The following is a 288,358-nucleotide window of genomic DNA, read 5'->3' as shown; positions in this document are numbered from 1 at the left end:
ACTTTTATACTCTTTAATGAAAGGTGATACAAGGCGGAAGTCCGCGCCGTTTTTCAGCAGTTGCGTCACATGACCAACGCCAGCGAATCAGGAAGGTGGATGTCACAGTGACGTTGTCCAATGACGACGCCAGCTAGAGCTCAGCACAGCGTATCCGCGTATTCTGAATGTTTACACAGCACCGGACCAGACACGATTTGGATTGAATACGTGGACCCTGGCGGATTCCCGTTTCCCGGCGTTTTAATGTAAACGGACAGTGCATCCGCGAAGAAAACGAGACAGATACGGTCTAATGTCAACTTGGCCACAGACAACCATTCACACTCACATTCACACCTACGGTCAATTTAGAGTCACCAGTTAACCTAACCTGCATGTCTTTGGACTGTGGGGGAAACCGGAGCACCCGGAGGAAACCCACGCGGACACAGGGAGAACATGCAAACTCCACACAGAAAGGCCCTCGCCGGCCCCGGGGCTCGAACCCGGACCTTCTTGCTGTGAGGCGACAGCGCTAACCACTACACCACCGTGCTGCCCCAAGCCAACATGTGATGTGCTTTTTATTATATAGACACATTCAGAAAAAAAGTCCCGAATTTATCAAAACAATTCATTCTTATCAGTTTCCTCATGAATGACACGTAGAGATTTATGTCACAGTTTTGGTTCTCCATGTCCCGAATGTAGCTAATTATGAAAAATACGAGTGGTGTATTTCCCAGTAAAATACTCGTGTCCATATAATACAGTATATAATCCTATAAGACGAATGCATGTAGGATATCGAACAATATTGTAATGAATATCAGTACAGCATTCCAGCTTGTTTGTAATTTCTGTCAAGTCTGTATGGTTAAATGATTTACCCAAGGTCTGAGTATCTGCTTGTTACTTAAAAGGGTCACACTGTTTAGTTTTGCCTCACCTACAAATATGCATGATTCTCAGAGTATCCTTCGTCACAAACAGCATGACTCATTTAGCCAAACATCATATCCCCAGTCCTCCATTTTGGTTTTCAGGAACACGCTAGAACTCTTTTTTTAGATTACATAATCCTGAGTCCTTATTTTCCACTGTTCCACATAAACATACATATATATAACCTGTCTCGGAGCTGAGAGCCAGCATGAAGCCATGAAAAGGAATACTCATATTAATACTCATAGTGATGTCTCTTCACTTCAGTCCTTGTATTTTAGCATCCACTGACGTATAATTAAAACAGCTAGAAATCTACTAAACTACTACAGTACAATACTATGTGTTTTATATGAAGTCACAGAAGGCCAGTACTGAGCCAAGCAGATGCTTGAACGTTTGAACCAATGCTTGTTCCCTGTCTAAACAAGCAAAACTTCTCTTATTGTGCGTAAACAGCTTCTAAATATGACCGGGGTCAGTGAGAGAGTGTTTGGTGTACAGATGCTTATGTTCAACTCTCCAAAAAGAAGGCAACTTGGCCAAAAACACACACGCGGCCAACCAGCCTTGACACACTACAGGCGGTTAATGGAGGCCAGATGTTGGAGTAACACACATTCTTTTCACAGCATTAAGAGAAAATACACATACTACCATACTGCTGAGTAGGATATGACAAAATAGAAAAGTTTCCATAAATTCCTCGCTCATACTACCGTAGAAAATAGCTAGACTAGCCTATACACTATAAAAATATTGCTCTACCAACAGTTTTCAACACATTTTCTTGCATATTACATTAAGCAGGCCAGTAGGCTAAGTCAAAATACTACACCGCTTGATTTTCCATCTCTTTGTACTCCATACTAGCGTACTAAGTAGTATGTAAAATATTACTACACCGCTTTATTTTCCATCTCTTTGTACTCCATACTACCATACTAAGTAGTATGCAAAATAATACTACACTGCTTTATTGTACATCTCTTTGCACTTCATACTGTCGTACTAAGTAGTATTCAAAATAATACTACACCGCTTTATTTTTTTCCATCTATTTGTACTACTCCATACTAGTGTACTAAGTAGTATGTTAAATATCACTATACCGCTTTATTTTCCATCTCTTTGTACTCCATGCTACCATACTAAGCAGTATGCAAAATAATACTACACTGCTTTATTTTCCATCTATTTGTACTCCATACTAGTGTACTAAGTAGTATGTAAAATATTACTACGCCGCTTTATTTTCCATCTCTTTGTACTCCATACTAAGCAGTATGCAAAATAATACTACACTGCTTTATTTTCCATCTATTTGTGCTCCATACTAGCGTACTAAGTAGTATGCAAAATATTACTACGGCATTTTATTGTCCATCTCTTTGTACTCCATACTGCCATACTAAGTAGTATTCAAAATAATACTACACTGCTTTATTTTCCATCTATATGTAATCCATACTAGCATACTAAGTAGTATGTAAAAATAATATGACACTGCTATATTTTCCATCTATTTGTACTCCATACTAGCGTACTAAATAGTATGTAAATTAGTACTGCACTGCTTTATTTACCATCTATTTGTACTCCATACTAGTGTACTAAGTAGCATGTAAAATACTACTATTCTGCTTTATTTACCATCTAGTTGTACTCCATACTAGTATGCTAAGTAGTATGGAAATTAATACTACACTGCTTTATTTTCATCTATTTGTAGTCCATACTGCCATACTAAGTAGTATGTAAAATAGTACACACTCTCTTTCCATTTCTATGTACTCTATTCTACCATACTAAATAGTATGCAAATTAATACTACACTGCTTTATTTCCCATCTACTTGTACTCCATACTAGTGTACTAAGTAGCATGTAAAATACTACTATTCTGCTTTATTTACCATCTAGTTGTACTCCATACTAGTATACTAAGTAGTATGGAAATTCATACTACACGGCTTTATTTTCCATCTCTTTGTAGTCCATACTGCCATACTAAGTAGTATGTAAAATAGTACACACTCTCTTTCCATTTCTATGTACTCTATTCTACCATACTAAATAGTATGTAAAATAAGACTACGCCGCTTTATTTACTATCTCTTTGTACTCCATACTGTCATACTACATAATGTGTAAATACAGAAAATATATATATATCTGTAAATTTAAAACCCTTTAATAAAACTGTTGTGAAACTTACCCTTCATTGTGGAATGAAGCAGAAGCACCTTTGCCTTGTTCACATCAGCTGCATAACAGAATTAATGATGGTTCAAGAAATGAAAAAAAAAAAAATTGTGAAAGTTATCGAAAGTTCCAAAAGTTTTTGTCTCGCAAGTTCTCCACTGTTTGCTGGTCCACCTGAGATGTGAGACACGAGTGCAGCAGTAATCCACACAGGCTGTTCCACTGAAGCAACACGCAGAATTTTACAAATATAGTTTAAACAACAGCAGCAGCAACAAGCCCTAAAAAACCTCTTTCTCCATGCAAATGTATCCGCAGCGAATAGAGTCGAGGTGAGCTGAGGTAAGAGAAGGATGCAGAAAGGGCAGCAGGGGGGAGATGTGCAGGAGCGCAGGCTGTGTGTTGCCCACTTGGTTTTTACATTACGACAGAACCTCCAGCGAGGCGCCGAATAGTGAAGAGAAACCAGGTGAAAGCCGAGAGGCGCACTAAAGCTCAGTGTGTAAAACTGCACATCTGGAGCACAGCTTCCTCTCAGAAACCCAGGGGAGGGGACACGCGCGCGCGCGCGCACACACACAGGACATGCACGTGCATAGAAATTTACTCACTCACACACTTTAACTCATCCACTCAGAGTAAACTCTCTCTCTCTCTCCAGATGTGGACAGTAACGAAGTACATTCACTTGAGTACCGTTCAAAAGTTTGGGGTCACCCAGACAATTTTGTGTTTTCCATGAAAAGTCACACTTTTATTTCCCACCATAAGTTGTAAAATGAATCGAAAATCTAGTCGAGACATTTTTCTGGCCATTTTGAGCATTTAATCGACCCCACAAATGTGATGCTCCAGAAACTCAATCTGCTCAAAGGAAGGTCAGTTTTATAGCTTCTCTAAAGAGCTCAACTGTTTTCAGCTGTGCTAACATGATTGTACAAGGGTTTTCTAATCCTCCATTAGCCTTCTGAGGCAATGAGCAAACACATTGTACCATTAGAACACTGGAGTGAGAGTTGCTGGAAATGGGCCTCTATACACCTATGGAGATATTGCACCAAAAACCACACATTTGCAGCTAGAATAGTCATTTAGCACATTAGCAATGTATAGAGTGCATTTCTGATTAGTTTAAAGTGATCTTCAGTGAAAAGAACAGTGCTTTTCTTTCAAAAATAAGGACATTTCAAAGTGACCCCAAACTTTTGAACGGTAGTGTACACTTTTTGAGTATCTGTACTTTACTTGAGTACTTTTTTTGGCAACTTATGACTTTAACTTCACTACATTTGAAAGACAAATATCGTACTTTTCACTCCACTACATTTCTATCAAGGTCCTCATTACTATGAAAGTGGATGTTTTTTTTCTTTTCTTTTCTAAAATGGGATTGTTTTTTTTTTCCACAGGTGACACTGATACAGCCTATCAGTAATCACTAGGATCCATAGACTGTATAAAATCAAATTCAATGATTTCTCAGCAGCATTATTTGAACATGATCAGTTGATGGCAGAATGGAAGGAGGCGGTTTGTGGCAGTTCGTAGGAGGGGGAGGAGCACAGAAAGACGGCAGGCCAGAATAAAGTTCCATAATGCTCTTTTATTTGTTCTTTTCAGACACAAATCTCTCCAGTCACACCACACACACCAGTTGACTGGTTCCAGAGAGAGCTGCCTTCCTCTGCTCTCTCTCTCTTTATATAGGGCGCGGTCACTGGGAAGACACACAAACACAGGTTAATTGACATCAGGTGTAGTGATTTTGCCACTTACCTTCCCTGACTCCGCCCTCCTGTCACAGACTGATGCTTGGGCACGCCCCCGCTGCCACATACCCCCACCGCCCGACTCAGGCCGGGAGGCCGTCCGGCCTGCAGCCGACTCCCCCCCCCTTGACGGGAGAGAAAGTCCACCACAACCATCTGCGCCCCCGGCCTGTGGATCACCTTGAAATTAAAGGGTTGGAGTGCCAGATACCAACGGGTGATCCGCGCGTTGGCATCCTTCATGCGGTGGAGCCACGGGAGGGGCGCGTGGTCCGAACAGAGGGTGAAAGGGTGTCCCAGGAGGTAGTAGCGGAGGGTGAGGACCGCCCACTTGATCGCGAGGCGTTCCTTCTCTATCGTGCTGTAGCGCCCCTCGCGTACCGACAGCTTTCTGCTGATGTACAGCACGGGACGATCCTCCCCCTCCACCTCCTGGGACAACACGGCCCCCAGCCCTCTGTCCGACGCATCCGTCTGTAACATAAAAGGGAGAGAAAAGTCAGTGGAGTGTAATAGTGGCCCCCCGCACAGTGCAGCCTTTACCTCAGAGAAAGCCCGCTGGCATTGCTCCGTCCACTGGACCGGATCTGGTGCCCCCTTTTTAGTGAGATCAGTCAGCGGGCTGGTGACGTCCGAATAGTTAGGTATAAACCTACGATAGTAGCCAGCCAGCCCCAGGAACTGTCTCACCCCCTTTTTGGTCTTGGGCGTCGGGCAGGCCGCAATTGCTGCTGTCTTGTTAATTTGGGGACGCACCTGCCCGTTGCCCAAGTGGAAGCCCAGATACCGTACTTCCACCCGCCCAATCGCACACTTCTTTGGGTTGGCTGTGAGACCCGCTCGCCTCAGCGACTTAAGGATGGCCCTCAGGTGTTGTAAGTGCCGCTGCCAGTCATTACTATAAATAATGATATCGTCGAGGTATGCGGCCGCATAGGTGGCATGGGGGCGGAGGACCCTGTCCATCAGCCGCTGAAACGTAGCGGGCGCCCCAAACAGCCCAAAAGGAAGTGTGACAAACTGGTGTAAGCCGAATGGTGTGGAAAAGGCCGTTTTTTCTCGGGATAATGGAGTCAAGGGGATCTGCCAATAACCCTTTGTCAAATCCAGTGTCGAGTAAAAGCGAGCCGTGCCTAGCTGATCGAGCAACTCATCAATACGAGGCATTGGGTACGCGTCGAATTTAGACACCGCGTTGACTTTTCGGTAGTCCACACAGAACCGGACCGACCCGTCGGCCTTGGGAACCAAGACCACTGGGCTGCTCCAGTCACTGTGGGACTCCTCGACAATGCCCATCTCGAGCATGGCCTCGAGTTCTTCCCGAACCACTTTTTTCTTGTGTTCGGGCAGCCTGTAAGGGCGGCTACGCACTACCACCCCCGGGGGCGTCTCAATGTGGTGCTCTATGAGGTCGGTGCGGCCGAGCAGGGGCGAGAACATGTCCGAAAACTCGGTCTGCAACTGGGCGACCTCCGCGAGTTGGGTCGGGGAGAGGTGGTCTCCACAGGGGACCGGAGAGGTATGCGATGCCAATGTGCCCTTTTGAACCTCCAGCCCCAGCTCCGCCTTCTCCGGAACCACCGACACCAACGCTACGGGGACCTCCTCGTTCCAGAGTTTGAGTAGATTGAGGTGGTAAATCTGTAGCGCCCCACCCCTGTCCGTTCGCCTCACCTCATAGTCAACGTCCCCGACTCGCCGTGTGACCTCAAAGGGTCCTTGCCACCTGGCTATCAATTTGGAGCTCGATGTGGGCAACAGTACGAGTACTTTATCTCCTGGTGCGAACTCCCTAAGGCGCATACCCCTGTCGTACAGGCGGGTTTGCTGTTCTTGGGCCTGCCGCAAATTCTCCTGGGTTAGGTGTGTGAGCGTGTGGAGTTTTGCGCGCAGGTCAATAACGTATTGAATTTCATTTTTACTGGGTGAAGGTCCCTCCTCCCAATTTTCTCGCAGCACGTCTAAAATGCTGCGCGGCTTACGCCCGTATAACAATTCAAACGGGGAGAACCCCGTGGAGGCTTGGGGGACCTCTCGCACTGCAAATAACAAGGGTTCGAGCCATTTATCCCAGTTACGTGCGTCCTCACTTATGAATTTTTTAATTATATTCTTGAGGGTGCGATTGAACCGTTCAACTTAACCGTCCGTTTGTGGGTGATACACGCTGGTGCGGATCGGCTTAATACCTAATAGCCTATACAGTTCGCTCAGTGTTCGTGACATAAACGAGGTGCCTTGGTCAGTCAGAATCTCTTTCGGGATTCCAACTCGGGAGATGATGCAGAAGAGTGCCTCCGCAATACTGCGTGCTGAGATATTGCGAAGAGGCACCGCTTCCGGGTATCGTGTTGCATAGTCCACCAGAACTAATATAAAGCGGTACCCTCGTGTTGACCGATCTAATGGCCCGACGAGATCCATCCCAATCCTTTCGAACGGGGTCTCGATTAATGGTAGGGGGCGCAAAGGCGCTTTTGGAATGGCCGCTGGATTTACTAACTGGCATTGGCGGCACGCCGTACACCACCTACGGACATCGCCGCGAATCCCCGGCCAATAGAATCGGGCCATTATTCGGGCTAGTGTCTTATCCTGCCCTAAGTGTCCAGCCATGGGATTAAAGTGAGCTGCCTGGAATACCAATTCCTGGCGGCTTTTTGGAATCAAAAGCTGGGTGATTTGCTCTTTCGTCTGAGTGTCCTGTGTCACTCGGTATAATCTATCTTTCATAATAGAAAAATAGGGGAAGGACGGGGTGACGTTCGGCGGGAGCGTTTGACCATCGATTACTCTCACTTGGTCAAACGCATGCCGCAGAGTCTCGTCTCGCGACTGCTCTAACGGGAAATCCGCAAGGGATTCCCCGAGAGAGGGAGGAGGAGCCTGTGGCTCCTCACTCTGACGCGAAGATGACGTGGACAGCTCTGCAACAGCTGCCCCCGCCAAAGCGACACCGGGACCTCCCCCTGCTGACCTATGGCAGGACCCACTCTTCACTAGATGACTCATCAACTCCTTGAATCCCGGCCAATCAGTCCCCAAAATTATCGAGTGGGTGAGGCGAGGATTAACCGCCGCCTTTACTATAAATTTTTCCCCTCGGAACAAAATGTGGACTGACACCAACGGGTATCTGTGAACATCCCTGTGCACACACAACACCTTCACCCCCTGTGCTCCCCCCAATGCCTCGTCTTGCACCAGGCTTTGGTGGATTGAGGTCTGATTACAACCGGAATCCACCAATGCCTGATATGTATCCCCTTGGATACTCACCGGTATGCGATACGCTCCGACCCGATCGAGGGCAGCTCCTGGTGCGTCAGGGATCCGAACCACCGCTCCCACTTCCATTGCCGAACACTGCTGTTGGAGGTGGCCCGGCTCCCCGCAGCGCCAGAAAACCGGCCCGGGCTTCCTCTCTGCACTGGCGCCCCGGGGCTCACTCACCTGAGGGGGGGGAAGAGACAGACACAGAAGGGAAAAACGGGAGGACACTGCGGGTGCGACGGGCCGGCTGGGGTGGGGCCAGCCCCCGCCTCCGCGGTGGGGGAACGGGGTGAGGACGAGACACAGGAGGAGAGAGGGGGAGAGAGAGAGAGGAGAGGAGAGAAGAGGATGTTCGCTGTCCTGCCGTCGGAACAGCCGCCAAATGGTCCTCTGCCAACTCGATGGCCTGATCCAGCAACGCCGGGCGGTGGCACTGGACCCACTCCGCGGTTCCCTCTGGCAGGCGGCCGATGAACTGCTCCAGCACCACCTGATCGAGAATTCCCTCAGCGTCGCAGTTGTTGGCCCTCAACCACCGCCAGCAGGCGTCCCGGAGCTGCTGGCCAAACGCGAACGGCCGGCCGACTTCCTCCAGCCGCAGAGCGTGGAAGCGCTGTCATTGTTGTTCAGGGGTGCGCCCCACCCGCTGGAGGACGGCCCGGCGAAGGTCCGCGTAGGCCAGCCGGCGGTCAGCGGGGAGCTGTAGCGCGGCCAGCTGCGCCTCTCCTGTTAGCAGGGGGAGAAGGCGCGCCGCGCGCTGCTCCATCGGCCACCCCGAGGTCTCCGCAACTTGCTCGAAGAGCGTGATGAATGCCTTGGGGTCGTCCTGCAGGCCCATCTTGGTTAGGATGAGGGGGGACGGGCCCGCGGTGGGAGCGCTGGTGGACCCCGCCGACGCGAGGAGGTGCCGGAACGCCTGACGATCTTCCTGCTGCGCCAGCACCAGGGCCTTGAACCGGCGCTCTTGCTCCTTCCGGAGGGTGATTAGCGCCTGGTGCTGGCTCTGCTGGGCCGTGGCGAGGGCGTGGACCAGGTCCGCGAAGGTGGAGGGCTCCATGGGGCTGTTCTTTTCCTGTGCTCCGTCCCGGTTTTCGGCACCACTGTGGCAGTTCGTAGGAGGGGGAGGAGCACAGAAAGACGGCAGGCCAAAATAAAGTTCCATAATGCTCTTTTATTTGTTCTTTTCAGACACAAATCTCTCCAGTCACACCACACACACCAGTTGACTGGTTCCAGAGAGAGCTGCCTTCCTCTGCTCTCTCTCTCTTTATATAGGGCGCGGTCACTGGGAAGACACACAAACACAGGTTAATTGACATCAGGTGTAGTGATTTTGCCACTTACCTTCCCTGACTCCGCCCTCCTGTCACAGACTGATGCTTGGCCACGCCCCCGCTGCCACACGGTTCTTCTGGGGAATGCACACACACACACACACTTATGGCTTTATCTAGAACCCATGTTTCAGTTTTGGAAAGGATTAAAGATTCATTTCGTTTTAAATGTTTGCTTTGTTTGCCGAAAACTAACCACATCACGGCCTACAAAAACTCGCCGTCCAACCTGCGGGAGCATATTGAGGGATGTAAACATTTTATTCCAAGAGAAAGCTTGCAGTGAAGTTGTCTGTGCTTTGAGAGCGAGCGATAACGTTGCAATAGCGATGCAGTCTGGTTAGTCAAATGACATTCTATGGATTTGCCCGCCGAGTTGCCGTTGCCTTGTCCATGGCTAACATTAACACATAGCGAGTTAACTTGGACACTGTTAGTTAGCATGTAAAAACGGAGTTACGCTAACATGAATAACGTTAACTTATCTGAAGTCCTTTCAGAAATATGTTTTAGCATAATCTTGCCAAATAAACAGAATGTAGAAATCTTTCTTTTCTAGTAGCGTTATCGACCCAGTATGATTTTGAGTTTGCAAAGAGTTTGCTAGCATGTCAGGTAGAGTTTCACTGACTAGCTAGCTTAACGTTAAACCACCATGATGGCACAGCATGCGTTCATTTTGTAAATCCAGTCAGTTGCTTCAGAGGCATTAGGTTTTGTAAGCATTGTGGCAATAATACAGCAAAGCATTGACAGAAAATGTACTTTTAATACTTAAGTATTTTTTAAAAGCAAGTACTTCAGTGCTTTAACTTAAGTAAAAATTTGACTGGATAACTTTCACTTGTATCGGAGTAACATTTGACCAGCGGGATCTATGGGGCACTGTTTACTTCTGTCTCTCTCTCTCTTTCCAGATGTGGACAGTAACGAAGTACATTTACTTGAGTACTGTACTTAAGTACACTTTTTGAGTATCTGTACTTTACTTGAGTATTTTTTTTGGCAACTTATGACTTTAACTCCACTACATTAGAAAGACAAATATCGTACTTTTCACGCCACTACATTTCTATCAAGGTCCTCATTACTATGAAAATGGATGGTTTTTTTTCTTTTCTTTTCTAAAATGTGATTGTTTTTTTTTCCACAGGTGACACTGATACAGTCTATCAGTAATCACTAGGATCATTTCACATCCATAGGCTGGATAAAATCAAGATCAGTGATTTCTCAGCAGCATTATTTGAACATGATCAGCTGATGGCAGAATGGAAGGAGGCGGTTCTTCTGGGGAATGCACACACACACACACACACACACACACTCATGGCTTTACCTAGAACCCATGTTTCAGTTTTGGAAAGGATTAAAGATTCATTTCGTTTTAAATGTTTGCTTTGTTTGCCGAAAACTAACCACATCACGGCCTACAAAAACTCGCCGTCCAACCTGCGGAAGCATATTGAGGGATATAAACGTTTTATTCCAAGAGAAAGCTTGCAGTGAAGTTGTCTGTGCTTTGAGAGCGAGCGATAACGTTGCAATAGCTGTACAGTCTGGTTAGTCAAATGACTTTCTATGGATTTGCCCGCCAAGTTGCCGTCGCCTTGTCCGCGGCTAACGTTAACACATAGCGAGTTAACTTGGACACTGTTAGCATGTAAAAACGGAGTTACGCTAACATGAATAATGTTAACTTTTCTGAAGTCCTTTCAGAAATATGTTTTAGCATAATCTTGCCAAATAAACAGAATGTAGAAATCTTTCTTTTCTAGTAGCGTTAACGACCCAATATGATTTTGAGTTTGAAAAGAGTTTGCTAGCATGTCAGGTGGAGTTTCACTGACTAGCTAGCTTAACGTTAAACCACCATGATGGCACAGCATGCGTTCATTTTGTAAATCCAGTCAGTTGCTTCAGAGGCATTAGGTTTTTTAAGCATTGTGGCAATAATACAACAATGCGTTGACAGAAAATGTACTTTTAATACTTCAGTATTTTCAAAAGCAAGTACTTCAGTGCTTTAACTTCAGTAAAAATTTGACTGGACAACTTTCACTTGTATCGGAGTAACATTTCACCAGCGGGATCTGTACTTTAACTTAAGTAATGAAGTTGGGTACTTTGTCCACCTCTGTCTCTCTCTCTCTCTCTCTCTCTCTCTCTCTAAATGTTGCATTTAATGTCATTATGTCTATTTAATAGCCTACATGTGGCATTACTGAACTGTAACACTCACTATTCATTTCACACCCATACCCTGACACAAATTTGTTTTGTTTTGTTTTATTTTATTAAAATGGAAGCCATGTCCTAAAGGTTACAGAAGCAGCTTTGGGACTGAAGGGTCACCGGTTTGAGTCCCTGGACCAGCAGGAATGGCTGAAGTCCCCTTGAGCAAGGCACCTAACCCCCAGCTGCTCCCTAGGCTGCTGTGGGTATGTTGTACGTCACTCTGGATAAATGCCAGTGAAGTTTTGTTACTAGTCTACTTCAACTGAACAAGTTTTGCCCATTTTTCCTGATCACTATAGATGCCTTGCAACCAAGTGTTCAAAACATGCTACGTCATGAGCGTCTGCCATGATGGTGGATATACAGAGCAACTAGGATGGCAGCCGCTGAAAGCGTGTCTGTAAACAATGCTGAATTTTCTCAGTATTACCACAATTTGAACGGTTGAGCGAAGATTCTATACAAAGAGAAGATAGATGTGTGGTTTTGACCCATATTATTTAAAAAAGTCGGATTATTCTGAAGGACAGCACGGTGGTGTAGTGGTTAGCACTGTCGCCTCACAGCAAGAAGGTTCGAGCCCCGTGGCCGGCGAGGGCCTTTCTGTGCGGAGTTTGTATGTTCTCCCCGTGTCCGCGTGGGTTTCCTCCGGGTGCTCCGGTTTCCCCCACAGTCCAAAGGCATGCAGGTTAGGTTAACTGGTGACTCTAAATTGAGCGTAGGTGTGAATGTGAGTGTGAATGGTTGTCTGTGTCTATGTGTCAGCCCTGCGATAACCTGGCAACTTGTCCAGGGCCAGACCCCGCCTTTCGCCCGTAGTCAGCTGGGATAGGCTCCAGCTTGCCTGCGACCCTGTAGAACAGGATAAGCGGCTACAGATACAGTAATGGATGGATGGATTGATTTTTCTGAGGATAAGATGCTTCTACTGACCACTGAGTACCCAGATATCGCGTTCTATATGGTTTGGCAAACTTCATGGTTCGACAAATCTCAAATGAAGGCTTGTAAATCCACGGAGGCCTTTAACTTCATTGTCTCTGGATGAGTAAATACCTTATTAATTAAACCAGTCAACAGTGACAAAGCAGTTGTACTTGCAAGGGTAAGTTAGGGCTTCTTTTGCATTTAGTTTGCTTCTATGTGTAAACAACAGACAAACTGTGAAATTTTAACAAGTCTCTAGCTTTATGGCTCACACATCACATTTCAATTTATTTCAGGTACAATTTTGCTGGCGCTCCTAGAAGCGAAATGGTAATACACGTGTTAAAATTATAACAACGACCGAGTGAACCACGACAAGAGAATGCTCATTTTATAGCAAAATTCTAGCAACACAAAATAATATTCTTACAGGATATTATTGGGAAACCTTTTGAATCTCACCTGAGATAAAATGATTACTGCAAACACGAGCTGTTTTGGTTTTAGCCTCTGTTAGATCAGCCCTGCCGATGTTGTTCAGCCATGCTCATCTCCTCTCCGTACTAAACCTCAGAGATTCCTCACCCTCTTTCCGAATCATGGGCGGAATTCTAAAAAATCGGAACATGCCACGGTCATGAGTACTGTTGTGACCACAACCATATACAGTGCAAATATATGGCATAGCTAAAAGAATGCTTAAAGCAGTGGAAAAACAAAGAGAGTTGCACACACCTGACTATGTTTTGTATGGAATTTCACTTGACCCCACATTTGTATACCAACATAGCTGACATCTGGGTTTCTATTTTGCTTTGATGTCACTTGCAAGTTAAGGATAGGGATTGCACATGGAGTGGGATATCCAACACTTATTCATTATTCCCAGTGTTGAAAGATACAGGAGACCTGGAAAACGACAACAACAAAACAAATCTGAAAGTTATGCTGAATTTATTTTTTTTTTTTTAGAATAATGGTATAAAATAACTATATTTGGTTTTCTAAAGAAGAAAAAATTGGGGTTAAACAAAGAATTGTCTAGTTGTCCCAAAATGTTCCACTGCAAAAGACCAGTTTAGATTGTCAAAGATCCAGCAACCTAAAGTCTCTTTAAGGCTCTTTCAGGATCACAATATCACGTTATTATCATATGTTTGTAATTTGAAATATGAAATATTTGGAAGGTCAAGATAAGACATGCAGTACATTATATTTTGAATATGAGGAAAATAATGTACATCTAGACCTACAGTAAGTTCCGTCCACATAGAGTAATATGACACACTACATTAAATATAAGTGGTTCAACATCAATGTCTTCAAAGTTGTTAAAAAATATATATGTCCACCAGTTGAGTATCAGCATGGCTGGAGGAAGTACTGAGATGCTGGAACTTACTGTGTTTAAACCGTAAGTTGTGTCAGTTACTGCGGAACCATAAATCTATGAGGTGAAGTATGATTTGCATTTTAATGAGGCAGATTTATTGGCTGGTAGTGTGTATGGTAAAGAGCACCAATTTATTATAACATTTGTCAAGACTTCCAACAGAAAGCAAGCAACACAAGGAAGGTGTAAAGCTGTTTATTTCTTTATTCCGATAGAGGGTAAATACGCCTAACTTTAAACAGGCTATATCATAAAGAATAAAACCATCAATCACAATTCCAGTTTGAAGTCTGTTCCCAACACTACAGCTTCTCAGAATGAATAAATTATGAGTTGACTCAGACCAACTTGCCACAAGATTATCCCTTCTGGTGTATTCCATTCAAATCTGAATGAGTTGCTATTTTCTTCTCTATAATTCTCATCTGACTGGCATGAAGTTTATGACTTTATCCAGAATGTGTGTCTGAACACATCAAATTAACAAAAGCTGATTTCATGGACTTTTCTGTTCTTTTGCTTTGTTTTGCTTTCAAAATTTTCTGTTGTTCTGGTCAGTTTTTTTAAGAACTTTATTCATCACACGCTTATGAAATTCCTTTCTGCATTTAACCCATCTGAAACACATGCACACACACACGTGAGCAATGAGCACACACACATACCCAGAGCAGTGGGCAGCCATGCTAACAGAGTCCGGGGAGCAGTTGGGAGTCAGGTACCTCGCTCAAGGGCACCTCAGCCCAAGGCCGTCCCATATTAACCTAACCTCATGTCTTTGGACTGTGGGGGAAACTGGAGCACCTGGAAGAAACCCACGCAGACACGGGGAGAACATGCAAAAACGCCCCCGCTGGCCGCTGGGCTCAAACGCAGAACCTTCTTGCTGTGAGGCGACCGTGCTAACCACTTACGCCACCATGCCACATGGCCTGCCAATTTGACTGGCGTACAGGCCAGACTAAAGAAAATGCAGAATAAAAGTTCTCTCTCTGTCTCTATTTCACACATACATACATCCAAAAACCCAAATACACACAAAGTTCTAACCTGGGTTACCAGAATTGTTATTTTTTTATATCAAATCTGGCTAGATTTATACAACCCCAAATCACAAAGTTAGGACGGTATGGAAAATGCAAATCAAAAAAGAAAGCAGTGATTTCTAAATTTAATTTGACTTGTATTTCATTGCAGACAGTCTGAACCCAAGATATTTCCTGTTTCGGCTGGTCAACTTCATTTCCTTTGTTAATGCAAATCTATTCCTATGGTTCAGGCCTGCAACACGTTCAAAAAAAAAAAACTGGGATGGGGCAATTTAGGGCTAGTAATGAGGTAAAACAATTAAATAATGAAGTGATTTGAAACGGGTGATGTCAACAGGTGATTATAATCATGATTCAATACAAAATCAGTATCCAGGAAAGGCATAGTGTTTGAGGAGCAAAGATGGGCCAAGGATCTCCAGTTTGTCAACAAAGATGTGAGAAAGTTATTGAAATATTTAAAAACAATGTTCTTCAAAGAAAGATATGAAGGGACTTGGATATTTCACCCTCTGTGCTGCATAATATCATTAAACAATTCAACAAATCTGGAGGAATTTTGGTGCATAAAGGGCAAGGGCACAAGCCTAAGCTGAACACCCGTGATCTCTGATCCCTCAGATGATGTTATAATGTTATGTCTACCAAAGTACTGACAAGAATTAGTCCTGGGTATGACTTTAAACTGCAACCGATGGTGAGTCTCAGGTCCGAGAGGACTTGAGTATTGGGGAAAGTGGAGTTGTCCCTTAATCACCATTGCTCCAAGGTCCACTCTGACCCAGAGTGGTAGCACCTGCCTGGGTTCCAGCTACCGGTATGGATTAAATAGTACATCATCAGTAAGGTGCTGGCAGCAGGGCGCTTTTCGGTGCAATATGGCAAATGAACCCAACAGGGTCAATGGCACACCACCAGTTGGCATGCGGAAGAGTCACTCAAATGGCCAATGGATGGCATCACTCGGAAAGTCAGTTGTCACTGTGGGGCAACTTCCATACCTGTTGGATCTGTGGCACTTTTGTGCACCACTTGGCATCAGGTCTGGAGGTCCAGAGAGACAACATGATGGGAGTACAGCATTGTTTACTGTGCAAGGCATTTCATTAGGAGAGGAGCTCTGGTGTGGGCCTCGCGGCCCATCTCTGTTTCTGCGCATCCTAATGAAGCAGTCATCATTGCTAGCGATGGACAGCCAACGACAAGCATTAGCTATCAGATTATTTCAACTTCCCCTTTACCCCAACTATGGACCCTTTTCACGTGACGTCACGACAAACGCGGCCGCCATTTTGGACATGTACTACCAGTAGTTTACCACAGCCAGCATTGAGGAACGGCAGCAAAGAAAGTGTTTATTTTCAGCAAGACTTCCATCATGCCACTATATTGTTGTGCACCTGGATGTAGTAACCATCAACAAACAAGGCAAGGGCTATCATTTTATCGGATCCCGACGGAGAAGATGGATAGCGGCCATTAACAGATTGGCAGCCCTCGGCATACCAGCGCTTGTGCAGTGACCACTTTGTTGGAGGTAAGACGAATAAAATTAGCCAGAAAAGGCATTACATTGCTGTTAACATTCTGTGGCGGCGAGTGTGTAACCAAATAGGCTAAAATAACCCATTGTAACCTCTTTGTTCTTCTGTAGTAGCTATTAGCTAACGACATTAGCTAGCGTTGTGTTCCTTTGCTGTTGGTAGACTGTAGGACAGATCAGAGGCAGTGTCCTACAAACAGCGCTTAATTTGAGGGGGAGCAAGCCGGAGCGCGCTCCGGAACCTCGGGCGTTGGCTCCGGCAGCTATTTACACTGGATCCGGTGATCCGACACCTCTTTTGACTATGTAACAAAAAAAAAACCCAAATAATTAAATAAAAAAAATGCAAGTTTATTTAGTGTTAATGTCTGATTTTGATATCTGTCTTGTTGGTGATTTCTCTCATGAAACGACATCCACAAAATATCTGCAGATGAACTTAATTTGCAGTGTTATTACAAAACATGCCCAGAAGCGCAGCGCCCCGCCCCCTTTTTTACCGCACCGGAGCCGCTCATCCTCTGCGCTCCGGGACCTCCCACTTTACAAATTAAGCACTGCCTACAAATAAGGGTTCAAAACAAGAACATGTTTTTGTCTCTTAAATCCAGGCCGTTCCCTGTAATCTGTAACAACTGTTGGAGAAAGTAATGGCAAATAGCGAGTGCACAAACCATAGAAGGTAAACTGTACACAGCGCCAGGGCAGTGTGATGGTATGTCTACTTTTAGATTGTGTTAGCTTATCAATGAACACACTCGTCACTCGACGAGTTTCACGTCTTTACGACGGATACTTAAATGTGTGTTAGGTATTATTGTTGCAGTCTAAGCAGTCATTGTAGCAGCTAGATGAGCGAGAACCGAAAGGGTCTGTGCCATAAACCGTTATTTCTGTACGGCGTTGCTAATGTGTCGTTACTGTTGTTATTTCTCCCTCTGCTCGCCCTGTAAATGCCCTACGTCGCTGGATAGCGAAGGTGTTTTCTGCATCTCGCTCCTTTTTCTTGTATGTTCTCCGTTTGTCGCCTTCCTCGCATTCAAACCAATTCGAGCTGAAGTCCGCTACATGTCCAAAATGGTGGTCGCGTTTACGAAGGTCACGTGACTGAAAAGGGTCTATAGACCCCTTTCACTGACGTCACCCGAAACCGGAAGTAAACAGACCCTGCGCCATTTTGGAAGACCAACAAACTCGTGATTAGGGGGAAATAACAGCAGTGGTATGTGAACCCACGAGTAGACCCCGAAGCCGCCACCAGGTGCCGCTAAAACCGCCATTTAGAATTTGAGCCGCCGCCAGCCAATAATTTTGTAAGCCAATTTGAGCCGCTATCTAATAAAATTTGGCTGAGCCACTAAGAATTGTGTACATCAAATAATGGGTTTATCCACATCATGAGCTACAAGAAAAGTGACACAAACATGATCAACTGTACACACTAGTAGTAACACAATAGAGACGTATAGGCATACACTGTAGAGATTTAGAACTGATATCACAGCACAGAGAGCCACCACAAGCTTGCCGTTGTGACTACCTGTCTGGGTTCCCGCCCCTCACACCGTTACCACGATACACTGGGGAACCCGGGAACCCACCCAGAGCATCAATCGACTCCGATATCGACGAGATGGCTGCATTCTTTGCCGCTGCTGAGGGAAAGTGTAAAGGTATTTTTTGTTTGTTTGTTTGTTTGTTTGTTTCACATACTTCGAGATTGATAAAAAAAAAGTACTCCACCATTCTACTTTCATCATAGTAAGATAGCTGCCAGTCCTTCACTGGTCATTGCTAGTGAGAGTAGATAGCTAGATGCCTTCCTCGAACAATCCAGATGAGCTTATTATTAGCATTGAACTACAATCTTGCTAGATTTATATTTACAATGAAGTAAGAGACCAGGGGACCTGTGGTAATTTGCTATTTATTCCCCCCATTTGTTTGATCCGTTCGCCCGGATATATGCCACACAGTGACGTCCAGTATCAGCCATTTGTAGCCATAAACATTTTGGTGGCTGCAGCAGCCATTAAGGTTTTGGCTGAGTCAGCTAGCCAGCCAATAATTTCATCAGCCAGCCATTATCCTGAAAACAAACGGCTTTGGGGTCTACCCACGAGAATAAAGTGGAGTGGCAAACGACTTAAACAAACAAATCTGAGCTGTTTTATTTATGATTTATTGGCCCAACAGTAGACTTGAAAGAAACCTATGTGAGACTTGGCAAAAAACTGTGGACATAATGGACATAATGGATAAGTCTGTGCATGATCTGCGGACACTTTGAGATAAGCAAATGCAAGAAATTCAGATTTAAAACATGCTAAATTGGCCCCAAGTTGATAACTATATGAGGAGCAAGCCTCCCAGACTTCTACAATTTAATAATAATAATAATTTAGGATGGTTTGGGGCTTGCTCGCTGCTGCCAGGTTGGTTGTTGAGTAGCCTGACTGTTTTTTTTTTTTTTCTTGCGTGTGGTATCATTGTTGACGCGAGGTTGTTTTTTGAACATGCCAATGCGGACACGATTTCCCCTGATGAGTTATGACTTCAGACGCGATGCGTGTGTGGAGGTGTGGAGTCCGCGTGATATGTGCGTAAGATAGGCTTCTCATGTGTTTGGAGAGCCGCGCTCTGAGACAAGCGCAAGCCCCCCCCCCCCCCAAGGGAAAAAAAGGGACCCCCCGAAAATATCGGCATAGTTCGAACACTGAGTGTAGGCACTGGGTGTAAACAACAAATAGTTTACAATGTCTGGGTAGCAAACAGATGGCAGAATTGGTGTCCGGTCCTCCTTATGTTTCCATTCTCCCTTGCCACGAGTCTTATCATATGGGTCGAACCCAGCAATCACAGCCAGTTTCTCCACATACCGTGCCCTTTCTGCAGCTGGTAATGTACTCACATAACCAGAATTATCATCCATCGTGTCACTTTACTCTCGCTCGTACTTTGTTTTATATTGTGAGTGCATGTACTTGGTCTTCCAATATGGCGCCTAACAAAATCTCGCGGCGTGGTGACGTCATGTGAAAGGGGTCTATAGAAATCAAAGTGAGTTCTTATTCACACAGCCTATTTATGCTTGAGCAACTATGAGCAAATCATGTTCAGCTAGGCACCATAAATCATTAATAATCTAGTCACCACATATGGCAGTTAAATGTGGGTACAGTAAAGTTAATTTAAAACCAGATGCACTGCTGCTGCACTGCTCTTGCACAGTTTAAATACAATGCTGTATGGATAAGTGTAGCTTTTTTCAACTAGCTATAAGAGGGGAAGTAGAGGTGTACACAAACCACTTGGCTCCTTCCTTTGAAATTGTTTGGGATCTTTCATGAGCTTGTGTTCCACTGCACCTCTTACTCACTCTGTAGTCACTAGCTGACAGTAATCTTTGCACTTCTAGAATGTTACCGCCATGGGACTTGAAAACATCATAGAGTCATTATAACACCAACTTCTCAGTGTCGATGTTAGGTTCAGAATAATCAACCAGCCACAGAAATCTAGCCAAAAGTGTTTTGCCAGTTAAAAAAAAAGTAAATAAATAAAATGAAAAAAATAATAAAAACTAGACAGGGACACTCTAACGAGTGCAAACCCCGCCTTTTCCCTATTAAAATACATTGGGTGAAAATTTCGAAGTTCTGCCATGACCTTGACCTTTGACCTTTGACCTCCAAAATTTAATGGTTTCCTTCCTGGGTGATTGGCAACACATGTACAAAATTTGGTCCAAATCGATCCATTGGTTCTTGAGATATCTTGCAGACACACAGACAGACAGACAGACAGACAGACAGACAGATACACACACACACAGACTGACGCAGGTGAAAATAATAACCCCTCCGACTACTGTCGGCGGGGTTAATAACCTAATGACAAATATAGAAGCATTTTGTGGGGCCATCAGTTCCTGTCCTGCACTTGATATGGCTTTTCATCTCACATCACAGCTGCTGGTTATGCAAACTGAGAGAGTAGGTTCACTCGGCTGACCATTAGTCTGTTATGAGTGACTGTATTGCGCTTACATGAGCCTTTGTTCTCAACTGATCACCACTTTCCCCCGTAACCAATCACTGATCATCATCATTCCCATTGACCAATCACTGATCACCATTGTTTCCCAATGAACAATCACTATCACCATTGTTTCCCAATGATCAATCATTGATCACCATTCTTTCCCAACAATCAATCACTGCTCTCTGTTGTTCCAAATGATCAATCACTGAACACTATTGCTCCAAATGAGCAATGACTCACCATCGTTTCACAACAACCAATCACTGCTCACCATTGTTTCCCAATGAACAATCACTGATCACCTTCCTTGTTCATATAAAATTTTTTCATATGCAAGTGATTTCATATTCATGACCATTCAATGAGTATACAAATTAAGTTATGCTATGTGTTATTAACTATGACATTAGCGTCTGTGATTTGGTGACTTCAGTGGCATTTTGAGTACGCCACTTTCCCAAGAAAAGCTGGCAATACTGTTCAGAAACTGACATCTATGAAAGGATAGATGAAGACCAACACAACTGTGCATGGAAATAGATTAGCTATAGTTTCTAACTGTGCACCTGGTGGTTATGGGAAACAGGTGGCTTAGTGCTGAGAGAAGCTGTGAACATCCAGCATTTTTGTGCTGTTTTTGATTACTGATCAAAGAGAACTAATTTCCAGGGTCAGAGCCAGTCATGTGAAGAGGGCACTTTTAAAAACTTGTGCTTTCACAAATGATGACTACAAGAGGAATGCATAAATATTCAGACCAGACATTTGGTCACTTCAACTTTCTAAGTTGTTTACACTTATTTGTTAAAATGATGATGCTTATAAAATTCTATAACCAACACTTTCTAGGTACCAAACCTTTAAACAATTACAATTTTAAAATAGATCTAATAATAACACTAATAAATGCTTTATAATATTATTTTATCTTCACCTTATCTTCAAAAAACATCATCAGATTTTCACACAAGGTCTAAAAGTAGTTAAAGAGAACCCAATTCAACAAATGAGACGAAAATATTATACTTGGTCATTTATTTATTGTGATAAATTTAACAATAATTTCTTTTTATCCATATTTATCTGCGTTTTCTACCCTAAGAGACTATAGCTGAGACTACGCAACATATGGCTATGATTGTATTTTCTTTCATGAACTATATAATATTTCTATATTATTTACCGGTCAGAGGTAAAATCTCAGGTTTTCCAGAATTACTTGATTTGACTGGCTTGTGTCATCGGTGATCAGTATAGTATCGGTACATGATTCTGTATATGTTGTAAACAAGGATGAGGAAAGAAGGCTTGAGTTGTGTTGACTCCTGGATTAGCAGGCATTAAATTCTTTAATTGGATAACCTCTGGCTCATCACAGTATAAATAGAAGAGTTCAGGTAAAGATAAACATCATGTTCACCCTGCTTCAAACACAGTTTCACATCAAGGTAAGACACTTTTCTGGTGAGTATTAGTGATTATATTACTGTAACCACTATTTACTAGTTGTTGTTGTTTTCTAAGCTCACTGTCTAATTCCATAGATAATTTGCCTGTATGATATGTTCTGTACTTGTATCGATCCTGGGTCTGATCTGAATTACTTCAAATAGCTTCTAATTTTGTGATATTGTTATTACAATACATGCTATTTGCTGAATATTTATGAGTATATTTTACCATGAAAGCTTTGGATCCATATTGATCTCTGATGAATATAAATATTAATGCATTAGATTAGATAGGGAGGATTTGATGCTGAGTATTGGAGTATGAGTGATTAAACTATTTTACAGGGTGTTTCAAATAATTTGATATTATTTGAGGTGAGAATATCCCAGAAACTACATCCATCCATCCATCCATCCATTATCTGTAGCCGCTTTATCCTTCTACAGGGTCGCAGGCAAGCTGGAGCCTATCCCAGCTGACTACGGGCGAAAGGCGGGGTACACCCTGGACAAGTCGCCAGGTCATCACAGGGCTGACACATAGACACAGACAACCATTCACACTCACATTCACACCTACGGTCAACTTAGAGCCAGAAACTACATAGTCTAGGCAAATGAAACTGAACAGGCTTCATGTTGAGCAATATAAGATTTATTCTTCAAAATCTGAATGATAAATTCAAAGGTATGTGGATTCCATGAATGATTTCACAAATTTTCAATATTTGCGAACCCACTCGACCGTCTCTTCTGATGCTGGTGGTCATCCAGATCCTTAAGCCCTGCTGCACAGACAGCATTCCTCTTTGAACTTTTTGTGCTATGTCTATCTGCATTGCAGTTGGTGCCTTTTTAGAGAATTCTCTCATAATGCACGCTGTACAGTCTTGTTCGACTGTGTTCGAGCGTACTCTAACACACACAACGCCTTTTCTTTTCCAGTGAATGGCATTTCTATACCTAAAAAGATAAAAACAAAAAGCATTAAACATGAAATTTTGACCTGTTTCCACACATGCTGTTAAAATTTGAGGTCAATTGAACAAGAATTGGCAAAGTTATTTGACTGTGAAATGATATCAATTTTTTAAAAAACATCCTGTATAATAAAATACAACAGTGAGAAAGTAGTAGTTATATGAAGTTGACATTTTGAGCATGTTTGACGTATGTCTCCTACTAATTTTGTGTACAGCTTAGAGACTAATTCACTAATTAATTGCTTAAGCACTGATACTATAGTTAGAATAGAATATCCTCTGATGAACTAATGCACATTCTCTTGTGTAAGCCAATTATGAAATGGAGGTTCTGGAGTATTAATGAGACTTTGCCAGCATATCGACTTATCTGACACCAGTAATGATTCATTTACAATATTAGTGTGTGATTGTAGTTAGGCAAATATCAAGACTTTTCATAAACTAGTTTAGACAACACACAGCTATACTGTACAGTAGCACCTGTTGAATAGTTGATTATGATTGGTCAGAAGGTGTTGATTCATTTTCTTGAACAGCTTGACTCGGACAATAGTTCCAACTGCAACTAATTCTTCTCACTTGTGCTAGAGGAGAGATTTTGTCTTTACGCTTTGACAAGAAGTGCTGCTCTTCTAAAGTAAGCCAGGTAGTCCTTCATAAACACAGATTTAAATGTTACACATGACATGCCTCTCAGATGGAGTTTTGTGAACAGATTTAGATTTAAGTGGAGGTCATGATCACAAGACCTCATCAGCATTCTATCCATCCATCCATTATCTGTAGCCGCTTTATCCTGTTCTACAGGGTCGCAGGCAAGCTGGAGCCTTTCCCAGCTGACTATGGGCGAGAGGTGGGGTACACCCTGGACAAGTCGCCAGGTCATCGCAGGGCTGACACAGAGAGACAAACAACCACTCACACTCACATTCACACCTACGGTCAATTTAGAGTCACCAATTAGCCTAACCTGCATGTCTTTGGACTGTGGGGGAAACCAGAGCACCCAGAGGAAACCCACGCAGACACGGGGAGAACATGCAAACTCCACACAGAAAGGCCCTCGCCGGCCACTGGTCTCAAACCCAGAACCTTCTTGCTGTGAGGCGACAGTGCTAACCACTACACCACTGTGCCACCACAAACTATATTTGTACATATGAAATTAATGACAATATTTGAATGAGTGGATTATAATAATATACAGTGGTGCCTGAAAGTTTGTGAACCCTTTAGAATTTTCTATATTTCTGCATAAATATGACCTAAAACATCATCAGACTTTCACACAAGTCCTAAAAGTAGATAAAGAGAACCCAGTTAAACAAATGAGACAAAAATATTACACTTGGTCATTTATTTATTGAGGAAAATGATACAGTATTACATATCTGTGAATGGCAAAAGTATGTGAACCTTTGCTTTCAGTGTCTGGTGTGACCCCCTTGTGTAGCAATAAGTGCAACTAAACATTTCCAGTAACTGTTGATCAGTCCTCCACACTGGCTTGGAGGAATTTTAGACCATTCCTCCGTACAGAACAGCTTCAACTCTGGGTTGTTGGTGGGTTTCCTCACATGAACTGCTCGCTTCAGGTCCTTCCACAACATTTCGATTGGATTAAGGTCAGGACTTTGACTTGGCCATTCCAAAACATTAGCTTTATTCTTCTTTAACCATTCTTTGGTAGAATGACTTGTGTGCTTAGGGTCATTGTCCTGCTGCATGACCCACCTTCTCTTGAGATTCAGTTCATGGACAGATGTCCTGACATTTTCCTTTAGAATTCACTGGTATAATTCAGAATTTATTGTCCCATCAATGATGGCAAGCCGTCCTGGCCCAGATGCAGCAAAACAGGTCCAAACCATGATACTACCACCACCATGTTTCACAGATGGGATAAGGTTCTTATGCTGCAATGCAGTGTTTTCCTTTCTCCAAACATAACGCTTCTCATTTAAACCAGAAAGTTCTATTTTGGTCTCATCCGTCCACAAAACATTTTTCCAATAGCCTTCTGGCTTGTCCACGTGATCTTTAGCAAACTGCAGACAAGCAGCAATGTTCTTTTTGGAGAGCAGTGGCTTTCTCCTTGCAACCCTGCCATGCACACCATTGTTGTTCAGTGTTCTCCTGATGGTGGACTCATGAACATTAACATTAGCCAATGTGAGAGAGGCCTTCAGTTGCTTAGAAGTTACCCTGGGGTCCTTTGTGACCTCGCTGACTATTACACGCCTTGCTCTTGGAGTGATCTTTGTTGGTCGACCACTCCTGGGGAGGGTAACAATGGTCTTGAATTTCCTCCATTTGTACACAATCTGGCTGACTGTGGATTGGTGGAGTCCAAATTCTTTAGAGATGGGTTTGTAACGTTTTCCAGCCTGATAAGCATCAACAACGCTTTTTCTGAGGTCCTCAGAAATCTCTTTTGTTCGTGCCATGATACACTTCCACAAACGTGTTGTGAAGATCAGACTTTGATAGATCCCTGTTCTTTAAATAAAACAGTGTGCCCACTCACACCTGATTGTCATCCCATTGATTGAAAACACCTGATTCTAATTTCACCTTCAAATTAACTGCTAATCCTAGAGGTTCACATACTTTTGCCACTCACAGATATGTAATATTGGCTTGTTTTCCTCAATAAATAAATGACCAAGACCATTTTTGTCTCATTTGTTTAACTTGGTTCTCTGTATCTACTTTTAGGACTTGTGTGAAAATCCAATGATGTTTTAGGTCATATTTATGCAGAAATATAGAAAATTCTAAAGGGTTCACAAACTTTCAAGCACCACTGTAATAATTCATATACCACTACTATTAACAAGAAGAAGAAGGAGAAGAAGAAAAAGTGGGTCCACCAACAACTTTTCACTAAACCACTTTAGTTAAACTACCATTACTTGTAAAATATTTCACCTCCATGCTGGAGCTGTTTTGAAAGGTTCCAAGAAAAAGTCCTTCCTGTGGGCAGCTGACAAAATGCTGAATCTTCACCAAGAATTATTGGAAATACATGTGTCTGGAATCATGTGTTGGTGTCAAGTACCAAAAAATAAATAAATAATAAATAAAATACGATTAAAAATAAATCAAAATCAAACTTTTTGGCCATGAACACCATTAGGAGAGGAAAACAGTGACTGGAAGCAAGGTAAAACTCACATATCAACAGTAAAATATAGTGATGGATTATTGATGCTTTGAGGCTGTTTTGCAGCTGTTCCTGGAGCGCTTGTGAAGATTGATGTTATTATGATTTCCGCTGAGTACCAAGATATTTCAGCCCCAAACCCTGTTGCCTCTGGCAGGATTCCTCTACAAGTGTTTCCAACCTTGTTAGACGTTGCAGGAATGTGCAGACTGCTGTTATTCTCAAGACTGGAGGTTTCACCAGATATTAATTGTCGGGGTAATTTTGAAGCCAGTGTTTTGCAGGAAAATAATGACCGACATGTGGAAAATTTTTAGATTTAAAAAAAAAAAAAGAAAGATGTGTTTAATATGACCACTTTTGTGATGTTTAAGATCAAGTTATCATTAATGGCTTGGCCTTTCATTTTTGGTATGTATTCATTTCAGCTCATTTTCAGTAATGCTGGAGTAATCTGAATCAATCACTGACGATTTGTAGTGGAGGTTGTAGTATGAAGATTACAGTGCTGTTTACTAAATGCCTGCACTCCTTCTCCAGTTCTTCTGCCTGAGTTCCAGCTCCCCTTAGTGGTCACTATAGAGTTGTTATTCTGCATGGCTTCCAATTTTTTTTCAAGCTTGTCAGAGACCCATGGCATTTTTCTACTTTATTTTTTAAATTTCTGATTGCGCTATGGATTTTTAGTTTATGGCACCCATATACTGTATATGTGCACCTGAGTAGTAGCTGTAAATGTAGGTAAGAATAAATAAATAGAAAGCGCAGGACAGGACATTTCTCGAGAAGCCAGGATGTTTCTGATCAAAAGTTCTCTTCAGCTGGGCAAGCAAAGTGCTTCTGAGGCTGTAATCGTATGATAATTTACTGTTCAATATTTCTCCTTTTGAGAATACTACAAAACAATTATAAGGTTAAGATAAAGCTCATTTCTAGACATGTTTACTTGCCATTTTGTTCTTTTGGCAGATGGTAAATTGGGACATCTTGAAAATTTGTACATGATTTAAGCTAATATTATGCAGTAGTTAGCACTGTCCCCTCACAGCAAGAAGGTTCTGGGTTCAAACCTCACAGCTGACTGGGGCCTTTCTGTGTGGAGTTTGCATGTTCTCCCAGTACCTGTGTGGGTTTCATCCAAGTGCTCTGGTTTTCTCCCACAGTCCAAAGATAGGTCAACTGGCTACTCTAAACTGCGCATAGGTGTGAGTATGAGTGTGAATGGTTGTTGGTCTCTGTGTTAACCCTGTGACAGATTGGGTACCTGTCCAGGGTGTACCCCACCTCTCACCTGAAGTCAGCTGGGATTGACTCCAGCTTCTCCCATAACCCTAATGGATAAGTGGTATAGATAATGGATGGATGGATGGATGGATGGATGGATGGATGGATGGATGGATATAAGTCAAGACTATAGCCAAAACATATATCCTTTTAATGACCAAGTTTTTTGCTACCTCAAGTTTTTTTTCCTGTTTGATACTGATCATACCCCCGTAGATGATGTCACATGAATTAAGTCATGCTATTTCCATCAAGCATGGGTTTAATAATGTAAGTTTTGACTTTTCCTAAATTTTATCATCTGCTAAATTAAACTGACCTAATGTTAATGTAAACCTCAATTTGTAGCTTGTGTATGGCTATGAAATTGAAGTTTGACACATTCTTTACTGCACAAATAAAACAGGCTAAAAACAGCAATGTCCTGAAACAGTTTTTGTTTTGTTTGTTTGTTTTTTGCTTTCACTATGGAAAAGATGACTAGTTAACTACTTTTTTTTTTTTAATTATTGGTTAACTAGTAAAAATTAATACCCATCCAACCCCTATTGTCAATAGAACATTTCAAGGTTGAAGTGGGAGTCTAGAAATAATGATTTTGTACTGTATTTATTTCACTGTAATCTCATGATGAGAATTATATAAATCTTGAACATATACACTATATTGCCAAAAATATTTGCTCACCCATCCAAATTATCGGAATCAGGTGTTCCAATCACTTCCATGGCCACAGGTGTATAAAATCAAGCACCTAGGCATGTAGACTGTTTTTACAGTTTGGAGCTGCCCCTTCCTCTTCCAACATGACTGTGCACCAGTGCACAAAGCAAGGGCCATAAAGACATGGATGACAGAGTCTGGTGTGGATGAACTTGACTGGCCTGCACAGAGTCCTGACCTCAACCCGATAGAACACCTTTGGGATGAATTAGAGCGGAGACTGAGAGCCAGGCCTTCTCGTCCAACATCAGTGTGTGACCTCACAAATGCGCTTCTGGAAGAATGGTCAAAAATTCCCATAAACACACTCCTAAACCTTGTGGACAGCCTTCCCAGAAGAGTCGAAGCTGTTCTAGCTGCAAAGGGTGGACCGACGTCATATTGAACCCTATGGATTAGGAATGGGATGTCATATGTGAGTCAAGGCAGGTGAGCAAATACTTTTGGCAATATAATGTACGTATATTCAAGATTATTTACTTGAATTTCATTGGATCTTTGATCTTTATCAGAAAAAGATATCCTCTGTTTTAGGGTTATGTGTATAAGGTAACTTTTGTGGTTCTCCCAGAGAAGCAAACCAAAGAACACTTGAGGGTGTGAAATGTATAATTTATTTTCCCAACATGTTATGGCAGTGGAATCAAACTGCTTATGAGTAAATGCTGATTTCTTAACTAGGCTGTACAAGTGTAGTGACTGCAAGGAGAAGATGAGGGTGCTGCTGTTTTCTCTGGCTTTACTGGCCTCTCTGAAGGTTTTCCACTCAGCTCCACGTCGTGCTCCACCAGCTGTATCAACGGAAACTCTCAAACGTAAGTCTGACATTTTAATCTCTCTGCATGAGGTTAACGCAGTGCTTTTAGTCACAATGATACATTTGATGTGTTGCAAAGTTTGTTTAGTAGCTGCTTTCAACTTGCTTATTCAACTGGCACACACGGTACCATACTGCTGATGGTTGCATGTCCTGATTGTTTCAGGACTCTCTCTGGAAGGGGAGAAGCTAGTGGATGGGGAGGTGCAGAGAGCTCTCTATGGCATCAAGGAGATGAAAGAAATTATGGCCAGCAATGAGGAGAAACACAAGCAACTGATCAGGTTGCTTCAAAACAGCGGAGAAAAGAAGAAGGTCATGATATACATGATATGTGCATTGTATGAATCTGACATGTTAAATTAGCTTTTAAGGTGTTGAATAAACACAGAAATTGGTGTTCACTTGTACCTACAGACCAGTGTTTCTCAAAGTGTAGTCTGCAAACCACTGGTGGTCTGCGAGTGACCCCTGGTGGTCTGCGAGCTGATGTAGTAAAATATCACATTTTATCAGTGTTTCTCAAATCGCCTATGTGACTCTAAAAGCGAAGTTATGAGTAGCACAGATGAGTTGTTTTCTATATTGAATTCTATATTCATGTTGTCTGACATGAAGCAAGCCAACAGTTTTGCGACACTGCCTATAGCTACGGCAGTTTAGGTTACGCTTTCATATCAACGTCACCTCTGAATGTGAAGGGAATGTGGAATGCGGAGAAACTACGAGTAACCAAGTTAGACTTAGTATCAAACTGTCAAAAAGATAACGGATCGGTGCCTGAAGACCGGGTCAGTCAAAAGAAAAGCACAAGAAACATCCGACACGAGCGAGGACAAAGTGCAAAGACATGATAATTCTTTGTTTGAGAAAATAAATCAGTGCAGCCAGATCAATGTGGCCCCCAATATGAGATTAAAACTGTCCAGTTTGGAGCCAGACATTGCTTCGCTGATGTATCAGAATAAGCAGCACCATCTCATCTCATTATCTCTAGGCGCTTTATCCTGTTCTACAGGGTCGCAGGCAAGCTGGAGCCTATCCCAGCTGACTACAGGTGAAAGGCGGGGTACACCCTGGACAAGTCGCCAGGTCATCACAGGGCTGACACATAGACACAGACAACCATTCACACTCACATTCACACCTACGCTCAATTTAGAGTCACCAGTTAACCTAACCTGCATGTCTTTGGACTATGGGGGAAACCGGAGCACCCGGAGGAAACCCACGCGGACACGGGGAGAACATGCAAACTCCACACAGAAAGGCCCTCGCCGGCCCCGGGGCTCGAACCCAGGACCTTCTTGCTGTGAGGCGACAGCACTAACCACTACTAAGCAGCACCATTCTTCCCATTAATAGAAGGACAACAGTGAGTGAGTTGGCAATAGTATTTATAAAACTGTTATTTCATTAGTGTGTAATTTGTAATATACTGCTGAAGGAGGCTCGTTGTTTTTTGTTTGGGATATTTAAGGAGTTAGGTGGTCCGCAATTTTTTATTTTTATTTTTTTTTAATGGATAAAGTGGTCCTTGGTCTGAAACATTTTGAGAAACACTGTTATAGACTATATACAAAAGGAATATCAGATGGGAAATATTTTCAGCTTTGATCAGTATAGTGATGGTATCTGTATGGAATTTAATATAAAGCATAATGATTTAATCATTTAATATAACGGCCCTCTAACTGTCAACAGGAGGTGGTAGAGCTGGCTCAGCATGTAGTAAAGAAGTTGGACGAGGCTGAGGACCAGTGTAAAGAGACTTTGAAGTCTTTGTGGGATGAGTGTTTGCCCTGCCTGCAAGATGCCTGCAAAAGCTTCTACAACAACACCTGCCGTCACGGCTTTGCTACATTCTCCAATAAGGTGAGATGAAGACCGGGCTGTATTCAGAGATGATAACATGGCTGACACAACATACTGATCACACCATTTATTTGTACCATCCATTATCTATACTACGTATCTGTCAGGGTCATGGGGAAGCTGGATCCAATCCCAGCTGACTTCAGGCAAGAAGTAGGGTACATCCTGGACAGGTCACCAAACTATCGCAGGGCTAATACAGAGACAACCATTCATATTCATATTCACACCTATGGGCAAGTTACAGTAGCCAATTGACCAAATCCACATAACTTTGGACTGGGGGAGGAAGCCACTGCACCACTGTGACACTCCTACTTGTATTGTAGGCATTGTTACATTCTCATTCTGAGTGTTCAGAAGGTGTTGATTAGTTTTCTATAATGGAAGCTCTGACAGAAGTACTGGCTGCAAGGCAAATCACAGGTTTATATTACAATCGTATGCAAAAGTTTGGGCACCTAAACCATCAATATTTTTATTGATTTCTGAAGTGAAAAGAAGTGAACACAATCTCTGCAGCAAGCTATTTTATAAAAATCTGCATATGGTAATGAACTTTATATTTGATGGACTTAAGAAAATAAAATCATAATTGTGGCATGTGCAAAGGTTTGGATAACTTACTGAGTACTTAGTAATTCACACGTTGGCTGAAATCACAGCTTGCAAACACTTTAGCCAGCCAGGAATCATACATTTTTGTCTTATTAACTGAGAGAGAGAGAGAGAGAGAGAGAGAGGAGGAGGAGTAGGAGGCTGGTGAGGGGGGGAAACTCTTTATAGTTACTATAATGTACAGGAACTAACTTGTTTTGCCAGAATTTCCACATTATTAAATGTAAGTGTAAACATAAAAATGCACAGTGTATCATTCCTTAATAAATAAACATCACAATCATTGATAAACTGCTAAGGTATAAAGGGAATAAAACACTTCAGGATGTGCTGTTCTAAGAAAATCAACTTCAGGGTGGTAACCAAAGTTGCTGCACCACAGCACCCTGGCACTGATTATTTTTCCTATACTAGTATGCCTTGTCTCATTTTATTCCTTATTTATACTCATTTATCTGGTGCACTTTTGTTGCTAGTCAACTTTTCTGGATTCACATTACATAGTTAAAGTGTATGTAATGCCCTTAAACCACACTTTTTTTCCTTGTACAAAGCAACAATCATTATGTTGATTGACCATGTGTTTTCGAACCATAGCTGATCCAAAAGATTCCATAAATTGATGGAAAATCAATAAAATCAGCCGATTTTCACAGAATCCGCTGAGACTGAACCGGAAGATCCCAAAGGGGTGCGTGACACCACATGTGTAACAATCCAGGTATCAGTTTCGTTCATGTGCGCAGCAGTGGTTAGACCAGTCTCAATATGGAATCACGTTTTGGAGAGAATTCTGATAGTGACTGGGATTCTTATATGTCAGATGAAGGGGCAGATGATTATCTTTTTTTTTAAACTTTAATTTTTTATTGGATTTTTTCAATCAAATACAATAATACACAAAAAACAAATAACAAAGGGAAAAAAAACCCTCCATTAACAGCTTATAGGTCCTCTCATTCAGTCACAATGCAACAATTCTGTCTTGTTCAGTTGTCATGACTATAATTTCTAGTGGTATCATCCTTACCCCTTCTGTAATAATTCCATTTCTCCAATTTCCTTTCAAACTGTTCCTCCCTCATTCTCAAGATATGTGTGAACCTCTCCATATCATAAATCTCCTCCACAATGCTCAGCCACTGATCTCTAGTTGGGGGGGTCTACCTTATACCAGACCCTTGTAATTGCCTTCCTGCTAGCCACCAATAATACTTACACCAGGTATTTATCTTCTCCTTGTACCCCCTCTTGTGGGATGGTCCCCAGATATAATACCAAACAAGTCTTAGGTATCTCATATCCCAGAATCTCCCTCAGCACACTCCAGACTCCCTCCCAGTATCCCTCCATCTTTTGACATTTCCAAAACACATGTGTATGGTCTGCCTCCACTTGACCACACAACCTCCAACATGATTTCTGATCTGGTGTGTATCTCCCCTTAATCTTTGGTGTTATGAAAAACCTTATAATGTTCTTCCACCCAAATTCTCGCCATACCCTGGAGCTAGTGGCTGAATGTTGAACCTTGCACACTTTATACCAGTCATCTTCTGTTATTTCTATTCCAAGCTCTTTTTCCCATTTTTCTTTAATATAGACAGTTGAATTACCCCCACTGGCACCTACAGTATAGCTTGGTATAGGGCTGAGATTACTCTACATTTTCTCCCTTCGTATGCATTTATCATTATTTTAATAATCATATTCTGTTCTTTGGGTTCTTCTAACTTTATTTCCTTTAAATAATAATCCCTCACCTGAAAATATCGAAAAAGTTCGTTTGCCTCCAAATAAAATTTCTCCCTTAAAGCCTGAAAACTCTGCATTTCCCCCCTCTCAACTAGTGTGCATATTGCTGTAATACCCCTATGTGCCCATCTCTCAAAGCGGGGCAGATGATTATCAAGGATATTCTGGAGTAAATGGTTATCTTTTCGAGCCCCCAAGATGAGAAACTGCCAGTTCACTCAGTTCACGACAGTCTTCCTCTGTAGCGCGAGAGATGGAGAGATAGATAGATAGAGAGAGATGTGCAGAATGCAGTGATTACCTTTCATGTTTTCCTGAACAAAACTAAAAACAAACTGAGTCTGGCAGTATTGCAATCTGAGAGCATTTAACACGTTTCAGTTAATAATTAATGATGATGATTGCACGCATGTATTTTTCTTCCTGTTAAAGTGCATCAGATATGATAAGATCGGATGTCGCAAGCGTGTAAATGTTGCTCATAATCCTGCGTCTGGTGCACTGTGTGTGAGAGAGAGATAATTGGGGAATCAATGAACTGTCCAAATGTCAGATCAAATGTCATTTATTAAATAAATGGGTTTCTTTTTGCTCCAGTAATTCCCATGTGGTCGTTCTGGTGGTGATGAACAATTGATGAATCGGATGTATTATTGTAGGTGACACAAAATCTGCCTGCTTTGTTTGCACAAACCTCACCCACTGTCGCTTTAGATTAGCATCATTTCTTGGAAATCCGTCAACCGAATGTCCTGTTGTATTTGGATTTGAACATCCAAACACAACGCAGCACTTTCCCATCATTATTTTTGTAAGATTCCTACAACAACATCCAATTTCAGCGAGTAAACAAGCACGGCGTCAGATGAACCAAAGTGACCCAAATAACCAGGGTTCCACGCATGACGTCATGAAGATTAGCCCTAAGGACAAGGGCAAGGCTGCCTTTTTCTGGGATCTGGACGCCGCGATTTATCAATAATTTTGTGTTTGATAATAAAATAACAAATAATTAATATTATTTTCCCCCTGAGTGGCACGGTGGTGTAGTGGTTAGCGCTGTCGCCTCACAGCAAGAAGGTCCTGGGTTTGAGCCCAGTGGCTAACAAGGGCCTTTTTGTGTGGAGTTTGCATGTTCTCCCCATGTCTGTGTGGGTTTCCTCCGGGTGCTCCGGTTTCCCCCACAGTCCAAAGACATGCAGGTTAGGTTAACTGGTGACTCTAAATTGACCGTAGGTGTGAATGTGAGTGTGAATGGTTGTCTGTATCTATGTATCAGCCCTGTGATGACCTGGCGACTTGTCCAGGGTGTACCCCGCCTTTCGCCCATAGTCAGCTGGGATAGGCTCCAGCTTGCCTGCGACCCTGTAGAACAGGATAAGCGGCTACAGATAATGGATGGATGGATTTTCCCCCTGCTTTATTCATTCATTTTGGTCATTACTAATGATACATATTCATTTTAAAGCATTACAATAAGGCATTACATACACTTTAATATTCCTTCTCTCCTCCACCAGTTACAGGCTTCCCATCCCATGTACTTTCCCAGCAGGGCATTATGTTTCAACTAGTCTGCCTTGGTTTATTAATTTATGTTTTAACCGTACTATATATTTAGTGTTTGACACATTTTTTTTTAATGTTTTTGTCTGTATCTGTTCTTTTTATTTGTCTGAGTAATTATTTTTCATTTAATTTCCCTTTTTATGAACTGTAGGAGTATGAAACAGCTGCTACACAAACATAAGTGATAATAAAGATTCTTCTTTTTTTTTTTAGCTGAAAGACTTCTTCCAGAGGTTAAACACAAACTTTGGCTTGCCTAGCACTCAGGAAGAACTCACTGTGAACAAGAGTGCAGAGATTCCCAACCTGAACTTGAAGAGGATAGAGGACTCATTTAATGACGTGGTCTCCAAAGTTGACATCCTGGTAAACCGCAGCATGGCACTAGTGTTCAGATTCCAGAGCAAGCTGGATGAAGCACTGCAGCAAGCCTTTGCTCCAGAGCCACAGGAAGATAAGGAGATCAAAGCACTGGACTCAGACTTACTGCAGGGTGTAGGAGTAGGACTCAAGGAAGTGTTGGAGTCCTTTGTTGACTTTACGAGCAGTGTGGTGAAGGAGTTTGAATCTGTCCTCATGCAGGCCTTTGATGACTTGCATGGGGCCATAGAGGAAGCAGAGACGGAACAAGGTAGATGTGTCTGAAGGTCTTTGTCACATCAATTGGTGAATAAATTCCAATGCCCAGAACAGGAAGTAGGCAAAGTACACTGTCAGGCAGCAGAGACGGTTGCAGGCAAAGTTGTTTATAAAAAACTAGCAGACAATCCAAAAATGTGAGACAAGTTCATGGTCAAAAAACAGGCAGGATATCTGCCAATCAGCAAACAAATCAAAATTGAAAAAAAAAACCCCAAAAACTCAGAAACCAGAACATGATCAAAAACCAGAATATCAAAAAGGGAATAAATCTTCTTAAGTCAAGCAAGGATACACTGAGCATTACTTCACAATTTATTGAGTTCCTGAGTTTGTATTTATCGCGTTGTGTGTGTGGGATGGGAACCAGGTGAGTGCAGTCAGATGTCAGGTGAGTAGGAACATGATAGTGATAGTGATGTAGTGTTGACGTCTTGAGCGGCCATGTTTATAGGCTGCAAGGTGTTCTGGGTATTGGAGTTAATTTTACATCATCTGTATCATCTACATTCTTTCGTAAAAGCTTGAAGGTGTTCTTGAACCCTCATCCAAAGTTCAGTCACGTTCATTAATAAATATTAGGCAGAAAAAATATGATGCACATACAAACCTTTAAAAACTTTTGCCACCTCGTAGATGATGGTCGACTGTAATACTGTACCTCCTGTGGCACAATGTTTCAGAGAAGCAGCTGCTCCCTGGATTCATTCAGAATAAGAAGTTGTGTACAGATCTGCACAACCAGTCAGCAGAATGCTGGCAGCTCCAGAGCAAGTGCCAAGCCTGCCAGGAGCCTCTATTATCTGGTAATGGTACCCTCAAATCAGTTAACATAAAATCAGAGAACACATACAACATGGCCTACAAACTTTATGTAAATGTTCATTAATATAAAGCATAAGTGAACTGCATTATGCATAATGTCATAGTCTGAGTAGTGGGATTTGTTTCATGTGGTTTGTCTTTATTACTGAAATGTGTGGTTACTCATACGCCAGAGTGTCCAAGTGTGAAGGAGTTACATATTGAGCTGAATGAAGTATCTGGGCTTCTAGAGGTTGCTAAGGAGCAGTACGAAGGGGTTCTAGGAATTGTGCAGCATCACACTGTGGACACCATCAGCTGGATCAATAACATGGCCAGCCAGTTTGGCTGGGTGGCAGAACTTGCTGATGGTGGTGTCACAAATGAGAACATCTTCAGCATCAGTGAGGTGAGAGGAAAATGATACTGGAAATGATGGAGTCATATGATAAAATATTAATGTTATGGCTTGATTGAAATTGTCAGGTGGAGAATGAGGAGGTAGTTAATGTTCCAGGAGAAGAAATTAATACTCCAGCAGCTGACACTAAGGTTGAGGTGAACATCCTGAATGCTCCTCCTCTTACACTCAATGTTCCAGGCAACCTGCAGCCACAAGACCCTGCTTTCATCCAGTACATAGCCAATGAGGCTTTGGGTTTCTACAAACAGAAGATCAGGTAAGACAGAGCTGCAGATGATGTGGAGTTCCACAATTACAATCCTGGAAGACCAACGTCCATCATAGTTTGGTGATTTCTCTGTCGAAATCCATCCATTATCTGTAGCCGCTTATCCTGTTCTACAGGGTCGCAGGCAAGCTGGAGCCTATCCCAGCTGACTATGGGCGAGAAGCAGGGTACACCCTGGACAAGTCACCAGGTCATCACAGGGCTGACACATAGACACAGACAACCATTCACACTCACATTCACACCTACGGTCAATTTAGAGTCACCAGTTAACCTAACCTGCATGTCTTTGGACTGTGGGGGAAACCGGAGCACCCGGAGGAAACCCACGCGGACACGGGGAGAACATGCAAACTCCACACAGAAAGGCCCTCGCCAGCTGCTAGGCTCGAACCTGGACCTTCTTGCTGTGAGGTGACAGCGCTAACCACTACACCACCGTACCGCCCCTGTTGAAATCGCCTCTCGTCAATTAATTACAACAAATTATTTGATGTGTTAAAGCAGGGAAATCTAATTGTGCTGGACTTCAGGCTTCCAGAACCAATGACTGACACAGTGCCTTGCAAAAGTATTCATACCCCTTGAATTTTTTCACATTTTTCCACCTTACAACCACGAACTTAAAAGTTTTTATTGAGATTTTATGTGATAGACCAACACAGAGTAGCACATAATTGTGAAGTGAAATGAAAATGATAAATGGTCTTCAAAATTTTAAACAAATAAAAATCTGAAAAATGTGGTGGGCATTAGTATTCAGCCCCCCTGCGTCAATACTTTGTAGAGCCACCTTTTGCTGCAATTACAGCTGCAAGTCTTTTGTGGTACGGTATGTCTCTACCAGCTTTGCACATCTAGACACTGAAATTTTTGCCCATTCTTCTTTGCAAAATAGCTCAAGCTCAGCCAGATTGGATGGAGAGCATCTGTGAACAGCAATTTTCAATTCTTGCCACAGATGCTCAATGGGATTTAGGTCTGGACTTTGACTGGGCCATTCTAACACATGAATATTCTTTGATCTAAACCATTCCATTGTAGCTCTGGCTGTATGTTTAGGGTCATTGTCTTGCTGGAAGGTGAATCTCCTTCCCAGTCTCAAGTCTTTTGCAGCCTCCAACAGGTTTTCTTCCAGGATTGCCCTGTATTTAGCTCCATCCATCTTCCCATCAACTCTGACCAGCTTCCCTGTCCCTGATGAAGAAAAGCATCCCCATAGCATGATGCTGCCACCACCATGTTTCACAGTGGGGATGGTGTGTGCAGGGTGATGAGCAGTGTTAGTTTTCCGCCACACATAGCGCTTTGCATTTAGGCCAAAAAGTTCAACTTTGGTCTCATCTGACCAAAGCACCTTCTTCCACATGTTTGCTGTGTCCCCTACATTTCTTATGCCTGTCTTTCAACAATGGCTTTCTTCTTGCCACTCTTCCAAAAAGGCCAGATTTGTGGAGTGTACGACTTATAGTTGTCCTGTGCACAGATTCTCCCACCTGAGCTGTGGATTTCTGCAGCTCCTCCAGAGTGATCATGGGCCTCTTGGCTGCTTCTCTGACCAGTGCTCTCCTTGCTCACTCTGTCAGTTTAGGTGGACGGCCATGCCTTGGTAGGTTTGCAGTTGTGCCATACTTTTTCCATTTTTGAATGATGGATTGAACAGTGCTTCTTGAGATGTTCAGAGCTTGGGATATTTTTTTATAATCTAACCCTGCTTTAAACTTCTCCAGAACTTTATCCCTGACCTGTCTGGTGAGTTCTTTGGTCTTCATGATGCTGTTTGTTCTTCAGTGTTCTCTAACAAACCACTGAGGCCTTCACAGAACAAGTGTATTTATGCTGAGAGTAAATTACACACAGTAGGACTCTATTAACTAATTACATGACTTCTGAAGGCAATTGATTGCACTGGATTGTATTTAGAGGTATCAGAGTACAGGGGGCTGAATACTAATCCACACCACATTTTTCAGATTTTTATTTGTTTAAAATTTTGAAGACCATTTATCATTTTCATTTCACTTCACAATTATGTGCTACTCTGTGTTGGTCTATCACATAAAATCTCAATAAAAAACTTTTAAGTTCGTGGTTGTAAGGTGGAAAAATGTGAAAAAGTTCAAGGGGTATGAATACTTTTGCAAGGCACTGTGTATTCTTTGGGCAAGGAAAGTAAAAAGCATGTATAACACTGTAATTTAATAACATTGCAACTTGGCCAAGTGGTTAGCATGTCTGCCTCTTGAGTTCTACTCGCGGTCGGGTCATACCAAAGACCATCATAAAAATGGCACCTACTACCGTCTGGCAAGACACGCTGAAATACAGATGCGAGTGGGGAAGTCAAACTCTCACGGTTACCAGAGGACTAGCCCCTCACTGTAACCCTACCTGTATAGACAAGAGGCTGAGGGCTATGGAAATGGAGATCAGCACTGCACCCATATGCCTCAAAGAGCTGGTTAGTACTGGGACAGGACACTGCCTGGGAAGACCAGATCCTGGTGTGAAAGGAACTTTGACTGTAATTTAATAACATTGTAAACTAGGGCTTATCCTTAATGTGTTTTAAGAAATAAAATTATTGAACAAAATATTAGCGTGGGGCGGCACGGTGGTGTAGTGGTTAGCGCTGTCGCCTCACAGCAAGAAGGTCCTGGGTTCGAGCCCCGGGGCCGGCGAGGGCCTTTCTGTGCGGAGTTTGCATGTTCTCCCCGTGTCCGCGTGGGTTTCCTCCGGGTGCTCCGGTTTCCCCCACAGTCCAAAGACATGCAGGTTAGGTTAACTGGTGACTCTAAATTGACCGTAGGTGTGAATGTGAGTGTGAATGGTTGTCTGTGTCTATGTGTCAGCCCTGTGATGACCTGGCGACTTGTCCAGGGTGTACCCCGCCTTTCGCCCGTAGTCAGCTGGGATAGGCTCCAGCTTGCCTGCGACCCTGTACAACAGGATAAAGCGGCTAGAGATAATGAGATGAGATGAAATATTAGCGTGATATGGGCCCTGTAGCTTGACCGTTTGAGGTGCCATTTGTTCGACACTCTTTTGCAGATTGAAATATACAAAAATGTATATAATACTGGCTTAAAACTTCGAGGTAGCTGTAGATAAATTGGATGTCGGATATCACTTTTGACTGTCACATTTCTGATTTCAGGCTGGAAGATGCTTGAGAGTGTCTGGAGGAATACTACAGTACATCTTTTACACTTGGATACACAAATGTAGCTGTAGAAGTGTACCATACCTGTTAACATGGCGTACATTTTAATATCTCCAGTATAGTAAACTGTTTCAACGTAATGGTTAAATATATCAGTTAGAGCAGGGTGTCAATCGTACAGCCCACCAGATCCATTCAGAATCCAGGTTCTAAATTAATACCAACTTGTGAACCATAAACAAAGGGGACATTTTACCAAAATAGAGCAATAAACCCAGGACCACAAACTCAGCCAATGAAAACAGGTGCAACAATTTAACATAAGATCCAATTAAATCAATTTTAGTTACAGGTTGGAACACTACAGAATGTGGAAACATGCTAGGAGTTGATTATTTATGCCAAACACTGTATGGTAAACCATAATTGGCAACCAATTTTTTTTTTTTTTAGTAAGGAACTGCAGTCTGTTCATGTGTTATATATGTGATATATACGCTTGTGCATTCAAAATGTTAATTTCAGATTAATGCCATAAACTAACACATTTAGTGTTGTTGATGATGTGTTATTGGTGTAATAAACTAATTTATTTTGGTCCAGTCCACTTGACATTGGACTAAGTATAATGTGGCGTGTTAGCGAAAATGAGTTAGATCCAGACACCCTTGATCTATAGTGTCTGATAACATCGTGATGTGTTTATTGTTATAATGCTCAAATCTTAAACACTATAAAGCTCTAGGGATAATTTCTTTTTTTTCCTTATTTTAATTTGAACTGTACATGCAATAGATCAGTGTGATGTAAATACACCTGACCTAGCTTCTCAAATAAATGATCCATTACCTGAAAATTTCTTAAATGATTATTTTGTCTATTCTCACTCACAGGAACAAATTATGGTGTCTCTATATTATTATTTTTTTTTCTTGACCAAAAGAAATACATCACTTCTCTCATTTGCTTTCTTTCCATTATTTTCATTCTCTCTCTCTCTCTCTCTCTCTCTCTCTCAGCCAATCCATTGACAGCAGCACAATGCATAAAATCATGCAGATACAAATCAAGAGCTTCAGTTAATGTTCACTTCAAACATTAGAACGGGAAAACATTGTGATCTCAAAGTGTGACTTTCTTTCACTGCGGCATGGGTGTTGGTTTGAGCCAGATGGACTGGTTCGAGTATTTCAGAAACTGCTGATCCCCTGGGGTTTTCACACACAACAGTCTCCAGAGTTTACACAGAATGGTGCGAAAAACAAACAAACAAAAAAGCCACTAAGTGAGTGACAAGTTCTGTGGGTGGACACATCTTGTTGATGAGAGGTCAGAAGAAAATGACCAGATTGGTTCAAGCTGCTAGGAAGGATATAATAATCACTCTTTTCAACTGTGGTGAGCAGAAAAGCATCTCAGCATGCAACAGCAGAAGACCACATTGGGTTCCACTCCTGCAGCCAAGAACAGGAATCTTAGAATCAAGAACAAGTTCCTATTAAAGTGGCCAGTGAGTGTGTGTGTGTATATATATATATATATATATATATATATATATATATATATATATATATATAATAGTTCAATCTTTAGCATCTGCAACAGTTGTGGGACATGCCAGACTTCATAATCTGCACTTTCTTCGAGAGCTTTTATTATAATACAACCTCACCATCCTTTCATGCCAAAATAAAGTTTGTGTTCAAATTCTACAGTCAGATTTTATTGGTAGACTTGCTATGCCGATACAGCAGATATGATATTGAAGCAAGATAAGCTGTCTATAATGCTGTGAAACACTGAGCTAGAATCTCAACTATATATTACATATGATATTTGGGATACTTGACAACCATTGAGCAGATTTTATAAGAATAGTTACCAGAAATACTTCATGGTATTTCATACCAGACTTACTCTTCTGTCATGTGAGAGTGGGGTTAGTTGTAACACTATGAATTGCTTAAATCAGCAACATGCTACAGTAATGGCAATGGGTGTAACAATATACTGTGACACATCACAAAGAAAAAAAAAACCTGTGACGCTGTGCATTGTGGAATTGTGAGATATCAGCATTCTATTTATTATAAAGCTAATGCAATTTCACTGTGTGAACACCAGTGGCCTCAGTCTGTACAACCCATACAGTTCAAATATACAGTACTATAGAGAGCTCGCTGGTCAAGTGATCACGTTCTTTCATGGAGAGCCTGCGACACTACCGGGAATCATCCGCACTTGTGCAGTAACTGATATCCTGATCGATCTGGATTGCAATGACAGACATGCATTATAGGTTATATAGTCACAGAACCATGTTATAACAGTTAGAAAGCTGTCTCCATAGGTTTCAAATGACATCGGCTTTACGCTCTGTGATTTACGGTGCCTGAAAAAGAGATGGTGGAACTCGGTCATTTTAGCCGATTTTGGAGCTCTAATTCCAGTTAAAATGATGCCTCAGGTGCTGCTGCTACAGAGCTCATTATGTTTCAATCAGTTACTTGAACCAGGTCAGAGACGTTTATTCAATCGAATTTTGGGGAGAATTTATCTCATCTCATCTCATTATCTCTAGCCGCTTTATCTTTCTACAGGGTCGCAGGCAAGCTGGAGCCTATCCCAGCTAACTACGGGCGAAAGGCGGGGTACACCCTGGACAAGTCGCCAGGTCATCACAGGGCTGACACATAGACACAGACAACCATTCACACTCACATTCACACCTACGGTCAATTTAGAGCCACCAGTTAACCTAACCTGCATGTCTTTGGACTGTGGGGGAAACCAGAGCACCCAGAGGAAACCCACGCGGGCACGGGGAGAACATGCAAACTCCACAAAGAAAGGCCCTCGCCGGCCCCGGGGCTCGAACCCAGGACCTTCTTGCTGTGAGGCGACAGCGCTAACCACTACATCACCGTGCCGGCCGGGGAGAATTTATAAATGTATTTATTGATTTTTAAGATATGGTTAACTTGTAATACCTTTTGTTTACAATACTAAACCTCTTTTACTTTATATATATATATATATATATATATATATATATATATATATATATATATATATATATTCAAATTTTGTTTTAAATACTCCAAAAATTGATTAAAATCAGAACTGAAGTGTATCCTTACACACCTAGTAATGACACATTCTGCACATGCTCAGTAGTATCCTCTGCCTGTCTGGAAAAGAACAGCAACTATATATTTATAATTTATTCTATCCACATTCACTGGACATGAGCAATTGCATGCTCTGATTGGCTACCCTATTACTAGGCTATCAGCTCATATACCGTGAGTAGAGAAAAACAAAATGGCAGAGCGTGTTGCTGAACCAACCGAGGACGAAATAAAAACTCTACTCGAAAGCAAAACACCAAAAAGTGCAAAAAAGCAATGAAATATGGAATAAAAGTATTTGATGGTAAGAATGTATCTTTTTGTTTATTTTTAAAGTATAGTCATTTCACCGGTTTGTTTACATTCTAAGTGGAAATGATTTTGTCAGACGTTTTGGATAAAGTTTTTATTTATTGAATTTGCAAAAAATAAAAATGCCCTGTTTCTCAAACTCCGGTGATTGTGGATAGAATAAAACAATTATTCCAGTCAATCTCGTTCTGCATGGCTTATAGCCAACTCAGTGCTACGCGCCTCGTCGGCTATCAGCTCATGTACAACACGATTTCGTGGAATAACTGTTAATTATTTCCAACTATCAGCAATAAAACAATATATCATCAAAAATCAGATCTTGTGGCATGAAAGCATTTTTCCTCATCTGGAGAGCATTTTGATTCATGTGCAAAATAAACTAAACTGGGCTAGTTGTGATCAGTTAGCAGGATTGAATATTTGACAGTGCTAAACTGGTTAGCTAGCACAGGGGTTCCCAAACTGTTCCATGCCAAGGCCCCCCAAACAGCATTAGCTTCTGGCCGGGGACCCCCTTTGCAAATCCACAGACAATGCTACAAAACATATAAAGAAATATCAAATTTTAGAATGTTTTCTCTTACTTTTATTCAATATTCAATAATTGTTACATTTGTTTAGCATAAGAATATTATTAACTAACATGTTTTCAACACAAATATTTTCACAGTGAACAATAAACTTTTCAACAAACTGTTGATAAGAACAGCACAAAAGAAATCAAACCACTCTCAATTGTGTGTGTGTGTGTGTGTGTGTGTGTGTGTGTGTGTCTGGGAGTGATAGACGGTTTACACTAGTGGGAGGGATGGGCTTGGTGGCTCCTACATAGTTTGTCAACCCTGGGCTTAATCTCCGTCAGTGCCATACGCATGTCATTGTCCACATGTAGACGTGCTCTATGTTTGGTTTTGAGTACCTTTAAAGTTGAAAAGCCAGACTCACACAAGTAGGTTGTTGCAAAAGGGAGAAGGCATTTCAGTGCCCTGTCAGCCAAGCTGGGATAGTCCTTTCTTACATGTAGCCAGTAGTTAGACAGGGGAAGAGCCTCAAATCCCCTGAGTTTGTCATCTCAATCAGCTCCTCCTGTGACTTTAAGTCCAGACTAGAACCAACACCGGGGGCAAAGAGGTTCCTAACCCAGTTTAAATGTGTGTTTTCGAGGTCAGGGAAATGGTCTTTGAAATATCCTTGGAGGTGCTCCAGGTGGGACTGGATCAATGGAGAGACGGAGCCCAAATCATCACATGGCAGCAGCTCCTGGTGAAGTAGTGGGAACATTTCTGTAACTCCCTCCTGGAGCTTGTTTGACCACAGCATGATCTTTTTGGAAAAAGCACGCACTTTGTCTTGCACCTGGAGTATGTACGTGTCACGTCCTTGCATGCTTTGATTCAGTACATTTAGATGCTGGAAAATGTCTGACATGTATGCAAGTTTGCGGATCCAGGTTGCATCGGTGAACCGATCTGCCAGCTGATGCTTTTCAGATGAGAGGAACTCTGCAACCTCCCTCCGCAGCTCATAGACACGGTTCAAAACTGCGCCCCGTGACAGCCAGCGCACGTTCGAGTGAAGCAGCAGCCCCTCAAAACGAGCGCCCATCTCATTACAAAGCAGGGTAAACAGTCTGTGTTTCATGGGATGGGCTTTAATAAAATTCACTACTTGTATAACCTCCTGTAGTACCTGATTCAACTCGTTATCCATCCTTTTTGTGACCAGTGGCTCGCAGAGCTGTTGGTTTGTTCCTTCGGTCTCTTCTTCAAAAACCTGTCCATTTTGCGCTAGCAATACGCTAGCTTGAGGAGCAAAGCAGCTTGATAAATGGCGCAAACCGCAACGGCACAGGCAATCGGAGAGATGAGCATGGCAAACAACGTTTCAATATGATGTATTATTATTAACAATTATATTTTATAATAATGATTAAAAAACTAATTACAATATATTTAATAATTATTTTTTAAAAAAATTTCGCAATTTTTTATCATCGTCCCTCCAACTTTCTGAGGCCCCCCTAGCGCCCCCTGGCGGCCCCCCACTTTGAAAACCACTGAGCTAGCACATCAGATTTTAAGCTGGTTGACAGTATGTGGTCAGTTGTTAAAAGATTTATCAATATAGGGATTTAAGGTATTTAAGAGAATACACAAGTGCCAAATTCATGTACCCACTTAAGAATTCATTTTAGCACAGAAAATGCTTCATCTAGTGCAAACACTGTATAGCTACATAGGAGTTCTTTACCTATCAATAAAATAATGTGCCAAAAATACTTATGACTTCCAATTATTTGAGAATGAATTGAAATGTGTCAACAGACCTCACTTATGATAACATTTTGATTCTTTGATTGTATATCCTCCGATATTAAAGGCACGGTAGGTGACATTGGAGAAATCAGCAAGAATAAGCTAGACTTTGAAAATATCCAACAGAAAAGTCCCACCTTTGCCTTACACATGAACACGCACTGCCTGATTACTGCTGAAGGATGAGTCCATTAGAGAGAGAGTGTGTATTTTTTTTTTCCCCAGGGTGGGTGGGAGGTATGCAAGTTGGTGAGAAAGTAGTGCATCATTGACACATCCATCTACCTTATGTCTCATTCCAGGGTTGTAAAGTCACTAAATCTTGAGTCCGAGTCCAGTCTCGAGTCCGCAGTGTTCAAATCCGAGTCAAGTACAAGTCATTAAAGATAATTTCGAGTCGAGTCCGAGAACAAGACTCCATCCACACCATTTGACAGTGGCTGTTGCTGCCTTTATGTGAAAGCGTCTCTGCTGCTGTGTTGGATGAACGTTACCGCTTGACTGCCCCATTTTAGCTAACAGGCTACAGATAAAAAGCTTGTTCATTGCTCATCAAGCCCTGCCCACTATCAACACGGCAAATAACATGAGAGAGGGTTAACACTAGCTAGTTCATCGCTCAGCAAGCAAACCCCGCTATCAACAGATCAATGAACACAGCGTGTCACTGACTCCTCTGGGTGGAGTCTTACCAAATGACGATGGAAGTTCGAGGTTGTCCCCGTCGTCTCCTCGATAGTTCTTCTACATATGGAACACATAGCAGTGTATTTTTTCTCACTGCACGAGAAGTCTGTATAAGCAAAGCGAACGATCCTAGCGGCTTCTCTCCAGGCATTTTAGCGCCATTAACGTTAGTTCGTTCCTGAACATGACGCATGAACAGGTGAATGTGCATTCTCTTGCACAAAATTAGTATAAAAATTAATATAGATATAAATATCTTATGCCAAATGATTGTCATGTTCAGGGGCGCCGCCAGAAATTTTGGGCCCCATGAAAGATTAGAATTTTGGGCCCCCCAACTTTGCCCACCCTCGTCACAATTGCACTATTGTCATTATTTGACTTTTGACAGCCCATGGACCTTGAGTTTGTGACTTTGTTATTACATTTTATGTATTAACCAACCAGGGACTAGATGAAAACTGGTCAGTGACTAATTCTGGTGCATTTACAATCACAAATGAAAATTCAAGATTTTGCCACATGCCTTCTTGTGCTAGGACAATTGGTAGTGAAATGTGTGATGTGACTCCTAATAAATCATAGAAAAAGTTTTCTACCCAGCATCAAAATACCTATGGAAATCCCATGGATTGTTATGTGTTAGGTAGAAAGCTGTGTGTACTGTTCTGCAAAAAGGGAATATGTTCAAAGCAAAGTGTGTCTAGACAGAAATTTGAGCGTAAGCAGAGTTAGACTATTGGTTGCCCCTCCATGGACCAGGAGTTTTTGACCTTGTTTTCTAATTTACACTTTTATATTGTTTGACCAGTAGATGGCAGTATAAGCCCATACATAAAAAAGGAAATAAAATGGTGAATGATGCAGCAGTTATTATTGAGTTGACTGTAAATAAACATAACCAACATTATTTAACACACTGCTTTGAACTCTTCTTCATTCAAGTTATTAGCACCAGCATAACGTAATATTTCATCTTGTTTATCCCACAAGTCAGTTCAGTTATTAAAATGGAAAAAATGTCACTGTACAAACTGTAAAAGTGTTCTCTTGATAGGCTAATCCAACCACGTTCATACTGTTCATTTACCATTCGCTAATATTTTGAACACACATGTGAGTGATAGCTACCTTTCTTTGGGAAAAACTGAGGGACCAGTAGCCTGGCTCTCCGGTCCCTCTCAGCTTTCAGCTGCCTTTCTTTACGTTTTTGACAGCCACTCTTCATATTTAGCGATCATAGACTGTACGCACTCCACTGCTGGCTGGCTGCTGCACCGCGACAGCAGCAAGTAGCGTTGCACTGATCAGCACACAGATTTAACGCATCGCGCTTCTACCAGAACTGGACCGTACCATTTCGCAAAAGGGGGAGGGTTAAATGACAATATGTTGAAGAACTCAAGAAATCGACAACCTTGTTCAATTAGCTCATTTTACCAGATGGAATATTGCATTGTTGTTATTTCAAAAGTCTTATTAAAATCATTAAAATCATATTATCAGCCCCTTAAAGGGCCCCATGGCAGTGCTGGGCCCCTAGAATTGTTCTAACCTTTCCCCCCCTGGCGGCGCCCATGGTCATGTTACAAAAAATAAAGAAAAAAATCCAAGTCCTCATCTCCAATTTACGAGTCCAAATGCAGTTAATGCACAAGTCCGAGTCATCAGTGCTCAATTCCAAGTTGAGTCCAAGACTTGAGTACTAAAAGCCTGTCTCATTCACATGCAAGGAAGCATCAAACATTATCGTAATGGATATGAACATTGAACTATTGTCAATACTTAGAGGCATCAAGCTAGCATGTTCGTATTGGGGAATTTTATTTAAAGTGGAGTTTGGCGCAGTGACTTATTGTTGGCTCACTAGCAACAGGTGGCTGCAGTAATGTTAGATATCAGGCAAAGCTAAAAACATCAACAAACCAGAAAACTACCTGCCCAACAGAAATTCAGCAACCATGGTGTCACTTTTCAGGCTTTTTAACTTCCTCAGTTGGCACCATCATTGAAAAGCCACACCAATTTGGTCTGACCTCTTGCTTTATCCAGTGTCTTTTGATTGTAGGCTTTTCTACTACAGTCTTTGATAAGTAAAGATTTAAAAGAATAAAATGTAATAAAAATGAATGGAAAGAGTACTACGTTTCGGTATATGTTTTGACACACTGACTTAGCTTATGAACACTCGCTTGATAATGGGGTCATTCAAGACACCGAAACTTCATGCTCTTTTCCACAGTCTGTCTTTTTCTTGCTTTGCTTAGCAGCGAAGGCTGCTGTAGGTATAATGTTAGGTGTAATTGAGAATTTTGGCTGCCCTTTCTCTGCCATTCTTCTGTGACTAGCTTGCTAGGATTAGCAACACGTCAGCAGTCTTGTGGAAGATGCCGGTCATGTGCAATAAGTGCACAGGCAGAGTGCATGCAGGTAGGTATGTCGGTCGGCCATCCAGTCAGTTCATTCAGACCAAAAGAAATGATTGGAAGGGGTTTTTGCAAACCTGCAACCGCCACAGATTATGGATTTTTTTTTTTTTGAGCATTTGATTTATTCATTGTTGTCAAGATGTCAAGAGAATTTCAAGAAATAAATATTTCTAAATTAAATTGCCTACCCTAGCTTTAATGCATTATTCATTTATTATGAACAAACACATGCTCCCATCATTTCAAAATTTGGCACTTTAGACTATTCAGATGTACTAAAAACCTGACAAATATTACCACTGACCCCGCTCACCCCTTTGGCTGTTCACCTCATATGGGATTTTTGTCAAAGGCTTCATTAGAGCAAACCAGCTAATAGGCAGGGATGAGAGTGGGTGGTCTTCAAAAAAGCAGAAAACAAGATGGCGCCTGAAGCCAACGGGGGGGCTTCAAGATGCCCCCCCGGAAAATTTTGAAAAATAAGGCCTTACAAACCACTTGTCCTGCAATCTGAGCTGTAGTAGATTAAAAAGAATATCTGTTGTCTTTTTTTTATATATTTACATGAAAATGTTTCAAATCAATAGGAGTATTGTTTGAATTCAAGATAAAATCACATTCTACATTCAAGGGTATGGTTATAATTCATGATCAACAAAAACGACACACTAAATTCACATTAAACTCAAGTTTTATTATCAAAATGTTCATATATTAAATAAAATTTTAGGGTGACTGACCTTTTCTCCCTGTGTCCTCATTAGTTGCATATGATTTCTTCAAAAAGTCTTTTGAAATATTTAAGTTTTCAAAACTTTCAGCATTAATTCAGATTTACTGACTATCATATACATGTTCAATGTACTAAATCAAACGAATGCTAAGTTTATGGGATAATGTCCATGTACACTTTATACAATTATTTATAGTTCACAGTCACTTCTCATTTTCATTTGATCATTTCAACGACTTCTTCAGCTTTTTGGCCAAAGACAAGAGCTTGTCAGTCCTCTCTCTGTTTTTTATACCAGCATTGATTTCACGTACCTTCGCTTCATCTCGCTTGTCAATTGTATTCGGCATTTTGAGTAAAAAAGCCGATATGAAAGAGAAACATATTTTTGAAGAGCAGCGACGATGAACATGTGCAAGTTTCGATAAAATAGAACAGATGCTGGTACTTTTGTAAGAACTGTTATGATTGGCTTTTGTTCTCTCTCACACTCTTGTAAGAACTGTTATGATTGGCTATCATGCTCTCGCCAGCGATGTTTTGGCCAATTACATTGTAGATAACACGTATTCTACCGCGAGACTTAGCGAGACTAAAGATGGCGAAAATGTAAACATGTAACATCATCGTAGGAATGAATTACGCTTGAGTATCACGAAGGAACATACCCCAACCCCCCTCAATAAATGAAAAAAAAAAATCTCAACAGATTTGGCATAATATAAAAAGGTTGATTTTTTACTCAGAAAAAGCGGAAATCCGCCGAAAAGCGGAAAACTCTCATCCCTGAATAGGTTATTGTGTAATAAATATTTTGTCAAATCACTTTAAATGAATGTTTCTTTGCTGAAACTTGTAACACAGGTGAGCTTTACAATTATGTATGAGCTGTCATGCACACAAAGCCAGAGACAAGTCGAAAGCATTACGTACAACTTTATTTTTCACTGTACAAATTATTCAGGTTAGTAATTTGTTGCCAACGTGACGGTACACACCACTCTCTGTACTCTGCTTCAACCCTGCAGCCAAAGCACATCAGCTCTCGTCTTCAAAAGTCTCCCTGAAGGAACAAAAGAAATTAATCAAACTGGTCCATAGCCCTTTGAAAACCACACGGATTTCTGGGAAAAGGGAGGGAGGAGGAATTCGTTCTTAAGATGAAACCCCCGGAGACCAAAACAAAGGGAAACTGACACAGGAGAACAAAGGGTAGACCCTATCTACTCACAGAAGGCTTTTCAGCTTTACTTTCACACAATGCTAGTGTTCGGTTCACACAAAGTGCGTTAAGAACCACCAGCAGACACGAAACAACTCTATACAGCACCTGTAGTACTCTGTAAAAACTGTTACTGAGGTAATGGACCGTTAGTCAACCAGTCTTATCTGCTTTAAACACCAACTAAATTCCCATTTATAGATTTGCGCAGCCATTCCATCAAACTGACCGTACGAAAGGAGAAAATTAAAACACCAACAAGTGTTGAATGACCTCCTTAAAATCACTTTTCTGTTCTTAAAACTGAAACCAAAATTGCCCCCCCCAAAATCTCATTTCAGCAATCGTGTTTTACAGCACTCGTGTCACCCAGTTGAAGTGTAACAGTGCCACATCATCCCCCATTACAGTTCAACCTGTGGAGGGCGACAGAGTTACAGGACGTGAGACGACAACCTCGGAAAGCTGTGGACATGACAAAGCAGACAGAGCGGTGGGACTTCATCTAGTCATAAATGCATCTCAGTGATACAAATGCAAAAGGTTCTGTTCCAATATGAAATGTAGGGAGTTTATTTCTCCATGAAATTAACTTTGCTTTTGTCATAACATGGTATGAACAAACTATTGCTGATTCCAACACTAACAATCGAATGAGTCGATCCTCTTTCAACACATAACTATCACGTTGAAGAGCTAATTTCATTTGAAATGGCATTTAAGGATCCCGTTACAACAAAATGTGATAAAATCAGCTGAACAAACGAGATTCTAGGCCACCACGAGCCCTTAGGAAAACTTCTCAGCATCGATTCTACAACTCTCTGAAACTGCATTATAAAAGATTGCGCATTGCTTTCCCAAACAACTTAGTGGAGCGGATAGCTGGTAAAATATTTCACTTGGTGAGCAAAGCACCAAATTTTGCATGAAACTTTGTCTGCATGTACCTGACCAAAAATCATCGTTGGCCACTCAAGTTTCCAGCATTTTCAAGATGGCTGCCATGATTTTCAAAATGGTGTCATTTTTACAGTTTTCGCCTACTAGTTTTATTATTATATGTACCATTTTTAATTTAAATTCTTTTCTTTTGCCAATAAGACCTAGCCCGATCGTTCATCCAGTGCAATTTAACTCCCGTGCGATCTGTACACCATTCGAGGGACTTTTAGCCCCATCCCTCTTGGCTCGGCTCTCCCGAGTTGGCACACTCCGTCAATTCGGATACGACATCACGACCTGTATATACGGGGCGGATCGTAATGTATTTGGGAGACTTTGTATCAATAATGAACAAAGCTTACACTGAACTCCATGCCGAGTTTAACGGCAGTAAATTGCACCATTGTGCCCTGGTAGTGTTTGCAATTTACTCTTCTGAGAATATAAAACAACAGTTTCTTATGGCCCTTTTCCACTACCCTTTTTCGGCTCACTTCAGCCCAACACGGCTTGCGTTTCGACTACCTTAGAGCAGCACGACTCAGCTCGCTTCAGCCCTACTCAGCACCCAAAACTCGCACCGTTTTGGAGTGGGGCTGAAGCAAGCCAAAGCGAGCCGAGTGGGGCTAGGGGCGTGAGCAGACACTCCCCTGTGCACTGATTGGTGAGGAGGAGTGTCCTCACATGCCCACACACGCCCCGCGAGCACGCTGGGATCTGTAAACACCGTAAACCCGGAAGAAGAATTACGAGAATTTCTGAAGCCTTATGCGCCTCGCCTCATCTATACGCTCTTGCCAGTATCTGTTGGCGTTGTCGGTGACAACAAGCCACAGCACCAAGACCAGCAACACTAACGACTCCATGTCCTCCATGTTTATTGTTTACTCTCCGGGTCGTGAGACTACCGCTTAAAAGGTCACTGATGTCACTGTTTGCGCCGCCTAACGACATCACGTGACGTCCACCCACTTTCGCTAACTCCACCCAATGTGTCCACCCACTTCCAGCCAGCACGGTTCAGCGCGGTTGTAGTCGAAATGCAACTCCAACAGCCCCACTCAGCTCGACTCAGCCCAACTCAGCCACGTTGGTAGTGGAAAAGCGGCATTAGTTGCCCTTTTGAATCAAACTTTTATCATGCTCCTGGACAGTTTTGATCCAGGTTGAATTATTTTGAAAGAATAGTCATTATAACTTCACTCACATAATAACCAAAGCCTTCTACATTAAAATTGTGAAAATCCGGCCAAAAAAATGACCACGATAAAGATACATGTCCATATTTCGGAAATTTGGTTGTTGAAAATGACGCCATTTTGAAAACAGTGGCGGCCATCTTTAAAATGGCGGAAATCGCGATGGCCAACGATTGTTTTGGAAACAGTATGGTTTGATCTACGTGTGCGCCAATTTTCATGCTTTGCTCACCAAGTGAAATATTCTGGTGAAAATTTCATGTTAGCCGCTACACTAACTGGTCTTTTGATGATCGTGTTTAGACAGAGCTCTCTCTCCACCACATCGCTCCAAAAGCTCTCTCAGGTGTTGAACGGAGTTGAGAATTTGAGCGTGTGAAGGCTGTAGCATCATTTTTATCCTCATTAAATTATTCAGTGAGCCTCGTCCCTTGCGGATGCTGAAAGAGACCACACCCATTAGGATAGAAATGTTTCATCATAGGAAAAAGGTGATCTTTGTATTGATTTGCAGCGACCCAAAATTTCTCATGCAGCATCATGAAGCTACAGTATTTCCGTTTGTTACCAAAAATGACGAACCATTTGAGCAGATCTAAAAAAGTGTTAGTATTGGGCTCAACTGTAGTGTTTTACTAGTAAGACCAAAACGATGTGCATTAGATAATCCACAGTAGAAGTACTTGCAAATTCAACCTCCTGGATGAATCATGCCGGTAAGACGCAGAATTTATAGACACCATTAAAACAATGAAATTTAGTAGAAATATCATGTGCGCAAATTATAAACAGGTTTTCCCAAAACTGGCACTTGGCTGAAATGACGAGGGGATCATTGTCTTAGTGTATGGTTAGTGCACTATAAAATATTTTTTGGCTGACACTAAGAGTTGTTCACAAATATAAATCAAATCATGATGGATCAAGTCATAACGGATTACTAAAAATTGTGTTTTTTTCCATTCATTTCATAAAAATCTTACCCACTTATTTTCCCACCACTATTTTAACTTACAAACTTTTTTTTTTGTCTCTCATGCTCGCCTGCTTTTGCTCTACTCATACATTCATAATGGCAAATATTCTCTCTCTCTCTCTCTCTCACAGCATCACCGACAGTCTTGGGTGATACCATCGTTTTCAACCACAGTTATTGGTCACTTTTTTAAAACAAACTATTGAAATTAATGAAAAAAAAAGAGGAAGTGAACTGAAAGTAAAATTCAATGGCAATAACAAAACATTGGTTCTTGATCTAAAAACAGTCAGAAAATGTAGTTGTGTGGAAACTAAAAGAGGGAAAAAAAACCCCAGACATTTTTGCAATCAGCACTACAGTCATTACTTTCTCTGCAGCTCCAAACTGACATGCTTGCTTCCCTACTGAACTTCACACTTATCCTGAACTCAACAGAGGGTTAACGAAATCCAAAAAGGTGTTACATGGTGCCTCCGACACCACTGCAAATGTAACGAAAGACAAAGAGAGACGTCGTCAGATGAATAGGAAGTGTGCATGGATGCTTTCAGGGAGGAAGCAGCAAGCTGGTTTGGGACGAGCAGACGACTCTACAGGTTGTCTCCAGGCTGGTACTGCGGCTCGGTGGCAGTGAAGTAGTCCTCCAAGAAGGACTGGATGTACTCGAAAGTGGGCCGCTCGTCAGGGTCTTTCTTCCAGCACAGACGCATCATCTCGTGTAGCGACTCGGGACAGCCTTGAGGACATGGCATCCTGTATCCCCTCTCGACCTGCTCCAGAACCTCCCTGTTCACCATGCCTACACAAAACATGTACAGAAATGATCAACATGTGCAGACGTGTGTGTCTAGCATACAGTTGGCTTCAGAATTATTGCCACCCTTGGAGAAGGGGGGGAAAAGGTTATTTAAAAAACAAACAAAAAACAAAAAAAACAGCTCTTGTGGTTAATGAGCTTAATCTCATCTTTAATTGAAGCACATAAAAAAAATATTTTAAAACAAGTGTTGCCAGGCAAAACATCCCATGTCCCAACAGCTAGCCGCTGTGTTCGGGGATCAGGTCGTCGAGGCCCCTGCCTTCGACCGCCACCCAATCCACACTGCACTGGTCCCCTATGGCTACCTCTGTGGGTGGTGAACCCACAGGAGGTCGGGCCCAAGTCACTGCTTCGGGCTGAGCCTAGCCGGGCCCCGTGGGCAAAGGCCCGGCCACCAGGCGCTCGCATACAAGCCCCAACCCTGGGCCTGGCTCCAGGGTGGGGCCCCAGCTGCGCCATACCGGGCGACGTCACGGTCCTTGATTTTTTTTTTAATTTCCATAAGGGGTTTTGGTGAACTGCTCTTGGTCTGGCCTGTCACCTAGGACCCGTCTGCCTTGGGAAACCCTAACAGGGGCGTAATGCCCCCGACAACATAGCTCCTATGTAAAACAAACCTTGCCAGGTAGCACTTATTTTAGTGTTATAACAACTGATTCAATCTCAGAAGTGTGTTCTCTGTTCTTTCAAGGTCACTAATACTAATGAGAACATTTTATTTCATAAGCGTAAAGACTCTAAATATCTACCAAAAAGCTTAATAAATAAATAAAATTACACCCCCTTACAAAACTTTTGACCTTTCAGAAGGACCAAACAAAAGCTGTGATAATCAAAAGGCAAATTTTCTTAAAATAAACACCACTTACTTGATATCGAATCAGTAGCCTTGGCGAACCATGAGGTGAATTTCGTTTAGCTTTTTATCTGCCGATTATCTTCTGATGCTACGAAGTTATAATGAGGTTTCTCTTATTTCATTTCTAGTTCTGACTGGTTTAAAAGTTTATCAAGAAATAGAACAGGTAATCGAACTTGATCAGGATAAGTGCTGATTGGTTAAAAACGCTGTGTCCTAAATCACGCACTTGTTCATTACGCCCTACTCACTATATAGGGAATTACTATATAGAGGACTATATAGTGAGCTCATTGATTAAATGATAAAACTTCTTTGCCGCAGCCCCCCCTTCTTTTCGTGCTGCATTGTGAGATACTTTGAGTGCACTATATAGGGTGTAATAATGCTCACTATACATTGACAGCACTACAAAATGGCAACCTGACTATATAGTCCACTATGTAGTGAGTAGGGAGTGATATGGGACACATTTGGGACACCATTTGCACCAAAAAAAAAGATTTTGACCTTTTTTGGTGACCTTGACTGGATGACCCCTCAAAATGTTGGAGGTTCTATTTGAGACCAATGCCCATCTATCCTGAAAGTTTCATGAAGGTTGGTCCAGCCATTTTCTCGTAATGTTGCTAACAAAAAAAAACACACAAAAAAAAACACAGAAAACAATACCTCGCCCCCTGGTGGACTCCGTCCCCGGCGAGGTCAGGAAACCAATTTCACTGCAATTGCTATCACCCCGAGAAAATCTTATGAAGAAAATGCAACTGAAGTATGTTCCTGTGTATATTTTATTCCCCTCTCCATCCGAGTGTTTAGGAGCCTTCAAATGGCTTTCCTGGTTCACCGGGGTATAAATGAGCTGAGAGTGGCCAAATTCCTCCAACCATTCACCAACACCATGAATCCCCCCCAAAAAAAGGGGTGTTGACCTTAATCTATCAGGCAGTAACATCAAAACCACTACCTGTCTGAAAAATGTCCACATGCGGTCTGGGCAACAATTAATGGATTTAAAACAGCCAGAGCTGTAATGAACCATGAACCCGCCTAGAAGACGATACAACTGTACTGCACCCTCACCAACAGTGAAAAGGATGGTTACAGACACAAATGTCTCCATGGATTATGGGTAATGATTTGCAAAAGATGGCACTGTTTTACAGGATGTGCTAGCATGACGTTGTCCCTATATGCATTGTTCCAAATGCTGTCATGCTCCAGTTCCGGTCTGGCATGCTCCTATGTACAAAGCAAAAGTCCATGAAGACATGGTTTGCCAGGGTTGGGTTAGAAGAACCCCACTGGGATTAACTGCAACATAGACTGTGATCCAGGCCTCCTCGCCCAACAATAGTCTCTGACCTCACTAATGCACTACTGGCTGAATAAGCATGGTGTAAAATCTAGTGGAAACCCTTCCCAGAGGAGTGGAGTCTGGTACAGCAGTAAAAGAGGACCGACTCCGTATTAATGCCCAAGGTTTTGGAATGGGATTTTCAACAAGTACATATGGTGTGATGGTCAGGTATCCACATACTTTTGGACATATAAAATGTATATGTATTGTTATAGTTTTAGAATGAATTTACTTAAAGAACAAGAAACCTTTATTTTTATTAAAAAAAAATTATATATATATATCACACGTACACTCAAGCACAGTGAAATTCCTCTCTGCATTGAACACACACAAGTAAGCAATAAGCACGTGCACACACATACCCAGAGCGCTGAGCAGCTATACTACAGCGCCTGGGAAGCAGTTGGGGGTTAAGTGTCTTGCTCATGTCTTTAGACTGTGGGGGAAACCGGAGCACCCGGAGGAAACCCATACAGACACAGGGAAGAACATGCAAACTCCACACAACCCCTTTTCCACCAAATCAGTTCCAGGGCTGGTTCAGGGCCAGTGCTGGTGCTGGTTCACAACTCGTTCAACTTGCGAGCCAGCTAAGAACCAGTTTGCTTTTCCATAGCTCGTGGTGCTAAAGAAAGCCACGTCATTACATCGCTGTATACGTCAGTTACGTCGTTGTATACGTCATTACGTCGCTGTATACATCAGTTACGTCGCTACGTTTGCATAAACCTTGGTGCGAATATCAAAGCAAAAACATGGAAGAAGCAGCAGCAGTGACAACAATAATAATAATAATAATAATAATAGTGGATGACTTCACGTTTGTACAGCTGCTGCTTCTCGTCGCTTAAAAATGGCGATCTTTCGCGGTCTTGTTATTGTTGTTGATCTTAACAACTCCGCCCCCCCCGCTGACATAAGCGGTTCTTTCCTCTGGCCCAGCAGAGAGTTGGTGCTAGGCTGGAACCGTTTTTTTCTGGCCCCAGAGCCAGTTCTTTGTCAGTGGAAACAGAAAACCCGGTCCAAACTAAGCACTGGCCCCGAACCAGCCCTGGAACTGATTTGGTGGAAAAGGGGCAACAGAAAGGCCACTGGGCTCAAACCCATAATCTTCTTGCTGTGAGGTGACCATGCTAACCGCTACACAAAGGCAACCCCTTTCCCCATCTTTACCAAGTGTGCCAATAATTCTGGAGCTTACTGCATATTTTGATAAATGGCCAATCATTACTCAATTGACTTAACATATTACCTGTACTAAAGTAGCCCATTAGCACCATCTACTTTAAATCGATAACTCCTACATAATTTACCTCAAGTGGATGCTTGACAAGCTGCTCTTTGCAGCACACACACTTCAGTGCGTTTCACATGTTCTGTCTAAGTGCCTGTTTAAAACCAACTAATGAGAGCTTTGCATCAGTACAAGTGATCATTATGGTTTGTTTCACTCTGGTTCCTGATAGACTCAAGCCTTCCTCTCTTGACTAAAGCAGCTGTCTGACATCTGACGCATACCGCTCTACATCACTGATGTGCAGTAGCTAATGCTGAGCTTAGCCTGTCATGGGCTGTCTAATGTGGAAGTCTAAATCCTTCAAATGTGCATTACTGAGTACATGAATACCTAAGGATTCGAGACATGAACCAGGAGTTCATTGATTATGTAGAAGCTCTAATGACATTGAACTGATGAGTGCAGAAGTAACGCACAGGCACAGAAAGAGGAGGGATTGTAGTCAGGCCTTGATCCTGCCTGCTTTTCTGCGAATTCTAAATTTGCACATATAAATACAAATGGAACGAAACTGAAAAATTCAGCGATTCTATTCTTGGCTAATCTGGAAATCCTGGCATTTCAAATAAGAGGAGAAAGTACAGGCTAATGGAAATTTGGTTAATAAGCTTTTCGAAAACTCTACAATGGTACATCTGTAGCAGGCTTCAGTCTGGTAGTATGGTTCAGATGTAGCCCATGACTCTTTTTGGCTAGGGCTCTTTTGATTGCATCATTCAGTAGTTGATAGCAATGCACCCAAAGAGTTGGGGGGGGGGGGGGGGGGGGGGGGGGACGACAATTAGGCCAGCGCCTGTCTGTTATCATAAAGCCCATCGTGTCATCACAGGACTCATGGGCATCACTAGGCATATAAGCAAAACATACTCAAATCCTTACTTTTATTGATGGATATATGAAAATTCTTCAGCACTAGCAGCTCTGTGAAAGGCCAGTCTGGTGAGAAAAGGTTGCTGGTTCAATGGAATTTAATGATTTATTACTCGTGCATAGAGTTTTGGATTATCGGAGTTTAATTTGTTTCATACCAGTTTACTAACCAACTAGTAAGGATGAGGTGAGGGCAGCCATGAAAAGAATGAAGACTGGGAAAGCAATTGGACCAGATGGTATCCTGATTGAGGCTTGGAGATGTTTGGGTGAGACGGCTGTGGAGTTCCTAACGAGATTGTTCAATAAGATCCTCGAGAATGAGAAAATGCCGAATGAATGGAGTGTGTGCTAGTCCCAATATACAAGAATAAGGGAGATGTACAGAGCTGCAGTAATTACAGAGGGATAAAATTGATGAGCCACACCATGAAGTTATGGGAAAGGGTATTGGAGGTGAAATTTAGAAGAGAGGTAGCAATCTGTGAACAGCAGTACGGGTTTATGCCAAGGAAGAGCACGTCAGATGCAATTTTTGCTTCAAGAATGATAATGGAGAAGTACAGGGAAGGCCAGAGAAAGCTACATTGTGTATTTGTAGGCCTGGAGAAGGCATACGATCGAGTGCTGAGAGAGGAGTTATGGTATTGTATGAGAAAGAGTGGAGTAAATGAGAAGTATATCAGTGGTGCAAGACATGTATGAGAACAGTGAAACAGCAGTGAGGTGTGCAGTTGGAACGACTGAATGGTTCAAGGTGAAGGTGGGACTCCATCAAGGATCTGCTTTGAGTCCTTTCTTGTTTGCCATAGTGATGGATAGCTTGACGGACGAAGTGAGGCAGGAGTCACCATGGAACATGATGTTTGCGGATGATATTGTGATATGTGGTGAAAGTAGAAAGGAGGTTGAGCTGGGTTTGGAGAGATGGAGGTATGCATTGGAACGAAGAGGAATGAAGGTGAGCAGGAGCAAAACAGAATACATGTGCATCAGTGAGAACAGGGATGAGAGTGTAGTGAAGATGCAAGGAGGAGATGTAAAGGAAGTTGGTGAATTCAAGTACCTGGGGACAACTGTGTAGGAAAATGGGAGCTGCGATAGTGAGGTGAGAAAGAGTGCAGGCAGGGTGGAGCAGTTGGAGAAGGAGTTCGGGAGTCATTTGTGATAGGAAAGTCCCAGCAAAAGTGAAAGGTAAGCTGTATAAGACAGTAGTGAGACAAGCTGTGATGTATGGATTGGAGACCGTACCCTTAACGAAGAGACAGGAGGCAAAGTTGGAGGTGGCGGAGTTGAGGATGTTAAGGTTTGCGATGGGAGGTTAAACAGGATAAGGAACGAGCACATCAGAGGGACAGCACATGTGGAGAGCTTGGTAATTAAGCTAAGAGAGATGAGACTGAGATGGTACGGGAACATCCTGAGAAGAGATGCAGAGCGTGTTGGAAGGAGAATGTTGAGGATGGAGCTGCCAGGCACACGAAAACGAGGAAGGCCAAAGAGGAGATACATGGATGTGGTGAGAGAGGACATGAAAGTGGCAGGTGTGGTAGAGAAGGATGTGGAGGACAGGGAGCAATGGAGATGAAACATCCGCTGTGGCGACCCCTAATCGGGAACGGCCAAAAGAAGAAGAATTTGTTTCATACCAGCAAGCTATTAAAGGGAGAAAGAGGGAAGGGAGACTGACAGCAGGCCAAAAGGAGCAGGACTGATGGAGAGTAGGGGTGCACACGTACAAAATGGAAACTTTCAAATGCGACTTTTGTCATTTAATGAATATTTTATGAGCAATTTAAAGGATCTTGCATATTTGTCCTGACAAGCGTTCCCTTGAAAACGTCAGGTTTTGTTACACTTTATAAACATCATGCTCTTTCTGACTGAATAGCCTCCTTAGGGCCAGTAACTTGCATAAGAAAGGAGATATTCTTGGTCACACAGCCTTTACTCTCCATCAGTTTACAACAATAGATCCATGCTCAACAGAAATTATAAGGTCTACTGTAGGGCCTTATGCTCTATACTTTAAAAGTAATGACAAAGAAACATTCTGAGGTTATTTTTTAATCCATAAAGGGGAAAAGAATGCCTTTATCCCCCCAAAATCATAAATGCCTAGTTATGTCATTCACAATATGCTCATACTGACTTTATAGTATACACTTGTAATAATGATTCATCATCGCACTATCTGGTGTCACCCAGAAGAGGAAGGGTTTACCATCATTTCTGGCTTGTTCGTTAGGGATCTTTTCAGTAATGCTGCTTTGTGACAACGTCTACTGTTAAAAGTGCTATTCAAATACAATTTTATTAGGGTGCAACAAAAAGCATTCTGCCTATTTCTCTGGAAATGATGAGCGAATCCCATGATACCACAGCCATCCATAGCCAGAAGTCCAAGAGGACAAAATTGCCCATGCCCTCTAGGAGTGACGGATGGCATACTCTCCGTCCCCTGTCAATCACAGCAACAGTATGCGATTGCGGATGCCTGGGAGCTCATGCATGTAGAAGAGAGTGGACAGGCTTTCCTCAGAGTCTGTTATGTCGCTCTGGGATGCTGTAAGCAGAGCAGTTTGGGTGGGGGGGTGGGGGGGGAAGGGTTGGATGGCTTCACATGTCTCGGAGGAAGCATGTGATAGCCACCTCCCTCCACAGCTTTTGAATTACTAAATTAAGGAGAAAAATAAATAAGAATTGGAAGAGAGACGCTTGGAGCAAAGAGGACAGGATGAGTAACCTAGTTACTGAAGTAGCTAGAAGGGTATGGTGAAAGCAGCAGGAGGGCTTCAGGCCTGGCCAGCACAGATGGCAATAAATAAAAACTGGTGCCCAGTCAGCCTCCATGCTTGTCTCAGCCAGATGGCAGCCTATCATCAGTCATCACACACCCAGCAGCATCCAGTAGGTGGCGTACAGGAGCAAATACTCAAGTGCAGCTCACCATACTACTCAACTCGCGTCCTTGATAAGGATCGACAGGCAGCCTTTGTTAAGCTGGCTGCCAGTGAAGGTGTTAATTAAAGCTGAGTCACATTACAATGGCAGGCTGCACTGTAGGCCTGGGTGAAAATTCTAACCAAGCAGCTTTGTGTTGGAGAACAAAAGGACCCCGCTCTAAATATGGTCTGGATTTTGTCGAGTGGAAAGCTGTGAGGTCGGTTTGTGCGCGTCTCACCTGGGTATGGCACTCTGCCCTTGGTGACGAGCTCAGTCAGCAGGATACCGAAAGACCAGACATCAGATTTGATGGTGAAGCGGCCATAGAGAGCTGCCTCAGGTGCTGTCCATTTAATGGGGAACTTGGCTCCTAATTGAACAGAGTTAGCGGTCAGAATGGGTTTCCAACTCGGTCTGAAAGCAGTAAGAGAACTCCAGTCATCTCTTCTCAAAGTTTCAAAAGATGCCTTAAAATAACCCACCCCCCCTCCCCAATTTTCTGAATTCTTCCATATTTGACAAACTATGGAACAACATGTACCATGTCATATTAGAAACATACACCCAGTGTTCGAAATCACTCACTCGTTCACTACTCCTTACTCACTATATAGGGAATTCCTATATAGCAAGTTCATTGGTAAAACGAAAAAAAAAAAAACCCACTTTCGGACGCTAGTCCGTCATTTATGTTATTACTGTTGCACAATTAAAACGTGCCAGATCTGGTGGGGTTTCAAAATAATAAGTACTGTACATGCATGCATTTCTGTGATAAATACTAGGGCTGTAACGATATGCGTATCGAAATCGAGATACGCAGAGCCACGATCCGTATCGCGATACAAGAAGGCAGAATCGCGGTACACCCTTTCAAACTTCTCCTCAGCCCAAAAACAGAGGCGCTTCCAAACTTCAATTTATGAATACTTTACTTTTTATTTAAATTACATTTTAAACTTACTTAAATTACTTTTATTTTTTTATATCTATTAGTAAGTCGTTTTTTCACCGACCTGCGACAATCTTCTGCGAGTCACGCAACGTCCACACTCGCCACTGGCAGAGCATTCATTTCTTTTAAGCGGTCGCCATTCTGGTTGCGACGCGGGGAGCGAATCTGTAAACAAGCAGCTCATTGGCTGGCTAGGTGTGCCACAAGCCAATCACAATCACTTGACCGGAAAGGCATGCAGTGTTGCCAGATTGGGCAGGTTTAGGTGCTTTTTGGCTGGTTTTGAACATATTTTGGGGTGGAAAACGTTAGCAATATCTGGCAACACTGAAGGCATGTCTGCTTGGGCGGAAGCCTTCTGCGGCAGTTACAGTTTGACACGCGAGCAATGTTTCACCATAAAAATTCCGTAATTTCCATCTGTTTTCCGCGATCACAGAAAATCATTGGCCCTATGAGAGTGAGACAGTGAGAGAGCCACCCCCCCCAAAAAAAAAATCTTAACGGATTTACACGATTTGGAAAAATGACTTTTTCAGAACCGAAAAAAACAGAGCTTCCGGCTCAACAGTATTATTTTGAGAAATAAAACAATCTTTGGATATACATTTGTTCATTTTTGCATACATATTACTCATTCTCTGCAGTGGTCTGAATTATTTGTTATTAAATAGTTAATGTAAGTAAGTAAATGTTAATAAGTCAAATTTACTACTTTAAAAAAACATTTAAAAAAAATCGTGGGCGTATCGAATCGTGGGTCAAAAATCGCGATACGAATCGAATCGTGAGTTGGGTGTATCGTTACAGCCCTAATAAATACATATTATACTGAGCATATTTCCCCACATTAATACATACAAAGTACCTGCTTCTTTTAAATCAAGGCCGAATACTTACTTTAGCGCTGCCTTTGGTTTAAATTAAATCAAACTTGAGGCTTTTGATTCGATTTTTCTCAGTGCGACCGCAGTGCATGATGGGATATACTGCTTGGTTAGTGACCATCTAACCAAGTACACTACTTTTCATGATGCATCATGGGATACTTTGAGTGCACTATACAGGGTGTAAGAATTCTCACTGGACATTTGGACAGCACTACAAAATTGTGACCTCACTATATAGTGAGTACGGAGTGATTTCGGACACAGGGACAGAGCAGCCCGACAAAAAAGGAGCGACATCAAAAGAGAACGTTTGCACACAAACGCAACCATCATGAGAAATGCTACAATTATAACATGCCCAAAAAAAAAAAAAAAACCCTAAAGAAATTAATAATATTCTCAAAGTATTATCAGTGGTTAAAGGAGAGTGTTGCTTCACCTGTCCAAAGGAAGCCATTTGGGTATAATGAGTGTTTACTGGGAGTCTGGAGTTCAGCAGTGAGCTGCTCTGTAATCAGACAGCACACCTAATCCTACCTTAGCAAGTCTGTCTGTCTGGATCACATCGATCACTTCTATATGTGGTTGCCTAATCCAAGGGTTCTCCAAGTTTTTTTGCACCACTTGGTACGGATTTATTTTCTGAAAATTTTCCAGAGGGCAGCACAAAAAAAAAAGTCCATTTTTTTTTTTTTACTCAATAAAATGACCAATGAGCCTTTCTACAAGCAAGATTTAACTACTAAACTGGCAGCTCAGTGTATGATATGAAAGGTTAAAAAAAAAAAAAATCTGTCCAGAGGGCAGAGGATTTCATTTAACACTTGAGCCACAGGAAGTCCCCAAGATAGCTGTTACTGAACAGGTTTAATCCAGTGTGGAGGAAGCGAGAGCGAGCCAGACAGCAAATCAAAGCTCTAATCAGTCCATCAGGTCTTCCAGCAGGGGGCATTTGGGGATGCAGTGATGCAAAGTGAGCTGATGCTGGGAGTACTTTCCTCCAGGTACAAACATCAATTTCGAGTTCTACTGAAAGATCCTGAAAGCCTGGTTTATGCTTACAAAACATTTAGACTGCCAGTTACACTACATCTCCCTCTCATAAAATAAACTACATAAATACTAATGTATCTTTAGCTGCCAGGATCTTCTCATACATCAAACCCACTGCCAATATTAAGCCCATAATCTTCATCTCCTGGCCTTACCCCTATATTTCACACCGCTTTTGCACATGTTGAGTGCACAAGTATTCAACCGCCTTGAACTTTTCTACATTTTGCAATGTTACAACCTGGGAATGAAATGGACTGAATTGAGATTGTGTCATGAATCTACACAAACACAGGCCGTAATAGTGAAGTTCAGTATCATCTCATCTCATTATCTCTAGCCGCTTTATCCTGTTCTACAGGGTCGCAGGCGAGCTGGAGCCTATACCAGCTGACTACGGGCGAAAGGCGGGGTACACCCTGGACAAGTCGCCAGGTCATCACAGGGCTGACACATAGACACAGACAACCATTCACACTCACATTCACACCTACGCTCAATTTAGAGTCACCAGTTAACCTAACCTGCATGTCTTTGGACTGTGGGGGAAACCGGAGCACCCGGAGGAAACCCACGCGGACACGGAGAGAACATGCAAACTCCACACAGAAAGGCCCTCACCGGCCACGGGGCTCGAACCCGGACCTTCTTGCTGTGAGGCGACAGCGCTAACCACTACACCACCGTGCTGCCCCGAAGTTCAGTATGAGTGATTCCACGCTTATGGGTACTGAAATGGGGACATGAACTTATTTTTAAAAATTCACCTAAAACCATTTCTTTTTTTACCATCAGGTCACAAAACATGTAATCTTTAATGAATGATATGTTAAAAGATAACTTTAATTTTCTGAGATGTAATAAAAACATATTTATATGCCAAAGTCAAGCCTATGAGTTCCAAAATGATGTCTGTTACATTACTTCTGTTACGATTGTCCATCTCGCGTCTGTTACAAATTAATTACAATCTAGCTATATACCATGTTAATCTTATTGAAAGAATGTGTATGTTTATTCTACTACACATGTTAATTATATTTGCTAAAACATCACCTTCCTATGTTTCAAAAAGTAATTCTACATTGTTAAAATTGAGAATATACATGTCCACAACACTTCTGTTACGTTCTGACTTTGGCATATAAATATGTTTTTATTACATCTCAGAAAATTAAAGTTATCTTTTAACATATCATTCATTAAAGATTACATGTTTTGTGACCTGATGGTAAAAAAAGAAATGGTTTTAGGTGAATTTTTAAAAATAAGTTCATGTCCCCATTTCAGTACCCATAAGCATGGAATCACTCATACTGAAATATAATATTATATATATGACCGAGATCATGTGACAATTTAATTGCACACCTTATATAACGAATTGTGCTACCTCTAATGACTCATTCTGGGATGCACACCAACACACTACCATACAATTAACTGCCAAACCTAATTCCTAACTCTTTCCACAACCACACACACCTTGTCTAGCAGTGTATTCGTTATCCTCAATCAGCCTGGCCAGGCCAAAATCGGCAATCTTGCAAACCAGGTTTTCTCCCACTAGGATGTTGGCTGCCCGCAGGTCTCTGTGGATGTAATTCATCCTCTCGATGAAGGCCATGCCATCGGCGATCTGCAGGAGATCACAGAATCAAGATTAGTTCAAGGAAATGGTGGCACCATTAAGGAAACCACAGTCGTCAAGAACATTAGTAGTTTAATGAAATAACCTCCATTAGGATGATTACCAAATTCAAAAGTAGTTCAGCTAATTAGGAAACAACGTTGAATAGCTCTGCTACTGGCCATGTCAGAAATAGGGTGAGCAATAAAAGAACACAGGAAATGTTAGTCAAATTCCCAGTGCATCACAGACAGGCACTCATTTAAGGAGCTGTCCAAATGATTCGTGTTTATCCAGCAAAACCTCCTCTCTGCGGAAGAGACAAGACAGAATGCTGGAAGGCTTAATTAAGACAGTGTGGTGGTGATGGCAGCTTGAAGAGAAGAGAGAAATTTCACAAAAAAAGATGGATGGGAATACTGGCTTAAGAGCAAAGAGCAAATATGTGTTGGCACATTAAAGCGAAGTGGTCTCTCAGGAGACGAGGTTAAGTGCTCCAAGCGTTAAGTGGAAATGAGCATGGGAGCTCCTGGGAATGGGCGAGACCTGCAGATGGCGAAACGCCACAGCGCATTAAACAGTTGTGACAGGCACACAGAGAAAAACTTCTGCCAGACATTTCTCAGAGCTAAACGAGACAGCTGACTGTTGACACGTGTAGCAGTAAACAGCTGGCTTGATATAAGATGACATGACAGGCCTGCAAAATGGGAAAGGCATCATACGAACGTACTAAAGGCACCTAAAACAGGGAATGAAGGAACAGTGGGAGTGGCGCGACACTCTTACCTGTGCTGCCATGTCCACTAGCTGGGGAAGCTTGAGATATTTGCCTTCGCCTTCCTTTAGGAAATCCAGCAAACTCCCTAGGAGAGACATACGCGACCATTACGTCACACTGATTTATTTAACAATTCTTGTTACTTAAATGCAATCAAGTCAAACTCGCAAATGCTCCAACTTTCATTTATATCTGTGAAACAAAGCCAGGTTTAAAACAGATGTCTGAATGCTCTCACATGGGTTTGGAATGCCGAACCCTATGCTAACCTTCACGCTAGCAAGAGACAAAGCGACCATTCATTTTCTATGGGCGTTACAGAGCTGCGATTTCTGCGTCATTAGCAAGCGGCGAAGTGACCGTGTGGCATTTGAAATTTTAAATTCTATGCTCAAATCTTTTCTCAAACCAATCGTAAGGCATGTGTGGTCTGTTCTGACCTTTCATTAAATGTGTGTAGAGACATCAGGAAGGAAAGTAAAAGCCTGTAAGAAAGTAGCAAAGATCATCTTTGCCATTGGTGCGTGTACATATTAATACAGTTAGCTTGTTTTTCCCAATCGATCAACGAAGCTAGTACTACTAAGCCTAGCATGCAACCTTGAAATCAAAAATACATTTACAACCCCGATTCCAAAAAAGTTGGGACAAAGTACAAATTGTAAATAAAAACGGATTGCAATGATGTGGAAGTTTCAAAATTCCATATTTATTCAGAATAGAACATAGATGACATATCAAATGTTTAAACTAAGAAAATGTACCATTTAAAGAGAAAAATTAGGCGATTTTAAATTTCATGACAACAACACATCTCAAAAAAGTTGGGACAAGGCCATGTTTACCACTGTGAGACATCCTCTTTTCTCTTTACAACAGTCTGTAAACGTCTGGGGACTGAGGAGACAAGTTGCTCAAGGTTAGGGATAGGAATGTTAACCCATTCTTGTCTAATGTAGGATTCTAGTTGCTCAACTGTCTTAGGTCTTTTTTGTCGTATCTTCCGTTTTATGATGCGCCAAATGTTTTCTATGGGTGAAAGATCTGGACTGCAGGCTGGCCAGTTCAGTACCTGGACCCTTCTTCTACACAGCCATGATGCTGTAATTGATGCAGTATATGGTTTGGCATTGTCATGTTGGAAAATGCAAGGTCTTCCCTGAAAGAGACGTCGTCTGGATGGGAGCATATGTTGCTCTAGAACCTGGATATACCTTTCAGCATTGATGGGGTCTTTCCAGATGTGTAAGCTGCCCATGCCACAAACACTAATGCAACCCCATACCATCAGAGATGCAGGCTTCTGAACTGAGCGCTGATAACAACTTGGGTCGTCCTTCTCCTCTTTAGTCCGAATGACACGGCGTCCCTGATTTCCATAAAGAACTTCAAATTTTGATTCGTCTGACCACAGAACAGTTTTCCACTTTGCCACAGTCCATTTTAAATGAGCCTTGGCCCAGAGAAGACGTCTGCGCTTCTGGATCATGTTTAGATACGGCTTCTTCTTTGAATATAGAGTTTTAGCTGGCAACGGCGGATGGCACGGTGAATTGTGTTCACAGATAATGTTCTCTGGAAATATTCCTGAGCCCATTTTGTGATTTCCAATACAGAAGCATGCCTGTATGTGATGCAGTGCCGTCTAAGGGCCCGAAGATCACGGGCACCCAGTATGGTTTTCCGGCCTTGACCCTTACGCACAGAGATTCTTCCAGATTCTCTGAACCTTTTGATGATATTATGCACTGTAGATGATGATATGTTCAAACTCTTTGCAATTTTACACTGTCGAACTCCTTTCTGATATTGCTCCACTATTTGTCGGCGCAGAATTAGGGGGATTGGTGATCCTCTTCCCATCTTTACTTCTGAGAGCCGCTGCCACTCCAAGATGCTCTTTTTATACCCAGTCATGTTAATGACCTATTGCCAATTGACCTAATGAGTTGCAGTTTGGTCCTCCAGCTGTTCCTTTTTTGTACCTTTAACTTTTCCAGCCTCTTATTGCCCCTGTCCCAACTTTTTTGAGATGTTTCGGTGTCATGAAATTTCAAATGAGCCAATATTTGGCATGAAATTTCAAAATGTCTCACTTTCGACATTTGATATGTTGTCTATGTTCTATTGTGAATACAATATCAGTTTTTGAGATTTGTAAATTATTGCATTCTGTTTTTATTTACAATTTGTACTTGTCCCAACTTTTTTGGAATCGGGGTTGTAAAACAAAACTGCTGTGTAGAAATCATAAGTGACTTATGATTACTACAAGTCATACATTTTGGTTACTACTGTTTCTAATCAGAACAGGATAATGGACATTACACGGTTGTGAGCGAGCACTCAACCCTCACAGCAAACACACAAACAACTCGCTCGTCCTGTGCTAGCATGAACATGGGGTTAAGGACACACTTTTAGAAATCCATTTCACTCTCCCACACACACAATGCAATATTTATCCTGCAGCGCACGGACTGCCTTCTAATGATCCCTGCCAAAGTCTAGACAGCTACACCTGCACATTAAAATTCTCACACTGTATTAACTCTTTACCCCTTAATGACGACCCCGTGTATATCCCATAATGACGACATATGACGCCGGCGTGTATGCACCATAATGACGCCATTTGACGACTCCGAATTTGCCTCTACATACGTATTTTACCCTTTACAGGTATCCCAGGTGAATATTTATGATAAAATGGATGAATTTTGAAAAGATAATTGAACGTTATATAAAGCATCTTTGTAAAAGTTGCAGTAATCATTTATTGTACACCATTTGACATGAATTCTTCATGTAAAATGTGAAGACTGGTTTTCACACAGGTATTTACTCACCTTTCAGACACTCCCTGCGAGTTGGTGAATGTTGAAACATAATTTTGAGTGATTTTTGTATTCTGTGTCATGCCCTCTTTTCAAAAATGTATGATGTGTCATGACTGTTTCAACATAATGAAGGAGAAAACTGGTATGAACAAAACCTTGTCTTTAGACTTTTTTTCTTGTACATATGTTCTCAGGGTGAACAGTATATACATATCAGAGGTGGAAAAAGTACTGAAAAATTGTAATTAAGTAAAAGTATCTTTACTTTGCTTAAATTCTACTCAAGTAAAAGTACCCATCTAAAAATCTACTCGAGTAAAAGTAAAAAAGTACTCAATTTAAAATGTACTTTGAGTAAAAGTTACTTAGTTACTTTCAATTATTTGATGTAAAAAAAGAAAGGACAAGTCATAAATCAAATTGTTTTTAATGAACTATTAGTCCACATAATAACCTTTCAGGCAGTATAATGTATGAAGCTTTGTTTGGACTACCCCAGGGGTTTTCAAAGTGTGGGAGAGTCAGTCCCCCCTCGGAGAGCAAATAAACAACCGCGCCCCCCCTTACAATTTTTGTTGTTGCTATACTTACTGTTCCATTCGTATTTAAAAAAAATGGTTGTTGTACACATTATTTTTTTTCTTTTTCACATTTTAAACATCTGTGCTTTTTAAAACATCTTGTTTTACACATTTTAAGCATCCCATAGCATCGTTAGCTAGCACCTCTTGGCAGACAACACACTGTGGCAGTGGAGCATCTTCAGATCCAGTCCATGAAAATCCAAACTTTAAATAATCGTGGTCAGACTTCCTTCTTTTTCCAGTCCCCCCAGGATTCCGCGGGCCTTTTTTGTGATTGTTGCGGGCTAAAATGTCTGATGTTGCGGGGGTTTCCAAAAAAATTGCGATGAAAGTTGCGGTGTTTAGGTTTTTGTTGCGATTACACTGCGGGAGGAAGTGAAAGTTGCGAGAAATTGTTGCGATTTTCTCTTTTTGTGATTAAAATTGAGTGACGTTAAATATTAAGTTATTACTGAAAAACTATTGATTAAAAAACAAAGACACTGAGAAATGGTCCTATAAACAACTTTACCAATATAAAAGATTACCAGGACTACAAAAATGCAGAAAAATAGGCTTTACTTATCCAAATGCACCTGCTGGTTCAAAAGTTAAAGTGCATAGAACCTCACAGCACAACATGTAGTTACCTTAAAATATAATATAAATGCCTCAGCTTTCATGTAAGAAAAAAAAAAAACTATTAATACTAGTACCGTGTGCAGGCAGTTTCTCCTGAAGACTAAATTAAACAATAATTATAAACTAATAAAATAAATGGCTCAGGCTTCATAGAAGGAAAAAAAAAACAATTTGAACAGAATCTCACAGTATGATGCTGAAGCTGCCTAAACAATGGAAAATAAAATACCATTTTGGCAAAAATGTTGGCATCCATTAATTTCTTGTATTAAGTAAAAAAAAATAAAAATAAAGTGCACACAGTCCTTCACTGTAAACATAACACACTTTCAGTAACAGAATTTAAGCCTACAGAAACACTGACTCGCACATCATGCAGTGTTGCCAGATACTGCTGACGTTTTCCAGTCCAAAATATGTTCAAAACCCGCCAAAATGCACTTGAAACCGCCAATCTGGCAACACTGCGCGCATGCTGCTTCTCTTGAACATAGACATCCGGAAGTAAGGCGGAAGGTAGTTTGTCGATGTCACCTCAAGACGACGCCAACGATTGGTCAAATTTGCGGGAAAGTTGCGGTGATTGGATATAATTGCAACACCGCCCTGAATTCGCGGGCATTGGTTGAATTTGCGCTGAAGTTGCAAATCGCAACATCCTGGAGGCTCTGTTTTTTTGCTTGGCCGTCTCCTCACTCCCTGTAGCTTTAGGTACTAAAAATCGATCCATTTGGTCTCTCACGTTGCGCCCCCCCCCGAAGAACTCTGGCGCCCCACACTTTGAAAAGCCCTGGACTACCCCATAAAACATTTTCAAGTACAAGTGGCATAACTTGTAAATTCTATCATCCATTTTTTTCTTTACTGACAAACGCCTGCTATTTTTATGCATATATTATTTATGTATATATACACACACAGTCTACCTGTAATGTGCAATTTTTCCAAGCCTCTCAATAAGGCAATATTTCTATACTTTTTCACAGTAGATAATGCAAATAGCCCTCTGTATTTAATCCTGCGTTTGTCTAATTTGTATTTCAGTTTTATTTGTTATCTGTTTGACATTTTCTTGCTACTGTAACACGTGAATTTCCCCGATGTGGGATGAATAAAGTGAATCTAATCTCATCTAATCTAATCTATTAAAGCCACTAAAGCAGACTTACTAAATGACACATATGAAACGTAAACCAACCAAACTCAAAGTGTCCTGGGCTCTCACGATTTAAAGACAGCTAAGCGATTCCTTAGTAACAATGTGCTCTTCCTTATATAGAAAATATAATTGACAAATTAAGTGCATAATGTTTACAACCTGTCGAGAGGTAATGTGCAAACTATTTTGAGACCACCCCATAAAACATTTTTAAGCAGAGTGCCAAATTCTGAATTGTATGGTCCAACTCAAGCACCACAATAAAAAAAGAAAAGAAAACCAAAATCGAACAAAGTATCCAAGAGAGTGAAAATGTTTTGATGGCCTATCAGTGACCTCCCAAAGCTCTAGTCTAGGCTACAGCTCACAACCCAGGAGCTAGTCTATACATGAATTAGGATTTTTTTCATAAGAGACCAATTCCAACTAAAACCATGCACTCGTATTATTTCTGACTGTCATTCTGATAAAACAAATTTGTAAACGTGAGGTGATTCATTTCATTTACACTACGTTCAGACTGCAACCTGAAACGACCCATATCCGATTTGTTGTGAAATCCGATTTTTTTGTTAGGCCGTTCACATTACCAATTATATGAGACTTGTATGCGATCTCCAATATGAACGGAAAACGACCCAAAAGTGTCCTGCATGCGCAAATTGACACGTAATAAGCACATCTACGTAATACGTAAACAAAAAAAAAAGCGCACTCTTCAAGTTTGTAAGTAAAGCATGGAGATGAGGCGAGACCTGGCGATGTGGTTTTTGTGGCGGCGGCGGAACTCACACAACAACCTGATTAATGTGGGCAGCAGACTAATGAGACCGAAGGTGTCAAATTACTGGAAATTTCCAGAACAATCTTATAATCTTGTAATACAAGATGGTTTAACATCCAGGTCCCGACCAAATCCACCATTAGCTTGATCAATTCTATAAAAGTCTATTTAATTTCTGAAAACTGTATAAATGTTGTTGTTTTCCACCAAAGAGGCGGGATTAGCCAACGCAGAATAGTGACGTTTGTCTCTTGTTGATGACGTGTAGGTCGCATGAATGCGACCTGTCCGGTCATGTGAAAATAACGGATATGCATCGGAATTAGGACCACATATCCAAGCGGCCTGGGTCGCATGTGAAAAAAAATAGGATCTGTGTCGTTCAGATTGTCAATAACAAATCGGATACAGGTCGCATATGGGCAAAAAAAATTGGATATGGGTCGTTTCAGGGTGCAGTCTGAACGTAGTCTTAGGCTACTTCACTTGAAACGTTAGTGATCAGTATGGATGCTAGGTGGCCAAAAGAATTGATAATGAAGGCACATTTTACTCAACAGTGGAAGGTTTTAACCAAACAATAAATATAACATTTGGGATACACAGGTAAATGCACATATCTACTTACCACCACATGCTTCCGCAGATTTGATGTGGAAGTTTTGTAGACTGATAGCTCTGTACGGCAGGGCAGGCACATTTTGCATTGCATTATTATGTTATTGCCTCGTTTGCGTTTGAATGCAAAGTACTGGCTGAGATACGGCCAAGGATTTCCCTCGCTGTCCAGCGCATCTGTTGCACAGGAATTCTCTTCTTGGCAATCCTCAGCCTCCTCCATGACCTCCTCTATCTCTTGCTCGGCTACCTCAGCACCAGCCATCATTCAACGATACATGTAGGCTAATATGGATATTCCGTGTGCGCGCCTACGCCAGTTTCCTTTCAGTTTAGGCCAATTTTTTTTTTTTTTTTTTCCCCTGCATTTAATTTTTTTTACTCAGTAACGGGCAGTTTTCGAATGTAGCGAAGTAAAATACTTGGTTCGAAATGCACTTGAGTAAAAGTAAAATTACCCATTTCAAAAACTACTTAAAAAATTACAAATTACACAAAAAAAATCTACTTAATTACAGTAACGTGAGTAAATGTAATTCGTTACTTTCCACCTCTGATACATATACAAGGGTGGCTGTAGCAACTGCTTTAAGGGGTAAAGAGTTAATACTAATTACAGAGCACATCCTGTGCGTATTACCTTTGCCCATGTACTCCGTCACAATGTAAATCGGTTCCTCAGACACGACGGCATACAGAGGTACTAGCTTGTCATGCCTGAGCTTCTTCATAATCTGTGCCTCCTGAAGGAAGGCCTCGGGGGACATGGTGCCAGGCTTCAGCGTCTTAATCGCCACCTTAGTCGTACCGTTCCAAGTGCCTAAGCCAGGGAATAGAGAGAGGGAGAACAAGAGATACAATTATATAAATTATAGGCAAAGCTACAGGGCATGCAAACATAACTACCATTCAAAAACATGTGCAGTCAAGCTGTTATAACTAGAACGGAGAGTAAACTCACTATAGAATTAAAACACCCCCCTGCTTACGAGCCTGTCATCATATACTGCCATATGTAAGGGAACAAGTTAAATGATCTCCCCTTTGAAACATCGGACCGGGATTATTTTCCTTCATGCAAATCTTCAGGTGGTATACTACAACTGTGTAAAGTTTCATCAAAATCAATCAAACCGTTTAGGAGGAGTTGCGCTTGCAAGACACATGGACAGACGGACAGACAGGGTGATTCCTATATAAAAGTTTGCGGGGGTGTATAGTTGGGCTGTTAAGGTGAGAAATTGCTCACTTTGTGATAGAAGCATGAAATTTGGCACACTAGTTCAAGTTGGTTTTATAATTCTAGATATGGGGGCATTTCAAATTCGGCTTCTAAGCCCTGGAATACGTATGTGCAAAAATAGACCCAACGTGAAAACGAGGCTAAATTAATTTTCTTTTGCTTTCAAGGTATTTTTACAAGATTGCTTACAGAAGGAAAAAAAAAAAAAGCCCACACTGATTGAACGTCTACCTCACAAAGAGAATTTCTTGCTCTCAAAGATATCACCTGATTAGTCACATGACATAGGGAAACCGTATTAAGAAAATAAAAAGGCTGCCAGAAGAGCATTTTTGCAGTTCAAAGTTTTAGCTGTTAATATGGATTCATATGATCACGTGATATCAAAATACTGGAAAAAAAATACCTCGCTGTACACTGAAGATTAGCCTTCATACATTTACAGCGACCCGAACACCCTTTCTTGCAACCGCAATGAATCAACTCATGTGTCCTTTGCCTGTAACAAAGTAGTCCATCTTGGCTTCCACCCATGATTGGACTTCTCCCATCCCCAGAGCTCGGAATAGCAGGTTGTTTTACCAGGGCCTGCCCCCATCTCATCTCATTATCTCTAGCCGCTTTATCCTGTTCTAAAGGGTCGCAGGCAAGCTGGAGCCTATCCCAGCTGACTACGGGCGAAAGGCGGGGTACACCCTGGACAAGTCGCCAGGTCATCACAGGGCTGACACATAGACACAGACAACCATTCACACTCACATTCACACCTACGGTCAATTTAGAGTCACCAGTTAACCTAACCTGCATGTCTTTGGACTGTGGGGGAAACCGGAGCACCCGGAGGAAACCCACGCGGACACGGGGAGAACATGCAAACTCCGCACAGAAAGGCCCTCGCCGGCCACGGGGCTCGAACCCGGACCTTCTTGCTGTGAGGCGACAGCACTAACCACTACACCACCGTGCCGCCTGCCTGCCCCCATATCTAGAATTATTATATACATCAACTTGAGCTAGTGTGGCAAATTTCATGCTTCCATCACAAAAACAATTCCATGTTTTTTTTGTTGCTTAACAGTCGGACTAGTATAAAAATTGAGTAAATGCCAATAAAAGAGCAGGGTCAATTAAATACCATTACGTTACCAGAAGAAAAGAGCTAGCATTATTAGTACAAGTACACTGCAGCTACTGATCGGAGGTTACTGCCATTTTTACATACTAAAAGAAGCATTATAGTGAAATGATACAGAGACTCAAAGGTGGGTGGGGGGAATGGGAACACTTGTTTAACTGTTTTCTACCACAGCATTACTGAAATCTGGGGAGAACGTGTTGATTAATTTTCTAAATCAGAAGCTCCGACAGCATTTCCAGCCTTAATTCAAATGACAGATTTACAGTAATGAGCTGATCCGGTATTATTTCTATAGCAACAATTCATTCACGGAGACCTGTTTGGTAAACGATGCACAATAATCTGAAGCTAATAACGCTTTAAAGCACAATCATTTTAATCTTGATGCACAAGAATCCAAAGCTTTCTGAAATGAGATGCTTATTTAACATTCATGGAAGGAAGCGCCAGAGCTTTGTAACAGTCAGTAAGTTTTCTTCAGAACAGAGGATTTTCCTTTTCCTTTTTTGAGTAACAAGACTGATTGCATTTTTTTGTCTCAAAAAAAAAAATTTTATTCCATATAATCAACTTGAAGAAAGAGAAAACGAGAGCCTGGTGAGAGGATGCCTGCTTATGGAGCACTTGCATGTGACGTCACAGCCGATCCAGATTGTGACAGACGCCATCTTGTCGGTCAAACGCCATATTCCGCCTTCTACTTCTACTTTTACTTCTACCTTTTCTTCTGGAAAACCCTACTATATACAATTCTACTACAACGGCTGCGGCTACAAGCTCTCCCTACCTGTGCACGTTTATGTTTTTTGTGTGTATTTTTGCATGTTGTTCGTCTGTACCGGACTTCAATATCCACTACAACTGTATGGACTTACTGGACATTGGTTTCCAGCAGAAAATGACGGTTTGTAGCGATTTCCATCGCATGCACAACATTCCGGACGAGATGGCGAGACCAGCGGGGTCTCCGTGGATTGTTATCGGAAGCAAAGCGAAGGAGGCGGCGCCGGGAGCGGAAGCAAAAGCAAGGCTGCAAGCAGAGCCGGCCTGTTGACTAAGCTCAGAAAACAGCCACTCAAATCTCCACTGCTAAGCCTCTACCTCTCCAACGCCAGATCCATGGTAAACAGCACGGACGATTTGGAATTACAGCTGGAATTACCTTATTCTATTCTATAATCGGCTGGTCAGTGCTATACTCAATACTTAAGTGACTTACCCATCCAATGAGGATTCTTGTTTACAAGATGCCACATCTGAGTCGCTGACAAATCCTGAATTTCTGTAGAGATAACTGTCCAGAGATTTATAAGCACGCAGTGCTTCACCACTGAACAGCGAGGGAAAGTTAATGAGGTAATTATACACGTCCGGGTATTCCGCTGGCAGTTCAAAATCCGGTCGTGAAAACTCCGTCCAGTAAGCCATAAGGGTCACTAATCTGTAGATCGTTTATTTTAGACATGTATCTAGTTATCTGTTCATTAGGGTGGCACGGTGGTGTAGTGGTTAGCGCTGTCGCCTCACAGCAAGAAGGTCCGGGTTCGAGCCCCGTGGCCGGCGAGGGCCTTTCTGTGTGGAGTTTGCATGTTCTCCCCGTGTCCGCGTGGGTTTCCTCCGGGTGCTCCGGTTTCCCCCACAGTCCAAAGACATGCAGGTTAGGTTAACTGGTGACTCTAAATTGAGCGTAGGTGTGAATGTGAGTGTGAATGGTTGTCTGTGTCTATGTGTCAGCCCTGCGATGACCTGGCGACTTGTCCAGGGTGTACCCCGCCTTTCGCCCGTAGTCAGCTGGGATAGGCTCCAGCTTGCCTGCGACCCTGTAGAACAGGATAAAGCGGCTAGAGATAATGAGATGAGATGAGATCTGTTCATTAGAAAAATGAGCCATGTAGTCCGTCGGTTGAAATTGATCTATTCTGTACACAAGTGCAGCAGTATTCAGCGGTGTTTTTGACCGACAAGATGGCGGTTGTGTACTTTCCGGTCACGTGACTGCAAGATCTCTATAGCTATTGTGTAATGCAAGTGAAACAGGAAATAACACATCTTGCGACGGTTCAACTTCATTAAATGGAATAAATAAATGGTTAAAAGCATGATGCGTTCAGTAATAAATTTAAAACTGACAAAATCACTGTGGTGTCTGAGGGATAAAACACTAGCACAAGCTGTTCTAGGGAAATAATCCACTTTGGGGCGGTACCAGTCGCATCACACCATCCAGTTATGCATTATTTATTTTCTTATAACAGCAGCTCGCTCTGTTGCATCTTATTCCTTTTATATGACTCACAAAGTGTGTGTATGTGGAAAAACACACACACACACACTTACTTTCAATTTAAACAGTTTTTAGTCAAGTCTCAGTTCCTGGAACATATAAACCCTGTAATCACAACCCTCCAATTATCTGCTAATATGTGGGGACCACAAAGAGGGGATGAAAAAAAAAATACATAGCCTCAAGGCTTGAGGAACTAGAATAGAACCCTTCCTCTATAACACGGTGACTTCTCCGAGGTCAAGATGGTCATTCTAAATCCCATTTTCCACATCCTATTGCAACGCCTGAATGAGCATATTTTATGACGTGCATGAAATTCCACTGAATGTCAAAAGCAGGTTTGAACCTGACCACCAGTTCTGCTGAAGTTAGAGTGCTACGCGCAAAGAAAATTCCTAGGATTGCATAATGCCAGGACATGTTGCAGGGTAAGCTTTGAGAGTGGTGATGAAAGAGGCAAGACGTGTTTACTAAATTACTCTCCTCCAGAAGCAGACACTGAGCCTCAAAGAGCTCATTACAAACAGTGCAAAGCTCGGGGCACGGAGTTTAAACGCACAGCGAGTCAGGGTGTAATGTTTATGTGGATTGATGGCTATTTGAAGTAGATCAGCGGCGTCCAAAGTCTGGCCCCAGTGCAAAATGCGGTCCTTGTACAGATGTTAATTGGCCCGTGGCTTCTCTCTTAGAACGTATGATAGATGGCACACCAGCCAACACACTACAATTTTTCCTTTTATCTGGCAGCAGACTGGGTTAACACGGTTGGCTAAAAATTGCTAGAGCCTCCAACCTCCCAATTACACCTGCAAATTTATTTATAAAATGAAGTTTACTTATGGCTACAGGAAAAAAAAAAAAAAAAGTGCAAAAGTTAACAGTGAGAAGGGGCAATTTCACAAAGCTGTAAACTGCTAAACACAGAAATCATTTTAAGAATTCTTAATAAACTCCTTATATACCGGTACACACACAGTACTAGGGGTGGGCAAAATTATCGATACGGCGATATATCGCGATACTTTGTCTTCCGATTCAATATCGATACTCAAAATTTGAATATCGATATTTTTTCAAATAATAAATCATGTTTCAGACAGGTTGTAAATCCAGTACGACTTCCGCATCTCCGCTCTGCAAGGTGTCGCTGTGCCGCTCCCTCACTGCAAGGCACTCTTCGTCTTCTCTTTTTTTTTCCCGGTGGTTGCAGTGAGGAAAAAAAAAACAAGCAAGCATGGCTGTTAACGTAAACCTAGAGACGCCGCCGAACTTTAAGGCAGATGTTTGGAGGCACTTTGGATTCCAAAGGAAAGGAGAAAAAAAAAAACAGTGAGCCGGACAAGAGTACGCACTCTGCAAAACCTGTTTCGCTCCAATTAGATATTCAGGTAACACAACAAACTTGCGAACTTACTTAGCACGACACCACCCCGACATATTAGCTCAGCCGGAGCCACCGAAACCCGACCCGAAGCAAACTACACTGGACAGCGCCAAAGTCCTCCCGTCTACTTCAGTGATGTGTGACTTACTGTAACTGTGAACTTAATTTTGTCATATAAGACCAAAGGCAAGAAGCTGCACTTTATCTTGCATTTTCGATTTTAGTGCGTGTGAGACACTGCATTTTATTTTGAGTATTTACTCAAAGTTCAGAAGAAACATGATTCACTGAGGTTTCAGTTCAGTTTCAGTGTGTGGACACTGACCCACACTGCACTTTGTTTCATAATCGTGCTCAGGGAGACTAAGATGCACACTGCACTTTTCAATGTGTTCCAGACAGTGTGTTGTTCCTGCAAATATGTTGTAACTTGCGCTTGTATAGTTACAATAAAATGGCATGGATAATTAGAATTACATTGTTTTGACTCCATTTGTCCCATGAATTATCACCATCATCTGATGTACATACAACTCGGATTTTAAGATGCATAATGCGTTTACATTTTTCAGTGAACTATGTAGAATATCGCAATATATCGCAGTATCGTATCGTGACTCAAGTATCGTGATGCGTATCGTATCGTGAGGTCCTTGGCAATACCCACCCCTACACAGTACTGGTCAAAAGTTTGGACAGCCCTACTCATTCATAGGTTTTTCTGGATTTTGACCGTTTTCTACACTCAGTGTGTTTACATGCACATAGAGAAAATCGAATTTCTGCCGCAGCTCGACTGAAATCGAAGTTCTAAATGCCATGGAAACACCTTAGCTCGGCTGAAATCGAACCAAACTGGATTTCTCGGAATCGAGCTACGCGACCTAGATTATGCGATTGTAGCCGAGCTACTTAGTGCATGTAAACCCTATCGAGCTACGTAGTCGAGCTACTTACTTCAGCACTGCCCCTTCCGGAAGTGACGAGTGACGAGACCACAAGCGGGAAACACAACAGCCTCGGTCGGCATGACAACGCTACTAAGTAGCGAGCAGCAGAAGAGGTCAGGAGGAACAAGGAGAACGAACTTCTCGTTCTTCTTGTGAACACAGAACTGATAACTTTGTTTATACTCTTGAATAGCTCTTCTTCATGACGACAACCGGAAGTGTACCAACACGATGGGCCGTGTAGCGCCACCTGTGGCTCGGGTGCACAATGTACCTCACACAATAGCTCAGTTTCCTTGTGTGCATGTAGGATTGGATTTCTCTGGCACCCCTGCTGGGACCCTTTGCTCGATTACCGACAGCAGCTCGATTTGGATGTGCATGTAAACGCACTGACTATAGAACAAAACTGAAGACATCAAAACTATGAAATAACACATGGAACATGAATGGAATCGAGTTTAAAACAAACAAACAAAAAAACCCTGTTTCATATTTTAGATTCTTCAAAGTATCCAGCGTTTACCTTGATAAATGTTTTGCACACTATTGGCATCATCTTAACCAGCTTCATGAGGTCGTCACTTGGAACGTTTTTCAGTTAACAGGTGCCTCGTCAAAAGTTAATTAGTGCAATTTCTTGCTTTCTTAATGCCTTCGAGATCGGTCAACAATAAATTAAAAATACCCCCCCCCAGTAAATAGCCCTATCCCACAACTGCAGTAATCCATATTGCGTCAAGAACCGCTCAACTAAGTAAAGAGAAACGACATCCGTCATTACTTTAAAGCCTAGGTCACAACCGGACATACGATTTTTTGGCCGTGCGATTTTTGGCGTTTCCCCAAATCGCTGCGTTTTTTTGTTCATGGAGAAAGACGCACGTTGGCCGTAAGTTTGTCTTGCAACCTGAAAAAAAACGTAAGCGCCCATAGAGTTTGTTTGACATGACAAAGAACCTCTGCGGCCGGTCTACGGCCAGTTTGCAGCTCAAAAATCAGCACGTCACACGCGCGCCCTCCGTGCGTTTCACGCATGCCCTCCGTGCGTTTCTTGCATTTTTTGCACGTAGACCGGCTGTAGGAGCACGTACGGCCGGTTGTGACCGAGGCTAAAGACGAAGTGTCTTAATTTTTTAAAAAATGAAGAAAAAAATGAATTAGTGTGTCCATAGTTTTGACTGGTACTGTACACACATACACAGACAGACAGACTTTGGTATGATGAGATCTAATCTGGGTCACTTTGAAAAACGTTTGGGCATGCCCGATCTAAACTGTTGTGTTAAAGCTAGACTGCCTTTCAGACTTTTCAAGTTTAGGTCAGAAAAAGAATTTTCCTGACACCCAATTACTTTTGTTTAGTGGACCGAAAGCTACGGAATTCGAATCGCAGACTTCCAATTTTATTCATTTTTCCCCCTAATAGAACAATTAATAAATTTAGGGCCATGTGGCCCTAAATTCTCTGCTATGTTTTCCTGCTTCATCATGACCTAATTCAAGATACTATGCTATGCATCACGTAGTGGGCTTTCCCTGTTCACGCAAGGCATTGTCAACCATTTCTTTTTATTTATCAGACCGAAAGCTACCGAATTCAAATCACAGACATCCAAGTTTATTAGTTTTTTTTTTTTAAAAAATAGAACAATTAATGAATTTAAGGCCACATGGTCTTAAATTCTCTGCTATTTTTTCCTGCTTCACCATGACCCAATACAAGATACTACGTCATGCATCATGTGGTGGGCTTTCCCCGTTCACGCAAGGCATTGTGGGATACAAATCTGAAACAGGAGAGAAAAACGGAGGACGCGAGTGTGCAAATGAAATGTGAAAGACTGACTACAGTAACGGAAAGCAAGACGACGTTATGTTGTGAAGAAAAGGAAACGCAGGACCAAACTAATAAATATTGGCGGTCAGCGAGCACCTCGGTGTGATCAGCTGTTCGTTTAGCGACAGAATGATGCAAGTGTCCGTGCACGGTCAAGGTAAACCTGCGCATGCGCACACGGACTTCCTCGGTTTGCTTGACTGCGTGAAGCGAGCGATTTCATGCACGTTATTTGCTAGGGAATCCTCTCAAATTAAATAACTTCCCAGCCACGGAACGGCCTGATATTTTGTGAGATATTACAGAAATAAACATCCATCACAATGACCACATTTCAGAGGGAACCAAATTTCACTGATTTCATGACATCGAAAGGCCGTCTAGCTTTAATGTACGAGTCTGATGGCCTCACATACGTTAAATGATAATGTTCTAAAGAAAAGAAGTGGTGGGACAGAACTTTATATAAAATACATATTTTAAATAGAATTTTATCCAATCCCTGTTCTAGTCAAACTAGTAATTTTATCATGTTGGGTGTAAGAAGAAGAAGAAAAAAAAAAATAGTCATTTAAATATTAATAAGACCTGACAATGGTTTCAAAGGCTTGAAAGAATGAACAGAACAAGCAGCCCTATGAATATTCATGAGATCGGCTACCGTGTGCCCTTCATTGGAGTTCTTAACACCATAAGATGTGCAAAACCTTTTGTTCTGAAACATGAATGGGGATGTAGAAGCAGGACTACTGATTGCACACTCAAAAGCAGAACTGTTTAAACCCTGATCACTGAAGGATGGCAAAGAACAGGGTGTGTGTTTAACTCTTACCCATCCAGACCTCTCCGAAGCAACCTTGGCCCAGTTTGAGTTCCAGGCGAAGTGATTCACGTGGGATCTCCCAGGCATCTTTAGCCAGGCCCTGAGTCTGGGGCTTCACAGTCGGACAGACAGTAGTGAGCCTGTAACAAAGTCCGTCTGCATGCTCTAAACACACACACACAAATATCAAACAGTGCGTCAGGTTAAAGTGAGCATGACTTGTGTATGTTCGTTCAAGTTCTGCGTTATGAAAAAGTAGAGAGTTACACAGTGTATAATTCTTGCAGTGAAACACTTAAGTGTATATTCTGTGTGCCCATAACGTGTTCTTTAAGCAGAGAGAGAAAAAGCTACACGTGGACTACCAAGAGTTTCTATTTAGCGCAGTCACAGCATCTGCAATGTCATGAAACCGCTGGGTTATTCTGTAGTTTTTTTTTTAACACTGTAATACAGAAATTGAGTGGTGTTTATCAGAAATTTTGGACCTGCAAACTTGGCATACAATTAAAAAAAAGGAACACACACTGTGGGATACAAAAGTGAGACCAAATTAAAAATCCAAGATTTTCTTTTTAAATTTAAACCTGGAAATTACCAAGGTTTTAGAATATTGTAAATTCTAACAACAAAACAAGGAAATGTGCAATATTCTGACTATTCAATATTATTATACATATGGGCCGCGGTTTCCATGGAATAAAAACGTATTCTATTCCCTTCTAGCAGGTTTATTGATGGCATGCAATATCATCGTCATATGGTTTATTCTCCGTGTATTACGCCACTCTCCTCAATGGAGAAGGAGCATGCAATATTGTTATAATACTGCACGTTGTCAAGACAACTCGACGTCACATTTCGGAGCTCATGCGAAGATCCAATGACAAAACTTCTGCTGCGTATGCGCACAAATCATTTCTTTGTCGGCTGGGAGAGAGAGAGAAGACGGAGTTAATTCCGTGCTCGGATTAAGCACTAAATAAATAAACAAACTAAAGATGCGCTGAACACCTGAAAGGCTACCAAAACTTCACTGGATATTCACACATATTTACAAGAGAAAAACATACGGACAGACATCAAAAAACTGGAAAAGAGAGCAATAGTGGAAACAAAGTTCTACTTGGAGATGAGGAAAAGTGACGGAGACTTTTACAAGAGGACTTCACTCGTGCACTTCACTCAGTGAAGCCCTTTTGTTTTGAAGAACTGCAGTGTAACAATTAACTATGACCAAAAGTAACTGAACTTGAACTGTCAACCTGGATATAGCTTGTATCTAAGTTAAGTTGTTCAAGCTTTTTGGACTTGTACCATTTTTATCGTTACAACTTTGACTTTGTACATTGGATTGACAGAACACGGAATTACATTCAATCAGAATCAGCATTCAATATTGGTAAGTCACCCCCGTTCTCAACTTTCTGTAAAATCTATAATTGTTCCATTGAATGTGTATTATAATACTACTACTACTACTACTACTACTAATAATAATAATAAAGGGGCAGCACGGTGGTGTAGTGGTTAGCGCTGTCGCCTCACAGCAAGAAGGTCCGGGTTCGAGCCCCGTGGCTGGCGACGGCCTTTCTGTGTGGAGTTTGCATGTTCTCCCCGTGTCCGCGTGGGTTTCCTCCGGGTGCTCCGGTTTCCCCCACAGTCCAAAGACATGCAGGTTAGGTTAACTGGTGACTCTAAATTGACCGTAGGTGTGAATGTGAGTGTGAATGGTTGTCTGTGTCTATGTGTCAGCCCTGTGATGACCTGGCGACTTGTCCAGGGTGTACCCCGCCTTTCGCCCGTAGTCAGCTGGGATAGGCTCCAGCTTGCCTGCGACCCTGTAGAACAGGATAAAGCGGCTAGAGATAATGAGATGAGATAATAATAAAAAATGGCTTTTTTCATAGTATATCAGATATATTCCATTCAGCTATTCGTCTTCGACTCGTTCAATATGCTAGCTGAATGGAATATATCTGATATACCACTCAAAGCCAGCCAATATTATTTAATTAGAAATATCGAATAAATTTAAGCAAATTTGCGACACTAACCATGTTAAGTACTTTGTACAAAAGCTTAGATGTTCCACGAGTCATTCCTTCCATTGAAGCACGTGTTCAGACGACACGCTGATGGATCCAACATGGATCATTAGGTTTTACACTAATTTGTGGCGTGTGTGTGAGAGAGAGAGATCGAGTGCACACGGTCATTAAAACAAAACTGGAACATACCAAATACTTTCTGATAATCCATGTACATATTTCTAAGATTCTACTTTTCACTCAAGTTACTGCTGATATTTGTAATAAAAAACCTTTTTATTAAAATTAACAAAGAATGCGAAAATGAAACATTTTAACTAGTGGTCTCAAACTTCTCGACTCCACTATTTAATCCGGACTCCAAACTGTTTCTCACGTTCCAATATTCTGTTTTGCTTGCTACAGCAACTTCTGATCACAGCTCAGCGGGACAGGTCCACGTGTCTTGCACTTAATACCCGTGACAATCTCTGTTCTTAATGGATGGAGCAGGCCGCATCAAACACTAAAAACCCTGACCAAGAATACTGAGGCGCTGGAACAACCCACCTAGTACATGCGCACACATCTTCAGAACAACAAAAACATCTTGCAGCAATCAACAAAATAGAGAAATTTCATTAGTTAAACAAATTCTGGGCTTACTGGCATCAGAATAATAGTTGGGGTCAAACAAGCAACATTTCATTCATCCATCCACCAATTTTCAATAACATTATCCTGGTCAGTGGAACCAGAGCATATCCCAGGCACAATAAGTGTGGAGCAGGAATACACCCTGGATAGGATGCCAGTCCATCACATGGCCCCATGGACACATGTCTATACTCATTCACACCTAGAGGCAATTTTAACAAGGGCAATGCACCAACTAGCATTTCTGGGCAATGGGCGGAAACCATAGAAACTATTCGAAACCCACATGAGCAAGAAACCATAACCAACAAGAGTCATCAGGAGATGATGTATCCCCCCGCCCCCCACATGAAACCCCACTCCAAATTTTCTGAAGTTGAATTGGTTGCCATGGAAATCATCTTTTGGCTGCTCCCGATTAGGGGTCGCCACAGTGGATGTTTCGTCTCCATTGCTCCCTGTCTTCTGCATCCTTCTCTACCACACCTGCCACTTTCATGTCCTCTCACCACATCCATGTATCTCCTCTTTGGCCTTCCTCGTTTTCGTGTGCCTGGGCAGCTCCATCCTCAACATTCTCCTTCCAACACGCTCTGCATCTCTTCTCAGGATGTTCCCAGACCATCTCAGTCTCATCTCTCTTAGCTTCATTCCCAAGCTCTCCACATGTGCTGTCCCTCTGATGTGCTCGTTCCTTATCCTGTCCAACCTCCCATCGCAAACCTTAACATCCTCAACTCCGCCACCTCCAACTTTGCCTCCTGTCTCTTCGTTAAGGGTCCGGTCTCCAACCCATACATCACAGCTGGCCTCACTACTGTCTTATACATCTTACCTTTCACTTTTGCTGGGACTTTCCTATCACAAATGACTCCCGAACTCCTTCTCCAACTGCTCCACCCTGCCTGCACTCTCTTTCTCACCTCACTATCGCAGCCCCCATTTTCCTACACAGTTGTCCCCAGGTACTTGAATTCACCAACTTTCTTTACGTCTCCTCCTTGCATCTTCACTACACTCTCATCCCTGTTCTCATTGATGCACATGTATTCTGTTTTGCTCCTGCTCACCTTCATTCCTCTTCGTTCCAATGCATACCTCCATCTCTCCAAACCCAGCTCAGCCTCCTTTCTACTTTCACCAAATATCACAATATCATCCGCAAACATCATGTACCATGGTGACTCCTGCCTCACTTCGTCCGTCAAGCTATCCATCACTATGGCAAACAAGAAAGGACTCAAAGCAGATGAAGTCCCACCTTCACCTTGAACCATTCAGTCGTTCCAACTGCACACCTCACTGCTGTTTCACTTCTCACATGGAAATACGGGAAAAAAAAATAAAAATCACAGAAATCCCAGAATGTCAAAAGGCACAACTCCTCTAGTCATTTAACTGTCAGGCTTCGTGAAAAAGAAAAAAAAATCCTAATAGTTTTTGAGTTATGCTCTGGAAATCAAAACGTTTACAGACAGACTGACAGCTATATCCCCCCGCATTATATGCCGGGGGGATAAAAAGTTGAAGCTACACATAAAATGAGAATTGTGTTATTTACAGAAATTTAAAGCACGAGATGAAATATCACCTTGCAGAAAAGTGGACTATGTCAAGTGTACATGTCTAAGGAAAGTGAGGAAGGTTTTAATGTTCATATTCTGTTCACTATTAATACCCTGTCCACACTAGGGATTTTGTACCGATACGAAACTACTTTCGTACCGAAACACCTGTCCACACTAGCAACTATACCGGTACTGTAGCGGTATAACTGTATCGGTACGAAACCCACAAATGTATGGGTTTCGTACCGGTACAGTATCGGTACTGTAGCGCGTCGCTGTAGTGTGGACAGATGAAGCGGCTCTGTATCGATACAAATATAATGTGCATGCGCAAAGTCTCACACCTCAATCGATGTCTTCGCTGAATAAAATAGTGAAGAACGGAGATTCGTTTGTTTCTTTCTCAACTGCCTCGCGCGTTTTATACGATTCCACTGAATAAATGACCACCAGAAATACAGACTGTACACTGACAACAAAAAGCGCACACACGTTGTTTCATCCGTACGGAAGCTGAGAGAGGCCCTTCATATAATCCTTTTTTTTTTTTATTCACCTTGTTATCCCGAGATAACGACATAATTAATTCAGGATCTCGAGAAAACAACACAACTAATTCGAGATCTCGAGAAAACAAAATTATTTCATGATTGCGAGTAAACAGCTGAGAAATGGTTCATTCAGGTGCGCCAAGAGACTTGCGATATGCTGACTTTGGGGCTATTTCTCATTCTGTATAGACGCAACTTTGGTCATTAGAATGTCTGGAATAATCGATCACCTAATAAGGCAATATTGTGATCAGGGGTTGACACAGGGAGAGATTGCATTAAGTCTTTTAATAAGGGATAATTTCAAAATTAGTCCGCGGCACCTCCGCAGAAGACTGGCCCGGCTTCGTCTCTACCGACGGAGATACAGTGATCCAGCTGAGATCACTGAATAATTGTTTTGTTTTCTCGAGATCACGGAATAACGGATGCCATATATTCTCCAGGGATGAGAATGAGAAATTGTATTTTCAGCTGAAAATTTAATCAGGGGTCTGGGGGCCACTGGCCCCCAGCCAGGTCCAGGGCGGAGCCTGGTCGGGGGTCCAGGGGGCCGAAGGCCCCCGGAAGCTAATGAGTTTTATACATTTTAGACCACTAGAAATGGTCTCAGATTGCTCAGTTGAATAATATTTTCAGTCCAAAGAAGCTTGAGTTTTGGACACTAATAAACAAAAATAGTCTCAATAATGCTCAGCTAAAAAGAATTAACTTCATGCTAGAATGAAAGGAATGATGAATATAAATTAAACACAAAGACAGAATATTTGACATAATCCTGTAAATGTTTCAGTTACTTTATTAAAGAATGCAGTTACCTCTTTTGCAGTGAACTTGTCTCAACAGAAACACAATTTCCCTGTTGAACAGTTCTCTCAGCTCCCAAAGTCACAATCACATATAACTAGCAACGCTACTCTAAGTTTTCAACATATTTACAAAAGTACTTGTTCTTTTTCTAGGAATGCTTCATTGCAGAGATGTTTTTTTCCTTTTAGCAGCTAATCTGAATAAGCGATTCGTTTTCTTTTGTGATAATTTTCACCATTTTGAAGCTCTTATTCGCTGTTACATCCTCAATCTCCGGCCTCGTGGAGCGCCATGTTGAATGAGTAAGAAAGAGAAATGCGAAGAACCAATCAGAACGAAGCTTACATGTGACATTTTGGCCTTTCCTATCTATGCTCGTTTACCATTGGTCAAATCGCGATATTTCTCTCTCAACGGCCAATCAAATACAGTGTACGTTCTGAACTGCCGATGCAAACAGAGCTTTGTTCCCGATGGTTGACCGGGTCAACACATACCTAACCCCCCCTAAATATTTTCTCCTCGGATTTAGACGATTCACAAAAATGACCCCTGGGTTGATAAAATCCGCGGAATTCCGCGGAAAATTCCCATCCCTGATTCTCGGAAGGAAGTTACTCGGTAACCACGGAAACATTTCGCGCACGCGCATTTCAACTACCGTGAAAGAAAACCGCAAACATTTCTCGCTAGTGTGGACAGATGCACTAAACTGTACCGGTATACTTTGTATCGATACAGTTATACCACTTTCGTACCGGTATAAGTGTGAACACAGCATAAGTGATGGCTATACTCTTCATGGGTCATACTGACTTTGGGCAACAGAGAGAGATTTTTTTTTTTTTTAAATCACCAATATATTTGTTTTTTGAGGAATAGTAATGATAACCTGCACAATATAAATATTGTATATACAAACTTGTACTTCATGTTGAACTGCTAAGGTGATTGTGTACCACGAGTTGGCCTAGTGGTTAGTGTATCCGCCTCTCGATTGGGAGGTCGCAAGATCTACTCGCGGTCAGGTCATACCAAAGACCATCATAAAAATGGTACCTACTGCCATCTGGCAAGGCACACTGCAATACAGATGCGAGTGGGGAGTCAAACTCTCGCGGTTATCAGAGGACTAGCCCCCACTGTAACCCATGTAAGTCATGGGCTCCTGTAACCCTAGCTGTGTGAGAGGCCGAGGGCTACAGAAATGGAGATCGGCGCCACCATATGGTGCGGGAAAGGACTTTAGATGGCGATTGTGTGGTGACGGCGTACCTGTGTAGTGTTTGACAAGTTTCTGCAGTGTCTCAAACTGGGCTCTTGTAGTGATGTAGTAGCCACCGTTATCAAGCTTGCGGATTTTGTAGTGCTTCACATTGTCACCTTTCATATCATCCCAGTCACGTATGGAGAGAGAGTAGGCTCCTATCAAAAAGAAAAAGAATTTCACACACATTCTTATCCACAAATTTTTACACACCACACACACACATCATGCTAATGCCAGTTAGAGAGTGGGGGTAGGAGTTAAGTTTTTACTTCTTCCTACTCCTTTTCGAACACGTTTAAGTTCATTTTAATTATTATTATTAGTAGTAAAATTAGTTGTTTTTTATACACAGTGCTGAGCGTAAATGAGTGCACCCCCTTTGAAAAGTAAAATTTTAAACAATCTCTCAATGAACACAATTTCCAAAATGTTGACAAGTTTAATATCACATCTGTTTAACTTATAACGGGAAAGTAAGGTTAATAATCTAACTTAGATTACACATTTTTCAGTTTTACTCAAATTAGGGTGGTGCAAAAATGAGTACACCCCACAACAAAAACTACTACATCTAGTACTTTGTATGGCCTCCATGATTTTTAATGACAGCACCAAGTCTTCTAGGCGTGGAATGAACAAGTTGGCGACATTTTGCAACATCAATCTTTTTTCCATTCTTCAACAATGACCTCTTTTAGTGACTGGATGCTGGATGGAGAGCGATGCTCAACTTGTCTCTTCAGAATTCCCCAAAGAAAATAATTTCTTTCCACCACAAAGGTGAAGGCTACAAGAAGATCAGCAAAGCTTTACTTATCAGTCAGAATACTGTCGCAAAAGTGGTACAAAAATTTAAAGCTGGAACTGCAACCATCTCACAGAGACGTCCAGGTCATCCACGGAAGTTAACACCTCGACAGGAGCATCTTCTGATAAGAAGGGCTGAAGAAAATCAGCATGCAAGTTCACTGCAGTTATCTAAAGAAATAGAAAGCCAAACTGGGGTGACTATTTCCCGTGGCACAATACGGCGTACACTGCAGAGGAATGGCATGCGTGGATGCCGTCCACGAAAGAAGCCTCTCCTAAAGCCCAGGCACAGAAAAGCCCGCCTAGAGTTTGCCAGGGCCCATGCTGACAAAGATGAAGACTACTGGGACTCTATACTCTGGAGTGATGAGACCAAGATAAATGTTTTTGGAACTGATGGCTTCAAAACTGTATGGCGTCGCAAAGGTGAGGAATCCAAAGAAAAATGCATGGTGCCTACAGTGAAACATGGTGGTGGCAGTGTCCTTATGTGGGGCTGCATGAGTGCTGCTGGTGTCGGGGAGCTGCATTTCATTGATGGCATCATGAATTCACAGACGTATTGCTCTATACTGAAAGAGAAGATGCTACCATCACTCCATGCCCTTGGTCGTCGTGCACTTTTCCAACATGACTAAACACACATCTAAGGCCACTGTTGGATTTCTGAAGAAGAACAGGGTGAAAGTGATTCAGTGGCCAAGTACGTCTCCTGATCTGAACCCAATCGAACACCTATGGGGAATTCTGAAGAGACAAGTTGAGCATCACTCTCCATCCAGCATCCAGTCACTAAAAGAGGTCATTGTTGAAGAATGGAAAAAGATTGATGTTGCAAAATGTCGCCAACTTGTTCGTTCCATGCCTAGAAGTCTTGGTGCTGTCATTAAAAATCATGGAGGCCATACAAAGTACTAGATGTAGTAGTTTTTGTTGTGGGGTGTACTCATTTTTGCACCATCCTAATTTGAGTAAAACTGAAAAAATGTGTAATCCAAGTTAGATTATTAACCTTACTTTCCCGTTATAAGTTAAACAGATGTTATATTAAACTTTGTCTTGTCAACATTTTGGAAATTGTTTGTGTTCATTGAGATATTGTTTAAAATGTTACTTTTCAAAGGGGGTGCACTCATTTACGCTCAGCACTGTATACACAGACATTTTTTTCTTTTCTTTTTTCTATGGTTAAGTTTGTTTGGTTTTGTTTGGATTCTACTGTTCACATGTTCGAAATAAAGATTTCAATTTCAAATTTCAATTTAATGCCACTCTGATGTTACATCTTTACAGTATCATGTGCCAAAGTTAAAAATGAGGACACAAAGGAGTCTCACCTTTCGTTGTCTCGCTCTCCCTGACCAAGAACGTCCCTCGCTGGTTTCCGGGAACCAGTAACAGTCGCTCAGCATCTTTGCGTCCCATTTTCCCAAAGTACCATCTGTTTAAAAAATATATATATTTTTTTAATTCAAGGAATGAAACCTACTACAACAGATGCAATGTTGAACTCTTCAGAACTTACAGAACAATTAAATATACAGTACCAGTCAAAAGTCTGGACACCTATTCATTCATAGACTTTTCTGTATTCTGACCATTTTCTACATTATAGAATACTGAAGACATCAAAACTATGAAACAAGATCAACTGTGCGCTACTGCTCACTTACATATCCCCCCCCCGCTCTTGCTTATATCAGAATGCAAGCAATCGAAGGAATAGGACACTTATTATGAATGTTGACATCAACAAGTAATTAACCCTGAAACAAGAGCAGTATTCTCCCCAGGGATTTCAAATAGCATCCTGGTAAACTGTCATTTTGAAACAGCATTTTACCTTCTTGAAACGCCTTCAAAATCCACCCTACATGTTTTGTAAATACACTGAGTCGATAAGCAGGAGGTTGATGTGCGACAGACCTGAAACCGTATACACGGTACAGAACCCCAAGCTGAAGCTCGGTACCAAATATCAAGCAGTTGTGATTTATAATTGCTGAGAAAAGTGTTACGAAAATTTTGCAAAGCCACCCTATGTTTCGTTAGTACATTCAGTCAGTAAACAGAAAGTCGATGTGTGACAGACCTGAAAACGGTATGCACGGTATGGACCCTTCCCACGTGACGTCACGACAAACGCGGCCGCCATTTTGGACATGAACTACCAGTAGTCTACCACAGCCAACAACGAGGAACGACGGCGAAGCATCCAAAGGAATATAGCCATCAAAGAAAGTTTTTACTTTCAGCAAGACTTCCATCATGTCATTATATTGTTGTGCACCTGGATGTAGTAACCATCAACACACAAGGCAAGATTTATCATTTTATCGGATCCCGACAGATGCTGACCGACGGAGAAGATGGATGGTCTCTAAAACATTGGCAAAATGATGTTTATTGACATAGCAATCGTGTGTGACGGGAAGCATTTGCATATCCGAAGTGTTGTGTTTACATCAAAGATAAAATAAACCGATATGACAACGACTGCTGCTGCCAGGTTGGGGGGACAAACTAGTAGAAAGGAAGTGTGCCAACAGTGCCAACACACTTCCTTTGTGGTCGATTCTGCTTTAAGGTAAGATGCATTTAATTATTCGTCTGCTGTGGGTTTGGAATCGGTAGCCTGACTGATTCGTTCATGTTTGTGGTGCCATTTGTTTGTTGACGCGTGTTGAAATGGAAGATTGGTTGTTGACATGATTTCCAGTGATGCTTTGGTGCTGCTGTGGATCAGATGTGTTGAGTAGCCTGACTGTTTTTTTTTTTTCTTGAGTGTGGTATCATTGTTGACGCGAGGTTGTTTTTTGAACATGCCAATGCCAACACGATTTCCCCTGATGAGTTATGACTTCAGACGCGATGCGTGTGTGGAGTCCGCATGATATGTGCGTAAGATAGGCTTCTCATGTGTTTGGAGATCTGCGCTCAGACAAGCGCAAGCACCCCCCCCCCAAGGGAAAAAAAGGGACCCCCCGAAAATATCGGCATAGTTCGAACACTGGGTTGGAGAAAGTAATGGCAAATAGTGAGTGCACAAACCATAGAAGGTAAACTGTACACAGCGCCAGGGCAGTGTGATGGTATGTCTACTTTTAGATTGTGTTATCTTATCAATGAACACACTCGTCACTCGACGAGTTTCACGTCTTTACGACGGATACTTAAATGTGTGTTAGGTATTATTGTTGCAGTCTAAGCAGTCATTGGAGCAGCTAGATGAGCGAGAACCGAAAGGGTCTGTGCCATAAACCGTTATTTCTTCATGTCCAAAATGGCGGTCGCATTTACGAAGGTCACGTGAGTGAAAAGGGTCTATAGAACCCAAAGCTGAAGTTTGCTACCAAGTGGCTATGATTTGTGGTTGCGGAGAGAGAAAAAAAAAAAAAAAAAAAAAAAGTGTGTTTCGGATGGACGGACAGAGGTAAACCAGTATGCCGCCCCTCCTTTGGAGCGGCAGTATAATAACAGTTCCATCAAATATTCTCTCTTAGAACGCATGATAGATGGCACACCAGCCAACACACTACAGTTTTTCCTTTTTGCTGGCAGCAGACTGGGTTAACACAGTTAGCTAAATTGCTAGAGCCTCCAACCTCCCAATTACACCTGCAAATTACATTTACAGAATGAAGTTTACTTACGGCTACAGAAAACAAAAGTGCAAAATTAACAGTGAGAAGGGGCAATTTCACAAAGCTGTAAACCGCTGAGCACAGAAATCATTTTAAGAATTCTTAATAAAGTCTTTATATACACAGTACTGGTCAAAAGTTTGGACACCCCTACTCATTCATAGGTTTTTCTGGATTTTGACCGTTTTCTACACTGTAGAACAAAACTGAAGACATCAAAACTATGAAATAACACATGGAACATGTGTGGAATTATGTAGGAAACAAAAGCGTATTTAAACTTATTTTTTTTTATTTTAGATTCTTCAAATATATTTTATTATTGCAAGTCTCCTCGGGCAACTTGCCTTTCTGTAGCTAAGGTTGGATGGGGGACGCCACTCCTATTCCAAAGGTGCAGGCTATCTGCTGGTACCTCATATAGTGAAGGCTACAACAGGGGGCAGAGCCTTTTCTTACAAAGCCTTACAAAGAACAGCCTTCCAAATAGTGTTCAGGACTCAAACACAGTCTCAGTGTTGAAGTCTAGGCTAAAAACATATCCGTTTAGTCAAGCCTTTTGTTAATTTTATTAGGTGAAGGAGGAGTAGATCTGGAGGGTCCTCAGGCATAGTGTGTTTTGGTAAACTGGGATGTACGGATACAGTCGGCCCCCCACTCACTTGCTCACTCGAGTTTGTTGACGGTGTAGTGGCTGCTGCTTTACGTCCCGGGGCTCCCTCATGCCTGTGCTACCTTCTGGCTCTCCCCTTTTAGTTATGCTGTCGTAGTTAGGTTTGCCGGAGTCCCTGCTTGCACTCGGTGCAAAATGTATACTGTTCCTACTTATTCAGAGGATACTGGGCATACTGAACAACCTGTTCACCCCTCCACTCTGTCTCTCTGAGTTACACGTTGATCCTGAGATCGAGATGCTGACCTCTTCTGCTCCTCGGACCTGCCTGATCCATCCTGATGCCCTATGTCTGGCTGGAGTCTCATCACATCACTCCTATGTACTGTAGGACGGCCCCATATGGACAGTTGAAAGTCACATTCGGAAGACGCTCTGGACACTTACAGTAATACATTTATGTCCGAGGACTGCAGTTGTCATGAACAGTTTTGCTCTCAAGTTTCCATCAATGAAGTTTATAACTTCAATAAAACAGACTTCGTGTTAAAACTGCAACGAATTTCCTGGTTTCACAGTTATACTTTGTGACTCTATAGACCCTTTTCAGTCACGTGACCTTCGTAAACGCGACCACCATTTTGGACATGTAGCGGACTTCGGCTCGAATTGGTTTGAATGCGAGGAAGGCGACAAACGGAGAACATACAAGAAAAAGGAGCGAGATGCAGAAAACACCTTCGCTATCCAGCGACGTAGGGCATTTACAGGGCGAGCAGAGGGAGAAACAACAGTAACGACACATTAGCAACGCTGTACAGAAATAACGGTTTATGGCACAGACCCTTTCGGTTCTCGCTCATCTAGCTGCTACAATGACTGCTTAGACTGCAACAATAATACCTAACACACATTTAAGTATCTGTCGTAAAGACGTGAAACTCGTCGAGTGACGAGTGTGTTCATTGATAAGCTAACACAATCTAAAAGTAGACATACCATCACACTGCCCTGGCGCTGTGTACAGTTTACCTTCTATGGTTTGTGCACTCACTAGTTGCCATTACTTTCTCCAACCGTTGTTACAGATTACAGGGAACGGCCTGGATTTAAGAGACAAATACATGCTCCTCTTGTTTTGAACACTTATTTGTAGGCAGTGCTTAATTTGTAAAGTGGAAGGTCCCGGAGCGCAGAGGATGAGCGGCTCCGGAGCGGAAAAAAAGAGGAGAGGAGAGGAGAGGAGAGGAGGGGGGCGCGGCGCTGCGCTTCTGGGCATGTTTTGTAATAACACTGCAAATTAAGTTCATCTGCAGATATTTTGTGGATGTCGTTTCATGAGAGAAATCACCAACAAGACAGATATCAAAATCAGACATTAACACTAAATAAACTTGCATTTTTTAATTTAATTATTATTATTATTATTTTTTTTTTGTTACATAGTCAAAAGAGGTGTCGGATCACCGGATCCAGTGTAAATAGCTGCCGGAGCCAACGCCCGAGGTTCCGGAGCGCGCTCCGGCTTGCTCCCCCTCAAATTAAGCGCTGTTTGTAGGACACTGCCTCTGATCTGTCCTACAGTCTACCAACAGCAAAGGAACACAACGCTAGCTAATGTCGTTAGCTAATAGCTACTACAGAAGAACAAAGAGGTTACAATGGGTTATTTTAGCCTATTTGGTTACACACTCGCCGCCACAGAATGTTAACAGCAATGTAATGCCTTTTCTGCCTAATTTTATTCGTCTTACCTCCAACAAAGTGGTCACTACACAAGCATTGGTATGCCGCTATCCATCTTCTCCGTCGGTCAGCATCTACCGGGATCCGATAAAATGATAACCCTTGCCTTGTTTGTTGATGGTTACTACATCCAGGTGCACAACAATATAGTGGCATGATGGAAGTCTTGCTGAAAATAAACACTTTCTTTGCTGCCGTTCCAAAATGTTGGCTGTGGTAAACTACTGGTAGTACATGTCCAAAATGGCGGCCGCGTTTGTCATGACGTCACGTGAAAAGGGTCCATAGGACACTGTTATAGAAGCGAGTTATTTATAATATCGCTATCCATCATCACCCAAATGAGGATGGGTTCCCTTTAGAGTCTGGTTCCTCTCGGGGTTTCTTCCTCATGTTGTCTGAGGGAGTTTTCCCTTGCCACAGGCTTGCTCACTGCGGATAGATTAGGGATAAAATTAGCTCGTGTTTAAAGTGATTAAAATTCTGTCAAGCTGCTTTGCGACAATGTCTATTGTTAAAAGAGCTATACAAATAAACTTGACTTGACTACCCATCTGCTGCACGGGCTTGTGCACCCCCAGTGGCTTGGTATTTTTACCTAACCTGCTTGACTTTGGACTGTGGGAGGAAACCAGAGCACCTGGAAGAAACCCATGTAGACACGGGGAGAACATGCAAACGCCACACAGAAAGGCCCCCGTTGGCCATGAGGTTCAAACCCGGAACCATCATGCTGTGAGGCGACAGTGCTAACCACTGCAGATTCTTTAAAGTAGCCAGCGTTTACCTTGAGGACGCTTTGCATACTACTGGCATTATCTTAACCAGCTTGATGAGGTAGTCACCTGGAACGCTTTTCAATTAACAGGTGCCTCCTCAAAAGTTAATTAGTGCAATTTCTTGCCTTCTTAAAGTGCACATCACGGGTAAATTCAGGAGCAAGATCAATGTAATTCTCCTATTTTATATTAAACTTTGGTCAAATATCCGTCATATTTTGCGCAAAGTTTTTTTTACCTTGTGCAATACCAGAAAAATTCAGTTGAAATCAAGCCATTTGAGGCGAATTGGTCCGCCTCTGAAAAAACTTGGGATTTCCCGGCAAACATTGATTTTCGTGACATCGCGTGCGGGACGCCTCCCTCTGAATCCTACGTCAGCGCTGGTTTGTTTATGAGAAAACGACCTGGTGGTTTTCTGCAAATTTCTTCAACGTTATCGCATAATTATTAAAATGGTTAACAGATGTATCGTAGGAGGGTGTAACAACACCAATCTTGATGGGATTAGTACTCATCGTTTCCCAAAAGACCGGACAATGAGAGAGAAATGGGAGCGCTTGGTCTACACAGGCTGTGCACTGAAACCGTGCAAAGCTCTCGCAGCCTGCTGGCGCTTCCGCAGGTGATGTCATGAATCTGGCTCCAGACTCCCTTGGGATTTTTCCAGACGCGTTTTGTTATTTTATTTTTTTCTGCTGTAGACAGATGGCCTTGTGCAAAATTTGTGTTTGAAATCAAACAGTAAATTTAAAAATAAATAAAAAAAAATTTTAAAAAGCCTGATTCTACATCTGTAGTAATCCATATTATGTCAAGAACCTCTCAACTAAGTAAAGACACACGACATCCATCATTACTTTAAGACGAAGTGTCTTAATTGCTAAAAATAAAGAAAAAAAACATCGAATTAGAATGTCTCTCCAAACTTCCGTCTGGTACTGTACATATGTGAGGTAAAGGTAAAAAGCTACAAACTGATAAAACTGCCTTTTAAAAAATATGAAAAATACAAGCAGGGTTCAATATTTATAATTAATATTCATAAAAACTCAGTCATTATCATCTATGTGAACTGAAAACACAATTGCCAAATAATTTTACATGCATCATCAACTCCATCTTGACCCTGCACATCTGTTCATTTTTTTTGTTATTTCCATCCCATAAAGAAATGGGTTCGTTCGTGTGATTAGATCTTAACATGAGTGTAATGGGCTTATTAGAGAATAAGTTGATACATATTTGTTTTCTATAGCTTTGGAAGTAGCAGCTCCGGTTTTACAAACAACTTGCAGAAATAAGAAAAACGGAAGCTGTCTACTTGACTGATTTATTACCACGTTCTCCCTCCACCCCGTGTCATGCTTTAAGGCACTTGGAAAGAGCTAAAGGGTTCCGACATGGCTTCTCTCCTCCTCCTTTCCCGTTCAATAGGAGCACAGAACAGTGAGAGTGTATTAATGCATCCACTGGAAAAGCTTAATGTCAGTGATACACACAGAGAGAGAGAGAGAGAGAGAGAGAGAGAGAGAGAGAGAGAGAGAATCCCCTTTTGTTATCTAGTCCTGGGTGTTTTTCTGAGCGCCTGGCCATTGTAGTGTGATGCCAAACACACGCTCTTAATTATAGTGAGAGTAAAAGTGGCAGCTCATGACATGAGAGCAGGAGAGGATTAGCTTACTCTTCAGCCTGGATGGAGTCTGCAGGAGCCACATAATTGCTGGGAATGTAGCCCTTCTTGCCTGTGTTGATGGAACGGGCCTCCCACCAGTCTCCCTCTCTGTAAAACCAGCACATAAACATTAATATACATACACACACAGCCCTGCAACACTGATACGCCCTGGCTGGTCAAGATATCAGCACTAAGAAATAAAATACCGTGAACCCTGGGTATTCAAGGCAATTCGATAAAACCCCATAAATCAACAGAGTGGACTCATCCATCATGCTGTTACTGACGGACAAACTGGATTTCTGACTGAACAGACGGCCCATTAAAGACCAGCATTAACTCAGATATCCTTCGATACCAGGCTGCAATGACAGATTAAAAAAAAAAAATTTAAATCCAAAATCCTGTCAAATTCAGTTCAGGCTGCTGGATTATCTTTGAGCCCAAGGCAGGAGGGGAGGAGAAAAAAAAAAAATTCAACCAATGCAGCCCTAGTCAGAGACAGGAGAGCTATGCACTCACGTGTTGTTGATGATCTGAAATCGATCGCCTTTTTTGAATGAGAGGTCATCGGATGTCCTGGCTTCGTAGTCATATAAGGCCACAAAAAACGTCACACCACCTTTATTTAAAAAAAAAAAAAAAAAAGTTGATTCACAAGCATCATAAGGGACTCTGCACAAAACCAAGATTTCATCAAACTACATGCAATTAAATTAAAAACACCCCGGCCGGACAAGTTAAAAACTATTTTACGTCTCGGACTTAAAGTAGTCTCAGTAGCTCCAATCTCTGATACAAAACAGTGTGGTTGAGGATTTACAGAAGCCCATAGGGGATACTCACCGAATTACTCAAAGAAAAGGCTATTAGTAACGGAATTCATTGCCTCCAATTACATAAACAGCTCATCCACCGAGCGGTGATGCTTACGTGTGGTGGAAATGGGCCTAGACTGACAGGTGAAACCCAGATGAAGAGATTACATCAGTGTGAATAAAAGAAAGAAAGCACAACTTTATTCATCATACACATGAAATTTCCTCTCTGTATTTAACCCATCTGAAGCAGTGAAAACACACACATATAGCCAGAGTAGTGGGCAGCCATGCTAACAGCGCCCGGGGAGCAGTTGGGAGTTAGGTGCCTCGCTCAAGGGCACCTCAGCCCAAGGCCGTCCCATATTAACCTAACCTGCATGTCTTTGGACTGTGGAAACTGGAGCACCCGGAGGAAACCCACGCGGACACGGGGAGAACATGCAAACTCCGCACAGAAAGGCCCTCGACAGCCGCTGGGTTCAAACCCAGAACCTTCTTGCTGTGAGGCGACAGTGCTAACCACTACACCACCGTGCCGCCCCCCCAAAAAAAAACACCCACTCAGAACACCAGATTACCAGTCACTGAATCAGTCCTCTGCTCTTGACTCTCTCAATTACATACGTCAACCTATACAGAATGTCCGTATTTTATACGGATTTGATTCAATAAACGTCGTATACGGGCGTATAAATAAAGTTATATGGATTCTTTAAAAAAAGTTCAATATTTATTTAGAGCTATAATCAATTCCCACGATGATAAAAGAGCGCATAACATTTACAAACGTACTGTACACCACAGTCAGCCAGTAAAGAGTCTTATGAAATCGCGCGTTATCTTGTGGTAGCGAGACTTCGTTCCACTTTTGATCATGCGCACACTGCATTGCGAGAATCCCTCCAATCGTGAAGTCATAGACATATAAACATAGACGCCGCCTTCTGCGTAGAATCACACGTCATCCTCGCCGCCATATTGGATGTGGCAAAGTGGAGATTCTTCACCCGTCTCTGGTATAGCGTCTAGACAGTAGCCGAGAATAAAGATGCCTCGTTCATGTGCTGCGTTTAACTGCACCGACAGGTTTACCGTCCAAACGAGATCACATGGGATTACCTTTCACAGGTGAGACCGGAAAAATACTTTTCATTGTATTTGGTCATTATAACGTAATTTTACGAACAGATTTTCCTGACTTTGTGGCTAATATGAAGTCTCGCGCATAATAGCCGCTCGGTGAAACCTGTCTCCAAACAACGAAGTATTTCCTTCGTAACTACGCTGATAACACTGTTTTTGTCGAACATTGGAGCCTTGTATTCATTCTGAAGGTTTGTTGTTATTAATATTGAATAAAAAGTAACTGGGATACATCATTGTTAATTATCATTCAAACTTTACATAAATTATTTTAATTTGCATCTTATACGGATTTTATAAGGGAAATACGGATTTTGGAGGTTGGTTATACAGGTTTGATTGACCAAAGGTTGACATGTATGCAATTATTGTATTCCTTATTTGACCAGAGAAACAGATACACAATCTGCGAGCACTTGTATCACTTTGGAACGCAACCAAATATGAATGCCCTTTTCAGAATAAACAGAAGCTCTCGTTTTTTTTTTATCTAATACAAGTGCAGATATGAATAAGAGGAGTGCATTTTTCTCCTTCCCCTCACATCATTCTGCGTAAACTCCAGAGACTGTTGTGAGAGAAATTCCCAGATGAACAGTTTCTAAAATACTCAAACCAGCCCTTCTGGTACAAACAACCATGCCACGGTCAAAAGTCACACAGATCACACTTTTTACCCATTCTGATGTTTGATGCGAATATTAACTGAAGCTCTTGACCTGCACCTGCATGAATTTATGTATTGTGCTGCCCACCACAATTAGCTGATTAGATAACAGCATGCATGAGGAAGTGTTCCTAATAAAGTGGACGCGCGGTTAAATGCATTTCGTCTCCTGCACAGCATTAATTTTGACAAGAATTTTAAGTCTTATTCACTGATTGAAAACTGCACTTACATTTTAGTCTTTGTTTTAGGCAAGATTTAGTCAGTGGAACTTAAATTCAATTTTAGTCAAGGTTTTAGTCAAAATTTCTCAGTTTCATGATAACTGTTGTAAAATGTGCCGGTAGCTTTAAGGTGGGCTGTTAACAGAAGGGTATTGTCAGAGGTTTATTTTTGTTTTAGGACACGATGTGTTGTTGCTATGTGAAGGTTCGTGGAAACCACGACTCTGTTACTGTTTCGCGAGTTAGTGAAGACGGCATTTTGTGCACTAGGATGGTAACAACCACTATTTTCATATAAAGATATTACTTTGTTCAGACCAACACCCTGTCCCCTGACTCCAATCTGTTAGAATCCATAAGCATTGTGAAAGCAGCCAACTGAGCAAGCTAGATTTCTCCGCTTCCCAAATACTGTGATGGATTTTCTCATCTCATCTCATTATCTCTAGCCGCTTTATCCTGTCCTACAGGGTCGCAGGCAAGCTGGATCCTATCCCAGCTGACTACGGGCGAAAGGCGGGGTACACCCTGGACAAGTCGCCAGGTCATCACAGGGCTGACACATAGACACAGGCAACCATTCACACTCACAATCACACCTACGCTCAATTTAGAGCCACCAGTTAACCTAACCTGCATGTCTTTGGACTGTGGGGGAAACCGGAGCACCCGGAGGAAACCCACGTGGACATGGGGAGAACATGCAAACTCCACACAGAAAGGCCCTCGCCGGCCACGCGGCTCGAACCCGGACCTTCTTGCTGTGAGGCGACAGCGCTAACCACTACACCACCGTGCTGCCCCTGCGATGGATTTTGCTGAAGGATTTTTCTTCTGGCTGTAAAAATTCCCTTGAGAAGTAAGCTAGGTCGTCTGCCCAAACAATGGTCAGCCATTATGTCCAGTCTTTATTCATCAGGATATAATGAACCGATTTCACCATCAATTTTTCTCCCCCCATTTATATCATTACAATTTAGCCATGAAATAAAAGGTAGTCAGTCAATGAATACTCATTATCAAAAATGTTTGTTTACAAAATTAACACCACTCCTGCACATGTACAGTTTGGAATGTAACCAACCATGAATGTACTTTTCAGAATGAACAGGTGGTTTTGACTAATACAAATGCAGATATGAATAGGTGGCATCCATCAGGACTGAGAAACCATAGGACCTGGGAGGTCTGTAGCTACTTTCATGATGTGGTCAGATATAAAGCTCTTGGGACAAACATAGTATTCATTCATCTTTAGTAACTGCCTGGTCAAAGTTAAGGCTACTAGTTTGTTTATATTTTGAGAAATAGAACCAACTGAATTTATCAGAAAACAATACAAGCACGTAAACAGGAGTGGGAATGGGGGGGGGGGGGGGGACCACAAGACAAACTTTTGCCCCTTTTCCACCAAAGCAGTTCCAGGGCTGGTTCGGGGTCAGTGCTTAGTTTGGAACCGGGTTTTCTGTTTCCACTGACAAAGAACTGGCTCTGGGGTCAGAAAAAACGGTTCCAGGCTAGCACCAACTCTCTGCTGGGCCAGAGGAAAGAGCCACTTACGTCATCGGGGGCGGAGTTGTTAAGACCAACAACAATAACAAGACCGCAAAAGATCGCCATTTTTAAGCGACGAGAAGCAGCAGCTGTACAAACGCGAAGTCATCCATTATTATTATTATTGTTGTTGTTGTTGCTGCTTCTTCCGTGTTGTTTTTGCTTCGATAGTCACGCCAAGGTTTATGCAAACGTAGCGACGTAACTGACGTATACAGCGATGTAATGACGTGGCTTCCCTTAGCACCGCGAGCTATGGAAAAGCAAACTGGTTCTCAGCTGGCTCGCAAGTTGAACGAGTTGTGAACCAGCACCAGCACTGGCCCCGAACCAGCCCTGGAACTGATTTGGTGGAAAAGGGGTATTTGTGGCTTCATCAAGTGCCACGAAGCAGCTGGGGGTCCTCCCCCAGAAAATTTTGCATTTCTAGGTGCCCTCTCATACATTCTAGTGCTCTCTTGGTCAAAATTTTACTGTTTGGAAGGCATCACAATTTGGCTGAAATAGCACTAAAATGCACCAGAGAGCTAGCCTGGGAAATCCCATGCTGCTTTGCACAATCGTTCCGATCTGAAAAGACAGCATGGAAACTATGGTCTAAAGGCTCGCCTGAGTTAGGGAGCCAATCAGAGAGTGGGGAGGGGTGGAAAGACGGTGACGCGTACTACTCGACAAACAGAAGCTTGTAGTTTATTTGGGACTGTTTACGGATCACATTTAACATGGCGGCGAGCGATACGAACCAAACTTTCGATCAAGCTTTGTCTTGCACAAACGGCAGTAATCGTTCGGTGCCATTGTTTTCCTATTTTTGTTTTGCCTTCTCTTTCTCCTTCCTTCTCTTCTTCGCCTCTTCGTCGCTCTAACTACGTCACCGGGTACAATTGCCATGATTGGCCATGGGCTACGTATACGCCAAATGACACATTCGCAACGTCCAATAAACGGCCGTTGACAATCGTAAACCACACCTCCCCTATGAAAAATTCAATAGGCGGATTCCAGACCATATTTCACTTGTGATATGGTCTGGTGTTAACCAGACTACCAGAGAGCACCATTAAACCTCACTATTGGACCTAAGAGAGTTTGGAAAGAAAACACAACATATTGGTATTTCTGAGCAATAATTAATAAATTAACCCAAGTCAAACTTCTTACTGACTTTAAAGTCCATTAAAACTCATTCTTACCTTCTTTCTTAATCTGTTAACCCTCTGGGGTCTGAGGGCATTTTCTGGCACTCCAATGATTTTGGCATGCTCTGATTTTGCCAATTTCAACAAATCTAAGCAGTATTTTCAGAGTCACATGACTTTTTTTTGTATTCAGCACAAGTTCAGCAACAATAATATCTATGTAGTATGCATGTCATCTCATCTCATTATCTCTAGCCACTTTATCCTTCTACAGGGTCGCAGGCAAGCTGGAGCCTATCCCAGCTGACTACGGGCGAAAGGCGGGGTACACCCTGGACAAGTCGCCAGGTCATCACAGGGCTGACACATAGACACAGACAACCATTCACACTCACATTCACACCTACGGTCAATTTAGAGTCACCAGTTAACCTAACCTGCATGTCTTTGGACTGTGGGGGAAACCGGAGCACCCGGAGGAAACCCACGCGGACACGGGGAGAACATGCAAACTCCGCACAGAAAGGCCCTCGCCGGCCCCGGGGCTCAAACCCAGGACCTTCTTGCTGTGAGGCGACAGCGCTAACCACTACACCACCGTGCCGCCCATGCATGTCATGATTGTACTTAAAAAAAAAAAAAAAAAAAAAAAAGATGGTGTAAAAATCAGTTTTAGAACTGGAGTTGGAATGTGTGAAAAAACACGACCTTGCCCATAGACCCCTTCGCAGTAAACGTCATTCACATGCAAGAGGAAATTGCGCGCGCAGCCTGGACTCAAAAAAGACTCAGCGATGCCTAGTTGTTGTGTTGTCGGGTGTCAGAATCATAGCAGTGATGGGGTTAAAATGTGCAGAATTCCAGCAGGATCTCACCCATTCCAAAAAAAAATCGCCGACGTCTATGGCTACAAGCCATCAAACGTGTAGACTGGGATGAAAGCACTATCAAAAATGCGTGGGTTTGCAGCACCCACTTCATCACAGGTAAGATCAGGCTATTTATTAAATCTTTCTTTTTTATTCTTTCTAGTCTTCGTTTATTGATGTAGCAAAATACTTTGGTAACGTTTGTCTGATTAGCTGGGTCATAGTTACACAATGTAATGAATATTGTTAGCATGTTAGCTTTGCATGCAATTTTGTTTGTAGGAGAGCTCTCGCTTGACTCAAACAGTCCAGATTTTGTGCCATCATTATTTGTGCATGCCGAAAATCACAATTTTAAAGCAAGGATGGAAAGGTGAAATTGTGTGCCCTCACTCTAAATTCCAGCTTACGTTGACTGCTCTAACCTAGCTCCCACCCCGTTCAGTTTCATTTCTGCTCTCTGCCTCTCGCTTTTTACGCAGCTCTGATTTCTCTTAGCTGCACTCTTTACACTATCACTCCTTTCATGCCATTACCTCCTGCAAATTGCTGTTTAGTGTTGGTATTTGCTGTTGTAGCTAAAGCCACATTGCCATCACATCACTGGCATAATTTGATTAATACAAAGTGAATATGAATGTCCCATTGTTAATCAAGTTGTACATGCCCGCACATAATCATATGCGTCTAAAGACTTGTAGGCACGAAGTTTTTCGTGGGTGTACACTGAAGTTTTGTCAATAAGGTACGAGTATATATCTGGCCATTGTATACCAGGGAACTTACTAACATCGTCCTTCCACTCTTTAATTAAATGCGGATCTGGTAGGCGATGTCCACTTGTTAGAATTAACTTATTTATGTAGCATTCTCGATCTTGTAACGACAATTGTTTTGCATAATCTGACAGCTCATAATGCCGGTCTATGGGCAGCGCCATTGTTTCTGAGTCCAGGCTGCGCGCGCATCCTGGCAACGGTCGGTTTGTTTACAAACATGCGAAGGGGTCTATTGTGATGAACCGTTTTGATCACTTGAGGTGATTCTCTTCAGTCTTAGGGACTGTATCAAGCACAAAAACTTCAAGAGAACTTTCTTTTCCTGTGAGGGAACTTCATTTGTGGTTAGGCAAACATACATACCATCACCCTAACAGCCACAATAAATACTCAAACTTAAATCTGCTCCATTGATTTGGACAAATAACTGACCATCAAAAAAATTTATATGTTCTATTGTTTTGGGATAAAGGGTTGGCAGTGGGAGGGGTATTCAACGAGAAGGGTAAAAATTTTCATTACATTCAATGAGAAGAGTGAAAACCCCTCCCACTGCCAACTCTTAATCCCATCAGGTCAAGTCACATTCCAACACTGTTCTAAAACTACTTTTTACAACAGCTTCATTTATCTGGTATTTTACTCAATTCAGTGTGTGTTTCGAAATGAACCACAACCAACTCCATTACACAATTGCTCTGTAATTTTGCTCCCACTCCAACTTTTACTCTCTAAACTCAAAATCAAGCAAAATTAATTTTTGAGGAAAAAAAAACAAAAAACTTTTAACTCTGGAAAAATTGCCCAGTCATTTTTCCTGTGTATGCACAGGAAACAGATATGCACATCAACCGATATGCTCATAATAAATAGAAGAAATATTTACACTTAGCCGAGTTGATCTTCGGCTGGATCAAGTCAAAAAAAAAAAAAAAAAAATCACGATTGCATTCCTGCGCACTGATTGGCCAAAGCTCTTTTTTCAGTTTTTTTTTTAAAAACACTTTAGATCCCCCCCCCCCCCCCCAAAAAAAAGGCAGAAATCCATCTGTAGACAGAAATTTCCCACCCCTGCATACAAACAAAATAGTTGGGAGCAATTATGAAGAGTGACACAGCCAGAATTCACAAACCAAACAAACCTTCCACTTTAGGATCAAATCCAAATACAGATGTACATAGATATTTGAAGCACTAACAGATATACATGGTTGCATTGTGTTATACCCCCCAGTATCAGCTCACAGGACAGTGCGTGTCATCATGGGTATCATCAGACCATTAAGCAGTGCGTTTTCCCTCATTAAAAATAAACAATAATAATAATAATAAATAAGGGCGGCACGGTGGTGTAGTGGTTAGCGCTGTCGCCTCATAGGAAGAAGGTCTGGGTTCGAGCCCCGTGGCCAGCGAGGGCCTTTCTGTGCGGAGTTTGCATGTTCTCCCCGTGTCCGCGTGGGTTTCCTCCGGGTGCTCCGGTTTCCCCCACAGTCCAAAGACATGCAGGTTAGGTTAACTGGTGACTCTAAATTGAGCGTAGGTGTGAATGGTTGTCTGTGTGTCAGCCCTGTGATGACCTGGTGACTTGTCCAGGGTGTACCCCGCCTCTCGCCCGTAGTCATCTGGGATAGGCTCCAGCTTGCCTGCGACCCTGTAGAACAGGATAAAGCGGCTAGAGATAATGAGATGAGATAATAAATAAATTTTTAAAAAAAATTGACCGAACATCAGGACCATTCCCTTGTGGAAATCTCAGTTGCATAAGGTTTGAAACATTTGGTCCATAGTGAAAAATTTTCAGCCGTTTCCAAGGCATAGTGAGACCCTCCCTCTTGAAGAACTTCAGACTTGAAAACTGTAAATGGCACAGCTAATGTCCGAATTCCCCTTGTCCCAGGGCACAAAATAGCCGAATTCACTCGCTAAATGAATGCAATGCATGAGAAGTTTATAGACGTCAGACAAAGATTTAGTTATCAGCAGTATCTTTCTGAGTGCAGACATGACACAACAAATATTCCACTGAAAAATGCTGAAGAGAGACCAGCAGTATCAATAGAGCTATTCACTGCATTGCCTGAGGAAATGAAGAGATTCTCAGAGAAAACTGAACAGAAACAATCCACATTAGCATCACTGTTTATTCCACACGGACAACTGTAACCAAGCGTGACACATCAGTACAGGATTTGCGTCAGCGGATTCATTTGCATACATTTTCGTCTCTGTATACATTTATTATGGTTACATCAGCATTTAAAGTCCCACTTTGGGGAAATTCTTCAGGAAAATGAGTAAGCAGTACTAATACCATGAGTACTAATCCACCTTAATGTTGATATAAAGGTCTTTTATCTCCTGCATGTGGACTGTGTACGCTTCACTAATCATGGCATCAGTGTTTTAAGGTATTTCCTCACTAGGCATGTTTTCCTACATTCTTATCCTGATTCATACCATATCAAACCATGAAGAATTTCAACTTTGGCATGAACGGCCAACAACGGCTTCGTTTCAGGATCACTACAATTTCCATGCATTTTTCTTCTTTCCCCTGACTTTTCATCCCGTTATTTCTTACCATGCGAAACATTTAAAATACTTATATCAACACATGCCGGAGTGTCCGATAATAAATACACCACCACCTTTCTTGGAATTGACACCTGTTTACACATGAGCTGTCCAAATAACTTCCTGGAAATTGAGCTAAGCCCGAGTGTATTACCACATTCGTATTCCCTGGATTTTGCCTTCTTATGTAACCCTTTCCAAATGAAATATTTGGGTTTTACACTGCTTTTTCAGGATAGATTGCACAGACTAGCTAAAACGATTGTTAAAATCTTCTGGTAATCTCCCATACAAGTGTCTCTTTTCCTTATATAACAGGAAGAATAGTGTGGCAAATGATAGAAAACATGGGCACAGACATTAAACTTAAATATGAAGCATATTCTTATGGTGATGATACACGAGGCAACTTTTTGGGCAATGTTGCCGAGCAATGTTGCTGGCAACGGGCAACTAGGTGAGACACAGGGCAACTTTTCAGGGCAACTAACAATGGGCAACAACAGTTAGCAACGGCAGTTTACAGTAGCTAAAAAAAAAAAAAATCGATGTCTTAATTTTTGACCATTTAATCAAGCTGTCTGTTGTTTTTTAGAGCTTTGGTGAGGTAAATTCCTCCATATAGAATATTAAAATAACAACTTACCGGCGTAAAAACAGATGAGGAGTCTCTCCATCTCTTCACTCCACTGACACTGAGCGGCCGCCATATTTGTTTGAAATTTCTGATCCGAACCTCACCGGAGGTCACATGACTCGATACTTGCGTTCTGATTGGCTTATCTCAAAAAGTTGCCAGAGATTATCAAAACCATTCAGAAAGAAACAATGTTGCCCAATCTCAATAGAAAAGAGTCAAAACGCAATTGCCCAGCAACATTGCTCACATTGCCCAAAAAGTTGCCCCGTGTATCATCACCATTAGAGCAGTTCCATTTTCAAATGCAAGTTTTCAAATGATTTATAAAAAAAAAAAAAACACCACTATAAACAGCAGTAAGCCAAAATAAATGAAACAAAGTCAATATTTGGTGCGAGACGATCAATTGCTTTATAAAAATAGTAGTCTCAGGTATAACAACTGCAGTTTGATAAGGAAATGAGCTGTAGATTTTACTGAGCATCTTGCAGAACCAGCCACAGTTCTTCTGGACACTTTATCACACTCGCTTCTTAAATTTGCACCAAAACCATGGTCTCTTATGTAATATGCTGCTCAGATACAAAAAAAAAAATGAAATTCTATAAAACATTTAATTTTGTGCTGGAAAACAAACGTTTGGACTCTAAAATGGTTTTGTACTGACTTGATAATGCACAAGTCATAAAGTAGAAACCTATAACAAAAGTTTGTATTTATATAAAAAAAAAAAGTGCCTAAGACTTGCACAATAAACCCCCCCACGCACACGTGCTTGAAAGTTTGTGAACCTTTTAGAATTTTCTATATTTCTGCATAAATATGACCTAAAACATCATCAGATTTTCACACAAGTCCTAAAAGTAGATAAAGAGAACCCAGTTAAACAAATGAGAATTTTTTTTATTTATATACACGGAAAATTATCCAATATTACATATCTGTGAGTGGCAAAAGTATGTGAACCTCTAGGATTAGCAGTTAATTTGAAGGTGAAATTAGAGTCAGGTGTTTTCAATCAGTGGGATGACAATCAGGTGTGAGTGGGCACCCTGTTTTATTTAAAGAACAGGGATCTATCAAAGTCTGATCTTCACAACACATGTTTGTGAAAGTGTATCATGGCACGAACAAAGGAGATTTCTGAGGACCTCAGAAAAAGCATTGCTGATGCTCATCAGGCTGGAAAAGGTTACACAACCATCTCGAAAGAGTTTGGACTCCACCAGTCCACAGTCAGACAGATTGTGTACAAATGGAGGAAATTCAAGACTAGTGTTACCCTCCCCAGGAGTGGTAGACCAACAAAGATCACTCCAAGAGCAAGGCATGGAATAGTCAGCAAGGTCACAAAGGACCCCAGGGTAACTTCTAAGCAACTGAAGGCCTCTCTCACATTGGCTAATGTTAATGTTCATGAGTCCACCATCAGGAGAACACTGAACAACAGTGGTGTGCATGGCAGGGTTGCAAGGAGAAAGTCACTGCTCTCCAAAAAGAACATTGCTGCTCGTCTGCAGTTTGCTAAAGATCACGTGGACAAGCCAGAAGGAAAAATGTTTTGTGGACAGATGAGACCAAAATAGAACGTTCTGGTTTAAATGAGAAGCGTTATGTTTGGAGAAAGGAAAACACTGCATTCCAGCATAAGAACCTTATCCCATCTGTGAAACATGGTGGTGGTAGTATCATGGTTTGGGCCCGTTTTGCTGCATCTGGGCCAGGACGGCTTACCATCATTGATGGAACAATGAACACAAGCACACAAGTCGTTCTACCAAAAAATGGTTAAAGAAGAATAAAGTTAATGTTTTGGAATGGCCAAGTCAAAGTCCTGACCTTAATCCAATCGAAATGTTGTGGAAGGACCTGAAGCGAGCAGTTCATGTGAGGAAACCCACCAGCATCCCAGAGTTGAAGCTGTTCTGTATGGAGGAATGGGCTAAAATTCCTCCAAGCCGGTGTGCAGGACTGATCAACAGTTACCGGAAACATTTAGTTGCAGTTATTGCTGCACAAGGGGGTCACACCAGATACTGAAAGCAAAGGTTCACATACTTTTGCCACTCACAGATATGTACTATTGGATCATTTTCCTCAATAAATAAATGACCAAGTATAATATTTTTGTCTCTTTTGTTTAACTGGGTTCTCTTTATCTACTTTTAGGACTTGTGTGAAAATCTGATGTTTTAGGTCATATTTATGCAGAAATATAGAAAATTCTAAAGGGTGCACAAACTTTCAAGCACCACTGCATGTATATACAAGTTATGATCCTGGGTCATAATGTGTGTTTGCTTACTTTTTGTTGTCGCTGTTTTCCCTCCCTGCCTGATGGGGGCGCTGTTCATATGTTCCTGTTTTCAGTTGTAGGTGGCGGCAGCTGATTGCACCGGCTTTAAAATGCTCTCTGGAGAAGAGAACTGTGCTTCACTTTCTCCTGGTTCCCAACAGGACCGTGTCTTCTGTTGCTCACTGATTAAAGTGCTTAAATTGTAAATATTATAAACTATTTTCCTAAGGCAGTCCAGGTAACTGTAGAGGTGAGAAGCCCTTTTTGTTGCATTCCATTTTCCCCCCGTTTAGGTCAGGGGGTTCGGTAAGATCCCTGTATTTTCTTTTGTTTTCCTTTGTTGTCTGGGTAAATTAGGTCATTAAAACAGATTTTGTTTGTTATTTTGGGCCATGCTCACCCTGATGCTAACTTCCTTTTGCTGAAATAAACAAGTTGTACTTTGGACTGTAATTGACGGTGGCACTGGCCGTCCTTGGGAGTAGGGAAAGGGGAAGTCAAGTTTTTTTTATGCTATGCTAAGTTTTCCCCTCGGCTGGGGTATAACAATTTTATATTATATCCATCTCTATCTTGATACACACACTTACTTTACACTGTAGCATTTAGTTACCTGACTTGTTTTGTGGTCGCCATATTTAGGACCAACCTTTTAGTTCACTGAAAACACGAAATGTAACTAGAGGGATAAAGGCGGCTAAAATTACTTAAATGATGAACAATAAAAAGTTGATAAAATTGTGATCCTTATCTACTTCCCCCAAACTACGGATTCCATTTAAACGGACTTGCACACAAACCCTCTCCTTATCCAAGAGCATGGTCTAAAAATTTAAGTGAACAGAAGCCTGCCAACTCCCACATCCAACATTGTATGTAGTTAAGTGGATTCGAGCAGTCCGTTATCAGAACTGAAAAATTTTCTTGATGAAGCACAGACACAATAAGATGCAGTCTGTCCTCTATTCAGCCTTCAAAATGGCAGCTAACATACACAGTGGTGCCACATGGCATGCAATTTACATATGATACAATCAAAACCTGAGAAGAAGCTTTATGCCGCTTTTGAAAGAGGACAAACAAAAAGTAGCACACGAATCCAGATGAAATGGACGGGTTGAATTGTTAACACTTTCTAACAATATCTCTCGTTCATTCATTCAAATAGGACAAAATCACGACAGTCAACCACCCACCTGTGACGCCACCAGGGAAGGGGTTGCTCACGGTCACTGAGGAAAAAGAAGCTGCTCCACCAAAGGGAGTGATGGTGGATGAGGAGCCACCAAATGGAGTGATGGTAGAGGCGTGGCTATTGTAGTTGCTGTTGGGACCCTTGAGGGCAGGTGACTGGCCTATCTGGGTGGGGTCTGGCCCATAGTGGCCCATGTGGGAGGGAACAGGGGTAGGGTTTGAAGCATCTGGTCGGTACTTCAGTGATGGTCCTTTGTCCTCTTTACTTTTGACACAGCCCATTATCAAGCCTGTAAAGAGATGGCAAGAGGTTAGGTTAGGTTAGCAGGTCATATCTAACTACCGACCCCTGATCCACCGGTTTCTCATTTAATACCCAACACCTAAAACAATACATTTATTAGCATGTTGGTTCCTTCACTGGCTGTTGTCAGAGAGACGAGCACAATGTCGTGTTCTGACATCCTGCCTGTCAATTAAACATTGGCTCTTGTTCATATCTGACATTATAGCATGTAATTCAAGTCCAACGATAAACCTCAATTTATTCGGAGAGATCCTGGCAACTGGATAAAATCTGATCATATATTATCTGTCTGAATTTATGGAGCACCTAGTAATGATTAACTTATCGTTTTCTACATAGTTTCAAAATACAAATGAACTGTGTTTCTTGGCCATCAACATAGCCAGCCAATAGACCAACATGTGACTTAAGCTCCGACTACAGTTTTAAGATAGATTGAGTGTTCACGTTTAGATCGCAATATAGGATGCGTAGAGGACGTACACAAAGGGAGGCACTCACACAAGAAAAAACTATTCAAGCTGGTCTCGGCCAATATGAGCTTGACCACCTTCAGTTAGATATGGAGCAGGTTCTTCATTCTGTAAAATTTCCTTGCAGGAATAATTCTCTCTGCTAAACATTCAGCAGGGTAGCACTGTCGCCTCAAAGCAAGAAGGTTCTGGGTTCGAACCTCGTGGCCAATTGAAGCCTTTCTATCTGGAGTTTGCAGGCACAGGGAGAACATGCATAGTTTTCCTCCCACAGTCCAAAGACATGCAGATTTGGTCAGCTGGCTACTCTAAGGCCCTGTCCACACGGCAACGGATTCAGGTGACTCCGATACAATTGCTTATCGTTTAGGCCTGGCGTCCACACGGCACCGGCGTTTTGGGTGCCCAAAACGCAATCTTTTTGAGAACGGGTTCCAGAGTGGAAAGATCTGGCAACGTTGACGTTGTGAAGTCGTCTGGATGAGTAGAACGGATTTGTTTACGATGACGTCACAACCACATGACTGTGAGTGCTTCACGCCGGGTAGAAGTGTAACGAACTCGATGCGAGTTGTCAACAAATCCTATAACTTGGTTCATGAAACGCGCTTACAAAATATTTTCACTGTGAATATTTATTGTGTAATGGTGCAAAGTGAGAGAGAGAGAGAGACTCTGCCCTTAGGGCAGAGTCAATCCCGCCAGCAAAAATAGGGAAAAAAAGGAGCGATCTCACCTCTTCAGATGTTGGTTTACAGTAAGTCCTACAATACATTCCTCAAAAAGGGCGTAGAAGAGCAAATTAATCCATCAACGTGTAGCATTCAATTTATTCCGGACCATTAAAGACGCCGCCTTCCGCGTAGAATCATACGTCATCCTCGCCGCCATATTGGATAGGTCAAAGCGGAGAATAAAGATTAGCTGCGTTTAACTGTACCAACAGGTTTGCCGTCCAAACAGGATCACATGGGATTACCTTTCACAGGTGAGACTGGAAAAATACTTTTCATTGTATTTGGTCATTATAATGTAATTTTACGAACAGATTTTCCTGACTTTGTGGCTAATATGAAGTCTCGCGCATAATAGTTTATGTGCATGCGTCCTTACTTCTTCTATTCTTCTGGTGTCTCCGAAGGGACCGTCTTACAGCGCCCCTAGAGGTGTGGCATGTGTATTGCATCGTTTTCAGCAAGCGTTGCGTTGCCATATGGACCTGATATTTTACTGATCGTTGCCCATTTGGACGCGATATATTTTTAAATAACATCTCGTTGCCGTTGTCGTGTGGATGTAGCCTAAATTGCCCATAAGTGTAAACGTGAGTGTGAATGGTTGTTCTCCATGTTAATCCTCCGATAGATTGGTGACCTGCCCAGGGCGTACTCCACGTCTTGCCCGAAGGCAGCTGGGATCGGCTCTAGCTTCTCCACAACCCTGATGGACAAGCGGTGTACATGATGGATGGACTGAAGGATAAACACTCAGTAAATTCAATCATGTAAAGTGCTCCTTAATTTGTGTATACCTGGTTAACTGTTTGTAGCACGAGGTGTTTGAATAGGTGAGATCACTAAATCACTACTATTAACCGGATCAACCGTGCGCTACTGCTCACTTATGTATCCCCCCCTGCTCTCGCTTATATCAGAATGCAAGCAATCAAAGGAATAGGACACTTATTATGAATGTTGACTTCAACAAATATTTAATCCTAAAATGAGTAAGTAAAGAGCAGTGTTCTCTCCAGGGATTTCAAATAGCATCCTGGTAAACTGTCATTTTGAAACAGCATTTTACCTTCTTGAGAGTCAAAATCCACACCATTTGTTTCGTAAATACATTCAGTCGGTAAACAGGAAGTCGATGTGCAATAGACCTGAAAACGGTATACATGGTATAGAACCCCAAGCTGAAGCTCGGTACCAAGTGGCTATGATTTGTGGTTACTGAGAAAAAGGGTGTTTCGGACAGATGGAAATACGGAGATACAGACAGAAAGTGGTAAACCAGTATACCCCCCCTTCTTCAGAGCAGGGGTATAATTATCCCCACATGACATCAGGGAGAACATATGGCTAAAAGAAGCTACATCTGGCAATACTTTGATGCAGAAAGTAGCGCTGTTGAGCAAGTACAGCTGTGCGATATGGCGATGCATATCGTAGGACGATTAAAGCATGTCTCCTGATAGATATTTTCTTATATTGTCTAAATCAGGGGTTCTCAACTTTTTCTACTTTAAAGCCCACCTATTCGTACTTGTAACGAGTCAGGGACCATTTAAAAAAAAAAAAAGATCCCCAATTATTTTGGCTCATCTATTCTATAAGAACCTAATAATCTACTGCAAAGTGTATTAATGGGATGCAGCATCACTCCCTGTTCCAGATGGGAGCCCAGGAATTAAATAAATGCAATAAAACAAACTGGTTTTAATTCTAAGTATTGTATTTAAAACTGTATGGATGTGCCAGAAGCCAAACCATGCATGCGGGTCATTCTCCGTCAAAAGGGATTAATGATCCAAAAGTGGAGTCTGGTCCATTAACACAAGAACTTAATGCCATGTTTGTGTTCAGCAAACAAGCAAGTTATTAAAACCAAGAAGTACAGTACACTCAAAAGAAGTGGATATAGAAACCACTCAATGGGGTTAGATCCTTACACGCTAACAAAGAAGGATTTTTCCTCAGAGTTGGAAAATTATCCAGCCATTGAGTTCCCCGACATCTCAAACAGATGTTGCTGCAGACATCGTTCTACATGGACACACAGATGAAAACCTGGAAGAGCATGGAGGCGTACAACTTTTTATATGTGGCTGGGTTAAAGATCTGGGGATCAGGACACTACAAGATAGACGGCAGTGGATGGATCTAAGTGCAGGAAGTGTGTTTATTAGCAGGCATGATTTTTACAAAAACAAATCATAAAGCAGAATATTTAAACAGCATTATATAAACATGGCTAGAAACAAACATGACGGTGATAATGATAATACCTCACAAAGCCTCTGTGAAAACAGCGTCCGTATCCACGCATGCTGACTGCGCTCAAATCAGTATCAGGCGTTTCCCATAATGACTGGGTCCCAAGCGCACGCACAACAATTTCCGTGAACACACGTAGCTGCTCGAGTTGTGCCAGACTCAAGCATGTAAAGGCATGACAGTCAAGCGTTCACCTGCTGAGTGACCACAACTTTTGGTATATAATCGCCATGCATCGCCACAAAAATGCCTCATTTTTCATCGATAACCCATTGCAAAGCATCACGAGCTGCAGCGTGACTGTAGCTTAATGAGGCTGACGTGATGTCGGATGCAGCCCAGCAATCGTACCTTACTATGAGTAAAAATTAGCATCAACTTGGGGGGGGGGGGATTTGCAGCCCACTGGTTGAGAAACACTGGTCTAAATCACCAATGATGCAAAAGCCACCTTTCAGCAGCTGATTCACATCATCACTAAGGTAAGCGCTAGGAGCTACTAGTGGTGGGAGATGTATTTGCAGCAGCTTCTGGGAAAATCAGGGTCAGGGAGTCCCGAGGGCTTTGCCCTTGATCCATCATGCTTGCAATGTCGCTTCCCGTCAGACCGACGCGAATTGTATGATGAAGAGTCAGTAGCGGGTAGAGCGCTTCCTTCATCCAGAGGACACAGAGTGGACTCACTGGGAGATGCAAATCACCATGTGTATAGCTGGAGAAGCGGTCAAATTGGGTAGAGTCAGTGGGCTGACCTTGACTTGAACTGACTAAGGCAGGCTGGCCACTTCAGGCTTGTGTCCTCTAAGGGAAGATGGTAGTCACTGTGCCCTTGGCCGTTCCTGGCAGCTGTCCGGATGTAGACTGTAGCCTCTACGCCCACTAGGTAGCTCGCCCAATACCTAGTTTTCCATATTCTGATGGTTGGCCTCCAGACCCTCTTGATATAGGTAGCACGCAATGGCTAATCCCAGTCAATCGGCAATATGGTACCTCCATGCTTCACTCATGTGCAGGTTGGCATGCTGCGGACCTCAGCACAGTTGTTGGGGTATGGACCCCGGTGGACTGATTTTCATCTGGCCCCTATCCCAAGACCAACTCTGGCATGGTTAAACCTACCGAGGACCTGAAGGCCCCCACCAGTACGAGCCCTTGGGGTCGTAAGAGGCACACAAGCTACTACACCATGACAAGGTATCAGTCCAAGCAGTAATACTAGGTGTGCGCTGTAACAAAAACAAGCACAGAGGAGCATGAGTGTGAAACTCCCTCCCCCCCACAACACTTAGGCCATCAGTTCAACTAAAAGATGAGGTACTTGTGTCATTTGGATTTCTGAAACTAAAGCTGTGTTCAGGCGGCACGGTGGTGTAGTGGTTAGCGCTGTCGCCTCACAGCAAGAAGGTCCTGGGTTCGAGCCCCGGGGCCGGCGAGGGCCTTTCTGTGTGGAGTTTGCATGTTCTCCCCGTGTCCGCGTGGGTTTCCTCTGGGTGCTCCGGTTTCCCCCACAGTCCAAAGACATGCAGGTTAGGTTAACTGGTGACTCTAAATTGACCGTAGGTGTGAATGTGAATGGTTGTCTGTGTCTATGTGTCAGCCCTGTGATGACCTGGCGACTTGTCCAGGGTGTACCCCGCCTTTCGCCCGTAGTCAGCTGGGATAGGCTCCAGCTTGCCTGCGACCCTGTAGAAGGATAAAGCGGCTAGAGATAATGAGATGAGATGAGAAGCTGTGTTCACACTTATACCGGTACGAAAGTGGTATAACTGTATCGATACAAAGTATACCGGTACAGTTTAGTGCATCTGTCCACACTAGCGAGAAATGTTTGCGGTTTTCTTTCACGGTAGTTGAAATGCGCGTGCGCGAAATGTTTCCGTGGTTACCGAGTAACTTCCTTCCAAGAATATGGCAGATGAAACAATGCGTGTGTGCTTTTTGTTGTCAATGTACAGTCTGTATTTCTGGTGGTCATTTATTCAGTCGAATTGTATAAAACGCGCGAGGCAGTTGAGAAAGAAACAAAGAAAACGAATCTCTGTTCTTCACTAACTGTTCCTGGCATCGCTCGTCTCCCCAAAGCTCCAACAAACACATAACTTCATCTTGGCTCCATGTACGTAGCTCCACGGTCGTTTTGAGCCATTTTGACATTTTATTTATAGCTGGAAAGCGCGGGCGTATTGTATTGTATGAATAACCGGAAGAAGTAGTAATGGTTCATTGCGCATGCGCATTATATTTGTATCGATAAAGAACCGCTTCATTTGTCCACACTACAGCGAAGCGCTACAGTACCGATACTGTACCAGTACGAAACCCATACATTTGTGGGTTTCGTACCGATACAGTTATACCGCTACAGTACCGGTATAGTTGCTAGTGTGGACAGGTGTTGCGGTACGAAAGTAGTATCGTATCGGTACAAAATCCCTAGTGTGGACAGGGTATAAGTTGAGAGCCATTCCACCGAATCGGTGCCATTTCCGTCCCTAGAAAATTATATGTATAAATGCACATAAAAATGTACTTTAAAATACACTCTTATTACGCAGAATGTCCTGCACATTGATCTGATTTCAAATTTAAGATATATAATTGTAAGGATTAATAAAAACTACCTAACACACTGAAAAACAGCATGTGTTACCTGTCCCTGCACTAACTTTATACTTAACTATGAAATATTATGATTAAAATCCTTCAGAAACAGTATTTCTTTTGCACTGTTGTGTGACTCCATATCCTATCCATGGTTTAAATATATTTTTCATAAGAAATCCACAATATCTTCGTTAAAATACACATTTTGGTTGTGTCCCTGGGTTTTCACTCAGTCCTGTTACCCAAACATATTACCCCATCTGACAAATTTGGAACATTCCATAAATCACATGCTCAACAGGAAGTTACATCAGTTGTGTCTTCTGAAGGCCATGGGAAGACCAAAAGTTAGTTCTCTCATTTACTTTTCTGTATATTTGATGATTTTTTAACTTTGACTGATAAGGTCAATGTCAACATACCGTCCTGTTACTTAAATTATTTCTTAGATGATGTTTATTTTAAAAATACAGATTTTTGGTAAATCACTAGAATGTGCCAAGTGTGGTCATGCTATTAGCGATGACGCCATGTGGCTTAAATCCATGTATTAGCTAATCCTAGGCTAAAAACTCAGTCCTGTTACTTTCAGAGTTTTGGTAACAGGACTGGAAAAAAAAAAAAAAATGCAGCCATCTTTGACTTCCAAACCTTGTAACATAGCCTGAGGTTGACCAATACACATTTTGAATAGTTAAATATGGGTGTTATTATAATCAGTGTTGAAAAGATATAACAAATCAAGTTTAATTTGGGAGTGGTACAACAAGCAGATGGCACCCATTCGGTGGAATGTCCCTTGAATAGCGTTTTAATATTGACTTGATTTTCTCTATTATTGTTCCCATTTTGACGAATGTTATGTTTCTCTTGTTCTCATTTGTGACTGGAAGGGACACTGAACAGACCTAACAAAAGGAGAAAAGAAAAAGGGCCTTTTAGTGGAGTTATATTTTTAAAAAAAGAAAAAAAAATCAAAAACCTGTCAGGAATGCCTGACATTACTTTGTATAGCTAATGTTTTCATCAATTTTAGAGTAAACGTAATAGATTGTGATAGTCAATATTCAAATTATCCGTATTGTGATCAGGTTCTGTCCATGTCGTCCAGCCCCATGTGCAAGACACAAGAGCTGACAGTCTTTTCACTCTCATGGGGAAGGAAGCTTGCAGGACAAAGAGAGGTCATGTGTTTCCATTAATGCTTTCAGCCGATGCCGGAGCGCACACACTGCTACAGCAGAGCTATATGCTGAAAGACAGAGCTGACATTCAGGAAAGCCTTTGCTGTTTGTTTAATATTTCTATTCAGGATTTCTATAGATTAGGGCTGTGAACCTCAAACGCCTCCAAAAAGACCACTGGTACCAAGACGACGAAAGTCTAAGAGCAGTGGGAAAATGGTACTTTATTAGACCCTATTGAAAATATTTTTGTTCTTCTAGTGGTTAAAACAAATAGGCTTTTCATTCTGCTTTCGGATATGCGAATATTAAAATTTAGGCACATGGTGCATCCCTACTGGAAATAGCTCTGAAATTGAACAGCACACTGCCAAAAGCTTTGATAAAAACAGTGTTTGAGATGCTTAAAAACAGCTTTGAGCATGTGACTTTGTAACACAAGCTAAGCTTTTAGAGACACATGGCTGACTGATGAAAGAGAAACTTTTTTTTTTTAATAAAAAGTCACTGTACTTGGACAATCCCACCATTTGTACAGTTCTCACAAAGAACAGAACATCTGAAACACGAGTTTAGCGATAACAGCAGGAGTTATAATCTCCCTGCTGTATAAAGATAAGAATCTCACTGCCTGTATGTTTAAAGGTTGCAATAAGGAAGTTCTCCAAATCAGTGTGGTGATGACACTCCCTCTCCATTTCTTCACGGGGACACACCAAGTCCGACTCATGCAGCTATGCATGACGTCCCAAACTACTTCCAAGAGTCACCCAAAATGAATTTCAGTAACCCCGAGTGTTCAGGCCAGGGTCGTAGACTGCGTTCAGGTCCGGGTTCTATGCAGGCCACTCGAGTTCTTCCGCTCCAACCTTGGCAAACCAAGTCTTCGTGGGGCGTGCTTTGTGCACAGGGGCGTTGTTTTGCTGGAACAGCTTTGTGGCTCTTAGTTCCAGTGAAGCAAAATTGTAACACACATTCTGAGGAAGAACCACATACCAGTGTGATGATCAGACGTCCACAAACCTTTGGTCATATAGTGTAACGGATAAAACTCAAAATATAGTTTCATTTCATGTTTGTTTGCTAGCCAATGTGGTAGTTTCTATTGAACACTTTGTGACAGTTTCTTAACTCGAGGTCTTTTGGGGAAAATATCTGATATGACTCAGGTCTTGACAGTACAGACAGAGCTTTTATATATGAGTGATTCCACGCTTATGGGTACTGAAATGGGGACATGAACTTATTTTTAAAAATTCACCTAAAACCATTTCTTTTTTTACCATCAGGTCACAAAACATGTAATCTTTAATGAATGATATGTTAAAAGATAACTTTAATTTTCTGAGATGTAATAAAAACATATTTATATGCCAAAGTCAGAATGTAACAGAAGTGTTGTGGACATATATATTCTCAATTTTAACAATGTAGAATTACTTTTTGAAACATAGGAAGGTGATGTTTTAGCAAATATAATTAATAAACATGTGTAGTAGAATAAACATACACATTCTTTCAATAAGATTAACATGGTATAGAGCTAGATCGTAATTAATTTGTAACAGACGCGAGATGGACAATCGTAACAGAAGTAATGTAACAGACATCATTTTGGAACTCATAGGCTTGACTTTGGCATATAAATATGTTTTTATTACATCTCAGAAAATTAAAGTTATCTTTTAACATATCATTCATTAAAGATTACATGTTTTGTGACCTGATGGTAAAAAAAGAAATGGTTTTAGGTGAATAAGTTCATGTCCCCATTTCAGTACCCATAAGCATGGAATCACTCTCATATATATATATATATATATATATATATATATATATATATATATAGGGCGGCACGGTGGTGTAGTGGTTAGCGCTGTTGCCTCACAGCAAGAAGGTCCGGGTTCGAGCCCCGTGGCCGGCGAGGGCCTTTCTGTGTGGAGTTTGCATGTTCTCCCCGTGTCCGCGTGGGTTTCCTCCGGGTGCTCCGGTTTCCCCCACAGTCCAAAGACATGCAGGTTAGGTTAACTGGTGACTCTAAATTGACCGTAGGTGTGAATGTGAGTGTGAATGGTTGTCTGTGTCTATGTGTCAGCCCTGTGATGACCTGGCGACTTGTCCAGGGTGTACCCCGCCTTTCGCCCGTAGTCAGCTGGGATAGGCTCCAGCTTGCCTGCGACCCTGTAGAAGGATAAAGCGGCTAGAGATAATGAGATAGAGAGATAATTATTTATTTATATATATATATATATATATATATATATATATATATATATCTCTGATACTTTCCCGTAAAGACCGAGCAGGTGAGGCTGATGAGTTTATTATATGGCTGTTTTGATTTCTAAGATTATAAAATTGACAGTCATTATAATGAGGCTGCTTTCAGGTCACGTCATATTTGTAACGTAGTTGAGTCACGCATGCAGAATAAACAGCTGGCAGTTTCAAAACTGAATTTCCGTTAGTTATTTCTGATTGCTCTTTATCGCTCACTTTTTGAATAACTTGACTTGTTTGTCTTTTTTGGCTGTTTTGGATTCCAATTTGATTTCCAATTCATCATCTTTTTTTGTCGTTTTGTTTTTTGCAACACTGAAAGCCAGCGCCTTGGAAAGAAAGTCCATAATCGCCCACGGGCATTATGGGAAAATACTGCCTGCCAAGGAACCAATCAGAGTGCACGATTTTACCAGAAGTGGTTTGTGCCATATAATAATAAAGAATTAAAAACGGAGAACGTATTCAGGGTTTATTTATATATTCTCTTTTAACATTATCCACGCTCCTTTGGCACGGTGTGTGTGTTGGGGGAGGGGGAAATTGGATCCATCCCAAACCTTCCCCCATCTGGTTAAATTTTATTATGAAGCAATATCTGTCGCACTCCAAACCTATAAGTAAGTAATGATTCTCCGTGTTGCCTCTACGATCTTTTGGTTTCTGTTTTCTGTACCTGAAGTGGAAAGTTCATGCTATTGCAAATGCACAGAAGGATGACTCGGGCCTTAGCTGCTTTGAAAATTTATAGCCAAAATCACAGACACTTTTCTGGAGCACCCTCCCCCCCCCCAAAAAAAAAAAAAAAAGAGGTGGCCCGTGAACATCAGTTAAGCAAGCACTGCAAGGGACACCAGACAGTAGTGTTATAGTACTCGAGATTGATCTCAAGAACACTTTTTGAAGGTCTCCGTCTCGTCTCGGAATCCACTGCACTTTTACTCGGTCTTGTCGCCGTCTCAGACATAGAAGGCTTGGGATTTTATTTCAAGACCGGTGAAGACCACAGCTGTTGGGATTTCCCAAAATTGCCTATGCACGGTCTGATTTATTTGTTAACATCGGTACTGTGATTGGATGTAAAATGTCCTGCTTTAACCTCCTAGGGCTTAGCGGTCACATGCGTGGACAGCACTTTATGGAAATTCGGAACAAGAATCCACATATGTGGACATACTTTTTCTCTAAAAGTACATCTTATCAAAAGATGATGCTTAGTTTTTATTCTAATCAGGTTCTAATAAGCCCAAATAGCAAAGAGAAATAAAAAATGCATGTAAAAAAAACAGCTTGGGCCTTAGGAGGTTAAATGCAACCAATAACGTGACTTACTGCTAATTTGAAACTTTTCTTCCTGTTAACAGCGGTCACCCCTCCCCACATACTGGTCATGACTTGGTCTTGACTACAACACTAGTGGACACATTTGAAAAAAATTGTTCCACGATGCTGCATTTGTTTTGTATGTTGTCTCTACTCCCCAAAATTCTCACACACAAGTGCATCTTTCAATATGCTGTGAGCTTTATTCACAATACACAAATATCCTGATTGAGAACCCTGCAGTTTCATAGCACTGCGTTTGTACGGTAGCTTTCCCTAGGTTTCACTGACACTGCTGTACATTTGGGCAACAGTTATAAATACTGATGAGGGATATATTATTAAACATCAAATCACGCAGTGGTCCCAGTAGCACGACGGTGTTGCTATGCAACACCAGGGACAATATGGCAGGCCCATGCTTAAATTTATGAATGAGATTAATATGAGCAAGGAGAGTACACAGAAAAAGCAAAAAAAAAAAAAGTGTGTGTTAAAGGTGAACAAATGTAGATTTACATCCTGAAATCCTTAAACAATGTATAAATTCAAACGTGTGTGTAGTGAAATTCATTTCGACAGCCATTAGTGTGCCTTCTACTCCATTGATAGAGTACGAAAAGAAATCCAGCCATGCGCTTGTAAACACACAGCAAGTATAACAGTGTCAAGTCAAGGCCAATTTATGCTGACAACCCAGTCCTCGCAGATAGCGTCGCAGACAGCGTCTGCGTAGCCCCCCACCTTCGCAGACGCTCTGCGCGCACCTCCCAAAAATTGTGACCACCGCAGAAGCCTCGCAGACAGCGCCGCAGACAAGAGGGCTCTGATTGGTCCACTCTACATCCACTGTACACGCACTTCCGCTTCCCTACTTTCCCGGTTTGGTTTGTTTTCACGACCGCCATTTTTAAAAACACGAGCGAAGATGGAGCAACACGAAGAGCGGTTGATCGAGGAAGTACAGACATCTATACGACTCCAGTTCTAGTCATTATAAAAAAAAAAGTTCTTGTCATTATAAGTAACCGGAGGATAAACACTCCACTAACCACACCCACCAACTACTCCTAGCGACTTCGTGCCCCCTTGCGTTGTGCCGGTGAATAACATCGCGCACGCCTTTACTCCCCGCTCAACGATAAATTACAACTGTCTGCGAAAAGCTATCTGCAAAAGCCTTGTCGCACGAGCATGCAGAGGCCTTCAGTCAGCTAGCTTTAAAATTATGGGGTGGGGGGAGCTCAGAAAGAGAAGACAAGGCCACGTTTTCAAAAAGACGTACAATTGGTTCAGTATTTCTTTCGACTATTCAGACAGTTTGATGATGAATGAAACGCCGAATACCTTTATTTATGTTAAACTTGCATTTTAGTGTCACAATAAAAATAAATCCGCACAAGGCTATGGAATCAATTTTGTGCCAAAATGTTCATACAATACTTTTGAAACATCAAACAAAAACGATAAATCAAAATACAAAAAAAGAAAAAAAGTCAATTTTTTTTTTAGACTGGCAAACAAATTATTCGTGTAATCGTGCAAAATTTCAGTCTATTATTCTTCAGAAACCTTTTATTTTTGTTCCGCGTCTTTCTCAGTTTTGCTTGATGTAATTTATTTTGGTTGCGATTCCAGCTTTCTCGTTTGCGGACTTTGCTTTCTCGAGTGGACTTCAGTGGCGACTATGATATTGAATTAATTCAACAAAGTGTAAATTCGATATCATAGTCGCCACTGAAGTCCACTCCATCCTTGTTTACCGTCAATGGATCGGTCACTCGTCAAACAGTCCGCCAGAATCCGAGTAGGGAATGGCTGAGCGTAGCTGTCAGTCAAACACAAGTTAGCCAATGGGAATGCGTTCCTGGACAGCCCGCCCACACATGAAGTTTGTGCCAAAACTGCAAGCAAAAAAAAGTCAGGGAGCGCAAACGAGAAAGCTGGAATCGCAACCAAAATAAATTACGTCAAACAAAACTGAGAAAGACGCGGAACAAAAATAAAAGGTTTCTGAAGAGTAATAGACTATTTTGCACGATTACACGAATCGTGTAATCGTGTAATCGTGCTTGCCAGTTTAAAAAAATTGACTTTTTTCTTTTTTTTGTATTTTGATTAGTGCTGTCAAAACGCGTCAAAATGTTATTAACGCGTTAACTTGACTCAATTTTAACGGCGATAATTTTCTTATTGCGAGATTAATGCTCTGTGACATGATGCCACGCCCCGCACAGCCAGAGTCCTCTGCCCTCCCCCGAAGAGCCATGGTGCTCGGCTTAGGTTTCGTTTTCCCATCGGTGGCTCCAGCCCCACTTTGCAGTGGCTGTGACAAGACGTGTTATGCTCTGCAATAAAAAAAAAAAAAACATTGGTACAACCAGTGTTCGAACTATACCGATATTTTCGGGGGGTCCCTTTTTTCCCTTGGGGGGGGTGCTTGCGCTTGTCTCAGAGCGCAGATCTCCATCGCTCGCTCACTTCGGATATGCAAATGCTTCCTGTTACACACGATTGCTATGTCAATAAACATCATTTTGCCAATATTTTAGAGACCCCCCCACAACATTTCCCAAATCATGTTTTCAAGGGATCTCATGTCTGTTTCAGGGGATCTCGGATCCCCCGAGTACCCCCGTAGTTCGAACGGTGAGCAAGCCCATTCACTTTTTTATGCTGATAAGAGAATTACAATGGTTTTTCATGTGACAAAAATGTGCGATTAAATTGCGATTAATCGCGAGTTAACTATGACAGTCGCGACATTAATCGCGATTAAATATTTTAATCGCTTGACAGCACTAATTTTGATTTGTCGTTTTTGCTTGATATTTCAAAAGTATTGTACGAACATTTTGGCACAAAACTGATTCCATACAAGACTAGGCTTTTCTTTCAAAGCTCAAAAAAATTCTTCCTATTTAAATGCAACGTCAGGTGGTGCATAACAATTGGTGACGGTTACAAATATAGCGTTACATGAAAATGTTATATTGTGGTAAGATTTTGGCCTTAATTGCCAAGCCCTGCTAATATTACACCTTTCACCTCCAAAACATGGACTAAATAACCAGGAGGGGTCAAAAACAAGCAGTTTTCATAGAGATTCGAAAAGAAAATGAACACAGGGGCTTTGTAGTGGATCCCTTCACATAAAACCTGTTGTTGTACGAGGTAAAAACAACATGGAACAGAGGATACATTTTCATTCCCACTCAGTCTCCCGTTACGGAAAATTTTTCCAAAAACGAGAGAGAGACAGACCCCAACCACATTCACAAAACAATATACAGGTAGTCGTCGACTTACGACTGCGTTTGGTTACGACTGACTGGTCGTAAACCGATCTGGTCGTAAGTCGGCCTATGTTAAATGAACGTAAGTATATTGTGATGTGTAAATGATACTGTAATCATCTTAAAGTCTTATTTTATCAACATTTTCTTATTTCATTACCTTGGCTCATTATTTGGTTTAAGTCAAACACTGCATACTACACTGCGTACAGTACAATTCGTTTAACATGTGCAAAACAAAAAATACGAAATACAGGTGTGAAAAATAGAAAACATTTTAGTTTGAAACATACCAAAATACAAATGTAAAACATAGCAGAATACAAAATTTAGTGACCGCTGGCATCACTGGTGCTTGGCTGTGGGTCGTCTACGTCATCATCAGCTGTTGCAGCGCTCGGGCTGGCGGGAGCATTTGCTCATTTCATAAACCAGGAGCTGGGGCGGAAACTGTATGACGGAGTGCGCGAGGGAGTGCGAGAGAGACTGCGCATGTGCCTGGAGCTGGGGCGGAAACTGTTGTACGCAGCGAGAGGTGCTGCCGGGAGCTGAGGCGGAAACTGTCGTACGCTCAGCTAGCTCAGCTGGGAAACACTTGCCAGTCATAACCAGATGGCCGTAAAGTCGATCGGTCGTAAGTCGCATAGGTCGTAAGTCGACGACTACCTGTACTTTAACAAAAGTGATTATTAGTTACTATTGTCGATGCTGTATTGTGTTTAGTTTATAAATGAAATCATCATGGGTAGTATGTACATGGGGGGGTGAACACGAGTTTTATATGTAATTCACTCCTATCGTGCCCATGGGGGCAGCCATGGCCTGAAGGTGAGAGATGCAGCCTTGGGCCCAAAGGGTCCTCAGTTCCAGGCATGACAACAGCAAATTCTTATTTCAGCTGAAAGTGAGCCAGGGGTCTGGGGGCCTTTGGTGCCAGTGCTGTTAGTCTCTCAATTGCTTTTCTTTTCTGTTGCTGTAGGTGGGCTGTTTGAGCTCTCTTTTCTCCATTTAGTACGGTGCTTCTCAGAGATGTGCTCGAAGAAGCATCTTTAGCATTGTTAAAGGAACAGTCCACCGTACTTCCATAATGAAATGTGCTCTTATCTGAATTGAGACGAGCTGCTCCGTACCTCTCCGAGCTTTGTGCGACCTCCCAGTCAGTCAGACGCGCTGTCACTCCTGTTAGCAATGTAGCTAGGCTCAGTATGGCCAACGGTATTTTTTGGGGCTGTAGTTAGATGCGACCAAACTCTTCCGCGTTTTTCCTGTTTACATAGGTTTATATGACCAGTGACATGAAACAAGTTCAGTTACACAAATTGAAATGTAGCAATTTTCTATGCTATGGAAAGTCCGCACTATAATACGGAGCTCAGATATTATAATACGCACTATAATACGGAGCTCAGATATCAATGCGCTGCCGAAGCGCGCAGAAGGTGTTAGTACGCCTGTCATTATAGTGCGCACTTTCCATAGCATAGAAAATCGCTACGTTTCAATTTGTGTAACTGAACTTGTTTCATATCACTGGTCATATAAACCTATGTAAACAGGAAAAACGCGGAAGAGTTTGGTCGCATCTAACTACAGCCCCAAAAAATACCGTTGGCCATGCTGAGCCTAGCTACATTGCTAACAGGAGTGACAGCGCGTCTGACTGCGTCTGACTGACCGGGAGGTCGCGCAAAGCTCGGACAGGTACAGAGCAGCTCGTCTCAATTCAGATAAGCGCATATTTCATTATGGAAGTACGGTGGACTGTTCCTTTAAAAACCTGTTGCCTTTCCTGCTTTGCAGTGGTCTATCGATCTGCCATTTGCAATAGCGATATCCATGTATTGAGATTGCGGATTGGTTCAAAGATCGAAAGATAGTTTGGGTGAGCCAATCACTGCACGTTTTGCAAAATTTATGGCTTTCGAGGTTTTCCGGTGACGGAAAGAAGCTATTTGCTCCGAACGTTCTTCGGCTCACTTCTACGCCAAGAAGTGTCAGCAAAAATCGAACCTCGATTCATAAGAACGACCCATTTGGCTAACAAAACCACAGAAACCCGTGGAAAATTGTCATCCCTGCAGTTCGATTCCCGGAACCGGCAGGAAAAACGTGAGAGGAATTGAGTGAATGAACTTTCCCCTCCTTCTGTACCATGGCTGAAGTGCCCTTGAGTGAGGCACCTAACCCCCAACTGCTCCCCAGGCGCTGTAGCATAGCTGCCAACTGCTTTGGGTATGCGTATGCGCGCTCATTGCTCACTTGTGTTCAGATGGGTTAGATGCAGAGGAGGAATTTTGCTGTGCTCGAGTGTACAATGGACAAATAAAGCCTTCTATCCGCGTTCGATTTTGAAACGTGTCCGTGTATACGGCACTCCTATTTGCCGCCGGTCGCTTTACATTGTGGCAGTGCTGTCGCAATATCACGACATCATTTAAGTCACCACCAGCAATGTCTACGACCAGTCACAACACCTGAGCCATAACAAAAGATTTCTATAAACCTTCAGGTTGCCACGGGGTAGATGAGAAGCTTGACTTTGCCATTTTACTCCCATTACCACAGGACACCATTACTGCATAATAATGGAAAATATATGGTTTTCACGAGGAGTGTGAATGGGCTAAAAGCTTGCTGATTAAACAAATGGCTAACGGGATGTGTACCAGAGTGTACCAACTCAATGAAGCATCCTATACGTCAGTGTTGTGTTCCTTACCTCAAATCTCCTGACCTGATGCCACTCTGTACACGTTTAATCCTCCTAGTCGAACCGGCTAATCTCTTACAGGACAATCTGTCCACGGATACAGTTTAAGTGATTCTCTAACAGTGAGAACCGCAGGATATCAGGAATCAGACAGGGTTACTTTTGATTACAATACTGCCTCTAAAAGCAAAAACTGGTGCTGCATGAGTCCTGATTAAATGTGCAGCGAGCGTCAGGAGTTTTACTCTATACTTTGACAGAACAACTTTGCTCGTATTAATATGAATTCAGTTCTTACATTCCAAAACAGGAATGATCAGAAATGATGGATGCTTTGGTTTACGTCAGCTGTACTGTGTCTTCACAAGAAGGGGAAGAAAAAAAAAAACAAATGAGAGAAAACTGAAAAGTTGGAAAAGAACCCTCACAGAAACATGCTTGGGCAGTGTTCATTTACAGACATCCCAGATGCGAGAGTTTAATCAGAGAGCAGACAGACATTTTATTACAGACAAACCCTGAGGAACACCATGATAGGATTAAAGTGATATTTTTAGAAAGTATTTGGCTCAGTGCACCATTCCATTTTTTTTTTTTAAATATTAAACACACCAGACTGCACTTTCAAAAAGCAGTGGGGACACATCCTCAGTACAAGTTACACCTACGGCTTCAATCGTGGGCTCTCAAAATTGCATCCAGAGACCACTTTATTTTTTTTTGTTGTTGTTGAACACCCCACATGCACCACACCGCCTTAATACGGTTTCATTAACTCATCTCCTATCATCTGTAGCCGCTTTATCCTGTTCTACAGGGTCGCAGGCAAGCTGGAGCCTATCCCAGCTGACTACGGGCGAGAGGCAGGGTACACCCTGGACAAGTCGCCAGGTCATCACAGGGCTGACACATAGACACAGACAACCATTCACACTCACATTCACACCTACGCTCAATTTAGAGTCACCAGTTAACCTAACCTGCATGTCTTTGGACTGTGGGGGAAACCGGAGCACCCGGAGGAAACCCACGCGGACACGGGGAGAACATGCAAACTCCGCACAGAAAGGCCCTCGCCGGCCACGGGGCTCGAACCCAGACCTTCTTGCTGTGAGGCGACAGCGCTAACCACTACACCACCGTGCTGCCCGGTTTCATTAACTGTCCCAAAATTATACCCATTATTCAAATTTATACAATAGCTTTCCAGACATGTATTGGAGCCTTTAGTCCTGAACTTTCCAAATTGACATTTATAGGTGGCTTTTTTCCAGTTACTAAAGGTTTGAATTAAACTGATTTAAATTCAATATTTTCATGGTTCTTGCAGCATTTTAAAAAGTCAAACATAATGCCTTTTAAGACCTTTTTAAAACTGCCAAAAATGTTGAAACTGTTCAGACACAACAGACATTAAAGTGCATATTCTGGACCAATTTCTTTTTTTTTTTTATATGAAAGTATGTCCCTTTACACACTCATCCAGAAGGGTAATTTTGCACAAGGTCATCTGTCTACAGCAGGAAAAAATAAAATAAAACGCGTCTGGAAAAATCCCAAGGGAGTCTGGAGCCAGATTCGTGACGCTGGCTGCGCGAGCTTTGCACGGTTTCAGTGCACAGCCTGTGTAGACCAAGCGCTCCCATTTCTCTCTCATTGTCCGGTCTTTTGGGAAACGATGAGTACTAATCCCATCAAGATTGGTGTTGCTACACCCTCCTACGATACATCTGTTAACCATTTTAATAATTACGCAATAACGTTGAAGAAATTTGCAGAAAACCACCAGGTCGTTTTCTCATAAACAAACCAGCGCTGACGTAGGATTCAGAGGGAGGCGTCCCGCACGCGATGTCACGAAAATCAATGTTTGCTGGGAAATCCAAATGCCAAGTTTTTTCAGAGGCGGACCAATTCACCTCAAATGGCTTGATTTCAACTGAATTTTTCTGGTCTTGCACAAGGTAAAAAAAATTGCAGAGAAGGCAGAAATGTTACAGATATTTGACCAAAGTTTAATATAAAACAGGAGAATTACATTGATCTCGTTCCTGAATTTACCCGTGATATGCACTTTAGCATAGCCCCACTACCACTGACGTTAACTGTAACTGCATAGCACTGGTGCCTTCGAGAGCTCATGTCAGATTCAATGGCTTTCACCCTTGTGTTCTCCAGGTGAAGGTCTTTCGGCATAGACTGCACCTTGCCTCAGTCTCCTGCTGGCTCCAACCAACTCTGAAATGTCCCCTCCTCCTCCGACTATTTCTCGTTAACGTCCCATCTTACTGCATTTAGCAACTGGCGAGGACTTACTGTCTATGGAAGACACATGACAGAACTTCAATGCTAGTGGATGCAAACGCAACGTAAAACTTCTATTAAAAAAGTAGAATCTCTCATTGGCATAGAATATCTCATCAAACAAATATACGCCATTAGACGTTCTATGGTAGACCACTGTACATGACAACCCCCCCCCATCAGTCTTAAATGCATCTGCAAATTTAATACCTTAAAACAAATTTACTGTGGGCGGCATGGTGGTGTAGTGGTTAGCGCTGTCGCCTCACAGCAAGAAGGTCCGGGTTCGAGCCCCGTGGCCGGCGAGGGCCTTTCTGTGCAGAGTTTGCAATGTTCTCCCATGTCTGCGTGGGTTTCCTCCGGGTGCTCCGGTTTCCCCCACAGTCCAGACATGCAGGTTAGGTTAACTGGTGACTCTAAATTGACCGTAGGTGTGAATGTGAATGGTTGTCTGTGTCTAATGCCGCTTTTCCACTACCAACGCGGCCGAGTTGGGCTGAGCCGTGCCGTGCTGAGTTGGGCTGAGTCGAGCTGAGTGGGGCTGTTGGAGTTGCATTTCGACTACAACTGCGCTGAACCGTGCTGGCTGGAAGTGGGTGGACACATTGGGTGGAGTTAGCGAAAGTGGGTGGACGTCATGTGATGTCGTTAAGCAGCACAAACAGTGACATCAGTGAGCTTTTAAGCGGTAGTCTCACGACCCGAATAGTAAACAATAAACATGGAGGACATGGAGTCGTTAGTGTTGCTGGTCTTGGTGCTGTGGCTTGTTGTCACCGACAACGCCAACCGATACTGGCAAGAGCGTATAGATGAGGCGAGGCGCATAAGGCTTCAGAAATTCTCGTAATTCGTAATTCTCCTTCTTCCGGGTTTACGGTGTTTGCAGATCCCAGCGTGCTCGCGGGGCGTGTGTGGGCATGTGAGGACACTCCTCCTCACCAATCAGTGCACAGGGGAGTGTCTGCTCACGCCCCCAGCCTCACTCAGCTCGGCTCGCTTCAGCCCCACTCCAAAACTGTGCGAGTTTTAGGTGCTAAGCAGGGCTGAAGCGAGCTGAGTCGTGCTGTTCTTTGGTAGTCGAAACGCGAGCCGTGTCGGGCTGAAGTGAGCTGAAAAAGGGTAGTGGAAAAGCGCCATATGTGTCAGCCCTGTGATGACCTGGCGACTTGTCCAGGGTGTACCCCGCCTTTCGCCCGTAGTCAGCTGGGATAGGCTCCAACTTGCCTGCGACCCTGTAGAACAGGATAAAGCGGCTACAGATAATGAGATGAGATGAAATTTACAGTGAATTTAAGACAATTTATGACCTTAAATTTCACCAATTTTATTCTAAAGACCTTTTGAGACTTTTTAAGGAGGTGTGGGAACCCTAAATTTTATTATTCAGGTGTTTAAACTCCGCCAGTACTCGGTTTCTGGTTGGTTTCAGGAGACGACAGAAACGTGCTTTCGGGATTGCATTTAAACTGAAGAAAGAGCATGAAAAACATTTTTTTTTCCTCAGAGATGTGATGAAATCTTTACCAAAAAGATAGGAGTATTCTCATAAAATGTACTACACTGTTCTGATAAGATGGAGAGTGGCTGCAAAGAAAACCACTTTTCCTTGCTTTTGAAAAAGGTCATGAGTAAGGTAACTGGCTGATCATACACAACGACTAAACACCAAGTTGTAACGAGTCAGATTATATGGCCATGTTCTGCCGTTTCCGCCAGGCTTCGTAGCCCATTTTTATTTAACAGAGCATCTCTGTAATCAAAAGGAACAAGGAGTAATAACTCTCCTTATTGCTCACTGCAGGAGGTATCATGATTGGTACATTCAGTCTGAACAGGGCTCTTGGGCTCAAATCTGTCTAGACAGAACATTCAAGATTTCACTGTATAAAACCGAGGTTAGAACAAGTACAATACACACAGGATGCAGACGCCTCGATCCACACGCCCTCCAACAGCACAGGATAAACGACTGCCAGAATATAATCCCTATAGAGCAGGGCTTTTCAAAGTGTGGGGCGCGCCCCCCCTGGGGGGCGCCAGAGTTCTTCAGGGGGAGCGCAACGTGAGAGACAAAATGGATCGATTTTTAGTACCTAAAGCTACAGGGAGTGAGGAGACGGCCAAGCAAAAAAACAGAGCCTCCAGGATGTTGCGATTTGCAACTTCAGCGCAAATTCAACCAATCCCTGCGAATTCAGGGCGGTGTTGCAATTATATCCAATCACCGCAACTTTCCCGCAAATTTGACCAATCGTTGGCGTCGTCTTGAGGTGACATCGACAAACTACCTTCCGCCTTACTTCCGGATGTCTATGTTCAAGATAAGCAGCATGCACGCAGTGTTGCCAGATTGGCGGTTTCAAGTGCATTTTGGCGGGTTTTGAATATATTTTGGGCTGGAAAACGTCAGCAGTATCTGGCAACATTGCATGATGTGCGAGTCAGTGTTTATGTCGGCTTAAATTCTGTTACTGAAAGTGTGTAATGTTTACAGTGAAGGACTGTGTGCACTTTATTTTTTTTTTTTTACTTAATACAAGAAATTAATGGATGCCAACATTTTTGCCAAAATGGTATTTTATTTTCCATTGTTTAGGCAGCTTCAGCATCATACTGTGAGATTCTGTTCAAATTGTTTTTTTTTTTTCTTCTATGAAGCCTGAGCCATTTATTTTATTAGTTTATAATTATTGTTTAATTTAGTCTTCAGGAGAGACTGCCTGCACACAGTACTAGTATTAATAGTTTTTTTTCTTACATGAAAGCTGAGGCATTTATATTATATTTTAAGGTAACTTCATGTTGTGCTGTGAGGTTCTCTGCACTTTAACTTTTGAACCAACAGGAGCATTTGGATAAGTAAAGCCTATTTTTCTGCATTTTTGTAGTCCTGGTAATCTTTTATATTGGTAAAGTTGTTTATAGGACCATTTCTCAGTGTCTGTTTTTTTAATCAATAGTTTTTCAGTAATAACTTAATATTTAACATATCACTCAATTTTAAATCACAAAAAGAGAAAATCGCAACAATTTCTCGCAACTTTCACTTCCTCCCGCAATGTAATCGCAACAAAAACCTGAACACCGCAACTTTCATCGCAATTTTTTTGGAAACCCCCGCAACATCAGACATTTTAGCCCACAACAATCACAAAAAAGGCCCGCGGAATCCTGGGGGGACTGGAAAAAGAAGGAAGTATGACCACGATTATTTAAAGTTTGGATTTTCATGGACTGGATCTGAAGATGCTCTCCGAGGGGTGGCTGACTCTCCCACACTTTGAAAACCCCTGCTATAGAGATTTCAGCACTTGCATTTGGGCAGATGTTTAAGGATTAAACATTAGAGCACTTTTTTTTTAAACTATTGTTTCTACAATTGGCGATTCATGTACTCTTTTTCTCCTGCCGAATTATCTTAAAATGTTTTAAAACTTCATGGCCTACACATCAGGCTTGTAGTACTTGAGTCCAGGACTCGAACTTGAGTCCGACTCGTGCCCTAATTTTAAGGACTCGTGATGACTTGAGTCCTAATGACTCTGACTCGTGCATTAATTGCATTCAGACTCGTAAATTGGAGACGAGGACTGGGATTTTTCTCTCTATTTTTTTTGTAACATGCCATAATTTGGCATATTTATATCTACATTAATTTTTGTACTAATTTCATGCGAGTGTGTCACACCTGCGTGCCTTGGTACGTGCATCAGATAGACTCTCAGGGCACGCTTTGTAAACGACTCGCCCCTGCACAGGATTAAAGCGCAATCAGTGCGCCGATATAAAAAGTTTGAAAAACACCCTTACTTTGCGAAGTATTGAGTTGCATTGCTGACATTACCGAGCCTTATTTCCTTGTTTGGTTTCCTGATCGCCGATTTCCTGTTTCTTGTCTTTGATTCTGCCGAGTCTATGATAGCCTGTTTGTGCCTTGCTCGACCTATTGCCCGTTTCACGATTTTGCCTGCCGTTCTGGATTGTTTACCTGCCTTCACTTATATTAATAAAAAACACACCTTCTGCGTTTACACCCGTATCTGAACCAAAGGATTTTACTAAAAGACGACAAGAAAGGTGGCTCTTGAACCTTCCGCTGGGATGTCAGGGAGCAAAGTTGAAGAACGCTTGAGTTCGCAGTGATCACATCGTGAAAGCTTTGTAAATTCCTCAGATTTATTTTGTTTGGATTTGCAAAATCACTTTTCTCACCATTTTCTGATGTTCTGAAGTTCAGGAGATGCTCAAGTCTTCAGATGAGTTTTTGTTTTCAGCTTGATTGTGGCCACCATATATAATACCCTGTCCACACTAGGGATTTTGTACCGATACGATACTACTTTCGTACCGAAACACCTGTCCACACTAGCAACTATACCGGTACTGTAGCGGTATAACTGTATCGGTACGAAACCCACAAATGTATGGGTTTCGTACCGGTACAGTATCGGTACTGTAGCGCTTCGCTGTAGTGCGGACAGATGAAGCGGCTCTGTATCGATACAAATATAACGCGCATGCGCAATGAACCATTCCTACGTCTTCCGGTTATTCATACAATACGCCCGTGCTTTCCAGCTGTAAATAAAACATCAAAATGGCTCAAAACGACCGTGGAGCTACATGGAGCAAAGAAAGGGGGAGAGAGGGAGGAAGAGGGAGAGAAAGGGAGGGGAAGAGAAGGAAAGAGGGAGAAAGGGAGATTCGTTTTCTTTGTTTCTTTCTCAACTGCCTCGCGCGTTTTATACGATTCGACTAAATAAATGACCACCAGAAATACAGACTGTACATTGACAACAAAAAGCGCGCACACGTTGTTTCATCCACCATATTCTCGGAAGGAAGTTACTCGGTAACCACGGAAACATTTCGCGCACGTGCATTTCAACTTCCGTGAAAGAAAACCGCAAACATTTCTCGCTAGTGTGGACAGATGCACTAAACTGTACCGGTATACTTTGTATCGATACAGTTATACCACTTTCGTACCGGTATAAGTGTGAACACAGCATAATATGCATAATACCCAGGTCTTTAAAGTGGTTTCTGTGGATCTTTGTGAATGATTTAGCAGGAAGAGAAGAGCAGGAAGGATTGAGAATTGAGTGGCTGTGGTTTGTTTACACCCGATACTAAGGTGGGGTTTACATTAGACCGTATCAGTGGATCATCAGATTAACGTTTTTAAAACGATTAATATGCACACAGCAACGCCAATACACGATTCACCTGCACACAGCAACACCAGTACACGATTCACCTGCACACAGCAACACCAATACACGGATACGCTCGGCTCCGCAGGCATCCTGCGCTCCAAATCACTCCGCCCTGAACAGCGAGTGCCCTCTGGAGGGTGCGCACTCCGGCCCTGCGCAGCTCACAGAGCGCGCGAGCAGTAATTCGGGACTGAGCCGCTGTGTGTGTGAGCTCAGTGCATATCGGGCATGCGCGTCACTTACCACTTGCAAGTGGAAGGATGGCAAGCCTAAAGACAATCATAACTACACAATGGGCAGTATTTGCATCAGTATTTGCAGTATTTTCATACTTTTATACTCTTTAATGAAAGGTGATACAAGGCGGAAGTCCGCGCCGTTTTTCAGCAGTCGCGTCACATGACCAACGCCAGCGAATCAGGAAGGTGGCTGTCACAGTGACGTTGTCCAATGACGACGCCAGCTAGAGCTCAGCACAGCGTATCCGCGTATCTCAATGTTTACACAGCACCGGACCAGACACGATCTGGATTGAATACGTGGACCCTGGCGGATTCCCGTTTCCTGGCGTTTCCAGGCATTTTAATGTAAATGGACAGTGCATCTGCGAAGAAAACGAGACAGATACGGTCTAATGTAAACTTGGCCTAAAACTTGTAGTATCCCAGCAATCATCGCAAAGACGCATAAAAAAAGCCCAGAAATTCCTCCTTACCTGGCCAAAAACGATACACTATTTATCTTGTAGTGTCCTGATCCCCAGATCGTTAACCCAGCCACATATAAAAAGTTGTACTCCTCCATGCTTTCATCTGTGTGTCCGTGTTGAACGATGTCTGCAGCACCAGAGAGTTTCAGATGTCGGAATCCAACGGCTAGATAATTTTCCAACTTGTAGGAAAAATCCTTCTTTGTTAGCGTGTAAGGATCTATCCCATTGAGTGGTTTCTATATCCACTTCTTTTAAGTGTACTTCTTGGTTTTAATAACTTGTTTGCTGAACACAAACATGGCAATAAGTTCTTGTGTTAATGGACCAGACTCCACTTTTGGATCATTAATCCCTTTTGACTGAGAATGACCCGCATGCATGGTTTGGCTTCTGGCACATCCATACAGTTTTAAATACAATACCTACAATTAAACACAGTTTATTTTTATTGCATTTATTTAATTCCTGGGCTCCCATCTTGCATCCCATTAATACACTTTGCAGTAGATTATTAGATTCTAATCAAATAGATGAGCCAAAATAATTGGGGATCTTTTTTAATGGGCCCCGACTTGGTGCAAGTATGAATAGGTGGGCCTTAAAAGTAGAAAAGGCTGAGAACCGCTGATATAAACTACACATGCAAGTGCTTTGTTTTGAACAGCAGCAGAGCCATTTATCGAATTCTTGTACAGTGAGACAGCCCTGATAACACATCGTTTCATTTTCACAACTTAAGCCCCTGCTCATTCCATGCGTGGAAGACTAGCCCTTTATCTGTATGGCTAGCACAGACAAGCAAAGCTAAGATGGTGCTCTGCTCCCAATTCGGACAACAACACTGGCTGTTAAAATGTGTACAGGACTACAACATGGGTGAAAAGAGATACGACAATTTACTTTTAAAGCTGCAGACGTCATGTTTTCCGTCAGACATTTAAACTGTCCTACATGACAGCCATCAGTAGAGATGGACTAGATCGTCTCCATCCTTGAACAAACCCTCAAATTTATCAGATAATTTGAGCTCCCAAATAGAGAGTTGAGTAAGCTACACGCAAAGCATCAGGAGTAGTTCGAATGCACGTCCGAAGTCGCCAAGTCTAAAGAGTTGCCACGTTTAATTGGCAAGAAATCAATTTGAATTAAAGTGATGTACTGGTCACATTATACTGCTTGAACATGTGCGACTACATTAAAGTGGTTGATTACAAGTAATTGAATTGAGAATAAAGTGTGATAAATACCAACTGCTGATTGAAAACAATCCAGAACTGTTGTGTTTAGCGCACTATTAAACTACCTTTCAGATTTTTCAAGTGTAGGTCATAAAAAGAATTTTCCCTGACACCCAATTATTTTTGTTTAGTGGACCGAAAGCTACTGAATTCAAGTCACAGACTTCTAAATTTTATTAGGTTTTTTTTTTAAACAGAACAATTAATAAATTTAGGGCCACGTGGCCCTAAATTCTCTGCCATTTTTTCCTGCTTCACCATGACCCAATCCAAGATACTACGTCATGCATCACATGGTGGGCTTTTCCCGTTCGCGCAAGGCATCGTGGGATCCAAATTTGAAACAGGAGAGGAAAACAGAGGACAGGAATGAAACCTGAAAGGCCATCTACGGTAACAAAGCGAGAAGAAAAACGCAGGACCAAACTAATAAATATCGGCGGTCAGCGAGCACCTTGGTGTGATCAGCTGTTCGATTAGCAACAGAATGATGCACAGTGGTCAGTGCATGGTTATGGTAAACCTGTGCATGCGCACATGGACTTCCTCTGTCTGCTTGACTGCGTGAAGCGAGTGATTTCATGCATATCGTCACATCACAGAATGGCCTGGTATTTTGTGAGATGTTACAGAAATAAACATCTCACAATGAGCAAATTTCACAGGAAACTAAATTTCACCGATTTTATGAAATCGAAAGGCCGTCTCGCTTTTTTTCATGTTTACCTGCTATACCTCAAGTGCCCTTGACTGTTTGTTTATTTGCACCAATTTACATATTTTATATATATATATATATATATAAAATGTGTGTTTAGTCTACGTCTAGTTCTTATCTAGAGTGTTTATACCGTTTATATTGTCTGAGTGTTTAATCTTTGTCTAGTTCTTATCTAGTGTTTATACTGTTTATATTGTTTGTTTGTTTTTTCAATTATTCTATTTTTATTTATTGCATTGCCTGTTTGCACCGTGGGTCAGAGAGGACTGAAATTTCATCTGTGCTGCATGTCGAGCATGTATAGCATATTTGACAAAGTTGACTTGACTTTAAGTCTAAGTTAGTGTTTATAAGCAGTAGGTGAGGTCTCTATCCAGCCACAAAGCGTGTGGAAAACCAGAATATCCAGAGCTCCTCTGAGAGACAGTAGCTAGACTGTGAACTTGGACACGTGGACTATTAACCCCTTCAATGCCCTTGGCCTTATGATGTACGCTACTCGTCATAAACACCTCCTTTTATGTACCTTACATGGCACATTACTTTTACTTCACAGCGGCACATTACTGCGAGTTGGCCTAGTGGTTAGCGTGTGCGCCTCTCGATTGGGAGATCGCGAATTCTATTCACGGTCGGGTCATACCAAAGACCATCATAAAAATGGTACCCAGTTAAGGTCAATTTATGCTGACAACCCAGTCCTCGCAGACGGTGTCGCAGATAGCGTCTGCGTACCCCCCCCACCTTTGCAGACGCTCTGCGTGCACCTCCCAAAAATTGTGACCGCTGCAGACAAGAGGGCTCTGTTGGTCCACTCTACCCACTGTACACGCACTTCCGCTTCCCTACTTTCACGGTTTGTTTTGTTTTCACGACCGGCATTTTTAAAAACACGAGCGAAGATGGAGCAGCACGAAGAGCGGTTGATTGAGGAAGTACGTACATCTATACGACTCCAGTTCTAGTCATTATAAAAAAAAAAAAGTTCTAGTCATTATAAGTAACCGGAGGATAAACACTCCACTAACCACACCCACCAACTACTCCTAGCGACTTCGCGCCCCCTTGCGTTGTGGCGGTGAATAACATCGCGCACGCCTATAACTCCCCGCTCAACGATAAATTACAACTGTCTGCGAAAAGCTATCTGCGAAAGCCTTGTCGCACGAGCATGCAGAGGCCTTTACTTGGAATGCATGGACCCTTGGTGTACATTGTGTTTTCAAGTACTAGTAATTCATGTTCATGGACAGGTTCTCATTGACGAGACCCGTTGTCTTGTTTGTTCGTTTTTATTACTACAGTTATTTTTACTCTAAAACAGTGTTTTTTTGTGATTTTTCGATACAAATATTAAAAATATAAAAAAGTCCTGAACAAGTTAGAGAAAGATTATCAAAATATCCCAATTTTTGTCCGATATGCCCGGCACATTACAATTAATTATGGGTGGCAGCCAAGGGGTTAATGTAGCATTTGATCAGATTCTTTACAAGTCATTGGCTAAGGAACATTTAAGTATCAACAGGAAATGAGAAAATGCTACCAGATTGCTCTAGGTCCTCCTCATTAGATTCTGTTACTGGTACGCTTGCTTGCTCTCTCCCTTACAACGGTGTTCCAGAACAAGGTCGGGCCAACTGTAATTGCAATTCCGGTGTAACTAGCTACGCAAGTACAGGAATCAAAGCCAGAATAAACAAACACTTTATATTTGCTTATTCTGGTTCTTCAGGTTGGTGTAATGAGTACATCACTCCACAAACACAAATGGTTTAAACAGACAGATTTCTGAATTACGACCAACGGTTCAAGTTCACAGCAAATAGAAAGTGCAAGTGTGAGATCGGAACGGATTACTGTGGAGTTTGTGTTTTGTTGGATTGAATGTTTTTCCTCTGGAAGGCAAAAGTCAAAACACCAACACGCATCCTTTACACTATAAAGAAAATGTAAACGATATGGACACAAGCCCAATCCAGACAGGATTAACGTTTACTAATTTCCTATTTCACAGGTGCTACACTGTGACGATTACCGTCCTGATGGGCCAGGTCTGTTTTTCCTCAGGCCTTCTGTGAGAACATTACAGGCCAAGTTACCAACTGTTTTTGGCCAAGCTCAGCAGTCGTCTGATCATTTTAGTCCCGTCCAAACTGCACGTGCACCTGGGACACCCTCCCCCAGATATTACACTTGCCGTGTGGAAAATTGATGCCTCTTGTATACTTGGTGATTATTCTTTAAAAAGTAGACGGCCTTTTGAGTTCAGAAAACCGGTGAAATTTAGCTCCCTCTGAAATTTGGTCATTGCGATAGATGTTTATTTCTGTAATATCTAAAAAAATTAAATTAAATTAAAAAAAAAAAAATCAGGCCATTCTGTGGCTGGGAAGTTATTTAATTTGAGGGAATTCCTGAGCAAATAATGTGCATAAAATTGCTCACTTCGTGCAGTCAAGCAGGCAGAGGAAGTCCGTGTGCGCATGCGCAGGTTTTAGGGATGGCGAAAACTAAAAAAAAAAAATCTTGACCGACCACCGAGCCTCATTAGCCAGTTAAACTATGAGTTTATTATAGGGCGCCGCCTTTTTCACGGCTCGTGCAGATCCGATTTTTTTTGGGGGGGGGGGTTGGAGTGTCTGAATAATTTCATCAGAGTAAATTCTGTATTAAAATTACACCATAAGCAAATGCTGTTACAGTCCATGAAAAAGCCGTGAAAAAGTCGGCATCTGCGCCTTTAGTTTGTGTGGAGAGATCTGATCTGCAATAACATGCATTGTTGGCTACAGACCGAAACATACTTTCAGAATGCACTGGCCAAGGCAGGACTAAACTCCATGTGCCTTCTAATAATAATTTAAAAAAAAAAACAGAATAGTAATTTGTAAGCTAAAAAGCATGTGTCTACACTTTTTTTTTCTTTCGCCGAGTGGCAGCTGTGTTCAACTGGGGCGGGACATGACTGAATGGGTGTTTCTGATTTGTCAGCTGTCTTTAACTGGGGCAGGAGGGCGGGACATGACTGAATGGGTGTTTCTGATTTGTCAGCTGTCGTCCTTACACCGCATGGCATGCCCAAGCGTTTACAACACAGAATTCCAGGTTCTCCGCTCCAAAATCGGCAGCTTCAAAACGATTGATTTTTTTTTTTCCACAGACAACCAAAAAAAAAAAAATTAACCGGTTGACGTTGATTCGGTCAACCACTGGTCAAACGGTCATCGGTTAACATCCCTAGCAGGTTTACCTTCTTCTTCTGGGTTTTACGGCAGCTGGCATCCAGTGTTGCATTACTGCCATCTACAGGTTTACCTTGTACATCATTCTGTCGCTAAACAAACAGCTGATCACACCGAGGTGCTCGCTGACCGCCGATTAGGGATGTTAACCGATGACCGTTTGACCGATGGTTGACTGAATCAACGTCAACCGGTTAATTTTTTTTTTGGTTGTCGGTTAAAAAAAAAAAAAAAAAAAAAAAAATCAATCGTTCTGAAGCTGCCGATTTTGGAGCGGAGAACCTGGAATTCTGTGTTGTAAACGCTTGGGGCATGCCATGCGGTGTAAGGACGACAGCTGACAAATCAGAAACACCCATTCAGTCATGTCCCGCCCTCCCGCCCCAGTTGAAGACAGCTGACAAATCAGAAACACCCATTCAGTCATGTCCCGCCCTCCTGCCCCAGTTGAAGACAGCTGCCACTTGGCGAAAGAAAAGTCTCAGTGTTGGATTAGATTTTACTACGATGTTAACCAGGTACGGAACATCAAGGAAATTCTTGACTATCAAAGAAACAAGAACACGGCGGATGAATGAAGTCGATGGTTGATTAGTCTGGTGAATATTAATGTCAACATAATAATAATAATAATACACAAGATCTGAACTAAAACTGGTTCCTCACTGATGTTACTTAGCATCAGACAGTTGCTATATTAGCTTAGCGGCTAATCAGCTCAGCTCCAGCTATCCCATTCCCAATGGCTGTGCACAATTAGCAGCCATGTAACCGTAATATCAGTAGCTGGAAAACAATTGCAGTATGAGGTCTCTGTGGTTCACTTCGAAGAAAAGTGCCTAGTCCGTAGCAGCATGCAGGATCAACACACAGCCTACTGCAGTTAACTGTAAACACCAGGGGCCGTATCGCTAAAACGTCCCATCTTCAATGAAAAGTTAATCTGGGACAAGTGTATGATAGGATTGTTTTCAATGCAAGCAGCGGTAGTGACTGAGCTAAAGCTTGCCGCTTAGAAAATGACAGCAATTTATTGAGAACATGTTCACGCTGATATTTTTAATGCCAAGTTGCAACTTAAAAGTGCGTGCCCCTTGCTGACACGGCCGCAGACACAGACCCGGGTGGAGAAGGACAAGGAGGAGGGGTCGAGGGGGGATTTCACGCTTCTCACGATGTCTCTAAGCTGGAGCCATTTGTCCTCCGCTCCAATACAAACCCCTCGACATCAGTGCCGCGTTCGACTAAATGTTTCGCGCTGTAGAAAAGGTAATGTGAGTGGAGGGCAGCGACTGGGACTGAATGTGCGGATGCTCGCGGTTAGATTTAGAATAGATTCTAATAATTCCAATTCTAGAATTTTAAACTCATAGGTTAACCGACTTTAACTGGCTAATGAGGCTCGGTGGTCGGTCAAGATTTTTAGTTTTCGCCATCCCTACCGCCGATATTTATTAGTTTGGTCCTGCGTTTCCTTTCCTTCGCAACATAACGTCGGTTTTTTTCCCCTCACTTTCCATTACTGTAGTCGGTCTTTCACATCACGGCCTCCATTTTCCTCTCCTGTTTCAAATTTGTATCTCACAATGCCTTGCGTGAACGGGGAAAGCCCACCACATGATGCATGACATAGTATCTTGAATTGGGTCATGGTGAAGCAGGAAAAAATAGCAGAGAATTTAAGGCCACGTGGCCCTAAATTCATTAACTTTTTTTTTTTTTAACTAATAAACTTGGAAGTCTGCGATTCGAATTCAGTATCTTTCTGTCCGATAAACAAAAACGTCAGGGAAAATTCTTTTTATGATCTAAACTTGAAAAATCTGAAAGTCAGTCTACCTTTAACTGTATTTTCAAACTGTTGCTGGAACCTTGGCTTGCCCCAAAGTGAATGAGACTTCTTTACTCCAGTGCCTCTCTGGAAGCTTGGACGCCATTATGTGATCATACAACCAACCATCCATCTGGGGTCATTGAAAATATAACCTGGCAGAAACAACTCCTGTGGTCACTGTATTGTCCAAATGTGAGTGTTTTATCATTGAGGAGAGGTGTTTAAGGTGGTGTTTACATTAGACCGTATCAGCGGATCATCAGATTAACGTTTTTAAAATGATTCGCGTGCACACAGCAACAGTGCACACAGCAACCAGTACACGGATACGCTAATCAAATGACTAATTAGACGGCACGTCACATGATCCCAGTGCATATCGGGCATGCGCAAATCACTCACCACTTGCAAGTGGAAGGATGGCAAGCGAACACCTTCTCCAGCAGATAAACACACCTGGCTGTGATGTTCATGTTCTCACTGAGTTTAAGCGCCTGAAGGAGGTTGAAATGTGTAAATAAACCTCAGTGCGGCTCAGCGCTTCCTCCTGCGCTCCAAATCACTCCGCCCTGAACAGCGAGTGCCCTCTGGAGGGTGCGCACTCCGGCCCTGCGCAGCTCACGGAGCGCGCGAGTGAAGCGCACGAGCAGTGATTCGGGACTGAGCCGCTGTGTGTGTGATCCCAACGCCAGCGAATCAGGAAGGTGGATGTCACAGTGACGTTGTCCAATGACGACGTCAGCTAGAGCTCAGCACTGCGTTTCCTCGTTCCTCAATGTTTACACAGCACCGGATCAGATACGTACTGGGTTGAATACGTGGGCCCTGGCGGATTCAAGTTGTTCCGCCTGTGGAGTCGTTTCCCGGCGTTTTAATGTGCACGGACAGTGCATCCGCGACGAAAACGAGACGGATACGGTCTAATGTAAACACCACCTAAGAGTATTACCGGCATCCATCTGATAAACTAATCCAATCTGAATAGGGCTATCGACCACTTTACTGATGCAAGATGGTACATTGTTAGAGAAATAATCCAAACTCGAAGACGCTGTTGTATCTGGTGCTGTTCTTGACATCTATGGAGTATTACAGACGCGTTGTGACTTACAAGAATGGCTTTCTAAGAAGTTACTGAGCACCAAGAGAAAAACCTCCCTCTTAAAAACAAGAGCTTATCTTTCAGCAAGCACAGCAACGTTACCCGATTAGCATGCGAACAAATTGTTTTGTGCTTTATTGTGACCCTGCAGCACTGTGTTGTGTCTGTGAGAACACAACAGCACAAACCTGATTTACTGGCTAACTCTGGTGTGCCAAGTAAAAACAAACGGCCTTGGTGAAAGAGAACGGTGTCTATGATCAGTCGATGTGCTGTTAATGCAGAGGTGTCTAGCGGGTATGCTTAATTATATAGGTTTCATTTATATAGCGCCTTTCTCGCTCACTTTGCAAAGTACGCAACACAAAGTAACCTGAAGCAACAAGACATTTTAAGGAATAGAAAGAGAGAGGAGTAATTCTTTGTGAAGGGAAAATGTTCAGGTGAGATGGGAGTAGTTTGGGGTGGTGAACTGAAAGCAATCTGCTGCCAGAAGACCAAACAGTACAAGTTGTCTGTAGGGCTGTGTATCTATTGCTGTGTTCACACTTATACCGGTACGAAAGTGGTATAACTGTATCGATACAAAGTATACCGGTACAGTTTAGTGCATCTGTCCACACTAGCGAGAAATGTTTGCGGTTTTCTTTCACGGTAGTTGAAATGCGCGTGCGCGAAATGTTTCCGTGGTTACCGAGTAACTTCCTTCCGAGAATATGGCGGATGAAACAACGTGTGTGTGCTTTTTGTTGTCAATGTACAGTCTGTATTTCTGGTGGTGTTTATTCAGTCGAATCGTATAAAACGCGCGAGGCAGTTGAGAAAGAAACAAACGAATCTCCGTTCTTCACTATTTTATTCAGCGAAGACATCAATTGAGGTGTGTGACTTTGCGCATGCGCATTATATTTGTATCGATACAGAGCCGCTTCATCTGTCCGCACTACAGCGAAGCGCTATGGTACCGGTACGAAACCCATACATTTGTGGGTTTCGTACCGATACAGTTATACCGCTACAGTACCGGTGTAGTTGCTAGTGTGGACAGGTGTTGCGGTACGAAAGTAGTTTCGTATCGGTACAAAATCCCTAGTGTGGACAGGGTATTTGAGGTTGATTTCTGAGATCTGTTTGACAGATAAACAAGAAAAGCTTTACTGTGTATCATCCCTGAGTCTCAGTAGCCCTTTTCACAGAGATATTCCATAATACTGACTTTTTTTTTTTTAAAAAACACCTCAATATTCCAGCTTTAGCGATTTACACTGAACCAAATACAGCTGGCATAAAGCCGTGCCAGTGTGTGATTTTGCACTGCAAGCCAGCGTTCCGCAACCAGAGGTGTGACGTTTCACAGCTTAGCATAGGCATTTAGAGGGACGTATCTATGCGTCGGAAATAGGAATACCTTGAGCATACCGGTGCGGCTTTAAAAGCAATGGAAGATGAATGGATTGTCGAGGTGCTTTTGTTCGCCGTGCACATTTATACCAGCTTTCAAACACAAGCAAAGTTGCTGAGCATCACATGCAACATGTAATCACTTCTGTTAAATAATTCACATTTCAGGGAAGTAACATCCTCCGTAAGCATCACGTTTGTGTCCTTTACTCGAGCCAGCTTTTCAGGGGGGAGAAGGAAAAAAAAAAAAAAGTCTCACAGAAAACTGCACTTGTAAAGAGAGGAGAGAATCAGAGTGAAAGGTAGAGAGGAAGAAAGGAGTGGAGAGACTCATGCAAGCAACGTTTGTTCGATCAGATTATGTTGGAGGAGAAAGTGAAGAGAACTACGAAGTGATTTAAGGCAGAAAGGCACGTGTACCTTAACGCCAATTTATGCTGACAACGCAGTCCTCGCAGATGGCGTCGCAATTGGCGTCTGCGTAGCCCCCCCCCCCGCTTCGCAGACGCTCTGCACGCACCTCCCAAAAATTGTGACCACCGCAGAAGCCTCGCAGACAGCGTCGCAGACAAGAGGGCTCTGATTGGTCCACTCTATATCCGCTGTACATGCACTTCCGTTTCCCTACTTTCCCGTTTTGGTTTGTTTTCACGACCGCCATTTTTAAAAACACGAGCGAAGATGGAGCAGCACGAAGAGCGGTTGATCGAGGAAGTGAGGAAGTACGTACATCTATACGACTCCAGTTCTAGTCATTATAAGTAACCGGAGGATAAACACTCCACTAACCACACCCACCAACTACTCCTAGCGACTTCGCGCTCCCTTGCGTTGTGGCGGTGAATAACATCGCGCACGCCTATTACTCCCTGCTCAACGATAAATTACAACTGTCTGCGAAAAGCTATCTGCGAAAGCCTTGTCGCAAGAGCATGCAGAGGCCCACAGATGCCGTAGACAGAGATGCTTGAATTGGTCTTAGAAAGAAGAATGCCAATGTCAAAAACGTTGCACCCCTGTCCTGCTGTCCCTTTTACACAGACGGTGATTTCAGTTCTGTTACTACCAACCATTCTTGCTCAAAAGGTGGAACACGACAGACCCCCCCGTTCCACATTCAGACATTTAATTGCTGGGTTTCAGTCATGTCACTTTTCTTAGCAGTTTTACCGGAAGTGAAATAGCTGGTGGTCTAAAAGGCTGCCGTAGCGCAAACAACTAGCGATAACTCATCAGAGTATGCTCATAATCTAGAAGCCACTGCTGGCTTTAGATCTATTCAGAAGATTGCCATGTGCAACAGAATCGACCCGTATAGTCTGGGAAAGAAGGATTTATCATACGATCTCGAAAACGACCCTTCAGTCGAGTTCCCCGACATCTCGAACTATCTGGTGTTGCAGACGTCCTTCTACACCGCAAAACAGATGAAAGTGTGGAAGAGTCTGGAGGGTTACAACTCTTTTTGTATGTGGCTGGGTAAAGGACCTCGCTATCAAGTCGCTGCCAAATGAATCCTGGCTTGTTTTTGCCTGTGTAAGTACTTTTTTTTTTTTTTAAAGCTTTTCGTTCGCATCTTTGCTGCAAGTTGAAGTGTAAACAAACAACCGTTCGCTTGATTCTCACTCGTGTTGGCTCTCATCTCTCAGGTAAATCATTCACAAAGATCATCAGAAACCCCTTTAAAGACCTGGATCTTAGTTAAACAGGACGGAGAAGTGATCACGGCGCATTGTAACTGTGTGGCTGGGGAAGAATTTTGTCGCGACCTTCATGCATATGGACTTTGTGAGGAGTAAAGAAACAGCTGGGGACTTTAGCGCTTTGTGACTATAAAAGTACCGTAAAATAACGACACAGCAAGAAAAGTACTTGGAAAACACTAAGGACAGCTGAGAGGGAGATACAAACCTTTCACCAAGTGATCACTGCAAACTCGGGCATGCTTCGATTTCAGCGAGAGGTCAGGGCTCGACATTAACTTTTAAACCCACTTGCCCTGGAGGGCAAGTGGGGGTTAATTTCCACTTTCCCCCTATTTTGCAAGTACTACTTTTTTTTTTTTAAGGAAAACCATAGAATAGTTGTGAATTGCACCATAAAATGAAGATCACACATTGAGTTGAAGTTCGGTTATTGATTAAGGGTGTATTCACACCTACGTTGTTTGGTCCGGACCAAACGAACCAAATTTCCCTTGGTCCGGACCTTTTGGGTTGGTCTGAATACAAACCACCGAACTCTGGTCCGGACCAAACAAGCGGACCGAGACCGAGCTGCAAGGTCGGACTCGGTCCGGACCAAAGGAACCCTGGTGCGGACCTTTTGGAGGTGTGAAAGCAGACCGGACCTAATCCGACAGTTTTGCTTTTTTGTACCTCGGGAGCTTCCGTCGTTTGTCGAGCATTATGGGAAACAGAGTCTTGACACTCCACCGCAAAGTGCAAACACTTTCGGTTGTCAAGGGAACCTTACAACAGTCGTTCAGTCACCAGTGGTAGGCGAGTACAAAAAATGAGTAGGGGCAAACGTGGGCCGAGGAAGAAACGCGTACCCTTGTGGATATATGGGCAGATGTCCACATATCTGAGCTTTTGGAGAGAACACACAAAAATGCCGACGTGTTTGCTGTATTCAGTGAGAAAATGAAGGAGAAGGGGTTCACGCGCTCCCCAGAACAATGTCGGCTAAAAGTGAAGAAACTCCGTCAGACCTACATTAAAATCAGGGACATTCTTTCAAAAAGTGGCGGTACTAGCGACTTGCGTGAAGAGCCAGAACTGTCACAACATGATGTGCGCTCATCAGCGCTATCCTCCGTGACTACTTTTGAACTTAACGCTTTGTGCGCGTGTCGTCTCTGACCAATAGCTGAACGACCTCAGGGCGCGTGGCTTTGTTGACAGATTTTGGTCCGCTTACTAAAATGTACAGTGTGAAAGCGAACCGCACCAAAATGAAAAAATAAAAAAAAACATTTGGTTCGGACCAAAGCAAGTGAACTATCGAACTATCCTGGTCTGAATACACCCCAAGTTTGGTTATTGGTTACTTTTTACTTGTAACGGACAATAACAATTTGATCCAAAATAGTTTTTCCTGCCTTAGTCAATTTATTTCCATTTCACATGCATGCAGCTGTTGTAAAGTTCAGTGTGTTTGTGTAGAACTCTCTCAGACCATAGGCTCATTACTCGATAATGTAGAAATCTATAGCAAAGTTTGTACGGTATGAAGAAAACAATAGGGTGCCAAGACTTTAACAATACCGTGTCTGAGAATATTTATATATCGGGTTTTTGCTATATCATCCACCTCGAGGTTTTTAAACCCCCGCATCATGACAGACAGGATAATGTTTGAATTTAAAATGAATGTTTAGTGTGTAGGTTGTGGGTGTTTTATACAGACCTGGCAACCTGTAACTGAATCAGTGTCTGTCATGAAGCAGCGCTTTTTTTTTTTTTAAACCTAGAGATGGATGACGACTTTAAAAAAAAAAAAAAACACGATATATAAATATTTTGCCCAGGACTGCGTTCCTCTGATAACAGAAACAAAGCTCCAGTTCTCTCTGCTCTTAATCTGTTCTGTTCTTTCAGGATTTATCGCGCATGTCGCTCCTTGTTGAGTTTTTTATGCCCGAGTTGTTTGAAACCAATCTGGGTTTTCTGTGTCGAATAAGGAAGCGGCTTCACCTGTGAGAAAATCAAACACTTTCATGAAGGAGCTGACTCGAATGCGAGCAGAAAAAAATAAAACGAGATTCTTAAGCAAACCCTTCCATCCTCAAGCAAACCCTTCCATCCTAACTTCCGACTTTGTTTTCGTAAAATACATCATAAATACAGTCATGAATTTCTCTGGAGTTTTCAGGCTGAGCTCCTCTCCTCGTATTCTTTAACCGCTCATTTCCTCGTTGTTCTTGAAACATTTACTTCAATTTGTTAACATTTTTCTTGATAGCGGGGAGACGGTAACGCCTTTTATCTATTTCTCTGCTTCAAGAAGCAAACACAGCGCAAAAATTAACCATATTGAAGACGGATGAAGCCGTGCTTGCATGAAAGACGGTGTCTGTCTGACCCCAGCTGTAATTATCACATGATGCCATGCACAAGGGGTCTATAAACAGTACGTGTACCATACTACACCGGCGGGGGTATAGAATAAATTGCAAAGCAGTAAATGAAACCGAGACTAAGAAAACAGCCAAGATGTAATGCTGGATACATAGTGAGGGACGCTTTTAGGAACTGAAATAATAAAAGATAAAAAAAAAAGCCTAATTTTTGTAGTGCTAGTTGGTAATATACAGTGGTGCTTGAAAGTTTGTGAACCCTTTAGAATTTTCTACATTTCTGCATAAATATGACCTAAAACATCAGATTTTCACGCAAGTCCTAAAAGTAGATAAAGAGAACCCAGTTAAACAAATGAGACAAAAATATTAGACTTGGTCATTTATTTATTGAGGAAAATGATCCAATATTACATATCTGTGAGTGGCAAAAGTATGTGAACCTTTGCTTTCAGTATCTGGTGTGACCCCCTTGTGCAGCAATAACTGCAACTAAACGTTTGTGGTAACTGTTGATCAGTCCTGCACACCGGCTTGGAGGAATTTTAGCCCATTCCTCCGTACAGAACAGCTTCAACTCTGGGATGTTGGTGGGTTTCCTCACATGAACTGCTCGCTTCAGGTCCTTCCACAACATTTCGATTGGATTAAGGTCAGGACTTTGACTTGGCCATTCCAAAACATTAACTTTATTCTTCTTTAACCATTCTTTGGTAGAACGACTTGTGTGCTTAGGGTCGTTGTCTTGCTGCATGACCCACCTTCTCTTGAGATTCAGTTCATGGACAGATGTCCTGACATTTTCCTTTAGAATTTGCTGGTATAATTCAGAATTCATTGTTCCATCAATGATGGCAAGCCGTCCTGGCCCAGATGCAGCAAAACAGGCCCAAACCATGATACTACCACCACCATGTTTCACAGATGGGAGAAGGTTCTTATGCTGGAATGCAGTGTTTTCCTTTCTCCAAACATGATGCTTCTCATTTAAAGCAAAAAGTTCTAGTTTGGTCTCATCTGTCCACAAAACATTTTTCCAATAGCCTTCTGGCTTGTCCACATGATCATTAGCAAACTGCAGATGAGCAGCAATGTTCTTTTTGGAGAGCAGTGGCTTTCTCCTTGCAACCCTGCCATGCACAACATTGTTGTTCAGTGTTCTCCTGATGGTGGACTCATGAACATTAACATTAGCCAATGTGAGAGAGGCCTTCAGTTGCTTAGAAGTTACCCTGGGGTCCTTTGTGACCTCGCTGACTATTACACGCTTTGCTCTTGGAGTGATCTTTGTTGCTTGACCAGTCCTAGGGAGGAGAACAATGGTCTTGAATTTCCACCATTTGTACACAATCTGTCTGACTGTGGATTGGTGGAGTCCAAACTCTTTAGAGATGGTTTTGTAACCTTTTCCAGCCTGATGAGCATCAACAACACTTTTTCTGAGGTCCTCAGAAATCTCCTTTGTTCGTGCCATGATACACTTCCACAAACATGTGTTGTGAAGATCAGACTTTGATAGATCCCTGTTCTTTAAATAAAACAGGGTGCCCACTCACACCTGATTGTCATCCCATTGATTGAAAACACCTGACTCTAATTTCACCTCCAAATTAACTGCTAATCCTAGAGGTTCACATACTTTTGCCACTCACAGATATGTAATATTGGATAATTTTCCTCAATAAATAAATGATCAAGTATAATATTTTTGTCTCATTTGTTTAACTGGGTTCTCTTTATCTACTTTTAGGACTTGTGTGAAAATCTGATGTTTTAGGTCATATTTATGCAGAAATATAGAAAATTCTAAAGGGTTCACAAACTTTCAAGCACCACTGTATGCTCATTCCAACTTGCCTGGTCAGGCGTGTCGGGGACATATCCCACTTGCCTGAATGCATGTTTCACTTGCCCCGGGCAATCGGGCAGTCCTTAAATGTCGAGCCCTGGAGGTTCAAAGGCCACCTTTCTTGTGAAATCCTGTGTTCGCTCACCCTTTTTTTTTTTAAATTAGTTCACAGGGAATCCTGAAGAAAATTATCAGCTTGATTGATACGAACAACCTAAAACAACACAAGCGTAAGGCATTTTTCATGCAAGCAACGCACCTTCTCCATACAAACGCTTTGTCAACGGTGTTTTGGTAGACCACCAGCTAAAGTTCTGAATAACTAATGAGGCAGATGTGATGTCACATGAAACCCAGCAATACACAACAAGGCGGAATAAAGGCGTAAGATTCCCGACTCGAACAGTCGGTGTGAAAGGTGGTTATTTTAGGTCAAACCCTTGGCCGTACTACTTTCAGCTGGGATATGACTTTGCACTACTGGGAGTTACTCTTACAGGATTGCCAGACTGACTCAAAGCAGAATCATGTGCGACTTTTTGAATAACGTCAGTGGCTACTCTTGAAGCTAAATCTACTCTAGAACCTAATGATTCAGTCCTTTTGAGAGAGTTTACCACCACAGTGAACAAACTGGACCAAAAACATGATCACCAGCAACTGGAATGACAGCAAATTAGCATCCAAAACTTTTCATTCGTTTATCAGTAGGTAATTAAAGAAAATCATCAGTTTATCATCATAAACCTCAATAAGTAGCGTACGTGAATTTCCAACAGTAAGTAATGATGAAACGTTCAATAAAACAGAATGAGGCAATTGAGGAAAGCTATACGCATGTCATCTGCACACTCTTTCAGGAAGTCAGTGTGAGATGATATTACTCATTACAGAGCGCTTTCTACTGAGTCACAGTGGGTAGCATCAGAGCAATAACTCTGACGATCACAAACGATAAACTCTGCCAGTCTGGTGAAAAGGAACACAGGGAAATATTTAACTTAAATTAAAATGATCTTAAAAAGCGAATAGCCTACTCTTCTCAGCCCACCCACCCCCATTACAATAATCTACTTGACAACACAAATACGCTTCTTGTGACATGTCCAGTTGTATTGCTTGCAAAACAAGAACAGTTTCGTGTGACTCATCTCAACCTGGGTACGAGTGCACTTGAGGTGTGGCAGGACGCGTCTATTAAAACTGGTACTACAGAACAAGTCCATGTAATGGGATATAAATAGTTTACTGACATCACCACACTGGGACTAATATATATTCTATAAAAATCATACACAACCTAAAAGCGGCATTCCCGATATATGTAAAATGGGATAATAAATAAATCACTTTTTTTTTTTTTAAAGTCAATTAAAAATAAGTACTGAATATTTAAAAAAAAAAAAATCTCGTGTAAATAAAAGATACAAATTTCTTTGTTCGGCAGGCGAGTGTTTATGAGATGTATTGCCTTGCACTTACGATTGGGTTCCCTGTGGTGGTACACATATACCCCTTTTCCACCAAATCAGTTCCAGGGCTGGTTCGGGGCTGGTGCTGGTTCACAACTCGTTCAACTTGCGAGCCAGCTGAGAACCAGTTTGCTTTTCCATAGCTCGTGGTGCTAAGGGAAGCCACGTCATTACGTCGCTGTATACGTCAGTTACGTCGCTACGTTTGCATTAGGGGTGGGCAAAATTATCGATACGGCGATATATCGCGATACTTTGTCTTCCGATTCAATATCGATACTCAAAATTTGAATATCGATATTTTTTCAAATAATAAATCATGTTTCAGACGGGTTGTAAATCCAGTACGACTTCCGCACCTCCGCTCCGCAAGGTGTCGCTGTGCCGCTACCTCACTGCAAGGCACTCTTCGTCTTCTCTTTTTTTCCCGGTGGTTGCAGTGAGGAAAAAAAAAAAACAAGCAAGCATGGCTGTTAACGTAAACCTAGAGACGCCGCCGAACTTTAAGGCAGATGTTTGGAGGCACTTTGGATTCCAAAGGAAAGGAGGAAAAAAAAAAAAAAAACAGTGAGCTGGACAAAGAGTACGCACTTTGCAACCTGTTTCGCTCCAATTAGATATTCAGGTAACACAACAAACTTGCGAACGTACTTAGCACGACACCACCCCGACATATTAGCTCAGCCGGAGCCACCGAAACCCGACCCGAAGCAAACTACACTGGACAGCGCCAAAGTCCTCCCGTCTACTTCAGTGATGTGTGACTTACTGTAACTGTGAACTTAATTTTGTCATTTAAGGCCAAAGGCAAGAAGCTGCACTTTATTTTGCATTTTCAATTTTAGTGTGCGTGAGACACTGCATTTTATTTTGAGTATTTACTCCAAGTTCAGAAGAAACGTGATTCACTGAGGTTTCAGTTCAGTTTCAGTGTGTGGACACTGACCCACACTGCACTTTGTTTCATAATCGTGCTCAGGGAGACATATGCCGCTTTTCCACTACCAATGCGGCTGAGTCGGGCTGAGCCGTGCCGGGCTGAGTCGAGCTGAGCGGGGCTGTTGGAGTTGCATTTCGACTATAACCGCGCTGAACTGTGCTGGCTGGAAGTGGGTGGACACATTGGGTGGAGTTAGCGAAAGTGGGTGGACGTCAGGTGATGTCGTTATGCGGCGCAAACAGTGACATCAGTGACCTTTTAAGCGGTCGTCTCACAACCCGGAGAGTAAACAATAAACATGGAGGACATGGAGTCGTTAGTGTTGCTGGTCTTGGTGCTGTGGCTTGTTGTCACCGACAAAGCCAACAAATACTGGCAAGAGCGTATAGATGAGGCGAGGCGCAGAAGGCTTCATAATTCTCGTAATTCGTAATTCTCCTTCTTCCGGGTTTACGGTGTTTACAGATCCTAGCGTGCTCGCGGGGCGTGTGTGGGCATGCGAGGACACTCCTCCTCACCAATCAGTGCACAGGGGAGTGTCTGCTCATGCCCCCAGCCTCACTCAGCTCGGTTTGGCTCGCTTCGGCTCGCTTCAGCCCCACTCCAAAACCGTGCGAGTTTTGGGTGCTAAGCAGGGCTGAAGCGAGCTGAGTCGTGCTGTTCTTAGATAGTCGAAACGCGAGCCGTGTCGGGCTGAAGTGAGCTGAAGCGAGCTGAAGTGAGCTGAAAAAGGGTAGTGGAAAAGGGCCATAAGATGCCCACTGCACTTTTCAATGTGTTTCAGACAGTGTGTTGTTCCTGCAAATATGTTGTAACTTGCGCTTGTATAGTTACAATAAAATGGCATGGATAATTAGAATTACATTGTTTTGACTCAGTTTGTCCCATGAATCATCACTATCATCTGATGTACATACAACTCGGATTTTAAGATGCATAATGCGTTTACATTTTTCAGTGAACTATGTAGAATATCACAATATATCGCAGTATCGTATCGTGACTCAAGTATCGTGATGCGTATCGTATCGTGAGGTCCTTGGCAATACCCACCCCTAGTTTGCATAAACCTTGGTGCGAATATCGAAGCAAAAACACCACGGAAGCAGCAGCAGCAACAACAACAATAATAATGGATGACTTCGCGTTTGTACAGCTGCTGCTTCTCGTCGCTTAAAAATGGCGATCTTTCGTGGTCTTCTTGTTGGTCTTAACAACTCCGCCCCCTGCTGACGTAAGCAGCTCTTTCCTCTGGCCCAGCAGAGAGTTGGTGCTAGCCTGGAACCGGTTTTTCTGGCCCCAGAGCCAGTTCTTTGTCAGTGGAAACAGAAAACCCGGTTCCAAACTAAGCACTGGCCCCGAACAGCCCTGGAACTGCTTTGGTGGAAAAGGGGCAATACAGTACATACGTTGGCAAAGTCATCAAAAATCAGGTCGCTGCATTCCCAATATTCTTTCCGGTATGGAGCTTCGTTCCGAGTACGGGGAGTGCTGCTAGCCAGAAAATACTAGCGAGCACATAAAATAAAATGACTACTTGATCTCCATTAGCTCACAAATCCAAGGCTTCAGAATTTACCAGTCAAAGTTCAAGTAGAGGTCAAAGATAAAGTTGGCTCAAAGCTACAGTACGCAATATCTGAAGCAAATGCCCATCTTTCACATCCCATGTCCTTTCCCTGACAGTGAATTGTCTTTTCTGCCAGGTAAACTTTATTTGTCTGAGCTGTAGTTTTCAGGTGGATCTTGTATCAGTATAGAAAGGAGTGAAAAAAAATGTCAGTGCTGTGGCTAAATCATAGCTGCTGGCGCTTACATATTGTATACAAGGATCAGCCATAACAGTAAAACCACTGACCAGTAAAGTAGGGCTGTAACGATATGCGTATCGAAATCGAAATCGCGATACGCAGAGCCACGATCCGTATCGCGATACAAGAAGGCAGAATCGCGGTACACCCTTTCAAACTTCTCCTCAGCCCAAAAACAGAGGCGCTTCCAAACTTCAATTTATGAATACTTTACTTTTTATTTAAATTACATTTTAAACTTACTTAAATTACTTTTATTTTTTTATATCTATTAGTAAGTCGTTTTTTCGCTGACCTGCGACAATCTTCTGCGAGTCACGCAACGTCCACACTCGCCACTGGCAGAGCATTCATTTCTTTTAAGCGGTCGCCATTCTGGTTGCGACGCGGGGAGCGAATCTGTAAACAAGCAGCTCATTGGCTGGCTAGGTGTGCCACAAGCCAATCACAATCACTTGACCGGAAAGGCATGCAGTGTTGCCAGATTGGGCAGGTTTAGGTGCTTTTTGGCTGGTTTTGAACATATTTTGGGGTGGAAAACGTTAGCAGTATCTGGCAACACTGAAGGCATGTCTGCTTGGGCAGAAGCCTTCTGCAGCAGTTACACTTTGACACGCGAGAAATGTTTCACCATAAAAATTCCGTAATTTCCATCTGTTTTCCGCGATCACAGAAAATCATTGGCCCTATGAGAGTGAGACAGTGAGAGAGCCACCCCCCAAAAAAAATCTTAACGGATTTACACGATTTGGAAAAATGACTTTTTCAGAACCGAAAAAAACAGAGCTTCCGGCTCAACAGTATTATTTTGAGAAATAAAACAATCTTTGGATATACATTTGTTCATTTTTGCATACATATTACTCATTCTCTGCAGTGGTCTGAATTATTTGTTATTAAATAGTTAATGTAAGTAAGTAAATGTTAATAAGTCAAATTTACTACTTTAAAAAAACATTTTTAAAAAAATCGTGGGTGTATCGAATCGTGCGTCAAAAATCGCGATACGAATCGAATCGTGAGTTGGGTGTATCGTTACAGCCCTACGGTAAAGAGAATAATGCTGTTACTATGGGAAGAAGGCAAGCTGGCGGAGGCAATACGACGCTCTGGGCAACGTTCTGCTGGGAAACCTTGGGTCCTGTCATTCACGTGGATGTCATTTTGACATGTGCCACCAACTTGTTCAGGGCAACGGCATTCCCAAATGGCAGCGGTCTCTTTCAGCAGGATAATGTGCCCTGCCACACTGGAAAAATTATTCAGGAATGGTTTGAGGAACATGGCACAAGTTCAGGGTGTTGACCTGGCCTCCAAATTCCCCAGATCTCAATCTGATCGAACATCTGTAGGATACGCTGGACAAACAAGTCTGATCCATGGAGGCTCCACCTCACAACTTACCAGGCTTGTAGTACTCGAGTCCGACTCGTAACTTGACTTGAGCATTGATGACTTGGACTCGTGCATTAACTGCCTTAGGACTTGTAAATTGGAGACAAGGAAATTTTTTTTCTTTATTTTTTGTAAACATGCCAGAAGAAGAAGAAGAATACCCCTTTTCCACCAAATCAGTTCCAGGGCTGGTTCGGGGCTGGTGCTGGTTCACAACTCGTTCAACTTGCGAGCCAGCTGAGAACCAGTTTGCTTTTCCATAGCTCACGGTGCTAAGGGGAGCCACGTCATTACGTCGCTGTATACGTCAGTTACGTCGCTGCATTTGCATAAACCTTGAACCGAATATCGAAGCAAAAACAACACGGAAGAAGCAGCAGCAACAACAACAATAATAATGGATGACTTCGCATTTGTACAGCTGCTGCTTCTCGTCGCTTAAAAATGGCGATCTTTCGCGGTCTTGTTCAGGGCAACACTTTTTTTTTTTTTTAAATATATCAGATGGGGGCGCTTTCATGACTTTTTTTTAATGTACATTTCTGTTTTTTGAAAAATATATAATTATTTCCCCCTCTCTGTGCTTTTGGCCTCCAATCCAAAAGAAAATGCTCTTTTCGGTCACTGGAAACAAAAGATTTTGAAACGATTTTCAAAAGGTGTAAAAAATAATTTAAAAAAAACCCCACACTTTTTTTTTTTTGGGGGGGGGGGGGGGGGGGGGGGTTCAAAAATGGTGATGTCAAGTCACAAACTTCTGTACGCACATTTTAGGTTCACGCATTATATGAAGGACTCCAGTTGTTACTCTTTTTGAATTAAAAAAAAAAAAAAATTTACAGACCAAACATTTTTTGCAGTTTCATTTCACATTGTAATTTAACTACCAGATAACCTGATCACTGGGTGACCAGATTTTAAAATGCTGTAACTTTACTTGAGATACATTTGAGGAAAAAGCCTGCAGTTTGCAGAACTACTAGAAACTGTGGAAACGGTAGAAAAATAGTTTACAGTTTCATGATGTGAAGAGTCCCGTCCCCCCCCCCAGCCACCCATATCAAATCTCAGAGGTCGAGCAAACACACCAGATGACTCACCCTCACCAGATTTATCCACATTTAAAATAGAAACAACACAGCGACATGCACAGACACCTACCGTTAGTCAAACACTAACCATCAAGAATTCTCTTAACCCTTTACCCCTAAAAGTGCCGTTCGGGAAGAGATTACCTGCATCTCGACAGTCCCTTAGGGGGTAAAATAAGGGTTGTTTTACAATCAGGGTACAAAGTTTGTGTCACAGGGGTCCAAAATTCAAACTGGTTCTTGTACCAGTTTTTAAGTGAAGGACAAGTTAAAGAACAGATTTCAGGTCATTTTTTGACGTGTGTGTATGGTAGTTTTGTGTAATCTGCTATAAGATGGGAGAAACAAATGAAGTGATTCTCGGAGAGGATGTTTTTTTTTTTGACAATTCAGAATCCACTACTTCCACAGTGCTTTTAAATAGAAGGCTGTAAGCTTTGTGTTAGTTGTCTCTAATATTTATGTCCCAATATCTTGACCACATTTTAGGATGAAAATAATCATTTTAGATATGTTTATTTTATATTGAAAAATTAGCTGTCTCGGAGAGGACTTTTTTTTTTTGGACACAATTACATACTAATTTGATCAAAATAGTCTGAAAACTTACTGGCGTTCAACATTAAAACTTAACTATGTTTCCAATGATATGGAACCAAATATGTGTTTTATGGTATAAAGAATGATGTAAGTGCATCCCTTTTGGAGCTACCTGTGGTCAAAAAAGCACTTTTTCTAAATGAGACAAGTAATTTTGCTAAATATGACACATATTGCCATACATTCACCAAAAATAACATTATCACCAAATTTTTTTTTTGCATGGTAAATAGAGCTATCACAGGGCTACAATAAACAACCAAGTTTATTTAGTCAAGCCTTTTGATATTGAAGATAATAAGTGTTAAATGTGATTTTTAGCTTGCGTACCCTGATTGTAAAACAACCCATAAAACAAATTTCTCAGCTGGGTAACGAGCTTCCTTCATCCACTAGATTTCCACCAAATCAGACTTAAACTCCATCACACGTGAAAGTTTTCTCTTCTATAAATCAGACTCGTTTTACTCTCACACACTCTAATGATTGTTAACTCTTGCCCGTCACAATGCAGTGAACTACTTTTGTGCCTAAATTTGGAGTGTGAGGAGGTTTGATGGATCCAAGTTGGCATAAAACAAATTCAAGCAATTTTCCAGGAAATTTAACGCGAACCTTTGTTTTCAGTACCTCTTTGTGCAGTAATAACTGCAATCAAACGTTTCTGTTAACTGTTGATCGACTTGGAGGAACTTTAACCTGCTCCTCTGGACAGAACAGCTTCAACTCTGAGATGTCTGTGCTTTCCTCACATGAAAATTTCTACTGGATTGGTCAAGGTCTAGCCTAGTAAATTAGACCCACCCGCCTAGCGGCCAAAAATATTTTCGCCTACGAGTGGGTCTAGCCTCGGACCATATCAACAACACACCCCGGGCATCAAATCGTGCCCGCCAATCACAACGCAAGGTTTTTGTTTGGATTCTTTGGGCGGGCTTTTGCAGGAGGAGTGACGACAAGGCTGCGCGACGCTGGAGAAAGCACAACAGGAAAGATGGCTACGGCTAGTGAACAGCGCTCGTTTGACTCCGCTTTGGAATCAGTTTTAGAAGAATTAGACTTGGAGTTTTCGTTGAAACATGAGCAGGAAGAGGCTCTCCGCTCATTCCTTTTCAAGAAGGACGTTTTCGCTGTTTTGCTGACCGGCTATGGCAAAAGTCTGATCTACGCTCCAATGGTGTCCCTCTCCACATGCTGTTCATTTACCCTCCCCCACTGCTTTCTGTCGCTCTGACTACGTCACAGTCACTGTTGCGCTGATTGGTCAGAGCGTTGGCCTATTGAGGTATTTCACTCACGTGACCAAGTCATGTGATTCTGCCATTTTGGACGGCACGGCTCGAATCAGTTTGAATGCGAGGAAGGCGACAAACGAAAAACATAAAAGAAAAAGGAGCGAGATGCAGAAAACACCTTCACTATCCAGCGACGTAGGGCATTTACAGGGCGAGCAGAGGGAGAGGGATTTGCAAAAATTGAGGTTAGCAGGCTTAGAGAACGACGTTTACCTGCTTCCACCAGGATTGCTCACTGACAGCTAAGATTTGTTCACATTTTCATTTACTTTCGGTCCTCAGGATAAACAAAATGTTATTAAATGTCATTGAAATAACTTCTTAGTCTGTTGAGACATGGCCCGTTAGAAGTTTTTCCTTTACTGTATTTACTAGTTTACTGAGCGCGCTCCGGGGCGGGCTGGCTGGCTGGCTGGCTAGCTAGCTAGCGCTCCGGGGCTGGCTGGCTGGCCGGCTAGCTAGCGCGCGCTCCGGGGCTGGCTGGCTGGCCGGCTAGCTAGCGCGCGCTCCGGGGCTGGCTGGCTGGCCGGCTAGCTAGCGCGCGCTCCGGGGCTGGCTGGCTGGCCGGCTAGCTAGCGCGCGCTCCGGGGCTGGCTGGCTGGCCGGCTAGCTAGCGCGCGCTCCGGGGCTGGCTGGCTGGCCGGCTAGCTAGCGCGCGCTCCGGGGCTGGCTGGCTGGCCGGCTAGCTAGCGCGCGCTCCGGGGCTGGCTGGCTGGCCGGCTAGCTAGCTCGCGCTCCGGGGCTGGCTGGCTGGCCGGCTAGCTAGCTCGCGCTCCGGGGCTGGCTGGCTGGCCGGCTAGCTAGCGCTCCGGGGCTGGCTGGCTGGCCGGCTAGCTAGCTCGCGCTCCGGGGCTGGCTGGCTGGCCGGCTAGCTAGCTAGCGCTCCGGGGCTGGCTGGCTGGCCGGCTAGCTAGCTAGCGCTCCGGGGCTGGCTGGCTGGCCGGCTAGCTAGCTAGCGCTCCGGGGCTGGCTGGCTGGCCGGCTAGCTAGCTAGCGCTCCGGGGCTGGCTGGCTGGCCGGCTAGCTAGCTAGCGCTCCGGGGCTGGCTGGCTGGCCGGCTAGCTAGCTAGCGCTCCGGGGCTGGCTGGCTCAGTAAACTAGTAAATCCAGTAAAGGAAAAACTTGAGACTGAAAGGTTTTAACAGTCATCCAAATGACTGAACGTAAACATTGCTACAGTAACATACTAGCTACTGTTGTTGACATTAGCTAGCTTGCCGTCCAAAAGGGCGGACACCGGGGCGTCACGTGACCCTGTGACATCAGGTGAAATACCTCAATACGCACAGAGTTTGAAAGACAACGGGTTGTTCCTACCCACACCCTTCGGAAAATGTCTACGACCGAGACCAGACTAAATATTCACATTTAGTCTGGCTTGCCAGGCTAGTCAAGGTCAGGACTTTGACTTGGCCATTCCAAAACATTACCTTTATTCTTCTTTTTAGTTATGCTGTCATAGTTAGTTTTGCCAGAGTCCCTGCTTGCACTCGGCGCAAAATGTATACTGTTCTTACTCATTAGTATTATGAAACTTTATTAACATGAAGAATAAATTGTATTGCTATTTACATCTGATAAAGCATCAACTTAAAACTTTATATACAAACACACTATAAAAACTAAACAACGTCAGTAGCTCCTTCGATAGCTGCGATTTCAATATCACAGTTCTTATAATCAAACACGGCACCGCGCTTCACCCGCGATCCTCGAAGGCAAACCAAGGCTGACCGAAGCAACGCAAAGGATGTCCTTGCTCAAATCCAGGAGACTGTTTGCAAATACAGGTCTCCTTTCTTGACGGCTATCAGCTCAGCCAGTCTACTATGATATATCTTTGGCATTCCTTCCCCATCCCTCCAGGAGTGGTAAATACAAGTGGCGTGAACGAACCATGCTCAACATCCAGCACTCTCCTTGAGTACAAACACTTCTTGTCGTTTTCATGGATGCGATAGATCTGCTGTGGCTCCTGGTAAGACTCTGCATTAGGGTGGCACACCCTTACTCATTAGTTGACATTGGGCATACCGAAGAACCTGCCCCCCCCCCCCCGGTCTGTCCCTCTCTGTTGAGTTACATGTTGATCCTGAGCTCTTCTGCTCCTCAGAGTTACCTGATCCATCCTGATGCCCTACTTCTGGCTGGAGGACGGCCCTATATGGACAGCTGAAAGTCACGCTTGGACGCTTACAGTTTTGCCATGATGGCTGAGGCTATGACGGACATGATAACTTTAGAACTGCAGTTGTTGAACAGTCATAAAGGAGTTACAACAGAGCTATAAAAGAATATGCGCATGAGTCATGTGAAACCACTCAAGGCAGACCTGCCTTGAGTGCAGCAAATAACGATGCTCTCATTCAGTGTGTGTCGTAAACCACGTTATACAGTAATTACTTCACGTGTGCTCTAATAACGTAGCCTTCTTGGCTAGCGAAGTGAGAGAGAATCAAGTCCGATATCTGCATGATTATCTGTTCAGCGGTGATGAGACGAGACAAAGCCGTTTTGTTAGAAAGACCAATGCAAACTGAGTAACGCTACAGGACTGAACACAGACCTGTTTGAATCTCTATTGGCCCTTTTCCACTACCCTTTTTCAGCTCACTTCAGCCCGACACGGCTTGCGTTTCGACTATCTAAGAACAGCACGACTCAGCTCGCTTCAGCCCTGCTTAGCCCCTAAAACTCGCACGGTTTTGGAGTGGGGCTGAAGCGAGCCAAACCGTGCCGAGTGAGGTTGGGGGCGTGAGCAGACACTCCCCTGTGCACTGATTGGTGAGGAGGAGTGTCCTCACATGCCCACACACGCCCCGCGAGCACGCTGGGATCTGTAAACACCGTAAACCCGGAAGAAGAAGAATTACGAATTACGAGAATTTCTGAAGCCTTATGCGCCTCGCCTCATCTATACGCTCTTGCCAGTATCTGTTGGCGTTGTCGGTGACAACAAGCCACAGCACCAAGACCAGCAACACTAACGACTCCATGTCCTCCATGTTTATTGTTTACTATTCGGGTCGTGAGACTACCGCTTAAAAGCTCACTGATGTCGCTGTTTGCGCCGCCTAACGACATCACGTGACGTCCACCCACTTTCGCTAACTCCACCCAATTTGTCCACCCACTTCCAGCCAGCACGGTTCAGCGCGGTTGTAGTCGAAATGCAACTCCAACAGCCCCGCTCAGCACGGCACGGCTCAGCCCGACTCAGCTGCGTTGGTAGTGGAAAAGCGGCATAAAGTACACAGCTGAGACAGCGCTTAAAAGAAACTATATGCAGTTGAGTACACACACACACACACCAGATACCACAAGAAAGACCTTTCCCTGTGCCAGAAATATGATACAAACCAACAAGGATTAAAGGTTCACAAGCCAAAGGCAACATCTCATTCAGATTATCCAGCAAAAGTGCGTGCACAAGTCCAGACAAGAACTTGGAATCAGATAATGATTTAGGCTGCTTTCACACTCAGCCTTGCTTTTTTCAACTGCAGGGCATGTTTTAGATGTAATCCTATGGGACGCAGTGCTTTAAAAAGAGCTTCCGCCTGCATCTTTCACAGCAGCATGCTGCCAAAATTTTTTTTTAAAGTTCAACTTTTCAGAAAAGCGTCAAGTGGCATTAAGAGTTTTTAACTTCCTGACCAATATCAGGTCAAAAATTGGCAGGAAAAAAATAAATAAATAAATAAAATAGTATTGCTAATGAGTGACTATAGAGGGATTTACTATTCATAACAACTTGCCCCCCCAAGTATGTGATGTGACGTGCTACTTGAAGTATGGTTGTGTTCAGGTAAACTGCACAACAATCTCCTCTATTCTGACTCCAAAGATCCAGTTTACAGCCACACGGTTCCCGCTGGCACTCGTCACACTACTCATTGACAAACATAACCCATCAGTGACAAACAGAAAGCTACTAGCAGTCGTATTGGTCATCTTTATAATCATTATAAGACATCTTTTATAGAAATCCCTCTACAAATCCAACCCCAGTGAAAAGAGACGGCAGGAAGTCAGAGTGTAAACAACGAGCACGTGCTTGTGACCAATAAAAATCCATGACACACAATGACCAAATGGGCGCCAAGCTTTTGACCAATCGCAGTGCATCTTATTTGGCCTGGTGTGGTGGTGTAATTATCTCTGCGTAAACCAAACAAAAAGGCGCAGTCTAAGGCTACATCCACACGACAACGAGATTTTTTTTTTAGCGGGTAAAATAAATAAATAAATAAATATCGCGTCCACATGGGCAACGGATCAGTAAAATATCAGGTACATATGGCAACGCAACGCTTGCTGAAAATGATGCAATACACATGCCACACCTCTACGTGCGCTGTAAGACGGTCCCATCGGAGACACCAGAACAATAGAAGAAGTAGGACGCATGCGCATAAACCCCTTCCTCTACCCGGTGTGAAGTAGGGATCGACCGATATGTTTTTTTTCAGGGCTGATACCGATAATTATGGAATTGGGATGCCGATAACCGATATGTGCAACCGATAAATGTAAACATTATAATTCACATGAAATTACACATGGCACACTCTGACACAGACCTTCATATCCATGAAATGTATGTTTAATTGTAAAATTGAACATGAAATTTTGTGCAGGGAGATGCCAGCAGCATTTGTACAATAAAGTCAAACATTAGTTAGAATAAAATGAGAAATAAAATAAATATTGACCAATAAAATAAATAAATCACTCCCTACTATATTATAGCTCACCATTTTCAGTGGAAAATAAATGAAAATACACTCTGGATTCTTTTACACTAAGAACTAAGTAAGACTTACCAACTTCAAGTAGTTTTTAAATAACAAATCAAGTGTAGGGAGCTGCCTGCAGCATTTTTTAAAAAGTAAAATCAAGCATAAAGTCGGCTATCACTCCCTATTATGTAACAACTTAACAAGTAACCATCTACATTCTAATGCTTTTAATGCCCAAGCCTAATATTCCCAATTTAGGAGGATTATATTGTAGTGAAGGAAGCATTACATGTAGTTTCAGCGAGACTAGTTGGTTGTAGGCTAATTCAAGTGCTTCCTTCCGTAAGCTAAGTTTGCCTGGCTACACAGATGCAAATGGGCAATTTTAACGAGTAGTAGATGAAGAATGTAAACATATAATGTGCTTTTGCAACTTGTGTGTTTGTGACTTATTGCGGCAAAAGCAGCGTGTCCTTGCCTTGAAGTGGGATCTGCTTCTGCCCGAGTGCCCATACGGCCGCCTTGAAACAGTTCACAGCATTTAGCTACGTGTGTTGATTGGCTGTATTGCTTGTGCCGCTTCTGCCCGAGTGCCCGTACGGCCGCCTTGAAACAGTTCACAGTGTTTAGCTACGCGTGTTGATTGGCTATATCTCTTGTGCCAAACAAATCAGATGTTGTGGTGGGCGGGACCGTGTTCTTGAACTCAGAGAGGCGAGTGCAGGAAAGGACGTGCGGTGACAGTCGCGTTAGGAACGAAATGGCTGCAAAAAGGCATGTTATCGGCATATCGGTGGAAATTATGGCCGATACCGATAACCCTAAAAATGCAGAATATCGGCCCAATATATCGGCCAGGCCGATTATCGGTCGACCCCTAGTGTGAAGCACTCACAGGAACAAACACACAACAAGAAGATGGCTGCGACTACGCGAGGAAATCGTGCCTTCTGTGTGTACAAATTAGTTTTATTAGTGTGCATAGTTTTATATAACTTAATTTTCTTATTGTGTGTGAACATTTTGAAAAGCAGTCTTATCCAATAAAAAAAAAGAAATTCAAGAAATGGTTCAGTTACTTGTTTATTTAAAAGAAAAGCTGTATACAAAAGTGAATGCAATGCAATGCCAAAACAGTCTGTTGAAGGGTCTTCTGACCCTTTTCCCCTCTGCCTCCATTATAGAGATCTTGCATGTGACGTCACAGCCGATCCAGATTGTAACAGACGCCATCTTGTCGGTCAAACGCCATATTTCCGCCTTCTACTTCTACCTTTTCTTCTGGAAAACCCTACTATATACAATTCTACTACAACGGCTGCAGCTACAAGCTCTCCGTACCTGTGCATGTTTATGTTTTTTGTGTGTATTTTTGCATGTTGTTCGTCTGTACCGGACTTCAATATCCACTACAACCGTATGGACTTACTGGACATTGGTTTCCAGCAGAAAATGACGGTTTGTAGCGATTTCCATCGCATGCACAACATTCCGGACGAGATAGCGAGACCAGCGGGGTCTCCGTGGATTGTTATCGGGTCTGGCAGGCGAAGGAGGCGGCGTCGGGAGTGGAAGCAAAAGTGAGGCTGCAGAGCCGGCCTGTTGACTAAGCTCAGAAAACAGCCACTCAAATCTCCACTGCCAAGCCTCTATCTCTCCAACGCCAGATCCATGGTAAACAAGACGGACGATTTGGAATTACAGCTGGAATTTCCTTATTCTATAATCGGCTGGTCAGTGCTATACTAGGTACTACTGATATATCTAGTATCAGTACTAGTAATACTTAAGTGACTTACCCGTCCAATGGGGATTGTTATTTTCTTGTTTACAAGATGCCACATCTGAGGGGGCTGAAATCCTGAATTTCCGTAAAGATAACTGTCCAGAGATTTATAAGCACGCAGTGCTTCACCACTGAACAGCGAGGGAAAGTTAATGAGGTAATTATACACGTCCGGGTATTCCACCTCTGGCAGTTCAATATCCACTGACACGGTCGTGAAAACTACGTCCAGTAAGCCAGAAGGGTCACTAATCCGTAGGTCGTTTATTTTAGACATATATCTAGTTATCTGTTCATTAGAAAAATGAGCCGTGTAGTCCGTCGGTTGAAATTGATCCATTTTGTACACGAGTGCAGCAGTATTCAGCTGTGTTTTTTACCGACAAGATGGCGGCTGTTTACATTCCGGTCACGTGACTGCAAGATCTCTATAGTCAGTCAGGTAACTGTTGCTTTGTGTGGAAGGCTGTACTTTCTGTTCATCAAAGCAGGTGTAAATTGTCTGTCTGGCAGGTCAGTCAGGTTAACGTGTAAACAATTTCAAAAGATTCTTATCCAATAGAAAGCAGGCAAGAAATGGTTTGAGTCACTCTTCTTTTGACCCGTCTAGTTACACACCGTGGTGGGTTTAAAAGAATCTGCCGCGTGTGGTCGTGTAAGCGTCTCTGCCGCTCGCCTAGTTGGTATAACATCTGTACATTTTGCTTCAATAATGCGAATAAACTTAGCAGCGACTGCGGCACTGAAACTACTACTACTCTGGGGTCCGCCATTGTTGCTGTTGTTGTTACGAATGATGCGCGCGAGAGTGCTGCTTGTTCTAGTCATGTGGTTGTGACGTCATCGTAAACAAATCCGTTCTACTCATCCAGACGACTTCGCAACGGCGCCGTTGCCAGATTTTTCCACTCTGGAAACCGTTCTCAAAAAATATCGTTTTGGGGCACCCAAAACGCCAGTGCCGTGTGGACGCCAGACCGAAACAATAAACAATTTTATCAGATTCACCTGAATACGTTGCCGTGTGGACAGGGCCTAAGCTGGTGAAGTGTTTAGGACGGGCTTCTTCAAACACTGAAGATGATTTAAGGGCCGAAACAGCCACAGGGAGGCGCATTCAGAGCCCCTACCGTCCCCGAGCACATCGGATAACATCAGTAGTACAGGAGTCGGTTTAAAAATAAATAATTATTTAAAAAAAAAACAACACACACACACACACACCCACCCCAAAGTGAAAATGCTGTCAGCCAGCAAGCGACTGAAGGGAGCTACATTTCAGGCGGCGTCGCATGTTGAGTCTCTGTAGTGAACGCAGCAGCGTCGTTAGGCCCCATCACTCAGGCTTTTGAGGTTTTTCACCCACGTGACCAAGTCATGTGATGCATCGTTATGCTGACATTTTGGACGTCACGGCTCGAATCAGTTTGAATGCGAGGAAGGCGACAAACGAAAAACATAAAAGAAAAAGGAGCGAGATGCAGAAAACACCTTCACTATCCAGCGACGTAGGGCATTTACAGGGCGAGCAGAGGGAGAGGTATTTGCAAAAATTGAGGTTAGCAGGCTTAGAGAACGACGTTTACCTGCTTCCACCAGGATTGTTCACTGACGTACGGAAGTACACGAAGCCCTCGTCTTTACCTGACTTCGGCCCACATGATCTGTATACCTATGTCGTTAAAAACCCATCGCCATACACAGGTATTGATCTGAAGGCGTATAAGAGTTTGGATGCCTAAAAATATTTTGTGTCAGGCTGGGTAACATGCCTACATCAGCGGGTCGTCCCTGGAGCCGGTGGTCGCCATCTGATTACAGCTAAGGTTTGTTCACATTTTCATTTACTTTCGGTCCTCAGGATAAACACAATGTTATTAAATGTCATTGAAATAACTTCTTAGTCTGTTGAGACATGGCCCGTTATAAATTTGCTGTTACCAGGCAATGACCGAGAACTGTATTATTAGGGTCGGTGTCTGTGTTGTAGCAGTGTACTAGCAGCTAGCTGTTAGCACTAGCTAATGTCAACAACATAGTAGCTAGTATGTTACTGTAGCAATGTTTACGTTCAGTCATTTGGATGACTGTTAAAACCTTTCAGTCTCAAGTTTTTCCTTTACTGTATTTACTAGTTTACTGAGCTAGCGCGTTCCGGGGCAGGCTGGGGCAGGCTGGCGCCAGCTCCGGGGCAGGCTGGCGCTAGCTAGCCCCAGCCTGCCCCGGAGCTGGCGCCAGCCTGCCCCGGAGCGCGCTAGCTCAGTAAACTAGTAAATACAGTAAAGGAAAAACTTATAACGGGCCATGTCTCAACAGACTAAGAAGTTATTTCAATGACATTTAATAACATTTTGTTTATCCTGAGGACCGAAAGTAAATGAAAATGTGAACAAATCTTAGCTGTCAGTGAGCAATCCTGGTGGAAGCAGGTAAACGTCGTTCTCTAAGCCTGCTAACCTCAATTTTTGCAAATCCCTCTCCCTCTGCTCACCCTGTAAATGCCCTACGTCGCTGGATAGTGAAGGTGTTTTCTGCATCTCGCTCCTTTTTCTTTTATGTTTTTCGTTTGTCGCCTTCCTCGCATTCAAACTGATTCGAGCCGTGACGTCCAAAATGGCAGCGTCACATGACTTGGTCACGTGGGTGAAAAAGCTCAATAGCCCCCAGGTATTTTCGCCCTCAAAAAAGTAAAAGATTAAAGGATTAAAGAGACTGCCTTTCAGATTTTTCAAGTTTAGGTCATTTAAAAAAAAAAAAAATTCCCCCGACACAGAATTATTTTTGTTTAGTGGACTGAAAGCTACTGAACTCAAATCACAGACTTCCAATTTTATTAGAGAATTTAGGTCACGTGGTCCTAAATTCTCCGCTATTTTTTCCTGCTTTCACCATGACGCAATACAAGATACTACGTCATGCATCACGTGGTGGGCTTTCTCCATTCACGCAAGACATTGTGGGATACAAATTTGAAACAGGAAAGGAAAACGAAGGACGCGAATGAAACGTGAAAGACCGATTACGGTAACAAAGCGAGAAGGAAAGACGTTATGTAGTGAAGGAAAGGAAACACGGGACCAAACTAATAAGCATCGGCGGTCAGCGAGCACCTCAGTGTGATCAGCGGTTTGTTTAGCGACAGAATGATGGGACTGTCAGTGCACGGTCAAGGTGAACCTGTGGATGCACACACGGAGTTCCTTTGTCTGCTTGAAGCGAGTGATTTCATGCAGGGCTTTGAACCAGAATTTTTTTCCTATTGGTTCGTTCCGAACAGAAACGGAATTTTAACGTTTCCGGTTTTGGGTTCCACCATTAAATAGACGTTCCCGAACCGGTTAGAACAAAAAAATTTCGTTCCCGGAACGGTTAATTACGTTCCCTGTCAGCTGTTTAACAAATGGCTATAAAATTATGTCTCTGTCTCATCCAGCTTAAGCCAAATGTAGGCTAATTCTACTACAACCTTCATTAAATAAGACAAGAAATAATTCAAAACAATTATTATTTCAAATGTTGGCGATTTGGATTCTCAGTATGTCTTCCCATCTACACAAACAGAAAAAGTGCCAAAAATGAAAGATAATTCGTTTAGTGCGTTACCAAAGGCTAGTCAGGCCCTATAGAGGGCTACCGCATGACGTCACCGCGCCGCGAGATTTTGTTAGGCGCCATATTGGGAGACCAAGTACACATCTATGCAAGTACATACATACATAAAACAAACTACACCTGAAATGTAGCCAGGGCCGGTTCTGCCCTAATCTGGACCCGGGTGCAACATCGCACCCCCCCCCCCCAAAAAAAAAAAAAACACCAGTCTAAATCAGGACAACCATCACATAACTATAACTATAAACATTTTATATCAACTATTTTAACTAAATGGGCTATAATAAATAAGCCTGCAGGCAGCCACGGCGGGCTGCCTCAGAAAAGTAACCATTCAATGACAACTGAAAGCCTGCAGCCACGGCGGGCTGCCTCAGAAAAGTAACCATTTGTCCTACCTTAACTCGTTTTGCATTTTCTGCCTCCTTTTTTGTATTTTCGACCCTCCATTTATTTTCTTTCCTTTTCTGAAAACCCGATTTGTGTCCAGACATTTTGTTCTGCTACCAACGAACTAACTCGTCAGGTCTCGTCTCTCGAGCCCGCGATGATTCCCGTGGGAGGGGCAACAACTGATACATTTTTACAAACAGCCAATAGGGAGGTTGCAACGTTCAGGCTCTTCTTTGCTCAGACACTCAGTAATGCACTTACTCACTTATTATCACGTGGAGACGTGATAGTAGTCCACCTTCCCGCTCTCTCCATTCAGTCAGCGAACGTCACACAGGAAGTGAACCCCAGCGGGTCATAGAAACTTGCGCAGGAGAAGAAATGACTTTTTTTATTTGTAGGCTACGGAAACTTTGAGGAACGAAATAAAAACCGGTATTAACCGGTTACCATTATTTTTAATAAGCGTTTCTGTTCCGGAACATAAAAAATAATAAAGTTTCTGGTTTCGTTTCTGTTCCATGTGAAATAGAAAAAGTTCCCGGTTTTCGTTTTCGTTCCTTGAACCGGTTCAAAGCCCTGATTTCATGCATATTATTTGCTCAGGAATCCATTCAAATTAAATAACTTCCCAGGCACAGAATGGCCTGATATTTTGAGATACATTACAGAAATAAACATCCATCACAATGACCAAATTTCAGAGAGAACCAAATTTCACCGATTTTATGAAATCGAAAGGCCGTCTAACTTTAATAGAAAACAACCGACTTGGACGTCATCTGGGATTTTGAATGTTGTAAGAATAATAATTTGGCTTAGAATTGGTGCCTTTGTGGTCCTGAAGGAGAGCCGTGAGTGAGAAATACATTTTCATGAAACTGATGATACATTTTGTGATATTTAAGTCAAGTGACTCATGCCTCAGTTTCCTGAGACATTAGGGGTACTGATAACTTAATAAGGAGACGGAAACTGAAGTGAAGACACAAATTTAAAAAGAGCAGGGCAAAAATCACTAATAATCTCATAACCTTTTGAATGTGTGTGGGTGGTGATATTTCCTGTAAAGTTAAATAAAACCTCCCCAACCTATCGATGCCAAGCTCCCTTAAAGGGGAACTGAAGTCATTTTTAAACTTACTTTATTTCTTCATTAATGTGTTATTCAATTACGTTTTCGGTTTTATTAACCTTATATCGTGACTCGTATTAGCATATTATACTATACTTATCTAGCCTAGTAAACTAGACCCACCCGCCTAGCGGCCAAAAATATTTTTGCCTTGCGAGTGGGTCTAGCCTCGCACCATGTAAACAAAAACACCCCGGGCATCAAATCGTGCCCGCCAATCACAACGCAAGGTTTTTGTTTGGATTCTTTGGACGGGCTTTTGCAAGAGTGATGACAAAGCTGCGCGACGCTGGGGAAAGCACTCAGGAAAGATGGCTACGGCTAGTGAACAGCGCGCGTTTGACTCCGCTTTGGAATCAGTTTTAGAAGAATTAGACTTGGAGTTTTCGTTGAAACATGAGCAGGAAGAGGCTCTCCGCTCATTCCTTTTCAAGAAGGACGTTTTCGCTGTTTTGCCGACCGGCTACGGCAAAAGTCTGATCTACCAGCTGGCTCCGCTCGTAGCCAAAAGGATGGGCTAGTTTGTGCAGTACGAAGAATTAATAAACAGCTTTGAAACATTACTTTTTGATTGTTTCTTATTTTCCCGTTATTTTAAATTTAAGGGAAATTATTTCACCAAACACCACTAAATAATAAAAACTCTCAAAAACAGTTTAAGCAAACCCTTGAAAAACACTTGGAAAAAAAAATGAGTGTATGTGGTACAGACTCCAAACTTGCGGTCATTATCTCCAAACTTCTTAATATCTAGAACCTGTTTATTAATTAATACGCATTTTGAAAAATTATTTATTTCAAGGCCTCCCCCACTGCTTTCTGTCGCTCTGACTACGTCACAGTCACTGTTGCGCTGATTGGTCAGAGCGTTGGCCTATACGCACAGAGACAGTTTGAAAGACAGCGGGTTGTTCCTCCCACCGCCTTCGGAAATGTCTACGGATCGAGGCCAGACTAAATATTCACATTTAGTCTGGCTTGCCAGGCTAATACTTATCAGCCTTTTCGGTTTTTAGCCATGTTGAATGTAGTTCATTTGGTCCATGGCAGGCGCCACTTATCCATGCGATCTTCATGATACTTGTGCGAGACTTCAAACATGAAGTGTCAGCGCCGCCATTTTGAAAACTGTTTACACAGCGGCCAGATCGCCATATCGTTCCAACTTAGATTCATTTCAAGATTTGCCAGCTTCAGTGATGGAGTGCCAGTCCTGCACGCTGTGGCGTGTGCAACTGAAGGCGCGCCGAGTGGACTCCAGCACGCGCACCGTGAACAAGGCGCACCAGGGCTCAATTAAGGAACTGCGTGTTTGCCTATTTAAGGACTGTGCTGATGCATTTGCATTGCCAAGTATTACGATACGCATGTACGCATTACCGAGCCTTTCTAGCCGTTGTCTTGATTTCCTGTTTCTCGTTCTTGTCCTTGCTTAACCTTTGATGTACTGCTTGCACCTCGACCGACCCTTTCGCCTGTATTCTTGTTTTTGATCGAGCCTGCATTTTGGATTGTTTGCCTGTGTATATATTGTCTCACTGTACATATTCTGCACTGTATACTTCTGCACATATATCCGCCTCCCTCGCGTACGCAACGTGGAGATTATTCCATACGACTTCGAACCAACGTGGAGTACAGAAGAGTTGGAAAGACGGCGGGATAAGGATTCATCCGTCGCGCTGGTATTTACGCCATTACTGTTGCACAATTAAAACGTGCCAGATCAGGCAGCTGGTGGGTTTTCAAAATAAATACATGCATGCATTTTTGTCATAAATGCATATTGTACTGAGCGCATTTCCTACATAATCCTCACTAAGGTTTCTGACAGCACTACAAAACGGTGTCCGCACTATATACTGTAGTGAGTAGGGAGCGGCTTCGGACACAGGGAAAACTTCTGGCTTGATTACATCAGCATTCGAAGGAGGGCGCGTGCGTCTTTTGGCAGCGCTGGCAGATGTTGGTCACTGATTTGCGCTGCAAGTTTTACTTCTGTCCTACGAAGTCTCGCACAGGTCTCAGCAAATCTCGTTTACAGCCATCGCTTTGACATACGGACTGATATATTACAGAGCATATTTCAAACACTCAGAACTCGCTATAGCAGCGACAAAATAGCTGTCAGAAATGCATTCCGATATTTAATAAAATGAGATAAATAGAATTTCATCTCATCTCATTATCTCTAGCCGCTTTATCCTTCTACAGGGTCGCAGGCAAGCTGGACCCTATCCCAGCTGACTACGGGCGAAAGGCGGGGTACACCCTGGACAAGTCGCCAGGTCGTCACAGGCTGACACAGACAACCATTCACACTCACATTCACACCTACGCTCAATTTAGAGTCGCCAGTTAACCTAACCTGCATGTCTTTGGACTGTGGGGGAAACCGGAGCACCCGGAGGAAACCCACGCGGACACGGGGAGAACATGCAAACTCTGCACAGAAAGGCCCTCGCCGGCAACGGGGCTCGAACCCAGGACCTTCTTGCTGTGAGGCGACAGCGCTAACCACTACACCACCGTGCCGCCCCAATTCTGATTTATTTTTCCATTTTATAAAACACTTTAAAAAAAACCCTCACAAATAAGCAAATACTAGCAAACAAGTAAATGTGAAATATTTTTACTGAAACAAAAAACTCAGACCTTATTATGGCTAGAACCTTACTCAGAACCCTTAGATCAGTACAAAAAGGACATGAATCATGATCGTTGTCCCAGCAACATCACAAGATCTTACTAGAGAAGACGCACGTCATGCAAAACATTCAAAACCTTTCAAACTATGGGCTTCATACCATGAACGGTCGTAGTCTACTTTGAACTGTATGGCTAGAACAATTCAACATTATTATTAATAATAATCATCATCATCTTTGATCAGTACCAACATAACACGAGATCATGGCATTTTGATTCAAACCCTGTGCTCCATAACACAAATTGTCTACTTAAACTTGAACTGTATGACTAAAACATTATAAACATGTGTGCTTGTCCCAGCAACCTCCTAAGAGGGGGGAGGAAAAAAAAAAATCATTCACAATTTTTTTTTCCCAAGTGTAAGAACGTACCTCCCCCCCGCAAGCAAGGGATCAGTGCGCTATGACTCGAATGAGTAGAAACACATGCATGTACCTTTTTTTTGACCTGCATGTCATGACCCGCGCTGGTTTACGGTGTTCGATATGGCAGATACCGACTCGAATGAGAAAGGAAAAAAACAAACAGCCATAATTCACAGAAATAGGACCATATTTCCACGTAGTTTCTACCAAAAAAAAAAAAAAAAAATTCTACTTTTCCGCACCACTTTTAATATTTATCAATTCCGCGAAATTTTACGCTTCGCGGAACCTACGGATCCCTGTACATGCTAGTTTGATGAACTTGCTGCTCGTATTTTCCACTCAGTTCCTACTTGAGACGGTTTCCTCATCCCCGAGTTCAGCCAAGCGATATAATACTTGTCTACACCACAACTCATTTACTTTGGATCAATCAACATCCAGAAATATTTGCTTATTAAAAAAAAGTCTACTACGCTGACTATACAGTTCACTGTTTTGAAAAGGGAAATGCGTGTCGCAGTTAGCTGGTTAGATTGTTGCTAACAAAAGGTGAACATAGAGGAGTCTGAGCCCATGTTTACATTAGACCGTATCAGCGGATCATCAGATTAACGTTTTTAAAATGATTAGTGTGCACACAGCAACACCAATACACGATTTGCGTGCACACAGCAACACCAATACACGGATACGCTCGGCTCCGCAGGCATCCTGCGCTCCAAATCACTCCGCCCTGAACAGCGAGTGCCCTCTGGAGGGTGCGCACTCCGGCCCTGCGCAGCTCACACAGCGCGCGAGTGAAGTGAACAAGCTGTGATTCGGGACTGAGCCGCTGTGTGTGTGATCCCAGCGCATATCACTTACCACTTGCAAGTGGAAGGATGGCAAGCCTCAAGACAATCATAACTACACAATGGGCAGTATTTGCATCAGTATTTGCAGTATTTTCATACTTTTATACTCTTTAATGAAAGGTGATACAAGGCGGAAGTCCGCGCCGTTTTTCAGCAGTCGCATCACATGACCAACGCCAGCGAATCAGGAAGGTGGATGTCACAGTGATGTTGTCCAATGAGACGCCAGCTAGAGCTCAGCACAGCGTATCCGCGTATTCTCAATGTTTACACAGCACCGGAGCTGACACGATCTGGATTGAATACGTGGACGCTGGCGGATTCCCGTTTCCCGGCGGTTTAATGTAAACGGACAGTGCATCCGCGAAGAAAACGAGACAGATACGGTCTAATGTAAACGTAGCCTGAGGGTCCCCCCCCTCCATTTTGTACCTTGAACACACGATAGATGCATTTTGAGCTCCAGATTCTGAGGCAAGTTGAATGCAGCATTTTTTCTGAAAGAACGAAGCCCAGGCCGACTGTATTAGATCAGATATTCGTCTCTGCAGCTAGCCAACACAGCACAGGCCACCGACATAATGCCATTATGTAATAATCTAAGCCACAAGCTTAATCCCTTTAATTGTGCTGCCAGCCACATGTGCTCCATGGATAGCTTTTAATCCGAAAAGCTTTGCAAGAGAGTTTACAGAAGTCGTATTCTCCAAGACTATCAATTTATACCGTTTATCACTCCGGCATTACAGCTGCACCCAACACAGGAGGGGGGAAAAAAAAAAAGCTGCATTTCAAATTGAATCCTCTCTTTTACAGTATTTTTCCCGCTATAAATAAGATTTGCATTGAATCAGACCATCAGCTTCGATGGGTTGAGCTGCTTTAAAAGGGGAACTGAAGTCATTTTTAAACTTGCTTTATTTTTTAATTAACGTGTTATTCAATTATGTTTTCGGTTTCATTAACCTTATATCGTGACTCGTATTGGCATATTATATTACGCTTCTCGACCTTTTCAGTTTTTGGCCACGTTGAATGTAGTTCGTTTGGTCCATGGCAGGCGTCACTTATCCATGCGATCTTCACGAGACTCGTGCGAGACTTCAAACATGAAGTGTCAGCGCCGCCATTTTGAAAACTGTTCACATCGGCCAGATCGCCATATTGTTCCGATTTAGATTAATTTCGAGATTTGCCAGCTTCATCGGTGATAGAGATTATTCCATACGACTTCGAGCCAGCTTGGAGTAGAAGAGAGTTGGAAAGACGACAGGATAAGGACTCGTCTGCCGCGCTAGTATTTATGTCATTACTGTCGCACAGTTAAAACGTGCCAGATCAGGCGGCTGGTGGGTTTTCAAAATAATAAATGCATATTGTACTGAGCACGTTTCCTACATAATCCTCACTAAGGTTTCGGACAGCACTACAAAATGGTGTCCGCGCTATATAGTGAGTGATTTCGGACACAGGGGAAACTTCCGGCTTGATTACATCAGCATTTGAAGGAGGGCGCGCGCGTCTTTTGGCAACGTTGGCAGATGTCGGTGACTTTGATTTCTGCTGTACATTTTACTTCCGTCCTACGATGCCTCGCACAGGTCTCAGTGAATCTCGTTTATGGCCATTGCTTTGACATATGGACTGATATATTACATTACATAACATTTCAAATACTCAGAACTTGCTACAGCAGTGACAAAACAGCTGTCAGAAATGCATTCCTATATTTTGTAAAATGAGATAAATAGAATTGTGATAAAAAAAAAAAATTTGCCTTCAGGTCCCTTTTAAGAATGCTGTGTTGTAAATAGAAAGACAGGCCGTGAATGCAAGGCTTCGCGTGTAACTCTGTAAATTAAGCTGCTATTCTCACAGCACTGCAAAATCGCCATGGCATCCTGCCGCTACTGCCAATCAGAGCCAAGAAAGTGGTGGGGGGGACTTCCTTCCGAGTCCATTCATACCACAAAAGCCACCTGCTGTGCCTGTCAAAAGCTAGAGCGATGGGTTGGGGGCACACGAGGAAGAAAAGGAGATGGAAGATGGAGAAAAAAAGTTGAAGTAAAAATTAAAAGGCTGGACATTACGTTGCAGAAGTAAACAGCTGTAGAGTGAGGAATCAGTGCTACTCAAACACCAACTTTTCACGCATGGGTATAGAACGCGGTTATAGAAATGTGGATCATACAGTGCTGAGACCATTCAAGTTCAATCCAGCACAGCAAGCTTGTGTCTCTCTACAAGCAAAAATCTTATAAAGTTCCCCTTTAGAGCTTACAAATGAGTCAGGAAACAAAGAGGGATTATCAAGGAACGGTTTGTAGTTGTGTGAAATAAATCACGCGTTCGACTTCAAGCCCATATCATTCGTACTGATTAAAGCCAAACTCTTGTAATAGCGGATTCATTCGCTGTCTTTCATTTGGTTATATCACCAATCTTCCATCCTAAAAAATAAAGATAGCTTTACAGTTTTGTACCATCACATTCCTGGAAAGATTTTTGCCTTTGTGCGAGACAGTGTTCGTGCACAACAGTAGCGTTCCGGCACAAAGTGTCGCCCATGTAAACACACTCCCCCGCTGCGAGTCTTGCCTCTGACTGTAAAGTCTCGGTCAGCGCGGCAGCATGTTAGCCCGGGCTAGCTGGATAGTGGAGTCTGGGATGTTGTCGTTCAGCCAGTAGAGCAAAGACAGACAATCTCTTCCTGAACTTAGGGAAGGCCAAAGAGATTGTGGTTGACTTCGGAAGAGGTCACTCACAGCATCCTCCTCTGACCATCGACAGTGCTGCAATGGAGAGGGTGAGCAGCACCAAATTCCTAGGGGTGCACATCGCTGAGGACCTCTCCTGGTCCAACAACACTGCATCGCTGGCCAAGAAGGCTCAAACTCGCCTCTACTTCCTCCGCAAACTGAGGAGTACACGAGTCCCACCCCCCATCATGTGCTCATTCTACAGGGCACGGGCGATTGCTCCAAGACAACGAGGGAGGCTCAGCCTCCTCTAAAAATGATGAGCATCGTGTACGATGAATTGCGCTAGGCTTATGTTATAGCCGACCTTATAACATTGCTATTTCAGATCCAGAATCATAGAAATATATGTGCTCAACCCAACTACAGTGCGAAATCATTCCCTTATAACTTTCCCCAGTTCGCCTAATGTGTGCGTGAGTTTTTCCCCCTCGTGACAGCGCGATGCAGCCCAGCCTCAGTGGACTTCAATGGCATTTGGGAGCTATGCGCTTTTCAATATCAAAATGCAAGACGATTATTGGACAAATACTGCGAAAACGCCCACCCACGGACTCCGAGCCTCACAGTGGGAGGGACATGGCAGTTTCCGCGAGGAGACTGGTGATTGGTGAAAGTGGCCGGATATTTTCTTTGATTGACAGCTCGTTTCAACTATAGACAGGCAGCGGTGAATCTCAGTTCAGTCCCATGCGGATTCGCAAGTGCTGTGGTGTAAGAGATCAGCTTACATTTCGATTTCATTCATTACATACGGTTTCTACCAGCTTTTTTAGTTTGTATATATTTTCATTGTAAATAAAGTGTAAATATAGTGTTGTCAAGTTTGCTATCTTAGTTCCAGAAATGTCGTTTATTTGAGTGACTGAACTTGAGGGGGCTAGTCAGCTAGCAAGAAAGCTGCGCACGGATGCCACGCATTGCTGATTTAATTTTGGCGAAGCCATTTGCCAGTCTTCCTTTCGAGGAAAAAATTAAAATTAAAGAGCAGGGTAGACCAACGCCTCAAATTGACTTGGTGAAAAAGGTAGGGAACAATACTCATTCCTTTCAGCTCTCCTGGTACAAGAAAGTGAATTGGCTAACAGCAAGTGACCCACATCAACAACAGTAAATAGGCTACTTTAGTAATATGTCATGGATGGACCAAAAATATAGAATCTATTTAAAATGTTTATGCTGAGTAAATTATATTGGAATATGTTTTTCTGGATATGAATTAAACACCGCTACAATTTGGAAAACATTTTTAAACAAAAATACAGCCGAGAACATTTCACACTACAGACCTGGATTAAAAGTGAAGGGTTATCAAAATTGTCAATAAAACATTTCTCAGTCAAAATAAGTAAAATATAGGGAAAGTGTCACTGAATGAAATGTGTGGCACCCAGCTCTATGTTTGGCTCCCCAAGGTCAGTGCTTGTGCCTATTCCAGAACACTCTGCTGTTACTGCTGAGGTTCCTGACAAAGAGCTGCTTTCAATAATGATCAATTTTTAAACAACATGCCACAATTTTAAAATATAAAATGTTAAAATATACCCCCCCCAACACCACCATCATGTATATTGGACAGTAGGCTAATGGGCCAAAAGAACCTGTTATTTCACAGTTTGTGACCCTGCCAACAATCAGCCAGATCAGAGGCAAGAGTATGGGAAAAATTGATGTTTTTTCTTTTTTTCTTTTAAAATCTGGAAATATTGTAACCGACCAGCCTCCCCTGTTTGAAAGACTACCAGCCGCCACTGCTACAGGGGCACCATTGAGTGTGTCCTCGCTGACTGCATCACTGCGTGGTATGGAGGCTGCAATGCCTCCTGCCGGAAGACTCTGCAGCGCATAGTGAACACGGCCAACAAGATCATTGGTACCCCAATGATCAGCAGTTTATCAGCTCAGCATGAGATGATAAACTGCTGAAAAACACAAACCAGTGCCGTTAGGGCCACCGTTGAGCCTCTGCTCCAGCCCTTGTAACAAGAAGGTTAAAGATTGAGCTCATACACTATGAGCAACTCAAGAAGGTTCAAGTATAAGAACTGCATTAGGAAGGAAAGCAAGACGGCTGTAACCTGAGCCTTGGGAAGCTCTTCGTGTTTGTTCTTCAGCTGCCCGTTGCTTGTAACTCCTCTGACTTCACACTGCACTTTCACATCTGTTTACCAAAGGTCTTGCTTAACCGGAGCACCACACGTTTTTTTCCGGTGTCTCCCATAACCCGGTACGGAAAGTATGAACCGGAACGGGACATTACAATAATGTTACGTTTTCTAAATATTCAGGGATTTCATACTTAACATCTTGGACTCACACGTATCACTGTCATGTATTCTTTGATTATCCATTATTATTATTATATCCAGTCACATTGTATTAATGTTATATTCACAATATTTTCAATCGAAATTGATCTAAAAGCCTGGAACTCCAATTACGGAATATACCTCGGCGTGACATCACAAAGAAATCCCGTGTGGTGGAACAAGCGCCATCCTGTTGGGATGGGTTCTCACTGGATAGTTGTCTCCACTTTTAACCGTCATGATGGAGATGTTGATGTGTTAGACAGTGGAGGAGGCAACTATCTCAGGTTAACATGTTTAAGAAGTGTGGCTCGGTTTGCGAGACCAGTGTCCTCAATGTCACTAGTTTTGAAATTTGTGAAATGTTCAATCCCAACCTGATATGAATTCCTGTGGTGTATTTGCCATAGCAAACTGTGTCAGTATTTTACGTGGCATTGACCCATGCACTGTCGAGTATGACGTTAGGGTCATGAGAGAGCACGTGCATACTTGTGTGCAAAACAAACTCTTTACCATGCTCCCACATAAAACTGTTGAGAAAACTGATTGATATAGAACCATTCATGTAGAAAGTACTGTAGTTGTAAGTTACTGTACCAGAAGATTCAGATTTCTATTTTATGTGCAACGAATGTAAAACGTGGCTTCACGCCAATTGTGGAAACGTGGGTCATAAAACAGAAGCACAGATCAAAAAAGATAAGAACTTGAAATGTATACAATGTCAGCTGAAGAAACAAAAAAGGTAGAGGTAGGGGAAAAGGCAAGAAATTGTAAAATAGATGAATACATAGTAATGTCATCTCATTATCTCTAGCCGCTTTATCCTGTTCTACAGGGTCGCAGGCAAGCTGGAGCCTATCCCAGCTGACTACGGGCGAAAGGCGGGGTACACCCTGGACAAGTCGCCAGGTCATCACAGGGCTGACACATAGACACAGACAACCATTCACACTCACATTCACACCTACGGTCAATTTAGAGTCGCCAGTTAACCTAACCTGCATGTCTTTGGACTGTGGGGGAAACCGGAGCACCCGGAGGAAACCCACGCGGACACGGGGAGAACATGCAAACTCCGCACAGAAAGGCCCTCGACAGCCACGGGGCTCGAACTCGGACCTTCTTGCTGTGAGGCGAAAGCGCTAACCACTACACCACCGTGCCGTCCTACATAGTAATGTTTTGACAATCAAACAACTAAATATATTTTGTTTATCTTCTAACTATCATACATGACGTGACAGGTTCACCTATAAAGGCAGGATGACTAACGCAAGTACCGATTAATAAAATGGTGGACGTGACCGATGTCTCTGTGAAACTGGAACAAAAAAGGTAAGATTATACATTATGTAAATAGATGTCACAAAAAAAAAAAAAAAAGGGTATTGCGGTACGGAACACTTGTTATACATAGGATGGAACAGCATATAAAAACCCGGAAGGCAGATATAAGAAAATATGAGACACCACATTAAAATACGTGATGGTACTGTTCTGTCCTGTTCTGTTCCGTACCGGGTTATGGGAGATGTGTTCCACCCCCAAATAAGTGGCCTCGTTTCGAAGACCGAATGGAAAGTGCAGCTGCACTGGAACTGGCAGAGTTTTGCTCTATTGAGGGACTTGGAGAATAGTTAGTTATCCAATCCAATCCAATGCTTGCACAAAGTATCAAATACAATACAAAGTAACCTGCGGGAAGGTTATAGCACAGGAACTCATGTTGCGAGCCAAAATATTAGTCTTCTTAGATAACAGGCACACATACTGTTACTGAAAGCATGCAAGGTTGTGTGTGTAAATGTTTGTGTAGAATGACTTTTCAAGCGATTTCACCGTCTCAGACAAACTTAACATCGTCAGAATGAAATCAGGAGTTTTACCAGAGTTGTGGTACACTCTAGAGGTCTGCGTGGGACAGAATTTTCAGTCCCGCTCCCGCATTGTGCAGTCCCGCTCCCACAAAGAATTATGATTTTCAGTCCCGCTCCCGCCCGTGCCTGCCATATTTTGTCCCGCTCCCGCCCACAAATCCCACACGATGCAGACGTTCGCGTTATTTCTCACGAAAGTTCTTGTCATTGGCTTGGGGAATTAAACATGCTGAGCTTAGCTGAGCTCTCCACTGACCGATCCTTCACCCAGCGCATGTAGCGAGGGTGTGCGTTGCCAGGCGGCATGCGCAGCTGAGGCTTTACAGAGATACCTAACACACCTACCAAAATCTACAGTAGATATTAAGAATATTGTACACTGCACATAGCTTATGTGTCACTCCTCACATTAAGGGTGTTTTCACACCTGGTCCCCTTTAAAGGAACCAGACTCAGTCCTCTTTAAGTGGACCAAAAAGTGGACCAACAGAAAAAGAACTCAGTTCTTTTTGTGTTCACACTGTGAATTTATTACAAAGAGGACTGGGTTCTCTTTCTGGTCCAGTTAAGCTTTGATGGGGCCTCAGTCCTCTTTCTGTTCACACCAGGTCCTCTAGAGCCCTCAGACCCCCAGTGCACGGAATTCTGGGTAATTTTCTCTTGAATCAAAATGTCTGCTGCCATGCTTGCGCTGCTGTATTCTTTGATTAAAATAGTGCGGATTAAGGAAAATATGCGCAGTGCACGATCATTACATTCACTTTTTTATTGTGGCTGACTCAGTCAGTAAGTTCAGAAAGCGGCTGTGGTAAGTTCCAAAAGGAAGTTGAGTTTCCCTGCTACAGTCATGTGACCAACTACGGCAAACGAAGAAGGGTAAACTACAGTGAAAACGGCGAAGTGAACCCGGTGCGCTTTTTGAGACCACCTGAGACCTCCTGAGGTGGTCTCAGTTCGGTTCACTTTAAAGGGGTCTGGGTACGGTTGGAGTGTTCACACATGCGCAAAAAATGCTGAGTCATCGATCTGAGTTTGGTTAGATGGCTGAAAGGGACCAAGTGTGAAAACACCCTTACATTCTAGGAATACAAGTAGGCCTATAAGAAATTAATATAATTTAAAAGACACAGCGTGATAGTGCCCCGCCCCCTACTTTGAGTGGATTTGAGCATAAATATCTACAGCTCACATTCAGGGGTGCGTTTCCCAAACAACCAACCAAGTTAGCATTAAACCAATATGGTATGATGCAAGTTTGAACTAACTAACATCCAAAAAACAACTGTTTCCCAAAGCTGTAGTACCAACTTGGTCTGAACCAAGTTGATTTGAACCAACACAGTTCAAACCACGATGTTTTCAGATGGGTTCGGATGGTCTCGTTTATTGTCGGAATTCAGAGAAACAACCCGAAGTTGGCTGAGGCCAAGTTTATATTAGACCGTATCTGTCTTGTTTTCTTCGCAGATGCACTGTCCGTTTACATTAAAACGCCTGGAAACGGGAATCCGCCAGGGTCCACGTATTCAATCCAGATCGTGTCTGGTCCGGTGCTGTGTAAACATTGAGGATACGCTGTGCTGAGCTCTAGCTGACGTCATCATTGGACAACGTCACTGTGACATCCACCTTCCTGATTCGCTGGCGTTGGGATCACACACACAGCGGCTCAGTCCTGAATCACTGCTCGTGCGCTTCACTCGCGCGCTCCGTGAGCTGCGCAGGGCCGGAGTGCGCACCCTCCAGAGGGCACTTGCTGTTCAGGGCGGAGTGATTTGGAGCGCAGGAGGAAGCGCTGAGCTGCACTGAGGTTTATTTACACATTTCAACCTCCTTCAGGTGCTTAAACTCAGTGAGAACATGAACATCACAGCCAGGTGTGTTTATCTGCTGGAGAAGGTGTTCGCTTGCCATCCTTCCACTTGCAAGTGGTGAGTGACTTGCGCATGCCCGATATGCACTGGGATCATGTGACTTGCCGTCTAATTAGTCATGTGATTAGCGTATCCGTGTATTGGCGTTGCTGTGTGTATGCGAATCGTTTTAAAAACGTTAATCTGATGATCCGCTGATTCGAAATAATGTAAACAGGGCCTGACAGTGCGAACGGCATTTCACCATTAAATGACCGTTAAGCCAAATTTGGTGCGTCCATAATCTTCCCCTGATGCTTGCAACTTGGTGTAGATGTTCATTTAGACTAATATAAAATTGCAATACCCCTCATTTGGAAATCACGTGTAAAAAAAAAAAAAAGGCATCTCCATAAATTAAAGCATCATATACTAGTTTTGGCTACAAGGCTATTTGCCCTGATTAAAAATAGCTAAGCAAACTGCTGCGAGATGGCACAGATAACGTTATGTGGATCTACATGTTGTGTATTTATAGGTGGCATTGTTAGGTTTATTGAAAGTTTATTGTTTAGACTCTGACATTCTGCTGACACATTCCAAGTTGAGCGCTGCACGCGTTCATGATTGATAGCTCTCGCTTTGCGCACTCGCACTCCCACTTCCGAGTCTGTGGCGTTATGATTCCAACCGCGATTTCATTCTCCTCTCATATGAAGTGTTGCGCAACCACAACCAGCTCCTCAGATTATACACTGATTATATATGATAGACATAAATTAATAATTTATAAATTTTATTTTAAACACGTTTTTAGTTAGCGGGACTGCAGTTTATCACCTCTCCCGCCAGCGCCTGCAATGAGCTTTCAAAATTTGTCCCGCGCCGCACTGCTTTGCGTCGGGTCCCGCGGGAGTGCAGGGCTCTAGTACACTCCCGTCATCTCAATGGTTCGGTGTAAGCTGGTCAGGATAGCTGTCTTAAATCAGTCCTCATATCGGTGTTCTGATGAAATCAACCGTGTTTATCACCAGTTTGTGGTCTTGGTTTCTGCAAATAGTGACAGGCCTTTCAATTACACAATTTAGGCTACACCCTGTATTTCTGAATTTGGGCTTTTTCCGTCGTGATGCAGGGTAATTTGGGCTTTTCTGCATGCGCAAACTGCTGTTTTCCCAGCGCTCGGTGTTTAAACCTGCTGCTGCTTTTTTTAGCTACAAAAGTTATGAATAAAGAAATCGATGAATGGTATTTTTACCTTTACTGCAAATGTCTACAGCATTAATCCCTCTTGATGTACATGAAAACAATTAGAATCCAGTTAGTTAGTATTTAAAAGATGTGCTGGGGCCTGAGGAGAGCCTGGAGGAGAGGAGCCTGGGAACGAAAAAGCAAGTTCCGCACTGTTGCCATTAAAGAGACGAACCTGGAGCAGACCTGCGACACAAAAGGTTTTTCAGTCACATCACAAGAATCGGCCGTGCAATTCACAGTCTGAAGTCGGGTAAAAGATCTTCGTTTGAACGAAAGGCCAGTGTCTAAAACCATCATCAACAAGAGGACCAAGCGCCAAGTCACTGATTCCACCCACACTTACACTACTGTGTGGATTTAAGATGCAAGCTGTAATCTTAAATACACACAGTTGTGTCCTGAATAGCTCTCTTTTATTCAGTCTTTTACCTGATTTACCTAATGTGGAAATCCCGCTCTGGTCATTGGTACGCGAGTCTCGCTCCTCCATGAAATCATGGCGTGCTGATCGCCGTAGATGGAGAATTTGTGCTCTGCGCGAGGCTTACGGCAAGTTCGACGAACCCGGAACATGGGAATGGTGCGGATTTCGCATCAATTATGAGAAATACATGCTGATTCTCGCTAATTTCTGTGTTTTTAAAGAAGAAAGTCAAGACATTGGGTTTTATGCAGCCAAGTTTATTTAATAAACATTCGGGGGGGGTTAATACTTTTGGTGGCATATTTTGGGTGCTCGACCTTAATTTGGGCGCCTACGACGTTACCCATCGCAGGTTTCATGTATTTGAAAGGCCTGAGTGAGGTAGACATTGTCAACTAGCAGTAGGTGAGCTCTCTCTCCCCCCCCCCCCATCTGTCTCCAGCACCAACCAGGAGGCAGCAAAGCAGTAGAGGAATGTCTTTCAAAAGGAATCTCGCAAACAATGACCCTGCAAGATCCCTAGTTTTTGCAAAATCATAGTCTGGGATTAAAACTATGGGATAGGACATCAGACTTTAGTCTTCTAGTGTATGGTTAGCATTAGAGAGAGCATGCTAAGAACAAAGTACGTGTGTGAGAGATGTATGAAATCCCTGGCAGTGATCAGCATCCATCCATCCATTATCTGTAGCTGCTAAGGGCCTCTGCATGCTCTTGCAACAAGGCTTTTGCAGATAGCTTTTCGCAGACAGTTGTAATTTATCGTTGAGCGGGGAGTAATAGGCGTGCGCGATGTTATTCACCGTCACAACGCAAGGGGGCGCGAAGTCGCTAGGAGTAGTTGGTGGGTGTGGTTAGTGGAGTGTTTATCCTCCAGTTACTTATAATGACTAGAACTGGAGTCGTATAGATGTACGTACTTCCTCACTTCCTCGATCAACCGCTCTTCGTGCTGCTCCATCTTCGCTCGTGTTTTTAAAAATGGCGGTAGTGACAACAAAACAAACCGGGAAAGTAGGGAAGCGGAAGTGCGTGTACAGCGGATGTAGAGTGGACCAATCAGAGCCCTCTTGTCTGCGATGCTGTTTGCGAGGCTTCTGCGGTGGTCACAATTTTTGGGAGGTGCGCGCAGAGCGTCTGCGAAGGGGGGGGGCTACGCAGACGCCATCTGCGAGGACTGCGTTGTCAGCATAAATTGGCCTTTATCCTGTTCTACAGGGTCGTGGGCAAGCTGGAGCCTTTCCCAACTGACTATGGGTGAGATGCGGGGTACACCCTGGACAAGTCGCCAGGTCATCACAGGGCTGACACATAGACACAGACAATCATTCACACTCACATTCACACCTACGGCCAATTTAGAGTCACCAGTTAACCTAACCTGCATGTCTTTGGACTGTGGGGGAAACCGGAGCACCCGGAGGAAACCCACGCGGACACGGGGAGAACATGCAAACTCCGCACAGAAAGGCCCTCGCCAGCCATGGGGCTCGAACCTAGAACCTTCGTGCTGTGAGGCGACAGCGTTAACCACTACACCACCGTGCCGCCCAGTGATCAGCATAACTGCTACAAATCTGTGGTGGGTTTCCCAAAACCCTCTTAAAACTAAGAGCATCTTAAGTAGGAGAGCGCGTTCATTGTGCTGCTCGCTCTACTATTTAAAGATGATTTGTGCTACGATGCTTTTAGGAAACTCAGACCTGACCATTCACTCGTCCAAAAGTTTGTACGTCTGTGATACACTGGGCTTGAGAGAACCTTTAGGAAAGCCCTGGGAAATGGACTCAGGCCTTTTACTTTTCGACCTGTGTCAGCCCTGTGATAACTTGACAAATTGGCAAGTTATCACAAGGCTGACACAGAGACAAACAACCATTCACACTCACGATCAATTTAGAGTCACCAGTTAACCTAACCTGCATGTCTTTGGACTGTGGGGGAAACCGGAGCACCCGGAGGAAACCCACGCGGACACGGGGAGAACATGCAAACTCCGCACAGAAAGGCCCTCGCCGGCCACGGGGCTCGAACCTAGAACCTTCATGCTGTGAGGCGAAAGTGCTAACCACTACACTGCCTCTTAACACTAAGGGCCTCTGCATGCTCGTGCGACAAGGCTTTCACAGATAGCTTTTCGCAGACAGTTGTAATTTATCGTTGAGCGGGGAGAATAGGCGTGCACGATGTTATTCACCGGCACAACGCAAGGGGGCGCGAAGTCGCTAGGAGTAGTTGGTGGGTGTGGTTAGTGGAGTGTTTATCCTCCGGTTACTTATAATGACTAGAACTTTTTTTTTTAATAATGACTAGAACTGGAGTCGTATAGATGTACGTACTTCCTCGATCAACCGCTCTTCGTGCTGCTCCATCTTCGCTCGTGTTTTTAAAAATGGCGGTAGTGAAAACAAAACAAACCGGGAAAGTAGGGAATCGGAAGTGCGTGTACAGTGGATGTAGAGTGGACCAATCAGAGCCCTCTTGTCTGCGGCGCTGTCTGCGAGGCTTCTGTGGTGGTCACAATCTTTGGGAGGTGCGCACAGAGCGTCTGCGAAGGTGGGGGGGCTACGCAGACACTGTCTGCGACGCTATCTGCGAGGACTGGGTTGTCAGCATAAATTGGCCTTAAGAGCATCTTAAGTAGGAGAGCGCATTCATTGTGCTGCTCGCTCTACTATTTAAAGATGATCTTTGTGCTATGACGCTTTTGGGAAACTCAGACCTGACCATTCACTCGTCCAAAAGTTTGTACGTGTCTGTGATACACTGGGCTTGAGAGAACCTTGAGAAAAGTCCTGAGAAATGGACTCAAGCCTTTTACTTTTCGACCTCTGTTTATACACTACCGTTCAAAAGTTTGGGGTCACCCAGACAATTTTGTGTTTTCTATAAAAAGTTGCACTTTTATTTACCACCATAAGTTGTAAAATGAATAGAAAATATAGTCGAGACATTTCTCTGGCCATTTTGAGCATTTAATCGACCCCACAAATGTGATGCTCCACACTGTAAAAAAAAAAATAGTTGAGAATACTTGAAATTTCAAGGCAACAGTCTGCATTAAGAATTTTATGTTTTGCCAATGATGTGCCCATGATAATCCAAACTATGATAAAACTGTTATCTTTATTAAGAATTCTTAATTAAGTCAATTTTCAATTCCTCATTCTGCCAACATAGATTTCTCTTTTTGCTGAACAGTGGCATTCACAGTAGTACAAAAAGGCAATTGAGGTTATCACAATTTTTTTTTTTAGATTTTTTTGGGGCTTTTTTCACCTCTATTTGGATAGGACAGCGTAGAGACAGGAAATGAGCGGGAGAGACGGGGAGGGATCGGGAAATGACCTCGGGTCGGAACCGAACCCGGGTCCCCGGATTTATGGTATGGCGCCTTATCCACCTGAGCCACGACACCATCACAATTTATCATTAAACTATACATGCCTTTTTTCATTGTTCTACACAATTACAAAACTTCAATATTGAAATAAAGTTTTTAAAACCCACATCGTGGGTATGGCGTCGTGGCTCAGGTGGATAAGGCACCATACCATAAACCCGGGGACCCGGGTTCGATTCCGACCCGAGGTCATTTCCCGATCCCTCCCCGTCCCTCTCTCCCGCTCATTTCCTGTCTCTACACTGTCCTATCCAAATAAAGGTGAAAAAAGCCCCCCAAAAAAGTCTGATAACCTCAATTGCCTTTTTGTACTACTGTGAATGCCACTGTTCAGCAAAAAGAGAAATCTTTCGCTACGTTCACACTGCAAGGCTTAATGCTCAATTCCGATTTTTTTGTGAAATCCGATTTTTTTGTGAGGTCGTTCACATTAACAAATATATGCGACTTGTATGTGATCCTCAGTATGAACGAAAAGCGACCTAAAAGTGTTCCGCATGCGCATTGCAGGATACGACGACGTCACACGCAGTGAGCATGGCCAGTGTTTACGGAAGTAAAACCGCCCGGTTGCGGTATGACCCATCCAATCTAGCTTGAATAGCTGCATCCCCCCAAATGGAAATCAGCTCCCTAACCTCTGCGTCCTTCCATTGAGAAGATTCAGAACCTTCACAGCCCGAAGCGTCCCTCGCATTGATGTCATGCGCAGGGGCGCAGATACGTTTTTTGAACTGGGGGGGACAAAAAACTGGGGGGGACAAAGCTGCCAGCAAACCAACCCCAACCCCGATATGCCTGTCAAACTTGTTGTTAGTAACCATAGCAACCAAGCTCGAGCTCGCAACCTGTGCAGTCTGCGCAGCTCAACCAACCGAATATCAGTCTTTGTTTTGTTTTATGTGAGTTGTTGCAACTACGTATACACTGCTGTGCACCTCAATAAACCGAATGGTAATTAGTCTTTTGATTTTTCCGTGAGGTTTGCCTTATGCAAAGAAAGACAGCATAGACGTTTTTTCCTCCCTATAAGTGGGGGGGACCGAACGAGGTGAATTTAAATATGACTCGTCCCACCCTCTATCTGCGCCCGTGATTATGCGCCATGTTGTTGTAACTTTTTTGAGAGACCCGCCGCCTACTTCAGCGCAGAATAGTGACGTTTGTGGCTTGTTGATGACGTGTAAGTCGGATGAATGCGACCTGGCGGTTCAGACTGAAGTCGCATATGAAAAGATCGGATAGGAATCGGAATTAGCACCACATATCCAAACGGCCTGGGTCGGATTTGAAAAAATCGGATCTGTGTCGTTCATATTGTCAGTAAAAGATCGGATACAGGTCACATATGGGCGAAAAGATCGGATTTGAGTCACTTCAGCCTGCAGTGTGAACGTAGCCTATGTTGGCAGAATGAGGAATTGAAAATTGACTTAATTAAGAATTCTTAATAAAGATAACAGTTTTATCATAGTTTGGATTATCATGGGCACATCATTGGCAAAACATAAAATTCTTAATGCAGACTGTTGCCTTGAAATTTCAAGTATTCTTTTTTTACAGTGCAGAAACTCAATCTGCTCAAAGGAAGGTCAGTTTTATAGCTTCTCTAAAGAGCTCAACTGTTTTCAGCTGTGCTAACATGATTGTACAAGGGTTTTCTAATCCTCCATTAGCCTTCTGAGGCAATGAGCAAACACATTGTACCATTAGAACACTGGAGTGAGAGTTGCTGGAAATGGGCCTCTATACACCTATGGAGATATTGCACCAAAAACCACACATTTGCAGCTAGAATAGTCATTTACCACATTAGCAATGTATAGAGTGCATTTCTGATTAGTTTAAAGTCATCTTCATTGAAAAGAACAGTGCTTTTCTTTCAAAAATAAGGACATTTCAAAGTGACCCCAAACTTTTGAACAGTAGTGTATGTTTAAAAAAAAAAAAAGTGGAGTGTTATCACAAGGCCTCTGCTTCACTAGGCCTAATGTTTGCACGGAAATTAAGAACACGGGTCTTGAACTTTCTCACAGAGAGAGAGAGCCACGTTTCATTACACAAACCATTCTACTCCAAAAGCAAACTTGCCTGCCTCAACCGTTTTCTCTCACAAGTACTTTCGACGCACAATGACACAAAATAACAACTCGCTCGAATAGGAAGTGACAGTTAAACTCTGTAACAGTACTACACACACACACACCGGACCCTCGGCAGCCTGTCCCACATCCTTACCTTCACACAAAACCGTCTTCTTTTATTTTCATACGTCTTCTGACTTCCTCGGACACGGGCGACACTGAAAAGTGCAACTGTTTGCTACAAAATTAAAATCCCAGTCTGCCGCGTTGTTTTTCCCATGCTTCACACAACACCCGGAAAACCACCCAAACTGGCTGTTATTGTTATTGTTGATGAAATCCGTTATATAAATCCGGTCGCGTCACTAACCGGAGAAGAGAAATGGAGACCAAAGAGGGGGAAAAACAGACTTTAAACCGGAACCGGTAGAGATTGCATGGCTATGCTAGCATGACAAAAAGGCAGCCTGAGGAATGAAGTGCTCCCAGCAGCCGGACGCCTCCTTCTCCCTTTTCCCTTCTCGCCCGCTGGATTCAACTTGGACCAGCGGCTGCAAGCCAAACGGCTCCCTGCCCCCTACATCAGCGCGCTACGCCGCCTGTGAAACAGTGCTTTCTAAAACCACTGTAGCGCACTTTATGTCCCACACGCAAGAATTTGGGATTTGGCCAATACATCCTACAATATGGCCGCCTCGGGAATCTCTTCCGGGGAGAATGTGTGTCTCAGGCAGGCGGCGTGTGGAAGAGGCAGGTAGCCGAGGCTCTGATCTGTCAGTAAAACTGCAGAAGTGCAAATACTGCAGTTTCTTTGCTTTGTTGAACCTGAGGATATTGTAACATCGGAAACTTTTGGGGGGAATGTTTAGATTAGACTTTTGCCGCCCCCTGCCTGTCGGTTCCATTTAATGAAGTTCTGTTTTCCCCTTGGATGCCTCATGGTTTTCCCTCTCTGTGGTTTGTTTTGCTTGTTCGTCTCATCTCATCTCATTATCTGTAGCCGCTTTATCCTGTTCTACAGGGTCGCAGGCAAGCTGGAGCCTATCCCAGCTGACTACGGGCGAAAGGCGGGGTACACCCTGGACAAGTCGCCAGGTCATCACAGGGCTGACACATAGACACAGACAACCATTCACACTCACATTCACACCTACGGTCAATTTAGAGTCGCCAGTTAACCTAACCTGCATGTCTTTGGACTGTGGGGGAAACCGGAGCACCCGGAGGAAACCCACGGGGAGAACATGCAAACCCCGCACAGAAAGGCCCTCGCCGGCCACGGGGCTCGAACCCAGACCTTCTTGCTGTGAGGCAACAGTGCTAACCACTACACCACCGTGCAGCCTTGCTTGTTCGTTCTTAACGTAACTCAAAAAAGTAGTGAAGGGATTTTGATGACTTTTTAAGGAAATGTGAGCCATGGGCCAACGAACAACTGATTAGATTTTGATCCAAATCTGAATATGTATCTGGATCCAGGATTTATTTATTTATTTATTTATTTATTTGGGGGGGTCTGTTTCCAACGTAACTCAAAGTCGTGAACGGATCTTGATGAAATTTGGAGGAAAAGTGGGCCATGAACCAAGGAACAATTTATTACACTTTGATGCAAGTCCAGATATATGTGTGGAGTCAGGATCCAGAAATGTTTGTGGATCCAGGATTATTTGGTCTGTTTCCAATGTAACTCAAAAAGTCGTGAACGGATCTTGATGAAATTTGGAGGAAAAGTGGGCCATGAACCAAGGAACAATTTATTACACTTTGATGCAAGTCCAGATAAATGTGGGGAATCAGGATCCAGAAATGTTTGTGGATCCAGGATTATTTGGTCTGTTTCCAATGTAACTCAAAAAGTCGTGAATGGATTTTGATGAAATTTTGAGAAAAGGTGGACCAAGGAACAATTGATTAAATTTTGATCCAAATCTGAATATGTGGATCCAGGATTGATTGATTGATTGATTGATTGATTGTTCCCACCATAACTCAAAAAGTAGTGAACAGATTTTGATGAAATTTGGTGTATAGCTTTAGTATTCTCCCAGGTTCAAATGATTTGATTTTGATGTTGTGGTGTAGGTATGTGGGTCAGTCCATATGAAATCACCGGAGGCCTCCCAACTGACCATCTCCAATTTGCTTCATACTTTCACAGACTAATGTTATTATTCCCAGTAAACTTTATTCCCGGTAGCTTTATTAGGTTTTGAGATACTGGGGCTTTAAAAATGGGGCGTGAAACTGATTTTACTGGAAAAACGAATGGTACAGAAAAAGATGCTAAGCTCAACAAGTCATTACTTTTGAACTATTCATGCTAGATGTATGAAATGTTCAGGAGTTGTTCTTAGGTACTAGATGTGTTTAATTGCTATGAAAGAAGATCCACAGTTGCATATTTGTCATTTTATAGCTTGCTGAAAGCTGTTAAAAAAATGAATTTGTGCTTTGGAGCAGTTTTGGCCCTCTGTATTTCTACACTGATGCATATCAGACTAAGTATTGGCGACTAAGTATTTTTCTATAAGAAATAAAATTCTCATTTATGAGGCATTAAAAATGAAAAAAAAAATCATTTCACACCTATATTTCAAATGCATATTACTCATGTATGACAAGGTCTACCATAAAAAGAATTATACCACTGGAAAGAACATGTTTTCATTAATATATTCACAAAATATGAAGTTGGTATCTTGAACCAAACTATATTTATTAAGGTATCAAATATGCCATGTTTCACCACAAACAGTATATAAAATACAGAGCCACTGTACTTAAAATGCAATCACAAAATTGTATCAAAGAACTAATATTTGTATTTTATGTCTAAATATTCAGCTTATCTTTATTCTGCAAGTTTTACCAGACCCAGTTCTACAATTTAAACTAGTGTCAGTAGAAGCAAAACTAACCTGCATGTCTTTGGACTGTGGGGGAAACCGGAGCACCCGGAGGAAACCCACGCGGACACGGGGAGAACATGCAAACTCTGCACAGAAAGGCCCTTGCCGGCCACGGGGCTCAAACCTGGACCTTCTTGCTGTGAGGCGACAGCGCTAACCACTACACCACCGTGCCGCCCCTGTTGACACCTTCCACCTTGTATAAGGGTGTGTTGTCCCTCAAACTTCCTAGAGTCCACTATCAGCTCATTTGCCTGATGATGACACTGACAAAGAGTTTATTACTTTCACTGGTCACTTTATTAGGTACACCCATACACCTGCTGTTTTATGCAGTTATTTAATCAGCCAATCCCTTGACAGCAGCACAGTGCATAAAATCATACAGATAGAAATCAAGAGCTTCAGTTAATGTTCACTTCATGCATCAGAATGGGAAAACTTGTGATCTCTGTGACTTTCACTCTTGCATGGGTGTTCGTACCAGATGGACTGGTTTGAGTCTTTCAGAAACTGCTGATCACCTGGGATTTTCACACACTCAACAGTCTCTAGAGGTTACAAAGAATGGTGTGAAAAACAAAAAATATTGAGTGAGTGACAGTACTGTGGGTTGAAATGTCTTGTTGATATGGAAAATGACCAGATTGGTTCGAGCTGCCAGTAAGAATATAGTAACTCATAGCAACTCTTTATGACCATGATGAGCAGAAAAGTATCTCAGCATGCAACAGCTGAAGACCACATTGGGTTCCACTTCTGCCAGCCAAGAACAGGAATCTTAGAATCAAGAACAAGTTCCTATTAAAGTGGCCGGTGAGTGTATATCACAACAGTGGTATAGCATTGCTCTGCTCTCCTCTATATAGGGTTCTATCCATTTGTGATCCAACCAACCCAGGATGGTTGAATCAAAAGTGAATCTAGAAATGATGCTGGTGCTGCATATGTTGATGCACTCATTCTTAAACAGAGATAACAAGAGGAGGCTTAGCACACATCCCTCAGGAGGTTGTAATTACTTGAGCTGGTTCGATTGTGTTAAATACCAAAGTGTAATCAATAAACAACATTCTCGTGTGTGTGTGTCCTTTTCTCGAGATGTGTAAGAACAGTGTACATCAAAGCAATAGGCTCATCTATAGATCTGTTTGGAGAGAGTCCATGATGGCAGGTAAGAATGAGCAAATCTCATCTCATTATCTCTAGCCACTTTATCCTGTTCTACAGGGTCGCAGGCAAGCTGGAGCCTATCCCAGCTGACTACGGGCGAGAGGCGGGGTACACCCTGGACAAGTCGCCAGGTCATCACAGGGCTGACACATAGACACAGACAACCATTCACACTCACATTCACACCTACGGTCAATTTAGAGTCACCAGTTAACCTAACCTGCATGTCTTCGGACTGTGGGGGAAACCGGAGCACCCGGAGGAAACCCACGCGGACACGGGGAGAACATGCAAACTCCGCACAGAAAGGCCCTCGTCGGCCACGGGGCTCAAACCCGGACCTTCTTGCTGTGAGGCGACAGCGCTAACCACTACACCACCGTGCCACGCCCACTAGAGTTATGAATTTGATATCACTGGCTAATGGTAGCTAACAGCAGAATGAAGAAATCAAATGGTGTGCCTCCAAATAATGGATACGTAAAAAGGTTTGACCAATATTTGCACACCTGTTTGTTTGTTGTTGTCAGTAGGGCCAGGGAAGTTTGCTGTTGTGTTAGATAGCTAATCTTACTTGTCCTGCATGACATTATGCTGTTGGAGAATGATGAAATGAACAGAGAGGTTGTAGTGGGCATTCCATTATAATTCAAACTGGCCTATCACAGTGACAAGTCATTCAGTTCTGCATCATATGACATTTGTATAATAATAATAATAATAATAATAATAATAATAATGTGGGGGTGGCCAGAAAGGTGGTCACGCTAGGGCGACACTGACCCTTAGCCATCAGAATTAAAAAAGCATGGCCTTATAATAATGGAAAATGAACTTCCATATTTTGAATACCACTTTTCTACACTATTAACTATTGATAAGACCTGTACATTTGGAAGATCTGTACATTGCACATTCATGCAGTTATCTAATCAGCTAATTACATGACAGCAACAGAATATGTAAAATCATACAAGTACAGGTCAAGAGCTTCAGTTAATGTTCACATCAAACATCAGAATGAGGATAAAAATGTCATCTCTGTGACTTTGATCATGGCATGGATGTTGGTACCAGATGGACTGGTGTGAGTATTTCAGAAACTGCTGATCTCCTGGGGTTTTCACACAAAACAGTCTCTAGAGTTTACACAGAAGTTTGAAAAAAAAAAACCACTGAGTGAGTGACAGTTCTGTAGGTCGAAATGCCTTGTTGATAAAAGAGGTCAGAGTAAAATGGCCAGATTGGTTCGAGCTGCCAGAAAGAATATAGTAACTCATATAATCACTCTTTCCAATAGTGGTGTGCAGAAAAGCATCTCAGCATGCACAAAACATCAAACCTTGAGGTGGATTGACCACAACAGCAGAAGACCAGATTGGTTTCCACTTCTGTCAGCCAATAACAAGAATCTCAGGCAGTCCTGGGCACAGACTCAAAATAGGCAGTTGAAGATTAAAGGGGGGGGGGGGGGGGTATCACCTCATCTTTTTCCAGTCTTCAACTGTTCACTTTCAACTGATATCTGATATGTATTTTAGTTTAAATATTTGGTTTGCCCCAAATATTCCTATGGACATACTGCCGGTGCATTTGAGTCTTTTAGTAATTGTCCCCCATTTTAAGTCTACAATTGAAACCTTCCCATTTATATGCTTCTGCCTTCACAGCTTCATCAAGTGCCTTAAGTGCTTGCTAGACCTGCTAGACATAATGATGAAGACACCTGCTGAGAAAACTCATGACTACATAGACTGTAAAATGAATAGAGACTGCTTAGAGACTGCTGTCTTGCCTTTCTAACAGGAGCATATCCAAGCATCTTTTTTTTCATGCTTCTAAATAAAACTTATGTACTCATCCAGTGGTATCACCTCTGTCATGATTTCAGCATGTTGGCGGATACATAGACTAGACTTGGCCAGCTGGGACCACTAGAAAAGCTGAAGAATGAGCTTGGACCAGGATATGAAATCCATGTAAAGGCACGACATTTTAATATGATTCTTCATGTTAACCCCTTAAATTCCCAAGACCTTACTTTTTTTTTTTTTACTTTCATAACTACATACTTGTTACTCTTAGTTTCACTATAATCAATAAATAATCCATAGTAATTACTGAATAATGTGCTTTAAAATGAAAAATTTAACAGAATAATAAGCAGAGCAGAATACTGAACTTGTCATAGTTAATGGTCATAATGTCAAAAGAACTACAATTTTTAATTATTTTTATGGGTAAAACTTTTGAAAAAAAATTAATGAACAGTCACCATACATTATTAAAATGTACATTATTATTATTATTATTATTATTATTATTATTATTATTATTATTATTATATTAGATAAAACTTTAGTGATCCCTTTGGGAGGGTTCCCTCAGAGAAATTAAGATTCCAGCAGCATCATTACAGATGAACAGAGAAAAGAAATAGAGAAAAACTTCTAGATAAATTAAAATTTATCTAGAATAAAATAATTTAAAATCTCATCTCATCTCATTATCTCTAGCCGCTTTATCCTGTTCTACAGGGTCGCAGGCAGGCAGGCAGCACATATACTAAAATTGGAACGATAATTTAAAATTATTATTATTATTATTGCGGCATGGTGGTGTAGCATTGTCGCCTTACAGCATGAAGGTTCTGGGTTCGAGCCCAGTGGCTGATGGGGGCCTTTCTGTGTGGAGTTTGCATGGTCTCCCTGTGTCTAAGTTAGTTTCCTCTGGGTGCTCCGGTTTCCCCCACAGTCCAAAGACATGCAGGTTAGGCTAATCGGTGGCTCTAAATTGACCGTAGGTGTGAATGTGAGTGTGAATGGTTGTGTGTCTCTATGTGTCAGCCCTGTGATGACCTGGTGACTTGTCCAGGGTGTACCCCGCCTTTTGCCCGTAGTCAGCTGGGATAGGTTCCAGCTTGCCTGTGACCCTGTAGAACAGGATAAAGCGGCTAGAGATAATGAGATGAGATGAGATCCAATATTACATATCTGTGAGTGGCAAAAGTATGTGAACCTCTAGGATTAGCAGTTAATTTGAAGGTGAAATTAGAGTCAGGTGTTTTCAATCAATGGGATGACAATCAGGTGTGAGTGGGCACCCTGTTTTATTTAAAGAACAGGGATCTATCAAAGTCTGATCTTCACAACACATGTTTGTGGAAGTGTATCATAGCACGAACAAAGGAGATTTCTGAGGACCTCAGAAAAAGCGTTGTTGATGCTCATCAGACTGGAAAAGGTTACAAAACCATTTCTGAAGAGTTTGGACTCCACCAATCCACAGTCAGACAGATTGTGTACAAATGGAGGAAATTCAAGACCATTCTTACCCTCCCCAACAAAGATCACTCCAAGAGCAAGGCATGTAATAGTTGGTGAGGTAACAAAGGACCCCAGGGTAACTTCTAAGCAACTGAAGGCCTCTCTCACATTGGCTAATGTTAATGTTCATAAGTCCACCATCAGGAGAACACTGAACAACAATGGTGTGCATGGCAGGGTTGCAAGGAGAAAGCCACTGCTCTCCAAAAAGAACATTGCTGCTCATCTGCAGTTTGCTAAAGATCACATGGACAAGCCAGAAGGCTATCGGAAAAATGTTTTGTGGATGGATGACACCAAAATAGAACATTTTGGTTTAAATGAGAAGCATTATATTTGGAGAAAGGAAAACACTGCATTCCAGCATAAGAACCTTATCCCATCTGTGAAACATGGTGGTGGTAGTATCATGATTTGGGCCTGTTTTGCTGCATCTGGGCCAGGACGGCTTGCCATCATTGATAGAATAATGAATTCTGAACTACACCAGCAAATTCTAAAGGAAAATGTCAGGACATCTGTCCATGAACTGAATCTCAAGAGAAGGTGGGTCATGCAGCAAGACAAAGACCTTAAGCACACAAGTCGTTCTACCAAAGAATGGTGAAAGAAGAATAAAGTTAATGTTTTGGAATGGCCAAGTCAAAATCCTGACCTTAATCCAATCGAAATGCTGTGGAAGGACCTGAAGTGAGCAGTTCATGTGAGGAAACCCACCAACATCCCAGAGTTGAAGCTGTTCTGTCCGGAGGAATGGGCTAAAATTCCTCCAAGCCGGTGTGCAGGACTGATCAACAGTTACCGCAAACGTTTAGTTGCAGTTATTGCTGCGCAAGGGGGTCACACCAGATACTGAAAGCAAAGGTTCACATACTTTTGCCACTCACAGATATGTAATATTGGATCATTTTCCTCAATAAATAAATAAATGACCAAGTATAATATTTTTGTCTCATTTGTTTAACTGGGTTCTCTTTATCTACTTTAAGGACTTGTGTGAAAATCTGATGATGCTTTAGCTCATATTTATGCAGAAATATAGAAAATTCTAAAGGGTTCACAAACTTTCAAGCACCACTGTAATGGTTACACAGTGTAGTTGAGCAGACCACTGAGGAAATGACAACGATTAATTTATTTTAATAAAAGGAAAAAAAGCTGACTTTAAGCTCTGCAGTCTACATGTATCAGTTAGGAATTCTCTTTAATGTTAGGGCATCCCTTTTGGTAAGAAAGTACCTAGTACTCAAGTAACTTAAATACTACCCTTGTGTGGCCAGTCTATTACTTTTAATAAAAGAAAAATACAAAGCAAATCATTTTTTCACCTGAAACTTAGTGGCCTTGGCTTATTTTCCATGAGGAACATGTACAAAAAATGTTTTTAACGCACATCCAACCCCTCCCCACCACCACCACCACCACCACCACATTTACATCCCTTATAAGGTCCTGAGGTCAGTTTGCCCCAAAAGTAATAAATGGTTGAAAAGAGTATCTGAAAATGGATTGGTCATGTCAAAGACACATGGTAAAGCACTTGTGACCCCTTATACAAAGAAGTCCCAAGGCCCTTAAAATCTACACTCATGGTGAGAACGTTTTAGGAGTATTAGGTGTCTAACAAAATCTTTTCACCACTGTAGTTTGGAGCTGGTACCAAAAAGAGGAAGCATTGCCAGGAGTGCATATCAACAAATGACATAAAAACACCATCTACATGTACCGAGTACTGCAAGTACATTTGAAATGCACACACTAAGATTTTCTTCACCATGTACATTCAAATGCCATTTGAATTTCCACTGCTCCGGGGTCTCTGTTGTCATAGTTTGTGCTTCATAATGCACCACACATTTTCAGTGGGTGGCAGGCAGGCCAGTTTAGCACCTGCACTCTTTTACAACAAAGCCACACTCTTGTAACATGTTCAGAATGTGGATTGGTATTGTCTTGCTGAAATAAGCAGGGATTTCCCTGAAAAAGATGCTGTCTGGATGGCAACATGTTGCTCCAAAACCTGGATGTACCTTTCAGCATTAATGCTGCCTTCACAGATTTGCAAGTTACCCGTGCCATGAGCATGAACACACCCTCATGCCATCACAGATGCTGGCTTTTGAACTTTGTGCTGCTAATAATGTAGACAGTCCTTTTCCTCTTTAGCACAGAGGACACAATATCCGTGATTTCCAAAAACAATTTGAAATGCAGACTAGTCAGACCACAGCAGACTTCTCCACTTTCTGTCAGTCCATCTCAGATGAGCTCAGGCCCAGAGCGTTTCTGAATGTCATTGATATATGGCTTTCACTTTGCATGGTAGAGGCAGTGATGAACTGTGTTTACCGACAGCAGTTGTCGGAAGTGTTCCTGAGCCCATGTAGTAATATCCTTTATACAATCCTGTTGGTTTTTAATGCAGTGCCACCTATGGGATCGAAGGTCACAGGCGTTCGATGTTGATTTTCGGCCTTGTCCCTTAGGTGAAGAGATTTCTTTGGATTCTCTGAATCTTTTGATGATATTATGGACTTGCTATGATGAAATCCCTAAATTCCTTGCAGTTGTACATTGACAAACGTTCCCAGACAACTGAATGCACACCAAAACCCAGCTGTTTTCAGTGGCTCACAGGAGGACAGAGAGAATCAGCATTCCATTGATCACCTTAACGGGCAATCCATTGATCACCCTAACGACTCTCGAGGCCATTCACATTCAGCCCCCAGTGACCCACACCAACAGGATGACTCAACGACACCTTAGATGAGCTTTTCATCCATGAGAGGATAAATACCTGATACTCCCTACCAGTCAGACAGAACTGAAGAAGCCTTTCGGATGAGAGGTGAAACGTCTTCAAGAATCTTCAAGCAAGTCCAGTTGCACTCTTTTACCACCCATAGACAAACGTTGTTCTTAAACTGTTGGACTATTTGCCCATGCAGCTTTTCACAAAGAGATAAATCTTCCCCCATCCTTGCTTGTGAACGACTGAGCCTTTCCATTTACTGGTTCACCTGTTTACCTGTAGAAAGTTCCAAACAAGTGGTTTTTGAGCATTAAAAAAAAAAATAAAAAAAATAAAAAAATTGTCAGTTTGAACATTAAATATCTTGTCTTTGTATTGTATTTAACTGAATATAGGTTGAAAGAGATTTGCAAATCATTCCATTCTGTTTTAATTTTCATTTTATCCAGTGTCCCACCTTTTTTGAAATTGGGGTTGTAATTAAATCAGTTTAACCACTGTGGTACACTCTAGCCTATTATTTTTTTTAATACGGTTCTTAATTAAACTGTAGCTTAGTACAGAAGACCATCAGCATATAACCTCAGCAGCAGCAGCAGCAGCAGCAGCAATGTCCATAAAGTATCCTGTTGCCCCACCTACAGCAGTGTTAAAAATGCTGTAATTCACTTACCTTTAGCACAACCTGCTGGACAAATATCTATTAATTACAGTCACCCTGTAAGACTGTAATTGTGAAGAAGAAAACTTTCAAAAACAAAATTTATATTCGTGTTTGATTCTGTAAATAAGTTTTCTTCAACTTATAACATTAGGTCTAACAGTGGCTTGAATAAGTATTCACCCCTCCAGAACTTACTGTCATTTTTGTAATCTGGAAGTGAAATGGATTTGCTTCTCTGACTTTTTTACGGCTGGCCTCCTCCAGGCAGATTCATGGTTATGCCATATTCTTTCCACTTAAAAACAAGAATAATGGACTCATTGTTGCTCGAAGGGATATTCAGAGTTTGGGACTTTTTTCCTATGGCCAAACCCTGGATGATATTTTTTCCAAAACTTTGTTCCAGACCTCTTTTGATAACTTATCTTCATGATGCTGTTTGGTTAGATATGTTCTCTAACGGTGTGATGTGACGAGCACATATATTCCTATTGAGATCAGATAACACTTTAATTGAATGCAAGTTGAGTCCATTAAACTAATTATGTGAACTCTGCTGGCAACTGGTTGCACCATAACAAATGTATGGGTTTCACAGATTGTATGCAGATTTATGACTTACAAAACAACAATTACTGTAAGTCCAGTTCAATTCCAGTTTGTCACACAATAAAGTGTGAGTTCACGAGGTAGTTATGCAAGGCACATGTATATTACAGGGCCCAAAAAATAAATAAATAAATAAATAAATAATAATAAAAAAATCACCATTTGAATTTAAATTAACAAACACATAAGAGCCTTTGATTTAATAATTACTGCAGTGATTAAAATGTTTCAGGTGGCAACAATTCTTTTAACCCAAACTTATGCAGTGAGTAGCTTCTCATTTCTTTAAAAACCTTGTCGGAAGACGTATCCCATCTTCATGGAAAAGATGTTACTGTGTTTCAGAAAAGTCAAATGATTGGTCTGGATCAAGCAAAGAAAACAACTAAGGAGATTACTGAAATGACTGGACTTGGGTTAAGAACTGTCCAACACATTATTAAAACCTGGAAGGATAGTGGTGAACCATCAACTTTGTGGTCAGAAAAAAAAAATTGACTGATCATGAATTGTAAAAAACGGACAGTAGATCTCATGGCTATGTTTAATAGTGAAAATAAGAGCATTTGTACATCCACAGTGTGACGAGAATGCACAGGATTGAGACTAAACAGCTGTGTGACCATAATAAACCCACTTAATGAGAAGAAAAGGCTCCAATTTGTTAAGGAGCATAAAATTGGATTCTGGAACAACGGAAAATAGTCACGTGATCTGATGAGTCCAGATTTACCCTATTCCAGAGTGATAGGTATAAGGGAAGCACGTGAAGTGATGCATCCATAGTGGCCACTGTACAAGACTCTGGAGGCAGGGTTATGATCTGGGGTTGCTTCAGTTGGTCAGGTCTAGTCTCAGAAATGTTTTGTGGCAATAAAATAAAGTCAGCTGACAACCTGAATGTACTGAATGACCTGGTTTTCCAATCAATGGATTTTTTTCCTTCACTGATGGCACAGGCATTTTCCAGGACAACAGTACCAGGTTTCATCCTGTTCAAACTGTGACAGAGTGGTTCAGGAAGCAGGAGAAATCATTTTCACACATGAATTGGCCACTACAGAGTCCTGACCTTAAGTCCACTGAAAGTCTTTGGGATGTGCTGAAGAAGAATTTATGGAATGGTCCAACTCTCCCATCGTAAATACAAGATCTCAGTGATAATGCAACTCTGGATGGAAATAGATGTTGTGACATTGCATAAGGTTAGCAAAACAATGCCATGGTGAATGCAAGCCAAAATCAAAGCTAAAGGTGGTCCAATGAAATATTGGAGTGTGTGATTTTTTATTTTTTTTGGCCAAGCAGTGTATGTGATGTTGGTATAACACACCTGAATACTAGCACTGTTGTGTTTTGTTGAGGCTTTCAGTCATTTTCCTAACTATCTTGCACTTATTTCGAATCCATTGATGGAAACTTGGAGCAATACTACCTTCATGTGCTATTCAAACTCTCAAATATGGGTCCCTTACCTAAAATTGGCACATGAATGTACCTTCGAGTTATAACTAATTATGTAGGTATTTAACTAATTATTGTTGCTGACTTAAAAAATGGTAAATGAAAAAAAACCCCGGAATATCACACTGATTAAAAACAAACTAATATTGATTTGTTTGCCATTATGAAATGAACATTGCTTGCTAAACTGCTGGATGGTACACAAACTCACTACATTCAAAATACTTTCTAAAGAGCTTTTTGGATGGATAAGTGGTTCTACTTGAAAGCTTCTCTGAAACACAGACCATGTGTTTTATGGCTCTACACTGAACCTTTAAGGGATCCCCCAGAGGGACAAACTGAACTCTTATGTTAGAGGGCCCCTATCTATTTTTTTTTTTTTTTTTGCACTGCATTATGTAGCAATAACAACACAGAACAGGTGCATAATGTGACTGTGATTGAAAAGGTTTGTGAATGATTTTTTTAATTGGATTCTTAGATAACTAATGAGGTTATACTTACAACCCCTTATATTATATAAACACCCCCTCCCCCACTCCCCTCCACACACCCCACCAACCTCAGTAGACATCTCTTGGCAGTGTACGCTATGCAATATATTGCTTACTTATGCAATTAGATGAGTAATTCAGCTGAATATCTTATTTAAAACCTGTTCAGCTTAGTCCTCATATAAGAACCCTTATTAACATATAACAATACATAACATATGTTAGTCTCAGAACACACAACATCAGCAAAAACATTTGCAGCACAAATTTCTGAACCTGTGCCCACATGTGGGCTGAAACCATGAGTGTGACTCATCCTGACTCATTTTTCATACCCCTCCCCTTCCTTCTTCCCCAACATTCCTGGAGAGAACTGAAGAACACTGCCCTTAATTAAAACAGGGAAAGTCAAACTCTGAGCTGAGTGATTCAGTTGGCCCTGATTAAGATTATCAAATGCAGGAGATTACAATGTGGTCAATATTTATTAGAGTTAAAGCAGGCCATTTGTAAAAAAAAAAAAAAAAAAAAAGATGATCTGAAACCAGGTTATTTAAAGAAGAAGAAAGAAGAAACCTTTATTTGTCACATGCACAGTTCAAGCACAGTGAAATTCATCCTCTGCATTTAACCCATCTGAAGCAGTGAACACACACAGCCAGAGCAGTGGGCAGCCACACTACAGCGCCCGGGGAGCAGTCAGGGGTTAGGTACCTTGCTCAAGGGCACTTAATTAAAGCCCTAACAGGTGTTTATAAACAAACCCAATGTCTCTTTTAAAGCTGTAGAACCCAAAAGCTGTATTATAACCCTATAGGCATAGGTTTTTGGGTTGTAATAGAAGGCAGGCTTGTCGAACAGAGACCTTTCAAGAAATATTTGTACCACTGGAACCAGATCTTCTGAATTAATATAAATTAGGGGACATTTCAAAATATGAAAGCTAATGGAGGCTATAAGCTATGACTCTATTTAATGTTTATGTCAATACTAAATTGTTTCATTTTGAATCATGATGCTTTTATGTGTCCTAAATTGATAATGTAGGCTGAAACGAAATGGTGAACAAAGTGTTCCAAGGGAAATATATCATTTACTAATCCACAGGTTCCCAAGCCTAGTCCTGGAGTCCCCCCCAACCCGTCCTACACATTTTAGTGTTTTTCCTTGCTCTAACACATCCACTTCAGCTCAGGAAGAGGCTGTTAATTAACTGTTAATCAGAAATTTTGGCAGAAGCAAAATGCTAAAATGTACAGGACAGGGGGTTCTCCATGACCAGTCTTGGGAAACTGCTCTAATGCATTCATTTACAATAGCAGGAGTACAGCGAACCGTAGACCGACCTGCTACCGCACGATGGCGCTCTTGAATCGTTTAAATGAATCACACCATATATACGCGATATACGCACATACATGAACACTGAAGATGCATCACGCTATAATTCACTCTCTAGCGAAATCACGCACGGCAAGTGGGATGAATAGCTTTTAACGTCACACCACGTCACGTTGAGCGAGCCGTCAACGTGAATTATTGAATTATTATTATCGGATCGCATGATCCATTTGTCAGGGCAATAAGGTGGATTGGGTTAAAGGATTTATTGTACTGTTTAAAGTTGTTGGTGGGTGTTAAATCAGCACTGTGGACCTGTACCTTTTCCAGTTGTCCACGTAAGGCCTGTTTACACTTAAATTAGAAATAAAAAAATATTTATTTCCCCTACTAATGACATTATTTCTGTATAGCGTATAAGCCATTTTTTTAAAGAATAGTTTATAAGCGTTAATGAGAAACTATGCAAATTAGAAGCAATTTATTCTACATAAGCAGATTCGATAGACAAACTAACATTTAAGGGTTCTCTTAACTTAGGAAACCCTTGAGGCTCTGTGTAAAAGCCAGGCAACAGAGTGCTTCCCTATGAGAAAAGGTAAGAACCCTTAATTATCCAATGAACCATTAAATAACCACTGAAGGACATTTTAAGAGGCTAAATTATGAGCTTCCGTGTTGCGTCGAAACTTCAGCACTACAAGAGTGGACAGCTCCCTGTGTTTGACCTTGTTTAAGTTGAAATTTGGGATTCTTTTTTTTTTTTTAATGCTGACAGTTCTACTCTTTATTAGATACAATTAATGCATAAAAGATCTACATAGAAAGACAAATGTGAATGCAAACTTGTAACCTCCCGGAATGGCGATATCTCAGCTTCCTGTAAAATTGCGATTAAAAAAATTTGCAATTTGTGTCATGCTTTAAAAATGGAATTTTAAAGGGAAAAGTTCCGTTCGAGGCGTGTCAGAGTAACTTATCTGTCGATGAGGAAGGAATTACACAGTTATATTCCGGGAGGAAGGGGCTGATGACGTCTGAGGCATACTTAATGGGACTTATTGAAAAAAAGGGCAAGAGTCTCCATTCATGGATAAAAATCGGAGGGAACTGGAAGGGGGGTGAAAGTTGAGCAATGTGGACGAACGAATAGGCCGTGCAGGACGAATCTCGCCGAGAATATTTTTTTTGTTCGAAAAAAGCCTATTATTTTTGTTTGGTTGGTTGGTTTTAGCAGCTACTTATTGTATAAAAGTCAAAGGCGGTTGATCAGGACGAGCCCATCAGGAAACGGCGGTGGCGCTTCAGAGAAGAGGTGCCGTGAGAAAGATTACCTCGTCTCTCTCTCTCTCTCTCTCTCTCTCTCTCTCTCTCTCTCTCTCTCTCTCTCACACACACACACACACACACACGCTCAGCAGCCGCACCCGAAGCGCGTCCCGCAGCCTCGCTCTCTGTCCAACCTGCCGTAGGTACGTGACCGTTTTGCCTGTTTAGTTTCAGCTTAAAGCCACAAAATCGTGCATTGAAGGAACTCAAACTCCAGGATTCTTCATGGTTTTTTTGTTTCTAAAATTTCACTCCCTGTTTTGTCAGCTTACGGAGATGGACTGTGTTTGCGTCATGCCAAGGCTCTCCTTAAACTTTTCAAACACGAGCGGATTTTTAGAGAATTAAAGAAACGACGTGTGGAATTTGTACGAGGTGTCAGGACAGAAGTTTATTGCGTTATTAGAAAGCTTGGGAATTGGCGATAGAGGGCTGCAAAAAGCCCCCAAACAAACCTAAACGACCACGTATTAAAACGTGGTCGTTTAGGTTTGTTTGGGGGCTTTTTGCATCCCTCTATCGCCAATTCCCAAGCTTTCTAATCCAACAGTGTTGAGTTGAAGCGTGTGAGTGATTTAACTTTCTCCGCGTTCCCTTTACAGCATGGCCAAATCTAGTAGAGCTACTTTGGCTCTGCTCATCTACGGGATCTTAATGCGCTACAGCGCCCAATGCACACCCATCGGAATGGGCTTCCCCAACATGAGGTACGTACACACAGCCACGTAACTATCCCTTTCTGCATTTTCTCCTTTTATTGTTACAGCTTACATCTTGGCAGCGGGTTAAAGACAACCCTGTGCTTTCGGAATTTCACATTTTGAAGATTTTCTTTTCTTTAAATTATTTTTAGAAGAAGAAGCAGCAAATAACCGATTTTTCTTCTCTGTTTGGATCATTATAAAGTGAACAGTTCCAAGAAACATGGAGTATCTTTGCAGTAAACATTGATCAATAATCATCTTAATTGATTAGCTTGTTATTGGGTAGCCCACGGACTGCCATTTTAATCCAAGCTCTTCCTACAGCAAACAAAGCATTTTCTCCCAGAGTGTTGGGTTTAGACAGTATATTTCTATGGGGACGTGCCTATATGAAAATGAGAATGAGTCGGGAATGACGGCCGAGTGGCGTCACACTGCAAACACGAGCAGTAAACGAATAGGAAGCTGGTGTGACTGGAAGCCTCAGGAATCAGTCAGTGTGGACTCGTTCCTGTGCACCAGTCTGACTTTAATACTAGCGCAAAGCTCAGGCTACAATCAACAAGACGTGTTGTATTTCACTGCCTGAGAATGACTTCATTTTAATATCCACAACGAAATGAAATGCATCTCTAACGAAAGTGCATTTTTGTTGTGACAAAATGTTCAAAAAATAATCCTAACAGCGACACTGGTTGTGTGCTAAATCTTTTTTTTCCCCTTTATAATTTTTGTCCTTGTAATTTCGTTTTATTTCTCTGTAAATATTCGCGCTAAAGCAAGTAAATTGCAAGTAAAACGAATATATATATATATATATATATATATATATATATATATATATATATATATATATATATATATATATATATATATATAGAGAGAGAGAGAGAGAGAGAGAGAGAGAGAGAGATAGATAGATAGATCTCATATGGTGCAATTTACATAATTTAATGCATTTTTCTCTCCTGATTCGGGATTGTAGGCTAGAAAACGACGTGTTCGGGGATGAAGGAAACTCGTTAAGTGAGCTCTCCTACGAGCCGGACACGGTGAGCGCGCGCAGTGCTCCAGCCCTCCCGGAGGACGCATACACACTGTACTACCCATCCGAGAAAAGGTGAGCAACACACACCGACATGCCAACATATTATACACACATATATGTGATCTCATTCATACTGCTGGTCTTTTTCCTTTTCTTACTTTTAAATGCGCATGTTTTGGCTCTGTGGTTAAGGTGAGGATGTAGATGCACGAATGCAACAGACAGACAGACAGACAGACAGACAGACAGACAGGAGGCAGATCGATTGATAAAAGGAAGATGACAGTCGTGATTGGTTACTCTGTCTGAGCTACTTAAAAAAAAACTCGTTTCACCGCTGATTGGCGTCAAAACAACTCGAAAATCATAAAGGGAACGTTGTGCATTGGTGTTTCTTGTTTCTGCTTACCCTTGTGTGTGTGTGTGTGTGTGTGTTTGGCGTTTTACCTCAGAGCCGAAACGCATGCAGACGGATTGTTAGATAGAGCCTTGAGGGACATCCTGATTCAGTTATCAGCCCGAAAATATCTGCATTCTCTGACGGCAGTTCGTGTAGGGTAAGGGCATTTCATTTTAAGAGTTTACCTGCCGTCATCTTTTTTTTTGTTTGTTTGTTTGTTTATTTATTTGGTTTTTACATTGTTCCCTCCCTTCTCTTTTTCATCGTGGTGACTTGTTTTCGACTCCCCCCCCCCCGCTCCCACACACACACACACACACACACACACACACACACCTTTCCTATGTTCTCCTGGGGTCTCTTTGTCTTTGAACTAGCTCGGGTGTGACACTTGGGTTGGGTTCAATTGTGAGCAGACAAACGAACAGCAGCAGCAACAATAATAATAATAATAATAATAATAATAATAATAATAATAAAAGTTAAATATGGGCGGGGCGAACTGTTGATTCACGAGCGCCTTTTATTCATCTGTAATGCAGCCAAAACAACGGCGCGTCAACACAATAACAGGCTACATTTCATTTATAACAAAGTCAAACATTTATCAACATTTCTTGATACAAAAGTTCTTATTTCGGTGATATCGAAATATGTGGATATGTATCGAATCTCCTGAACACTATATATATATATATATATATATATATATATATATATATATATATATATATATATATATATATATATGTGTGTGTGTGTGTGATTATTATTATTATTATTATTGTTGTTGTTGTTGTTGTTATTTCTATTTCACACCTACATTGAAACCTGTTAGCTTGCTAGTTCTTTAGCTCTGGGCTAACGAGACTGTTTGTGTTGGCAGTGAGGAAGAGGAGGATGAAGAAGACTCGGAGCCCCTGTCCAAGCGCCACTCGGACGGCATTTTCACGGACAGCTACAGCCGCTACCGGAAACAAATGGCCGTAAAAAAATACCTTGCAGCAGTGCTGGGAAGAAGGTACAGACAGAGGTTTAGAAACAAAGGACGCCGCTTTGCTTATTTGTAGCGGGGGAAAAAAGAAAGAAAGAAAGAAAGAAAGAAAGAAAGAAAGAAGCGCGCGCGCGAGAGAGAATAGAGCAACTGCCCTCCCCTGTGTTCATTCAATCAGTCAGAAGTCATTCTAACTTAAAACTGAGCAGTCGGTGGATCTCGCCTGTGTTCTTTTAAACATGTATTTTATGTACGAAGTCAAGCCATTAAAAATATTTTAGTAAGAACATGTTTTTTTTTCCCTTCTCCTTTTTGTTCCTTTTTTTTGTATAAAAGCACCTGAGACCGCACAGATCTACTTTGTGGACCAATCGTTCAGTTGAATGTATATAGCTTTATATGTTGAAAACGAAACTAAAAAAAAAAAAAAATACTAGGAAAAAAATATATATATATATGACATGACAAATGTGCACCTTGAACGTTATGCGCTTGATATCTTTTTCGAATTCATCATATGCAGAAAAATAAATAGATTTTAAAAAAGACAATCAAAGTTTTGAATGTTATACTTTATTTTTGTAATGGACAAAAAAGAGAGAAGATGATGAAGAAGAAGAAGAAGAAGAAGACGAAAGAAAGAATAGAGCTTTTATTTTGTGCAAAGTTGGCCCTCGGATGTAAGTGACCATAAGGCTGACTGTAAAAAATAAATAAATAAATAAATAAATAAATAAAGCACAGGCTGTCATGATCCTATGGAGGGGTCAGGGTTATATCCCCTGGCCAATATGTGTGCCTCATTACACAACTACATTTGTCTAAGTGTTTTCGACCTGCAAGTCACTTGTCTGATTAAATGCAACATTTATTATTATTATTATTATTATTATTATTATTACTCACCATTTTGAGATTTCAGTGTTGGGATTTGTGACTGAAAACGAATAACCCTGGAACTGAGCTCATTAGTGCTGTCCAATTATTTCTGTAGTGGCTTGCTTTCGAAATCTCAAAATGACCATCCCATCTTCCCTGCACCGACATGCATGATGCATGTACAATCCTCTGTGTATCATTTGTAATACAGACCCTGTTGCATTCCATATGCTTAAGAATGACTGTTTTGATTTTGTCATATCAGATAGACATGCTTTCCTAAAGACTATTAAACATGTTCAACAGCCTACTGCAGAGTTCTTCAAGGTGAATGGAAAATAATGGTACCCCTGCTCCCTTTTTGGGAAAAAAAAAACAAAAACAAATTTGAAATGCATGCTGTGATGGCCTTTTAAAAGTGTTATAGCATGTCATTTTTATCAGTTTTAGGCATGTTTGCAGTGACCCTGTCATGGTTTTGCGCCATTTCTCTCTTTGTATTAATCCGATTTGTTTCTAATGTTGTATGCTAATGTAGAAGTTGTGTATGTGTTCGAGGAGAAATGAAATGTGTACTCAATCACTGGAATGAATTCTCATTTGGGAGGAAAGAAACAAGTTAAAACAACAGAAAACAAAACAAAACAAAAAAAAAACATTTAACTACAGAATGTCCTTTGTTAAAGTCCAGTGTATAGATATAGTAGTACACTTGCCTGCACACCTTTTGGAGTCCAGATCAGTATTACTGCATTCCTGGCTAATAGGGCTTGCTATTACTTCTGCTAATTCATTAACCTCTCCATGATCAATGCACATAAGTCATTTGCGTTCTGAATCTCTTTAAAGAAAGTGGGAAGATGTAAGAGGAGCGATGCATGGACAGAGGATCAGGAAACCAAAGTGCCCAGGGATGTCGCCAGATGTTTAGATAAAGTTATGGTCTCCCTTTATCCATTTGAACCCTTGGAGGTTGAAGTTAGAGATAAGTATTATGCAGCATTTTAATACTGGAATATCCTCTATCCTTAAGTACTTAAAAAAATTCTGTCTATAAATCACAGTTGATGGTTTGTATATTCTATACAACATCATCCAGGCCTTATTTCTCCACTAATTTAACATTCAGTCTATTGTTTCCAGACATGAAATCAACCCCCTGCAATTCGATATCAGTTCCTAGGATTTATATGAGTGTAGATGTTTTTATGGGAGCACTATGCGTGAATGTGTGTGAGTGTGTTGCAAGAGTGTGAGCATGTACAATATGAACCTGACAGTGGTATGTGACAGACAGCATGGCTTCTGGCTTTGGTGCCTTGCTACAACGTATGAAAAAAAAAAATTCGCCACTTGATATGGATGGCAATTTTTAGTGGCCCTATAATGCTGCAGACTATTAGCTTACATTTCACTAACCATCTTTTATTTTTTCTTTCCAAATTTGGCTGGTCCGATATCTAATTCCATTCAAAAGCATGGCCAGCGTTACATTGTGAACCGATTTAATATTGAACTGATGTAAATGGCAAAAGTATTAACTGTCTCTCGGCTGTTATAAATTCAATGAATGTGTTGTTGTGGCAAAGTAAAGTGTTCCTGTTTCATTGTTCTCAGTAAACTGACTCATCATATCCCAAGCTTATGTAGAGGCCCATGAAGCCTAGCTTGATTTTGTGTTGTTTCTTGTCGCATCGCTTGAGGGTTATTTGTCAGCTAGCAAAGAGCCTGATGGAGTGCAGCCCACAGCCCAGCCTCTTGTGTACATTACTAAGAGCGCCAAAAGCCTTAATGTGGAAGTTTTATCTATATCTGAAAATATTATGTGTGAGAAATGAATATTAGCAAATGTGAAGTCGAGATATTAACCCATAACTCCTTAGGGGGTGACATTTTTAAATGTTGAAAAAGTGTTGTAAGATTTGTATGAATAAATTTTTGTAAACAACACACTTTCTAATCCATGTCTAATCTTTCTAAGCAAACACCGTAGAACAGCCTTCGATGAGATACGTACAATATTTTCTATGCTGCTGTTTGAAGGAGAACTTCTAGTTTGACATTTATTAAAAGCCTTAGGCCACTAATTCTTCACTGACTGCAATTAGTAGCATGGTGATATAAGCCCATACAGGAGAGTAACAGCGATTTGGCCCAACCCACACAGAGTGTGTGACAGTGACCCAACAACATGTACATGTTTCATAACATTCATATATGCCAGCCTGCTCTGGTGGTAAATGTCCATAAACAATTAAACACACACACACACACACACACACACACACACACACACACACACACACACACACACACACACACACACACACACACAGAACAAAATGCACAAGCTGAAAGCCATGCATTCATAACCACACATTCTTTCTTGATGAATATAATTAATGGAGAAATAACAGAAATACCGATAACAAAAGAGTACTAGACAAAGGAAAATGATGTCTTGGTTTGCAGAAAGCACTTCCAAGTAGAGCTTGTATTTGGAGAATTTGATAAGAGCTTATCATGGGGCTTAATTCCTGTGCATGCACATATGGGTGTAATGATGATTAAAAGTAATCAGGCATTACAATGACGAAATAATGAACAAAATGCAACACAAGAGGGAATTAGAAGAAAAGGGTTGAGGATTCAACAAGATATTGGAAGCTTTGTGTTGCAAAGCAATATCCCATTTCCGAAAGAGGCTAACACTGAACGAAACACACAGGGTAAGTGAAGCCTCTTTTTTCTTTGAGGCATAGTGATTTCTCACAGCTCGACAAACAATACTGAACAGTATGAAGTTGTGCAGCACATGTTCCACATGATATGTGTTCTGTGCTACAAGCTGATCTTTATCATCCAGCCACAGTGTGTTCCTGACTCACTTGCCATGCCAAATCATGCTGTCAGTCCTGGAGGTTAAGAAGGACCTCTTTAACGCCCAGCAGCCTCCATAAGCAGCAGATGAATTCAGATTAACCTTATTAGAACCTTACTGCAGTCCTACCACTTACACCAGCATCAGTCATTCCAACCTAACCAGAAATATTCTCTCTTACACCTCCATTCATTCTCACTCTCTTGCTCTGTCTTTTTCTCTCACTCCCCCTTCTATCACCCTGGGATGAGCTGATCAGTCTATCTCTCCGACTGGTGAAGCAGTAGTCACAGTGGGCTGGGAAATCACTCCGAGTTTGTGTCCATGTAGCACAAAGCCCCATCTGCTTCTGTTGAGAATTGAGGATTTGGGCTTTGAAAGCTCCATCAGATGCTTGCTCTTCCAAATGGAGACTTGAATACAAAAGGTACTCTATAAAAATGAATGATAAAAACTCAGGATTTGTGGAGCGCACAAGCTGGTTCTCAGCGACCTCAGAGCTCATGGAAGTATAGCAAAGATGAATGAAATATAGCCAGCAAAACCTTAGCCTGGTTAAAAACATCCCAAATATTTCTTAAGATTCAGTCTGGCTTATAATATGAATGAGTCTTTGAATGAATCTTTTTCAAACTGGCATGTTAACTCAGTTCCATTCAGTGATACTAAGTGCTATATAAGGCACAGAAACAAACAACCAAACCCCCACACATATCAGCTTTATTCATTGCTGGTTGCAGGGAAACTGGAGCCAATCCCAGCTGACATTGAGCAAGAGGTGGGGCACACTCTGGACAGTTCGCCAATCCATCGCAGGGCCAACGCAGAGAGACACACAGCCATTCATACTCACATACACACTTATAGATGACTTGCAACCATGTGATCAAAATGTACTACATCATGAGCGTCCGCCATGATGGTGGATATACAAAGCAACTAGGATGGCAGCCACTGAAAGCGTGTCTGTAAACAATGCTGAATTTTCTCAGTATTACCATGATTTGAACAATCGAGCAAAGATTCGATACAAAGAGAAGATAGATATGTGTGGTTTTGACCTATATTATTTAAAAAGTCAGACTTTTCTGAAGATAAGATGCTCCAACTGACCATCAAGTACCCAGATATCGCATTCTATCTGGTTTGGTTGCTGAAGAATCAAGTCTGACCTAGGATGAAACAGCCTGTTTTCTGAGTGGGTGCCCAGTCTGGATTGTTTCTATCATATAATTTTGCTGGTGCTCCTAGAAGCGAAATGGTAATACACATGTTAAAATTATAACTACGACCAAGTGAACCACGACAAGAGAACGCTTATTTTATAGCAAAATTCTAGCCACACGCAATAAAATTCTTCCATGATATTATTGAGAAAGCTTTTGAATCTCACCTGAGATAAAATGATTACTGTAAACACGAGCTGTTTTGGTTTTAGCCTCTGTTAGATCGGCCCTGCCGATGTTGTTCAGCCGTGCTCGTCTCCTCTCTGTACTAAGCCTCAGAGATTTCTCACCCTCTTTCCGAATCACGGATGGAATTCTAAAAAATCGGAACGTGCCACAGTCACGAGTACTGTTGTGACCACAACCAGTACAAACATATGGCATAGCTAAAAGAATGCTTAAAGCCGTTGGAAAACAAAGAGAGTTGCGCATGCGTGACAATGTTTTATATGGAATGTCGCTTGACCCCACATTTGTATATCTACCAACATGGCCAACATCCGGGTTTCTATTTTCCTTTGACATCACTTGCAAGTCAAGGATTGGCAATTTAGAGTAGCCGGTTGACCTAATCCACATTTCTTTGGATTGTGGAAGGAAACCGGAGCACCTGGAGGAAACCCACGCAGGCACAAGGAGAACATGCAACCTTCACACAGAAAGGCCCCTGTCAGCTACAAGTTTCAAACCCAGAACCTTCTTGCTGTGAGGTGACAGTGCTAACCACTGCACCACCATGCCAGCCCTATTTGCACAGATGCTGCTATTTATTCAGTGCAGAGTTGCAATGCAAATGCAAGCTCATGTTTTCTTCCCTAAGACTAGCAATACCCCATTGAAGAAAAGTGAATTTAAACAACAAATCTCAAATCTCTTTGAAATATGCCATCTGCTATTGGAATCTTCTCATGACAGCAGCCTGGTTCCCACTAGTCAATATACTTTATACATAAATATGAATTTGTTCCATTGCATTACTCATGGCCTATGGAGAGTCTGGGCTCTATGAGATCTAGGCTCCGAGAGTGCTCCAGCACCCATGGGACAGGAATGAGCATGTGGCTGCAGCTCCATTAACGTGATCTGATCCGGCTTTCCACATAGATACCAGATCCTTACTCCCATAGCCAGCTAACCTAATCAGGGAAGTGTTGCTGAGCAACAGGCCACAGAGGAGCAAGTATATGTGCGTTCACCTATGTATGATCAAGCATGTGACTGCTCCTGGAGAACTTGGGAAAGATGTTTCATGAAATCTTCATCAAACCAAAGGTTGGTTCACAGTGCGAGTTGAATGGTGTTCAAGCTATTTTAATACAGAAGAATGATCATCACAATAAGAAGTGATGTTTTTCCCCTCCTATGCTCGCTTTACTGCTGTTGTTATTCTTTCAGTGACCAAAAGCTAAAATCTGATTTCGGGCACATCAGATAAATCTGGAAATCACACATTCAGTTTGGTGTCACTCACACATTTATTTAGACAGTGCTTCAAAATTGTCATTGAGTTGTTTTTTTCTCCCCCCCTATTTTTTGTCTGTGCTATCAAAGAAGGAGCTGCGTGGCTCATTCTGAACCTTTCTTGCTTCAATTAAAGCTGTGAAAACAGCAGTCAGTCAGACGCCATGTGGGGAGCCTCCATTTTACTGTTGTACCACCCCTCCCTCCACCACCACCACCAAACTCCAATCCTAAGGTGCCAAATGTTTGATGGAAGGTTGTAAAATAGGGATTTCTGTGAAGGAAACTCTGCTCACTCACCTCCAACTTCACACCTCCTCTTACTGGTGAAATATGACTAGCTTACATGCATGCATGCGTGCGTGCGTGTGTGTGTGTGTGTTCTCCCAGTGGGAGTAATTTGCAGCCAGATAACACTATGTCAAAGGTAAATCTAAGTGGGGTGATGCAACTGGCTAGCCTCTGATTCTGCTGTTAAATGTTGAGTTTAGAGTGCTGTTAAATACAAACCTCAATTAGCAGTGATGTAATGTCCCTCTAGTGCCATGAATTTATTAGATGGTGTTAAATGAGCCCAAAGGTTGGTCTTTGCTTTGGTCAAGCATGGAGCTTGACACACAGCAATCCACACTATGATCTCCTCTCCTGCTGCTCTCATATCCAGCTCCCAGTACTACACTGACTCTGACACATGGTCTTTCTCTAGAGAGACAGAGACACAGAGGAAAGAGTGATGAAGCATAACATGCATGGACAGTGACTGGTTGTCAACTCTTTGCCTGCTAAACAAGGAGGCACTTCACCTGAAATGCTCATATTGCTTGGTTAGAAACACATTGCACATTATGGGAAAAAAACACACACACACACACACACACACACACACACACACACACACACACACACACACACACACACTAAGCATTTTGACTATCAACGTAAAGTGTTTTCATTTAAATGAATGAAAGAATGGATTCGTATTTATAGCATATTTGTGTGGTTGTATGGTTTCAGGCAGGCTAGGGCTCCAACTGGAAAATAAGAAAGTCATACTTAACACTAGGACTTGGCAGCATTATCACTTTCACAGCCTCAAATTTCCCTTGAGAGATTGGATCAGGGTGTTTTGTGCCAGTGCTCTAGGGTATGAAAAGAAATATTCTGTAAGGTTCAAGGGTGTATGTGAGCTGACATCTGACTGACTATGATTACAGACACGCCAGCAGTAAAGACAAGTTAACCAATTATATTGACACTAATTCAGTTTGGGCATTTAGATCTATAGAATGCATGAACTGGTTCTCAGCTAATCTACAGAACCAGGACAGGAATCTTATTCTGGTTCAAAAAACATCACACATTTCTTGTTTCCTTTGTGGATCAAGTCTGGAATTAGTTTAAAAATACTGAATGTTTGAGTCATTTCTAAAGTGGCCCACTGAGTGATATTTAAATAATACTGGCTGGCGTTGAGTAGTATATCAGATATATTCCATTCAGCTAGCATGATATTGAACGAGTCATAGATGAGTAGCTGAATGGAATAATATCTGATATATAGTGCCTTGCAAAAGTAATCATCCCCCTTGAGGTTTGTCCTATTTTATTGCATTACAAGCTGGAATTAAAATTGATTTTTGGGGATTAGCGCCATTTGATTTACACAACATGCCTACAACATTAAAAGTGCACATTGTTTTTTTATTGTGACACAAACAATAATTAATATGAAAAAACAGAAATCTGGAGTGTGCATAGGTATTCACCCTCCCAAAGTCAATACTTTATAGAGCCACCTTTTGCTGCAATTACAGCTGCCAGTCTCTTGGGGTATGTCTCTATTAGCTTAGCACATCTAGCCACTGGGATTTTTGCCCATTCCTCAAGGCGAAACTGCTCCAACTCCTTCAAGTTAGATGGGTTGTGTTGGTGTACAGCAATCTTCAAGTTATCCCACAGATTCTCAGTTGGATTAAGGTCTGGGCTTTGATTAGGCCATTCAAAGACATTTAAACGTTTCCCTTTAAACCACTCCAATGTAGCTTTAGCAGTATGTTTTGGGTCATTGCCCTGCTAGACCGTGAACATTCGTCCCAGTCTCAAACCTCTGGCTGACTCAAACAGGTTTTCCTCCAGAATTGCCCTGTATTTAGTGCCATCCATCTTTCCTTCAGTCCTGACCAGCTTTCCTGTCCCTGCAGATGAAAATCATCCCCACAGCATGATGCTGCCACCACCATGCTTCATGGTAGGGATGGTGTTCTCTGGATGTTGGGTTTGCGCCACACATGGCATTTCCCATGATGGCCAAAAAGTTCAATTTTAGTCTCATTTGGCCAGAGAATCTTCTTCCATGTTTGGGGAGTCTGCCACATGCTGTTGGGCAAACTCCAAACGTGATTTTTTAAGCAATGACTTTTTTTCTGGCCACTCTTCCATAAAGCCTCACTCTGTGGAGTGTCCAGCTTAAAGTGTTCCTATGGACAGATACTCCCATCTCTGCTGTGGAGCTTTGCAGCTCCTTCAGTGTTATCTTTGGCGTCTTTGTTGCATCTTGATTAATGCCCTCCTTGCCCGGTCTGTGAGTTTTGGTGGGCGGCCTTCTCTTGTCAGGTTTGTAGTGGTGCCATATTCATTCCATTTTGCTAGAATGTATTTAATGGTGCTCCCTGGGATACTCAAAGTTTAGGATTTTTATATTTGATATATTTTTTTATATTTTTAATTTTTATGGCCCAACCCTGATCTATAATTCTCCACAACTTTGTCTCTGACCTGTTTAGAGGCTCCTTGGTTCTCATGTTGTTTGCTTAGTAGTGTTGTAAAGTCAGGGTCCTTCCAGAACAGGTTGATTTATACAGACATCATGTGACAGATCATGTGACACTTTGATTGCACACAGGTGGATCTTAATCAACTAATTATGTGACTTATGAAGTGAATTGGTTGGAGCAGCTCTTATTTGAGGGTTTCATACAAAAGAGGGTGAATACCTATGCACACTCCAGAGTTCTGTTTTTTCATCTTAATTATTGTTTGTGTCACAATAAAACAAATTTTATCTTTAAAGTTGTAGGCATGTTGTGTAAATCAAATGGTGCTAACCCTCCAAAATCCATTTTAATTCCAGCTTGTAATGCAACAAAACAGGACAAACACCAAGGGGGATGAATACTTTTGCAAGGCACTGTATATTCTATTTTCGACTGGGTTCAGCTAGATATTTATTTGTTTGTGTGTGATGCACAGGTGCTGCTGTCATTCATTCAGTGTCAGCTTCATAGATGGGTTGGTTTTCCTGAGGAAGCGTCCTTAGGAAATAGAGCCACTGTTGAGCCTTCCTGACCAGGTAGTTGCCACTCAACAGGCTCAACAGCCACTCTACTTCCTAAGGACACTTAGGAAAACCAACCTGTCCTTCTATCACTATTCTATAGATAGTATACTAATGTACTGTTGGGGTTCAACCCAGCCAGAGACCCCGATTCCTTCATGGGCCCCCTCGGATCCGGGACGAATGAAACAGGTCGATAGAAACTGGCATGTGAAACCTCTCTGGTTCTCCTGTCTGTTTCTATCGACCTGTTTCATTCGTCCTGGATCCGAGGGGGCCCACGAAGGAATTTAACCTAACATGTACTGTATTACAGTATGGTATGGCAACTGTTCAGCAGCAGACAAGAGAGATCCCCAGAGAGTCATAAATACAGCCCAGAAAATAATTGAGCTCCCCCTGCCCTCACTAGAAGACACCTTTAGATCACGCTGCCTCTGGAAGAGCCAGCAGCAATCTTAAGGACACAATTCACCCCTATCATCATCTCTTCTCTCTGCTGCTATATGGAAGGGGCTACAGGGCTTTAAACCTGTACTTGCAGAATGAAAAACAGCTTCTACCCCAGAGCCATCATTGAACTGAACTCTATATAACACTGCCCTCCAATCATCATAACACTCCATCCCACAGGACTAACAACTGGAATAGTATGTAAATGATATGCAATGGAAATGTGCAATAACATATGTAAATATGTGCATACAATAGCTTCTGTTATGCTACCTTTATATTATATTTTATTTTTATGTATTTATTTTTATGAATATACAGTATACACCATCTTTAATATGCCATCTGCCAGTGGGATCTTTCTATATTGGCAGACTGGGTCCCACTAGTAAATATGCTTTATATATAACAATATTTCTTTCATTGTATTGCTCATGGCATAAGTAGACCCTGGACTATATGAGATACAGGCTCTGAGACACAAAGTTCAGTAAGTGTCAAGGCTGTACCTGAGCTCACATCTAGCTGCCTATGACTGCACAGCAATAGAGATAAGTTAGGCACTAATTTGAATTTGGCATTTTAATTATCTTCTCTACATTTGGTTCTCACCATACTCGTGTGGTACTTTTAGTCAACTATGATCATATACTTGTTTAGCCTCTATACTTGTGCAAGAGACTTTTTGGGAATACAAGGCCTTTTAATCTTTTACACACTTGGCTTTTATTCAGTTATTTCTCTTAAAGCATAGCATTCAGTAACTCCTCAGGAATGACAGTGAAACTAACAGGAAAAGTAACAAGGGTAAGGAATAAGTGTGAACCTACTGAGCTTACAGGCATTTAGCATATGCTTTTATCCAGAGTGATACAACAAGACCCTGACATACCCACAGCAGTAGGCAGCCTGGGAAGTATTTGGGGGTTTGGTGCCTTGCTCAAGGGCACTTCAGCCATTCCTGCTGGTCCAGGGAATCCAACCAGTGACCTTTTGGTCCCAAAGCTGTTTCTCTAACCTTTAGGCCATGGCTTCTCCCATTTAATTTATCTCTATAAAAGCAGCAGATTCCACCAAAAAAAGGTCTAATCTTCCTAAAAGAATAAATGAAGCCAAATATTGATTATACTGAAATCAAATTACATTTTACTAGTATCTACTAGTATGTCTTTATTCTCCACATTTTCATGTTTGGTTAAACTAATTCCTTGACAGATTTAATTTTATCTGTATTTAATCTTACTGTATTTTTCAGCCTCATTATAGCCACTTTTCCTTGCACTAACATTTCCTTTGTCCTCACATTGCTACAGGTCAATGACAGACAACAAGAGTGGAAACAAGGCTCCAATTAAGACCGGTCCTGTTGTGCTTTACAGAGACTACAAATGAACCCACAGATACAGTGGTGTAATAAGAAACCGAATGGAGAGAATACAGATGTACATAACACATAATAATTTAAGAATCACTGCTCAGATTGGAATAACAAGTCTTGACCTTGTCCGATTGCTTGATACAAAATAAACAAACAGATAAATATTCATGTTAGTTGGACAAACCACCTTACCAACACTGTGGGACTGCAGAAGCACAGCTAAAAACAAAACAAAGCAAAACAAAAAAACTGTCAAAATGCAGCATGATATTACTATAATTACCCACTGCACATCAAACTGTAATATCTGATTTTGGCTACATTTGTATCATGCTTTTGTCATCATGTTATATCGAGGCACATGGCAGTTAAGGACTAAATGATGAGAAACTCAATGTTGCTAACCTGCAGGCTCCAATATTTCTCTACACAAACCCAAAATAGAACACATCTATGAAAAAATAAAGTCTTTACAAAAAGCACAGGGAAAAAAAACTGCAGGTCACTGATAAGCTTACATTTAAGATACAACAACAGGCTAGGCATAAACAAGGAGTAGTATCCATGTTCACTGGATGATTCACATATTCTTCCAAGACAATTTATATATTTGGCTGTAATGAATTACTATGCACTCGTGACGTGTTTCCATTGCCAGCAGGCCATGTCTGCACATTTTTGGCAGCTGAGACATTAAAACCACAGCCGCTCAGGTGCTGCCTGAGCTGTCCATGGTGCTGATCTGTCATCCATATGGGATGTATTAAGCTGACGGCCTATAATTGGTAATACATTCCTGCTATGCTGGTATGTCAAAAATAAATCCAATACAGATGGCTCACTGCTTTCCTCCCAATTCTGGCAAAATAAGCTAGATTTACCAGCAATAAATTCCATGTAAATTCTTTTTTCAAATACAATTTAGGAATATTGTAGACATCATAAGCACAATCTACTATGAACACTCAGTCCCCAGAGCAACAGAACTCACATTTACCAGTACTTGTATGGTTATCTTTGGTAATTATCTATTCACTTTTTTTTTACATTATGCTGTTAGAATAATGCCTATTTTTTTTGTCTTGCTGAAACAGTTTTATTTTCCTCCTCCCTCAGTGCCTATTTGTATGAATATAAGCTGAAATTTACCAACCTCCTCTTCAAGAAAACATTGTCTTTGTTAATGAAAAAGCTGAACAGCTGTTAAATACAGGTTTCCCCATAGATGTTTTGCCAATATTCCTGCTGATGTATTACGAACACCTGTACCCATGCTCATTCATGGAATTATCCAACCAGTCAGTCATGTGGCAGCAGTACAATGGATAAATCATTCCTATAAAAGTGGCAGCAGTACAATGGATAAATCATACATATGAGGAGCTTTAGTTAAATGCTGACTGGGGCATGGATGTTGTTGCTTGGTAGATCTGAGTATATCAGAAATTCCTGTTCTCCTGGGATTTTTGCTCACAACAGTGTCAAAAGTTTTCACAGAATGGTGCAAAATGCAAAAAAAAAAAAAAATTAAATTAAAAATCCAATGAGCAGCAGTTCTGCTGACTGAAATGCTTTTTTAATGAGAGAGGTCAGAGAGGAATGGCCTGACCTGTTCAAGCAGACAGGATGGATGTGATCACTTATATAAATATTCTTTAGAGCTATGGTGAGCAGAAAAACTCAGAATGCACAACACATTGAACCGCAAGGTGGATGAACATCAATAGGAATACACCATGGGGGTTCCACTCTTGTCAGCCAAGACACTTTATTTTTTAATGACTACTTCCAGCATGATAATGTACTATTTCTAAAAGCACAAGTCATATTAAACTTGACCATAAGCATGACAATGAGTTTGGTGAACTTTAATGTCCTCCCCAGTCACCAACTGTAAATCCAATAAAGCCCTTAGGGATGTGGTAGAATAGGAGATTTACAGAATGAATGTGCAGTTGACAAATCTGTTCATGTCAACATGCATTACCATTTCAAAGGAATGTTTCCAATGCCTTGTAGAATCTATGCCATAAAGAATTGAGGCTATTCTGTGAGAAAGTGGTCAGACACAGTATTAGTCTTACAACCCCGATTCCAAAAAAGTTGGGACAAAGTACAAATTGTAAATAAAAACGGAATGCAATAATTTACAAATCTCAAAAACTGATATTGTATTCACAATAGAACATAGACAACATATCAAATGTCGAAAGTGAGACATTTTGAAATTTCATGGCAAATATTGGCTCATTTGAAATTTCATGACAGTAACACATCTCAAAAAAGTTGGGACAGGGGCAATAAGAGGCTGGAAAAGTTAAAGGTACAAAAAAGGAACAGCTGGAGGACCAAATTGCAACTCATTAGGTCAATTGACAATAGGTCATTAACATGACTGGGTATAAAAAGAGCATCTTGGAGTGGCAATGGCTCTCAGAAGTAAAGATGGGAAGAGGATCACCAATCCCCCTAATTCTGCGCCGACAAATAGTGGAGCAATATCAGAAAGGAGTTCGACAGTGTAAAATTGCAAAGAGTTTGAACATATCATCATCTACAGTGCATAATATCATCAAAAGATTCAGAGAATCTGGAAGAATCTCTGTGTGTAAGGGTCAAGGCCGGAAAACCATACTGGGTGCCCATGATCTTCAGGCCCTTAGATGGCACTGCATCACATACAGGCATGCTTCTGTATTGGAAATGACAAAATGGGCTCAGGAATATTTCCAGAGAACATCATCTGTGAACACAATTCACCGTGCCATCCGCCGTTGCCAGCTAAAACTCTATAGTTCAAAGAAGAAGCCGTATCTAAATATGATCCAGAAGCGCAGACGTCTTCCCTGGGCCAAGGCTCATTTAAAATGGACTGTGGCAAAGTGAAAAACTGTTCTGTTGTCAGACAAATCAAAATTTGAAGTTCTTTATGGAAATCAGGGACGCCGTGTCATTCGGACTAAAGAGGAGAAGGATGACCCAAGTTGTTATCAGCGCTCAGTTCAGAAGCCTGCATCTCTGATGGTATGGGGTTGCATTAGTGCGTGTGGCATGGGCAGCTTACACATCTGGAAAGACACCATCAATGCTGAAAGGTATATCCAGGTTCTAGAGCAACATATGCTCCCATCCAGACGACGTCTCTTTCAGGGAAGACCTTGCATTTTCCAACATGACAATGCCAAACCACATACTGCATCAATTACAGCATCATGGCTGCGTAGAAGAAGGGTCCGAGTACTGAACTGGCCAGCCTGCAGTCCAGATCTTTCACCCATAGAAAACATTTGGCGCATCATAAAACAGAAGATACGACAAAAAAGACCTAAGACAGTTGAGCAACTAGAATCCTACATTAGACAAGAATGGGTTAACATTCCTATCCCTAAACTTGAGCAACTTGTCTCCTCAGTCCCCAGACGTTTACAGACTGTTGTAAAGAGAAAAGGGGATGTCTCACAGTGGTAAACATGGCCTTGTCCCAACTTTTTTGAGATGTGTTGTTGTCATGAAATTTAAAATCACCTAATTTTTCTCTTTAAATGATACATTTTCTCAGTTTAAACATTTGATATGTTATCTATGTTCTATTCTGAATAAAATATTGAATTTTGAAACTTCCATATCATTGCATTCCGTTTTTATTTACAATTTGTACTTTGTCCCAACTTTTTTGGAATCGGGGTTGTAGTATTAATGTTCCTAATAAAGTGGCAGGTGAATCTATCAATCTACACTCACTGGTCACTTTAATAGGAACTTGTTCTTGATTCTAAGATTTCTGTTCTTGGCTGGCAGGAGTGGAACCCAGCGTGATCTTCTGCTGTTGCATGCTGAGATGATTTTCTGCTCACCATGGTTGTAAAGAGTTGCTATGAGTTACTATATCCTTCCTGGCAGCTCAACCCAATCTGGCCATTTTCCTCTGACCTCTCTTATCAACAAGGCATTTGTTTCCACCCACAGAACTGTCACTCACTCAATGTTTTTTTTTTAGCCATTCTGTGTAAACTCTAGAGACTGTTGTGTGTGAAAACCCCAGGAGATCAGGAGTTTCTGAAATACTCAAACCAGTCCATCTGGCACCAACACCCATGCCACAGTGAAAGTCACACTTTGAGATCACAATTTTCCCCATTCTGATGTCTGAAGTGAACATTAACTGAAGCTCTTGATTTGTATCTGCATGATTTTATGCATTGTGCTGCTGTCAAGGGACCGGCTGATTAGAGAACTGCACAAAACAGCAGGGGTGTGAGTGTTCCTAATAAAGTGGCTGGTGAGTATCTATCTATCTATCTATCTATCTATCTATCTATCTATCTATCTATCTATCTATCTATCTATCTATCTATCTATCTATCTATCTATCTACCCACCCAGCTCAGAGGTTATGTGCATATTTTTCTTTGTGAGTAAAAATAAAGCAAGCACCACCTCCTCCCATTATCACCCACATCATCCACTACTTCACATCATACTGATTTCCTGAATGAAAAATTGTGATAATGAACGAAACTCTCTGACTAAAGCCAGGAAGTGCAAGGAAACACATTTCCAGTCTTGCTCATGGTTAAGAAACAAAAATCAACTGAAACCTGCCATATATGTTGCCATCTGGCTGTAAATAAACTGAAACTGTCATGAGCAGCAGAAATTGGGGGAAGAAGGCTAGAGAAAGAAACAAACATTTATAGACAGTGGTCTAAAAAAAGACCCTCTCTGCTTGTCAGACATTGCCATCACAGTAGTCAGTTTAGGGCAAAAGTCAAGTTCAACCAATTACCCATGCTCACACAGTGAGGTATAAATAACATGAAGAGAGATGAAGAGAGCCCATCTTGTCTTGATTAACAGTTTATCATGCAAAAAATATCACATGCTTTTTATAGGGCTTACACAGAGTAGGAGGGCTTTTTTTTCCTTTGGCATATACAGCTGTACTTCTGGAAAGGATATGAAAAGCCATTCCAACTCATTTGTAACTAGTGTTAGCAGGATAAATATTTTCATATCGGTCATTTCTTTTAATGTATTAAAGGACAATCTTGCAAACAGAAAGAGAGCCGTCATTTTACCCCAGCTTTCCTGTTGACAGCTGTGGACACCCTGTGGTCTGCAAGAAGTGCTGACAAATGCTCAGTTCTTATTTTGCTAGAACTAACTGCAGCTTTTGATATGGTAAAGCAGCAGATGGTTCAGCAGATCCTCTTCAACCTCTGCAATCTGATGGCCTACCTCTCAGGAAGATTTTACAGAATGTTATAAAGGGATGAAGTCCAATCTGAAGAAGGTGATAACTGGTGTGACCAAAGGAATCCTTGTCTCACTCTGCATTGCCTGATTGGGAATACCAGCTCTCTTACCTAATCTTACCACTGTTGGGATCAGTGTTGTAGTTGAGTCACTAAACCTTGAGTCCGAGTCCAGTCTCGAGTCCCCAGTGTTCAATTCCAAATCATTAAAGAAAATTTCAAGTCGAGTCCAAGTCGAGTCCACTATTGATCCAAGTCAAATCCAAGAACAAGACTCCAACTGCACCATTTGACGGTGGCTGTTGCTGCCTTTATGTAACTAATATTACTGCTTGACTGCCCCATTTTAGTTAATAGGCTACAGATAAAAAGCTTGTTCATCGCTCAGCACCTCACCTCACCAGGTCGAACATTGTTGGTTATCATAACAGATCTGTTGCCACAGCTTTCTATCCAGCATTGCTGCCTTAAGGCCCAGGGTGTCTAGCCCAGAATCGTCCACCAGTTTGTAGATGTAAGTGACAGGCGGTCTACCTCTTCCTCTTTTGCCATGAGATGGTTCCCAAAACAGAACATCACTGATACATTCATTCTTAGCCCAATAACAATGGCCAGAAAACTTGAGTCAACGTTTTCTTACCACTTCGCTGAGTTTAGGTAGATCTTGGTAGAGCTCCTTGTTTGACATTCTTTGTTGCCATTTGATGTTAAGGGCATGATGCAACAGTCTGGTATAACAGCCACCTAAACATTTCTCAAGGGTCTTAGTAAGAGTTAGTGTTTCTGAGCCATACACAAGGGCTGATTCAACTGTTGCTCTGAAGAACATAACTTTTAATCTTCTAGGGAGGGAAGACTTCCAAATCTTATTTAACTTGTGGGCAGCAGGCCAAGCTTGTCCTTTTCTGATGTTAAGTTCCTTAGTTGACAATAGGATCCATGCCCCTAGATATTTAAAGTCCTCAACATTTCTTAGATGGTCACCTGTCTTTGACTTTAATACTCCTGTGGTGTTAAAGAGCATACCTGTAACTTCAGTTTTAGAAGGATTAACACATAAACCGACCTCTTCTGCAGCTTCCTCCAGCCGTGTTAGGAACAACTGAGCATCTCTGATGGTGTCTGATAGTAAACACAGGTCATCTGCATAGTCAATGTCGGTTATGGTATTACTATGTAAGTGCTGTTGTCTACTTGTTGTTCTATTAAGAGTAAAACCCAGATGTCCATGGTCTTCAAGTGTGCATCTCATGATATAATCCACAACTATTATGAACAAGAATGGAGCCAGTGTATCACCCTGTAAAACTCCAGCACTGATGTTAAAATAATTATTCTGTTTCCCCATCTACTGATGAAACCTTTGCCTTGGTGTCAGAGTACATGATCGAGATAGCATTAATCATTTTATCAGGGATACAATACGCTGCTAGGATAAGGAACATTTTAGATCTATCAACTGAGTCAAATGCTTTTTTAAAGTCAACAAAGGTTAGGACTGCTGGGATGTTTTTAACTTTTATTCCTTCTATAATTCTTCTCAAGGTAAGGATCTGAGAGGCAGTGTCCCTTCCTTTCCTGAACCCATTCTGATTCTTCCTTAGTATCAGATCTACAAAAGGACAAAGTCATTGTAATAAAAGTTTGTTGTAGATCTTAGCAGCTATTGGTGTCAGGCTAATTCCTCTGTCGTTCTCCGGGTCACTGAGGTTACCTTTCTTGGGGATAGGGACAATTCCACTTAGAGACCATATCACTGGTTTGTCTCTATTAAAGGTCCTGTTGCAAACATCAAGGAGTTGTGCTTTAAGGGTTCCTATTTTCCAGACTTCTCCAGGGATTTCATCCAGACCACTAGCTCTGTTGTTAGGTAGTTCTTTCAGACAGCTCTCAAGTTCTGACATAGTGAACTCTTCTGTATCAATTTTTAGTTCATTTTCAACAATTCTTTTGGCTTCAAACCTGTTTGTGTTGTTGGGTTTATTAGGGGGGTAAGCAGTTTTTCAAAGTGTTTTTTACAGAGATCCCTCCATTCATCTGGTGAATCAGCCTTAAGTATACCATGGTTAGAAGCCTTCCTTTGTGTTACTTGATTGCAGATTCGCCAAACTTGTGATGTTTTGCAGTTTTCATTAGCTTCTTCAATCTGTTTTATGCACCTCTCAACATATTGTTTCATACCATCTTCATAAGCCTTCTCTAAGTCTTCAACTGCTTTGTGAAATTCCTCTATATTTTTGTCAGATGTATCAGATCTTTTGGCTCTAGATATCTCATGTAGTTTTTCACGCTTCTTAATAACCTGAGTATCTTCCCAAGGTACTCTTCTCCTCAGTTTGGGGGTTTTCGGTAGACATTTTTCTGCAGCCACTGAGTGGGCTTTTACAATGGTTTCATAGATCTGAGTGCTGTTAATACAGTAGTGTCCAGATCAACATCGTTGCTCAGGTATTCATAACAATTTTGTACTTCCATGAGATACTTCGTACGTACTTCATCCTGTAGAAGTGCAGACTAGTTGTAATGCTTGGTCTTTCTCTTGGGTTTGTTGGCTCTTAAGCTTCACCATAATTTTGCAGTTACAATATAATAATCAGAATGGATGTTAGAGTTGTAAGCCTCACAGTTAAGTGCACTATTTTTCCATTTTCTGTTGATTAGAACATAGTCAATCTGCCCCTTCGTTCTGTTGACGTATTCTATAGTTCATAGTTTCCCTTTTCTTTTCTGATAGTGAGTGTTAAGTGCTCTAAGTTCACATTCTGATAAGAGTTCAAGGAGGAGAAGACCATTTCTATTTAGAATTTCATGGTAAGTCGAGTTATGGATTGGATGTACTTGCCCTACTTGTGCATTGAAGTCTCCCCCAACTGTTAAGAAATTGTGTTTAGGTATAGATTTAATGATATCAGTGAGTTGTTGGTAAAAATCATCTGCCTCTTGTTGATCGGAACAGTTTGTTGGGCTGTAAGCACAGATAACAGTTGTTATAGGGTTACCTTGTAAGTTTGCTTGCATGACGTGAGAGTTGTGTACTGTAATACTGTTAACACACTTAGCAGCTTTTGGGCTTAAAAGAATTCCAATACTACCGTTAGGACAATTGATAGAATTTAACCATCTGGATGCAGTAACAAGTAACCAACCTTTAGGATGTTGCCAGTATTTTGTTTCAAATTCTTCATGTATAAGCCTGTGTTCTTGAATACAAATGATTTCTTGAGAAGTTCTTTCAGCCAGTGCTATGATTTCATTTACTTTGTGTCCTGTTAGAGTTCTTACATTAAATGTGGAAAGGTATATGGTATTTTTAGGTTTGGTACATTTATTTGGAGAGCCAGCCATTGGTGCACTATCAGGAACCATCCCTCCCAGGGTATTTAAAGATTGCTTTTCCAAGGGGTTTAAGATAGTGCTGTCATCTTCTGCTGCCAAGGAGCTCAGTATTAATGCAGGGGCTTTAACCCTGGTGCCGTGATTCGTATCCATTATTTAACTTTCAGTTGCTAATTGCCTGTAGACTGGTGGATGCAACCCCTAACCAGACATCCTGGCCTGTCTTAGGCCCTGTCCACACGGCAACGGATTCAGGTGACTCCGATACAATTGCTTATCATTTAGGCCTGGCGTCCACACGGCACCGGCGTTTTGGGTGCCCAAAACACAATCTTTTTGAGAACGGGTTCCAGAGTGGAAAGATCTTGCAACGTTGCCGTTGTGAAGTCATCTGGATGAGTAGAAAGGATTTGTTTACGATGACGTCACAACCACATGACTGTGAGTGCTTCACGCCGGGTAGAAGTGTAACGAACTCGATGCAAGTTGTCAACAAATCCTATAACTTGGTTCATGAAACGCGCTTACAAAATATTTTCACTGTGAATATTTATTGTGTAATGGTGCAAAGTGAGAGAGAGAGAGAGAGAGAGAGAGAGAGAGAGAGAGAGAGACTCTGCCCTTAGGGCAGAGTCAATCCCGCCAGTAAAAATAGGGAAAAAAAGGAGCGATCTCACCTCTTCAGATGATGGTTTAAGTCCTACAATACATTCCTCAAAAAGGGCGTAGAAGAGCAAATTAATCCATCAACATGTAGCATTCAATTTTTTCCGGACCATTAAAGACGCCGCCTTCCGCGTAGAATCATACGTCATCCTCGCCGCCATATTGGATAGGTCAAAGCGGAGAATAAAGATTCATGTGCTGCATTTAACTGTACCAACAGGTTTACCGTCCAAACGAGATCACATGGGATTACCTTTCACAGGTGAGAAACAACAAATTAATCCATCAACGTGTAGCATTCAATTTATTCCGGACCATTAAAGACGGCGCCTTCCGCTTAGAATCATACGTCATCCTCGCCTCCATATTGGATAGGTCAAAGTGGAGAATAAAGATTAGCTGTGTTTAACTGTACCAACAGGTTTGCCATCCAAACGAGATCACATGGGATTACCTTTCACAGGTGAGACTGGAAAAATACTTTTCATTGTACAGTATTTGGTCATTATAATGTAATTTTCTGAACAGATTTTCCTGACTTTGTGGCTAATATGAAGTCTCGCGCATAATAGTTTATGCGCATGCGTCCTTACTTCTTTTATTGTTCTGGTGTCTCCGAAGGGACCGTCTTACAGCGCCCCTAGAGGTGTGGCATGTGTATTGCATCGTTTTCAGCAAGCGTTGCGTTGCCATATGGAGCTGATATTTTACTGATCGTTGCCCATTTGGACGCGATATATTTTTAAATAACATCTCATTGCCGTTGTCGTGTGGATGTAGCCTTAGACTGGCCAAGTCTAGATCCGTAGTCTTCTGTCGCCTTTCACCTGTTTAGTCTGGAATCACCCAGAACAGGCTACTAAGCTTAACAGGGGCACCTCGAGAAGGATGTGGCTCCTCACTTCGGCCTATGGTCTTGGTATAGGAGAGATTATGTATTACACTCCATCAAACGCTGGAGCAAAAGCCCCTTAGCCCCCTTAGCCAAGTCCCGCTATCAACAGGGCAAATAACATGAAAGAGGGTTAACACTAGCTAGTTTATCACTCAGCAAGCCCCACTATCAACAGAGCAATGAACATAGCGTGTCACTTATTTCTCTGGGTGGAGTCTTACCAAATGACGATTGAAGTTTGAGGTTGTCGCTGTTGTCTTCTCAATAGTTCTTCTACATATGGAACGCATAGCAGTGCATTTTTTCCCCCTGCACAAGAAGTCTGTATAAGCAAAGCAGACAATCCTAGGGGCTTCTCTCCAGGCATTTTAGCACCATTAACGTTAGTTTGTTCCTGAACATATGTACAGGTGAATGTGCATTCTCTTGCACAAAATTAGTATAAAAATTAATGTAGATAAAAATATCTTATGCCAAATTATTATGGCATGTTCCAAAAAAATAAAGAAAAAAAATCTGAGCCCTTGTCTCCAATTTATGAGTCCAAGTCTGAGTCATCAGTACTCAAGTCCAAGTCAAATCACGATTCCTTAAAATTAGGGCACGAGTCTGACTCTAGTCCGAGTCCTGTACTCAAGCACTACAAACCTGGTTGGGATGATGATGATACTCATTTGCTCTTCTTTCTTAGACTTAGACAACCTTTATTGTCATTCAGTATGCAACAAGTGTACACAGAACGAAATTTTGTTGCAATTTGGCTCAGCACAGAATTAAATATGAAGTGTATTAAATTAAATTATGCAGCAGCAAAAATATTATAAAGTGCAATAGTATAAAGTGACCTGTGGAATTAGGAACTGTTTAAGTATAAATAGAAGTTAGAGTTTGGATTTAGAGTTCAGCAGTCTGGTGACCTGGGGATAAAGCTATTACAGAACCTGGTGGTCCTGCACCAAATGCTGCGGAACCTCTTTCCAGGGGCGAGGAGGGAGAACAGTCCATAGTAAGGGTGTGAGGGGTCACTGATGATGTTTCTGGCTTGGGACATGCAGCGCCTAGGTGTAATGTCCTGAATGGAGGGAAGAGAAGTCCCAATGATTTTCTCTGCTGTCCTCACCACTCTTCTCACAGTCTTCCAGTCAGAGGCACTGCAGTCTCCACACCACACAGAGATACAGCTGGTCAGAACACTTTCTATGGTGCTTCTGTAGAATGTAGTGAGGATGGGCAAGGGCAGGTGGGCTCTCCTCATCCTACGCAGGAAGTGCAGACGTTGCTGTGCCTTCTTGATCAGTGATGCAGTGTTCACAGACCAGGTGAAGTTGTCTGTGACGTGCACCCCCAGGAACTTGGTGCTATTGACCACCTCCACAGCCGTGTTGTTGATGAGAAGTGGAGCGTGGCTGGGCTGGTTTTTCCTGAAGTCAACAATGATCTCTTTGGTTTTGTCCATCTTCAGGATCAGGTTGTTTTCCCTGCACTAGCCCACCAGCTGCTCCACCTTCTCTCTATAGGCCAAGTCGTTGTCGTCCCTGATGAGGCCCACCACTGTTGTGTCATCTGCAAACTTCACAATGTGGTTGCTGGCAGCCCTGGGGACACAGTTGTGTGTCATCAGAGTGAACAGCAGAGGGCTCAAGACACAGCCCTGAGGGGAGCCTGTGCTGAGGGTGATGACACTGGAGGCGTTCTGTCTGACCTGCACTGACTGTGGTCTTTCAGTGAGGAAGTCTAGCAGCCGGTTCACAGGGGGGTGCTGAAGCCCAGGGGACCCAGTTTGCTCACCAGATGCTGTGGAATGATAGTATTAAATTGTAGGGATGGACTGCCATGCCATAACCATAGTGACCATCTTCCCCCTTTCACTGTACAGCATTGAACACACCAATCCCTGCACTCGATGCCATGTTATATTTCTGCCCATTCTTCTGACTCTCTGTAATGGTATTGGATACAGAGATGATACCGGATACCAAATACAGTGAAGTCACAACTGTGCTTAAAACCCACGGCGAAATAAAAATTCTTTTTCTCTGGAGGTGGGTTTCTGTGGCAGCGGGGGCGTGGTTGAGCGTCGGTCTGTAAATGGAGGGCAGAATCAGGGAAGGTGAGTGGTCATGTCACTACACCTGTTGTCAATTAACATGTGTTTGTGTGTCTCCTTCAGTGACCGCGCTCGATAAAAGGAGAGTGAGAAGGGGAGGTCGGCGCCGAGGGCTCGATAATAACTTGTGTGTGTGCGCACGTGCGTGTGTGAGAGAGTGAGAGTCTTTGAGCCCTATGCTGAAATGCAAAAATAAAAGAAACACACTTCAACATAAACAACCGCCTGCCGTGCTTCTGTGCTCCACCCACATCAGGGTCTCGCTACAGTTTCCATGCATGAAAGAGAGACGTCATTGCATCTGTGCTACAGGAGAACAAAGGACAAAGGATGAGCTATTGATACTAGACCTTTAGCCAAAGTTCAATGTATTTGATCTTCACATAGTTGCAATAATAACTGAACCGGTTAGTTACTGCAGCCCACGCAGTATTTTAAAGAGAAAAGGCGACCGGATCCCTTTTCTCTTTCGCAACGTCAACAAACTACAAACAAGATTCCTTCCAGCTCATTGGCTGACCGACGGGACACCGAAGAACTTCAGCTGACGAGCTGTAAAAGTGAACGGAACAGAACTCTTTTCTCCCTGGACCTGCGCTCTGCGCTGTCTTCGGATAACAGATGGTGCACTTTCAGTCGCCAAACAAGAGCGATCTCAAGTAAGGCTGGCATCTGGGCAATTGTTAGTCTTAGTTGTGGCTAGTTAATATGAAGAGTGTTGTTTATTTGAATTCATTTATGGTTTAAATGTACGCATTTTGATTCACATGAAAGTTGGTCTTAGACCACGTGTTGTTTGATTTACTTTGTTTACTATCGGTATTTAGTTAGATCGTGCATGTGCGCTCTCTCTCTCTCTTTTTAACTCCCTCCATCACACTACACTCAACATTGGGATTTCATGAGTAGCTAAGGGTTGAGTAGAAGTTGGGTTAAAGGCCTAGCCGAGACTAGTTTAAACTACAGATCCTTTGTCTCCCCTTGTTAACCATCCCCCTCTAGGTGGGGCCTGGCACAAGGCTCACGCATTCCATTCGCATTCCATACACACACTCATATACACACACACTCTTACACACTCTCACACATACACTCTTACACACACACCTACTCATACACACACCCTCAAACAGACACACATAAACACATGATTTCCCTATCACATTTTAGCATCCACTCGCCCCTACATTGTAACCCTGGCATATAGCTTATTACTTCTGATCACCATTAGTGCCTTAATTATCATCATATACACTACTGATTCTTATTTGTATACATTGTATCACCATTTATAGTGAATTATTCCTTGGCTGCTATTGTTGCTATATCTGATCAGTATTAGTTTGCTAATTCATGTCAGTTATTTCAATAAACAGTATCTTTGGAATAAACTGTGTCCTGTTTATTGCTACAACATCCACTGAGTGCCAACCTCTGCCAAACAAGTATTCTAATTGCCTTCGCCCATTTGGTTGTTATATGAATGTTATAGATTGAGAGTAAATGTATTACATTAGAGCTACAATACTCAATAAACTATAGCAACATCACCACCAAGTTATTCCAGTGATTTTTAATAGTTTAGCTATAAACTATTAGACACTTGAATTAATGATTAATGAATTTATGAGACTGATCCCTTTTTACGTGAGACTGATTTGATAAGCCTATTGCACCTACAAAATGCTGAACTGAAGTCCAGGAACAGCCTCTGGACATGAGTGTTCTTCTCCTCCAGGTGTGCAAGGCTCAGGTGAAAAGCGGAGAAGATGGCGTCTTAAGTGGAGCGGTTTAGCCGGTGGGCATTGCTGTAGGATTCTACAATCTCAGCAAATATTTCATCTCATCCTGAAGATAGGATTGCCACCTCCAACACAAGACAGACTTTTTTTTTCATAATAGCAAGTCTTTCAATCCAACATAACTTTACCTCCAAGTGATACTTATTGGCCATGATAAAGGATGACCAGTTTAACATCACAAAGCCACATTGATGTGTCCTGATGAGCTTGCATGATTGTGCTGTTTAACAACAAATGAGACTGTACCAGTTGGACTATGTGACAACTCCTTATCTTGGGCACTCATTATCTCTAAGTTCAATTACAGTTGCTCTTTGCTGGTCAATCAGCCAGTGTACACACTACATTAATCCACTGAAGATGATTAAAATGTGGGGAGTATGGGCTGCAATCAACCAAAATGCTTGCCTAGTTTTGCAACACTTATTGGCCTTGCTGTAATGTGCATGGGAGAGGCAAGACACAAGAGTGTTAACTCAGCATGGTATTTATTAGGGCTAATCCAATAATCATGGTCCATAGCGAAGGTCAAGGAACAGGCAGGCAGCATCAGACAAGGAAAATCCATCATCAAAAACATGCAAAATGGGCGAGGATCAGTACCATGAAACACTGAACATAGAAACTAAGAATACAAGGCTTGGATTTAACTTGCATATTGAAAGGATAAGTACATTCTACTCTGAAACAATGAACAGCAGCATATAAATAGACAATTTAATTAATTAGACTAATTAATTTCAGAATTAACACAGGAAACACCTGTGTTAGGAAACACCACCGACAGGAAACACCTGTGTTAGGAAACACCTGTGTCAGGAAACACCACCGACAAGACAGGGGCTGAGACAGGACTAGAACAGAACCACATAAAGCACATGGTGATGTAAACAAAAGCACATGCCATGAAATCAAAACAAAACATGAAATCAGCACTCGTAGCTCTTTGAAGAAGGGGAATTTGTGACACTAGCTTATGATCTCTCAATTTCCCAGCACAGTCTAATACAGGATTATGTTGTATGAAATACTAGAAGGATGATGTTTTGCTTATGCATGACACCTATAGTAAGGATTATGTGGTCAGTAATATAAAGGTAAGAGTGTAATGAAGGTGTTTTTTAATCTGTGACTGCAATGCCGGGTTTCCAACTGAGCCTAAAAGGCTGAGAATACACTAAGAACTACCATGGCAGTGAATGGTTACAAGTAGTCAGAACTGTTTTTAAGCAAAACAAAATTCAAATTCTGGTCCTGGAGATCAGTCAGAGTGTAAATGAGGTGGCATGAAAGATGAATAAATGAATATAAATTGCCTTAAAAGCAGTTACCAAATGTATACACATCATTAATTATATAGACAGTGTGACCTAGGCAACCAAGCACAGGCAAAAAAACAAAACAACCAACCAACCAACCAACCAACCAACCAACCAACCAACCAAACAAACAAACAAACAAACAAACAAACAAACAAACAAACAAACAAACAAACAAACAAACAAACAAACAAAACTAATTACTGCATGCCAGACTAACTTCTAACAAATGATAAGGTCCCAGGATCCACTTCAAACAAACTAACAGGGGTGGAAAACATATTGAGAAATTATACTTAAGTAAAAGTATACCATCTTACTGAATCAAAAGTAAGAAGTATCCAGCCAAAATGCATTCAAGTGAAAGTCTAAATGTTCTCAAGTATTAAACAAGTGTTGCCAGGCAAAACAAACCTCACCCGGTAGCACTTATGATGAATATGAAGGAAGATATCGTAAAAAAAGGTACCCTATGGGTACATGTGGTTACTGCTTATAAATAAAATTGTTTTCTGATCCCATGTCCATACAGTAAATATAGCATATATATTTACTCTATGAGGCAGTAGCCACAAAAATGAAGCGTAATCCATAAATGAACAATTTAAAAATTACAGAAGTAAAATATACCAAGTGTCGGTACTTTATATTATTCTACTCTTACAGTTTTCGAAACTGAAACCTCCGAACCGAGGCTGACACACACGCTGTCACCATGACCCAAACTCTTATTTCCCAGAAATGGCCCGGCGTTAGAGCTCAGTGGAACACACTTTCCCTCTGTAATAAACATAAACATGTCTGAAAGCGATTTTTTTTTAGTCTAGTCCATTTATTTATAATTTATATTTTAATAATAAATCAGGGCAGCATGGTAGTGTTCTCCCCGTGGGTTTCCTCCGGGTGCTCCGGTTTCCCCCACAGTCCAAAGACATGCAGGTTAGGTTAACTGGTGACTCTAAATTGACCGTAGGTGTGAATGTGAGTGTGAATGGTTGTCTGTGTCTATGTGTCAGCCCTGTGATGACCTGGCGACTTGGCCAGGGTGTACCCCGCCTTTTGCCCGTAGTCAGCTGGGATAGGCTCCAGCTTGCCTGCGACCCTGTAGAACAGCATAAAGTGGCTAGAGATAATGAGATGAGATGATAAATCAACAGAGTGGGGAAGTTTTTATCAATGGGGTTTAAAAGTGAGCGTGACCAAAACCCCTTCATTTGCATATGTAAACGAACCAAGAAACCATCCAATGACAGCAGAGTGTATGCATATGAGGCAGGTCGTGATCGAATCAGTGTTTGTGGGAGGAGTCTTTCCGAGGCAGCGCTTCTGAGGTCAGAGCTTTGTTTTTTTTTTACCTTTTTGGTCACTGTGACCTTGACCGGATGACCCTCAAAATGTTGGAGGTTCTATTTATGACCAATGCCCATCTATCCTGAAAGTTTCATGAAGATTGATCCAGCCGTTTTCCCATAATATCATTAACAAAAAAACAAAGAAAGAAAGAAAGAAAGAAAGAAAGAAACCTGACCGAAAACAATACCTCGCCCCCTGGTGGACTCTGTCCCAGGCGAGGTAATAATAAAAAGACTTGAAGAGCACTCAGCAGAATGCCTCTTCCAAGAGACATATTAGAATATCCAGATGTTTACTAATGGTGACACAGTGCTGTAGTGGTTAACACTGTCACCTCACAGCAAGAAGGTTCTGGGTTTGAGCCTAGTGGCTGATGGGGACCTTTCTGTGTGGAGTTTGTATGTTCTCCCCAAATCTGCATGGGTTTCCTCAGGTGCTCCAGTTTCCCCCACAGTCCAAAGACATATGGTTAGGTTAACATGGCGTGCCCTTAGGCTGAGGTGCCCTTGATCAAGACACCTAATCCCCAACTGCTCCCTGGGTGCTGTTAGCATGGCTGCCCACTGCTCTGGGTGTGTGTTCACTGCTTCAGATGGGTTAAGTGCAAATAGGAATTTCACAAGTGTATGTGTGATAAATAAAGTTCTTCTTCTTTTAATCTGGGATGTGGATCCATAGATGTGCCTACTGAACATATCAAGATTTGGATCAAAATCTAATCAATTGTCCCTTGGTCCATGGCTCACCTTTCCTCCACATTTCATCAAAATCCATTCACTATTTTTTAAGTTACTTTGGGAACAAACAAATAGCGGTGAAATCATAACCTCCTCCAACAAAGTTGGCCAAGGTAAAAATGTTTTTAACTGTTGAAATTATGTAATGTCATGTTTTTATGTCACAGCAAGAAGGTTCTGGGTTTGAGCCCAGTAGCCGACGAGGGCCTTTCTGTGTGGAGTTTGCATATTCTCCCCGTGTCTGCGTGGGTTTCCTCTGGGTGTTCTGATTTCCCCCACAGTCGAAAGATCGATAGATAGAACTTTATTGATCCCTTTGGGAGGGTTCCCTCAGGGAAATTAAAATTCCAGCAGCATCATTACAGGATAAATAGAAAATAGAGAAAACTTCTAGATAAATTAAGTATCAACATATACAAATATAAAAAAAATAAAATATGGAAAAAGTCCAGCAGGAGAGGTATTGCACATTATATTGCACATTGTCCAGTATTGCTTTTTGTTAGGCTAGGCTACTGCTCCTTCCCATCCGCTGTCCTCCTGTTCCCCCTCCTCCCCCCCAGAGAGGAGTTGTACAGTCTGATGGCGTGAGGTACAAAGGAGTTTTTAAGTCTGTTAGTCCTGCACTTGGGAAGGAGCATTCTGTCACTGAACAGGCTCCTCTGGTTGCTGATGACGGTGCGCAGAGGGTGACTGGCATCGTCCATGATGTTCAATAGTTTGTCCATAGACCTCTTCTCTGCCACCGTCACCAGAGAGTCCAGCTTCATGCCGACCACAGAGCTGGCCCCCCTGATCAGTTTGTCCAGCCTGGATGTGTCTTTCTTGGATGTGCCCAGCACACCACGGTGTAAAACAGGACACTGGCAACCACAGACTGATAGAACATCCACAGGAGTTTCCTGTAGATGTTAAAATACATGCAGGTTAGGCTAATTGGTGGCTCTGAATTGACTGTAGGTGTGAATGTGAATGATTGTGTGTCTCTATGTGTCAGCCCTGCAATGATCTGGTGACTTGTCCAGGGTGTACCCTGCCTCTCGCCCATAGTCAGCTGGGATAGGCTCCAGTTCGCCTGCGACCCTGCACAGGGTAAGTGGTTATAGATAATGGATGAATGGATGTTTTTACGTGAAGACTAACTTGTATTACTTATCTAAAACTGTTATAAGCAAGTATGTTGTCCTGCCTGAAAACATCACTCAATATCTAAGTTTGCTTGTCACATGACTAACACTACATCATTTGAATTAATCAGAAGTAAAATATCCTATAGACACCCAATATTTACCATTAAATATAGCTAGAATTTGATTTGCTTCCTCACCAATTATGTTAGCTACTGAAATCAATACTTGATTAACCTGGCATTAGCAAAGAAAAACAAACAAACAAACAAACAAACAAACAAACAAACAAACAGAGAAATATAGTTAAATATAGCCAGTTAACATTAGCAAATTACCTAAACATGTTTTTTTTCAAATTAGATGGACTTCATGCATTCTAGAGAGGCAGAGGAGACATTTTATATAGGTCTTTGCTTGCTCCAGTATATCGTAACATTTTATTAAAGTAGGAACAGAGTGCTCATCTTCAAGGTCAACACTGCAATCCACTGGCTTATCCATCTTAAAATGCACACTGATAGCTATAGCACTAACCACACTGTCTAGAATGAGCAGGTCATCCACGATGATGAATTGTAATATTTCACAAGTTTTTTTTCCCCACATTGATGAACTTGACTGGATGCTTTATACTGAAAAAAAAATTAATGAAATCAAGATTTTTTTTATTGAGGTAGCATAAAATCATTGGCTAGATAAGAGAAGAAGAGACCTAAGAAACAAATGCACACGTTTAATTAAAAAAAAAAATACAAAACACAGACAATGGAATGTGTATGAGCTGTAATAAGGACCAGTGGTGCAGAGAACCACATTCTGGCCCAGACTTGATGAAACATGTCTATAATTTTTTTTCATTTGAAGCTTTATGTACAGGATCTTATATTAATCTCCAGCTCAACATAAACTATTTCAGTACAATAACTTCTTCCAGACATAAGAGTAGGATCACTGTGCAGTAATGTGCATTAAGTACCAGAGTAAATCACAGCAAAAGAGCTTCGTGATAATTTCCTCTTAATCCCTCAAGGATGTTTACAGACTGCCTATGATTAGTTCTTATACCCAGTGGCAAAGGAGCTCTCATGCATGAAATATCTGGGATTCAAATCAATAAAACTCACTTTAATTTGACAGACAGGTTCAAACCCAGTACCTGCTTGGCATGAGGCAATAGTGCCCACTGCACCATTTGAAGATGTTACTCTAAATCTGACACTGTTATTGATGACACCTGTTGGAATATAATACGAATAGTTACTTGGTGTCGTGTCCATTTTTAGACACAATTTTGAGAGTTGGAAATTAAGGTTGTGTCACAAAGCCCAAACTAGCAAACTAAATACTGTAGTAAAATAATATGTTTATTAGGGCCCGAGCACCGTTCGGTGCGAAGACCCTATTGTTTTTCGAAGGATTCTTCTTATTATTTTTCTGTCACGTTTGGCCTTATTTGAGACATTTCCCATGCACGAAAACTCACGAAATTTGATACACACATCAGTCATTGTCACCACTACTCAGCCACAGACTTTTGGCCCCGGGCATGGCCCAGGGACTTCATAGCACCCCTTTTTCCATTTCCCATTGAAATGAATGGGTAGAACTTTGGAATGATGTCAGAAGGCCATTTAGAGTGAAATTACACATAGTCATTTTTAACATACTCCTCCTAGATGGTTCATCAAATTCATGCCAAACTTGGCAAACATGATGCCAAGATATTGCTGAAGTTGAATTGCGAAGGGATTTTTGATATGTTGTAATATGTTGAAATATAACATATAATATGCCAAGATATTGCTTAATGTTGAACTCGATATCTTGTAATATGATTCTGATTCTGAGTCTCTTTAGCCATTATGGGCCTGTCTGGTATAGCGCCACCAGCTGGCCAAGGAAAGAATAGGGTTTTGAATGTGTGTTTTGACACGAATTTTAACATGCTCCTCCTAGACGTTTCATGAGATTCATGTGAAATTTGTTATACGTGATGCCAAGATGTTGCTGATATTAAATTGCAAAGGGATTTTTGATATCTTGTAATATGTTGAAATGGCCTTATGATTTTAATATCTTGCCACATAAACAGGAAACGTGTCAGAAAGCCACAGTGCATTGACTGTATGGTCGGACACTTCTTACTTCAATAGATATTATGATTATTATGATAACCTGACACCCAATGGGCCTGCCTGTTATAGCGCCACCACCTGGCCAAGCAGGAATTGTGCCAGAAATTGGCAATGCCTTAACTGATTGATCTGACACTTTACAAAATATTGTGTATTATGACTCTGATAATATTCACATGTAATTCAGATGCCTAGCACAGCGCCACCATCTGGCCAAGCAGGAAATGGGGAAAAATGTTCAATTCATTGATGGATTGATCTGAAACTTTACAAAATATTGGATATCGTGAGTCTGATGATATATACAATTCTGTGCACACTCATAGTCATATATTTATGCATACACACATACACTCAAGTATGCACTCACATGCACACGCATCATCTATGAGCACACTCTCTTTCACACACTCACTCACTGACAAACAAACACACAATAATAGCGGCGCTCCAGCGGAGCACCATACCTAAGAAAAAAATGGTAAGCCCATCGAGTCGATTTTTTGTGGTTTGTCCGTGTACCACCAGTCATACACACCGCCTAGTGGCCAGTGTTAGTAATTGCCAGTCATACACACCGCCTAGTGGCCAGTGTTAGTAATTGCCAGTCATACACACCGCCTAGTGGCCAGTGCTAGCAAAGAAATAAAACAAGAGACTGGCTATGATATAAGAAAATTCTACAACCCAGAAACAGATGGGAGCTCCGCTTTTAGGCAGTGCCTAAATCTATATATTAGCGACCTGCCATCATTGTGCATTTTGTTGCAGACATATGAAAACTCTGCATGTGTACACACACACACGCACTACAGACACAGGAAAGCTAAGATGACTAGATTACAGCGTGAGATAGAGATAAGGAGACACATGGATAGTTTTGTACATATATAAATGTAAATTTTCACACCACAGAAACACACACAGTCTTTGTCTATCTCTCATCTGTCAAGCAGTCATGGCATTTGCAATATGCACATCACCTTTGAACATTTGATGAATATATGACATGTGACTGTTTTGCTGGGTGGCAGAATGTCCTGGGTTGCGGAACCACACGTGCGAGGGCCCATCAAGGCTGCTAGCGGTTTTAATTTTTGACATGCAATTTAGTATGCTGGTGTGTGGTTTGGGGGACAGCCTGAGGCAAAACATCTGTTAAAAACAAACAAACAAACAAACAAACAAAAACATTCCCCATGCATTGGTGCCAGAACAGCGGGAGTCAGGTGATGTAATTATCTTGGTGAAAGCTGCTGTGAACTCAGGTATCATGTGTTCAGTCATAGCTTTCAGAATGTCTGAATTTAATCATGGAGGATACATGTAAATCATCCGTTGACTGGTGAAAAACATGTATCTCCAAAAATTTTATTTTTCTTCAGGAAGATGAAAAAAACTTAGATATTTATCATAGAAATGAATATAAAATAAATTAAAAATGAGCGCTAGATAAAAACCCATCTATGTTATGCAAATAAAGATACAAATTTCATCATCTGGTGGTCAAGTGTTTATAAGATACAGTGGTGCTTGAAAGTTTGTGAACCCTTTAGAAGTTTCTATATTTCTGCATAAATAGGACCTAAAACATCAGATTTTTTGTGGCAAAAGTATGTGAACCTTTGCTTTCAGTATCTGGTGTAACTCCCTTGTGCAGCAATAACTGCAACTAAGCATTTCTGGTAACTGTTGATCAATCCTGCACACCGGCTTGGAGGAATTTTAGCCCATTCCTCCATACAGAACAGCTTCAACTCTGGGATGTTGGTGGGTTTCCTCACATGAACTGCTCGCTTCAGGTCCTTCCACAACATTTCAATTAGATTAAGGTCAGGACTTTGACTTGGCCATTCCAAAACATTAACTTTATTCTTCTTTAACCATTCTTTGGTAGAACGACTTGTGTGCTTAGGGTCATTGTCTTGCTGCATGACCCATCTTCTCTTGAGATTCAGTTCATGGACAGATCTCTTGACATTTTCCTTTAGAATTCGCTGGTATAATTCAGAATTCATTATTCCATCAATGATGACAAGCCGTCCTGGCCCAGATGCAGCAAAACAGGCCCAAACCATGATACTACCACCACCATGTTTCACAGATGGGATAAGGTTCTTATGCTGGAATGCAGTGTTTTCCTTTCTCCAAACATAATGCTTCTCATTTAAACCAAAAAGTTCTATTTTGGTCTCATCCGTCCATAAAAAACATTTTTCCAGTAGCCTTCTGGCTTGTCCACATGATTTTTAGCAAACTGCAGATGAGCAGCAATGTTCTTTTTGGAGAGCAGTGGCTTTCTCCTTGCAAACCTGCCATGCACACCATTGTTGTTCAGTGTTCTCTTGATGGTGGTGTCAAGTTCTGTGCTTTTTGTGACCACAACTTTGCCCAAACTTGAAAAACTGCCTGATCTACCGTTGAAGGATGCAATGGACAACTCAATTCTTCTTATTCCTTGATTTTTATTTTATTGAAGAGGGTTTTGGTTCCAGTGGACATAATCAAATGATGAAATTGGATAATATTGAATAGGTTGATAACCTTCAAGGTAAACAAAAAAAAACAAGTATTTGTCTCAAAATAAATGAAATAAACATTTTCCCTCAAACAAAAAGTACATTTTCAATAATAAGTTTAAATTAGCATACCCAAAATTATCCAATTTAAACCGCATTTACTTAATAATTAACAGTCATGATGAAGTGTGACATCACATCTTCCACATTTTAAGTTTTTTTTTTTCTACCAGTTGCATTTTGAGGTTGATCTGGAGTTGTGATCATTCCATATTTCCAGGAGCAGGTGAAAGGCTAACTGGGCTTTGTCCAAACATTTCCTACCATGCTTTCCCAGTGGGTGCACAGGTAAATATGGTCCCTCTAAAACACTTGCTGAGGGTTTGGGTTCCACCTCTATCTTGTGCGTGGTCCCCCCCTGTTGGTTTGGAGTACCTTGTGAGTGCTCATGAGAAATTAATTGAAATCTGACACAACACCTCCCACTTGACCTCCTGGTTCTTCAACCCAAGGAGGTCACACCAATTGCATAATGTACTGGATTCACTTGTTCCATTTTCAATCTTGTTGCTGCTCTTCAACTGGAAGCAGGACAACTATCCGTCTAACATCCCTGTGAAGAACTGTTGCAGGTATTTTGGTTGATGGTGTCTTCACCTTTTTTCTCACCTCATCCTTCACTTCATAAGGTCCAAATAAGTCCACTGTTGTGTACTCGAATGGATTGGCTGGTGTTATTCTTTCAGGTGAAAGTTCACTCATGATCTGCTGGCATCTTCTGCCCTTCGCTTTTCTGCATGTCACACAGTTATCAACAATCTTTTGAGCTAGTCTCTGGCCTCTTACCACCCAGACTTTCCTACTCATCTGGAGGACTGCAATTTCTTCATGATTTGTGTTGTGGGCTTCTTGAGCTAGAAGAGTAGATATCCATGATGTGCAAGGCAAGCTCAGTACTGCAGTTTTTTCTTCATTAAAGATTTGGTACCTTCCTCCACAGAGCAAAAATCAGGTGTTTTTATCCCTTACCACAGCAAGTCTGTTGAGTGTGGTGTCTGGAAAGGTTACCTCCTCCTGAGCTGCAAGGAAGAGGTCCCTGAGCGCATCTTCACACTCCCTGATGGTAAGTGCAGCTTCTTTGGCTCTGGACCTGATCTTTTGGGCTGAAGGAATTCTCTCCCCCTTTGGCTTACTTGTGGTTGAGGTTCTGGCCAGCACTTTTCTCCACTTCGTGGCAGCTCTCCACACCCAGGCAATGACTCTGGTCAGCTTGGTTAAACTACTGAATCTGCTGATGTCAAGGATTTTCCTCACTGCAAAACTAGCAGGTGGTCTCTGGACTTGGATTTGGTGTTCTTCTCCACTAGGGCTGCTTAGCAAGTCCTTGCTTTGGTCAGTCTTGGCTGGAGCAGAGGTTGGAAACATTTTCACCTGTGCTCGGGTCAGTGCTGCTGTGAAACATTTCCTTTGGAGCTTGTTTATACCTTCTTTGGTCTGTGCAGCAATGTCTTTGGCTGACTTTGTCAGCCATTCTTCCACAGGTCATTTCAGAAACTCTGGCCCATTTTGCCACACAGAGCCCTCTTTGAGGTCTTCTGGGGTTGCTCCTCTTGTTATGAGGTCAGCAATGTTTTGCTCACCTGGAATCCATCTCCAGTCTTCAATAGATGTGGTCTTCTGGATCTCTCCAACTCTGTTTGCGAAAAAGGTCTGGAACCCATAGCTCTTTCTTTGGATTGCTCCCAGCATGGTTTGACTGTCCAACAAATGGAGCCAACGTTCAATTTGCATTCGACTGTGCTTCTCAATGTATCTTCTGAGTCTTGCAGCATAGACAGCACCACAGACCTCAGCCTTCACTGGTTCTCCCTTTTAGTTAAGTGGTGTGAGCTTTGCTTTGGACTCGACCAGCTGGACCAGGATCCCTTGTTCAGTCTTCCATCTGAAGTATGCAACAGCTCCATAGCTCTGGTCACTTCCATCAGAGAATGCTATCCCCCAGGGTCCTCCAATCCTTTTGACTGGTGTGAGGCTTCTGTGGAAGGTTATTTGGTTGAGCCGTGTATATTCCTCAAACAGGTGGATGGCTTCTTCTCTCAGTCTTTCAGACAGAGGTTTATCCCATGTGTCTCATGTCAGAGTTTTGCCTCCAGCTTCTTGAAAAGCTTTTCTGACTAGAATGGCTCCCTTTTGTTTGGCAGGTGTTGTGAGACCTATTGGGTCATACAAGCTAGCTACTTGGCTAAGCAGTTGTCTCCTAGTCAGTGGGTTTGGAGTTTTTTCTCTCACCTCTTCTCCAAGGAGATTTTGGCTAACTCTCATCTTTTTTCTCTTTGAGAAGTTGATTGAGGTCATGAGGTACAGTTTGTCCAATTCTACCAGGTAGCCAACTCCAAGGGCTTTGTTGTCTCCTTCTCTCACTTGGTTGGGAAGAGTGAAGACTTGATCTGAAGATGCTGGATCTTGTGCTGCATCCTTCTGCCTCCCACTTTGGCCTGACCGGACCCACAGCTTGAGGAAGAATCCACCTGCCTTTAGGATTTCTTCAACTGTTTTGGTGGTTCCGTCTAGCTTCTCCAGGTCATTGTGGGATGTCAGGATGTCCTCTACATAAGAATCCTCTTCAAGGATCCTATGCTCCTCCTCCAGGTAGAGTGAACATGGGCAGTTTTACTGTCTCTCTCATGGTCAGTTGTGCAATGCACCCTGCTGGTCTATCGCCAATGTTGACTCTGGTGATGTCATATTCCTCAATTTCTCCATCTTCACTGTCTTTCCAGAGAAATCTGTGGAGGTGCATCTCCAGGTTTTCAAGCCACAAAGAATTATACATTTTCTTGATATTGCCTAGGGCAGCATGGACTCCTCTTCTGAACCTTAAGGCCCGGTCCCACTGCACTTACGGATGCAAAGAGGATGTAAAACGTAAAAAAATCTTTGCCAGCCGTTGTGTACTCATTGCATACGTGCTTCATACGCTCTATCCATCGAGCATCCGTCCACTGTGATTTCATCCGCGCAAAAAGTTTTGAGCTGCACAAAACTTTTAGAACGGATGAACTTTCCGCCGTGTACGATGTAAATCCGCGACATATACGAGCAGCAAACGTTCTATGTCCATTATCATCCGTTAAACGTCTGCTGTATCCTCTCTGCATCCTCTGGGCATCCTCGCAACTCACATCCGCTGCAGCTGAAAACGGAAAGAGGGAGGAAAGATAAGGTACATGAAACGTCTATTCATCGTTAGTAGCATGGAAATAGAACGGATGTAAGCGTATGCATCTCGTATATAAAGTATTCAAAACGGACAAAGCGTTTATATCTGGGATGTATCTCGTATATTTAGGATGTCTGGAGTATGTCTAGAGTATGTAGAAGGACACCTAGCGGACAATCGATATTTTGTATAAAAAGGGGGAGAAAATCATCTAGTAGTAGAGATGTATCGATGTAGCCGCCAGCACGTCTTTCCGCTTTATGCTGACGGCGTGCGTGCTGCATCCCTTTATTTCCGCGGAGCAGACGCAATTCATACCCCCCGCATGCGCAGTGAACGGTCTGCATCCGATATACATCCACGCAACATCCCCTTTGTTTCCGTTAGGCGTACGTGATGCATTCCCTTCATCTGCTATGCATCCGCTCTTTCTGCTATGCGTCCGCTTCTCAGTTATCACCGGTAACCCCTTCGGAGCTGTCATCCACTTCCATCCACTTTCATCCGCTAGGCTTCCTATGAACATGCGTTTAACATCCCCGCTATATACTACCCACGTTCGTTCTTTTCTGTTCTGTTTTCGCAAATTTTCGCCAATTTTGTCCATTTCTGGAGCGGATGAAAACGGATAGAGCCACCCCCGAAATTTTGCTCGTCCGCTGTGTCCTTTTTGCATACGTTTTGTGTCCATCGGCCAGTGGGACCGGGCCTTAAGTAGCACTGCTCGGATGGGATTGAGGACATCAGGCCCTTTCAGAAGGAGGTCATTCATGCTAAGCCCTTTAAACTTCTGGCTGCTGTTCCATACCAGTTGCACAGGTGTTGTAATAGAGTGTGGGTTTGGCGCCACCAAGTGGCTGATGTACCATACTGGGCCTTTCCAGTTGGCGATGGTCTCCTTAGTGAGTTTCTTTGCTGCTTTCCTCTCCACCATCTCATGGACTTGAGTTGTGTATGCCACACGCCACTCTAGTTCTTTCTTGATCTGTCTCTCTGTCCTCAGAAAGGTGGCCTCCACTGCACTTCTGTTGTTGGGCAGGGAACTTGGATCTTCAACCCAGGGATATTTTGTGTCCCAGTGAGGCTTCTGACTGTGAGCATCCGCTTTCACATAGGTGAAGCCTTGCCTGATAATCTCCAGCTCCCTTTCCTCACTCAGAGTCATGTCTTTGCCTCCCAGCTGACAGTTACCACACCGGCATCCTCCTCACATGGGTTCGCAGGCTGCTCCAATGCTATCCCATTTCCACCAGTCTAAGAACTCTCTGCTAGCAACTGTGCCTTTGGTTTCAGCTTTGAATTCTTGCATCTCAGCAATTTCTTGATACTTCACTGCTGTGGTTCTCATTAATTGTGCAAAGCGAGTCTCAGAATTGTGCAGAGCCATGTCCACTACTTCACAGAGGTCTGGATGCGCTCCGCCAACAGTTTTTCCTAAAGGGCCATCCCAAAGGACAAGGTCTCCTACTACCTTTACTCTTTGTGGAGCGAGTCTTCCTTCACGGTGGCTGATGAGAAGCTCAACATGCTCGTCTGTGAAGGTCTTCCAGGTTGGTGTCGGGGAAGAACTTCTTGAGCTGATGTGGTTTGATTACTCTCTGCACTTTTGCAATTTCATTCAAGCTGTAGCAGATAAGCTCATGAGCTCTCTCCATGCCTCTAGGTGTCTTGACTCTCACCTTGAGTAAGTATCTTTTGGTCTTTACGTTCATGGCCATGCCTCTGACTCCATGGACAACAAGCGTGATCTTTTCACTCCGTAGCTTCAGTCTCCTGGCAGCTCTGTGAGTGATGTAGTTGGTATCTGATGCCAAGTCAATGATACCCCTTTTCCACCAAATCAGTTCCAGGGCTGGTTCGGGGCCAGTGCTGGTGCTGGTTCACAACTCGTTCAACTTGCGAACCAGCTGAGAACCAGTTTGCTTTTCCATAGCTCGGGGTGCTAAGGGGAGCCACGTCATTACATCACTGTATACATCAGTTATGTCACTGCGTTTGCATAAACCTTGGCGCGAACATTGAAGCAACAACAACACGGAGAAGAAGAAGAAGCAGCAGCAACAATAACAACAATGGATGACTGCTGCTTTACTGCATCCATAATATCTCGTTGCTTATTTAAAAATGGCACCCTCTTGCGGTCTTGCTATTATTGTTGGTCTTAACAACTCTGTCCTCCCTGCTGAGGTAAGCAATTCTTTCCTCTAGCCCAGCAAAGAGCTGGTGCTACCCTGGAACCGGTTTTTCTGGCCCAGAGCCAGTTTTTTGTCAATGAAAACAGAAAACCTGGTTCCAAATTAAGCACTGGCCCCAAACCAGCCCTGGAACTGATTTGGTGGAAAAGGGGTATGCGAGTTCCAATTTTCTGTCCCGCATTGGCAGTTACTTCCAGAAGCATAAGAATAACGTAACTCACATGTATTTGAGTCCATCACTCCAGGTAGGTTCTTTTCAGTGCAGTGTGATTTTGCAGCCATGTTGGTGAAAGCTCTCCTGAATTTTTCTGCCATGTCTGGGGTGAGTCCAGATATTAAGCTCTCTTGTTCCTCTGCGAGTGCTTGCCTTCTGGTGCTGGGTTTTCCCACTTTTCCAGATTCTTTCCCTTTGAATCCTCCTTTCAGGCAAAGAAAGAAATGGTGGTCTGAGGAGCTCCCTTTCTTGCAGTCCCTGTTCCTGCACAGGTAAGTGTCCATACATTCCTCATCCTCTGCATGACATATGAGGAATCTTCTGCATGCTCCCAGCTTTTCAACAGCATTTAGCTTCTCGCTAGGCTTTAGTTCTTTGAACCTCTTGCAAAAGAAGATCTTCTCACGAAGCCTTTCATCTCCACAGACAACACATCCTCCTTTCCTTGTGGACTTTGTGGAAGCATACTTCTCCTGGTAAGTAGGCTTTTTTTCAGATCTTTCACTTACACCCAGTTGGTCTAGTTTCTCTAGAATGTCCTCTTGAGTCTTTAAGAATATGAGAAGGCTGTTGAAGTGGTTGTCCGGTGTGACTCAACTTCTTGGATTGACCATGAATGTGAGCCAGTCTCTTTTCATATTGTCTGGCAGTTTGCCCTCTATGGCTCTGATCACCAGGGGATTCTTGATGGCTCCAGTGCTCTCAAGCTCAATGAGGTCATTCAGGGCCTTTTCTACAGCTTGAATTAGGTCAATCACCTTCCTTGGCTGGTGTGACTTTACAGGGGGCATCCTCTCCAGGTCCTCAATTATTTCCAAAGCAATTGCTGGCTTGTTTCCATACCTGTTTTGAAGTACTCTAAATATGTCTTCAGCACTGTTGTATGTTGACAAGCGCAGGTCTCTGCATATCCTCTCATCCACACTATCAAGGAGTTGGAACTTCTTCACCTCCACTGAGCCAGTCGGCTTTCCCTGCCTTTGCAGGCTTTCCCAATCTCTCCTCCATCTGTGGAAATTCCTCTTGAACCCAGTGAATTTAGGTAGGCTGGTTGGCTTTATCCTCACCACTGGTTGTAGAACTGCCATAAGTTGAGGCTCTCTTTCTCTTCTTTCCTCCTCTGTGATTCTTTGTGTGGTGAGGAATTCTGCCCTTCTGGCTTCGAGGTTGTTGCCAAAAGCTCTCAGGTCCTTTACTCTGCCCTCCAAGTGTGCTGTCTGATCAGGTGGGATCCATCTTTCCCAGTCTTTCAGGCTTGCAATTGCATCATGGACAAGTCTTCTCACTCCTTCCAGCTGCAGTTCATAGCTGTCTCTATTGATGCAGTGATGGGGCTTGCATGAGCTCTTTCACAGGCTATCCCTGCTTCTTGGATTGCAGATATTACCTCCTTTTCACCGTACCTTTGCCAGAGGTTGGATTGGACTGCTTTCCGGACTTCATCCAGTTTTGTGTCACACTCTTCCATTGTCTTTTCAAGCTCATCCTACTGGTGCTTGCCAAGCTTGACTTCTTCACCATCACCGGTTCCAGCTTCATCGTCTGCCAGTAGGCCAGCCCTGTATTCCTCATTTGCATTGTTGACATGCCTTGCCAGGGAACTGAGCTTGCTGAACTCCTCTTGTAGCTCATGCTTGATCATGCCATTTGCAGCTCTGCTCAGGTAGTTCGCTTGCTTGGTGAAGGCAGTTTTAGCTACGGTCCTCTCTTGCTTCAGTTGCTTGACTGTTTTCCCAAGAGTTTCCTTTGCCATGGTGAAGAGTTTCCAGTCAATTCTTCCTTCCTTTGCATCAACAGCTTGTCTTCAGGCCTTTGATCCCAGTCATCACTGCCACGCTGGTTATCAACTGTCAAGTTCTGTGCTTTTTGTGACCACAACTCTGCCCAAACTTGAAAAACTGCCTGATCAACCATTGAAGGATGCAATGGACAACTCAATTCTTCTTATTCCTTGATTTTTATTTTCTTGAAGAGGGTTTTGGTTTCAGTGGACATAATCAAATGATGAAATTGGATAATATTGAATAGGTTGATAACCTTCAAAGTAAACAACAACAAAAAAAACAAGTATTTGTCTCAAAATAAATGAAATAATAAACATTTTCCCTCAAACAAAAAGTAAATTTTCAACAATAAGTTTAAATTAGCATATCCAAAATTATTCCATTTAAACCACATTTACTTAATAATTAACAAACAGTCATAATGAAGCGTGACATCGCATCTTCCACATTTTAAGTTTTTTTTTCCTACCAGTTGCGTTTTGAGATTGATCTGGAGTTGTGATCATTCCATATTTCCAGGAGCAGGTGAAAGGCTAACTGGGCTTTGTCCAAACATTTCTTACCATGCTTTCCCAGTGGGTGCGCAGGTAAATATGGTCCCTCTAAAACACTTGCTGAGGGTTTGGGTTCCACCTCTATCTTGTGCGTGGTCCCCCCCCGTTGGTTTGGAGTGCCTTGTGAGTGCTCATGAGAAATTAATTGAAATCTGACACAACAGGTGGACTCATGAACATTAACATTAGCCAATGTGAGAGAGGCCTTCAGTTGCTTAGAAGTTACCCTAGGGTCCTTTGTGACCTTGCCAACTATTGCGACTATTGCCTTGCTCTTGGAGTGATCTTTGTTGGTCGACCACTCCTGGGGAGGGTAACAACGGTGTTGAATTTCCTTCATTTGTACACAATCTGTCTGACTGTGGATTGGTGGAGTCCAAACTCTTTAGAGATGGTTTTGTAACCTTTTCCAGCCTGATGAGCATCAACAATGCTTTTTCTGAGGTCCTCAGAAATCTCCTTTGTTCGTGCCATGATACACTTCCACAAACGTGTTGTGAAGATCAGACTTTGATAGATCCCTGTTCTTTAAATAAAACAGGGTGCCCACTCACACCTGATTGTCATCCCAATGATTGAAAACATCTGACTCTAATTTCACCTTCAAATTAACTACTAATCCTAGAGGTTCACATACTTTTGCCACTCACAGATATTTAATATTGGGTCATTTTCCTCGATAAATAAATGACCAAGTATAATATTTTTGTCTCATTTGTTTAACTGGGTTCTCCTTATCTACTTTTAGGACTTGTGTGAAAATCTGATGTTGTTTTAGGTCATATTTATGCAGAAATATAGAAAATTCTAAAGGGTTCACAAACTTTCAAGCACCACCGTATGTCTCTTGGGTACAAGAGAGGTAAAAATAAAACCTTACAAAACTAGCAAGGTCCAGACATGACCATGAAGGTCCAGTGACTTCATAGGGAGATAGATTTTTTTTTCTTTTTTACTGTCACACTATCCTAGTATTTAAAGTGTGAAAATATGTAAGTTTCAGTTAAACTGTTACAATTGTGTACTAGGAAAAACATTTCTTGAAGAAAATGTAGCATTATACTTGACTATCACTTTAAATACATTTGCTGTTTAATATTACACAACAGCTTTACTTTAGGAATTAAATTTATCAGTCCACCAGTAAGATTTACTTCTTATCATTTTATTAATTCAGTTAATATATAACCATCATATAGAAATCCACCCAGTTGACAGTGTATGAGGCACTACAGTATTTCAGGATTTTCACACCCAGGTGACAGACATATCTGTCAGACAATGTATATTTTGGTTCAATAAAAGATGTGAATTATGAGCTTTCAGTTGATCTTTTAATTGCTAACTGACACACCCTCTCCATATATACACTACCCGGTTAAAAAAAAAAGAAAAAGTTTCCATTTGGATTTAAATCAGAAAATACATAAGGACCTTTGATTGGATAATTATCACAGTGATTAATATGCTTCAGCTGGCAACAATTCTTTTAACCCTAACTAATGCAGTGAGTAGCTTCTCATTTCTTAAATAAACACGTTGGAAGACATATCCCGTGTTCATAGAAAATATGTTACTGTGTTTCAGAAGGATCAAATTATTGGTTTGCAACAAACAACAAAGGAGATTGCTGAAATGACTGGAATTGGGTTAAGAACTGTCCGATGCATTATTAAAACCTGGAAGGATAGTGGTGAACCATCAACTTTGTTGAAAAAATGTGGCTGGAAAAATATCCTGACTGACCATGATCAGAGATCACTTAGATGCTTGGTGAAAATCGGCAGTAGAACTCATTGTTATATTTAATAGTGAAATTAAAAGCATTTCCATACTCACAATGCGACAAGAACTTGCAGGATTGAGACTAAAACAGCTGCGTGACGAAAAGGAAACCACTTGTTAGTGAGACTCATCAGGAGAAACGGCTTCAATTTGTTAGGAAGCATAAATATTGGACTCTGGAGCAATGGAAAAAGGACATGTGGTTTGATAAGTCACGATTTACCCTATTCCTGAGTGATGGGTATACCAGGGTAAAAAAGGAACCACATGAAGTGATGGATCCATCATGTATAGTGGCCACTGTACAAGCCTCTGGAGGCAGTGTTATGATCTGGGGTTGCTTCAGTTGGTAAGGTTGAGGCTCAGCAGCGTTAAAGGGGAATAAAATGAAATCAACTGATGACCTGAATGTGCTAAATGACCAGGTTATCACGTCAATGGATCTTTTTCTTCCCTGATGGCACGGGCATAAAATTAGGGTTCAGATTCTGAAAGAGTGGTTCAGGAAGCATGAGGAATCATTTTCACACATGAATTGGCCACCACAGAGTCCTGACCTTAACCCCATTGAAAGTCTTTCGGATGTGCTGGAGGAGTCTTTACAGAGTAGTTAGACTCTCCCATCCTTAACACAAGATCTCAGTGAAAAATTAATACAACTCTGGACAGAAATATATGCTGTGACATTACACAAGGTAATCAAAACAATGCCATGGCGAATGCATGCTGTAATCAAAGTTAAAGTTGGTCCAACCAAATATTAGAGTGCATGACTCTATTTTTCTTTTTTTTGGCAGGGCAGTATAGAAAAAAAAGTAAAAAATACAAAACGTGGAGATGTACATTTTTATATTTGGAAAAAAAATAGTCTACTTATCCACAAATAACCATATCCCTGAGATATGGTTGGTATAACATTGCTTGAAATCACAAATTTATAGACTGTTATTCACACTCCCATTATTGTACATTTTCTGATGGTATTCAGGGTGCATTCCTGTCTCGGTCTGAAAAGCACCAGTCGAAACAGCTACACTTATGGAAGTCAGTTACGGGTTTGATTGTAAATGCTTATACAGTTAACTTAAGTGTGCATGGTGTGTTGCAGCACTAAGACTGCAACTAGTTAATGCAATGCCAAACAGGGTTAAACATCTTGCCTTGCGAAGACATGTCCCTGTTGAACACAGAAGCAAATGTATTGATCACTTGTTCATGAACAACAACCTTTGTCAGCAAAGTTCTATTTTTAAGTATGCCATGCGGCAGTCTGCAGATGAGACATCAGGAAACAGCACCAGGGTTAATTCCATTTTAGTGCAAGAGCTGGGCTGAAATTCAGCACTCATATTTGTCATATTTGTCATTTACCAACAAGCTGACTGAAATTATTTGGAAGTGACTCAGAAACCACTCGGTTTATGTCTTGGCTGAAATCTGTGACATCTGTTGACATTTTTTTTTGTTGTTTTACAGAGGTGCTTGAAAGTTTGTGAACCCTTCAGAATTTTCTATATTTCTGCATAAATAAGACCTAAACATCATCAGATTTTCACATAAGTCCTAAAAGTAGATGAAGAGAACCCAGTTAAACAAATGAGACAAAAATATTATACTTGGTCATTTATTTATTGAGGAAAATGATCCAATATTACATATCTGTGAGTGGCAAAAGTATGTGAACCTCTAGGATGAGCAGTTAATTTGAAGGTGAAATTAGAATCAGGTGTTTTCAATCAATGGGATGACAATCAGGTGTGAGTGGGCACCCTGTGTTATTTAAAGAACAGGGATCTACCAAAGTCTGATCTTCACAACACATGTTTGTGGAAGTGTATCATGGCACAAACAAAGGAGATTTCTGAGGACCTCAGAAAAAGCGTTGTTGATGCTCATTATGCTGGAAAAGGTTTCAAAACCATCTCTAAAGAGTTTGGATTCCACCAATCCACAGTCAGACAGACTGTGTACAAATGAAGGAAATTTAAGACTAATGTTACCCTCCCCAGGAGTGGTCGACCAACAAAGATCACTCCAAGAGCAAGGCGTGTAATAGTCAGCAAGGTCACAAAGGACCCCAGGGTAACTTCTAAGCAACTGAAGGCCTCTCTCACATTGGCTAATGTTAATGTTCATGAGTCCACCATCAGGAGAACACTGAACAACAATGGTGTGCATGGCAGGGTTGCAAGGAGAAAGCCACTGCTCTCCAAAAAGAACATTGCTGCTCATCTGCAGTTTGCTAAAGATCACGTGGACAAGCCAGAAGGCTATTGGAAAAATGTTTTATGGACAGATGAGACCAAAATAGAACTTTTTGGTTTAAATGAGAAGCATTATGTTTGGAGAAAGGAAAACACTGCATTCCAGCATAAGAACCTTATCCCATCTGTGAAACATGGTGGTGGTAGTATCATGGTTTGGGCCTGTTTTGCTGCATCCGGGCCAGGACGGCTTGCCATCATTGATGGAACAATGAATTCTGAATTATACCACTGAATTCTAAAGGAAAATGTCAGGACATCTGTCCATGAACTGAATCTCAAGAGAAGGTGGGCCATGCAGCAAGACAATGACCCTAAGCACAAGTCATTCTACCAAAGTATGGTTAAAGAAGAATAAAGTTAATGCTTTGGAATGGCCAAGTCAATGTCCTAACCTTAATCTAATCGAAATGTTGTGGAAGGACCTGAAGCGAGCAGTTCACGTGAGGAAACCCACCAACATCCCAGAGTTGAAGCTGTTCTGTACGGAGGAATGGGCTAAAATTCCTCCAAGCCTGCGTGCAGGACTGATCAACAGTTACCGGAAATGTTTAGTTGCAGTTATTGCTGCACAAGGGGGTCACACCAGATACTGAAAGCAAAGGTTCACATACTTTTAGCACTCACAGATATGCAATATTGGATCATTTTCCTCAATAAATAAATGACCAAGTATAATATTGTTGTCTCATTTGTTTAACTGGGTTCTCTTTATCTACTTTTAGGACTTTTGTGAAAATCTGATGCCGTTTTAAGTCATATTTACAGTATGCAGAAGTATAGAAAATTCTCGGTGGCACGGTGGTGTAGTGGTTAGCGCTGTCGCCTCACAGCAAGAAGGTCCGGGTTTGAGCCCCATGGCTGGCGAGGGCCTTTCTGTGAGGAGTCTGCATGTTCTCCCCATGTCCGCGTGGGTTTCCTCCGGGTTCTCTGGTTTCCCCCACAGTCCAAAGACATGCAGGTTAGGTTAACTGGTGACTCTAAATTGACCATGAGTGTGAATGGTTGTCTGTGTCTATGTGTCAGCCCTGTGATGACCTGGCGACTTGTCCAGGGTGTACCCCGCCTTTCACCCGTCGTCAGCTGGGATAGGCTCCAGTTTGCCTGCGACCCTGTAGAACAGAATAAAACAGCTAGAGATAGAAAATTCTAAAGTGTTCACAAACTTTCAAGCACCACCGTAACTTAAGACCAATATAAGCATTCCAAATTAAGAAACTCTTACATGTTTACACCACACCTTATGTTAGCTGTCAATATATTGGAGGACATTCTATATCCATGTTAAGCAGTCTTTAGGGAAAACCATCTATGCTAATTTAGCCTCACATGTAGTATTACCTGCACATGAGACATACACAAATGAGAAACAGTGAATCTGATATCAGCATGGAACAAATAAATGATATCCAGACCATGTTTTTACAATACATAGGCAAGGGATTCAAACAAGAAGTTAGAGCTGTTTTAAATCTGATAAGCAGTTTGAAACAATACAGTAATCTATAAATATAGCACAAACAGAACAATATGTTTAATGTTTAAGGACCAGAACATTTGATTATAAATCGCTGGGTAAGTCCTCTCCCAGATTAATTAAATCAGAGATCCATGTTTGCACCTGAGACCCCCCAATTTAAATCTAATACAATCTGGTATGTGGCCCCACCCAATATATTATAGCCTCATAGGGCACTATCAGGGGGTATGGTGGGGTGGGGGGGGTTAATATTTGGATGCTATTCTTTGTTGTGTGAGTCTAGCAGCAGATGAGGCCCATGTATAAATCCAATATAGATGTGAAACAGACCTTGGGGGCTGGGTGGGCATATGAGAGTGGGGGGGGGGGGGGGGGACGTGTGTGTGTGTGCGTGCACGCGCATGTTCGAACTGTCACTTCAGTGGTCTTGTGAGAAGTGTGCTCCCTTATTAACAGGCTTCCTGTGTCACTGGTGTTAGTGGTTAATCCCAGCATCCCTGGGGGAATTTCCCTCCTCCCCACCCCCCTTTAGCTAGTCACCTCACTTCAGCAGATGGGACCCTTTTCCAGAATACTAATCACAGCCTTAGAAGAATTCCAAAGACATGCTTTTTTTCCTCCTTTCCCCTCCTGGGTCTATAAGAAATGGCACAATGATGCAGCAAACCATGGAATCAAAAGATCTTCCAGCAGCGCAGTGTATGCAAAAGGACATTAGACACAATATTAAACATGTTTAAATGAGAAAGCTCTCGCTCCATTGACAAAGGCTTTTTACTGTTAACAGGCTTCTAATTCTTATCGGTGTATTCTAAACATTATTTACAAAAAAAAAAAAACAGATTACAATGGGCAATGCTGAAAATGTCAAAGTGTCTTTGAAAGTATGACTATATTTATAGAAGTGGCTTTTGTTTTTGTCAGCGGAACTGAACTTATGGGAAATCAAATCAATCCAATATAATCTTGTTCACCTTACAAATTTAATTTTCACCTCAGTCTCAAAGGAAAGTCATCTTTCTCATATGCCAAAAGGTATAAGAGCCTAAAAATTAAAGCCAAAGTTTGGTTTAGAAATAATATTGAACTGTTATTAGATACGTATCCTCCTCAGAACCTTGTGCTTAAATGCTGCCTTAACCCAAGGACACTCATCACTTCAAAGTCTAAACTATCTACTGTACATATGCTTTGTTTGAGCTCTCTATAAAGAAAATGGAAATGAATCAAGGCACATAAAATCTTTTTGGAGTAAATCTTTTTGTGCAATTAATCTGATATTTCTGTTGATAGTCAAGTTTTAGTTATACTTACTGAGATTGGTAGAACAAACAAAACTGGAAGGTTCTACATAACACACTGGAACCAAAAAAACTGAAGCTGTCAGACAACATATGGAAAAAAATAGGTACCCTGTGGGTACATGTGGTTACTGCTTATAAATAAAATTGTTTTCTGATCCGATGTCCATACAGTAAATATAGCATATATATTTACTCTATGAGGCAGTAGCCACAAAAATGAAGCGTAATCCAAAAATTAACAATTTAAAAATCACAGAAGTAAAATATACCAAGTGTCTATACTTTATATTATTCTACTCTTACCTCTTACAGTTTTCAAAACTGAAACCTCCGAACCGAGGCTGACATACACACGCTGTCGCCATGACCGAAACGCTTATTTCCTGGAAAAAGCCCGGCGCTAGAGCTCAGTGGTCTCCTTGCTCTTTTTGACAACTTTCTGTAACAACTCGGCAGTGCATCACATCTACATCACACATGGGACCACTGGCCGAAGAAGGCGAGGAAAGGGGGACAACCTGGAGTGTATTTTAAAAATAGGAACGCACTTTCCCTAGGTAATAAGCATAAACATGTCTAAAAGAGATTTCTTTAGTCTAGTCCATTTATTTCGAATGGTGAACTGAATTGTATACACTCACCGGCCATTTTAATAGGAACACCTGTATGCGTATGTGCATGCACAGTGCGCTATTACTACACTCATTCTTAGATTCTTACAACATGATGACATAGTGGCTACCACCTCCATGAAGCGGTAGCCACAATAATTTAAGAGATCAGCATCAATAGAACATGAAAATATTAACTCATACTCTATTAACCCCATATTAAAAGAACCCAGATAATTAATACAGGGGCCCTTGGGTGATATTCAGAGTTGGAGAATAAGTTATAAAATTATGTCAAAATTTACACAGTTATTCAGAGTCTGGCTATGTAGCTGCTTAAGTTCATTTTGGGTGGCTCATTCAGATTATTATAATTACCTTCACCTAGTTCACACTTCAGGGTTCCTACAGATATTTTATGTTGAATTTACTACCTTTTTACTACCTTCACAATTTTTTTTTACTACCACAGCGACAATTTGGATTTGGACATTTTCTCACAATTTAACAAGGTAATCTTTGAGTGTATGTGTTAGTCCAAGTGAATGCGCTACATATAAGTTAGTGACAACTCTACCCAAAGAGTTGGATTGATGAGACAAGATAGAAAGAAAATCTGAACGTACCGGTAGTGTAACTCTTTCCCTTTGGACGCATAATAGAACCTCCCATTGCTAGGGCTACACATGGAGTAATGCATATTTGCATAAAAGAAAACAAACTTCCACATATAATTTATAATTTTATTGAACTGTGAAACTGTGGCCCATAACCTCTTAACAGGTACACAGATTTGCACTAAACCTTGTGTGTCAACACTTCACATTAGGTACAAGATCTGATTACATTTTGTCGGCCAACACTTTCAAGATGGCCATTTGTTGGTGTAGTCCTCTCTCCGGGCAGGAACATTGTGGAAGAGGAAATGGAGACAACGCAGTGATTTATCAATTTGCCAGGCCGTAAAGCCGGCCTTCATGGCATTATGGAGGGTGTGCAGCCCACAGCTCCCAACCATAAGGATTTGCGCACCCCTATGCAGCTCAGCATGTTCCTTTTGAAGGAGATCCAGTAGTTTTATGTTCACATTTGGACCATCCATTCCAATGGAGAGGAGCTGCCTCATATTTAGCTGTGCAACACATTCCTGTGAATGATCAAACAGCGTTCAATATTGTCTCGTGTGTCAACATTTTATTTGATGGCAATAACACAGCCCTCTACATGTCTAATAGCTGTTCTCTCGAATCACAGATGAGTAGTGACCAAACTGATTTAGTGATTGCTCGATTTTTTTCAATAAAACTTGACAATAAGGAAGGCAGCTCAGGCTGGGCTCTCTTGGATACGATAGGAGCGTAACCAGAGACTTGAGTGTTGAAACACACAGTAGAAGGACCAAAAGCACGGAAATAATTAGAATTCCGTTGTTGTGGGGGAAAATAGGCACTGGCGGCTCGTTAATAGGGGCGATTTGGGCGATGCACTCCCAAACAGGGAGGGAGATTTTTTTTTTTATCTACTACTACTACCACGGCAACAGTAATGTCATTGTCCAATCAGGCTAAGGTCGCGCCTGGTGTAGCCACGCCCTTTTGGGGCGATTTCTCTCAGGTTCAGATTTGCCCCAAAATCTCCCATTGACAGTAATGGTACGTACGTTTTTTTAGAAAATCACGCTCCCAATGCATTTTCTATTAGGTTTTATGTGCTAGCACAAGCAGCGTGCTTACGTCATACGCCTGTTGCGCCGTGCAAGTGTTGCCAGATTGGGCCGTTTTAAGTGCATTTTGGAGGGTTTTGAACATAATTTTGGGCTGGAAAACGCAACTTGCGCGGGAAATGTGTGAACATTCTATGAAGATGGCGGCGAGTGTTGAGTGCAACAATACGATAGCATCTCTGAAAGAAGTTCTCTTTAGTCGTCGTACCAATGAGGAGAAAACGGCAATCAAACAGCTAGGACCTCCTAGACCGAATTTAAAAATCAAGCAAGTGTCTACGAAGGGGGAGAAGACCTACTCAAGAGGTTTTAACAAGAACTGGTACCACCGGAAAACTTGGCTAGCTGGCTGTGATGTAGTCAATGCTCTTTTTTGCTACCCTTGCGTTCTCTTCCACCCTGGAAGTAGCACAGCAGACGGTACAGTGATATCTGATATTTGAATTTACTAGGCAAAAGTTGTTTTTGTGTGTGTGTGTGTGTGTGTGTGTGTGTGTTATCAATGGCAGTTTAACATTGCCATGCTTGGAATATTTCAGTAGCCTCAAGTTCTCTCTGACTTGGTGTAAATTAAGCATATTTTCAGTTTTTATATATTGTACAGTACGTGTTCATTGGAGCCAGCAGCACCTTACCTTTTTTCCAACTTGTTAAGCCAAGTTGCACTGACTACAAAACCTTGTGTAACCTTGTGTGTATAGCTAAATAACTAAAGCCTTTTGTGTTCATTGACATGCTTGTAATACTTTAAATTTCCTTTTAAGGCATGGCTTTCTGGAGGAATTCTTGGGAAAAAAAAACTGCAGAATTTATTTAGAATTATTTGTTGTTAAAATGGTGCAATTCCATATAAAAAAACCCACATAATTAAGCTGCACATGTTTGTTTGATGGTTATGCTTTTCTTCATCTTTTTCAAAACTTAAATAAACACTTGTTTTGGATTTATATCCTGCCACTTTAATTGGATTCTTTAGAATGAAGAAATTAGAATATGTTTATAATTAAGAATTTGTGTCTACTTATTATAGAATACTGGAAAAATATGAGAAAATAAATGAGTAATGTAATATTAATTGATTGTGATGCCAAATGTTTTGCTTTGAAGGCTTCACAATGAATCTTCCTTAGTTTTATCCTGGCAAGCCAGACTAAATGTGAATATTTGCCACTCGTAGGCAAAAATATTTTTGGCCGCTAGGCGGGTGGGTCTAGTTTACTAGGCTACCTTAGTTTGCCACCTTTAACATGTTCAGTGTTGCCACCTAGTGGAGAGAAGAGATATTGTGATATTGATATCTGAATTTACCAGGCAAAAACAAGTTCAGCCAATTGATTTGCTACCTAGGTCAATTTACTTCAGTCCTGTGGACATTTATGGTCCGTGTAGACATAACGGGGGAAAATTGCCCCCCCTGAAAAAAATTCAGGAGCCGCCACTGAAAATAAGGGATTGCTTCGCTTGACCTCCGGGAGAACACGCTAGTGTCCAATATAAACTACAATTTGCCCAGCGGAGGTCGGAGGACAGAAAAAAACGTCGCGAGTCGCACACTCCTGTCTGCGATTCAGTCGCCTAAATCAAGCCTTTAAATAAATCGAGGACGGGACACGAGATGCCATTAGCAACTAATATAATTTCAGAGTTTAATTTTACGTCGTCTAGCTTCTTCGCCGTTTTGTTACACTTACATCGTCGGTCACTATATAGGCCTAGTTTGATCGAAGCATAGCGTTCACAATGTGATAGCATCCCTCTCCCAACGCACAACACAGAGAAAGCAACAGCAAACTACATGAAACATATAATAACGAGTTTAAATGCCATGTATGCACATACCGGTATGTTTTAGTGGTATGAACTTTGTTACCGTTAGCCCACAGAAATCCCTATATTGGCTGACTCATCTTTGTTCGAGCCCCAGTGGTTCAAAGCATGTGAAAAAAACAGCTGTATTTCACCACAGTTCATTAAACAGTACGAAGGCTAATTGGATAAAATAATCAAACAATCGCTAACATGTTTAGATGCAAGCAGTGTCGCGTATGTCACAGCAACGTATAAGTTTACTTTGATGTGATGCAACAGGTCGTCAGCTCGTCCATGCCCCAGGAATTGTGAGCTGAAGTACCTCGACTGTATACAACCATCCTCCAAAAACCGAACGTGGATGTCCATTTGTTTTTTCTTGGACGTTTGGTTCATGCTCTCGTCAAACATAATTACAAAAGGTCCGGCGTTAGTTATTGCCTCGACCAGGTGCCTCTTAAAATAAGGGGTAATGACAAATTTAATCATGTACCTGGTTTTGTCACTGGCCAAAGCAAATGATTTGGCGATCTGGGAGTCCGGGAACATCCTCCGAAACAGATCTCCGATGCCTTCGTTAGAACTGAAGGAGTGGTGTTTCACCGCCAAATCCAAACACCACAGTACCTCAGCCTCAAGAGAGTTAGTGCCAGTTATGACCGTCTGATGTCCTGAAAGGCTGGTGGTAGCCATGGCGGTAGTATTACCAACGGTGGATTCAGGGTTTATCGGAGCAGGCGAGATTGAGGGCGTTGTGACCGTAGTAGTCGCAGAAGTGCCTCGGCAAAACAACGACAACGGTAGCTGTCTATTTCGTCCATGCATCCTTCCCTGGTGGATATTCGATTCCATGTGGGACCTAATAGCCTTCACTCCCATCCAGGTAATGCAAATAGTTTTCTTGCACACTATGCAGAACGCCTCTCGCCGATTGCCATCTACCGCCTTTAGCCAGTCTTTAAAATCAGGTTCCTCCAGCCAGAGGTCTGAAAATTTGCATTTCCCCATTGTTTAATTCTCGTGCAGATGTCGCCAGTCGGGTCAACAGATAGATTCGACTAGAGCCGTATAAACAAAGTCAGTCTCGTACTAAACAATCTCTGGTATAAATTTATACTGGATTCGACCGTTATTGGAATTCAATGTGCATGCGTCACCAACTCCTCACTGCGGTCCTCCTCGATACATAAAAATAAATTCGCCCAAATGTAGTAATTTATGGATATTATGGCATGCAGGTTAATTAAACGAATTAGAAAACACATAGGCCCAGTTGGATGGGGGTCAAAAAAAATTTACTACCACGTCAGATTACGTTTACTACCTTTTACTGGCCATAATTTAGCCTATTTTAATTAACTACCTTTTACTACCTTTTAAAACCCCGCGGGAACCCTGCACTTCCATGATTGCCAGATTGTTGTTGAGGTGTCAAAGTTCAGGTTTTCAATAGTGTTTCGACCACTACCTTTAAACACAAACACTTGCCTTTAAGCCTCCAAAAAATTTGGGCGATAGAAAATGCATACTGAAGGAAGAAAAAGTTTTTTTCTTTGCTGTCAAATTCAGTATGATATAAGCAAGAGCAAGTTAAAACAAATATGTGAATTTATTTTTATCGCAGTCCAAATCCTGCGCTCTGATTGGCTGGTGAGCGGGTCTGTATCCTACGATACAGACCCCAGTTACAGACCCCAGTTATGGACCTCTGGCGACTCACTCGTTCACAACAACAACAAACATCGTAGAATTTTTTGTCAACATTTATCTTTTTTTAATAAGATTTATTTATAAGATTATCAAAAATCTTATACATTTTTGAAAGAAAGAAAAACTTTATTCATCACACTGTGGCAGTGGGGGCGTGGTCAAGCGTCGGTCTGTGACCAGAGGGCGGAGTCAGGGAAGGTAAGTGGCAGAATCACTGCACCTGATGTTAATTAATGTGTTTGTATGTCTTCCCCAGTGACCGCGCCCTATTTAAGGAGAGAGAGCGAGAGCAGAGGGAGCTCTCTCCCCAACCAGACGACTAATGTGTGTGCGTGTGTTTGAGTGTCTGGGAGAGTGTACGCTGAAAAGTGTAACAATAAAAAAAAAAAAAAAGAGTTTTGTGACCTCAGTTCTGGCCTGCCTTCCTTCTGTGCTCCACCCACCCATACGAACTGTCACAGTGGTGCCGAAACCCAGGACCGAGCACAGAAGGACGGCAGGCCAGAACTGAGGTCACAAAACTCTTTTTTTTTTTATTGTTACACTTTTCAGCGTACACTCTCCCAGACACTCAAACACACGCACACACATTAGTTGTCTGGTTGGGGAGAGAGCTCCCTCTGCTCTCGCTCTCTCTCCTTAAATAGGACGCGGTCACTGGGGAAGACACACAAACACATTAATTAACATCAGGTGCAGTGATTCTGCCACTTACCTTCCCTGACTCCGCCCTCCGGTCACAGACCGACGCTTGACCACGCCCCCGCTGCCACACACACACTTGTGAAATTTCCTCTCTGCATTTAACCCATCTGAAGCAGTGAACACACACATATACCCAGAGCAGTGGGCAGCCATGCTAGGGGAGCAGTTGGGAGTTAGGTGCCTTGCTCAAGGGCACCTCAGCCCAAGGCCGTCCCACATTAACCTAACTGCATGTCTTTGAACTGTGGGGGAAACAGGAACACTCAGAGGAAACCCACGCAGACACGGGGAGAACATGCAAACTCCACCCAGAAAGACCCTCACCGGCCACTGGGTTCAAACTCAGAACTTTCTTGCTGTCAGGCGACCGCGCTAACCGCTTACACCACTGTGCCGCCCAGCATTTGCCAGCATTTCTCAGGAGAATAGCATTAATTTTACAGCATGGATGGCGATAATGACAGTCTTCACAGCAAAAGCGAGTTTTACTACCCTGAGGAAGAAGAAATAAAACATTTCAGGAGAAAGCTAAAAACTGTAATTTGCTAAGACCGAGCAAAAACATGGCTGAATCCTGAATGACTCCTATTTGTATAAATAGGGGATTACATAGGTGGCAAAATGTAGTTTTTTTCCTGCCATGGAGGTGCACTTGTATACTGAGGAGGAAGCCATTTGCATTACAGCCGTGAATGAGGATTCAAAATGGCGGCTTGCCTCAGCTCGGTTTTCCCTTTCGGGCGCTCTTGTTTTCTGTTATAATTTGGTAAAGAAAAAAATAAATATATTATTTACCAGCTTAAGGTCGCGCCGTATGGTGAAATACCGTGACCTCGGCCTTGAATGCTGACCTCGGCCCAGAGGGCCTCGGTCAATACTTTCAAGACCTCGGTCATGGTATTTCATGATACGGACCTCCCAGCTGGTAAATAACACATATATATGAATGAGAAGATGGCAATCATTTAAAACAAACAAATCCAATATTAGTCTGGAATCTTACCAATATATTGCTGCATGACAATACCTGGTTATTAAATCACTCACACCTAAATCCTATCATCTCACAGTCACAGAACCACAGTAATAAAGGACTTTAGTTTTCATAGTTCATTGTAAAGTATATGCTCAGTTCCTTGTGTCTGACTTTACCAAGTCTTTGTTATCGCTCTGCTGATTCTGGTTTTTGACTTTGTGTTTTGGACTTTGCTCTTTGATAACCTGTTTGTGCCTTGCCTGACCATTGCCTGTTTCTGATACTGCCTTTTGCTTCACAATTTGGATTGGTTTACCAGTGTCCTCTGAATAAACATTCTGTTCTGCTTTTACATCTATCTGTTGCCTGCAGATCTGACAGAATACTTTGCCATCATCATGGATGTAGCAGAAGAAAGCAGGCATGCTGCCTTGTCTGCACAGGGTTATCTCCTAGGAGAACAGCAGCAACATTTGGGTGAACTTGATGCCCGCATCACTCAGTTCACCAAAGCTATAATGCAGGTGCTCCTACTGTGTCAGTTACAAACCCCAACATGCTTATTCCCCATCCTAACACATTTTCAGAAGAAGCATCTGAGTGCAAAGGATTTCTGCTACAATGCTCCCTGTTCTTCTCTGTTCAGATGGGGACCACAGACCAACAGAAAACAGCCCAGTTTATCAACCTTCTCACTGGTAAAGCACTCAAGTGGGTGACTGCTATATGGGAGAAGGGCAGAGAACCCATATCTTCCAACAAGCAATTAATTGAATTGTTCTCGAATATGCTCTCGAATTTCACACACTCGCAGCTGGAAGTGGCTGGAATGAAGCCACCCTAAAAGCTACATTTCCCCAGGGTCTCAATCCTGAACTTCTCACTGAACAAGCCTATTGGGATGATCAAGCCTCTCTCAGCTCTCTTATCAATGTGTCCATCTGGCTCGACGATCTACTCGGGAATTGGCTGTCACTACAAACCCCCACATGCTCTGCCCACATGCCACAGAGAACCCAGAGCCCATGGAGATATCACACACCAAGTTAAAGCTTTCTGAACATGAGTGAAGATGCAGAGACAGACTTTTCTTCTACTTGGGGACCCCACGCATTGTGTGTCAAGCTGTCCTTCCCATCAGGGAGACCCCAAAGCATTAACCACACCAAGCCCTCTCCCAGTGAGTCAATTTAAATCTCTCTCCTACCAATCTGTCAAGTTTGATGTGCAGAAACGTCTCTCTGAGTCTCTTTATGTCTTGTCAGCCCTGTTAGATTCTGGAGCTGCCAGAAATTTCATTGACAGTGACACCATGCAAAGACTCCAAATACCCACACAACCACTCCAACAGCCCCTAAAGTTCAAAATCATCTCCGGTGGACCTATTGGAAGTGACATAATCACATCCAGCACTAAACTTCTCTTGCTTCAGGTCAGTGCCTTGCACTATAAAACCATTTCATTCCTTGTCACAGTCACCAAAAATCAACCCATTATTTTGGGGTTTCCATGGCTGCAGCAGCATGACCCACAGATTTCATGGCAAGACAGAGAAATACTATGGTGCTCCACATCCTGCATCCTCAAATGTCTCCTTCTCCCCAAACTCACAGTTGCCTCTACCTCATTGGAAAGCTCTGAAATAACCATGACCACCAATATTCCCGAGTGTTACCAGGAACTCATAAAAGTATTCAGTAAGGCTAAAGCCAGTGGGCTCCCACACTGACCCTATGAGTGCGCCATAGAGCTCCTTCCTGGCACCCTGTCTCCTCGCTGCCACATCTACCCACTTTCTATCTCTGAGCAGAAGGCTATGGAGGAGTATATGCAGGAGGCTGTCCAAAAGGGGTACATCCGCCCCTCCACATTGCCTGCTTCTGCTGATTTTCTTTTTTGTGGAGAAGAAAAGTGGGGGCCTTAGGCCATGCATTAACTATAGAGGTCTCAACCAGATTACAGTAAAATACCTGTATCCCTTGCCTCTAGTTTGCTTGGCCCTCGAAAAACTCAGATCAGTAAAAGCATTTACCAAGCTCAACCCATGCAGTGCCTATAACCTGGTGAAGTGCAGGATGGGTGCTGTAGTCCATGGTGGCCATGTTTGTAGGCAGAGGTGAACTGTGGGAAATGGAGTCATGAGTGCTTGCAGATATGACAACCAGATACTAAGTAAAGATTTTTTAAATTGCAATGGGCAATTCCATGTAAATGTCAACCTCACCATGCAAAAATAAAGCAACATGTAATACATCAAAACCACTCCCAGAGATATCACCTAGGCCTGTATTTTACAGATGTGAACAAGCTGAACCAATTTGTAACCAACCTAATATGTCACGGTCAGTCTTTCTTTCTTATAATGTAAAACCCCAAGCTAAAATCAACTTTGATCATGTACAATTCTATATTATTGCCACAAGCCACAGAAATGTATGCTAAAATCCACAAAACAGCAAAACAATAGCCATCCTAAATATTATTTAAGAACTTTGATAGTTTTAGCTGATATTTAGAGAGTTTTTCAAAGGGTTATGGTGGTTAAATTGCTGATTTTCTAAACATATGCCATGTCCATTTCAGACGCGTCACATCCATAACGGAATTTCGTCACATCCATAACGCTGACTTTTCCTTCCGAAACTCTGCATGAAATACAAAATATTTTAAACAAAGATTTTTTAATATTCACCTTGGACCCCTCTATCAAATGGATATCTCCATTTCGACATTAGGTTTACAATTTCACAGAGTTTGATAAAAATGTACAGTCACCCAAGAAAAGTGATACTTTTTCTGTCACATCCATAACGCATCTTTTATTGGCGTTTTCTGGCATGCCCTAGATGTACTATGGGAATTGTTCTTGTTCTATCACTTCTCCAGTATGGTACAGCCTTAAAATATGCAACACCTGTTTAAATACTGGGAGACAATAAAACATGCACTGGGTCATTTGTTGCCATTTTGAGTTCAAGTGTCACGTCCATAACGCTGGAATTGCTCAATGTGTGTATAGGATGTAAGCAACTTTCACACTTTTAATGATTTTTAGTTGTTACATAAATAAATAAAGTATAAATATAGGGTATCCGGTGTAAAAACCTATGTCAAATCAAATATGTGGATCATGATGATCTGCTCTAGTGACCCCTAATGGAAGCAGCTGAAAGAAGAAGTTGTTGCTGTTGTTACATAAATAAAATCATGTCAATGCTTTCGTTAATTTGTCTCCTCTCAAGAAACCGTCTCTTGGCTTAAAGGTGCTGATTGCAAAGTTGAATTCTAGGCAAAATGTTCCATTTCTATTGCAGTTGGAGTTTTAAGATATTTTGCTGTTGCACACACTGTGTATCCTGTGTGTAAATGTTTTGCTGAGATAAAACATATCCCGCGTTTTATGATTCTGGAGATTGCCGAAGCAAGTGAGCAGCAATATCACATGACCACCATGGGGCATGTTTGACCTACTTTTAACCAAAGCAAGTCGGCATGGGCAAACATGGCGGGCTCTGCTCTCCCACCAGCTAAAAGCCAGCGGAAAAGGAAAGGAAAGCCTGCCTAGTGAGTGCAGCTGCAAGATAGAGCAAAGTTAGATGACATGTCATTTTTCTGGACAGATAACTAAATCATTCTAGCTAGCGCTTAGCTATCATAGGCTGAGAATGCATGGGGTCGAGTCCACGGTAGCAAGTATGGAGCTACACACCTAATGATTTGATCTTACAGAGAAAGAAATGATAACACAAAAGCAGTAACAGAGAATAGATATATTTGTCTTTTGTTTCACGGATCTATTCGCGAATGTCGACAACAAGTGACATATGTGCGACTCAACACTCTCCGAGGTCGATTCAGAGTCATGATGTTTTCCGTACATCACCATCTTGGAGTGACACAGTTCCATAATTATGCTAATTAGTTAAAGCTCTTCACATATGGCTGGTTCTGGAGGGCCATATTGTTTACCTCAAGAAGGAGGATATTTGGTCCCAAAATGGAGAAAAGCAACCCTCAGTATATCAAAATGATTACATCTCGTTTGCATGATATTGTTCTTGCAAAGACATAGGAAAATGCCATGCACAATAAAATTTTTTTTAAATTTCAGATGACTTTGCAGTCAGCACCTTTAATTTGACTGAACACTCATCATACTTCCTCTTTATTTATTCATAACTTTAACCATGAAAAATTAGGTCCTTGAAATAAGCAGCTGCTGTTTCATCTGATATCCTCTGTGCAAACAACATTGTTTTTAAAGAGAAGATGCTAATAATCAATTAATGTATTTGTAAGTATTTTCCGTATTTGCTACTGGCATTAAATGCCATTTCATAGTTCTCAAGTGCATTTTCTGCCAAAAAACATCCATTTCAGCATAACATCTCATGGTTACTTCAAATATGTGGTTCTTTGCTTGGGCTGCAAGACATTTTTTTTTTTTAATGTATGAATCACATATGTAACTGAGCTATGCCTTGCAAGTAGAACTGCATATATTTTCTGTCATACTTTTTCTAAAATATGGCATAAGATTTTTTTGATGATTGTATCTTCAGATGGATCACTATGTGAGTTGTTTTTGTAAAAAACATTCCATAAGAAATGTATAATCAGAGTGAACTATAGCAAACTGTGTTTTAAGCAGTGAAAAATGGTAAAACAAACCACCTCTGATGATCCCCTGCTATATTCAGTAACATATACCCTTTACCAGTTCTCAGAGGGCTGAATAGCATAAAAATAGGACATTTGTCTATATTGTATTATTTTTATCCCCCTTTTTGGGTGCAGTGGTTTAATAATTTATTAGAATGCCCCAGGTTATTTTTCACATGTCCTTTAACCCATAATGGTCTCAGCCTCCTGATGTGAGAAAAGCACATGCACCACCAACAAAGAAACCCCAACAACACATATGCGCTCTGGAACAAAAAACCCAAACACATATCAGTTTCCTCATCCTGGAAACTCTGTGATGCTCCCAGCAGAGAGAGTGAGAAAGAAAGATGTTTTTTTCTCTAGAAGTGTTAGAGATTTTCATGTCTGACTCGTAAATCTCTCCATTTACTGAGAGTGAATCTTACTTTAGAGGAATTCCCCAAGCACACTCCCGGGAGCAACAATGGCCGCACACACAACAGATGGCTGCAAAGCAATGTTGCCTAGCAATGGCTCATCAAGCCACACTGTGAGCTCATTTTTTTTTCCTGATGGAGAACTTGTTTATCCTGATCACACCCCTCCTTTGAGCAAAAGGAAATCTTAAGAGAGTTTGAGACAGTGAAATGCCACACACATGGATGCTAAATGAAGAGGCACAGGTAAAAAGTGGAAATTATTTTGTTCCTTGCAGGTATTAGCACTACAAATCACAAGGCATACCATAGTCCACTAAGAGAAAGACAAAAGAAGAGTTCAATATTAAAATACAAATTGTCTTTAATTGTCTACTATAGTCTAGTTAACCACTTCTTCACTATTCTTTGGTGAACAGTATTGGTCAAAGATAGTATTGCATCCCAGGGACTCACTATACACATATGCTGCCTCTAAAAATTTTGGATTTTTTTTAGTGTGGATTTTTTATTTATTTATTCCTAAAACCAACCTGGATCAAACTAAGTCGAATAAGTGGCATGATCTGCTCCTAAAACATACACATGCCTTCCATATTCTACAACCCCAAATCAGAAAAAGTATGTTGAAATTGAAATTAAATCTGAAAGCAATGATTTGTAAATAATCTTTGACCTGTACTGCACGCAAAACAATATAGCAGCACATTATTTGATGGTTTACCTCGTGAATTTTATTGTTTTTTACAACTAAACACTTATTTCAATTTTGATTTTTGCAACAGGTGGCACGGTGGTGTAGTGGTTAGTGCTGTTGCCTCACAGCAAGAAGGTCCGGGTTCGAGCCCTGTGGCCGGCGAGGGCGTTTCTGTGTGGAGTTTGCATGTTCTCCCCGTGTCCGCGTGGGTTTCCTCCGGGTGCTCCGGTTTCCCCCACAGTCCAAAGACATGCAGGTTAGGTTAACTGGTGACTCTAAATTGACCGTAGGTGTGAATGGTTGTCTATGTGTCAGCCCTGTGATGACCTGGCGACTTGTCCAGGGTGTACCCTGCCTTTTGCCCATAGTCAGCTGGGATAGGCTCCAGCTTGCCTGCGACCCTGTAGAACAGGATAAAGCGGCTAGAGATAATGAGATGATGAATGACATTCTGATCTCATCTCATTATCTCTAGCTGCTTTATCCTGTTCTACAGGGTCGCAGGCAAGCTGAAGCCTATCCCAGCTGACTACGGGCAAAAGGCAGGGTACACCCTGGACAAGTCGCCAGGTCATCACAGGGCTGACACATAGACACAGACAACCATTCACACCTACGGTCAATTTAGAGTCACCAGTTGACCTAACTTGCATGTCTTTGGACTGTGGGGGAAACCGGAGCACTTGGAGGAAACCCACGTGGACACTGGGAGAACATGCAAACTCCACACAGAAAGGCCCTCGCTGGTCATGGGGCTCGAACCCAGACCTTCTTGCTGTGAGGTGACAGCCCTAACCACTACACCACTGTGCCGCCCGTTGCCATTCTCACAACACTTAAAATATGTTTAAGGACTAAAGACACCAAGTGATGAAGCGTTTCAGGTGTGATTTTGTCCCATTCTTCCTATAGACCCCTTTCACTGACGTCACCCGAAACCGGAAGTAAACAGACCCTGCGCCATTTTGGAAGACCAACAAACTCGTGATTAGGGGGAAATAACGGCAGCGGTATGTGAATCCACGAGAATAAAGTGGAGTGGCAAACGACTTAAACAAACAAATCTGAGCTGTTTTATTTATGATTTATTGGCCCAACAGTAGACTTGAAAGAAACCTGTGTGAGACTTGGCAAAAAACTGTGGATATAATGGATAAGTCTGTGCATGATCTGTGGGCACTTTGAGGTAAGCAAACACAAGAAATTCAGATGTAAAACATGCTAAATTGGCCCCAAGTTGATAACTGTATGAGGAGCAAGCCTCCCAGACTTCTACAATTTAATAATAATAATAATTTAGGATGGTTTGGGGCTTGCTCTCCCTCCTATTATATAAATAAAGCATAGTTGTTGTGTAGGCATACATCATAAATACATATGTATAATTTTGATAATTTAACCTAAATTATGGATACCTTAATAGTAACAAAAAGTATTAATTTTTCAACTGAAAAGATATATTATTAAAAGATAAATATCAACAAGATTACCTTGGCCATAACTATGTGTAGGTTATTCTTAATAACAGCTGTAATATCACGAACGAAGCCACTAACAACATAATTGTAAGCCTGTAGCCCTTTGTAGGCCTTCAAGTCATCAGCAGTGTAGGCAGTGTTCGAACTACGGGGGTACTCGGGGGATCCGAGATACCCTGAAACAGACATGAGATCCCTTGAAAACATGATTTGGGAAATGTTGGGGGGGGTCTCTAAAATATTGGCAAAATGATGTTTATTGACATAGCAATCGTGTGTAACGGGAAGCATTTGCATATCCGAAGTGCTGTGTTTACATCAAAGATAAAATAAACCGATATGACAACAACTGCTGCTGCCAGGTTGGTTGTTGAGTAGCCTGACTGTTTTTTTTTTTCTTGCGTGTGGCATCATTGTTGACGCGAGGTTGTTTTTTGAACATGCCAATGCGGACACGATTTCCCCTGATGAGTTATGACTTCAGACGCGATGCGTGTGTGGAGGTGTGGAGTCCGCATGATATGTGCGTAAGATAGGCTTCTCATGTGTTTGGAAATCCGCGCTCTGAGACAAGCGCAAGCGCAAGCACCCCCCCCCAAGGGAAAAAAAGGGACCCCCCCCCCGAAAATATCGGCATAGTTCGAACACTGAGTGTAGGCACTGGGTGTAAACAACAAATAGTTTACAATGTCTGGGTAGCAAACAGATGGCAGAATTGGTGTCAGGTCCTCCTTATGTTTCCATTCTCCCTTGCCGCGAGTCTTATCATATGGGTCAAACCCATCAATCACAGCCAGTTTCTCCGCATACCATGCCCTTTCTGCAGCTGGTAATGTACTCACATAACCCGAATTATCATCCATCGTGTCACTTTACTCTCGCTCGTACTTTGTTTTATATTGTGAGTGCATGTACTTGGTCTTCCAATATGGCGCCTAACAAAATCTCGCGGCGCGGTGACGTCATGCGGTAGCCCTCTATTGGGGACGGGGGGCAGTCACCCTCTTCTTCCATAGCCATGTCTTTGTAATGTGTTCAGAATATGGTTTTGCATTGTCTTGCTGAAATATGCCTGGGAAAAAAAGTGTTGTCTTGAAGGCAGCATACAGTATGTTGCTCCAAAATCTCAACGTACATTTCGGCATTTATGCTGCCATCACAGAAGTGTAATTTACCTTTGCCAAGAGCACTTACACAACCCAATACCATGACAGACCCTGGCTTTTGGACTTGTTGCTGGTAACAGTCTGGATGGTCGTTTTCGTCTTTGGGCCGGAACACACATCTTCCAAAAAAGAGCTGGAGTACTAATTTGTCTGACCACAATACACATTTCCACTGTGTGATGTTCCATCCCAGATGCCTCTGAGCCTAGAGAAGTCGATGGCACTTCTGGACACAGTCAATGTAAGACTTTCTTTTTTCACAGTAAAGTTTAACTGGTATTTGGGGATGTAACTCGGTATTGTAGTGCTTGACAAAGGTTTGTCAAAGTCATCTCAAGCCCATGTGGTTACATCAGGTATAGATGCATGATGGTTTTTGATGCAGTGCATCTGTGGTATCAGAGATCATGGGTGTTCAGCTTAGGCTTGTGCCCTTGGCCTTTATGCACCAAAATTCCTCCAGACTCCTTGAATTGTTTAATGATATTACGTATCATAGAGGGTGAAATATCCAAATCCCTTCCTGTCTTTCTTTGAGGAACATTGTTTTTAAACATTTCAATAATTTTCTCATGCATTTGTTGATAAACTGAAGATCCTTGGCCCATTGTTGCTCCTCAAGCACTATGCCTTTCCTGGATATTGATTTTGTACCAAATCATGATTACAATCACCTGCTGACATCACCTGTTTCAAATCCCATCATTATTTAATTGTTTTATCTCATTACTAGCCCTAAATTGCCCCATCCCAGCTTTTTTGGGGGAATATGTTGCAGGGCTGAAATGCAGGAATGGATATATACTGCATTAACAAATTAAATTAAGTTGACCAGACAAAGCATGAAATATCTTGGGTTCATACTGTCTGCAATGAAATACAAGTCAAAGTAAATTTAGAAATCACTGGGTTTTTTTATTTGCATTTAGCATACCATCCCAACTTTTTTTTTTTTCTAATTTGGGGTTGTATATCACTTACATATTTTTTTCTGTTTCCTATACATCATAGTGAAGATGAACACATATTTAATAAGTGAACTCATTCATTATATTATGAAAAATATGTCATATTATTATAACAGTAACTGATGAATGTGACATAGAATGATCTCTTTCTCTTCAATTGTCCCTACCGCTGCTATGCATGTTTCTATGTATGAAGCAACTTTTAATATTCAAGAGGAACAAAAGCCACAATTCACAGAAGCTTTTTGTAATACCAAAGCAGGAACAATATGAAAATGATCCCAGATGCCAGCTTGATCAAACATCGAAAGAAACATTCTCTTCAGTGAGCTCAAAAATGGGAATGAAAGGGGAAAAGCACCACAGAAATATGTGCAAATCAGCATGAGATTTGACAGAACATGATGAGAGGTAGCACCTTCATCTAAAACTAAACATAGAACTGTTTCTCATTTCTCTGCACATTTTTATATCCTAAAATACAGCAAACAGACTGTTCACTCTGAAAAGGTAGAGAGACAGACTTTAATAATAGACTTTCAAACAGATAGACTCTCACTCAGAGCTGAGTAACTCTTCTTCATCTGGTTTGGAGTCTATTTCTGGGCTGCAAAAATGTAAACAGAAGCCTTAAAAAAATTGTAAGACCCATTGTAAGGCAATATTGTGAATCAGTATTTCTGGGATCTATTTCAAATCGGGCGCCAAGGTGTTTGAAGGGCCGGTACAGAGACTGGGTGGCAAAGCCTCTGCAGCCCACTTCAATGAGGCTGTATTGAGTCCTCCATCCATTTCTTCATGAATTCAACCAGCTTCATTTACTTTTCCCTATTTCTACCATTGGCCTCTACCATTTGATCTTTCCAGAGTACAGTCAGTTCCAGCAGGACCACTTGTATTGATTTTCTAATGTCAGGACCATGACTGTGGTCTCTACAGTGGTACGGTATCTGAAAACATGAGCTGCCTCCACAGGGTGACCTTAAATTGCCAATCTCATGCTGTAGAGAGCATTCCACCTGATGATCTCCGCTACGTTAATGACATATTCCACACTTTTATGAAAGCTATGGCTTGCTTCACTCGATGGACCTGTTTACTGTCGACAATCCCTGTAGCGATGGCATCTGCTATTGCCTTGAGAACTTGTTCTTGGCACCAGTGGCAAGGCCCTTCTTCCAAGGCCTTCAGGCAAAAGTTCAAGATGTGCTCCAGAGACCCTCTTTTCTGTCAAAGGATCATGCCCCAGCAGAAAACATTATATAAGCTGGGGAGGGTGTCCTAAACTGACTGCATCATAAAAATTTCCATTCCAAGGGTTGAGTCCATCTAAGAATGTCAATTCCATGTCTGCTGCCTGACTGGCATTGCACTTGACTACCAACTTGCAGGTGGTGAGCCCTCAAGGCTCCACATTACCATTCTGGCCTGGTTACATAGATGGCTCAGTCACCATATGCTTCTCTGTGGACAACACTCCAGGCCTGAGTCCAGTGATAGTGGGTCCCAGTAACCCTAATCCAGGCAGAGTACACTTAGTCTTTCATGGGGTTCATTATGATCGCTCTTTGTCTAACCTCACCAATCAGATCTGTTCACCAATGATGTCTCTACTGGTAGCATAAAGCTCTTGTTGACATAGTCCTGAAGTTCCCCAAAGTACACAAGGACCTTCAACAGGATAAAGTTGATGAAATCCAGTTTGACATTTTTATTGCCTGTTTTTTATTAACGCCTGACTTCTCTTATTTAAAGTTGATTTCTTTTTATTTAAAAGACATCATTTACACACACACACACACACACACACACACACATTCACACCTACAGGCAATTTATCTCAGCCAATCCACCTACTGGCATGTTTTGGGAGGTGAGAGGACACTGGAAGAAACCCATACTACAGTGAAGCATGCAAGCAAACACATTGCACCTCAGATGCCATGTCTTTTGCCACATCTTATGCCATCCACTTGTCCTCATCCTAATTTGACAGCAAGGACATTTATGTTAGAATGCTGTTCATTGACATCAGTTCAGTATTCAAAATCAGCATTCCTAAGAAACTTTACTTAATTGAACTGAGCTCTTCAACATGCAAAAGCCTCAGATAGTCAGGATTAATTACAGATCACCTCTCTCTGACATACTAAACAACAGAATCCCCCAAACCCGTGTACTGAGTCTTCTGCTGTATACACTACTCAAGGCAAGGCAAGTTTATTTATATAGCGCATTTCATACACAGTGGCAGTTCAATGCTTTACAGAGGTAAAGGAAAAACAGTAAACAATAGAAAATAAAATTACATAAAATAAAGGGGGAATAAAATAAAAATAAGAATTAAACAATAGTAGAAATAAAGTAATAAAATGAAGTAAAAGTTCAATAAAACAGCAGAATAAAATGGAATAAAAGTTAAGTAAAGTTTAAAACATGCAAAGACTCTAAAAGTTAAGTAAAGTTTAAAACATGTAAAGATGATGATATTCATCAGTTAGCAGAAAGCATCTGAAAACAGCTCACCCATAGCACTTCATAGAAAGAACACAGCACTTCATAGAAAACGCATTATAATCTCTGGTGATGACACCACTATGGTGCTTATCAGCAACAATATTTGAGGTGGCCTACAAAGAGGACATGAGACAGCTTCATGTCTGTTGTAAGGAAAGCAATCTCTCTCTTAATGTCAGCAGACTAAAGAGATTGACCTCAAAAGGATCACAGGGCTCACACCTCTCTATACCTCTGCAGTATGACAGTAGAAACAGTGAACATTCTTTGTTAATAAATAAGGCACAGTAACACCTCAACTTCCTAAGAAGACAAAAAAAAAAAACAGGATGTGCACACACATCCTCAGTGGTTTCCAGGTGTGCCATAGACAGCATCATCTACTTGACTATATTAATTTCTCTTTTTAGAGCTCCTGCTATCAAGGCCTGTCTTGGGCAAAAGGCCTCTAGTACCAGGGTAATAAAAAAATCTGCCAAAAGATAATCTGTACTGGCTCTTCGCATGAAAGATCCTTGCCAGATCCTTCTGACAACCCTGACGTATACCAGCTGAGATATGCTGTATACATGCCCCTCAGTGGAAATGAGGACCAGCACCCAACAAGCTAAGCCAATGAATCTTAGTTCTGGGGAGTAGGTGAACACTCCCTGAAAATACTACTAATATTCACAGCCATTTCACCTTTCTTCAATTCACCAAAGTATTTCAAAAGGCTAGCAATTAGACTAATTTGTCTCTTGCAGTAATTTGCATAATTCACCAAATTAAAACTGGCATTCCATTACCCTTAAAAGTAGATTGCCTTTTGATTTCATAAAACCGGTGAAATTTAGTTCCCTCTGAAATTTGGTCATTGTGATATACGTTTATTTCTGTAATATCTAAAAAAAAAAACAGGTCATTCTGTGGCTGGGAAGTTATTTAATTTGAGGGGATTCCCTAACAAATAAGGTGCATGAAATAGCTCACTGCATGCAGTCAAGCAGACAGGGAAGTCCAGTGTTCATATGTGCATGTTTACCTTTCAGCATTGTCTTCTTCTTCTCTTGGGTTTTATGGCAGCTGGCATCCAGTGTTGCATTACTGCCATCTATAGGTTCACCTTGACCGTGCACTGACACTTACATCATTCTGTCACTAAATGAACAGCTGATCACACCGAGGTGCTTGCTGACCACTGATATTTATTAGTTTGGTCCTGCGTTTCCTTTCCTTTGCAACATAATGTCTTTTCTTCTTACTTTCCATTACTGTAGTCAGTCTTCCACATATCATTCACGTCCTCCATTTTCCTCTCCTGTTTCAAATTTGTATACCACAATGCCTTGCGCAAACGGGGAAAGCTCACCATGTGATGCATGGCATAGTATCTTGAATTGGGTCATGGTGAAGCAAGAAACAATAGTGGAGAATTTAGGGCCATGTGGGCCAAAATTCATTAATTGTTCTCTTAAAAAAATAAAATAAAATTGGAAGTCTGTGATTTGAATTCAGTAGCTTTTGGTCCATTAAACAACAATAATTGGGTGTCAGGGAAAATTCTTTTTATCACCTAAACTTGAAAAATCTGAAAGTCAGTCTACCTTTAATATCACTAAATGTAAGGTCTGTTATGTCCCCAGCTAATCAGTAACTGATCTTTCCATGATAACCACCCCAATTTGAATCAAAGTTTTCAAGTAGCGTACTGCCAAATGAAGGGATTGTGTACATCAGGATGAGAAAGGAATCAGCTACCAGTAGTTCAGGTATAGTAAGGGATTGGCTATGTTCAGGGGTATGGTAACAATGCCTTGTCAACCCTAAGTGTGGTCAAATAGCCATATGCTATTGTCTGATGTGTCTATAGACATCCCAGTAGGATGAACTGTCATATTAGCTTTTTATTTAAACAGGGAACCAAACAAAAATATTAAAAACTGAAGAAATATTTTGAACTTTACAATACAGGCATTTAGCAGATGCTCTTATCCAGAGTGACATACAACATACCCAGAGCAGCCTGGGGAGCAGTTGGGGGTTAGGTGCCTTGCTGAAGGGCACTTCAGCCATTCCTACTGGCCCAGGGAATCAGACTAGTGACCTTGGTCAAAAGCTGCTTCTTTAACCATTAGGCCATGGCTTCATGAACTTTATCCTAATATATGGTATTGCAGCTGTTTGAGAAATTAGATTTCAATCCAGAGTATTGCAATAAATGGTAAAGACCATGGTCAACATTCTAAATCACACATTCCCAACCAAGGTCCTGGAAAATCCCTGGATACAGAGAGTTCTCTGCTATAAAGGCTGGGAATCTGTGTTCTAGATCATTGTTCCTCTGTACTTTTATCTCATTTAAACAGAGCCATTTAACCAGAAATTTTAAATGATTAAAAAGGACTGTTCTCTGTGCTTTTTACTCATGTGACATCTGTATGTGGTGATTTCATTCACGAGCGTGCAACCGAGTGTGTGAAATACAAACTGGTTATACAGGACTGGTACTGCTTACAATTACTGGAAAGTAGTTGTTCTCAAATTTCCAGTGATACTGTGGCTTTTTGTTTAGATACCAGATGCATGCTTTACACTATTTTTAAAAATTCTGGTTATTTATTAAAACCCTAGAGTAGTTTTTTTTCCTTCCAAATGATCTTTCCAATGGCAAAACACATGATGCAAAGTTGAGATTACTTAAACTTTACATTATTTAAATGATTTAAATGGCAACTTGGTTTTGAGTTATTGAAATCTGGATTCAAACCAACAGGTTAATAACTATAAGACCTCAATATTAAATATAATAACTTTGATACTGGTGGATTGTGATTTCCTATACTAAAAACAAACAAACAAACCAAAAAAAACCCAAAACACACGCATCACAGAACTCTGGCAATGCTTTATGAAGCCCTGAGGGTCCCTGACCAAATTTTGAAAATCACTGCTGTGGAGAGAGGTAAGACTTCACAATCAGAAGGAAATCCATCCATCCACCCATCTATCCCACTTATCCTACTGAGGGTCACAGGTGAACTGGAGCCAATCCCAGCTGACTTCGGGAGAGAGGTGGTGTACATCCCCAACATGTCGCCAATCTATCGCCGGTCGCAGCAGAAAATCAAATATGTTAAATAGGAAAGTTAGAAGCAAGTGACAGATGTAACCAATCACAACAAAGATGTTAACTAGTACAGGAAAAACAATATGGAAAGATACATTTGTTAAAAATTAGTGCATGGAATTACATACAGACTCTGAGAAGCTCATCTGGCATGAAAAGTACAGATGAGCTTCTGATATTTAGTACATTTAATAAAATAATAATCCCACACACAATTGGAGAGAGGCATAATTGACAAGAAATATTTCAGCTGAATGGCAGGCTTGTAGTAAGAGGTAGTCAAGGGTTGTGCAGACCTGAGAAATTCAAACAAGTTGTGTGCCTACCTGACACCTTTAAATGAAACTCAGCATGACCTCCTTGACCCCTTAGATGAGTAACTAGTTTTATGATTTCTTCCTTTTCTGTCCTTAAAGTTGACATGTGAAATCTGTGCGAATTGAGGAATCCTGTGGGTATTGGAATCTGTTGTGAGCTCGTTGTGAGATCGTCCTTAGTGGCAAACACCAAGAACGTGGACACTTAAAAAAAAAACTTTACGCACCATTTAGCTGTGTGAACTGTCAGATGCATGTGAGACAGGCAGTCCCCTTGGAGAAATCAAATAAGGTAACACAGCAGCAGCCCAGTAAAATCTAAACAACAACCACAAGAGTGAAAAAATTAATAAAATACACACACACACACACACACACACACACACACACACACACACACACACACACACACACAAAATCTTTGACTGTGTGTTTCAGGGAAGAAATAAAGAAACAAATGTATTACTTATACAAATTTATCTATCTTAAAAGCTAGATTTTAAAACTTATATCTCATCTCATTATCTGTAGCTACTTTATCCTGTTCTACAGGGTCACAGGCAAGCTGGAGCCTATCCCAGCTGACTACGGGCGAAAGGCGTGGTACACCCTGGACAAGTCGCCAGGTCATCACAGGGCTGACACATAGACACAGACAACCATTCACACTCACATTCACACCTACGGTCAATTTAGAGTCACCAGTTAACCTAACCTGCATGTCTTTGGACTGTGGGGGAAACCGGAGCACCTGGAGGAAACCCATGCGGACATGGGGAGAACATGCAAACTCTGCACAGAAAGGCCCTTGCCGGCCACGGGGCTCAAACCTGGACCTTCTTGCTGTGAGGCAACAGCGCTAACCACTACACCACCGTGCCACCCTGGTTAAAACATGAAAAGAAAAAAAATCTTTGATCGCGTACCATCATATATATATATATACAACCCTGATTCCAAAAAAGTTAGGACAAAGTACAAATTGTAAATAAAAACGGAATGCAATGATGTGGAAGTTTCAAAATTCTATATTTTATTCAGAATAGAACATAGATGACATATCAAATGTTTAAACTGAGAAAATGTATCATTTAAAGAGAAAAATTAGGTGATTTTAAATTTCATGACAACAACACATCTCAAAAAAGTTGGGACAAGGCCATGTTTACCACTGTGAGACATCCCCTTTTCCAGAGGTGGAAAGAGTACTAAAATATTATACTCAAGTACAAGTACTGTTACTCTGATGAAATTTTACTTAAGTACAAGTAAAGTTACCAGACAAAAAATCTACTCAAGTAAAAGTAAAAAGTAGATCATTTAAAATGTACTTTGAGTAAAAGTAAAACGTTACTTTTAACAATGGGTGTTTTCTGCCTCCATTGTGTTGTGCAAAAATGAAAAAGAAGAGGAAACAAGGATATATGTACATCTCAACCCAGATGTTTTATTTAAAGGAAGTGTATCAAATTGAATGCTTAGGATAATGCTGCATTAAAACTGAGACAAACAAAAAAGGTCAATACACACAGTCATGTCGTTTACATCGCCCTGACCACA

At 42.0% G+C, this 288,358-nt stretch overlaps 4 protein-coding genes across 6 annotated transcripts in view; 2 read left to right on the top strand and 2 right to left on the bottom strand.

The window, feature by feature from the left end:
* The window catches only part of LOC132884934 (collectin-12-like), a 158,756-nt gene extending 155,099 nt beyond the window's left edge, over window positions 1-3,657 (bottom strand). Inside the window, exon 1 of the mRNA XM_060919027.1 lies at window positions 3,145-3,657. Coding sequence (XP_060775010.1) covers window positions 3,145-3,151 — 7 coding nt within the window. The 5' untranslated portion in view covers window positions 3,152-3,657. The remainder of the gene's footprint in view (window positions 1-3,144) is intronic.
* A 25,369-nt stretch (window positions 3,658-29,026) lies between these two features.
* Window positions 29,027-37,075, top strand: clul1 (clusterin-like 1 (retinal)). The gene is made up of 7 exons (XM_060919012.1): window positions 29,027-29,129; window positions 29,298-29,446; window positions 30,836-31,006; window positions 35,162-35,579; window positions 36,271-36,393; window positions 36,586-36,800; window positions 36,878-37,075. The coding sequence occupies exons 1-7, from the start codon at window positions 29,027-29,029 to the stop codon at window positions 37,073-37,075; spliced, it is 1,377 nt and encodes a 458-aa protein (XP_060774995.1).
* A 13,702-nt stretch (window positions 37,076-50,777) lies between these two features.
* Window positions 50,778-195,735, bottom strand: yes1 (YES proto-oncogene 1, Src family tyrosine kinase). 2 transcript variants are annotated; one of them, XM_060932142.1, is made up of 13 exons: window positions 195,204-195,735; window positions 189,143-189,321; window positions 113,995-114,282; window positions 100,615-100,714; window positions 100,099-100,197; window positions 92,970-93,073; window positions 90,828-90,977; window positions 83,946-84,101; window positions 74,912-75,091; window positions 67,674-67,750; window positions 66,740-66,893; window positions 62,595-62,726; window positions 50,778-55,000 (listed from the first exon to the last, which is right to left on the bottom strand). In XM_060932142.1, exons 3-13 carry the CDS (start codon window positions 114,272-114,274, stop codon window positions 54,792-54,794), a joined length of 1,641 nt encoding a protein of 546 aa, XP_060788125.1. In that variant the 5' UTR covers window positions 114,275-114,282; window positions 189,143-189,321; window positions 195,204-195,735; the 3' UTR covers window positions 50,778-54,791. The 2 variants fall into 2 exon arrangements, with proteins under 2 accessions (XP_060788125.1, XP_060788115.1); XM_060932132.1 differs by lacking the exon at window positions 189,143-189,321 and having other exon boundaries at window positions 195,204-195,734.
* Window positions 195,736-211,722: 15,987 nt separating this feature from the next.
* On the top strand, window positions 211,723-214,404 carry adcyap1b (adenylate cyclase activating polypeptide 1b). Of its 2 annotated transcripts, XM_060923013.1 has the most exons (4): window positions 211,723-211,826; window positions 212,809-212,943; window positions 213,324-213,428; window positions 214,158-214,404. In XM_060923013.1, the coding sequence occupies exons 1-4, from the start codon at window positions 211,723-211,725 to the stop codon at window positions 214,339-214,341; spliced, it is 528 nt and encodes a 175-aa protein (XP_060778996.1). In that variant the 3' UTR covers window positions 214,342-214,404. The 2 variants fall into 2 exon arrangements, with proteins under 2 accessions (XP_060778996.1, XP_060779004.1); XM_060923021.1 differs by lacking the exon at window positions 213,324-213,428.
* The last annotated feature ends 73,954 nt before the right edge of the window (window positions 214,405-288,358 follow it).

Source organism: Neoarius graeffei, chromosome 1 (genome assembly GCF_027579695.1).
Source record: "Neoarius graeffei isolate fNeoGra1 chromosome 1, fNeoGra1.pri, whole genome shotgun sequence".
In the NCBI taxonomy this organism is placed as follows: Eukaryota; Metazoa; Chordata; class Actinopteri; order Siluriformes; family Ariidae; genus Neoarius; species Neoarius graeffei.
The sequence above is the reverse complement of the archived record's forward strand: the minus strand, read 5'-3'. Positions and strand labels throughout refer to the sequence as shown.

Bases quoted from the DNA above. Each gene is read 5' to 3' on its own strand.
- clul1 (XM_060919012.1), top strand. From the start codon at position 29,027: ATGAGGGTGCTGCTGTTTTCTCTGGCTTTACTGGCCTCTCTGAAGGTT. The intron at 29,130-29,297 runs GTAAGTCTGACA...TGATTGTTTCAG, and splicing joins ATCAACGGAAACTCTCAAAC to GACTCTCTCTGGAAGGGGAG. The intron at 29,447-30,835 runs GTCATGATATAC...AACTGTCAACAG, and splicing joins ACAGCGGAGAAAAGAAGAAG to GAGGTGGTAGAGCTGGCTCA.
- yes1 (XM_060932142.1), bottom strand. From the start codon at position 114,274: ATGGGCTGTGTCAAAAGTAAAGAGGACAAAGGACCATCACTGAAGTAC. The intron at 100,715-113,994 runs GTGGGTGGTTGA...TTTTAAATAAAG, and splicing joins CTTCCCTGGTGGCGTCACAG to GTGGTGTGACGTTTTTTGTG. The intron at 90,978-92,969 runs GTGAGACTCCTT...TCTTTTTGATAG, and splicing joins GGAGAGCGAGACAACGAAAG to GAGCCTACTCTCTCTCCATA.
- adcyap1b (XM_060923013.1), top strand. From the start codon at position 211,723: ATGGCCAAATCTAGTAGAGCTACTTTGGCTCTGCTCATCTACGGGATC. The intron at 211,827-212,808 runs GTACGTACACAC...TCGGGATTGTAG, and splicing joins ATGGGCTTCCCCAACATGAG to GCTAGAAAACGACGTGTTCG. The intron at 212,944-213,323 runs GTGAGCAACACA...GTTTTACCTCAG, and splicing joins TACTACCCATCCGAGAAAAG to AGCCGAAACGCATGCAGACG.